Source organism: Equus caballus, chromosome 4 (assembly GCF_041296265.1).
Source record: "Equus caballus isolate H_3958 breed thoroughbred chromosome 4, TB-T2T, whole genome shotgun sequence".
NCBI classification, from domain to species: Eukaryota; Metazoa; Chordata; class Mammalia; order Perissodactyla; family Equidae; genus Equus; species Equus caballus.
The window spans coordinates 23,448,157-23,736,514 of NC_091687.1; positions in this window are offsets into that span (position 1 = coordinate 23,448,157).

Consider the following 288,358-nt stretch of genomic DNA (forward strand, 5'->3'; position numbering starts at 1 on the left):
TATAAATTTCAGTAAATCTTAAACATAAAAATGGAAGCTCATTTATCTCTATGTGCATATCTAAATGAGGGACACCAAGATTTACTTTAAATTATGTTTGTATGCCTCTGAGTGATTATGACTTGCTGCTTAAGTGCGTCAGAGTTCAGCATCATTTCTCTAGATATAGGCACTGTATCTATGTTCACACAAATTAATAGATGAGAAGGCGAGGAATTTTGTCATTCAATATTTTGAATTTCTTCTGAGTCAAATGCCAAAAATGACACAGTGGTTTAACAGTTATTGCTTCTAGTGATCAAATAGCTGAGGGCTTGATTAGTTCCTTCTTCAAATTATTGAAAGCAAAAAAATGAAACTAATGATTTGAAAAAGTATTTTTGTTCTACATGGTCATTTGTAATTCTTTTGTAAAATAGGAAGAAGTTGATTGACAAAGGAACACCTTGACCCAGAAAGATTACTTTTAGGAAAGACACGTAATGACATTGAGGATCTGGAAACATTTCTTCTATAATATCTATGAACAACAATTTGAAGTCTGTTGCTACAGGGCATCTAAAATCACAAAAGTAGGCTACAAGTCTCAACATGGATAAATCTCAAAAAAGCATTTCTTTTTTTTTGATCAAATTACAAGATATAAATCCAGTGTACTGTGTCATACAATTTACATAAATTTTCAAAACACACAATACTGTTGTACACAGAAGCACAGACATGCATAAACACACAGACATATATGTATATATATTCACACACATGTGATATAAAATTTTATCACATATGAGGTAATATTATAAAGGTGTGGAAAAGAAGGATACCTACAAGTTTCAGGATTTTGATTACCTATGATGGTGGTTCAGGTGATTGCTACTCTTTCTTTGAATTTATATCTCATCTAAAAGGAAATAAAGTCTGAAGCATGAAGAAAGTACAGAATGAAGGAAGGAAGGAAAGACTAAGTCATAGACGAGGGGTTGATTTTAAAATATGCTCAACAGATAAATTAAAGAATTGCATATGACCTCCAGGAAAAAAATAGAAGACAGATTACACATAAGGTATATTAGATATATGCAAAAAGATAGAAGTCAAATAAAGTCTAAATGGGGTACTGGTCATGAAGATTAAGGCTAGTATTGAGATGGATAACACTACGTGTTCATAAAAATGTAGAAATTTCAAAGATACTCAGAATGGAAAAGGATATGTTTTGTTTGTTTATTTGCTAAAGCTACAAATTCACAGATGACCGAAGAACAAAGAACTTTTCCATATGAACAAGAATTTAGAATTATCCTTCAAAGTAATTACATTGTCATGTACAATCTCATTACTTTTTACTACTTCTACATGTAAGTGTTATAACAGTACTTATATCTATTTTTCAAAGCATTATAATGAACAGTATATGTACAAAACATTTAATCATTTGTACTATGGTCAGAACTACATAAGAATTGAACAAAAATATTTTCAGAAGAAAACTATGACTGAAGAGCTAGCACATATAAAACTTTGACCTTTGGAATATCCAGAGAGATAATTGAAAACTCATTCCCTTAAGAGCCTCTGAGAAGATGGGTTTACCAGACTAATTCTTGTCCCCTGCTGTGTCTGTGTACTATTTACTATTTTTCCCAGAATAAAAACAATCACCAAGGTTATTGGTTATGCTAGACTGGAGAAAATAAGGCCATTAAGGATAACCAACTGTTTCTCTATATTTCTGTGAGTAGGAGGGGGTGGACATCCAGCTTCAGCTTATGGGTATATTAAATGCTGTAAGCCTCATTTCATAAATAGGGCAGATTAATCATTCTCATAAAGGCTGAAATAAAGCTTATAAACATAAATGAACAGTTGGTTTACAAATTTTCACAGTCTGATCACTCTCCAATTTTACTAAACAAAGGAGGAACTGTAGGCTCAGACTTTGTACTAACTGTAGACAATTGAATCTTGTTCAGGTGGCCATCGGATGGTTTACATGATCAGAAAATAGAGGCACACATGCTCTCTGGAACTGGATGCTGTGTATATTATTGTGGAAGTCTTTTATACTCTTCCACACTCAACTAGTTCTTCATATCACAAAACAGACAAGAGAAAGCATCTGGAAACTTGGTTTGGGTAACAGTTGAGTCTACCTTAGAGAATAGAAAACAACTCTGATGTTAAAAAACTTTTCAGCTGCTTTCAGTGTTCAGAAGGGACTCTTTCTATTCCTGAAATTTTGACTTGTACAGTGAGCTCCAAAGAATGTGCAATAGCACCTCCTACTACAACAGAGTTTCAAGTCCACCTGAGGTTGAGGTAGATTCACAGAACTACAAAATAATTTCAAATGCAGCATTCCTGGACAACTTTACTGTGCAAATTTTCAGGAGTAATAGCTCTGCTAAATTCCTTGGATTATGATGGGGCCAATATTCTATATCTATAATAAAAATAGAGGGCAATCATGATTCTTGTTACAGCACTGTAACTATGGATTGCTTTATATACATTCTACCTCTAGTAAATTGTATATCATGGGAAATGCCTGAAATTAATTTCTCTATCATTTAACATCATGTATGGGAACGTGAGTAATAATTAGAAAATAAATGGACAATAGTGCATTTTATGTTATTTTATTTGGGATTATTTCTTTATCCACTAATCATGCCTGTTTGCTAGACGAGTGAGTATGGGAAGGTCTGCACAGTTGAAATGGTTGCTGCAAAGTGTAAGGCAGTTTCTAGGGCATAGGAAAGGTTAGATGGTGGGATGAAAGAAGCATCGTTACTCCTATTTATACTTCATAAAGTTCTGAGTAGTTATTTCATTTGAGAATCTGGCTTGGAAATTATAGAGAACATATTGTTCAGTTAGGTATCTAGGTTCAGGAACAAATAATAGGTCAATTAATAAACCATCTCATAGAAATGTGACATGTGGATCTATGAAGTCTGGAACTGCCTACGGGACTTCACAGTCTATAGAGATGGTGCTTAAGCAAGGGTAGCATAAAAGAATACAGAACAGACTGCTTGAAAATTGAACTTGGATTTGTAAATTTTGACATAAGGTTCTACTGTTGGTGATTGCAGTAGAGGTTGTGTTGAATTAGCCCTCTCTCTAATAGACAACAATTGTATATTCTTGAAAAGTAACTGCATGAAAGTGGTGGAAAGCTATCAATACACGTGGAAACCAAAGGAGAAGAACTGAATAGCAGAGGAATGGCATTGAGAAAGAATTGTGTTTTATGGTTTTCCCAGTTGAATTAGCAGGAAATTATATGAAGACCTCTCAGTCTTACTGGTTTAAGAAGCCAGAGAACAAGGATTGAGGTTGCTGGGATGGCAGGAAAATGGTAGCAGAAATTCCAAAAATGATGGTGTCACAAGAGGAAGCCCCAAGTCTGCATATAAACCCCACCCAAATATTTGTCTGACTGCTAAACAGTACATATATGGGAATGAATGACAAGTAGAAAAATGAAAAACTGAAGTGATTTGGCTTCTACCCATCACAGAAGAGGCAGAGTTCGGCTTTACAGTTGAACCAAATTAATTCCCTGCCAGAACAAAAACCAACACTCTTCAACAGAAAATAGTGGAACCCAAAATCTCTACAGCATATACTGCAAAAAGTTCTGTACATTATACAAATCAATAAACAAGTGAAGAATCTAGAAAATGTGACCATTTGTCAAAAAAAAGACAATATAAATCAAACTTTAGATGACCCAGATGTTGAAATAAGCATAAAAGAATGCTTAAAAAGCTGTCAAGAGTATGTTTAATATATGGGGCTGGCCCCATGGCCGAGTGGTTAAGTTCACGCGCTCCGCTGCAGGCAGCCCAGTGTTTCGTTGGTTCGAATCCTCCGCGCGGACATGTCGCTGCTCATCAAACCACGGTGAGGCAGTGTAGCACATGCCACAACTAGAAGGACCCACAACGAAGAATATGTAACTATGTACTTGGGGGCTTTGGGAAGAAAAAAAAAAGGAAAAAAAGAAAATCTTTAAAAAAACAAAAGTATGTTTAAGATAAAAAAAAAAGTATGGACATGAAAAATGAGCACAGAGGGAAATCACCACAGAGATATAAACTCTGAAAAACAACAAATTGAAATTTTAGAATTTAAAAGTAAAATATCTGAAATGATAACTTCACTAGACAGACAACATCATATTGGAGATGGAAGAAGAAAAGGTTAATGAACTTGAAGAAATGTTCATAGAAATTAATAATGTGAAAAATGGAATGAAAGAAGAATGAAGAGAAAAGAGACAGGGATCTGTACAAGAATAACAAGTAATCAAATGATCTAACCTGAATGTAATTGTAATTGAAGATTCAGTAGGAAAAGAGAGACAAAATCAGTCAGAAAAGTAATTGTAATCATAATGGCAGAAAATTTCCAAAACTTGTTGAAAAATATCAAATTACACATATATAAGCTCAACAAATCTCAAGGATGACAAATAAAAAGAAAACCATATATAAATATAAATTATAGTAAAACTTCTGAAAGCCAAAAATAAAGAGGAATTCTTAAAAGAAACCAGATTTTTAAAAAAGATGTATTACCTACAAAGAATCAATGATAAATGATGGTTGACATCATATCAGAAAAAATGGAGGCCAGAAGAAAATAGAATGGCATGTATAAAGTACTAGAAGAAGCAAACGAACAAAACCTTTTCAAAAAACTCAAAATGTGGGTTGAATAAACAGAGCTCTGCAGTTTCAAGATTCTTGCATCCTAAGTAAAAATGGTGTGATATTAACGCCAAGATGATTGAGATGTTAAGGATGCCTATTGTAATCATTAATTGCTAAAAGATTCCAAGTGATACAGTAAAAGCATGTGTGTGAGTAAATTATCTGAGACCAAGGAAAGAATGACAAGAAACAATTAGTAATAACAGTTCCTGGCACTCTAACAGTGTCAGGAATACTCCTTGGTCCTACCAAGAGACTGAAAAAAATCATAATTCCTAGGGCATAATTAGTAGACTTGCAGAGAGGAAACACTGCCCATGAAAGGTGAATAATCACTCAAAGTTAGCCCAGAACTGGCATTGGTGATAGAATTAGAAAAGAGAACATTAAAAGTACTATAACTGTATTTCTTGTGTTCAAAAAGTTAAATAGAGACATGGGAAATAGGTATATAAAAAAATACCTATCTGAACTTCTACAGAAGAAAATTACAATGTCTGAAATGAAAAATTCACTGGATGGGACTAATGCCAGATTAAACACGCATGAAGAAAAGACTGGTGAACTCAAAAGTATCGAATTAGAAACTATCCAAAATGAAGTGAAAGAAGAAAAAAATTAAATAATGTACATCAGTGAGCTATCAGACAACTTCAAGTGTCTTAATATTAGGTAGTTGGAAATTCCTGAAGAGGGGAGCTAGAAAAAGTATTTGAAGAAATAATGGCCTAAACTTTGCAAACATAATGAAAACTATAAACACGTAGATCCAAGATGTTCAAGGAAGGCCAAGTATAAGAAACATGAAGAAATATACACTGAGAATATCATAATCAAATTGCTTAAAAATAGTGATAAAGAGAAAATCTTAAAAGCATCTGGTAAAAATGACGTGATACATAAAGAAAAAAATAAGGATGACATCAAATTTTTCATTATAAACAATGCAAATGAGAAGACAGTGGAACAACATCTTTAAAATATTGAAAGGAAAAAAGCTATCAATCTGAAATTCCTCATCTGATGAAATATTTCTAAAAATGAAGGTGAAGTAAAGACAATTTCAGACATTAAACATGTCTGGAAGAATTCATCAGCAGCAGACCTGCAATATAAGAAATATATAACATATTCTTCAGGAGGAGGAAAAATAATACCAGAGGGAAATATGGATCAACAAAAAGGAATAGAGATCACTGGAAATGTTATTATATGGGTAGATGCATAGTTTTTTTTCTTAGTATTTGTATTAGTTTCCTATTACTGCTGCAACAATTTACCATAAACTTGGTAGTTTAAAACTACAAATTTATTATCTTAAATTTCTTGATGTCAGAAGCCTAAAATGGTTCTCCAAGGCTATGTTTCTCCTTGAAGTTCTGTTGGAGAATCTCTTTCCTTGCCTTTTCCAGCTTCTAAAAGCCACATACACGTCTAGCCTTGTGCACCCTCCTCCATGTTCAAAGTCGGCAAAATGGACCTCTATGATCTCTGCTTTAGTCCTTGTATCTCCTACTACTCACTTTGATACCCCTGCCTTTTTCTCATCAGGACCCTAGTGATTGCATTAAGCTAATCTAGACAATTTAGGATAATTCACCATCTTGAAATCTTTAATTGCATCTGCCAATTCTATTTGAACATGTAAGGTAATATATTCACAAGTTTTGGGGATTAGGATGTGGAAATCTTTGGGAAGCTGTTCTTCAGTCAACCACATTTAATTGAATGATCGCTTTAAAAGAAGATTGATTTTTTAAATAAAAAAATAATAATAATGCATTATGAGGTTTACAAAATATAGTAGAGTAAAATGATTAACAATAATAATATAAATCCTGGGAGGAAGCTTAGAAGGTTCACATACTGTATATGAAGTTATATAATATCAATTGATGCTAGATGATAATAAATTTAAGACATTAATCCTAAAATGAACAGTAAAGTAATAAAAAAATGGTAATAAACCAATACAGGAGTGGAAATGGAATATTAAAAAAATATTCAATTAATTTAAAGAAGCAGAAAAAGATGATACTGAGGAAAAAAGAACAAATGAAAAAATACAAAATATATGGTAAGGTGATAGAGTCATATTTAATGACCAAAATCACATGAAATGTAAATGGCCTAAAGACTTCAACTAAAAGGTAGAGGTTGTCAGATTGGATAAAAATGAAAGATCATGTCTAACCTATAAGAAACACTCTTTAAATATGTAAACGTAAATAGGTTAAATGTAAAAGGATAGATAAATCTATACCATTATATCACTAGATGCAGGAAAAGTGGAATGGCTATACTGATACTAGGAAAAGTAGATGTCAGAGCAAATTATATCATTAGGTATAAAGAAATTCATTTTATAATGATAAAAGGATAAATTAATCAAGGGGACACACCAATCTTATGGTACTTATCCACCTAATCAAAGAGCTTCAAAGCACAGGAAGTAAAAACTAATAATACTGCAAGGAGAAATCAACAAATATATAATTATAGCTGAATATTTCAAAAACCTTCTTTCAATAATTAATAGAAGAATAAGGCAGAAAAGTCAGCAAAGGTATGGTAGACTTGAAAATGCTATCAATCAATCTGATTGATAGTTATAGGACAGTCCGCCTAAAAACAATGTACACTCTTCTAAAGGGTGTATGAAACATTTACTAAAATAGATCATATTCTGGCCATAAAGCAAATCTCAATAAATTAAAAATTATTCAAGTCCTACAAGATGTATTATCTGACCACAATCAAATTAAATAAATACTAGAAATATCCTTGGAAAATCTCCAAGTCATGGTAAATAATTAACACTTTTCCAAATAATCTATTGATCAAAAAAGAAATCAAAAGAAATTTAGAAAGAATTTTGAACTGATTTAAAATTTTAAAAAATAGTGAGAAGTTATACAATATAGCTAAAGATATGCTTGGGGAAAATTTATAACAGTAAATATCTCTATTAGGAAAAACAACAACAAAAAGAATGGGACTTTAGACTGCATAGAAAAAGAAGAGAAAACTAAACCCAACACTGGCAGAGGAAAGGAAATATGTGTAAGTTTGGAAATTTAGGTATTTGAGATAGAAGTTGAAATATAAAACAGGAAAACAATAGTAATAAAACCAAAGGTTGGTTCTTTGAAAAACAAATCAACTAAACTTACAAAAATTTTGCTTCACTCATCAAGGAAAAAAGAGAACATACACGAGTTACCAAAATCAGGAATGAAAGAGGGGTATCAATATTGACATTACAGAAATTAAGAGGATTATAAGTGAATACTATGAACAACATTATGTCAACAAAGTAGTTATGTTAGATGAAATGGACAAATTTCTTGACAAACACAGATTATCAAAACTGTCTGAAGAAGAAACAGATATGAATATATTTATAACACTACTAAAGAAATTAAATTAGTACTTAAAAATCTTCCAACAAGGAAAAGCCCAGGCCCAGATGGTTTGAATGGTGAAGTCTATCAACCATTTATAGAAGAAATAATTCCATTCTTCAAAGCTCTTCTAGAAAATAGATAATGAAAGAACACTTCCCAACTCATTCGCTGAAAACAGTATTACCCTTATATCAAAGCCAGACAAATACTTCACACACAAAGAAAACTACAGACCAAAATCTGTCATGAATACAGATACCAGGTACCACAAAAATATTAACAAAGCAGTACAAAAGGATTATGTATACAACATATAGCAACATACAGAAAGGATTATGTACCAAGACATGTTTGGATTTTTCTCAGGAATTCAAGGTTGGTTGAACATCAAAAAATTCATATAATATACCATATAGTGAAAAAAAACAAAACAAAACAAGAAAACACAAGATCACCTCACTAAATGCAGAAAAAAGCACTGGTATAATCCAATATCCCTTCATGACAAACCGCTCCACAACCTTAGAATAGAAGAGAATTTCATTAACTTCATAAAAGCTTTCCTAAAAATTCCTACAGTTTACATCATACTTAATGGGAAGAGATTGAACTCTTTTCCATCTTAACAAAGTTAAAGATATTAATGTTTTTCATCCTATTTAGCTGGAAGTTTTAGCTAGTGCAATCTGGCAAAAAAATTAAAAGAGAAATAAAAGGCATCCAAATTGAAAAAGAAGTTAAACTGTCTTTATTCATAGAATCTTCCATGTAGAAAATACTAAGCAATATATACTCTCACACACACACCTCTTTCTAGAACTAAAAATTGAGTTAAACAAGGTAGCAAAATACAAGGTAAACATAAGAAAAATAAAGCGCGTATCTGTATAATAGCCATTCACAAAAATTAAATTGACAACACAATTCCATTTAAATCTCAGTAGGGCTTTTTGCAGGAAGTGGCAGAATGATCACAAAATCTGTACTGAAATACGAAGGATGCAGAATAGCCAAAACAATCTTGGAACTATTTGTAAAGTTGGAGAACTTAAACCTCCTGATTTCAAAACTTACTACAAGCTACATTTATGAAGGAAGTGTGCTATTGGCATAAGTGTAGACATACAGATCAATGGAACACAATCAAGACCCCAAAAATAAAGCCTCATTATGACCAATGGATTTTTCAACAAAGATATCAAGGTCATTTAATGGGAAAAGGGTAGTCCTTTTCAGCAAATGGTCCTAGAACAATTGGATATCCACATGCAAAAACATATCTTTAGACAATGGGTCAACCTACTCCCACAAAGTACATCCAGCTTGCTGCCTCATTTTGCAAAGAAAATTTTGTTAAAACAGAGCCATGCTCATTTATGTACCTATTGTCTATGACTGCTTCCCTCTACAATAGCAGAGTTAAGTGGTTGAGACAGATAATGTCCACTCAACAAAGCCTAAAAAAATACTATTTGGCCCTTTACTAATAAAGTTTGCCAATCCTTGGGATAGATCCTTACTTCAACCATATACAAAAATGAACAAAATAGGTAAGATAACTAATTGCAACAAATAAAATTATTGAACTCTTCAAGGAAGACGTAGGAGTAAATCTTCGTGGTCTTAGATTTGCTAATTATTTCTAAATAAGTCATGATAAGTATAAAAAATGAAAGGGAAGAAAAGGGTAAAATGAACTTCATCAAAATTAAAATACTTATGCTTTTCCAAACACACCATTAAGAAAATGAAAAGACAGGCCACAGTCAGGGACAGAATATTCACAAATAATATATCTAATAAAAGGATTGCATCCAGGATATATAATGAACACTTTCAACTCAAAAATAAGACAAATAATCCATTTTTTTAAAAAATGGGAAAATATTTGAATAAGCATTTCACCAATAAAGATATAGAAGGAGTCAATAAGGAGATAAAAATATATCACCGTCACTAGTTATGAAGGGAATGCAAATTATAACCACAATACTATTATTACTTTAAACACAGTAGGATGGCTATAATCAAAAAGATAAGAACAAGTGTTAGTGAAGATGTGGATAAACTGGAAACCTCATACATTGCTGGTGGTAATGTAAAATAGTTTAGCCACTATTGAAAACATTTTGTCAATTTTTTATAAATTTAACTATGTGTAGGACCTATCTTACAAGCCAGCAGTCTCATGCCTAGGTAGTTGCAAAAATAAAATGAAAACCTCTGCTCATATAAAACATATTCATTAGTTTTTATAGCAGATTTGTTTATAAACACTAAAAGGTAGCAACAACCTAAATGTTCCTCAGCTGTGGAATTTATCAACTGTTACACATACCTAAAATGAAATACTACATGGCCATAAAAAGTTACAAACTATTGATACCTGCAGCCCCATTTATGCTTAAAAATGCATTATACTTTGTGAAAGAAGCCAATCTCAAATTAATTCATACTTTATCATTCCATTTGTATAACATTCTGGAAAAAGCAATGCTGTACGGATAAAGAACAGATCAGAGGTTAGGATGGATTAAGGATGGGGGTACAGTTGATTGAAAAGAGGTAGCGTAAAGGATTTGGGGGAGAATTATGGCATTGTATTTTGGTTGTGGTGTTTGGTTTGTGACATTATGCATTTCTCAAAACTTCATACAGAAAAAAGAATGGATTTACCTATAAGTAAATAAAATACATTTTAAACAGAAAAAGATCTATAGAAATTTAAATTAAAGTGATAGGAAACTACATGATTAACCCAGAAGAAGGCAGGAAAAGCAGCAATAGAGGAACAAAAAAAGAGATGAGACTTATAGAAACAATTAGCAAAATGATAACCGTAAATCTAAACCTATCAATAAGTTAAATATAGACTACATATTCCAATTACGTTTAGAAATTGTCAGCACCATTTGTTGCAGAGACTACCCTTTCCCCATTGTGTTTTCTTGGCACCCTTTCGAAGATCAGTTGATCATACATACATGGATTTATTTCTTGGCTCTCTTTCATGTTCCATTGGCCAATATGTCTGTCTTTATGCCAGTACCATACTGATTTAATTTTTGTAGCTTTGTAATATATGTTGAAATCTAGAAATGTGATCCCTCTGACTTTGTTTGTCTAATCAAGATTCTTTTGGCTATTCAGAATTTTTTGTGGTCACATATGAATTTTTTTCTATTTCTATAAGAAATGCTATTGGGACTTTGATAGGGATTTCATTGAATCTGTAGATAGCTTCGGATAGTGTGGACATTTTAAGAATATGGAGTCTTCCAATCAATGAACTTGAAATGTCTTTCCATTTGCCTGTGTCTTGTTTAATTTCTTTCATCAATGTTTTCAGTATACAAGTCTTTCACTTACTTAACTAAAAGTTTATTCCTAATGTTTTCTTTTTGATGCTATTGTAAACAAGACTGTTTTCCCAATTTCCTTTCTAGTTAGAAAATCTAGATATTCATAGGCAAAAGAATAAAATCAGACCCTTATTTCACACCATGGGCAAAAGGAAACCCCTAAATGGATTAAATGTAACACATAAAACTGTAAAATTTCTAGAAGAAAACATAGGGTAAAAGCTTCTTGGCACTAGTCTTGGCAAAAATGTCATGAGTATAACATCAAAAGCACAGGAAACAAAAGCAAAGTTAGACAAATGGGACTATATCAAACTTAAAATCTTCTGTATAGCAAAGGATACAATCAACAGAGTGAAAAAGCAACCTACAGAATAGGAAAAAATATTCGCAGACCATTTATCTGGAAGAGGTTAATTTCTATAATATGTAAGGAACTGCTCCAATCCAATAGCAAAAAAGCCTGATAACTCAATTAAGGAAATGGGCTAAAGATTTGACTAGACATTTTTCCAAAGAAGATAGACAGACGGCTGACAGATATATGAAAAGATGCTGAACATCAATAATTGTCAGGGAAATACAAATCAATACCACAATGAGATATCACTTCACACTTGTTAGGAGGACTATTGCCAAAAAACAAAAGATAACAACTTTTGGCAAGGCTGTGGAGAAATTGGAACTCTTATACTCTGTTAGTGGGAATGCAAAATGGTGTAGCCACTATCAAAAACAGTATGCAGTTTCCTCAGAAAATTAAAAATTGAACTACTACATGATCCAACAATCCCGGTACTGAGTATTTATTCAAAATAACTGAAATCAGGATCCTGAAGTGCTGTTACTACTCATATTCATTGCAGTATTTTTCACAATAGCCAAGACACGGCAACAACTTAAATATCCATTGACAGATGAATGGATAAAGAAAATGTGAATTATATATATATATATATAATCAGTGGAATATTATTCAGCCTTGTAACTAAGGAAATGCTTCAATATGCAACAACATGGATGAACCTGGAGGACGTTGTGCTGAGTGACATACGCCAGTCACACAGACAAGGGCAAATTTTGCATGATTCCACTTAGATGAAGTATCTAAAATAGTCTAACTCATAGAAATAAAGCATAGAATAGTGGTTGCCAGGGGTTGGTGTGGGGGGAAGGATGAAGAGTTATTAATCAATATTCATAAATTTGTTATGTAAAATGAATTAGGTCTGGAGATCTGATATGTGACATTATCCTATAGATAACAACACTATATTGAACACTTAAATATCTCATATGAGAGTAGATCTGATGTTGAGTGTACTTACTAAAATAAAATAATTGAATAAAAGAAAAAAGATAGTCAAGCTAGATATATAAGTAAGAGGCAAGATATTCGTTCTTCAAGAGGCATCCTTCAAATATAAAGGTTCAGATTAAAAGTGAAAAAATGGAAAGTGCATTACATGCCAATTGTAAACATAACAGAAACCTAGAGTGGCTCTATTAACATCGTAAAAAATAGACAAAGAACATATGTATGGATAAAAAGGGACATTTCATAATGACAAAGTGACTGATAGATGAGGAAGATAAATTTAGGATAGTAGCCTAAATTTGTATGCCTCTAACAGCAGAGCTTCAAGGTAGATGCAGCAAAACTGACAGAATTAAAGGGAGCAATACAGAAATCCACAGTCTTAGTTGGAGATGTTAATACCCAGTTCTTCAGAGAAATGATTGATCCTGGGCAGGTGGGAGGATTCACTGCAAAATTGCTCCGAAGAACTTCCTGGATGAAGAAAATATTGTATACCTTGAGAGGGTTATGGATCATTTAAGTCTATGAATTTGTCATAACTCATCAAATTGAACCTTTAAGATGTGTGAAAATTTTAAACATATTAGGTGTACATTTGAAAAATAGACGGTTCTGTGGCCTAGTGGTTAAGTTCAGGGCACTCCACTTCAGTGGCAGGGGTTCAGTTCCTGGGCACAGACCTACACCACTCATCGGTGGCCATGCTGTGGCAATGACCCACATACAAAATAGAGGAAGATTGGCAACAGATGTCAGCTCAGGATGAATCTTCCTCATTAAAAAAAAAAATAGAACTATAAATATATTGAATTTTAGACAGTAGTTTTGCTTTTTTTACAGTGGTTTGGATCAGCAATTCTGACCCTGTTTTCTCTTATCTAGCCTTGAGTAAATCCATAAATAGATTGAAAATAAGTAAAGGAAATCAGATTTCTCTCTTTGGAGAACAGAATTACATTAAAAGGGAGGTGAGTTCTGAGGGACCAGTAGGGCGGGACTAGTTTTCTCATGAAGATAAAGGTCATTGTCTGTGAAGGAAGCTGTAGACTTTGAATCTAATCAGAAATTCATTAACTACTTTTCTCTTTGTCATTTTCTACCTGAATTGTCAGTCTCCAGAGACAGTCCCCTATGTACAGAAAAAAATGAGAAATTACTTGTAAAAAGCTGGTTCAACAGGGAAAAAAGGCATTAGGATGTTAATCTCCTGGCTGTAATAATTGTACTAGGGTCAAGTAGTTTGATAACATTGGAAAATGATGGGTGAAGCGTATGTGTGAACTCTGAACTTGTACCTCAACATTTCTTTAATATCTACAATTATTAGAAAATATAAGTTAAAAAAATATCTGATTCCCTAGTGCCAGAGAGGGGTTTTTAAGTCCTGAGTGTCTGACTGTGGGTTATTCTCAAGAAATATCTGAGTACTCTCATGGGTTGTTAAAACCTCCATTATCTCAGCAGTTGTTATCTCTTGGTATGGTTCATTCACTCATTAAAAGTGGAATGAGGGTCTGTCTTCATAAGTTTGTGTCCATAAACTTTGAAATTCCCCTTCAGAAGAAAAAATTGCTTAGTTTGCAAGTTCCATCTGGTAGTTGCTGGTAGGCGTTGCATACATTGCAGACATGTTTGTGGCTTTTATGGTACTGACAATTTGTTCTTACCATGAATATCACATCTAAGTAAATGGAAACAATTGAAACAGAATGTGTACTGAGAGTGTGTGCTTCCAGAGGGTTGGGAGTAAGCCTCGTTCATCTCTTTATACTCCCCTTTCTGGAAGACGATCACATACTTCTTGTATTAAAATCATTGAATTGTACAAATACATTTCAAATAATCTCTACAGTGATTATCCAATCTTATGAGTTCCTTTAATATAAAACTCATCCAATCCCCTAATGCTGCCATCAACTTTTTTTTTTTTTGGTAAATTTGCTTTTGCATCTATTAAATTATCACGTTAGCTATAGAAAATTCAGAAAATCATGATGAAAATAACACTCACTAGTAGCTATCACCTAAAGTTTACCACATTTAACATTTTCTTTGTTTCTTATACTTTTTTTTATCACTTCATATTTTACAAAATGTGGGGAGTTCCTGAGGCTTTACAAGAGGATCAGCAAGCACTACTCATGTATAGTATACTGCTTTACTTGTTAGATAACTATAGTCAAAATATTTTACGTGTGTAACCTCTCCTTTAAAAATACTTCCTGTGCAACAATTCCTTTATTCCTAACCCCTAAACCATCAAGTTCCAGTCCCATCACGAGTTACCCCTCCTACAGGCAAGGAAATTGCAATGCAGAAGGGAGATACTAACTTGTCCGTGCTCTGCAGTCATAGGAAGTCAACTGAGGACACAGTGACGGAAAGGATGTCAGGACACAGCAATCCTGAGCAATGGTTGGAGGGTTATTTGCAGAAAGTGCATTTTTACCTACACCTTTTAATGCTTTCATTTATAATTATGAAGAACTAGTAGATGTTACTATTTTCTCCTACAAGAATAATTTTGTTCAACTGCTGCAAAACCCTGCTGAGACTATATTCCTTCTGTAAGATGTGAGAAATCTATGTGCACATTTTGCTCAAAAGAGCATGAAACACAAAGAAGTATGCTACCTATTTGAACTCTCCATTTGCTAAATCCACTGTAATTGTGGATAATCATTCACCAAAGTAGTAGTAATGCAAAAACAAACCAATTAGTCTAATGGCTAAGTCCACAAGATTACAATACACACTGTTTCAAAAGGATAAATAGGCACATTGTGTTAAATAAATTATGTGTGTGAATAAAAAATGAATTTGAGCAGGGGAGGATATTCAGAAAATTAGAATACTCAGAATTGAAAATTTAGTTATAAAGGAATGCATATATTGCCTTAAATAAAGAGCCCAGTTAAAAAAAATAAGTAGAAGAAGGCATTCACAGCAAAGAAGCATTCACACACACTTCTCTATGAAGTATAATGACACTATAAGAATGGGCATACATTTTCTCTCTCTGGCCTCATTCCTGCCTCTATTTCTACTACTGTTAGGAAAAATAAATGAATAGTGAAATATTCTAACTTCAGGTCTAGACTCAGTGTTGCCTGGAAACCTTACAAAATTTTTCTAGTAAATGTGTTCTCTCAATATCTTCAATGACTATTTTATAATTTAACATAACTGCCTTGCACACCTTTCTTCAGAAGGGAGTCTTGCCTATACTTTGTAGAAAATCAGAAAACATAAGTCAGTTTCTCCCTCATCTTCTGGTGGCTATGTCTGCAAAACTTCTATGGCTATCCTCCCCTCCACATTTAGAGCATTTTGATACCCTGGTAGAGAAGTGTAGCTTTCTGTCAAAGACCATCCTCACCCACCCTCACCCCAATGTGCAGCATCTTTCCATTATACACTTTCTCAAGGCCTTGCTCCAGGGGCGACGTCATCCTCCCTGCCACTTCCAGCGTCTTCCACTCTCCTGGCTCCTTCCCATCCGCATCTGAACACGTTCACTAATTCCCTATCTTTAATCAAAGGAAACATAGAAATAACAAACCAATCTCTTGCTCCAAACCTCCCTTAACCATAAAAACATACTTCTCCACCCAACTAAATCCTCAAATGTTTTCTAATCTGACAGTCTGCACGTTCTTACATTTTTTCTTCATTTTGAATTTTGAAATGTTTCACTCGTAGAAAAGTCCAAATGAGTCAATAACTACCGACTATGTTTCCCTACAGAGATTTCATGATTATTTTGCAAATAGTTGGGTCAGATTTTTATTTTTAAAATGGAATAAAACTGTATCATGTGAAATGCCAGTGCCCCTTTCCTCAATTCACTGATTTTTCTTTCTTCTCCAAAGTTAACTGCTATTTTGAAATTTTGGTCTAGTCCTTTATTGTTATTCTTTTACCACATTTGTTTAAATTCACATACATGCTGAAAACTGTAGTTTTTAAGCTCTTGACATTTATTCACACTGTTCTATGTAGAATTATATCATTTATTTAAGATACTCTGTACTATTCCATTGTATGAAGCTATTATGTTTTGGTTATTTCCTTAGATGAAAAGTCAGCCTGTTTCTATTGTTCCTTATTCCAAATCATACTATAATGAAAATCTGCCTTCCTGTATCTTTAAGTATATGTGTGACCAGTTCCAATAAATACCCAGGACATGAATTGCTTGCTCATTGGATACACTCATTCTCAACATAAGTAGATGTTGTCAAATTGCTCTCTAAATTGTTTTTATCAGTTTATATTACCACCAGCACTGCAAGGATTCGCTTTCCTCTGTCAGACCAACAGCATATGTTCTGATCTGATTTTTGAAATGTTTGCCAGCCCCATGTGTGTAAAATGCATTTGCACTTACCTGGTTATTATGATGATTAGCATCTTTTCATATACTGGAGATTTGGGTTTCTGCTTCTGTGAGTTACTTTATCACCTACTTTTCTACTTGTTAGGCTACATGCCTTTGTCTAAATCTAGGGTTGATTTACATATTCGGAATCTAATTCTCTGATGAGTATGTGACGTAAGATATCTTTTTGCAGTCTGTGTGCTTGTTTTAAAATTAATCCACGTGTCCTTTAAAAAATATAAATGCTTTATACTTTTATATAATCATATTTATTATTTTCTTTGCAATTCTCTAAAAGCATTTTGTATTATTTTTCATATTTAAATAACTAATTTATCTAAAATTATTTTACAGGAGGTAAATTGAGAATAGAAATTGAGTTTGGGGGTCATATTGATACTCAGTTGACAACAATTGTTAAATTTTCCTTAAATTCACAACTGATTTGTGATGCTCTCTTGCTCCTATACCGAGTGGCCTCTAGGTGTGAGATTCTTTCTGGACTCTTTTGTGGGTTCCCTGATTTATTATTCCACCCTCTCCCAATATATACTGTTTTAATTTTTGATACCTGAAAAAGCAGATTCTGCCATTTATTCAGTTTTTATTTATATTAGTTATTCTTGCCCCATTATTATCTTTTGATTATATTTTCAAATTAGTTATTGCTGGTGTATTTTCATAGTCAATTCAGCAAGTTCATATTCAAAAACATTCCAACTCCTCATTTTATACCTACTCTTCCTTTGAACTTTTCTTTACAGTCTGGTGTAAAGAGATACATGTATTTATAATTAGTAAATTAATTTTATCCAAGAAGTTTTGATAAGCGATGCTTTCTTGTGTGGTTATAACTATTTCATAATTTCATCTTTTTATACAATTCGTTATTTAAGGCTGCCTTTTTAGCTGTCAAGCACAGGAGTTTCTAGAGTCAGTTTTATTGTGGTACACAGCACAGCATAAAATTCACCCTTTTTAGGTTATAATTCACTGAGTGTTGCCAAATGTATACAGTCGTGAAACCATCACCACAAAAAAGATATAGAAGAATTTCATCATATAGAATACTCCCTCATATCTCTTTGTAATCAATCAACTACACCCATTCCAATTTTGGGGGTTACCCTTAGTTTTTGTTTTTCTTAACAGTCGCCTTTTGTTGTTTATTTTAATATAATTGAATTTGGATCTCAAAGTCCAGTTCTGTATTTTAAGCGGTTTCTGAAAGTGATGAAAAATTACTTTGTGATCTAATATTAATCACATTGCAGCTTTCTACACTGTGGGCTTCAAGCTCCAGCATCGGATGTTGTTACTGAACCTGAAGTGAGTTCACTCACCCGTTGCGCAGCAAGCCAATCTCTGACACCGGGTGTGGTGGAAGAAAGTAGGAACTTTATTTTTGCACAGTGCTGAGCAAGGAGAGAGGGCAGCTAACGCTGAAGTCCCAAACTCCCCGAAAAGCTAAAAGGAAGGGTTTTTATTTGGGGTTTTAGGTAGGAGAGGGGGAGCATATGGCCTTGCTGATGGTATCTTTCCCACCAGCCTGTCTTTGGCCTTGAGACACTTGCAGAGAGGAGGAAGCCTGTGACCTTGCTGGTCAGCAGCTTTCCCACCAGCCCCTATCTCTTCGCCGGAGGAGTTAGTCCAGGTGCTTGTCCTTGACAGTGTCTGTCTCCATGGAGAAGAGTGGATTCTGGAGCCAGGAAGCCAGAGAGTTAGCAGGGAATGAGTGTTTTGGTTTTAACCCCATATATGCTGGGTTTAATGTGGGGAAACTGATATCAGGGTCGATATCAAAGTGAAGATGACAGCCTTAGACACACTGCTTAACCAGCTCCCACAATTGCACAAGGCCAAAACTTGTAATTGACCTCTTTCTCTGTACATATAAATACGTCAGTAGCAGTAATTCTGCCTCTGTGGTTAAACCCTGAATTATAGAAAATTTGGAATTGTAAAATTGTTTTGGTTAACTAGTCCTCAGTGATCGTTTCATCCTTTTGGTTTTAAATAATATTTTCCATAATTTAATATGGAAACATACGTTTTATTTTAGTTAGTGTATTAGCTAGTCAAGGTTCTCCAGAAAAGCATCGCCAATGGGATGTGTGTGTGTATGTGAATAATATGTATACACACACACACACACAGGGAAAGAGAGAGTTATTTTAAAGAATTGGCTCACGTGATTGTACAGGCTCAAGTCCAAAATCTGATGGGGAAGATAAGCAGGCTAGAGACTCAGGGAAGAGTTCCAGTTCGAGTCCAAAGGCAGTGAACTGCCAGAATTCCTTTTTGCTCAGTGAAGATAAGTCTTTATTCTAATGAAATCTTCAATTGATTGGATGCAACCCACCCACATTATGGAGAGCAATTTGCTTCACTCCAAGTCTACAGATTTAAATGTTAATCTCACCTTCATAGAAACACCTAGAAAAATGTTTGACAAAATATCTGGGCACTGTGGTACAGCTAAATTGACACATGAAATAAACCATCATAGTAGTATTTCTCTGACATATGTTTTTCAATCTTTAATTTATTTTATTTTGTGTGTGTGTGTGTGAGGAAGATTGGCCCTGAGCTAACATCTGTTGCCAATCTTCCTCTTTTTGGTTGATGAAGATTGTCCCTGAGTTAACATCTGTGCCCATCGTCCTCTACTTTGTATGTGGGATGCCACCACAGCATGATTTGATGAGTTGTGTGTAGATCCACACCCAGCATCTGAACTGGTGAACCCTGGGCCTCAGAACACCGGAGCATATGAACTTAATCACTATACCAGCCAGCCGGCCCCACAATCTTTAATTTTTAAATGTTCAGTTTTGTTTATTAGTTGTGTCTCCTGCAAACATTGTTTAGCTACATTTAAAATTTTTATTGCAATTTGGCTTTTTTATTGGTGAGATTTTCATATTTATAGTTACCCATATATTTGTAACTATTTCTTATATAATAGTCTGTATTTCTTATTCACCTTCGTATTTCTTGGCTTCTTTTTTATTTCTCTTGCTTAAGATTGCATTGATCAAGTTTTTATATTTTCTTTTTGTTTTTCTCTACTCGTTCGGAAGGTATAGAGAAAATTTCAATTATTTATCTTTTACCTTTAAAATTTTAACATTCTTAATTAAATTTGCAATGTTTCTAACAAAGTCTAAAATTATTCAACAACTCTTTCCTCTTCCTGAGCAAGGTCGTTAGCAAAATTTAACTTTTTATAGACATCTTCTCTGCAATTATTTTCTGCATTAATGCTGTCTAGAGAGATATCGTTGCCTTTCAAATACAAAACACTAGTCAAGTTTTACAATCAATAGTTAAATTAATTTACCTGCATGTTGCATTTAATACTTGCTTGCACTAGTCTTTACTATTTCAGGCCTTGTCCTTGGGAACCCTTTTTTCTTGCTGAAGTAGAGTCTGCTAGCATTTCTTTTAAGTTCTTCAATAACTGAATTGCCATTTTGTGATGCAAAGTGATTACTTTGGTATCATCTTGCAATTGATTAACGTGCCTATCTGTTTCCACTGCATACATTTTATTGTGACAATTGACTTTTTAAAAAGTTTCAGCCACTATAATTTACAAAGATTAAAAGAAATATCCTAATATGCATCTCTTCTTTTTCTGCCTGTTTCATACTTCATATTACCATTTTTTCCTCTATCTCTTTGAGAATCCTAAACATATTTATTTTAAAGTTGTATTCGTTTTTTTCTATTGTTTTCATTTGACCCAGCGTGAATTGACATTGTTATTATATATACTACTGGCTTCTCTTTTTAGTGTTAATATTTTTTATATGTTTTCAAAATTTTGTTTGAAAATCCAACATAGTAAGCATTATTATTTGCTTTATTTTTGTTGTTTCATTTATTTTTTAAACTCTTTTTCTCCATTCTCCGTTCTACTTTGGTTGCTTTTAGGTGTCTCCACTCAATCCTGGGAATCAAGATTTTTCTACATGTCTTGGAACTCTTGCTCAGTGGTTACACTGTGAATAGGAGAGATCTGGTGTCAACTAGTGATTCATATCCTATTCATTAGAATATCTGTGCTATCAGCCTCCTTAGAGGGCATAAAATCTATAACTTTTTCTTCATCTTGTACAAGCAAGGGAGCCCTATAGCAGCCTCTGGTTTTGAAGAGAGAGTCTGGTTCTTGGTTTCTGCCTCATGACACGAACTTCATTCCTCTTCATGCCAAAGAAGGGAACTCCTATCTCTCTTGTCCTCCTAGGAGTAAGGAGGACACTTATTCTTGACATACTCTTATTTTGGCTTTCTTGATAGCATAGTTTCCTGATTTCCTTCCTACTCTTTGGATGCTAGTTTTAAATTTATCTTATAGGCATTCCTTTTTTAATTGTAGGTCCTCTTTTACTTAAATAACACATACATGCTGACAATTCATCAGTTTATATCCCTAGTCAAGACTTCCTCTCTAATCCCCAGACAGCTAAGTGCAGGTTATTCACCATAACCGTGTTAACTAGCTTGCCCAGATCAAAGGGTCTAGAAAGGATGTTGGGATGTTTGTCTTCACAGACTTTGCCTTTGTCCCAAATGTTAATTCCAATATTTCCATACTAGAGAGACAACTATTGGTGCGTTCTTAATATGGTGTCTTGTACTGTGATGACATGTTTTAATTTTATCACTGCATTCTAAAATGTACCATGTTGACAAGAATAAAGATTGAATCCTAGCTCAGAGGGAGCAAGATGCAATTAAATTCTTAGAAAGATAGAGGTCATGTGATAAACTCAATAAATTATATAGTGTGTCACAGTTTACCAGGTGGCCTACCCTGTATAGTAGGTCCTATACTAAATGAAGTGTCTCATGGATAACATGATCCTGTGGTGTACATTTACTTTCCATCAAATACATCCAAACTTAGCCTAACTGTCCCTCATTCCTTACCACACCTTAGATCCTGGAGCTGATGGAGGAAGACCTAAATAATCAAGCAACAAATCACTTTGTTCCCTGCTTCTAGCAACCTATTTTGTTAAATCATATTAATGATACAAAATACCTCTTTTCTTAGAAGAAACACATTTACTAAGGATAGAGTGATATAAGATAGAATAGCATACTCATTTCCTCCCACCTCAGCCCTTGATCTAAGGGTAGCATGTTTTTCACATCTAAGCATGGTCCTTCTTTTCTTTCATGCTTTTCTCTTTTTTTGTGGTGAGGAAGATTGGCTCTGAGCTAACATCTGCTGCCAATCTTCCTCTTTTCTTTTTTTCTCCCCAAAGTCCCTGTACATAGTTGTGTATTGTAGTTGTGAATGCCTCTGGTTGTGCTATGCGGGATGCCACCTGAGCATGGCCTGACTGAGCAGTGCTAGGTCCATACCCAGGATCTGAACTGGGGCTGCCAAAGTGGAGCACGCTAACTTAACCACTCACCATGGGGCCAGCCAAGAAGCATGGTCTTTCTAAAGATGATGACAGAGGATGGGTATGCTAAAAATGATTCTTAATTGTCCATAACTTAGCCATTTTTCTTGGGAGAAAAGAAAGCAGAGAAAGTTGGGACTTCGGGCATGTGGAAAAGCAGGATTCAAAGATTTAGTTGCTAGATTTCCAACCTGGGCCTAGAATTCAGTCTTTTTTGTCTTTCTTCAGCTATCCTCCTAAAGACAAATGAGAGAACTAGGAACTTAATCATTCCAGGTCCATTCTGCACTGATTAATACATCATAAAATGTGTCCCCCTTGATCAAATAATTTGTAATTGAGGTTACCAGAAGAGAGAAGGACCACTACTCTTATTAGTTTAACTTCATCTTAATGAAAGTTTCCTGTTAAAAATAGGATCTTCACCTTTCATTTAACACAATTTATTTCAATTATAAACATTTTCATTATTTTGCTAGTAGAATAATACATCTGTGCCATTATCAGTACAGAAAATACTGATCTGAGAGTATATGATAGTTTGCTCTCTATTTGCAATCTCTCTCACCTGAAATCCAGAACTTTGAAAATGTGATGACTATCATTTAAATTTTAAATTAGAGTGAGAGTTTTTAGAATCCAGTCAAAACATTTTCGCCTCAAAAAGGGATAAAGATACCCTCTTATCTTTTCAATATAATACATGACATTCCCCAAAAACATTTTTCCCAAAAAGAGTTCATCTACAACCATGTTTCTCTATTATATGCATTAACTAATCTGCAAAATATTAAAGTCATACATTAGATATGTATGGTGCATATATATTCCAGGCATATTATACTTACCAAGAATGTAGGGTTTTTTTGTTTTTTTTAAAGATTGACACCTGACCTAACATCTGTTGCCAATATTCTTTTTTTTTTTTTGCTTTTTTCTCCCCAAATCCCCCCAGCACATAGTTGTGTATTTTTAGTTGTAGGTCCTTCTAGCTGTGGCACATGGAACACTGCCTCAATGTGGCCTGACGAGTGGTGCCGTGTCTGTGCCCAGAATCCGAACCAGCGAAACCCTGGGCCGTGGGAAGCGAAGCGCACGAACTTAACCACTCAGCCACGAGGCTGGCCCCAAGGGTTGTTTTTTTTTTTTAATCATTTTCTTTGCTTCATCTCTGGTCATTTTTTTCTGTATAAAAGTCACACTATAACTAATATAACCGTATATATCTATGTTTTGTCACCATTTCCTCAACTTCCATTGAGTATGAAGCTCTTTACTTTCATCTCCAGCAAGGTGAATGCTACTCTTTGCAAGGACACTAACAATTCCTGTTTCCAGTTTCAATGACCCTTGTCAGTTCTTATCTTATTTGGTATTCTGACACTTTTTGACAGAGTTGATATATCTTAAAATTCTTTTTTTTTGCTTGATTCCCAAGACCCTTCCTTGTTATCCTTTTACTTAACTAACCAATCCTTCTCTGTCTTCATGGCTAAATCCCCCTCCTCCACTTTCTTATTTCTAAATATTGGAGTGCCCTCTGGCTCATTGATTTTTCTCCTTACCAATCATTCCCTAGAAGATCTTGTACCGTCTCCTTCCTTTTAATCCTGTATCTTTGCTAATGATTCTCAAACTTGTACCCACAACATTGATCTTAAGTTGAACTCTAGACTTGAAAATTTAAGTGCTTACTTCTCATCCTATTTCAGTGTTTAATAAGCTGGCCAAATTTAGCATTTCAAAGACAATACTGTTGAGTCTCCTCTCCCTCCAAATAAATAAACAAACACATAACCTGCCTCCTTCCTCCCCGCAGTTTTACAATTCTCAGAATATGGCACTCGGTTTATGCAATTGCTATGGAGAAAATCCTAGAAAACATTCCTTTTTCCTTCTTTTTCTCTCATATCCAATATCCAACTTATCAATAAGTTTTTTTCAGATCTGCTTTTGATCAATGATTTAGGATTTACCATTCTATTGAAAGTCACCATCAAATCTCGCCTTGGCTATCCCTAATGGGTCTCTCTGCTCCCATTCTTGCCCCTCTACACAATATTTTTGCTCAAGAATTAGAGTTATCATTTGAAAATATAAATCAGATCATGAAAATATACTATTTAAAATATTCTGGTGGTTTCCCATCTTACTAAAAAGAAAAATTATGCTTTTCACTGTGATGTGGCAGCCCAAGGTGATGTGCTGATGCTCAGATCACAAAATAATTCAGATCTAGCCACATTGGCCATATCACTCCAACTTTGGGGGCTTTTCACTTTCTGTTCCCTCTGGCTGAAATGCTTTCTCTCCAGATCTTTGCATAGCTTACTCTTTACTTCACCAAACCCTCAATTTAGATGTCACCTCTTCAGAGAAGATGTTCTTGTAAAATACGTTCCTCTTCACTGTCCCCAACAAAGAGTGTCTGGCACTTACTAAGAGATCAATAATTATTTATTAGAAAAATGAATTAGAGTACAAATCACATGTACTATCACATGAATCTAGGGTCAGTATAGTTACTTATCTAGAGTACATGGCTGCCCAAAAGGTTTGCATTTTTGTGTGGATGGGGCCCTTATCTAAATAAACAATTTTTTTTGAATAATAGATTTACAAAATTCATGGGCTCATGAAAAGTACAGCAATTTATTGGTGAAGATTAGAATAATGTATACAGTAAAGGTGCTTTCCTACATATTCGTTTAATGTCCAGTCAGTGCAGATAAATTCTTCATAGTACCCAAGCTGCGTGTCCTCCTTCTAAGATACAGAGACCATCTCTTCATGTTCTGTATTGTCAAATGCATCATTTATTTATAATTTCATGTCTCCTTCCAACACAAAAGGAGGCAGCACTCCTATTACTCATCCCATGGCTTATTTGGCCCTGTTTGTCTTGGAACAGGATAAATCTTCTTGCCTTTCTGGTTTCCTAACATTGTTTGTTTAATGCTAATTACATTATTACTCATGACGCCTTATGTATTGTGTCTATTGTGCAGCAATGACTCTCTCAAAGGTTGTCACTGCTCTTCATCGACAATGATACCAAGTGCAACTCATGCCAAAAATATTCAGAAAAATGTGAATGATAATTTGTTTCCTTGTCATGTTAATTTTTTTTCATTCAGAATTTCATAGTTTAAACATGGGAAAATGTGTGTTCCAACCATGTGTTCTCTTGAACTCTTTAAGCTGCAAAAGGGATCTCTTTCAAAGTAGAGGACACAGGACTTCCACATACCCCCAGAGTGGGGAAGATGGGCAGAACCATGGACAGAGTGAGCAGAACCAAGTCCTTCCTCCATCAGTCAGGTGTGGCTGAAGACCACCCTTGGAGGACCCCATGTCTCCAATCACTGTGTATCTGAAGGGCTTGTTGGCGTTGCTGAGCAAGGGACCCAGGCTGGCCTGCCTGACTGTGAGCCAAGCCTGAGGAGGGAGTAGCTCGTCTCAGGCTCTGCGACAACAGAAAGCAAAGACAGAAGATGGGCAAGAACCTACAGGCCTGGCTGCACACATGGCTTCAGCTCACCACCCTGACATGACTCTGACTCCGAAATAACCAAATGTCACCCCAAGATCCCAGGAGTGTCAGCATCACTCTGGTGGGGTGCCAGACCATGGGTGCCAACCTCCCATTTCCTAAGTATCTGAATGTCCCCAAAAGCAAGGGGAGCATGCAAGGGAGGAGAGTCAGAGAGTGCCCCTCAGGATAGAAACAAGTGCTCCCCTAAAGGAGCACCTAAATGCTCAGAGTGCCTTCTCCAGACTAAAGTGCAAGCTGACTGGCCCTAGGGACCCAAGGGAGACTTCGAAAATTCCATGAAGGGTCTCCAAAACTTGGAGCTCCCTTGAGGCTCTGGGCCCAGGGTTCCCTGCCTGGGTCTAAGGACTCCACTAGAAGACAAAGTAATTTCTATTTAACCACTACAAGAAGAAAGATTAGATTACTTTTAACATAAATCATCATTTAAAATATCCTCAAGTCTGGTAAATAAAAATCTCTAAAATATACATTAGAATTTTATAAAGGGATGGATAGTGGATAAATTTGGATATTGTTCTTGTCCAACAGGAAACGAATTGTGACTTTCAAATGATGGGATGCTTATTTTGTTGTTTAACCTTAAAACTAGCTCTAAAGGCAATTATGTAAAGGCAATGTGGCATTGCTTAGGGCAGTGCAAGTATAAAGACAAGTTTTTCACCTTCTGTAACTATTTCAAAGGATAACATTCAGCTGGTTGTATATGTGCCATTATGATTATTTAAAAATTGAATCTTATTACTGATCAAACAAAGAAAAATAAAGAATTCTCCAATGATATTAGGCAAGCTATATACCTCTTCTGTATTGTGCAGGAAAACGTGAATGCAGGCTAAATTCAATGGTTAATTTCCAAATTTTAAACAGACGAAAAATAAATTGGAGAGAAGTGTAAAACAAGCAATAAAAATAATTGAAAGACTAAGAAATGTGAGTAGGATTTGATTTAGCTGGCTGAAAGAAAAGTGCCCAAGAGATAAAGGGATGTCTCTATTACTCTTCTCAAATAAATGAGAGGAAATGCTCATTATAGAGCATGTGTACACAGAAATGACTTCTTTGGCAAAAGCATTTTTGTACTATGTATACATTTCATTTTCTACATGCACTACAGCCCTATGTTGACCCAGTAGTGTAAATTGGAGAAGGATTACACACAGGCACACACACATAAACACACACATACACACACACACACACACACACACACACACACAAACACACATCATTAACCTCAGGAAACAAAGATTGAGGCATGGCTTAAGACCAAGCTGGTAGAGCACTGAGATGAATTGACTTATGACTGATCCATAATTTTTGAAATCCTTTGCCTAAAAAAATACAGTCTCTATGTGTGATCCTTCAGAAAAGGAATTTGAGAATGGATGGGAGGGCTTAGCTCAGTGACCTCACTTTAGCTTCAATAGTGTTATAGGATTTTGTTCCAAAATAATTTCGTGAGCTGTATTAGTTTCCTGTGGCTGCTGTAACAAATTACCATAAAGTTGGTGGCAGAAAGCAACATAAATGTATTCTTTCATAGTCCTGGAGTCCAGTAGTCCAAAATCTGTGTCACTGGGCTACACTCAAGGTATGCTCAAGACCTCCATCTCTCTGGAGGCCTTGCCACTTACAGCTCCTGATGGTTGCTGCATTCCTTGGCATGTGACTCCATCACTACCACCTTCAAAATCAATAGCTTCAAATTTCTCTCTGTTCCATCTTCATACCACCTTCTCTGTGTATAAAATCTCCCTTTGCTTTCCTCTTAGAAGAACGTGTGTGATTGCATTTCAGACCCACCCAGACAATCTCGGATAATCTCTCCATTCCAAATTCCGTAATTTATTCATATTGGAAAATATCTCTCCCTTTTTTTTCCATAGAAGGTAACACTCACAAATTCCAAGGATTAGGACGTGAGAATCTTTTGGGGGGCTATTTTTCAACCCACCACATGAACCTAGACAGACTACTTGTATCATAAATAAAGTTTAAGGTAAACAACAACTCACCACTCACCATTTATCATGTAGGTCAAGATACATACTAAGAGACTAGAGTACAATAAGTGGCAATGGTCCCTATAATTAAATGATGCAAAGAGACATAATTCAGTCTTCTACAGGCCTCCATAGCTTTTCTTATAGAAGTGAAACTACAGTGATTTGGAGATGAACATAAAACTTTTCCCAGAGGAAACTCGATATTGACAAAATTAGGGTTTTGTTTGTTCATTTTTAAATACAATCATAAGCCACGTAATGATGTTTTAGTCAATTGCAAACTGCACATGCAATGGTGGTCCCATAAGATGAGTACCATATGGCCTAAGTATTTAACAGGCTATGCCATCTAGGTTTGTGTAAGTACACTCTATGACGTTCGAACAATGACGAATAACCTAATGATCCATTTCGCAGAACATTTCCCCATCGTTAAGCAGTACATGATGTAGACTTTATTTTTTAGAGAAGCTTTAGGTTCATGGCAAAAATGAGCAGAAGATATGGAGAGTTCCCATGCCCTGCCTCCACACAGGCACAGCTTCCCCCATTATCAACATCCAACACTACAGTGGTCCATGCTAAAATTGATGAACCTACATTGACAAGCAGTTTCAGCCAAAGTCCATATTTTATATCAGGTTTTGCCTATGTTGTATATTCTACGGGTTTTGACAAATGTATAATGACATATATCCACCATTATGGTAACCTACGGAATAGTTTCACTGCCCTAAAAATCCTCAGTGCTCTGCCTTTTCATCTCCCACCTCTTCGCTAACCCCTAGCAACCACTGATTGTTTTACCACCTTTATAGTTTTGCCTATTCCAGAATATCATGTTAGAATCATATAGTATGTAGTCTTTTCAGTTTGTCTATTTTCACTTAGTAATACACATTTGAGTTTCCTCCACATAATTTCATGGCTTGATAGCTCATTTCTTTTTAGAGTTGAATAATATTCCATTGCCTGGATGGACCACAGTTTATTTATCCATTCACTATTGAATGGCATCTTGATTGCTTCCAAATTTTGGCAATTATGAATAAAGCCTCTATAAACATCTGTGTGCAAGTTTTATAAAATTGAGATTTAATACACATCATTGCCCCATATAGGCAAATGATACTCTTTAATGCTACTGTGAAATATACAATCATTTAGCATCACTGTATCTTTCATATTGTAGGACCCAAGACTGAAGTCATGCACGTTTATGAGAAACGCTTGCTCAGTCCTGCCGCTGGAGTCATGTTAACATTTTATCCAGCTTCCAGGTAACTAAATTTCTGCTTCCTCTTCAGAGATTGACTTAATTATTTATCAGATTATCCCAATAACTAGATTCCAATCTTGTTTCCATCAGACCAAAACTTTAGTAATAATAAATGTTCACTCATTATATATCAGACCCTCTGTAAGTGATTTAGATTGTAGAAGTAAGTCTGATTGTGAGGATTTATTAAATCCATTTTACACATGAGGAAACTGAGTCTTTCTAAACTAAATGTATCCTGTCCAAGATCACAGAGCCAGTAAGAATGGAGGTGGGATTTGAGTCTTTCTGACCAAAATTCCAAGGTATTTAAACCATATCCTTAGTAGTGGGGTTCTCTCTAGTCTCAAGGATCAGAATTGCTGTCCTTGAGTACTTGCAGCCCCTTCATCAAATTGCCATGACTCAATACCTAGAACCCTGATGACTGCCTGCCTTTCTTAGCCCTAGATAGACAGAAATTTGAAGAATGTGAGAATTTAGCTATTGCTGTTGAATCCTGCAGGCTCTTCCTCTCACAGGACTCCATCCCTGGGTTTATCTTACCATTGAGAGCTAAATTTTGACTCCCACCCTATGAGCACACCTTTAGCATAATGAACATTTGTATTTATGCCAAATTCATGCACCACATCTTTATCTTTACAATTCTGGTTTGAATTTCAGTTTGGGTTTTACCATTGTGACCTAATTTGCCACTTTCCTGAGCCTATGTTAGAGTGCTATTAGGCTGCCATTATTCACCCCATGGTTCCACAAATAGCAAGGGGACAACCATTGAAACTATTACATGTAAGAAACTGCCGCAGGGGAGGCCAAAAATGAAGTATCCGTACATGTCTCTTAGGTCATATCTGAGATTTATGTGTCTCAAAGAGATCACATCCTGCTGGGTGATGAGATTTACTCACAGGGAAATATTTACTCCATAATATAAAATAGCATGCAAAGTAATAGAGTCTTTGGTATTGTGTAGAAAAAACTCCACATTATTGTTATAATTTAATTTTTTCTCATGGTAGCTTTTTAAATAGTTCAGTAGTTATGTTTATTTTAACAGCTTTATTGAAGTATAATTCATATACCATAAAATTCATAAGTTTTAATTGTACAATTCAATGGCTATTAGTAAATATACAGTATTGTGCAACCAGTTTTACATTGAGATTTCTGTCGTCTCAGATTTGTCATGCCCATTTGCAGTCATTCTCTGTTCTCACCCTCAGCCCTCAGCAGGCACAAATCTATTTTCTGTGTCTACATTTTTTCCTTTCATGATGTTTTGTATAAGTGAAATATAATCTGTGATCTTTTCCATTCGGTTCCTTTCACTTAGCATAATGTTTTTGAGGTTGTTCACGCTATAGCATGAGTCAATATTTTTTTTAATATTGTTCCATTGTATGGGTGTGTTCCATTGTACGGGTAAACACATTTTGTTTATTCATTAACCAGCTGAGCAAAATTTATATTGTCTCCGCATTTGGGCTATTATACATAGTGCTGCTGTAAACATTTGGAAACAAAGTTTAGCAGGAACATATGTTTCCTTTACTTTTGGACAAATACCTAAGAATGGAATTGCTGTGTCATATGATATATTTAGAAACAAAGTCTGACTAGGCAAAAGTGAGGATTTCTATTAATGTCCCCTAGAGTTTGAATGGAAATTCAAATAATCATACAAAAATTCAAAAAACAACAATAATTCAACTCGTTGCCCATGTCTGGGGAAGTTTTCACTAACTGCCTAAGAGAATTGGAATACATAATGTAGGTTTCATGTACAGGAGACACATGTCTAGAAAAAGAAAAAAAAACTATTGCTTTGAATTAAATGGTTCAATCCCTACTTACTCCCCTGCTATTTTCTCCCTGATTCAAAAATGCAAGACATTTGTAACCCAAGCACCTGACATGTTACCATTGCCTAAAAATGTGCAGCTTTTCAGCTTGTGCACCACTCTCCTCAAGATGCACCCATTCAGAGACTGTAATGTAAAACAGAAAACACCCATGAAAAAAGAGGGTGATGATGCCAGGCCCTGGTGGATTGTGTTCTTGGAGGGAGGACAAAACCATTCAAATAGACCTATGAGAGCAGACTCAGAGACAGGAAGACTCAGATTTAATTTTCTTCTTGCCATGAGTCTTCTGCAGTGACAGAATGTAAATGTGTGGTGGTAATGGAATATTTCATTTCCAGCTTTGAAATGTAACTTAAGCAAAAATCTCCAACATTGTTTTAATTATGAATGGTAATTTGTAGCATGCAACAAACATAACACTGGTGTAGGTCAATCAAAAATATTTATTGTCATTTGCTTATTTATTTGTTTCATTGCATAACTGAAAGACTAACATGGACAGAGAAGGGTTGGTGAAGCACCTTTCTAAAAGGTCTAAATTTCTCTTACCCTGCTTCACTTTTCCTTCTATGATCACAGCATCCTTTCAAGGTGGGGCTCCACCTCCAGCGAAGGATCCCATTTCAGGCAAGAAGAAGAACCAGATGAGGACACAGATATATCATCTATATGGAGAAAGCAAAAAAAAATAGGTTTTTATGGAATTATTGAGAAATTTTATAGGAGTCTAGTTTTTACAAATATCCAGTGTATGCAAATATCCATTTTTGCAAATATACAATGTGAATTTTTAAGAGTTCTCCCCAGAAGATAATGTATGATACGAAATTATCAGTCTTTTTCCATTATTTTTTTATTATTTTATCTCTTACATGTCCATTTTACATGTATGCATTTCTTCTTTTATTTTTCACATTTAAATATAATTAGCTTTCATAACACTTGGCACACAAATATTGTTGTTGGAAAATTATTCATTTATTTCTGTAGTAAATTTATTCCTTTCTTCTTTTTTCTTTGCCCTGACATCTATAATTATTTTACTTAATTTTTCATTTAATCTTTTGTCTGGCTGTTTTTAATTGATCTATCTTTATACTTTTACAATTAATATGTCTATTTTCCATATATGATATTCTTGGAAATAATTTGATCTGAAAGCAAAAATTAACCAGTGTATTTCTCTTTCCTAGGAAAAATGTCCAGGTTTACATTTATTCTCCTAAGTGAAGACACTGGTTTCCCTTCTATCATCTGAATGTTTTCTGTGTTGTATATTTACTTTGTTGTAATATGCTATATAGATCACTTAATTTGTTATTTCCTGAGTCATTTTGTAATTTAAAAATTATACATCTTTTACTATTACTTAACTTAAAAGTTTCAGTGATCTTTACATATACTTGATTCAATCTTACTTTAAGTAACAATGACTGCCAAGAATGAACCACTATGTATTTATCTATAACAGAGTTTGGCAAACTATAGCGCCTTGTTCCAAATTTGCCCCCTACTTGTTTTTGTAAATGAAGTGTTGTTAGAATACAGCTACACTCACTTACGTACATATCAATGACTGTTTTCTCACTCTAATGGCAGAGAAGAATAATTGTGACAAAGATCTTATGGCTGGAAGAGTTGACAATATTTATTATCACATTGCATAAAATATTTGTCAACCACTGATCTTAATGCACACACACACACACACACACATGCACACATGAATACATATACACATTCCTCTTTGACATTTAAAGTAAATTTTAACCAACAAGATAAAGTATTGATGATATACTGTTAAATACTATGGGTCTAGCACCTAAAAGTTATTCTTTAAAAGTGTAAGAATAAATTTAAGTCCATCTGGGAAATCTAGAAATCATGCCATTTTGAAAAAAAAATACTTTCACAGTACAATTTGAGAATAACACACTTAATTACATAGAATTGAATTTCTTACTACAGGAAATATCTGTAATAGAATATACCTGTTTGAGGAATCCAAAAAGGTAACCTTTCCTAAAGGTGTGTTTGCCACCTGACAATTGTCATTTTAGTTCTTTTTTTTAAAAAAATCCAAGTTATAGAAACAATACCCTTAGCAAATATGCAAGAACAACAACATATGCATATTAGAAAACACTTCTGTTTTTTCCTTATGAAGAAGCCCACTTTAATAGTTTTTTATTCCTTATAAAGCAGAACTAACTCTATTTCAATAAATGCACTTCATTTCACATCAGTAAACCCCCAAGGGTGACATAAAATTTGACACTGATTTAAGTCGCAAAGCACCATCTATTTTTTGCATGTCTATTCTAGAGTATTAATCGTGCTGTTGGTATTTAAAGGGTTGCAATGAAAATTCCCATTGGTATTCTATAGCAATTTAATCACAATACTATTCATCATTAAATGTTACCCTGTGGATAGTATCATCCACTGCAAGGCTGATATTATGATACACTGGGGGCACTAGACAGCTTTGTCTTCATTAGCTGACTTATGTGATGACTTGCAAGATTAAATGTCATCAATGACCTCCTAATTGCCAAATCCACTGGCCTCCTTAGAGTTCTTATGCTAATCATCATTTCTGCAGTATTTGACCCTGCTAAACACCACATTCTTTTTGCAATCTTTTCTCGCTGCTTGATACTAAACTCTCCTAGTTCAGTCCTTTTCTAAAAATGTTCATTCTCAGTCTCTTCTGATGACTATATTTCCCCTGCCTTGTTCTTAAATAAGTCATTCCCAAGATTCCTTCAATGAGCAGCATTTTACTTTGTATTCCTCTCTTAGGGGTCATTTCTACTTCCATGAATTTACTATCACTTCTAAGAGCAGACTGTTTGTGGTCTCAAGAGTCATAACTTCAACTACTTGGTGAAGCTAGTTGGGTTCAAATGGAGAGGGCAGGGAGGAAAAAGGAAAGAGTTCAAAAGAGAGGGACCTATTCTTTTAGATAATTAATTCCTACATGTTCCATATTTTAGGCCCAATATAAGACCTGGTTGTGGACATTTCTTACCATATGTATTTCAATAAATTTCATCCGAGCTATCTTTGTACTACCTAAAATTAAATTAAAATGAATTTCTCCATGTTAAGGATTGGTCCTTTGGTAATAAATATTAACTATATATTTGATTAAAATTTAATAAATCACTTTATGATTTATTGACAATATCCTCTATCAAAAATTATAAAGGATCTGAGAATTTTCCCTATTTGCAACCTAATAGTCTAACTTGCCACAGCTTCATGGATGCTGGTAGAAGACACAAGACTTGAGAGCCAGAGACAAAGGACAGTTTAGTACTCAGAGCAATGGCAGTAGCTAGAGTATCAGCATTTGTGCCAGTTCCTCAAGCCCAAAGTCACACAGGCGGACACAAAGAGGGTCAGGCAATGCCCACATCTACAGCAGGTTGTGCTGAAAGAAAAGGACTCTCATATTAGTAAACTAAATCTTTTATAAGGGGCAGTAAGCCTATGTATTAGTCAGAGTTCTCAAGACAAACAGATTCAATACAATCTACATAGATATATAAGAGGATATTTAATATGGGAATTGGTTTACATAATTATGGAAGCTGAGATATGCCACAATATGTTGTCTGCAAGCTGGAGAACCAGGAAAGCCAGTGGTATAATTCAGTCTGAGTCTGAAGGCCTGAGAACCAGGATCTCTGAAGTTTGAGGGCAGAATAAGATGGATGTCCCAGCTCAAGAAGACAGACAGAATTCATCCTTCCTCTATCTTTTGTTTTATTCAGGCTCTCAAAGGACTGGATATTGCCAGCCCACATTGGTGAGGGCATCAAGGGGGAACGTCTTTACTCAGTCTACTGATTCAAGTGGTAATATTTTCAGGAAACACTCTCACAGATACACCCAGAAACAATGTTTTATCAGCCATCTGGTTATCCTTTAGCCCAGTCAAATTGACTTGTAAAATTAAGCATCACAGTCTACCTGAACTTTGCCTTGGGGAAGGCATTATTTTTATGATACTGGACAGTGAGCAAACCCAGCCTTTACTCTAGGGTGTGAGGGCGTGGGATTGTGAGGAAGACACTATCTTCAGGGTCATTCATTACACAACATTCTTGGAGAGAGAGTCTAGAACAAAAATCAATCCCAATCCCAAGATCTGCAGAAATGTGAGAGATCCACAGAAAAGTTTCCCCCAATAATACCTACCCCTTGTTTCTACACTATCCTGGCTTCTGGAAAATTTCCCATGAGTGCACCATTTCTCCAGTCACTCTAATTAATCTGACTGGCATAGGCTGGTAACAAATCCGTTCAATGAATCTCGTACATCATTTAATTAAGTTTATTTTCAATAGGACTCCCTTCTGAAGGATGAGTCCAATTTCAAATATTGACTTCATCTCTGTTCCCAGAGCTCTGGACCCAAAGATTTGACCTCAAGAAACAATCCAGGTAGAGAAGGAGGTACTCTTGATTACTTAGTCTCCACCTTCACCCATCTGGAAGAAGTTTAGAGTAATTCTATCATCTGTAACTACCCTGGCCACGGAATTAAGGCAGACCTGAAAGCCTTCTAGGGCTACTGTGGTATTATTGATCACTTCAGGTAAAGTTAGGCACAAACCTTGTATTATCTTTTCTAATTGGATGATTCCCTTCATAGAGAAAACTGCCAACAGTGTGTGCCTCAATAACGAATTAGTTATCCCTCTGTGCTTAGCTAATCAGTTATCCTCTAGTTATTAGAAGATCCCCTGGATAACCAAGATTATTGTTATTTTGGAGAGATGTCTGCAGTTGTCTGAGGGTTACGTAACCTACTGATGCTGTTTCTCTAACATTTGAAAGTTACTTACCACCAGCCCTAAGGTGCATTTCATCAGTTTTGGTGGGGGGGGGGCGCATAGGCAGAGGCAAAGTAATGCCTGGTTTCAGTAAAAATAGTACAATGGTACACCTGGTGCCCTGGAACACACATGGTACTCTTTACAATTGTTGAGACCCTTTAACTGGGACCTAAATCAGTCAGGGGTTCCAATTAATGATGTCTATGACATGGTCTCCCAGATAGCTGCTAATCCTAAGGGTTCATTCACTTCCCCAGTTCTTCTTCTTCAACAGGCCATATAGTAGAGGATCATTTATTGCTCATTTGATAATACAATTTGATGAACATTTTCATCATTGCTTTCCACAGACTTCTGTCAAATTTCTTTAGTCAGCTCATGAGGTCCCTCATCTTTCCTCTTGTTTTAAGACACATCTCTGTCACCATCCCATTCTCATCACCTAAACAATCAAAAACTGCTTAAACCTTGATATTTTACTTTTATAGCAAGCTAACAAATTAATTTGCCTTCAGTGAGTGAATGCAAGTGGAAGACACAAGCCTCCCTCTGGTGACATAAAGAAGGTCAGGTAAAGTCTGTACCTGCAGTGAGTTACACAGGAAAGGAAACCCAAGCTTGGGAACCTGAATTCCTCATAGTGGAGAGGGATACGTCCTGGCCTTTGTCCTAGAGGGGGACAGTATGTTTATATTTATCATATAGAAGGACCAACAAAAGTGTCCTTTGCTCCCTTCTCTCTTTTCTAAGACTGGTCACTCTGCAAACATCCTTGAAGAGATAAACTAGAACACTGGCAGCCAGTGCCTCTGCTCATAATATATGAAGAAACATGACAGATCCATGGAAGATCATCTCCCTGCATTTTCTAGTTGAAATAATAATTAAGGGAAAGGATCAGTAATAGTATTTATGTAGGCCTTCCAAAAAAGAGATGTGAAACTAGTAAATTGTTCTTTATAAGCCATATCTTTAATGTCAGTCCACTTGAACAAGTAAAGAAATAAATCAAAGTAATCGATTCAAAATTAATTTAAAATTATTTCCTCTCATTGCTAGGATTTACATCTATGGTGAGTGACTTACCTATGCGGTGATTGGCACCTAACTTTCTAGTCAAGGACACTTTACATTTACAAATTCTCTCCTTTTCTGAGGTGGGCTTTCTAAATGTATGTGAACAGCCTACATTCTCTCCTATGCCCATCTGTAGCAGCAATGCTGAGAATTTAAATAAAAGGCTCCTATGGAATGAGACCACTCAAACCCTGTAGGAAATTTTGAGCAATCTGTGACTGTAAATTTCCTCCACTCATGTTAAACACCACAGGTCGTGGATTGTCAGCACTGGTTGCTTTGCTATCCTTGACATATTTCCCCATGTCTAGTAGCCCAAATTCCAGGTATCAGGTAAAACAAAATACTGAATTAAACAATAAAGGAATAAAAGAAAATACAGAAAAAACACAATGAATATAAATAATTATGGCAAATTTTAGAACGTTTAAACTAGTAAGCAGTGGGTTTTCTTTTCTGCTGTATTATTATAATTTTTAATCTTTCCCAAACTAACAGGTAAAACATTCAATGATGCAGACATTTTAATTCTTATATTTGTTTTTTATGTTGCATATTATTTTTTACAGGCTTATTAGCTTGTTATATTTCCTTTTTAATCTGTAGACTCCTTGCTTATATCCTTTGCCCATTATTCCATAAAGTATTTTCCATTGTAAAACATCTTAACTTTAAGGAAATTGATCCAATGTATGTCATGTGTTTAAAATAATTTTCCAACAACTTTTCCTCAACATAATTCATAAAATAATCCATTTGCCTACAACTATTTTTATTCATTTATTTATTTATTTATTCATTTTGAGGAAGACTAGCCCTGCGCTAACATCTGCCACCAATCCTCTTATTTTTCCTGAGGAAGATTGGCCCTGAGCTAACATCCGTGCCCATCTTCCTCTACTTTATATGTGGGATGCCTGCCACAGCATGTCTTGATAAGTGGTGCAGACATCTGTGCCCAGGATCCAAACCAGTGAACCCTGGGCCGCTGAAGTGGAGAGCGTGAACTTAACCACCACGCCACTAGGCCGACCCCTGCCCAGGAATATTTTAAATTTTACTTTATCACATCTTAAATCATTATGCATCCATGAATTTATTTTTGTTTCTTTGATTTCATTTTGTTTCTTTGAAATGGTCATATTTTTTTGATTACCAGTGCTTTAGAGTATATTTTAATAAGTTGTAAGGCTAGTTTCCCTTCATTTAATCTCTTTCTCAGATATATTTTCAAGTTATTCTCATCTGTATATACGTCATTTAAAAAAATTGTTTATTCCACAAAAAAGTGATATTTAATTGGGACTTTATTTTAAGGGAGATTAGAATTTAAAATAATGTCTTCTTAAAAGTGAACACTACAAATCAAAGTATATCCAGTGTAAGGTGTTTGAATTTTCTTTAATTTAAGCGTAACTCTCAGTTGAGTCTAGTAATAACCCAGGATCTTTTTGTCTTTTCCAGTGCTGCAGTGGTGATCATTCTTTATACCCATATACTTCCTCTCATGGTGCACACAATTTAGTTGAGTAACTAACTAAATACTTGCTTCTGGTCTTTAAGCCTACAGAGTAGGATACTAACTAGCTCATCCCCATATTTCTCGGGAGACACTTTTCTTTAAACGAATACCCTAGGCAGATGATTTCTGCCTGGATCCTTAAAAATACTATTTCTCCAGTGATCTCTGTTTTCCTAACAGCTTCTTTCATGGGCCCAAATTCCTGGTCTTTGAGCATTTTACCATGATATTCTAGAACTCTTTCCTTTTGCAGAACAGGCATATTTGATTCCATTAGCACATTTCAAATTACGTGATAAATTCTGAGTAATATATTTCAGTTATTTTTAGCATGGTTTATTGCTCCTATTTGATTTAGGCATGTGAAGGTCAGAGATTTATACCACATTGGCTACCATTTTGTCCTCAGCCAAAGACCTTTAGCAGACCCGAAGAATGATTGCTAAGTGACTAATCTATTAGCAATTTTCTCAAAACTGTAATTGGCCTTTTTTTGAGTCATCATTTTAATGGTCACAGAGGGGTCAGATATGAAATCTTGGAGAGGGCACTAAATATTCAGACTTTGCACCTTCCACCAATTCAGTGCCAGCAAATCTGAAGATGGGATAGGTTTGAAAAGTAATTCATCTACAAAACAGCTCATCTTTCTTTGACTTGACCTTGGCCCAATTACAATACTTTGTAAAGAAGCTTGTACATGTAAAAAGCAAAAATGTTTATTCTCTGTAAATTTAGAAATATCATGGTTTAACCTGTACCTTCAAAATGTCAAGTAAAGGCCACAGTCTTTAACATTTATGTGTAGATGATGAAGATCATAAAACAAGAAATCTCAACCTAACAAGAAAAGATCAATGTCCTCTAAGGAAAAAATGGAAATTGCAGAAGCCACAAGCTGGCTTTCCTGGTAAGGAAAGCTCTCCATTCCTCATACACTCCTCAAGCATATAATTTTCGTGGTTACTGTAGTGAACTGAGAAGATAGAAATGATTTTGGAGTAAGACTAATATTTATTCTGAAACCTGTAGACTTGGAGAGTCAAGTTCATTTTGGAACATGATCATGGAACCTTGGATGTGTTTGCTGGAGATAAGCAACCCAACGTCAAGACAACTCTTAAGTCTCTACAAAGCCAAATAATTCTGTATTAATTTATATCATCCCATTTCACTAATGGCCTTGACTGTTAATAATGTGTTGTAATGTCCTTGATTTTTAGCATTAGGTTTTAATGCCTAGATCATCTATGTTTACAGTGATAATAGGACAATATTAATGTTCTCCTGCTGTAAAATAAAATTAATATGTATTTACTAGGTACTTTGAGCATATATTGGAGACACATGCAATATATACGAAAGCATAAACAGACTCTGTAGTTGGAACATAAAACCTTCAACCAGGCATGACCAATTTCAACTTTTAACACCTCCACTTCATGGCCTAATGTCTCCACTGCTCTGCTCTCAGCTTCTTGTACTTGAACATGTGGGCCTTGCCTTTCTTTCTTGAGCCAATTCATCTCCTGAGTGTCATCTTATGATTGGTATCAGAAACCATTGGAAGTTGGCTGCTGTATTTATGGAATTCTAAAGAAGTAACTTCAAAGTACTTTCTCTTATGTGGCCATGAAAGAAAACAGACTTACTGGTTCTCTTCATTGTGTTGAACCAGGAGCAGCTAAACTGGCTGACCGAAGAATATAACCTGTACCAGTGAAGTGAATTTTTACAGCCTTCGGATGACTGCTTTTTTGACTATATTCTCTCTCTAGGTAAATTCAAATGTATTTGCTAATAGTTCCAAAATTCATACCTCTAACATTTATATCTCTTTTGAGAAACCTTTACTTGTATATGCAATAGAGTTCTTGTTTGCCCTACTTGTGCATAAAGAAATGAATGTTCCCAAAAAGTATCCCTCTTTATATGACATCATTCACTAAATACTTTAGGTCTCAAACCTAGGATTCATCTCTAAAAAATTCAGTCACCAGGCTCAATCCTTAAGTAAGTCTTATTGTTCCTATAGCAAATATTTTCTTCTTCTCCATCTGTCATTGTTCTCACCTTAGACACTACATATTTTAGCCTAGTCTATTTGCTTACTGGTTGCCTACCTACTTTGACACAATAATCTATTATTCTTTTAAAAATACGAAAAAAATAAATTATTTTTCTGCTTACATTCTCCCATTGGCTTTTTAAATTACACTTAGAGTAAAATCTGAATTTTAATATATGGTTCACAAAACCTAAAAATGTGAGGACTCTGCCTACTTCTCTGACCTTAAGTACTACTCTGTTTCAGCACAAGCATGTTCTCACTCCCACTGGCCTTCTTTCTGTTTCCTGGATCCATAAAACTTGAGGATTTGAAGATTTTCTTTCTTCTTTCTGGGATGTTCTTCTCATCAATCTGCATGTAGATGACTCCTCCTCATCAATCAAGTCCCCTTTCTCAAACTTTTCTTGATCACCAGTGATGTCTAAGGTTAACATCATCCCAACACACCTTCTACATAACTCTCCTGCTTTATTGTCCTCATAACATTTGATTTATTTCCATATTTATTTAGTTAGTTAGTCTTTAATTTCCTCTTCCCCTACTAGAGGGCAAACTCCATGAGAAGAGACCTTTGCTATTTCCTCCCTACCCTTTACCTAGTGCTTAGAATAGTATCTGGCACATAGTAGGCTCAATAACTATTTTTTCTATGAATAAATGAATGATTGAGTTAGTATAAGATTTGGACTGGGTGCACACAAGTTCCTTACCATTTCCACTATTCTAAATGGGAGGTTTTGCTTAAGACATCTTATGTCTCATCCACCATTTAATTGAGTATGTTAGGAATAATTGAGTTTTTCTATTGTTTCATAGATTTCAGTTATGTATAAGAAGCCAAATGAGGTTCAAATTGAGAGTAATAGAAAATATGGAGGGATTTTGATCTTAGAATTTAGACTAATGACTGGTTGTGGTTTTGGAGTAGGTGTGTCTTTGATTGTATGTAACAGTTTTGTATTATAATAACAATGAATAAATTTAGATATTATATGAAGAAAGGTATTGATATACCTGTGCATGTGTGTGCACGTACCAGGCAGCAAGGAATTGACTGCGTTTGGTGTTTATTGTTTCTTGTGTCTAGAACAGAACATCCTCTTTTTTTAGAAAATCATTTCACGTTCATTCAAACTATGACAGCACACCCCCTGGTCCCCAGGTGGGAAAATGGTACTGACACAGAGAGAGGTGATCATATTGACAGAGAGCAGTGGTTAATCTAGAGAACGTCACGTGACCTAACTGGATTTTCTCCAATACCCTGCTTCTCCCACATCCCTGTTTTAGTATCTACAGGACTAGAGAGTATGAATCACACATGCTGAGAGAAGTACAGGCAAGAGACAGTCATGAGAAAGGGAGTCCTAGCAATCTAGTTTTATCTCTAACCCACATGTCTGAGTTTTACTTATTTAAACCAATGAATTATTTTTTAGAAGCAAATTCAATATGGATGTAAGCCTCTGGCAACCTAAGAGTAATGAATAGCTTCAAAATTATAATAAAACTCTGGGTGTGCTCTGAAAACCTGGATTAGCCTCTTGTCCAAGTTTTTTTGCATCTCAGGATGTTGTTTCCTCATTTGCTAAATGAGGTTAATAATACCTACATTTCTTTCTTTTTTAAAGATTAAATAATGAGACAAATATGTAGAAAATGCTTTTGAAAGTATTTACCCCCAAAACACTCAGTATATACCCCCACTAGTACCACCACCAGAATCACACTGTATACCTGTGTAGTATTATTAAATAATTTATCCAAGGACACTCCAACTTTCTGGATCTCTCATTATTAACCCTAGATCCTTGTTTGCTATATTCATCAAGCATTAGGTATATAAGGTATTGTAATATTTAATAGATTTGACTTTATTAACAAGATTAAAAACCAAATGTTTATTGTGTTGGAAAAGTAAATGTTTGAGGACAGAATTGTCCATCTCCCAACATGCTATTATTGCTTTATAAATAGAAAGAATTACAATACCACTGTTCAGGTGAAAAATACCATGAATTTGTTCCTAGCAATTGTTCATTTCATGTATAATTATTTTTCACACACTGAAGATATACAAAAATAGCTATGAATTAATGTCAAAGTGTTCCATAAAATTATTTCTCTATAAAAATTCCTGTTAGAAATTCTAGCTAATTTTCAAGTGTATTGGATAATTGGTGAACTGAAACTGCAGATAAATTCAAAGTCTGCCATGTGGAAAAACATAAATAAATGAACTAAAAATGTCTATAAACAGATGAAGTCCATAGTTATTCACTTCTCAAAATACTTATATATTTTTTTCATTCTTATGTACTTACACTTTCTAGAAGATGTAGCAGTAACTTAAAAATAGGAATCAAGAAACTTGAACCTGATTTCCTGCAATAAATTATTTTAAGGAGAAGTTGTCATATCCAGTTTACTGCTGCAGAGTTGAATATTGTGGGTTCTAAATTCATATATTAAGAGTTACTAAATTTACTAAGAGATGCATCACTTTACGTTATTCAGCTAATAATCTGATATGTGACCTTTCTCTTCTACTAAGCTAAGGAAAATATGCCACACTAATTCGCTGCTTATTAAGTTAATATCAAATGCATTTATATGCATTCTACATTTCTCTCTTCAAGGATATGCTTAACAATGTATTATAATGTAACAAAATTTTGAGAGACAAGACAGACAAAATGAGAAAGTCCTTATGAGGTAAAAATTTCAAAATAGATCAATCATAAGTTATGAGAGTAAACAGATATTCACCTAATACTTCTGAAAATATCATTTCTCTTTACTGATTAGAAGGTTCTATGCATGGTAACAACATGCATCGGCACAGTTTTATTTTATTTGGCAATTATCTTAGCAGCAGTAAAATATTTTGCTGAATAGTTCACAATTGATTATAGCTCAATGGGTCCTGCTAAATTTGATAACATCTCTATTAAAAACCAGGATGCACTGCAAACACTAATGTCACTTCTGGACTTGTATTCGAATTTGGTATTTAGGAGTTAAAATGGCGTTCAGTAAACTGACATAAAACTTTGGTTATATCTCGAAATCTCAACAGTAATCTTTAGAAAATTGTGTTTTATTGTTAATGCTTTAATGATATATCAAATCTTTGATCAGCAGTATGATCAATAATAGATATTATTTTAACCCATTTAAACAAAACATAACATGTATATTGAAACTTCCAATATGTCATTGTTTTGTCTAGTAAAACACTCCTCTCAAGCAGATAGTTATGCGTGCATTAATGCAACATGCTTTAAAAGTTTTATAGCAATTGAATAATAAATAATAACTGAGGAAAATAAATCTTCGGGCAGAATTATCATACTTAGTATTTTTTATTCAACAAATATCTTTGAACACCAACTAAGTTCCAGGCATTATTCTAAGTGTCAAAGATACAGCAGCGAAGGGTCAGGGCAGAGGGAATGCAACAACTCTGCCTTGGAGAACTGACATTCATTGCCCCAAAAGATGTCTGACTATTCAGGTTGTACAAGGCATGATACTAGATCCTGAAGGACGTATGAATAAGAAGTAAGTCTATAATAGTATAGATCATTTGAATACTATAATTGTTCCTAAAATAACAAAATTTCAGAAATATAAGTTACAATACTAGCAAATCAGTAAATCAGTTATTATCATGAGAAAAGGTAAAATCTCCACTTTCCCATTTGGTTTTATTAATGTTCGTGCATTGTAATTTAGATTCTATTCACTTTTAAGGTAAAAGTGGCATTAACACATACAAACCTGATTAATTATAAATTAAAGATAAAAACAAGAATAATAGATCACTGATATTAAGTATTTTATAAATGATTAATTTATGCTCACTTTCACCCTTTTTTCGTCTACAATCTGACCAACATAAAGCAGTTATTTTTTTCTTAGGACATACACACCAGATATATTATAAACTCAAAGTCTAAAACCACATCAAAAAAAGTAAAAGTATATGAAATAACAATAATAGTAGAGATTTGGAAATAAAGGTATGTAAATATGTATATTTTTTCCTGACTTTTACCCAATTAACACCTATGATATGACCCATATAAACCAGTTGTTTTTCTTAGGACATCATTTGATAATTGATGAGAAATACAGGCTAATTGTGATAGGCTGAATAGTGACGCCCCGAGATGTCCGTGTTCTAATCCATGGAACCTGTGAATGCATTACCTTGCATGGCAAAAGGGACTTTGCAGATGTGATTATTCTAAGGATTTTGAAATGGGAAGATTTTCCTGGACTTTACGAGTGAGTCCGATGTAATCACAGGGTCCTTATGAGAGTAAGGTGGAAGGTCACGTTTGCAGTAGAAGAGTTGATGGTGGAAGCAGAGGTTGAAGTGATGCAAGGAAGGGACAACATGCCAAGGAATGTGAGCAGGCAGTAGGAGCTAGAAAAGGCAAGAGGCCCCACCTAGTGTCTTCAGATGAACACAGCTCTGCCAACACATTGATTTTCAGACTTATGACTTTCAGAACTGTAAAGTAATAAATTAGTGTTGTGTTCAGCCATTAAATTTGTGGTAATTTGTTACAGCAGAAATAGGAAATATATACTACTTATTAAAATTTATATTCCATTCTGCATATTTATAATCCCTCTGCATTGTAACTGTTATTACCCTAATTTACTATTTATTAAAGCCCTGGTATACAGCTTTCAAATAATTTTAAATTGCCCATATATTCTCCTCTGCCTTTGCTTATGTAAATCATGATGGTTATCATAGGTTTGCTGTGAATGAAACATTCATTCCACTTATTTTTTAACACTGTTTTCTGTGAATAATTTTCATTATCTCAGCATAAAACACAAATGATCTTTGGAGAGAATATTTGAAAGAATGGAAGAAAATATGTAGTTGGAGAAACATCAGGACTTATCAGCTTATACAGCAAAATCAAGATTCCTAAGACTGGGAAGTGACTCTTAGTGTGGAATGACAAAAGGCCCAAGGGGACTTGACAAGAGTAAACAGCACTGAAACGGATCAAAACATTCGCTGTGATCCCTTTGTACTCCAAACTCAGTTTAAACAAATAAGCTCGACCTAATCTTTCCACCAAGTGTGATTGCATTTTTCGATTTTGCTAAAAATACCTTTGAAACCCTAAAATTCACTCTATAAGTGTAGCTATTTCCATTTCAGCTTGCCTACCCTGTAAGGGATCACTTACTATAATATCAGATAGCAATTTTACTTTACTGGAAAAGCTAAAATTGATATTGAATGAAGTATGCGCTACCTGAAGTTTCTTAATAGTCTTCAACTTTCACTTTAATGTCCAGAATCCAAAGAATCTGAGGAGCAATGGTTTATTTCAGCATACATGGTAAATAAAAATCCCTCCTAAATTATTTTAAATTATACAAAGCGTTTAATAATAGCTAAATAAATTCCGATTTCAAGAACGTGTCACATAAGTCCACTGATGGACTGATGGTCCCCTCCGCTGGTTGTCAGAATGCACCTTTGATTCCTGAGGCAGCCTTTTTGATTGGACCACAAAGCTTCCATAGTGGACATAGAACAGACTCAGGAAGAAATCAGAATCTGAAGTCAGGCCTCAAGTTAACTGGCTTAAAATGTCGTGTTAGATAAATATTGTCTCAAGTTCACATTAAACTATATGCGGGACAATAAATATTAAAAACAAAAGTTGGTGTTACCTTTGGAAAAGTAAAGAAATGAAAGAAGTGAATGGGAGAGACTTAAAATGGATCCATGGACACCCCAGTCTTTCAACCAAAACAACAGGGATGATGCAATAAAGATATTGAAACAAACTAACAAAAGGAAGAAAAACCCAACAATTTTAAATAACTTCTGCATTCCTCAAAATTCAGACAATTTCTGCATATTCCCCAAAATTAATCAACTGCATCCCAATTCCGGAGGAAAATTTCTTATAATTTGATCACAGTCACACAGATACTCACTTCAATGTCATCATTGAAAGAAGATATATTTTCAGTTTTTTTATACAACTGATTTGAGTTTTGAATATGTTAATTGTGCAAAAACCCTCATAATTGCTTATGCAACAATTTTTACCTTAGAAGCATGATTTGTAGATGGACAAATTCACCAGTTCTTTCTCATGTGTAAGGAAGAGGCAATTTAAAGAAACATTCCAGGATGATAGAGGCATCTGGAGCGGAGGATATATTGGAGGCATCCATCTTACTGTCAAATGCGGACCAGAGAGTTGAAGAGATCTGGCCTACAGAGTCAGAAAACTAAGAGCTGTAGAAGATTGAATATATGACCAAATATTCAGATCCGTGTTGCATTTAGTGACGCTTTCCCAAGCCCCAGAACTGCCATGAGGTGCTGCCGTGAGTCCTACGGGAGCCATCTAGTCCTGAAATAAGGGTACAGACACTTAGAGGTCATTACAGAAAATTTTGAGAAAATGGTGAAATAGCAAACATTTTCAAATTTTCACAAGCTGAATATTAAAAATACATCAATAATAAAACTATTACACTGAATAAAAAATAAATGTTGACATAGCCAGGATCATAAATTAATTCTTTAGATGACTGCACTTATGAACATAGACATTAAAATTCTTAAAAAATCCTACCAGTAAGTTAAATTGAAAAGATGTTAAAATAATTATCCACCATACCAACTATTTCTTAGTCATAATAATCCAAGTTTGATAATAGGATATTTTAACATAATAGGTATTATATCAGATGATCAACACATAGACTACCATCTAAATAGACGTCTACAATTTGATAAAATTCTTTAAAAATTTATGGTAAAATGACTTCCAAAATCTGAAATAGATATTTCCTTAAAATACATTTGTTTGAAAACCATGTCAACAAGCTATATTTAACCATCCAAACTAAAGTCATTTAACACTTTCTGGTCAAGAAATAAGGAACAGAGGGGCCATCCCGGTGGCGGAGCAGTTTAGTTCTCGCACTCCACTTCTACAGCCAGGGGTGTACTGGTTCGGATCCTGGGTGCAGACCTACACACCACTTATCAAGCCATGCTGTGGCAGGAGTCCCACATATAAAGTAGAAGATAGGCATGGATGTTAGCTCAGGGCTAATCTTCCTCAAAAAACAGAAAAAAAGAAAGAGAACAGAAACATAAATAAAGAACATACACACACAAAAAGATCCATTGAAAGAATTATTGAAGTTTAATAATGTACAAATTATTTGTCAGGTGCAATAATGTTTCTTTATATCAGCAATAATCAACTGAGAGCTGTTGTGGGGAAAGAGTGTCTATGGCGAGTAAAAATATGATTTAAAAATTATGAAAATAAATGGAATAGGTAAGAATAACAAAACTATAAATTAAGCAAATAATCAACATAAAATTAATCTTAAAATAGTAAAAAAATAAATGGATTTAAGAAGAAAAAATACAATTTTATTGAGTGTATGAAATGAGTAAGTAAATGAATGGCAAACCATATTAATGGGTAGAAATATTGAATACTGTAAATATGGCATAATTTCTAAATAATGTATGGATTTGAAATAATTTATATTAATTCTCAGCCATGTTATGTATTATTGATTCAAAATTGTCATCATATTAATACTTTATCATATTTAGTCATTCTCCTGGAATTTAGTTTACTTCAAACTCACCCATTAATATCAACAAGACTTTTTGAATGAATTTTTAGATTAATTTTTCTCCACCTTGTCTGTGAATTAGAATTGCATGAGGGTTTTTGCAAGGTATTGAGGAAGGGACGAACTCAATTCAATCAGAAACTCTGGGTGTGACCCAGGCATCCACAATTTTTAAAGCTTCCCAGGTGATTCCAAAGTGCTTTCATGGTTAACAGCAAATATTGAAAAATGATTTTGGAACAACTACTTTTATCTTACTTGGATAAATTCTTAGGACATATATTGGTTGTGCAAAAGCACATTTACTTTAATGCATTGTTATGCCTTCTGGTTTATATTTTCCACAGGCAGAGGATGAAAGAACCTGCTTTCTTGCATCTGATCATTCTGTTTTATAATTTCCTTTAGTGTAAGTTAAGAGTGGTGACTATATATATAATGCTAATGTATATTGTTTTGATTTGCAATATTTGTATTTCTTTTGTAAATTTCCTGTTCATAATTATGATGGTATCTAGGCTCTTTTATCCTATTTTTCAGGCTTCTTATAACTTTAAATCTTAATCTTTCATTTTCGCTCTCTTTTTCATCTCTTTTAATTTTATTAAGCTATTTTCCTGATACCTGTTTTTTTAATTATCATTTCCTTTAAAGAGACCATAAGTTTATGATTGTCTCTACAACAATTGTATAAATATAGTGCTGTGTTTTATTTTATTTCTATTATATTAACACATATATTTTTATCTTTGTGATTTAATTTTTACAGTTTGCTATTTAGTACACTAGGAATTTGATTCCCTGTATTTCAAATGTGAGCTATGTATCTATAATTTTTTACTCTAAATAGTACATTTTCTTATTTATTTCATAAGTAAATTACTAGATAATCTGTCCTTTTCCACCATTGATTTCAAATATCATTTCCATCATATATCAAATTCTTGTGTGGTCACTTCCATCTATGTGTATGCAAATTTCATTTCATTTCACTGAGTAGCTGATTAATCCTTTAACTGATATTGTATAATAATTTAAATAATTTTAATTTTATTCTACATTTATTTTCTGGTAATAAAATTTTCCCTATTCATAGTTCTTTCCAAAGGAGACCTTGCTAGTTTCACATATCTCTTTTCATGGATGTACTTCAGAATAATTTTGACACCTTGAAAAATTAAATTCTGTTGAAATTTCATTGAAATATATGAAATACATGTACTTCTGTAGAAAAGTAGATTCTTTCAGAAACTTGGTATGTTTCTGCATGTGTTCAAATTCTTCAAAACAAATCAACTCTTTCAATAAAGTGTTTTTTGTTTTCATCATGTAGATTACGATATATATGAATATAAATACATCATATTATTCATGATTAAAACACACACACATGTATTCAATTGTAGTTGCTATATAAACTGGATATCTTTCTCCCTATTGTGGACTAATTAATGATTTCTGATCCTGATTTTGATATTTGTTTTATATAGATGACATGGCTGAGTCCCTGTAATAGCTAATAAGATTTCAATCGTTTTATCTTATTTGTTTTCAGGTAGAATTTTATATATGCAAATTGCATTTCCTAGAGAGGGCTGTAACAATTTCTCCCACCTGCAAGCTTTTAGTACAATATGATCTTAGTATTTCTCCCAACAAGAACCTGGGCAGGCTAGTGACTCTCCGGTAACTGATGTACGTGGCAGAGTGATCCCTGGGGCTAGGGCATAAAGAATGATGCAGCTTTAATTTCGTTCTCCAGGGTCCTGAATCAACCTGTGAGCAATCTAATTGCTCTGAGGCTACATGCTGTAACCACACAGGTAAGATCTGAGGCTATATGAAGAGAGAGAGAGAAAGAGATGCCGGGTTAGTAATAGTTTGCACAGCCGCCTCCAGGCAATTTTTTGGAACAATTTTTATGCAGCAATAGAAAACAAAACACTCTGTCAGAGGAAATAATAACTTGTTTCTTTCCTAAATTCTTACTTATTTTTTATTGTTTTATTTCTTTCTCCTACCTTATTGCTAGACTCTTTGGAATGGTATTAAGTTACAACATTGATAGTGGCCTTCTTTTCTTTGTTTTGACTAAATAGTAATACCAAAAAGTACTACACTGGTAAGCATGTTGTTGACTGTAGGCTAAGAGATTTTAAAAGTTATTAAAACTTCCTGTTACTATTTGAACTATGACCTAGGAAAACCTTGTTCAAGATAAACTAAAGACCCTGTCTCCTCAGGTATGTAGGAGGCCAGTGAGATACTGAGTGGTATTGATGCGAGATGAGTAATGAACTGCTCATGTGTGTTAAGTACTGCACAGGGAGTTATGGATTGCATCTCATATATTACGCATAATAACCAGGCCGCCTGTAAGTGGAAATATAGAGAAGTGCCAATAAATTAAACCAGAGCCCTGGAATCTGAACTCATGTATGTCTAATATCAGAACTCAGTACTAGACTAATGAGAAGTATGTTTAACAGAACCAAAAAATAACCCAAATGTTTTAGTTATATGAATAATTTTGTCACTACACTTTTTAATTTTATTTTTCTAGAAATTCTATTTGCATAGAACATTATAAATGATTTTCACCTGTTCATTTAGAGTACAGAATCATTTCTTAGGTCTTACATTCAAAATGTAGACAATGATAAAAAAATAAAACAACTTCTGGGAAACAAACCTTGAATATCTAAGTCCAAAATGTTAAAGCAAATGCCATTGGGTCATTAAACACAGACAGAGAGAACTAAATTAACCTCTCCTTGATGATAAATTGGACTTGTAATTTCCTCAGAAGAAAAGTTAATTAACATAATCTTATTAGAATATGTTCTGATTTAAATGGATTCAGTGATGTTAATATCTAACCATATCATATTATTCATTTAATTTTATAACTCATCTTGTATCAAAAATAGATTTGTGATTTTTCCAAATATAAGCTGAGGTAAACAAGATATCCCAGAAAAACTGGGATAGAAAAAGGAAAGCTAACATCATAATACCAAACAAAGAATAGTGAATCCAGAGAGTTGTGATAGGAAAATATATAAATTTGGTTCTGTAACTTATAAATGCAATATTTCATTTTGAACAAAGTGTATTAAACACTAATTCTGAATAGCAGCAATATTGAAATTATCACTTTTGCCAAAATACTGATATTACTTTCATCCTGAGATTTGCAGACAGGCCAGAATTTAAAGAGGATTGGACTGAATGATGGTTTATATCGGGGACTTGAGAATCATTGCCTAATGGTCAGAAGACTTGTATTTTTTCTTCAGTCTAATTATGGAGAAATGATGAAGTTAATTCATGTTAATAAGGAACTTTTCAGAAATAAAAAAGACTACACGCATCCAGAAGAAGACATTATCAATTATGTGCTGATCAAGAACAAAATAGTTTAAATTGTGTATTAATTCTGCCAGTTACATGGTCCATCAAGTTACAATTGTCTCTAAACTGAATTGGCAATTTCACTGAAAATTAGATGAAGTAAATCATAGCAAGAAAGTTGAATAATAACTGCAGATCATGTGGCTCATATCCCTGCACTAAAAAGTGCTGTATTAATTTCAACTACATCACTCATACACACATCTTTTTATTTTATTTTGTTTTATTTTATTTTATTTCTTGAGGTATAATTGAAAAATAAAATTGCATATATTTAAAGGATATGGTTTGATGTATATTGTGAAATGATTATCACAATTAATTAACACCTCCATCACTTCATGGAGTTATCTTTTACATTTTTTCTGGTGAGAATGCTTAAGATTCACTCTCTTAGCAAATTTCAAATATACAATACAGTATCATAACTATGGCCAGCCCTGGTGGTCTAGTGGTTAAGATTAAGTGGTTAAGATTCTCACCGCTGTGATGGAGTTTGTTTCCCAGTCAGAGAGCCACACTACCCATCTGTTGATTGTTGTACTGTGGTGGCTGTGTGTGCTGTGATGCTGAAAGCCATAAGTCACAGGTATTTCAAATACCAAAAAGGTCGCCCATGGTGGACAGGTTTCAGCGGAGCTTCCAGACTGACAGACCAGGAAGGAGAAACTGGCCTTCCACTTCTGAAAAAATTGGCCACAAAAACTCTATGAATAGCAGTGGAGCATTGTCTGACCCAGTGCCAGAAGATGAGAGGATGCTGCAAAAAAAAAAAAAAAAAGCAGAACTGGGCAAGGTTCTGCTCTGCTGTACACGGAGTCGCTAGAAGTCAAAAGTCCACTCAACGGCACTAACAATGAATTGTTAACTATAGTCACTAGGCTGTACATTAGATCTTCTGAATTTATTCACCCTATAACTGAAAATTTGTACCCTTTAACCAACATCTCCTTATTTCCCTCACCCTCAAGCCCCTGAAAAGTCTCAGCTTCTGAGTCTTCTTTTTTTATTTTTTGAGGAAGATTAGCCCCGAGCTAAGTACTGCCAGTCCTCCTCTTTTTGCTGAGGAAGCCTGACCCTGAGCTAACATCTGTGCCCATCTTCCTCTATTTTATATGTGGGACGCCTACCACAGCATGGTGTGGCAAGCGGTGCCATGTCCACACCCAGGATCTGACCCGGCGAACCCCGGGCCGCCAAGAAGCAGAAGGTACGAACTTAACCGCTGCACCACCAGGCCGGCCGCTTTGTTCAACTTTTTTCTTCTAGATCCCTCATATAACTGATACCATACATTATTTGTCTTTCTTTGTCTGGCTTACCTCATTTAGCATAATGACCTCGTTTCATTCATGTTGCTGCAAATAGTAAGATCTCCTTCATTTTTAAGGCTGAATAATGGCCGAATATATACAAATGACTAATTCATATACATATGAACAGTATTCATATATATGAACACTATTCTTACATATGTTATTCATATATATATATCACATTTTCTTTACCCATTCCCCTGTTGGCCACATTTAGGTTGTTTCCTTACTTGGGCTATTGTGAATAATACTTCACTGAACATCAAAATGCAGGTACCTCCTAGAGGTAGTGATTTCATTTCCTTTTATTATATACCCAGGAATGGGATTACTAGATCAAATAGTACTTGCATTTTTAATTTCCTAAAGAACCTCCATACTCTTTTCCATAGTGGTTGCACCAATTTACATACCCACCAGGAGTGCACAAGGCTTCCCTTTTCTCCACACCCTTGTCAATACTTGTTACCTCTTGCATTTTTGATGATAGGCATTCTGACAGATGTGAGGTGATATCACATTGTGGTTTTGATCTACATTTCCTTGATGCTTAGCATTGATACTGAGCACTTTTTCGTGTACCTGTTGGCCATTTGTATATCTTCTTTAGAATAATATCTATTCAGCTTCTTTGTCCATTTTTTAATTTGATTATTATTATTTTGCTTATGAGTTTCTTATATATTTTGGATATTAACTCTTTATCATATATATGGTTTCCAAATATTCTCTCCCATTCCATAGGTTTCCTTTTCATTTTTTTGATGATTTCCTTTACTGTGCAGAAATTTGTTTGTTCTTTTTTTGCCTGTGCTTTTGGTGACACAGGCAAAAAATTATTGCCAAGACCAATGTCAAGAGGCTTTTTTCCTATGTTTTCCTCTAGGAGTTCTATGGTTTCAGGCCGTTTAAGTTTCATTCCTTTTTTAGTTAATTTGCTGAGTGGTGTAAGTTAGGGTTCCAGTTTCATTCTTTTGCAAATGGATATCCGGTTTTCCCAAAATCATTTATTGAAAAAACTATTCTTATCCTAGTGTGTTCTTGGCAGTCTTGTCAAAGATTAGCTGATTGTATACGCATGGGTTTATTTCTGGGATCTCCATTCTCCTCCGTTGATCTATTGATCTATGTGTCTGTTTTTATGCCAATGTCATACTGTTTTGATTACTACAGCTTTGTAATATAGTTTGAAATCAGGAAGTGTGATGTCTCCAGCTTTTCTTTTTTCTTGCTCAAGAACCATTACGCTGGTTACTTGAGATCTTTTGTGGTTTCAAATAAATTTTAGGATAATTTTTTTCTGTTTCTATGAAAAATCCCATTAGAATTTTGATAGGATTGCATTGAATCTGTAGATTGCTGTTGATGTGGACATTTTAACAATATTAATTCTTCTGCTCTTTGAAAATGGGATATCTTTCCATTTTATGTGCATTCTCTAATTTCAATCATCAATGTCTTTATAGTTTTCAGTGTACAGGTCATTTTCTTCTTGGTTAAATTTATTGCTAAGTATTTTATTCTTTTGATGCTATTGTAAATCAGATTGTTTTCATAATTTCTTTTTTGGGTAGTTTGTTGTTAGTGTATAGAGACAAAACTAATTTTTGTATGTTGATTTTGTATCCTGTAATTTTACCAAATTCATTAAATAGTTCTAACAGTTTTTTGGTGTAGTCTTTAGGGTTTTTTATATATAGCATCATGTCACCTTCAAAAATAGACGATTTTACTTCCTCCTTTCCTATTTGGATATTTTTTATTTATTATTCCTGCCTAATTTCTCTGGCTAGGACCTCAAGTACTATGTTGAGTATAAGTGGTGAAAGTGGGCATCCTTGTCTTTTACCTGATCTTAGAGAAAAACCTTTTAGCTTTTCACCATTGAGTATTACATTAGCTGTGGATTTGTCATGTACGGCCTTTATTATGTTGAGATACAGTACGTGTATTCTTAGTTTGTTCAGAGTTGCATGTTGAATTCTGTCAAATGTTTTTTCTGCATCTGTTGAGAGATCACATGATTTTTATTCTCATTTTGTTAATGTGGTGTATCCTATTTATTGATTTGCATATACTGTGCCATACTTGTATGCCAGTGATAAATCCCACTTGATCATAGTGCATGATCTTCTTAATGTGCTGTTGAATTTAGTTTGCTAGCATTTTGTTGAGGATTTCTTCATCTGTTCATCAGGAATATCGGCCTTTAATTTTATTTTCCTATGGTATCTTCCATCTTGCTGATGTCATCTCTAGATTTTTCATCCCAACTTTTATGGAGTGTGTGAGTGGAGAGACAGGGGCAGTGACTGAGTCCTCAATTAGAAATGTTCCTTAACTAAATGATACCAAGTAACTTAAAGAGTTAGTTCATTAATTTTATTGGCTATTTCCTTACTTATCAAATACATATATCTCAACCAGTCCTAGATCAACTCCTTAACTTGTTACATTGACATATTAAAAATTACTTCCTATTAATGTTAAATATATCTGATCTTTCTGATTTTTTTATTTTAAACTACTTTGCTTTTTGTTCAATTTCCTAATTTGAGAAATATTGCCACATTTTAAATTACAAAATCTTTCTGACAAAGGTAAGTTTAAATCTCTCCTGAAAATAATTCCAAAGATTTAAAATATTTTGCTACTGTGTATTTTATTGAGAATTAGTGATTATTACCATTATTCAAATAAAAGTTCCTAAATAGTTAGGATATCTTCTGTAACTGCCCTAATACCTTACTAACTGCCTGCTTATTCAGAAACTAGGAATATCATTCAAATTTAGAATTAAATTTATCTCTATATTTTCTCTGAAGGAATTTTACAATCAAATAATTTTTAACTACATTGTTTTATTTACCAAAATGACAAAACATTGGAGGTTGTTGATTAAATAAGTTTTATACCATATAACCCACATTCATATATGTTTTTCTTCTCTCTGTTTCTGTTTGTTCTAATCTGTAAGGAATTGTTAAGATCTGAGAAACAGAGGTGACAGGAGTGGCAGATTGTGAGTACATGGCAGATATTAGCTAATACACCAAATTATGAGGTGTCACTCTGATAGGAATGAGTGGTGTAAGTAAGAGCAGAAAATAGGACCAAGCCTTAGGGAGTGGTTGGTAGAGAAATGGCTGCCGAGTGCCAGCTGACTAGCTTTGGTTGTGCATACATGGCAGGAGGATGGGAAATGCGGGCTATTCCTAAACCTTCCAGAACTAAAGCTCAGGTCCAGTTAAGTCTTCTTGCATTTATAGTTAGTGTTTTCCAGGGTGACTCTCATCTACTTTGTGAAAGAAGCATAGCCCACAAGTCCCAGTGTGTCTAATATTTAAGCATCAGATGGAATTTTACATTATAAGAACTGTATTTCATTTGCCTGATGAGGTTCAAGTAGGCTCCCAAATTAAATATTTCTTGCTTATAGAGTTGATGCTACCATCCCTCCATAGAGTGTGGCCTGGTGTCTACAGCTTTTCTTGCTGTTTGTTTTATGGAGGCTGAGTGGTGTCAGATGAGTTGGAATGAACCTTGCCACTCCCCAGTGCTTCCAAAGCCCTCACTTGTGCTCTTACTGATGTAGTAGAGAGCTTTAAATGAAACTAGTTTGTAATAGTGTAAAACTTTTCTCTACTACTCAGATATGAGTAGTAGATTATTATTTTATAACTGAACAAAACTAGGAGCCTCCATTCTTACTTGGTAACTGAAGATTGAATCTTGAAAATTAAAGAAAACACTGTTCTTTGGGGACTGTGAATTCCCTCAGAGCACAACTTGTCCAAACACTGTGCTAAGACAACTGGCCAGATTTGCCTGGCCTTGTCCCTAAAAGCAGCCCCAGACCCCGTCTTTGCTCAAGACCCTGAATCTTTGCTCAAAAAATGCACTGCTGCCAAACCACGAGACATACGTTGTCCCAACCTACACAGCCAAACCATTTCCAGTAATGTTCCAGTCATCATCTGTAATTTTCCATTTCCCCAGAGTCCCTCTGATCCCTATCCATTCCCACTCTTCACTTCCCCATAGATCTTTTTTCTTCCCTCTCAGTTTTCCCTTTAAAAACCTCAGTCAACTTTGTTAGCTGGAATTGAGATCAGTTAATACTGTAGTCTTTTCCTTACTGCAGTGTCTGAATAAAATCCATCTTGCCACCTTTCACGAGCATCTGGCACTGTTTCTTTTTATACTTTTTCCATTATTTTTTTTTTAAATTACTCGCTAGTCAGTTCAGCATTCTCTTTTCCTCTCTTTTTCTTCTTCTTTTCTCCTGTTTACTTCTTATTTCGAGAGAGGGATGCTTAACAATTGGGATCGAGATTCTTGTCTGAAGAAAAAGAAAAGTTTTTTCTTTCCCCGATTCCTCTGTTTGGTTATGACCAAGGTACTAGTATAAACATCCATGCTGGTTGCTTTAGCCTGGTATCTACGGCCTCACCATTACCTCCATTTGTCAAGGCAACAGGTTCTGGGTCCCTCCTTCCCATCCCACCCATGGAAACCTGCTTAATCCCACTTAGCAGTATCAGGAAACCTAGAAACAATCTACTATGGTGGGAAGACACACCATATTGGGATTTACAGGACCCCATGCAGTGGTCCTCAGAACCACATGCTTCATTACTGCTCAGACACAATGCAAATTCACAGACCTGGATCAATTGTTGTGCAAACTCCAGGAAGTTGGGCATTTTTATCTCTGTCTGAAGTTCCTCCAATGGTAGTATTGGCATCAATTCCCTTCCTAGAAACCTATAAGCGTCTAAATCCTAGTCGCATCATCTTTGATTGCCTTATTTCAACTTTGTCATAAAACTTATTTACATTTGGTTAGCAAATTGATATTATTGCCCCCACTATACTTGATTTCTTCATTATTAAGCTCTTGCTATTTAAAATCAAGCTTTTAGAATTGATACAAAGCAACAAACTTTTTCTCTCATGATCTTTCAATTGAAAGCCATAGCTTTCAAGAGCATTGTCTTCATCAAAGAATAGACAAAACCAACCAAATGCTTTAAAAAAATACTTTTTTTTTATTTTTGTCATTTGTAACCTAAATAAAGAACATTGAAAAATCTCTCTCTGTTAAATGAATGATGAAAGCTAAGAATGAAACAATGGAAAAAAGAGTGCAAGAGTTGTGTGCTAGCAGAGCTAACATATCTATTAGGCAACATAGCCTGAATCTTTGTTTCCTTGTGGTTCTTCCAAGAAGAATTTGGTTAAAGTTTTCTGAAGGCTTGAGTGGCATTCATTTAATTGGTGCCCCTGGGTTACATCTTAAAGCATCTCAAGAGAAGACAAATTTCTCCTTTCTCATCTAGAGCAAGTCTTTATGTGTCTGAAGAAAGCCGTATTTTTTAAAGATTTCCTTGTCATTCAAGATTGTATCTCCATGATCAGAGTTGAATGCTTAACTCTAGATTTCTCTTTCTTCTTCTTCTTCTTCTTCTTTTTTTTTTTTTTTTTTTTGCCAGTGATCTGCCTACATTTTCACATTTAGAAAGACTCCTGGTTCTTGTCCTCATATTCCATAATTCTGTAGTGATCTTGTTGAATAATGTTCTCTTCCTTAGTGAATTTCTTCCAAAGAGTAGAGCACGAAAAGTGAAAAATAGTAACTTTACAGTGTGTGAAGCTGGAAGGCACCACCTTAACCAAATGACCAAGGTTAATATCACCAGTGAAAAGACATGTTGCTATCGTTTATCCCCTGATATGATGCAATGAGAAGAGCATTTAACTTGTGTGATGTTCTTCCTCAAAATCCCCAGCCTCAGTTTAGTGATGGCCAAATGTCAGAAAAGTCAAAATTGAGGGACATTCTACAAAATTTCTGATCACTACTCTTCAAAAGTATTACAGTAATAAAACAAAAGAAAAGACCAGAAACTCTACTAGATCAGGAAAGGCTAAGGAAAAACGACAAGTAAATGCCATGCTTTATCCTGATTGTATCCTGAAACATAAAAGGGACATTATTGGAAAGGGAATTTGTGGAAAAACTGAAATGCTCTAGCATTGCAGTAGTATTGTACTAATGTTAGTTTCTTAGTTTTCATAAATATATCTTGGTTTTGTAAAATGTTAACATTAGGGAAATCTGGGTGAAGTGTTTATAGTTCTTCCATAAACCCCAAATTATTTCAAAATAAAAATTTTTATATGTCTATTTAAAGCTGATACTTCTAGAACTGAATTATCATCTTTTTATTTGCCGTATCCTACTAGATGTCTCACAGTTACCTAAAAGTAAGCATGGCCCTGAGCAAAACTCTTTCCTTTCCTCCAGAATTAGACACTCTGCAGATAAACCAGTTTCTTGAACTCACTCATCTCACAGTTTTGCAAACTGCTTTTTCTTGGTTTTAATTCTACTGTTTTTCTCTCTCCTGTGAAGGGTCCTTTTCCTTGTTTCAATCATTTATATTAATTATCTCCAGGGATCTATCTTAAGCCATCTGTTTCTCTCACTCTATGTACAATTCTTGGATGAACTTCCCCTCACCCAAGAGACGAAGCCTCAATTCACTGTGCTAGATCTCAATTCTCTATACACAACCCAGAATTATCTGTTGAGCACATCTGATTGACTACTGCACATCTACATGAGAACACTTTAGGTGCCTTTAATTTAATACATCCACAAGAACTCAAAATATTCCCCTAGAAGTGCTGCTGAGCCTGTGATTCCAGCAGAAGGTGGTTACCTGGTGCTCCCTCCACTTAATCTCAGGATGACTTACTAAATTTTAATGACTCTATCCCCACCTCTTAAAATTATGTTAATACAATCCTGCCTCTCATTCCCAACATTTCCTCTTTGGTTGTATTTAGCTATTATCTGAATTATGATGATCTTTTCATAGTGGCCTTTCACTACTATTACCAAGCTCATTTCAACAATACTCCCTTCTGATCTCTTTAAAATATAAATTTTCTAAACCATGGGCATAATTCGGATCAACCACTCTGCCACATAGAATGTTTTGATGGTTGTCTACATTTTCCAGCTCAGCACAACAGCCTCTTGTGATCCAGCTCCCACGTTAAAACAGCAGGGTAAGCTATTACTCTTCTGATACAAGATAGGAGGAAAACAATATTGATTGGATTCAGTCATTTTTTAAAGTGATGATTATGAGTGGGTATAGGTTAGTCAATGCAACTGCCACTTTCTAACCAGGTGGTATGTGAAGGGAGAGAGAAAGCAGACTCCTTTCTAAAGTATCTTAGTCAAAATAGCATTTCAGTTAAGGTGATGAGATATATCCAGTGCTTGCTAAAGGGGCGAAGGGTGAGGGAAGTTTGTTTACAGTGGAGTGGCCATTCCAAAGAACATAATGGAAATTAAGAGTTATGTCTATGGGTGGGAAATAAGAATGAGGGTTAGATATTCAGAACAGTATGAGGACAAAATGACTAGTCCCTGGAGAGCATGTAATTCTTAGGAAGTGCCCCAAAATTACAGACATAAGAGGCTTGACCTTAAAAATCCCGCTTGAGGAAGTCTAATACTTTTTCTAGGCTCCATGAATTATCTTTTCTTCTACCTGAATGCTAATCCTTAGGCATCTTTCCAAATGCTTTTCTTGGCCTGTAGCATGGCCTAGACAACATTAGTATTACAGGGGTTCCCAGAGCAAGGTTTCTGTTGCCTAGAGGTGGTGTCAAGGCTACAACTAGGCAGAGTTGAGAGACCAGACAAGAGACACATGTGTGCTGAGATGTAAAGAGTGAAGGGTGTCTCTAAGCCCAGGGAATTATGGGGAAGGGAGCTGCTTCTCTAGCATTATCTCTGTATTGCTCCCGAAATCCTCTCTTCGGCTAAAAGCACTGATTTTTATGCTCTAAGAGAAATGCTTGACTATAGTAGCTGCTAAGCACGATTTTGTTAAAAGTTCACACGCTGATTTCTTCACTCTGCTGCCTCCACATTCTTTCAAAACTTTATTCTTTGATTTGCCCCCAGCCAGCAGCCCCTAAGAGAGCTCACTCCTTCTTCTGTACTGCTCCTATATCTTGTACAGGAATTTTCAGCCTTTACCACACTGCCTAGTGAGTGTTCGCTTATGTGATTCTCTGTAATATAAGCAGGAGGGACAGTGTCACAGAGGGTGTGGAGACTGCTGAGAGAGTGCCCATGTCTAGGAACAAGCACACAAGTGTGAGTAAAATGAGGCATGTATTTTTAATCAGTACTTTTGCCTTTTTTCTTTTTCCAAAGAATTGTAGAGCAATGCACAAAGTTATGACCCATACGTGAAAGAAACATATTCTTGAAACCTATAAGGAGAATTTTATTTTTGTCCTCTTTCTCACATTGTAGATCATTCCTCATTTAATGATAATTGTTCTTCCATTATAACATGAAGCCATCTGTTCAATTTCTATGGAGATCACTAAAAATATCACATTGATAATAAAAGTCAAACAGTTTGGTAATTCAGAGCTGCTGCAAATTTCAATTTATACATGTGTCTGTTTGTGTGTGCATGTCTGCGTGTTGTCATTTTGCAAGGCTATTAAGGGTAAAGAAACTCTCTTCTTTCACTTTGTGACTTCAGCTTCCTTATCAGTGAAGAAAGAACCCATTTATGAAGATAAAACGCCAGAGCAAGCATTTGATCAGTTGCCCAAACATCTAAAACTGTTGCTAACATGGTGTGAATATAAGAATTTGGTGGCAAAAGTCGTTAGAGCCTAGATTGTAAAAAGAATCTTGAAATAGGAGACCAAAGCAGGACAGATACATGAATGGAATATCTCCGTTGAGACTTGCATTTATTTCTGCAAGTGACAAAGCAATCCACCACATTTGTGAACTAGTTTGTAGACTGCTGTACAACAATCATGAATGAGTTCCAGGAAACACAAATCTCATGAATTCTAAATATGCAAGGGAGCTTGGGGCAATGTGATTATAGTAATGATTCTCCTGGTGCAGGGTGGATGCCAAATGTCATTCTTAGTGGGGTCGCTACAAAGAAAGGGATAAATTCTGTATACTCAGGGCTATTGTTGACAGAATCACTTACAAAACCTATTTTTTTCTAATTAATCTGACCCCAAAAAGGCCTTCTAGAGTCTAATTTTAAATAGATGTCACTTGCTTGTAGAGTGAAATTCATTGATAGGAGCAAATAATATACAAGGATTTAAGTCCTGTACATACAGAAATGAAATACATTTTGCTAATTGCTTTTTGTACATAAATAGCTAGCTCCTCCAATTCTGATCCCCAAGAAATAAGTAAAGAAAAGAACCAGAGGAAGCGCAGATTAAGCAGTTATGATTTCATGTTCTAGTGGAGCTGATTGATTATAGATGTCAACCTTATCTAGAAAATATCTTCACAGCAAAACCTAGATTAGTGTTTGATCAAATACTGGGTAAGGTGATCTGACACAAGCAACAGAAAATTAACTGTCACAGAGGGCTTCCTAACATTGCGTCAGGTTTGATAATTTGCTAGGACTCACAGAACTCATGAGCAGTGTTAGATCAGATGTCTTCATTAGGGCTTTGTAACTTAGACTAAATATCCTTTAGGAGATACAGTTTATGAGAGATGTATATTATGAATAAATATTTTGTTGGAAATAATAACACTAATTCTCAAAGTAATTTTGGTTTGAACTTCCAGTTCAATAGAATTATTCCTGTCTCTCCTGGTGAAAGCATTCCTCTCTTTGAAAGTATGATCTCTGTACTAACACCAAATAAGGTCATAGAGACAGGAAGTAAAAAGTTTTGATAGTGGGTCACTATGGAAAATAGTGAGCAGCACCCCTCTTGTTTCCTCCCCTTGATTCCTGGACCCATGAATCCTGGAGATCTAGAGAAAGCACCATCTATCTGACACAGATTCAGAGCATAAAGAGCCTTCGAGAGTGCCTTGACAGCCTTGCAACATATTGCCACCTGGTTGCACTATAACTGAATCTTTACAAGCCATTTCACCATCCTATTAATGCAGCTGTTCCAGGATGATGGGGAACACGCAGCTAGTGAGTTCCATGAGGATGAGCCTTTTGCTGCACTTCGCTTGCTGTGAAGTGAGTTCCTTGATCAGAACCGATGCTGTGTGGAATATCATGACCATAGATAAAGCATTCTGTACGTCCATGGATGGTAGTTTTGGCAGAAGTATCACATGCAGAGGAGGCTAAATTGTATCCATAGAAAGTATCTACTTCGATCAGAACAAAGTGCTGCCCCTTTTGTGATGGAAGCTGTGCACACCCAACTTTATGGCTTAGTGAGTCAGACAGTAATAGCTTATGATGGGCAGCTCAGGTTACATGGTAGATTGGTGGCCCAAGGTTAAGCATTTAGTCTGGATTCAGGTGTAAGAATAAGCTAAGAACTTTTTCTCAAGAGTAAAGTAGTTTTCTGAGAGGAAGACAGGTAATTGCTTCAAAATCCTAAGAGCCTACACTACGATTGACTTAATAGAGGCCTGCCAAAGCCTCCAGCAGAATCTGTCTACCACTGACCGTCAGATAGTCTGGATCACAAGGCCCAATTAGAAGAGAAGGTTGCACAGCAGCCTGGAAGTATTACAGAACCTTCACTTGTTCTGGACACCATTCAAAACTAGCAAGTTTTTAAGTCACTCAGGAAATGGACTGGGGTAGCACACACCATTAGAAATTGTGCCTCTTTATTGGTTGTGGGAGGGGCCAAATGCAACAACTTATCCTTCACCTTCACCTTTCAACATGCCTCACACCATAGGACCCCTAGAAATTTGATTGTGGTGGAAGGCCTCTAAATTTTTGTCAAATTTATTTTCCATCCTCTGATATGTAAATATATTACCAATAAGTCTAGAACAGTTGCTAATTCTTGCTCACAGGGTCTGATCAATATAATGTCATCAGTGTGATGGACCAGGGTGATGTTGTATGGAAGAAAAATGTGATCAAGTCTCTGCAGACTAAATTATGACTTAGGTTTAAGTTCAGAATTTGAAACCCTCATCTCATCCTTTCCTTTCTCCACTTGCTCTAGTGCAGTTAGAAGTAACCAGCCGATTTCATAATACTCATTATTTTGAAAAAAAATATTCTAAGATATGAAATGTGTGTTCACCCAGAAACCATCTTTTAATAAGTACTTGATTAGGACCAACTAATGGTGATATTTTATCTCTATTGCCACATTATGCCATAGCCTTTTAGTGCTTTCTTTAGTACTGGAAATAGGATATAAAGAGATTTATTTTAAAGAATTGGCTCACATAATTATGGAGACTGTCACATCTAACATCTGTAGTGCAGGCTGGCAGGGTAAAAATTAAGGCACGGTTGAATCTGCATTCTGGAGGCAGAATTTCTTCTCCAGGAAACAGTTTTTGCCTTTTAAGGACTTCAACTTATTTATGAGGTCCCCCCATGTGATCCAAGGTAAACTCCTTACTTAAAGTCAATTTATTATGGATGCTAACCACAACTATGAAATACCTCCACACGAAAACTTAACTTAGTGTTTGATTAAATAACTAGATTCTGTAGCCTAGGCATGTTGACACATAAAATTAAAAATTAACCATCGTGAGAGGTTTCCCAAATCCTCTTCAATTTTGATAATTCACTACAAGGACTCAAAGAATACACTGAAAGCTGTGACAGTCATAGTTACAGTTTATTGTGGGGAAAAGATATAGATTAAAGTCAGTCAAGGGAAGAAGCACATGAGATGGAGTCTGGAGAAGTATTGAATGTGGAGCTTCCACTATCTTCACCCCATGAAGTCAGGATGCATTGCTTTCCTGGTATCACTTGGGGCACTGCACATGAAGTGTTGCTCACAGGGAAGCTCACTTGAACCTCAGTATTCAGAGTTTTTGGGGGTTCCTTTATATAGGCGTAAATAATTGATTGCCCACATGGTTGATCTCAACTCCAGATTGTCTGATAGAATGTGACCCAAATTCCCCACCTTAAATCACTCCCCACATTAATCATCTTTTTGATGTGGCTTTCCCTCATCCTATATCACGTGTTACTGTCTGACTAGCCCAAGACCCTGAGGCAACAATGATTGCAGCCCAGGACACTTTTTGTGAAAGGTCAAGATTTGACTGCACATTAGGTATGGTTTTCCAGTGTTATTTTGGTTGCTGCTTTAGAGTTTAGAATATGCATGTTTAACTTACCACAGTCTATATTCAAGTGATAATGGGCCACTTCATATAGAGTACAACATGACAATAATTAAGCCTCTGTGTTATTGTTGTAACACAGTTTACTTGAAAAATTTCGTACATATTTATCAATGTAGTTACCGTTTTTGATGATCTTTTATTCTTTGGATAGATCCAGATTTCCATCTGGTGTGACTTCTGTTCTGCCTAAAAGACTCCCTTTAGTAGTTGTTTGTTTGTTTGTGCTTGTTTTCTTCTAGTGAAGTTCTGCTAGTGATATTTATTTCAGCTTTTGTGTGTCTGAAAAAATCTTTATTTTTATTTTTTAATGAAATATATTTTTACTTACAAAATTCATGACTCAGTAATTTTTTTTCTTTGCCTTTTGTTTTTACTTTCAGTAGGATATCTTCTCATTTGCATTGATTCTGAGGAGAAATATGCTGTCATTTGTACCTTTGCATCTTCATTAATCTCTATGCATTGTGTCTTTGTTTCTCTGGCAGCTTTTAACATCTTCTCCTTATCGTTATCTTTGAGCAATTTTACTGGGATATGCCTTGTTACAGTTTTCTTCATATTTCTTGTCCTTGGGGTTTTTTGAGATTCTTGGATATGTCCATTTACAGTTTTCACCAAATTTGGAAATTTTTCACCCATTATTTTTCTGCCCACCCATCTCCCTCAAGAAGTCTAATTACACTTATATTAGGTTGCCTAAGGTGCCATAGCTCAGTGATGATCCTTTGATTTTTTAAATTGTTTTTGTCTCCCTGTGTTTTATTGTGGATATATTCTATTGCTATAATGGCAAATTCACTAATATTTGCTTTTGTAATGTCAAATCTGTTTTTATCTCATCCAGTGCATTTTTCATTGCAGACATTGTAGTTTCCATCTCTACATGTCCAATTTGGGTCTTTTTAATACCTTTCATATCCTCAAAACACATTTATAAGAAACAGGATACAATTATAAGAACTGCTCTATTGTCCGAATCTGCTAATTCTAATCTCTTTGTCAGGTATTAGACAGTTAGATTGCTTTATTTTTCGCCTTGTTAGGGACTGTATTTCCTTGCTTCTCTTCATGTCTGGTAATCTTTAACCTGACGTCAGATGTGAATTTTAATTTGTTGGGTGCTATATATTTCTTTAGTCCTATACCTATACTTGAGCTTTGTTCTGAGACACAGGTAAGTTAATTGGGGACAGTTGGATCTTCTATATATTTATTTTAATTTCTTTCTTGAGAAAGATTATCCCTGAGCAAACATCTGCCACCTACCCTCCTCTTTTTCCTAAGGAAGACTGGCTCTGAGCTCTGATCTGTGCCCATCTTCCTCTACTTTATATGTGGGATGCCTGCCACAGCATGGCTTGACAAGCTGTGCGTAGGTCCACACCCGGCATCCGAACCAGTGAACCCTGGGCCACCAAAGCAGAACGTGTGAACCTAACCACCACGGCAACAGATCGGCCCCTCTGTATTTTTGCTATTAGTATTTATTAAGTGGGACTAAAGGAGTGTTCTTCCCCACTACTGTGACACGAACTTTCCAGGTACTCTGCCAAATGCACTCTGAATTTTGAGATTTCCCAGATTGACACCATTCCTGGTTCTGTATGATTTCTAAGTATGGTTCCCTCAAAATGTGTAATTATGCAAATTGACCTTGCATAGTTTATTCACATGTATGTGCTGATTGGTATTTTGCTGAATACTTGTGGACAGTCCTCTATAGATCTCTACAGTCTTATCTCTGTGCAGCCCTCTTCTCTCCAGCACTCTACCCTGTGCAGTGTGGATTAAAGGACACCTAGTTGATTTATACAGTCTTTGATCACAGAATGAGGAAAGTCTATAGAACCCAAGATGCACCTGCACTCCCTACCTAATGCAACCACTTCAAATGAAAATCCGTTGTTTTATATCCCATTCTTGTCTGCTGCACCAACTGTTCTAACACTCTTTATCTGACCGTTCTGCAAGGAGAGACTGACTTTACCAGGGGTTGTCTACTACTAAATCATTTACTTTGTTTTACATGCTGTTGCATATTACATGGTTAATGATATGAGGATGAGGACATGAATCATGGGCACTGGAAGTATTTTCTTTATAATTTCATTTTAGAGGGACATTCTACTCCACTTGATTGAATATCACTTGTGTTCTTGGCTATACTCACACTTGCAATTGCAAGAATGTTAATACAACGCAGCATCCCCTTCCTTATCTGGTTTCTTGCAGATAGCAATGTATGTTTGCTGGAACCATTTGACTTACATTTCTACCTACAGAATATACATACTATTCCCAATCTCACATAGATATTTTTTACTTAAGTTTTCCTGATAATTCTATCTTGACTGAAACAAATTTTCCTTCCAATCAATACCTCCATATATGGAAGAACAAATATACATAGTTCCTTGAAGAATATTTGGTCCTTCCATAACACAATTGTTCCATGCCAAAAAGTCCTTGATATTTGGTCCGGACCAAATGTGTGCTAATTAGATAATTTACTTATACTATGCCATTTGTCTGATGTAGGAAAATAAATCGATATTAGCAATAATAACTGAATTATATCCAAAAGTTATTTTGGAATCTTTATACTATTCCATTATTTTAGAACAGAGTAGTAATATGACCAATCAAAAAATAAGAAATATATTTTCATTTCTTCCATATTACTAAAGTGGTGCAATGAGCATGTTTACATACCAGCTTTTGATTGCCTTCTAGATCATTTTATTTAAGGAATAATTACAGAAGCAGGATTAATGGACTAGAGTATATAAACATTTTTAATGATATAGATAAATATTGTCAAATTGTTTTCCTCAAAGTTTATAGCAAGTTAGGCTCCCACAGCCTTATATAGATGGGTCTTTCCAGTTATTTCAGCATTAACAAAAACAGAAAAAAAGAATAAATTAACTAGTTTTATTGATGAAAATACATTTCTATTTTATTATTGCTTAACTTCCATAGAGAAAAATCATGACTTTTATATGTATTTGGATTGTTTTATTTCATAAATTTTTCACTCATGTCATTTATTTCCCTATCAGTGTATCCAAACTCTTTGAATTGCAAAAGCTTATCATTTATTAATAATATTTACATGTTTACATGTTTCTGCCAAACTACCTTTAATAATTTGTTCTACTGCTTATTTTGATGCTTTATATTAAATACATTATTTTGAAATAATTTTAAATCTGCAGAAAATCTGCAGAAGAGTATAGAAACCATTTACTCAGATTCACCAAATTTTAAATTTTGCCAGATTTGCTTTATCTTCTTCTCTAGATAGATTGATGGATGCATATATATTACATATTAAATACTAAAATATACTTATTATGCGTTTTTATTTTTAATGAGTAGGATGCATACATCATGCCCTTAATACATCATGTGTTTTTCCTGATATGTTTTCTTTTATAACCACAGTACAGTTATCAAATTCAGACAACTTTACATTGATATAATACTTTTTCATCTAATCTATTGAATATATTTCAGTTTCCTGAAATTGTCCCAATACTCTCTTTTGTAGTATCTTTTTCTGTAATAGAGGATCCAGTTCAGGATTATGTATTGCTTTTACCTTTTGTGTGCTTCTTCAAGCTCCTTTAACCTGAGACAGTTTTTCAACCTTTCTTTGTCTTTCATAATATTGATGTTTTTAAAGAGCACAGGCTATTTATTTTGTGGAACATCTCCCAATTTAGGTTTGTCTGAGGTTTTTCTCGTGATTAGATTCAGATCATGGGCCTCTATCGATTTACTACAGGAGCGATATTATGTCCTCCCAGTATCCCAAGGCATCTGATGTACTTCTGCTATTTACTGGTGATGTTACATTTGATGCTTTGGTCAAGCTTTTGTGTTGTATTTTTTAACCTTTTTTAAAACTATTTTATCTATTACAAATAGCATGAAATTTGTATTGACACTTTGAGACTATCCAAATATCTCTCTTGTAGTCAAATCACACTCAACCTCCTCGCCACAGATTTAGCATCTTGATGATCCTTGAATGAGCTAATTTTTACTATAATGATTGCAAAATAGTGATTTTCCAACTGTAGCATCTAGTCCCATTTGTCAGTCAGTATTTGAAATTCTATAGTAAGAAAGACCCCTCTCTGCAACATTTATTTATTTGTGTGCTTACTTATTTATTATTTATTTATTTGTGTACTATTTTCCATTAATTATAAATATTGACACATGGATTGCTATTTTAATCAATGACTTATAATCCATTAGTTATCTTGTGGGTAAGCCATGCTTTATCCTTCATGTGTTTCTCTAAAGTAGTAAGCAGATTCGTGTATGTGTTCTTATCCCTTTTTTTCATAGATAATATATAATATGTAGCATTCTGTATGCTCTTTTGCAATTTACAAATTTCTGAAAATCTCCCCATATACATTCTAGATATGTTCCATGTTCTCTTTATTGCAGCACAGTAGTCCATTGCACATGTGTATCACAGCTTATTCAATCAATGTTTTATGTTTGGAGCCTTTAGGTAGCTGTTACTGTTTTGCAATTACATATATTTGTACAAATACCCCTGTGAAATTAACTGAAGCCACTTCCTTGATTATTTTCTTTATTTCTTATGTGAAATGTGCTTTCTTTAGGCTTTCTACCTCTACAGAGATCAATTTTGCTGAGTCATATTAGCATTACTCATATTAGGCATGTTGTCAAATTAATTTGTACAGAGATGTGCAAAACAGTTTCAAAATTTTTAGCTAAATATTTTTGTTGATAGTTATATCTTCTACTTTGTTGCTTGTGTTTTATCTTATCTCTCCTTGATTAAGTTAAATGATTTATTTTGTGATTGTTTTTTAATGTATTTAATTTATTATTTTTATCATTATTCATTATCTTATTTATTATTTTTATTTAATATTTTAATATACTGTTTTTCATTCTTTACCTAATTGGCTTCTGTTTTTCCTCTTATTATTTCCTTTCTTAAGCATTATTTTGATTTACTCTTTTTTGTTCATTTTCTGGCTCTTTATATTAGAAATTTAGTTCATTTATTTTATTATTTTATGTTTATTAACAAAAGTTCTTAAGGCTAAAGTCTTAGTCTTTACCTGTAAATAATTATTTTAAACAAAAATAGATTAAATTCTCCTATCAAAAGAGAGAGTGGCTGAATGGATTAAAGAAAACAGGATTGAACAATGCAATGTTTACAGGAGACTCATCTTAATTTTAAAGACATATATAGACTGAAAGTGAAGGGATAGAAAAAGATATTCCATGCAAATGACAACTAAAAGAAATCAAGGGTATCTATATTTATATCAGACAATATAGACTTTTAGTTAAAATTAGTCACACAAGAAAAAGAAGGACACTATAGAATGATAAAAAGGTCAATTCATCAGAGGATATAACAATACTAAATGTATATGCACCCAACACTGGAGCACCTTTACATATAATGTAAACATTAACAGAACTGAATGGAGAACTAGAGAGCAATACAAAAATAGTAAGTGACTTCAATACCCCACTTTCATCAATGGATAGATCATCCAGAAAGAAAATCAATAAGGAAACAGCAAACTTGATTAATGCTATAAACCAAAAGGACCTAATAAACATATATAGAACATTCCATCCAATAGCAGCAGAAAACACATCTTTTTTATGTGCACAGGGAACATTCTCCAGGATAGATTACATCTCGGGCCACAAAGCAAACCTTAACAAATTTAAGAAGACTGAAATTCTGTCAAGTATGTTTTCTCACAATAGCAATATGAAACTAGAAATGAATAATAGGAGGAAAATTTCAAAATTCAAATATGTGGAAATTAAACATTATGCTCCTAAAAAAACAATAGATCAAAAAAGAAATCAAAAATGAAATAAAAAAATCTTGAGACAAACAAAAATGGAAAAACAACATACCAAAACTTATGATATCTTTCAAAAGCAGTTCTAAGAGGTAACTTTATTGAGAAAATACCTACAATAAGAAAAAAAAGAGGAGGAATTCCAAGATGGCGCCGTGAGTAGTCCTCTTTGTCTCTCGCCCTTCGAGTCTACAATTATTTGGACACTTATCGCTTGACAAAGGATATCCAGACAGCATCTCAGGACGTCTGAGACACCCACGCGACTATACATCGGAAGGCGGACGGACTTTCCTCCGGGAGGATGTGGAAATAGGTGAAAACTCTCCGACCCCGACGGGCAGCCTAGTACCCGCAAGCGGCTTTCTTCCAACGGACGCCCCCAGAGGATCCACACACATCTAGGGCAGGAGCGAGAACACAACAGAGGAGCGACGGTGGAAACAGGTGACCAGAACCCTACTTAAACCCCCCGCAATTACTCCTAAATGCAGAGGGAAACTTTGGAGTTGCACACCTGAGCCCGCGGGGAGAGTCTCTCCCCGCCATTGGCGGGGAGACCCAGCCTGGTGCTCGGGGCGCCCGGAGGGTCCCAGAGAGAGACACGGAGGGCACGGAGGTCTCCCAGCTGCCGTTGCCCGCCCCGTGGGACTAGGCATTGCCGGAGATCTCGGAGAGGACCGGGGCGGGGGAACTTTCAAAGGCCGGTTCGGGCGACCCGGAGGGGAAGCGCTGGAGCTCCGCCCGGCAGCAGACAAAACTCTCTGTCTGCCATTAGCAGAGGGGCCACGCTGAGCACTCACGGCTCCGGGAGAGGCCCGGAAAGAATCCCAGAGGGCGAGGCGACCCCCAGCTGCCGTTGCCCGCCCCGTGGGACCAGGGATTGCCGGAGATCTCGGAGAGGACCAGGGTGGGGGAACTTTCAAAGGCCGGTCCGGCGACCCGGAGGGGAAGTGCCGGAGCTCCGGCCGGGCAGCAGACAAAACTCTCTGTCTGCCGTTAGCAGAGGGGCCACGCTGAGCATTCAGGGCTCCCGGCAGAGGCCCAGACAGAAGCCCAGAGGGCGGGGCGACCCCCAGCTGCTGTTGCCCGCCCCGTGGGACTAGGGATTGCCGGAGATCTCAGAGAGGACCGGGGCGGGGGAACTTTCAAAGGCCGGTCCGGCGACCCGGTGGGGAAGCGCCGGAGCTCCGCCAGGCAGCAGACAAAACTCTCTGTCTGCCGGTAGCAGAGGGGCCACGCTGAGCACTCAGGGCTCCCGGCAGAGGCCCGGAGAGAAGCCCAGAGGGCGGGGCGACCCCCAGCTGCCGTTGCCCGCCCCGTGGGACTAGGGATTGCCGGAGATCTCGGAGAGGCCCGGGGCGGGGGAACTTTCAAAGGCCGTCCGGCGACCCGGAGGGGAAGTGCCGGAGCTCCGCCAGGCAGCAGACAAAACTCTCTGTCTGCCATCAGCATAGGGGCCACGCCCAGCATTCAGGGCTCCCGGCAGAGGCTCGGAGAGAAGCCCAGAGGGCGGGGCGACCCCCAGCTGCCGTTGCCCGCCCCGTGGGACTAGGGATTGCCGGAGACCTCGGAGAGGACCGGGGCAGGGGAACTTTCAAAGGCCGGTTCGGCGACCCGGAGGGGAAGCGCCGGAGCTCCACCAGGCAGCAGACAAAACTCTCTGTCTGCCGGTAGCAGAGGGGCCACGCTGAGCATTCAGAGCTCCCAGCAGAGGCCCGGAGAGAAGCCCAGAGGGCGGGGCGACCCCCAGCTGCCGTTGCCCGCCCGGGGAGGCTAGGGATTGCCGGAGATCTCGGAGAGGACTGGGGCTGGAGAGAGTTCCAGAGACCCAGCTTAGTAGCCTACGGGGAAACCCTACAGGCTCACAGAAGCCTTAGGGAAAGCCTCTGCACAGCACCAGTAGAAGGCACCCAGCCGCCAGCCACAAGGCTGGAAGACCCCAGGGCAAAAGCAGCATAGCTAGGTGTACTAACCACAGACTGTAGAAGATGCCAATAGCTCTCCTGCGACCCATAGAGGACAAGTGAGATTTGGTGGGTGCCGACAGCAACGGAGCGACAAATATAAGTGATCCCACCCCTGGCCGCTGGAAAAGCCCATAACACCATTGCAGACCCCAAGGAGAGAGCGCATCTAGGTGGGCAACAACAGTAGGCACCTGCAGCCTGAAGCCCCCCGTGACGGCCTCCACGGCAGAGGAGGGAATCCAAAGGGCCACTGTGGCTACGAAGAGGGGCCCAGGCCCAGTTAGCAACTATGGACAGGGTTCCTGGTTGGTGAAGTATAAACAGCTGCTCCCCCCACCGCAGCAGCTGAAACAAGTGAAAGGAGCAACTTAACTCTATCTCCATGCGGAGGCACAAATCAACATCATCAAGCAATATGAAAAAATACATTAAATCTCCAGAACAGAAAGAAAGTAACGAATACACAGAAAACAATCCCAAAGAAAATGAGATATATAACCTAAATGATGATGACTTCAAAACAGCCATCATTAAAATACTCACTGAGTTAAGAGAGAATTCTGACCGACAACTCAACGAGTTCAGGAGCTATGTCACAAAAGAGTTTGATACGATAAAGAAGAACCAAACAGAAATATTGGAAATGAAGAACACAATAGAGGAGATTAAGAAAAATCTAGATGCTCTGAACAGTAGGGCCGATAATATGGAGGAAAGAATTAGCAATTTGGAAGATGGCAATATAGAAGTGTTGCAGGCAGAGGAGGAGAGAGAAGCAAGACTTAAAAGAAATGAAGAAACTCTCCGAGAATTATCAGACACAATTAGGAGATGCAACGTAAGGATTATAGGTATACCACAGGGAGAAGAGAAGGAGAAAGGGGCAGAAAACCTATTCAAAGAAATAATGGCTGAGAACTTCCCAAATCTGGTGAGGGAGATGGATCTTCAGGTGACAGAAGCCAATAGATCTCCAAACTTTATCAATGCAAGAAGACCAACTCCACGGCATATAGTAGTGAAGCTAGCAAAAGTCAACGACAAGGAGAAAATATTAAGGACAGCCAGGCAAAAGAAACTAACCTACAAAGGAACCCCCATCAGGCTATCAGCAGATTTCTCAGCAGAAACTTTACAGGCTAGAAGAGAGTGGAATGATATATTCAAAAATCTGAAGGACAAAAACCTACAGCCGAGAATTCTCTACCCAGCGAAAATATCCTTCAAATACGATGGAGAAATAAAAACTTTCCCAGATAAACAAAAGTTAAGGGAGTTCATTGTCACAAAACCTCCTCTTCAGGAAATCCTCAGGAAAACCCTCATTCCTGAAAAATCCAAAAAAGGAAAGGGGCTACAAAACCAAGAGCAGAGGAGATAAGTAGAAGGACAACAACAGAGAGTAGCAGCTCTACATCAGAACAGATTAAACCATGGGCCGAGAAACAAAGGAAACTGAAGAAAACCGGAAAACAAGACACAAAATGGTAGTGGTAGGCCCCCATGTCTCAATAATCACTCTAAATGTAAACGGATTGAACTCCCCAATCAAAAGACACAGAGTGGCAGGATGGATCAAAGAACAAGATCCAACAATATGCTGCCTCCAGGAAACACACCTCAGCCCCAAAGACAAACACAGACTCAGAGTGAAGGGATGGAGAACAATACTCCAAGCTAATAATGAACAAAAGAAAGCAGGTGTCGCTATACTAATATCAGACAAGGTAGATTTCAAAGCAAAACAGATAAAGAAAGACAAAGAGGGACAGTATATAATGATAAAAGGGACTCTCCACCAAGAAGACATAACACTTATAAATATATACGCACCCAACACAGGAGCACCAAAATTTGTAAAGCAACTCTTAATAGAACTAAAAGAAGACATCAACAACAATACAATAATAGTAGGGGACCTCAACACACCATTAACACCAATGGACAGAACATCCAGACAGAAAATCAACAAGGAAATAATAGAATTAAATGAAAAATTAGACCAGATGGACTTAATAGATATATATAGAACACTTCATCCAAAAACAGCAGGTTACACATTCTTCTCAAGTGCACATGGAACATTCTCAAGGATTGACCATATTTTGGGAACCAAAGCAAACATCAATAAATACAAGAGAGTTGAAATAATATCAAGCATCTTTTCTGATCATAACGCTATTAAACTAGAAATCAACTACAAGAAAAAAGCAGAGAAAGGTGCAAAAATGTGGAGACTAAACAACACGCTTCTCAACAAACAATGGATCATTGAAGAAATTAAAGAAGAAATCAAATATTATCTGGAGACAAATGAAAATGAGAACACGACATACCAAATCATTTGGGATGCAGCAAAAGCAGTCCTAAGAGGGAAATTCATCGCAATACAGGCTCACCTCACTAAACAAGAAAAAGCTCACGTAAGCAACCTCAAACGACACCTAACAGAACTAGAAAAAGAAGAACAAACAAGGCCCAGAGTCAGTAGAAGGAGGGAAATAATAAAAATAAGAGCAGAAATAAACGATATTGAAACAAAAAAGACAATAGAAAGGATCAATGAAACAAAGAGTTGGTTCTTCGAAAGAATTAACAAAATTGACAAACCCCTAGCCAGACTCACCAAGAAAAGAAGAGAGAAATCGCAAATTAATAAAATCAGGAATGACAGAGGAGAAATCACAACAGATACCAATGAAATACAAGAGATCATAAGAGAATACTATGAAAAACTATATGCCAACAAATTGAACAACCTGGAAGAAATGGACAAATTCCTAGACTCCTACAATCTCCCCAAACTGAATCAGGAAGAAATGGAGAATCCGAATAGACCAATCACAAGTAAGGAAATAGAAACGGTAATCAAAAACCTCCCCAAAAACAAGAGTCCAGGACCAGACGGCTTCTCTGGAGAATTCTACCAAACATTCAAAGAAGACTTAATACCTATTCTCCTCAAACTGTTCCAGAAAATTGAGAAAGATGGAGAACTCCCTAACACATTCTATGAAGCCAACATCACTCTGATCCCCAAACCTGACAAGGACAACACAAAGAAGGAGAACTACAGGCCGATATCACTGATGAACATAGATGCAAAAATCCTCAACAAAATTTTGGCAAACCGATTACAGCAATACATCAAAAAGATTATACACCATGATCAAGTGGGATTTATACCAGGGACACAGGGATGGTTCAACATCCGCAAGTCAATCAACGTGATACACTACATCAACAAAATGAAAACCAAAAACCACATGATCATCTCAATAGATGCAGAGAAAGCATTCTACAAGATCCAACACCCATTTATGATAAAAACCCTCAGTAAAATGGGTATAGAAGGAAAGTACCTCAACATAATAAAGGCCATATATGATAGACCCACAGCCAACATCATACTCAATGGACAAAAGCTGAAAGCCATCCCTCTGAGGACAGGAACAAGACAAGGGTGCCCACTTTCACCACTCCTATTCAACATAGTTCTGGAGGTGCTGGCCAGAGCAATTCGGCAGGAAAAAGAAATAAAAGGAATCCAAATAGGTAACGAAGAAGTAAAACTCTCGTTGTTTGCAGACGACATGATCTTATACATAGAAAACCCCAAAGAATCCACAGAAAAACTATTAGAAATAATCAACAACTACAGCAAAGTAGCAGGGTATAAAATTAACGTGCATAAATCAGTAGCATTTCTATACACTAACAATAAACTAACAGAAAAAGAACTCAAGAACTCTATCCCATTCACAATCGCAACGAAAAGAATAAAATACCTTGGGATAAACTTAACCAAGGAAGTGAAGGATCTATACAATGAAAACTACAAGACTTTCTTGAAAGAAATAGGCGATGACATAAAGAGATGGAAAAACATTCCTTGCACATGGATTGGAAGAATAAACATAGTTAAAATGTCCATACTACCTAAAGCAATATACAGATTCAATGCTATCCCAATCAGAATCCCAAGAACATTCTTCACAGAAATTGAACAAACAATCCTAAAATTCATATGGGGCAACAAAAGACCGCGAATTGCTAAAGCAATCCTGAGCAAGAAAAACAAAGCCGGCGGAATCACAATCCCCGATTTCAAAACATACTACAAAGCTACAGTGATCAAAACAGCATGGTACTGGTACAAAAACAGGTCCACAGATCAATGGAACAGAATTGAAAGCCCAGAGATAAAACCACACATCTATGGACAGCTAATCTTCGACAAAGGAGCAGAGGGCCTACAATGGAGAAAAGAAAGTCTCTTCAACAAATGGTGCTGGGAAAACTGGACAGCCACATGCAAAAGATTGAAAATTGACCATTCTTTTTCACCACACACCAAAATAAACTCAAAATGGATCAAAGACCTAAAGATTAAGCCTGAGACAATAAGTCTTTTGGAAGAGAATATAGGCAGTACACTCTTTGACATCAGTTTCAAAAGAATCTTTTCGGACACTGCAACTCCTCAGTTGAGGGAAACAATAGAAAGAATAAACAAATGGGACTTCATCAGACTAAAGAGCTTCTTCAAGGCAAGGGAAAACAGGATTGAAACAAAAAAACAGCTCACTAATTGGGAAAAAATATTTACAAGCCACTTATCCGACAAAGGGTTAATCTCCATAATATACAAAGAACTCACACTGCTTAACAACAAAAAAACAAACAACCCGATCAAAAAATGGGCAGAGGACATGAACAGACATTTCTCAAAAGAAGATATGAATATGGCCAATAGACACATGAAAAGATGTTCATCATCGCTAATCATCAGGGAAATGCAAATCAAAACTACACTAAGATATCACCTTACCCCCGTTAGATTGGCAAAAACATCCAAAACCAAGAACGACAAATGTTGGAGAGGTTGTGGAGAAAGAGGAACCCTCATACACTGTTGGTGGGAATGCAAACTGGTACAGCCACTATGGAAAACAGTATGGAGATTTCTCAAAAAGTTAAAAATAGAAATACCCTATGACCCAGCCATCCCATTACTGGGTATCTATCCTAAGAACCTGATATCAGATATCTCAAGAGTCCGTTGCACCCCTATGTTCATCGCAGCATTATTTACAATAGCCAAGACGTGGAACCAGCCTACATGCCCAGAAACTAATGATTGGATAAAGAAGATGTGGTATATATACACAATGGAATACTACTCAGCCATAAAAAAAGACGAAATTGGCCCATTCACAACAATGTGGATGGACCTCGAGGGTATTATGTTAAGCGAAATAAGTCAGTCAGAGAAAGACGAACTCTATATGACTCCACTCATAGGTGGAAATTAGTATATTGAGAAGGAGATCTGATTGGTGGTTACCAGGGAAAAGGGGGGGTGGGGGGAGGGTACGGAGGGGGAAGTGGTGTACCCACAACATGACTAACAAAAATGTACAACTGAAATTTCACAAGGTTGTAATCTATCATAACATTAATAAAAAAAAAATAAAAAAAAAAATTTATTTTTCTTTGTTATGGATATAAGTGGTGTTGTTTTTTTAATTAGAAATTCGGACTAATTGCCAGTATATGGGAAAACAATTGACTTCTGTATACTAACCTTGCATCTCACAACTTTGCTATTATTGCCTATTAGTTCCAAGAGTTTTTTTTCTTGATTCTTTGGTAGTTTCTACATAGACATTCATGTAATCTATGAATGAAGTTTTATTTCTTCTCAATGTATACTTTTTATTTCCTTTTCTTCTCTGTTGCATTATCTAAGACTTCCACAAGGAGCAGTGAGAAAGGACCTTCTTGGTAAGTTCCTGATCTTATGGGGAAAGCATGTAGCTTCTCAGCATTAAGTATGATGTTTAAATGTAGGTTTTCTGTAGGTGTTCATTATCCATCTATTGATATAATCATATGATTTTTCTTTATCAGTCTATTGATATAATGGAGAACATTAATTGATTTTCAAATATTGATCTAGACTTGAATACCTGAAATGAATCCCAGTTGATTATGCTGTGTAGTTATTTTTATATATTGTTGGATTCAACTTGTTAATATTTTGTTGAGGAGTTTTTAATTTATGTTCATAAGAAATATTGGTCTGTAGTTTTATTTTCTTGTAATATCTTTGCATTGTTTTTGTATTAGGCCACTGTTTGCCTTGTAGAATGAGTTAAGAAGTGTTCCCTCCTGGTTCTATTTTCTGGAACAGATTGTAGAGAATTGGTTTTGCTGAGTTCCTCATTTTTTCATTGAGAATATTTATACATAATCAATGCAGTAATTATAAGGATTATCACACATGATGTGTTTAGAATGTTTATTACATTGTTTGCCATTCAGTTAACAGTCAATAAACTACATCCTTTGTAATAAAAACGTTATTATAGCACTGGCTGCTAATATGGCCTACACTTTGGCATAATTTTTTGTTGTCATTTTCTTCAATTTGGCATAGGAATTCAGAGTGTTTATTTTGGAGGCAGATAGACAAATGGCCTCTCAACTTCAACATTTACTAGTTACTAGTTGTATGACCTGATGAATGGATTTAATCTCTCTCTCTAAACTTCAGTTTCTCATCAGAAGTGGAAATGACAATAGTCACAGTTTCTAAGGGTTTCCATGGGGGTTAAAGGGTTACATGAGATAACCCACGTGATAGACTCAGCACACCAGAGCCTCACAGGAAGTACTCATGACACGTAAGCTATAACCATTTTCTGGGCTCTAAGATGAGCAATCCTGGGGAGAACTTTTCCAAAGTTACCTCAGATTTGAGATTTATGTCTTTTCTCCTTTGACTAAGGACATGTCAGAACTCAGGACCTTATATGGTATTTGGGTTTCATTGAGTACAGGGGCGCCCTTGGGGTAGTAGAGGAGGAAGATAGTATGAGGACTTCATTATAGACTATGCAAAGGCCAGGGATAGGACATTGATGGTTTTATTTCTCTTTTATCTAATCCAGGCAAGAAACTCCTAAGGGTATGGGTCATATGCTTTTCACTCTAATTTCCCACTTCTATACAATCATACCTTTTTTAAATAAAGTGCACCCTGTAGACTACACACAAATGCAAAAGGATTATGATGATGATAGTGGTGGTGACTGAGATTATCACACTCTTCTTTCAAGGGTAGAAGAAAATGAGTTTGTGTTTACTAAAACTACAAAGTAGAACTGTTTTCCTTTGAGAAAAATGGTAAAATTACTCCTGTATATTTTCACATTGTTAAAACTAACAGCTGAAATACTGAACTGCCCTAAATGCTAATGTCCCTGTTCTCCTGCCCATCATCCTACGTACATTCTCTTTAATCACTGTCAGATTTAAAAACTTCTTAGGTATATCGATGCATTGTTATATTTTATAGAACATCTTTGCTGTAAACAACACTATATAATATGAATTTGAAAATAAAATAATTTTTGAATTGCATCTAACATGCATAAAATGTGAGGTCTAGCAAATCTAACTTTTCGTAATTTTAGATTTGCCAAAATCGAAACATCTAGACGAATGAAAGCTTCTTTGCTTTTTGGGGTGGTAGGAGAGGGAAATCACAAACATAGCACTGAGGTGATTTTACCCCACAATTCATATTATCATTTTATCATTATTTTATATAGTGTCCCTCCTTTTATTATGTTGTCAGTTGTTCTCCGTTGGTACTCAACACAACTGCATTGCTCTTTTTTCATTGAGATCTATTTTTGTGTATTCAATGTGTATAATTCCAATTCACCTCCACACATTTGTTTTCATATGTGTTTATCTATTTAAAACATCTATCAGTGTTTTATGTTTTAAATTTACATTGATTGTCCTGTATTATGAATGTAACTTTTAAATTTTCACTTAGTATTAGGTTTTTAAGATTATCCGTTTACTTATACATGATCTTGGTTCATTCCACTGAATGGTGTTACAATATATGTATATACCACATTTTACTTGTTCATTCACTTAGCTAAAGCCACCAAGTTTTCTAAAAAGTTTTGCCCCTGCAAATAGCATGGCAAACATCCTTCTATGTGACTCTTTTTGCATCTGTGAACAAAAGTTTATCTAGAGTTTACACCCAGGAGTGTGTGCATGTGTGTGTGGATTTATGTAAAGGCAATAAACATGTGAAATTTTTTTCCATATGGAAGGGTATACTAAATTCAGGATAAATTTTCCTAGAATGAGAGATGGATGCATATTTAAGTGAGAGGATGAACAAAGGAGGTTAAAACTTGTCTAAAAATGTTTTTAGCTTTAATAAAAATAACCGAAACAGAATCACACAGTAGGAACAATAATAAATTCTTATAAATGCATACATAAACTTTTTGTGTATTATTCTAAGCATTTTTATGTGTTTTTAAAGTTGAAAAACTTATTTCTGCTTTTAAGAAAATCACAATCTATTAGGAGACACAGCAAAAAGTTATAGTATCACATAAGATGATATAGTAGGAATACACTCAACTTACATTGTTTATGTGTATGCAAAATACAAGAAAGTGTCCTAAAAACATGGGTGAAAATATACTTCCAAACATATTATACTAATGTGAATTCTGAATGGTTGAACACTAGTGTGCTAAGCAGATAGAAAAAATTCAAGATAAGCGCAAGTTGTGAAAAGTATGGAGTTTTGGAAATATTAGTAAACTGATGGCAAACATTTTGTGTGTTTGGAACAAAGTTTTATGACATGATAAGGTAAGGTGAAATTGAAAGTGCATCATGGAGAAATCCTGCCAGGTTTGTCAGCCAATACAGAAGCTGGAAGACATATTCTTACTCTGTGGACCAATAAAGAGAGTGTGATGTTAAGAGAAGTGAACTTTAGAAAGATAATTCTCTCGCGTCAGGAGACATTTGGAAATTCCTGAGACTCTGATCAAGATACTTAGAAAATAACCTTTTAACAAAGTTTACTTTAACTGAAAAGTATGTACTTGCTCAATTCTCTTTAATGTGGTATAGAATACCCACAAGTGCTGGCCTTTCCAGTCCCCAAAAGAGCAGTAACACATAGGATGGGAAACAAGAATTCTTCTGCTAAGTAAGATATGTTGGTCTCTGCTTTGAGAAATTATGTCTTCTTGATACTTTCATCTGTGAGAATAAAGAAACCTAACAGTGTTTTAAATAAGGAAGAAAATGTTGTAAGTGGTGTTATCTTATTTGTCCACCATGGTTATAAATGAAAAATAACCAGGTCATATGTTTGGAACTGAAACATGAGTAAAGCCCTCTCTTATCTCCCTTCCTAAGAAGAGTCCTCATTCTTGAGAGCTTTGAGTTCAAATAGAAAGAAAGCTCATCCCTCAAAGATGAGAGGACCCTGGGTGTAATGTCTCCCAATTTTTTTTTTATTTTTTAAGATTGGCCCTGAGCTAACATCTATTGCCAATCTTTTTTTTTTCCTTTTTCTCCTCAAAGCTCCCCAGTACATAGTTATATATTCTAGCAATAGGTCCGTCTATTTCTGCTACATGGGGCACCACCTCAGCATGGCTTGATGAGCAGCACTAGGTCCATGTCCAGGATCCAAATCATAGAAACCCTGGCAGCCAAAGAGGAGTGTGCAAACTTAGCCACTGGCTACTGGGCCGGCCCCCTCTCCTGATTGTTTTTATCTTGAGTAAAACATATGGGGCTTTCTTGGAAGAAAGTCAATATGGAGAATGTTTGTCTCAATGCTGACTGTTTGCTTAAAGTCATGTAAATGAAACAATTCATTATGCTAGCACTTGATAAGGAAAAAGGAGTCTCTTCAGTATTTGGCAGAGCATCCCCCAGAATAGCAGTATCTACACAGTAAACTAAAGGATATATTTCTTTTTTCTTCGAAGGCCACAGAGATTTCTTTGGAAAACAAAATATCAGCCATATACAATTAGTGATACTTGTGGAGAATAGTAACACATCAAAACTAAGTGTAACACTAGCAATATTTCACATTCTGATATGATAGACTCTGAAGGCAGGATAATTAAAGAAAGGATCAGCTGAGGTTCTTTAGTAGGAGAATTCAGGACATTCAAAACTTAGGTAATTCTCCCTTTATTCCTGTTTCTGTTATATATGCCTACATAGCAAACTACACCAGAACTTAAATGGCTATTTTATTATATTTTGTGGATTAAGATTCCAAGCAAAGCTTTAGCTGGGCAATCCCACTCCAGATAGTGTCAACAGGAGTCACTTGATATATGTACTTGGGCTTGGTGGTGGATTCAAGACAGCTGGGTCAGCTAGAGGGCTGGGCTTGGCTGGGCTCCTCTCTTTCTCCATATGGCCTCTCTAGCAGAGTATTTGAGCTTCTTCTCTGGCAGCTCAGGAGGCCATGAAACCAAGACAAAAGCATCCAGTCCACTTAAACTTCACATTTAAAATCAATATAGTATCCACTATACACCCCTAGCCCAGGCAATCCAGCTCTGACTCTAGAAGAGAGGAATCAGACACACTTTGCAATGGAAAGAGTATCAAAGAATGAATGGCCATCCTGAATTTTTCCTAGTCCTGTAAGTCAGAAGTAGAGATGAATTTCCCTGAGTCTGGCAGCCAAGTTTGTACTTGAGATGCAGAACATTTGTCAGGTGGCTAACAACACTTAGAAGGGAAAAGGAGTAGATGAGTATAGAAGGTTAACTCTCTATGGACCTGAATAAAACTCACTTATCCCTGGTGCAGCTACTATGGAAACCAGTATGGAGATTTCTCAAAAAATTGAAAATAGAAATACCAGATGATCCAGCTATTCCACTATTGGATATTCATCCAAAGAACATGAAATCAACAATTCAAAGAGATTCATGCACCCTCATGGTCATCACAGCATTATTCACAATAACCGAGACATGGAAGCAACTCAAATGCCCATCAATGGATAAATGGATAAAGATGTGGTGTATACATGTGGTATATATATATATATATATATATATATATATATATACACATACATACAATGGCATACTACTCAGTCATAAAAAAAGACAAAATTGAGCCATTAGTGACAACATGAATGGACCTTGAGGGTATTATGCTAAGTGGAAATCAGTCAGACAGAGAAAGACAAACACTGTATGATTTCACTCATATGTGGAAGATAAACACATAGATAAGGAGAACAAATTGACGATTACTGGAGGGGAAGGGAGTGAGGGAAGGGTGAAAGGTGTAAAGGGGCACATATGTATGGTAACACATAAAAACTAGACTATTGGTGGTGAACATGATGTCTACACAGAAACTGAAATATAATAATGTACATCCAAAATTCACACTATGTTATAAGCCAATATGACCTCAATAAAATAAAATAAAAAGTATGGCTTATCTTATCCGCAACTCACTAAAAAGAGTGGAGAGCAAAGTCCCAGGAGCTGCTTCTACTTTTCCCTTCAAGATAGGAAGGGCTGCAAGGTTAAAGAGAGTAAAGAATTGAAGAATTTGGACTGCAGACGTGCTCACATTTGAGATTATCTACATCATGAAAGATATACAACAATTCAACTAATACAGGGACTTATACTTTATAAACAACTTTAACGTAAAAACTAGAAAAACTTTCAGAAATGTGAATCCACTCCAAGACTCCAAGGGAAGTTATTTCATCCACATATCTCCAATGGGACAGTATGATCAAGAATATGGAGTAGGCAAGAGAAATAAAGATAAAGGTAATACAACAGTAAAATAAAATGTTTATTGAAAAACAGTAAATTTTGTGAATGGGAGATGGGACACAGCTGAACTGCAAATTATTAAGCTCAAAAATGAACCTGAATAATTGCCTCAGAATGCAGAACAAAATTTGAGAGCTGTAAAATATGGAAGAAAGATTCATAAGAGTTGGAAGGGAAGAATAGACGGGATAATGGGGAAATAGAAAGGTAAGAAAGAATGTCCAATAATTTCAAAGAACAATTTGAAAGGGGATTAGCAGTTGCTGTTCAGAATAAATCAGAAGAAGCTCATATGTACACAAATTGTAGATAAACTTCAGAATACCAATTATAAAGAAATATTCTTAAGTTCCAACAGTAATGGAATAAATATGCTAAGGAACAGGAATCACATTGACATGGAGAAGCTGCAGAGCATGTGGTCGAGAGCCTGGGTGCTGAAGGCAGCCCAGGTTACTACCTATGCACCATTGGGCCACTTACTTAACTTTATGGGCTCCTGACTTCCTATCTGTAAAAAGAAGATAATAATTACTTGCCTTATTAAACAGCATAATTAAATTAGGTAATATTTATAAAATTATTAGAACAATGTCTAGTACACAATGCTAGTTTTTTTGTGATTATTTTCTGATATTATTAGTGACACTGCTTGTAATAGGACTATAAATCAATATTTGAGAAATATTTAAGAATATCAATGTTTAACCCGGAACAACCAATCTTTTAAACCTAAAGATGCTATAGAAATCTTTCAGATGTTTAAGGACTCAAGTAGTTTGCAACTTACAGATTCTCTTTGATTGAACTAATAAAGATGTACTTCACCAGAGAAAAATAATAAATCTTCTATGTAGAGTGAGGGAAAGGCACAGGTCAATGATGACCTAAGAAATGAGTAAAACATATTGTTGCCTAAATAAGATAGGGTTTTTAAGATGAATATTTTACAAGAATAAGCTAAAATTCCTTATGTTGTCATTAAGAAAAGTAGGAGGATTATGGGAAGATGGTGGTGTAGCAGGACTCAACTTACTTCCTCCCATAGACATAACAAATCTACAACTACCTGTGGAACAAGTTCCTCTGAAAGACATCTGGGTAAAAAGAACCCCCATAATAAGGGACAACATTGATATGGGTGGAGGAGGCAGAAATACAGTTCTGCTGAGGAAAAAACCATACCCTAGCCATAGTGCTTCACAGCCAGGAGCAATGTCAAAAGTATGAAGCTTTCTCTGGAGGAGTTGGGGATCTGAGTGGGAGATCTATGCCACAATAGGCATCCCAGCCTTTAGATTCAGCACAATTGAGATGAGATCCCATAATACCTGGCTTTGCTGACCTTGAAAACCAATGAGAAATGCCCTTAGAAAAACTATCAAACTTCAGAGAAAGAAAAATCATCTCTTGAAGGGCCCACATACAGATTCGTATATTCCAGAAATCAACACAAAAACACAAGAAGGGAAAGAGTGTAGTCTATTAGTAAAAGAGACTCACTTATTAAGCTTGAAGTGCATCTCAGAGATGCAGGAGGTGGCAAAGCCCAACCACCCAGGGACTGATACACTGGTGGCAGCCAATATTGTGACCTAAAGTCATGCTGACAGAGATGCTGTCAGCCACTATTGGATTATTTCCTCTAACGTGTTAGCACAAGGGTTTTCCCCACCCACTAGAATGCAGCCAGAGCAGCAGCCTACCCCATGAACTGGCCCTGCCCACCAATAAGCCTCTGACTAACTTGTGGGTCAGCATAGCTGGAGTGTGTGGGACCTCTGCAGCAGAGGAGAATGAGTCTGCCTTACCTTGGTGGGGCATGAGTGTGGGCAGGCCTGCACTGGTTGGGCCCAAAGGCAGGGAGGTATGTTGACCACAGTAGACTTATACTAGTGGCTATCAGAAACAGTCACACAGGGGATCTGCCTTGCCTTCCAATGCCTAAAATGATTTTGTGCTGCTGCACTTGGGGACAGCCACACCCATCCTCACTCCTGAGAGAGCCAACAACAACTGTGCACTTCAGAGAGCCACACCAGAGTCCTGCAGCAATTGTGAGCCTCTGAGCCTGGGAACCAGCTACACTGGGGTCCTGGAACACTTAATAACAAAACAGTAGTAGTTGTGTGATATTAGACCTTGCAGCAAGCTGTGCTGAGGCTTGCCCTCCCCAATGGGGTGACCTTAGCAGTCATTCATGGCTGAGCCTTACAACCAGCTGGCCCAGGGGCAAACCTAGACTACTTACACACCTGCATCAAGACCAGCCCCACCACAACAGAAGGGTACACATAGCCCACACAAGGAAAACTCCTGGAACATTTGGCATGGGTGATGAGGGGGGAACACATTGTGGGCTCCATAGGCATCTATTGCATACGGCCACATTTCCAAAACTGGGAGACATAGGTGATCTATCTAATACATTGATATAAGCACAGAGAAATAGGTAAAATAAGGAGACAAAGGACTATGTTCCAAATAAGCGAACAGCATAAATCCTTAGAAAAAGAACTAAACAAAACAGAGATAAACAATCTACCTAATATTAGAGTACAAACTAATAGTCATAAGGATGCTCACTGATCTTAGAAGAAGAATAGGTGAACACAGTGAAAACTTAAACAAAGAACTGGAGAATAGAAAAAAGAACCAATCAGACCTGAAGAATACAATGATGGAAATGAAAAATTCACTAGAGGGGGTCAATAGCAGAGGGGATGACACAAAGGAATGGATCAGCAATCTGTATGAAGGAGTAAAGGAAATCACCAAAGCTGAACAGAAAAAAGAAAAAGGAATTAAAATGAATGAGGATAGTCTATGGGATCTCTGGTGCAGCATCAAGCATAGTACATCCATATTACAGGTATCCCACAAGGAGAAGAGAGAAACAAAAGGGCAGGGAACATATTTGAAGGAATTATAGCTGAAAACTTCCCTAGTGTGAGGAAGGAAACAGGCATCCACATACAGCAAGCACAGAGATAACAAAAAGATGACCCCAACAAAACTCACACCAAGACACGTTATAATTAAAATGTCAAGAATTAAAGGTACAAGAGAGAATCCTAAAATCTGCAAGAGAAAGACAATATGTTGCATACAAAGGAAACCTCATAAGGCTATCAGATGACTTCTCAGCAGAAACCTTACAGGTTAGAAGGAAGTGGCAAGATATATTCAAAGTACTGAAAGGCAAAAAACCTACAGTCAAGAATGTTCTACCTGGTAAAGTTATCACACACAATGGAAAGAGAGATAAAGAGTTTTCGAGACAAGTAAAAACTAAGGATTTCATCATCACTAAACTGGTATTACAGGAAATGTTAAAAGGGCTTTTCTAATTGGAAAATGAAGGCAACAAATAAGACTAAGAATATTATTAAAAAAATCACTGATAAAGGCAAATATAGCATAAAGGTAGTAGATCAACCACCTATAAAGCTAGTATGAATCTCAAAAGACAAAAGTACTAAAAATATCTATTTCCATGATAAAAGGTGAAGGGATAAATACAAAAAAGAGGTAAAATATGATATCAAAGGCACAAAACTTGGGGGTGGATTAAAAGTGTAGGGTTTTTAGTGAGAGGTCAAACTTAAGAGACCATTAACTTAATATAGATTTCTACTTACATATGTTATTATATATGAACCTCCTGATAGTCACAAACCAGAAATCTATCATAAATCCTCAAAAAATAAAGAGAAAGGAGCCCAAATATAATACTAAAGAAAGTCTTTAAATCATAAGGGAAGAGGGCAAGAGAAGAATAAAAGGACAGAGAAGAACTAAAAAAAACACCCAGAAAAAAATGCAAGAAATTGGTAATAAGTGCGTGTTTATTAATAGCTACTTTAAATGTCAACAGACTACTCCAATCAAAATACATAAGATGTATTAATGAGTAAGAAAGCAAGACCCATATATATATGCTGCATACAGGAGATACACTTCACACCTAAAAATACACACAAACTGAATGTGAAGGGATGGAAAAAGATACTCCATGCAAATGGCAAATTAAAGAAAGCTGAGGTAGCAATACTTACATCAGACAAAATAGACTTTAAAACAAAAACTGTAACAAGAGACAAAGAAAGGCAGTACATAGGGATAAAGGGAACAATGCAACAAGAGGATACAACACTTGTAAATATCTATGCATCCAATATAGGAACAAATACATACACAAGGCAATTATTAGCAGATATGAAAGGAGAAGTTGACAGTAACACAATAATAGTAGAGGACATTAACACTCCACATACATCAATGAATAGATCATCGAAACAGAAGATCAACAAGGAAACACTGGCCTTAAATGACACCTTGGACAAGATGGACTTAGTAGCTATATACAGAACATTCCATGCAAAAGCCACAGAATACACATTTTTTCAAATACACATGGAACATTCTCCATGATTGATCACATATTTGGCCACAAAACAAGTCTCAAGAAATTTAAGAAGTTTGAAATAATACCATGCAGCTTTTCTGACCACAGGGTATGAAACTACAAAATCAACTACAGGAAGAAAATCAGAAAAGCCACAAAAATGCGGAAATTAAACAAAATGCTACTGAACAATGATAGAGTCAATGAAGAAATCAAAGGAAAATCAAAGAACACCTGGAGACAAATGGAAATGAAAATATGACATGTCAAAAGCTGTGGGATACAGCAAAAGTGGTTCTAAGAGGGAAGTTTATAGCTATTCTGGTCTATCTCAACAAACAAGAAAAATCCCAAATAAACAATCTAAAAGCACATCTAAACGTACTGGAAAAAGAAGAACAAACAAAGCCCCAAATCAGTAGAAGGAAGGAAATAATAAAAATCAGAGCAGAAATAAATGAAGTCGAGACTGAAAAAACAACAGAGAAAATTAATGAAACCAAGAGCCTGTTCTTTGAAAATAAACAAAATTGACAAACCCTTAGCTAGACTCACCAAGAAAAAGAGAGAGAAGGTTCAAATAAATAAAATCAGAAATGAAAGAGGAGAGATTACAACGGACACCTCAGAAATACAAAAGATAATAAGAGAATACTATGAAAAGCTATACACCAACAAATAGGATAATCTAGAAGAGATGGATAAATTCCTAGAAACATACAACCTTCCAAAAATGGACCAAGAAGAAGTAGAGAATTTGAATAGATCAATCACCAGTAAGGAGATGGAAACAGGAATCAAAAACCTCCCCCCCAAAAAAAGTTCGGGACTAGATGGCTTCCCTGGTGAATTCTACCAAACATTCAGAGAAGACTTGAGATCTATCCTTCTCCAAATCTTCCAACAAATTGGAGAGGAGGGGAGTCTTCCTAAATTATTCTGTGAAGCCACCATTATCCTGATACCAAAACCAGACAAGGACAACACAAAAAAAGAAAATTACAGGCCAATATCACTCATGAACATTGATGCAAAAATCCCCAAGAAAATACTAGCAAATTGAATACAACAATATATTAAAAAGACCATACACCATGATCAAGTGGATTTCATTCCAGGCATGCAGGGATGGTCCAACATCTGCAAATCTATCAACGTGACACACCACATTAACAAAATGAAGAATAAAAATCACATGATAATCTCAACAGATGCAGAGAAAGCATGTGACAAGATACAGCATCCATTTATGATAAAAACTCTACAATGGGTATAAAAGGAAAATACCTCAACATAATAAAAGTTACATATGACAAACACACAGCTAATATCATTCTCAATGGAGAAAAACTAAAAACTATCCCTCTAAAAACAGGAACCCGACAAGGATGCCCAATGTCCCTGCTCTTATTGACTATAGTATTGGAAGTCCTAGCCAGAGGCATAAGGCAAGAAAAAGAAATACCAGGGATTCAAATTGGAAAAGAAGAAGCGAAACTGTCACTCTTTGAAGACATGATTTTATATCTAGAAAACACATAAGAATCCACTAAAAATCTTTTAGAAACAATAAAGGTGTACAGTCAAGTCGCAGGATACATAATCAATGTACGAAAATCACTTGTGTTTCTACACTCCAGCAATGAAGTATCAGAAAGAGAAATTAAGAATACAATTCCATTTACAATTGCAACAAAAAGAATAAAATACCTTGGAGTAAACTTAACCAAAGAGGAGAAAGATGTTTACACTGAAAACTATAAAACATTGTTGAAAGAAATTAAAGACAACACAAAGAAATGGAAAGATATTCTGTACTCTTGGATTGGAAGAATTAACATCATGAAAATGTCCATACTTCCTCAAGAAATCTATAGATTCAATGCAATTCCTATCAAATTTCCAACATTTTTCACAGAAATAGAACAAAGAATCCTAAAATCTATGTAGAAGAACAAAAGACCACGAATAGCCAAAAGATTCCTGAGGAAAAAGAACAAAGCTGGAGGTATCACACTCCCTGATTTCAAAATATACTACATAGCCATAGTAACCAAAACAGCATGGTACTAGCACAAAAACAGACACACAGATCAATGGAACAGAATCAAGATCCCAAAAATAAACCCACATATTTATGGACAGCTAATTTTCGACAAGGGAACCAAGAACATACAATAGAGAAAGGAGAGTCTCTTCAATAAACAGTGTTGGGGAAATTGGATAGCCACATGCAAAAGAATGAAAGTAGACCATTCCCTTACATCATGCACAAAAATGAACTCATGATGGATTAAAGACTTGAATGTAAGACCCGAAAGCATGAAACTTCTAGAAGAAAAGATAAGCAGTACGCTCTTTGACATTGGTCTTAGCAGCATATTTTCAAGTAACATGTCTGAGCGGGCAAGGAAAACAAAAGAAAAAATGAACAAGTGGGACTACATCAAACTAATAAACTTCTGCACAGCAAAGGAAACCGTCAACAAAATGAAAAGACAACTTAACATTTGGGAGAAGATATTTGCAAACCGTATATCTGATAAAGGGTTAATATCCAAAATATACAAAGAACTCATACAGCTCAACAACAAATAAACCAACAACCCAATTAAAAAATGGGCAAAATATCTGGACAGAGATTTCTCCAAAGAAGATATATGGATGGCCAACAGGTGTATGATAAGATGCTCAACATCATTAGCTATCAGGGAAATGCAAATCAAAACTACAATGAGGTATCACCTCACTCCAGTCAGAATGGCTATAATTAACAAGACAGTAAACCACAAATGTTGGAGAGGATGTGGAGAGAAGGGAACCCTTGTATACTGCTGGTGGGAGTGGAAACTGGTGCAGCCACTATGGAAAGCAGTATGAAGTATCCTAAGAAAATTAAGAATAGATCTACCATACAATCCAGCTATCCCACTGCTGGGCATTTATCCAAAGAACTTGAAAACACAAAGGAATAAAGATATATGCACTCCTATGTTCATTGCAGCATTATACACAATAGCCAAGACTTGGAAGCAACTTAGGTGTCCATCAAGGGAAGAATGGACAAAGAAGATATGGTATATATACACAATGGAATACTACTCAGCCATAGGAAATGATGAAATCCGGCCATTTGTGGCAACATGGTTGGTCCTTGAGGGTATAATGCTGAGTGAAATTAGTCAGAGGGATAAAGTCAAATACCGTATGACCTCACTCATAAGTAGAATATAAAAACAACGAGAAACAAACACATAGCAATGGAGACTGGATTAGTGGTTATCATAGGGGAAGGGGGGGAAAGCAAAAGGGGTGATTAGGCTGACATGTTAGGGGATGGTCTATAATTAGTTTTTGAGTAGTGCACGTGATGTAATCTACATAGAATTCAAAATATCTTACGATGTACATCTGAAAGCTATATAATGTTATAATCCAATATTACTGCAATTAAAAAAATTTAAAAAAGAAAGTGAATTTCCTTGAAATCTTAAAAGCATTTATGAGTAATACAGAAAATATGAGTTAATTATGAAATATTATATAATCCCATTATTGTCAGAAAAGAAAAAATCAAGAACCGACATTATTAATGGTGTTGGTGGTCATTGTTAATGTAATTGGTGAAGATAAGGCTAAGACTCAAGGAGATATTACTTGTGCAGCTCCTGGATATAAAAGGCAATTATAATTCCCCTTCTCTTGGAAGTTAAATGTGGCCAGGTTGCTTGCTTGTTGACCACTTAAATGTTAGTAGAAGTGATTTGTCTCATTTCTGTGACTGAAAAAATTAAAAGCCAGTGTGCAATCTGTCATGTTTCCTTATCCTGCCATACCAAATAAGAACTCAAATATTGAGATTACAATAACCCCAGACTTAAAAATCCTGGATTTAACAATCACACATGGAAGACACTTGCCCTGGCTGGTCATCCAGACTCATGCAGAAGTTTCTATTAATGAAAAATAAGCTTTGCTTGTTAACTGCAGAGACCTTGGGGTCATTTTTACTACAGAAAAATCTCATTTAACTTGACTAATGTAAAATGCATGAAAATAGAAAGGAAAGAGCCAAGTTGAACTATTTGGAGGAATTATGATTCTAAGAAAGAAAAAATGAATTTACCTTTCTTGATTTACAAGAGTTTAGCAAGGTGGATAGAGCTATAATCAAAGTTTAACACTCTACAGGCAAAACTCAACGGTCTTCTCTGTAAAAGTAAAAAGCATTCACAGAATTTGTTAAATTAAAATATTTCATTCATACTAAAGAAACAACAAAAATGCTATGATACTCACAGACATAGAGGACAGAAATAAACTTTGCAAAGATTAAGCACACTTTTATGTAGGTAAATATTATGCTTTACTAAAGAACTCAAAAGAAAATCTGACTAAATAAAGAAAATATTCAATATCATGAAGAAGTCAATTTCCTCAAATTAATCTCTAAATTCAGTGCACTTTGAACCAAAATTCCTATAGATTTTTTCAATGAAATCATCATGGAAATGTGTGAAACTCACTATGAATACAGCAAATTTCCCATGAAAACATAAACATGCCAATTCTGCCAAAGAAAATTTGAAAAAATAATTACAAAGAGAGATACATGCCCTAGCATATATTAATATATATTATAAATTGTTTTTATTTAAAAAAATCTTGTCTTGCAAACATTTTCTCAAGTGAGAAATGAAAAACAAATCTTTAAAGAAAAAATAAATTGATATACTTTATTACAACACACTTAGAACCTCTGGAAAACTAAACAGACCATATATGAAGTTAAAAGATAATAGAGTAAGAAAAAATATTTGCAATTTAAAAAGACAAATCTGAAAAAAAATTATTTAACAAGAAAATAACCAAAATATAATAGGAACGGCAATCATCATATCAGAAGAAATATAACTGGAAAATAGACCCATTACATTAGGAAAATATTACAAAGTTCATAATATCACACTACTGAATTTGTGAGAAAATGTGCTCATTTATGTCTAAATAGTGGCAGTATGAATTATCACAACTCTTTCAGAATATGCTTCCATAGCATTATAATATATAATTATTTGCTATTGACACAAAGTTGTATTTTAGAAATTGAAAAATGCAAAATTATATATATGTAATAATAATAATTATATATAGCTCTTATTTATATAAAACCCATAAAATCATTTTTGGGTGTATCATATTTATATAAAACCCATAAAATCTATTTTCTATGAATACACGTGTATAAAGAAATAATTTGTTTTCAGTCTGAAAAAATACATGTCTAACTTATAACCTTTGGATACTGGGAAGGGATTAGCTAGCATTCCTTTACAAATAGGAGGTTTACTCAATAGATAAAGGGGTAATTATTTAACAGGAGTTAGATGGATACTTTATGTGTTCAATTAAAATTTAATTGAACAAAATAAATACAAAAATATTAGCAAAATATATAATATGAAGAAAGATCATCATGGCACCAGTGTACAGATGTTTGATTATCAGAGACACAAATTATTGGGCTAATGCAGAAGTTTAAGACACCATGTGATTTCATAATAGAACCATGACGCTGAGAACAGAGAAAAAGTTCCATGTTAGAGAAAGTTAGAATGGACACTGCAAAGACACTTTTTTAGATATGGGTGGAGGAGAAAGACAATGGCAGGATGCCCTTAGGTTCTATAATAATGTTGAATAGTTGAATGTGCCATTTTCCAGTAATATTTTTAAGAGAAAGATGAGTTTTGTGGAGTAAAACGATGAGATTAGCTTTGAGGTTAATTTGTCTATGGGAAAAAGATATTTTCAAAAATATTTTGTCAGACATATCTGTAACTATGGATCTGTCCCTCAAGAGAGTGATATGAGGATTGCTCTATGTTTGGCAGTCATCAGACCTTAGATGAACTGATTGTTCTTATAATAGATGATCTAAGTATTGATGTGTGTGATGGCTCATTTTGTGTGTCAACTTGACTGGTCACAGGGCACCCAGATTAAACATTGTTTCTCAGTGTGTCGGAAAGGCTGAGGGTGTTTCTAGATGGGATTAGCATTTGAATCAGTGCATTCAATAAGGTAGATCACCCTCCCCAGTGTGGGTGGTCATCATCCCATCTACTGAGAGCCTGAATAGAATAAGGGGTAAAGGAAGGAGAAATTCACCTCTCTTTTTTTTCCTGCCTCACTGCTTGAGCTGGGACATCTCATCTCATCTGAGAATTACCTTATCATCTTCTCTGATTCTCAGGCCTTCAGACTCAAATTGAAATGCACCACTGGCTTTCCTGGGTCCCCAGTTTGCAGATAGAAAATCATGGAACTTCCTAATCTCCATACACACACACACATACATACATATATTGGTTAAACCCTGACCAGTACAATGTGCAAATGAGCAAATGGCCTCATGTACTTAACCTCTCAGTGATTAAGCTTTGTCATGGAAAAAATGAAGATATAGGGTTAAAATACATGAAACTCTTAAAATAATGTCTGACACATATTAAGTACTATACAGGGGTCAAAAATTAGGAGGAGAAAGAGAAAGGGTGTGAAGAATGAGAAGGAGAGAGTGAAAAAAAATTAAAAATGGAGTCCCAAAAGAAAAACACAGGAAGCATCAAGATTTTGATGTAGGAAGATGAAGAGCATGTGGGAAAATAGATTTTGAAGGAATAATTTAGTGTGATAAAAGGAACAAAAGAAAGAAGTCAATCCACATCATATTTCTAAAAATTTAGTGACTTCTACTTTCAGCTCTGACATCTATAGAGATTAGAAGTTGTCACTCAGTTCCTTACAACAAAATAAAAAGTGAACAAACTGAAAATCAATACCTTTTAGATTCATCAGAGGATTGAGATCACAGGGCAAATTGCAACCATGTAGGAAAGGAAAGACATTTCCTCTACCCTCATATGTTCTGTGATTGAGGTTGAGAATTAAACCACAAAAGACAGATTACCAGGAGAAAATCATACAAATTTTATTGGATGTTAATCTTTTTACATGTACAAAGAGGCCTTCATATAAAAGAAATAAAAATTCAAAGAAGTAGATAGGCCTGAGAGCTTATATACTATTCAACAAAGAGTGATAAATCGTGGAGACAACATAATTCCAACAGAAACAGCTTTTGGGCTAGAGGTGGTAAATTGTGGGAAAGTAACAGGAAATAAATGGGGAAAACTAATGGAAGACAAGGGCTATTTTAGCAGGCTGGTTTGTACAGATTCATCTGCTCTTCCTTGCAGAGGGAGAGCACCTTTCTCATGGGAAATTTACATCCTACTTTTACGTAGAAAGGGGAAGTCAGAGAGCCCCTTCTGCATCTGCTGTTTCTCAAGTGGCTTCAGCTCAAAATAATCAATACATCAAAGTTGCATGTTTTGGAGTGGTATGTTCTGATTACTTCAACCTCAAAACTGGGAGAGACAGGTGCATAAATACATTCATACCTAAGATCAGCTTACCTGGAGCAGACGCTACTGGATGGACTCATAAACTGGTAGAAATACTTAAATGGTAATTTTGATGAGTCCCTTAAGGTTGAGTGTAGATTAGCTTGAGAGTCCTAGGAGGGTTCACACATTTTGGGGAACTTTATCTTCAGGAATCCCACTGGGTTCTCAAGGTAAAGATCTGATAGAAATCCCTATGTTTCAGGTATAGGAGGAGAAAGGCATCCACTCTGAAATATGCCCTGAGTGTTCTCCATAAGAACGACCTGCTTTGTGTGGGAAACTACATCACTAGAATTTCACCCTAACCTTGGGGAAGAGCAATTAGCCAATTCACGATCTTTCTAGTCTTCTTGTTTCACCCAAAGGGAGGAAAAAGAAAGCTAAGAAAGACTTTAGAAGGTCACAGCTCATGGACTCAGGCCAACTAAGAGACTGAGATGTGATCATAATATTATAGAATATTCTATTTGTGCCACCTCACCTTCATACTGACAGGGTTTCAGCATGACAATGGAGAGTTACAGCAGAGAAAACTGCAAGACATGGGCTCAATTTAAGAAGGAGTTTTTAGAGAAAATCAAAAACAATAGGAAAGGACAAAAAGGAGGACACTGGAGAAAACTGAATTCTCTGCACCTACAACTCTAGCAAACATTAAACACAGCCTAATTCCTAGTAGGGTCAACATAAACCCTCAAATTCATAGCCTATTTACTTCTGTTCCTATGACTATATGCATCATGTCTAGCTCTCAATAGAGAAACCACAAGTCTTACTAAAGGCAAAAAACAAACAATAAAACACAGTCTGAAGACACAAAGCAAGCATCACAAGCAGACTCAGATATGACAGATGATGGGATTATCACATAGAGAATTTAAAATAACTATAATTAATATATTAAGAGCTCTATTAGAAAAAGTAGACGTCTTGTAAGAATACACAAATAATGCAAGCAAAGAGATGGAAAATCTAAGAAATGAAAGGGAAGAAACAGAGAAAGGATTAAAAGAAATATTTGAAGTAACAATGGTCAAGAATTTTCCGAATTTAATGACAGAGTCCAAACTAGAGATCAACAAAGTTCAGAAAACACAGAGTAGAAGAAATACCAGAAATCTATTCCTAGGCATACATATTCAAACTGAAGAAAACCCATCGAAAAGAGAACATCTTGAAAGAAGCCAGAGAAATAAATGCTTATAGAAGAACAAAGATAAGAAATACATCAGATTTTTCACCATAAGCCATGTGAGCAAGAAGAGTGGAGTGAAGTATTTAAGTTTTGAAAAAAAAAATAGCAACCTAGAATTTTATAGCCATTGAAATTGTCCTTAAAATGTGAAGAAGGAATATTTTTTACATAAATAAAAACTGAGGCATTCATCACCAGTAAAACTGCCTTGCAAGACTTGTTAAAAGAAGTTTTTCAAAAGTAAGAAAATGATACAGATCAGAAACTCAAATATACCTACGAAAAGCAGAGTGTTAAGGAACGAATATATGAAGGTAAAATGATCTTTTAATTTTCTCGGTCTTAATTAATCTAGTACAGAGCTGTTTGTTCAAATCACTAGTAGTAACACTGTATTGGGTGTTTATAGAGTATGGATAAATGAAATGAATGACAGAAATATTCCAAGGGATGAAATTGGGAATGATCTTTTGTAAGGTACCTGCACTACCCATTAAGTAGCTTAATGTTGTTTGAAAGTGGACTTAGATTAGTTGTAAATGTATATGGCAAACTCCAGGGTATCTGTCAAATTTTTAAAAGCATATGTATACAACTCACATATTAAGAGAAGAGAGAACATGAAATCACATAAAATATTCAATTAAAACTTGAGAAGGCAGAAAAATGGGTAGGTTAAAAAAAGACACAAAGAACAAGTGTAAGACAACTGAAAGATCAATGATTTGCAGGAAACCAGGGGGAGGACAGGAGAGATGAATAGGGAATTTTTTAGGGCAGTGAAAATATTCTATATGATATTGTAATGGTGACTATATTAAATATTTTTCAAAATCCATAAAACTTTGAGGGACAAATAGTAATCTTAATTTGCACAAATTGAAAAATAAATCATTCAGGAGATCAAGGGTCCCAGGAAGGAACACAACTGTGACCAGAGAATCCAACTGTAGTACAAACAAACAACCTCACTGAAGGGCTGGAGCAGCAGTGTGCTGACCTAAGACCTGTAAGACTAAAAGTGAAAGGAACTTCACAGAAGTACTGTACTCTGGTGGGTAAAGCTGTTTCCTATAGGTTTATGGGTTAACAATTTTACTGCTGTGCATGTATATCAGCATTCAACTATTTAGTCAGTGATGGCCGAGGATAAGAACCAGGTTTCTCACAGGTAGAGTGGGAATTTACAGGTAAGTAAGGAAAGAGGCTAGAATGATCCATGTAGAAATAAATTAGAGTTGGAGACATCAGTAGGAACACATATTTACCTTAATATAGATACAGATGACTACATGTAGAAATACTGACAGATAAGTGTGCATACATAGGTTAGGATACATACATACATTTCTTTGCTCTGTTAGCTGAGTATGTCTAAAAGAAATGGCACTCTAGTAGAAATGAGCACCACTAGTGTCTAGATTTTGCTTTCTAATACCATTCTCCAACAAAAAGGAATCAAGGCTACCTGGAGAAATGTCTTCATCTAAGACAGGAAATACACAAAATGAGTTTGGAGTATCTTGTAGTGTCAGAATGTAAGGCAATGCTCAAATAATACACACATACATTTTGATGGGAGTGTATCAAAAGAGGTATAGAAGCCAACTAAAAGAACTTCCAATGTACAGATCGGGACAAATTTGAGCAACAAAAATATTGAAGTAGTATTGGATTATAACCGAAAGTATAAAATAAATATTCATGAGTTCATGCTGATAGAAACAAATTGTAGAATAAATTAATAAATAAGGGAGAAAAATCTCCCACGCAAAACAATTCTAGATAAATTATATAGATATTCAACCCTAAAGAAGAGTGAGCATAACTCACCACTCCTCACGTGCAGCCCGCACATAGTTGGCTTCCTTCCACAGAGTACACTATGGAAAGTGGGGAAAGGTAACAACAGTGGAGAAACCAGACAAATACTACCTCTGCCCAGCGATCAAAATCAACACTAGTGTCATAATTCTGGTTAATAGTATGTAAACTCTGTATGATGTAATGAAAATGACAAGTTACCTCTGTGATCTTCCTCTCAGAAACTCATAATTCACTTTAGTCATGAAAAAAATATTAGACAAATTCCAACAGGGAGCATCCTATCAAATACTGACTAGTACTCCTCAAAACTGTCAAAGTCATCCAAAACAAGGAAAGCCTGATGAAATGTCACAGACCAAAGGAGCCTAAGGAGACATGACGACTAAATGTAATGTGGTATCCTGGATGAGGTTCTAGAACAGAAAATGAATATTAGTTAAAACATAAGAATCTGAATAAATTATGAGCTTTAGTTACTATGTCAGTATTGACATTAATTGTGACAAATGTACCATTCTAATATAACAGGTGAAACTGTGTGTGTGCTTATAGAGGGGTATATTAAAACTCTCTCTACTATCTGCTCCTTTTTTCTGTAAATCTAATACTGGTCTATGAAAATTAAGTCTATTAATTGAAAAAAATAAATAATGGTCAAATTGGTGGTCTAGAGTTAAAATCTGGTGTTCTCACCACTGTGGCCAGGGTCCGTTTCCCAGTCAGGGAACCAAACCACCGTCTGTTATTTGTCATACTGTGGCAGCTGCTTGCTACTGTGATGCTGAAAGCTATGCCACCAGTATTTCAAATATCAGCAGGGTCACCCATGGTGGACAGGTTTTAGGAGAGATTCCAGACTTGACAGACTAGGAAGAAGGACCTTGCCACACTCACTTCTGAAAAAATTGGTCATGAAAACCCTATAAATAACAGTGAAGCATTATCTGATATAGTGCTGGAAAGTGAGAGGATGGAGCAAAAAGAGTGAGTAGGGTTCTACTCTGCTGTCCACAGGGTTGACTCTACCACACTAACAACGACATGTAGTCAAATGCCCAATGAGGCTTATAGTGTGAGAATTATAAGTAATTAGAAAGTTTCCTGAATTATGCCATTAGGAGCTCACCAGTAATATTTGCAAGTAGATTTTAGTTGAAATGCTGGTGTGGAAGTCGAAAGAGTAAATGAGCAGTGAGTGGAGGCAGGGTTAGGGGACTGCAGAATTCACTCTCAAGGTTGGCATATACTCTTACTTGCAGTTTCCTGTTTTCAAGTTTATTTACCCAAGTAGACTGTAAACTAGCTGAATGTAAGTGTTAATTGCAATTCTTTGTGGAAGAATGCGGCAGAGTGATTTGCCCATATCAGACATCTAATACATATTTTGAAACATCTAAAAATCATGAAAAAAAAGGGGTTATCATTACTTACCATGGAATTTGAAGGAATAAAGATGGCTGACTGCTTGGGGAGGTGTTTTGAACTTTCCTTAAAGTAATCTAATACATATATCCATTTCATATTTTAGATTTTGGTAAATATGTCAGTGAAATTTTTTCGCTATTGCTAAAACTGTTACTTTACATATTTCTTTTTTAGGTAGAAATTGTTCAGAGAAAATGTGTGGATTAATCTTTCTATCTGGATAAGTTCAATTATATTTTGCTTAAATAATTTGTTTCAGTTTTTTCTTCTAAATAAGATTTAAACTGTAAAAATAAAATGATACAAACAAAAATCTCTTGAAGGAAAGGCCTTTGTGGGGCATGCATTCAGTAAAGGATTGAAATATTTCAGCTCAATGCTTTACTAACATTGTATAAATACATATGTTTATAATATATTATGTAATATATTATGCATACATATGTGTATATATTCCCATGTATATAAAATGTATAATATATAGAGATTGCACAAAATGGTAATCAATATCATCATTACTAGTACTATCAGCAGTAAATAGGCTCATTGAAAGTGGTGATGGGGGCTGGCCCCGTGGCCGAGTGGTTAAGTTCGCACGCTCCGCTGCAGGCGGCCCAGTGTTTCGTTGGTTCAAATCTTGGGCACAGACATGGCATTGCTCATCAAACCACACTGAGGCAGCGTCCCACATGCCACTGCTAGAAGGATCCACAACGAAGAATATACAGCTATGTACTGGGGGGCTTTGGGGAGAAAAAGGAAAGAAAATAAAATCTTTAAAAAAAAAAAAGAAAGTGGTAATGATTAGAGAAATGATAGGAGAGTACACAAAATCAAAGATTCCTGAGTCATATAAAACAATATTTGAGGCATGACAGGACATGGATTTTCTGTGTGAATTCCTGGATAAATTTAATCTACCCAGGATCAACAGCTGTATCTGTTAAGTGGGGAAAATTATTTTACCTATTTATATGCCTGATGTGAGTATTAAGTCGACTGAGTAGGAAGAGCCGAACATATTGCCTTGCATAACAAGATTTCAGTAACACAGATTATTATCATTATTATTATCGTATTCTGATTGTTTTTTTGCTTTCCCAACATACTCAGAATACACTAATAGATTTGATAAGGTAAAATTCCAGAGAGAATAGACTGCAAGACTAAAACACTTAAAAAAAATCAGCATAAAAAGGAACTCCTCAGAGATAATCTGGATTTCATAATATATTTCCTTTTCCCCAAGTATTATGAATAGAAAAAGCAAACCCCAAATACCATGAGGCCGAGGTGTGCAATGTCAGTTCTTGCCAAACTAGCCATGTTAGGGGAGAAACAGCGACAAAGGAGAATCAGAAAAGTCTCTGATAGATTCCAATTCGGGGGAGCATTTATGATCGCTAGGCAATGAGTCTATGATCTTGATAGTTCTTTGTCAAAGAATAATTAAAAGCATTCAAATATGAAAGCATAACTATTTCACAACTTCAGTTATTTGATTTTTTTCTCCTCTCTATGTAGCATTTTCAAACTAGAGTTAATAACGGTGCAAGCCAGCTGACGCTAACTATGCTTTTTAAATCATGAACAGTCTTCTAAATTACTTCAGTGTCAGTCAGGAACCCAGCTTAAGAATTAGTTTATATTACGTATTCATAATGATGGTTGCACCCCCATAAAGAGACATTTTACTTTGGCATGCATATCCATGTCAGATAAGGTTATTACAAGAAAATAGGGCAGATATTTTTAGTAGAATTTTTACACTCCTAAGTAAAATCAGTACAGGATAGTTGTCTGACAAGAACATATTATCCATGGTGATTACCCAGCTTTTCTAGAGCACTTGAATATTCTGGTGAGTTCAATAAATATGAGAAAAGAGATTGACATACCTTATACTGGATTTCAGAATTTATATAAATCTTTCATTTTAAAAATTATTTCTGTATTATAATCAGATTCAAATGAAAATATCCCAATATGTTGTGGACAATAATGAAATCTCTCCAGTCATAACATTTAAAATAATCTGTTTAAAGTTGACAAATTTTAATATTTTGTGTAACAAGTTATCTGATTTTAGAATTGACTAAAAACATTTAGATAAATAATTCCATGCCAGGAGATATATAAATAGAGAGAAGTCGGTAATACATATCAAAAGAAATTTGGATGTTGGAAAACAGATTGACAACGGGTAACTACTTAGTACAAAGGCGATTGAAACCTGACTTTTTTGGGGGAACCAAAAGAAGCATTTCTCAGTACCACAGAAAGGCTGAGAGCTATGAGGTACCATATACTTTGGAGGCAGGGCTGTGGGAATAGATCAAGGGGAAATAGTTTCAAATGATTCCCTGGAAGTATCAAAATTCCACCCCCTCCCCCATTCCCATCTGTCACTCCCTACAGCCAGCGACTACCATTTATTTTCTGGCATAAAACTGGAGGTTTAAATTCTGGAGAGATTTACCCTTTTATTTTTAATTCTTTAAACATTTTGAAGAAAAAATTAACAGCAAGTAAGAGATAATCTAATTTTATTTTTCCTGATTTTCTCAACACTTTTCCTAATATATCTGTCCCCTACTGATTTATAATATCATCTTTAAAGTGTATTTTTTTCCTGTACACCTGGACTTGTCTCTGAGATATCTCTTTTTGTTTTTCTCTGAAATATCTGTTCTGTTCTATATATCTCTTTGTTCCAATAATCATATGGACTTTAGTACTATAGCTTTAAATATATTTTAAATCTGATGTCATCTCTCCTTCTTTTCATTAATCTCTTCCAAGTTGCTTAGCTATTTGTGGACCTACTGTATATATATATATGCTGTAAATACTATACATACACTATACATACAAACACGCATATATGAAGCTTATTGAGATAGTCAAAATAGCCAACCATATATTTAATTGAGGTTCTATTTGTAAATTAATTTTCTGAGAATTTATATTTCAAAATGATTAGTGGAATAGCCCATGTACTCATGTCAACTACCATTTCCATTACTGCAGTTGTAAAGTTTTCTCTGTGATGTTCATGCCTCTTCTTGGTTAATAACTTCCTAGATACTTTGTAATTCTATTGCTTCACTGAATAGTATCTTATGTTTTCTGAATTAAAATTACTAGTATATAGGGGCCAGCCCTGTGATGTAGTGGTTAAGTTTAGAGCACTCCATTTCAGCAGCTCAGGTTCACTGGTTCGGATCCTGGGTGCAGACCTATACCACTCGTCAGCCATACTGTGGTGGTGACCCATATACAAAATAGAGGAAGGCTGGCACAGATGTTAGCTCAGAGTGAGTCTTCCTCTTCGAAAACAAAAAAGGCAAAATTACAAGTATATAAAATTTTGTATATAGTTAAAGCAGTAGAAACATTTCTCACCTTACTAATTAGTTCCAACAGATTGTCTGTTGTTTGGGTTGGTTTTTCCAACTAAGCAATCATACTATCTTGAATTAACAGAGGTCCAATCTCTTCCTCCAGGCTGCACAGCCCTTATTTTTCTTTATAACATTGGCCAGGAATTGCAGTACTCTACCAAATAGTAGAAAAGATAAGAGACATCCTGATAATCTTCCTGATTTTGAAAAGACTGCCTCTAACGGTTCCCTGCTAAGCATCTAATTATGCTTTGTTTTATCTATCATCTATCTATCTAATGTAAAATAAGCTAAGGGAGTTAGTTTTCCATTCCTAGTTTATTGATATAGTTTTTAATAAGGTATTGAACACTATTAGATAATCAGATGGTTATTTTTTCTGCTGAGATGGAAATAATCATTTTTTTAAGTTAACTAATGTAGTGAATTACATTTCTGATGTTAAAACTTCTTGGAATTACTGAGATAAACCTCAGTTGATTATAATGCATTACATTTAATTTGCTGCCATATTCAGTTAGGTAATATGTTATCTATGATTTTTTAAATCTAAATTCATAATTGGAATGATGTTGCATTCTATTATCATTGCCTCTTTTGGGGTTATACTAGATCCAAAAAATTAAATTAGCAGATATAGTTCTTTTCTACTTTATATCTTACATAAGAGAGGAATACTTTTTTAATTTAGTAAGATTTACTTATTAAATCATCAGGGTCTAGGGATTTTAGGGGAGTAGAGAGGTTTTCAATAACATTTCAATTTCTTTAATTGGTATATTCAAGTTCTATAGGTAGTTTTGTGCCAATATTGGCATTCTTACATTTCTAAAACCTACTCATTTTATCTAGGTTTTAAAATTTATTAACATTTAACTGTTGATAATATTGTCTTGTTGTTGATGCTCTTCTCTGTCTGTGGTTATTTCCTCTTTTTTCATTTAGCAGTTCGTTTGTGTGCGTCTCCTTTCTCCCTTCCCTCCCTTGCCTCCTTCCTTCCTTTTCCTTTCTTTATTTTTTCTTTCCATGATCAATCTTGCTATTATCAAAAATAATGTCCTAATACAAGCAACAGCATGGATGTATCTCAAAATCTATATTGAGTAATAGAATCCAGACACAAAAATGTGTTTTTTTAATGATCTCATTTAAATAGAATTTTAGAAAACGCCAACAAATGTATACTGACAAAAAGCAGATGAGTGGATGTCTGGGGCCAGTTCAGTGGGAGTGATGGGCAGCAAAGGGGTAAGAAATATCTTTTGAGGTGTTGGAAATATTCTGTATCTTCCTAGGTTAATGAGTGTATACACTTGTTAAAACTCGTTAAGTGGTATGCTCTAAATGGATGTGGTTTGAAGTATGTAAATCATAACCTATTAAAACTGATTTCAAGAATAACTTATCTTCTAATCTCTATGCTGTATTGAGAAGACCAATATTATAATCACCTTGGCTTTGTTGATTATCCATTCTTTCTCTACAATGATTCTATATTTTTCTTTTTTTTGGTAATTGTTATATTTTTATCATACAGTATCTAGTTTGGGGTTCTTTTCTTCTCTCTCACATTTTAGCACTCCATCCAGCTTTTCAATTTGAGCGTTTTAATTTTTCTTTAATTCAGAAAAGTTTAACTTCATAATTTATCCAAATATTTTCTATTCTTATATTTTCTCTTCTTTTATTATGGGTGTCTTATTATCTGGAGTTTGGCAACACTACTTCTATCATTTATATTTTCTATTTCTTTATCCCTTTCTGCTGCCATTTAGGAAAATTCTGCAAAGTGATTCTCCAACACTAATCCATTTTTTGATTGCATTCATTCTGCTGGTTTTCAAATCCCTATGTTATTTCCCCACTTAATATATTTTATTCTATTTGAGACATATATATATATATTATTTTCTTAATACCTTAAATATGTTCAATATTGTTTTAGACAAGTCAGTATCCGTTTTAATAACCTTGTCTCACTGGTTTGCTGTATTTCTTTCAAGGCAGTTTTATTGTTCAGATACCTAATAATTTTGGCCTGTGAATGCATGTTTCCCTGTGGGCATTGAGTACAGGCCCTGGAACAGGCCTTTCCACATTCTGGGCATGGTTAGGGGGAAGGAAGAGGCTGACCTCAGGGGAAGAGTTCCAGGCAGCACAATCACCTTGGATCACTATCATTTGCTGCCAGTTCCATGCTGAATATTCTGTTTAGTTTCTTACTTTTAATTTCCCACGGAAAAAAATATTTGTTGAGTAAATGCTCTCCCTAGTTTTTATTTCACCTTCTGGGGTTTTGGAAGAGGTTGGGTAGAGTTATAAACGATGAGGTTGCTTACCCTCCTGGATGAGTTGATCTTCCTCCTCCTCTAGGTGAAATTCTGTGCCCTCTTCCACAGCAGCCCAAGGGGCAGGTGATGTTGTCTAAGTGTACAGATTCTAGTGAAGAATTTAGAAGACTTCCTGCAGACTATCAATCATTACTGCTAGTAGTCAGTAATTATTTAATTTATTTATTGTGTGCTTTATGGATGAATGTTTGCCATGTGGGTAAAGATGTGTTTAATGTACTCAGCATAGAAACTCCAACCCTGACACTAGTAGGCATTAAATCATAAGGTGTTCAATGAATTATCAAAAAATATAAACCTGCTCTTTTCTTTACACTTTTGTGTAGCTTGCTTACTCTGAGACTACTATAGCCCTAGGAATAAGACACAATGATATATCACTTATTCTCACAAAAATTTGCCTACTTTTCTCTGAGGTTTTGGTGAAATAAAGGCATGAGGTAGCATGGAACTGTGACATAGCACAATTAAAAAATGATATAATCTAAATTAAAATTATCAGAAAACATTGAACCTGGAGGAAAATTACTCACCACTCACATAGTCTGTTGCTGTATGACATTCTAGTCATTTTTCTCTGCACACAAAGCAGGAATAAAAATATTGCATTCTATTATAGTCTCAAATGTACTGAAATATTCCACATAATTGTGGTAGATATCTGTTAATAACATGGTTAGATCAACTCATTGATGAATTTCATGGATAATCAAGGTTATATATTAGGTTTAGTCTTGTTACAGGTTAATGACCAGATTTATGTACATTTTACAGGTTATAGAGATTTGGAGTTTTGACCCCTCAGCCTAAGAGTAATTACCTGTATTGGGAAGAGACAACCCCACATAGGACCTAAATATGGCAAATGGTAAGTTTCCTGTTATGGTATATACTAAGGAAATTTGAGATGCCTAATATACAAATAGAGAATATTCCTCATTTTACTTATCCTATAATCCAGTTCTCTTATGCCCAAACAATCAGAACAAGTCAGTTCATATGGGAGCCCTGTTAGAAACACCTTTATGAATGAAAGAGAGAAGAACTGATCTGCACGTAGACCATGTGACACTGGGACATCCAGCATCACTGGGAGTCACTCCAGGAACCAGAGACATAGGATGGAGGTGGCGCCTCCATCTGAAATGATTCAGAAATATCAGCGAGGAGACTGTCTTTCTAAAGTATATGGATTTAAGATTAAGTAATTGCGAAAGTTATTAAAATGGGTAAAAATGAAAGGCCAGAAAAAATTGTTGAAATATTTATTATCTATGCAATATTTTAACATTAAAAAATTAACAATAGCTCAGGAACATACACAAACATATATATAAATATGTTTATATAACGTGATTTTATCTTTTTTAAAATGCACTTTGATAAATTTTCATAATCATTTAAATAACCTGTCACTTTTTCTGTAAGAAACAAACTGTATTGCTTTTCCTTGACTATATGTCCTTCATTTTAAAATAAATTCCTGTAAGTAGAATTATGGAGTAAGTCATTTAAAAATATTTAAGGCTCACTGCACCTTTCCAAATGTCTCTTTAGATTGTGTATGTCAGTTTATATTTCCCAATGTCATGTATCATATACAGCAGCCTCGTTAGTATAGTGTGACTGGAAAGTTCTGATAAAAATACTTAGCACTGCCAGGTTAATTTCAAACAGATATAACTCTTTAGAATTCAACTTCCCTTTTAACTTTTTATGCTTTAATGCAGTATCCATTTTGGAAATTATTATTTGTCAATCGTTAAAAAAAGCAAAGTGTATCTATTGATTTAAGATGTCTATAAAGGTGCATATGTCTAACTCATTGTATTACCAAGAAGTCTATATTTTTGTTTTCCTTGTCAGGCTGCCAATTATTCCATTACATTTTTTAAGTTGTTTTTGTTTGTGTTCCTGCCTTTAGCATCATGCTGCTTTTAGAAGAGTGGCAGGAGGAGTAACCATCTCAGGCCTGGAGCTTTAAGCTGGAAGTCCAGGACTTCAGGGCGTGGCCCCACCGAACCTCCTAATGCCCTCCTAGATGTCCTCCTGGGATCCAGGACTCAGAACTCCCTTCAAATTAGTCCTATCCCTCATCAGGTCCCAGTGTGGCCCTGAACCCCTGAAGGCAGATTTCAGGGCTATTGAGCTCACCCTGGGCCTGAGGGTTGGCTAATACATGGACAAAGGCAGCAAAGGGGGCATTCTCACATCTGTGCTGGGCTGCCCCCGGTTGTGGAAGGAGCCAGAGTAACAAGAGCACAGGGCTGTGCTGAGCGCCTAGTTGGCAAAACGGAAAGCCCTTCATCCTAGAAACTTATTGAACTTATTCTACATAAACAAACATCTGAAAGTCAAAAATAAGTAATACTGTCACTTCTTTTCAGAATTTATACCATTTTCCCCACAGCTTAGAAGTTTACGTATAAAAATTTAAGGTTCCATATCCAATACTAAGAATATGAGATTTTCTTTTCCTTCTTTTTAAAAATTAGACTTAGAAATGCACATAGTATGATATAAAAATTGCTCTTTAAGAAAGTGAGATGGACCAAAATTTGCTTGGAACTGAGAAGAGGAATAAAGCACAGGTGTCAATATTAATATCTGACAGAGAAAGATTCAAGGCAAAGGAAAAGCAAAGTAGATGACAAGGTTATTTTATATTGATAAGTTAGAGTCCACAGTGAAAATTTGACTATATTCAAGGAGAATATCAAAACTTATAGTACAACATCTCTTTCTATTGCATGGAAATATTGACTCAAATGCCAATAATAATATCAGTTAACATTCTTATATGTCACCAATGGCTCATAAAAACAAACACCAGCTAATTAATTCTATTGGTTTACTAGCTATTTATAAAAAATATATACTCTAAATTGAGTTATTAAGTTTTATTTGAATGCTTGGAGATTACAAAAGCAATCATTTCCCAAGCATAACAATAAATTTAGAACATTCCAAACACAGAAATTATGCAGTTCAATATATCTAACCACAATAAATAAAAGTGGATGTTATTACTCTAAAGATAAGAAAATTCATCTGAAAATTGAAAAAATAAGAATACGGTGAAAAGATATACTCTCCTAAGTAGACTTTAGGTTACTTTTGAGAGGGAATAGTTGGAATTAGTGTGAAAACTATTAAGCATAGGAGGATGAGATTACTAATATGTACGTAAGTGGACTTGCTCAAATAAATTAAATTTGAGCAAGTATTTTATTAATTCAAACTTTTCTTCACCTTGTGTTTTTAGGGGTTGATAAACATCCCTACGTGTGATTCATAATCTTGGAATCTGGGTCTTATATTAAGAGCTGCTCGAGGCTTCTCTGAATACCCAGATTTTTATGCTCCTCAGGCTGATACTAATGACACTATGGTGGAGTCTGTCTTTCTCAGGCCATGGCTCTACAACTCTGCTTTCATGTAATTAAGGTCAAGTAGAACCATTTGGTTATACTAAAATGTTGTGATGTTAATCATTTTTATGGAACCCAAAGATTTGGACTGGCACATATCAATCACACTAGACAAGAGAGCAAAATCGGATAGAGATGGTCCCATTCCTTCATACCCTTCACCTTCCTGCTTTCCTACAATCTTCCCTCCTCTACTTTTCTTCCTTCCTTCCTTCATTTCTTTGTTTCTTCCTGATAAAATTCAATGTCTTTTCTCCAGACACTTGACATCTGATTTCATTTGCATGCTTGTGTCTAACGGGAATAACTTGCAGTCCCATGAATTTCATAAATTCGTCTTATTCCAACCCACAGTACCAACAGAGTAGAACTCTCTATCTGTTAGTTATCAAACCTTAAATGAAAAGAAAAATAAAAGTTTTATCTCAAGTTCAACTTTGTGACTTTCTAAAGTAAGTCTTCTGTTCTCTAATTGTTGTTCCTCATTTTAAATTCTGTCACTTAGTAATGTACCTGTTTAATAAAATTTTCTCAAAAATATTTATAATAACGTACAAAAAGAGTTTAAAAAATTCATATTGAAATGTTCTTAGATATGAATTAAACACAAGCTAAATAAATGACCTATCCTTTATGATCTCCAGTAAACTCTAGTCTTTAACATCACAGTCTCTTCTTTCTTCCTTTAGAATTCCAAATTAAAAAAAAGAACAATCACCTCCTAATTTAAGATATCTTGTGCTCTGTAAATATTGCCTTTGGAAGGAAATCATGTTAATAATAAATGATAATATAAATATTGGATATTTGTATATACTATAAAACACAATAAATAAAATATCATCTATATTTTGAGATATACATGCATATTTATGCACAGAAATGACTAAGCATTTGCAAACCAATTTGATAATCAAGATAAGGGGTTGGCTTCATGGGTTATTTTCTTCTTTATGTTTTCTGCCTTTGTATCCCAAAGTGGTCTTTCCTGATAATGCATTGCTATACAATAAGTGCTATTTTAAAATATAAACTTGATGATCCACTCAGCATTTTGATTTCCAAAGGAAATCAATATGGTAAATAAAGCTGTTTCTGATATTTAAAATTTGTGCACATTTTGAACCCAAATAACCAAATTAGTTTTTGTTCAAAGTTAGCATTCAGATAGACACATTGTAGATATAGGAATAGGCATTTTCTCTTTGTGCCTTAGCCATTGTCAGGAAAGGAGCCAATGTGGAAAGTGTGGGCAGGAGGAGAGTCTATTTAGGTGCACAGGTGCTTGAGCACATTGGCACTGAAGACAGTACTCTTGGACTATATTCTGTGGTATAGCAGGCATGTGATTAAATACATGTGGCTAAAAATAATCAGAATCAATAACATAAAAAGTATAGCAGAATAAAAGATTCACTCAGTTACACATTTATAATATAAACATATTAAAAGATAAAACTCTAGTTTTATCTAGAGTATATTGTTATTAATTTTATGGATATAGGGCTGTATTATTAATGTTTCAGAAATACTTACCTAAATCCCAAAGCCTTTGGAAATATTTTCAATGTAGCCATAAAAATCTGAATTAGAAAATAAAAACACAAATTGATAGCCAGCCAATATTTGAAATAAGATTGTTTTGATAAACGGGAAAATTACATAAAATTTATGGAAACGCTTGCTGGGGTATAGTAGGACCATTCTTTTCAGAATGAAAAACCTCTTAGCTGGTACATTTGAAGAAGAATTTATAGAAACTGTGAAAAGAAACAGAATAGCAAAAGGATCACTGAAGGAAAGCTGAAAACTGGCAAATGGTCTAATGCTCCCAAGAGACTGCATAATAAAATTAACGTGGAATCTCACTGGGTCCTCATCCTTTCCCCACATTAGAGTCCCACCTGAGTATTAGACACCCTCAAACTGTAGGAATGATCCACAAACAAAGTCTGCCCCAGCAGTATGGGCTTTGTTCTCAATTTATCTCAATGAATGTCCCTTTTGAACTTCTGCAACAATTCCTGACTTATTTGGAAACATAATCCATAGATTTAATCCATTTCTGGACATTGGTCCTCTTTTTTATTCTCTAAGCCTGAGTTGTCGTCTCAAGTTCTTGCCACACACTGCATTCCTCATCTCCTGCTGTTGGCAGAACATTATTTCTACACTTCTGTCTAGCACGTGAGGTCCAGTCGAAGGGGCAGTGCCATTCCTCATAGCCACTGCCTGCCCCTCTGGTTAGATTTTTTTAATGCTACTGGTTCTTGGAGTTAGAACCACAAATATTGGAATCCTATTTCCACTCTAAGTCTCTGAGGACAAGCACTCGCCTAACCTTCACATGTGTTTTTTTAAGGTGGCATTTTGAACTGAAAGTGGTGTTCGGGGACTCTGCTCCTCTGTGTTTAACTATATTTTTGTAGCCGCCCCTGACGCAGGAAGGGTTAATAATCACTGGAAAAAGCTTGCCAACAAACTGTGACCCAGAGGTGAGAAGGCCGGTTAGCCAATGACGGGTGAGACCTCCAGGGGGAGGCAACTTAAGACAGGCATCGATTGCCCGGGGGCACAGATGGAGACACGATATCGGGAGCAGGAGGGGCCGTTGCCTAGGGGGCCTTGCATGCTCCGAGATAAAATATACGAGCACAGCAATAACATGATAATATCAAAACAGAGGCCAAGGGAGGGCTCCTTGAGAAATCACTAAGAATTCTTGGCATTCGCTAATTACTTTATCCAGAACACCTGTGTATGTTTAACAGCTGTAAGCTATGCATATATTGAAACGCTGGTTATAATAAACTCAGAGTAGCCATCAGCCCTCTCCGCATCTATCCTTATGTGTACATTGGATTGTGACACCAACAATCCGATTACAGAGCTACTTCAAAGAAACAGACCCTCCCACCTGCTCTGGTGCTTGACTCTTCATGGATTATTATCAGCCCTTTCCCATTTCATGACATACATCACAGTAAGTGACACATCCAAAAGAAGCACTGAAAAAAAAAAATGTGACTTACCTTGTATTTGGCTAATACACCTGTTAGATAATGGTGTATGACATAATTAAATGGCAAGGAAAAACACAACACAAATGAAGTTCAAGAAGGAAGAATAATCTAAAAGGTATTACTACTAAAGGTACAACTTATTGGTTATAAAGAGAAGTAATTCATTGCTTTTTATATTCTCTTGAGTCTTTTTCTACACTTTCTTTTTATCAGGTATGAACCAGCAACTTAACCTTTATTTTTAGCTTTGGCATTCATTATGTGAATTAATATATACAGAATTAAATTGTATTTTAAATAATTAGTTTAATTTATTATAAATATATTATAAAATTTTAAAGTACTACTATGCTGAACAAAACCCAGATATATACAAAGCTACAGAAAGAAGAGATGAGATTGAATCCAGACAGCATGAAGAGTAATAAATTCTTCCTAAATAATGAAGCATAACACAACGATATCCTGTGTGAGTCAGTAATTTAGCAATGGTAAACAAAGCATAAATAAATAGCAGAACTCTCAGATTGAAAAGGGTGAAGCTTAGTTATGCACATCACATAGCTCTGGATGATATTTCTTTGGTTTAGTTATCAGAAAAGAACTCAATTTTCAAACTGACATTAAAATTTGTTTAAAACATATGGTTCCACTTTGTAACTTCTGAAAGTATTTAAAAAAAAGTCCTTTTTATTCTTAAGTACATAGAAGTTGTCAAGTTTTTAGGGGCAAGTATAAAATATAAAACATTTCATTCTCTGGCTACATTTTCAAATAACCAGCTCTCAATGGTTTAATTTAGGAAATTTGATGACAACTATACAAATCAGCTGGTTGGGTGAAGGTAACTAAATAGTCAATCAACATAATTGGTCTAGTACTTTCACATTTATTACTGTTTTTATTAATATTAAATCCACCCAAATAAACACTCGTAATCAATAATAACCCAATTAATCCTGGGCAAACAAGTGAGTGCAGGGATTCACAGTGATAAATTTCAGGCAGGGTATAATGATGATGATGATGGTGGTGACAGTGGTGATGGGGTAATCCAACATTTTTGAATGCCTATTAAGAACAAGGCATTGTTCTATGCAGGGACTAAATAATTTAAATCTGACAATAACCTTATGAGATAGGAATTATTTTTCTCACTTTTCAGAGGCAAAATGGAAGTTGTTACATGGTGGTTGGATAACTTGCCCAAGATTAAACTGCTGGATGGCACACCCAACTGGATTTCAGAAATGAAGGATCTAAAGAGGTGTACGATTTCAGGAGCCGGATGAGTATACAGTTTCACAAGGTCAAAGCAGAGAATGTGGGAGAAATAAAGGTGTGAAATTACACTGTAGTCCACATGAAGGCAAAGGGAAATAGACTGGATCCTGTTCTTAGGAAAAGGGGCTTACGGGAGGTGAATAATGGGTAAGAGACAGGGCTTCAGAGGGCTAGCAAGGGCCCCCACAAACATACTTCTGTGGGAATTAGAAAAGATGAACTTAGCTCACTGCAGACATAGACCCCATAGCAGGCACACAGAGAGTGGGGATGGAGCTCTTGCTGGATATCAGCCTCTATACCCCACCTCCTCTCCTGAAACTGGGTGCCTAGCCAGGGGCCCGGCCCTGAGTAGAATGACTTAAATCAGACCTTGGGCACCAGAAGAGGAGGCAGAGAAGCATCAGGGAGATGGTCCTTACTCCAGGGAGGCAGTGCTGCCACCTTGGGGGTTGGTGCAGAACACAGATAACCTCAGCTTTGAAGCAGACACAGCTATTTCTAGGACCTGATTTGACTGAGCTGTGATATCATTCACTGAGGGAGGATAGAGAAGGGCAGCTGGAAAGGCTTAGAATAGGAAAACAGGAGAGCATTATGATCAGAAGGTGTACCCTCAACAGTGGCTCTTGTTATTTTTCCATATTTCTATCTCCTCTCCTAGCCAGTGCTGGTGGTCTAGTGGTTAACATTCAGTTCTTTCACAGCCATGGCTTGGGTTTGTTTCCTGGTCAGGGAACCACATCACCCATCTGTTGGCGGCTACATGTTGTGGTGATGCTGAAAGCTCTGACACTGGCATTTCAAATATGAACAGTTTTGGAAACAGTCGTGTGTGCTCGAAAGCTGAAGGTAACTATGTTCAGCACCGCCCCCACAGGAGCATCACCACCTCTCTGGAGTAAGGACCATCTCCCTTATGCTTCTCTGCCTCCTCTTCCAGTGACCAAGGTATGATTCAAGTGACTTTACTTAGGGCCCTCCCCCTGGCTGGGGACCCAGTTGGGGCAGGGAGGTGGACAGGTTTCAGTAGAGCTTCCAGACTAAGACAGACTAGGAAGAAGAACCTGGCCTCTCACTTCTGAAAAAATTGGCTATGAAAACCTTGAATATCACCAGAGCACTGTCTGATAGATGCCTGAAGATGAGAGGATGGAGCAAAAAGACTGGGAAGTGTTCTGCTCTGCTGTACACAGGGTCACTAGGAGTCGGAATCCACTCAATGGCACTAACAACAAATGTCTCCCACCTAAATGTCAGTCTCCTTACTAGCGTGTTTCCAGCTATTGTTAACGTCTCTTCAGTTCTTTCCAACTGTATCCTAAAAATTTATCTAAGGTGAATTATTATTATGACTTTTTTGGGCATCCAAATTCAGAAAACTGACTATCCCTCAAATATGTAAATTAAAATACATATTTAAACAACATTTGCCATTATTGAAAGTAAAAATCCTATTTTGAATGACTTTAGAAGACATGTAAGGAAATTCTGATTTCCTCTGATGCTAAGATTAGTCTGAATACTATTCATGAAATATTTAATGTGTCCTTGATGTCACTTGAAAGAGTTAGCATTTTATTTCTAATTATAACATTAAAGAATTCGTAGAACAATACAATTATAAAAACTTTTACAAATTCCTTTAAAATATGTATAATGCAAAAACCTAATAAATTAATAAAATACTTATTAAATGAATAAGCCAAATACAATATTTCATAATGTCTTGATTTTTAGATTTGAAAAACAAACCAGTTGTGTGCAGTTTTGTTCTGAGGTAGGGAAAGCTGTAATAAAATAACTAAATTACTGCTGGAATGAGCTCAATTCAATATCTTGTTGATCTCAAAGAATAATCTGTTGCTTTAATTAAATTCATGAATTATAAATTAAAAGTTATACAAACACCATCAAAGGAGTTGACAATGCAAAAGAGAGTAGAGAAATTAGAAATATGAAGAAAGACAGAGCTTGTCAAGATGGTGGCATAGGTAGACTCTGAACTCCCCTCCTCCCACAAACACAACCAGGTTACAACTATTTTTGGAAGAACTACCCTAGAGAGATAACTGAAAACTGGATAAAGAGAACCCAACAACAAGGGACAGTCCTAACTGAGGTGGAAGAGGCAGAAATATCTTCCGGAGAGAAAAAGCTACCTTTGTGAGCCACAGACCTTTAAAGCTGGCCAGGTGGGAGCCATCCTAAGGTATGCAGCCCTCCCTAGAAAAGTAGGGACCTTAGTGAGGCCTGTTACTGCTATAAGCACCCTTCAGCCTTGGCACAACTGAGACAAGTGTCCTATTATTTGGATTCACTGGCTATTAACTGCAAAGTAGGATACCCCCATAAAAGCCATTAGATGAAAGCTGATAAGACCCGGGTCTTAAAGGGGCCATGCATAAATTCACCCATCTCAAAGAGCAACCTGGAATCTTCAAAAAGAGAGCTGCACAGTCCTGTGGTGAAAAGATACTCACCTGGTAGGCTCTGGGTGCATTTTGGTGAGAGTTGAAACCTCTCCAGAGACTGAGACATTGGTGGTAGACATTGTTGTGACCTATTACTGGCTCATAAAACAGACTCTGGCAGACTCCACTAAAGTTCTTCCCTTGGCCTGATAGCTGAGGAGTCTGCCACACCCACTAGAGAGCAGATTTAATCCAGTTCAGCTAGGGCAGGAAGCTTGCCCTAAGGACTGGTCCCACCCAACAGCAAGCCTTCAGGCTACTTGTCAGCCTGCCAAGACTAGGTGCCTTGATCCTCTACAGGCAGGTGAATGTGTTGGCCTCTGTGGGGCAGGGCTTACGTGAGGATCAGATGAACTGTGGAGGGCCTTGGTGGAGAGGGGGGGGCGCCTCTGCAGTGGGGTGACTGAGTACAATCCTGGGGGTCAGAAAGTGTACACAGACCAGGGCTGTGTTGACAGTGTGTGTGGGCATGTGAGGGTGGGGCTTATCAGTGGCAGAAGACCAGTGCTTCACACAAAGCCACAAAGAGGATTGGCCCCAGCAGCCAAAGCCTGAAACAACTGAGTGCTCCTGTGCCTAGAGCCAGCCCCACTCAGCTGAAATCCTAAGAGAGGTGACCACAGCTTTGCTAGCCTGAGGACTACAGCGACTGTAAGCACCTGAGCCTAGTAACAAGATACACTTGGTACCTACACAATTATCAGGAAAACCGCAACAGTAGTGTGCTATTAGAACTTGTGGCCAATGGCACTGGGGCTCCCCTAACCCAATTTACAAACAGCCTGCCAATGAGGGAAAGACTAGACTCCCTGAGTACCTGCAGAAGAGCAACCCTGTCTCAGCAGAAGGACACAAATCATCCACACAGGAGTCACTTTTGGATTATTTGGACTTGTGACGAGAGGGAAGCACACTGCTGGGCCTCATAAGGCATCTCTTACCTAAGGCCCCTTCTCCAAGATCAGGAGACATAGCTGACTCGTCTAATACATAGATATAAGCACAGAGAAAGAGGAATAATGAGGAGCCAAAATAATACATTCCAAGCAAGGGAATAGGACAAAACCTCAGAAAAAGAACTAAATGAAACAGACATAAGCAATCTACCTAACAAAGAGTTCAAACAAAACTCATAAGGATGCTCACTGATATTGGGAGAAGACTGAATGCACACAGTGAGAACATCAACAAATAATTTGAAAACGTAAAAAAGAACCAATCAGAAATGATGAATACAAAACTGGAAATGAAAAATTCACTAGAAGGACACAATAGCAGAGTAGATGATATAGAAGAATGGATCAGCGAGCTGGAAGAAATACTAGAGAAAGTCACCCAAGCTTAACAGATAAAAGGAAAAAGAATTAGACAGTATGAGAACAGTCTAAGGGAACTCTGGGACAACATCAAGCACACTAGCATTCGTATTATAGGTGTCCCAGAAGGAGCAGAGAGAGACACAGGGGCAGAGGCTGTGTTTGAAGAAATAATAGCTGAAAACTTTCTTAACCTAAGGAAGGAAATAGACATCCAAGTACAGGAGTCACAGGGAGCACCAAACAAGATGAACACCAAGAGGCCCACACCAAGATACATTATAATTAAAATGTCTAATATTAAAAATAAGAGAGAATCCTAAAAGCAGCAAGAGAAAGGCAACAAGGGACATACAAAGGAAAGCACATAAGGCTATCAGCAGACTTCTAAACTGAGACCATACAGGCTAGAAGAGAGTGGGATGACTGACTTAAAGTGCTGAAAGGAAAAAACCTACAGACAAGAATACTCTATCCAGAAAGGCTATCATTCAAAATGAAAGGAGAGATAAAGATCTTGCTAAACAAGCAAACATTAAAGGAATTTATCACCAAGAAACCAGTTCTACAAGAAATGATGAAGGGACATATTTAAATCCCTATCACAAATAGGGACAAGAAAATTATCAAAAAAACAGGCAATAAAATCACTGGTAAAGGCAAAAATACAGTAAATGTAGCAGCTTAACCACTTATGAAGATAATATATAGGTTAAAAAACAAAAGTACTAAAATTACCTATTTCCATGATATGAGGGTAATGGATAGACACACACAAAACAAGAGATTAGATATGATGTCAAAAACATAAATTGTGGGAGCAGGGGAGTAAAAGAGTAGAGCTTTTAGAAAGAAGTCAAGCTAAAGAGAGAATCAATTCAATATAGATTGCAATAGATGTAGAATATTATATAGGAACCTCATGGTAATCACAAATCAGAAACCTATAGTAAGTAAACAAATAAGAAAGAGGAAATAAATCAAACATATTACTAAGAAAGCTATCCAGCTGCAAGGGAAGAAAGCAAGAGAAGAAGAAATTACAGAGAAGAACTACTAACACACCCAGAAAAAAAATAACAAAATGACAATAAATGCATTTTTATCACTAGATACTTTAAATGTCAATGGACTAAATGCTCCAATCAAGAGATATAAGGTGGCAATGGTGTTTTAAAAAAAAGACCCATTTATATGCTGCATACAAGAAACACACTTCAAACCTAAAGAGACCCACAAACTGAAACTGATAGGATGGTACAAGATACTCCATGCAAATGGCAAAGAAAAGAAAGTGGGGGTAGCAATACTTTGACAAATTAGACTTTAAAACAAAAACTCTAAAAAGAGACAAAGAAGGGGTCTAAATAATGATAAAAAGAGTAATCCAACAAGAGGATATGACACTTGTATATATCTATGAACTCATCATAGGAGCACCAATATATAAAGCAATTATTAACAGACATAAAAAGGAGAAATAGACAGTAACACAATATTAGTAGGGGACTTTTACACTCTGTTTATACCAATGGATAAATCATCCAAATAGAAGATCAATAAGGAAAGATTGGCATTAAAAGTCACATAAGATCAGATGAGCTTAGTAGATATACACAGAACATTCCATACAAAAACCACAGAATACACATTCTTTTCAAATGCACATGGAGCATTCTCCAAGATTCATCACATATTAGGCCGCAAAACAAGTCTCAAGAAATTTAAGATCGAAATAATACTGAACATCTTTTCTGATCACAAAGGTATGAAACCAGAAATCACCTACAGGAAGAAAATCAGAAAAACCACAAAAACGTGGAGATCAAACAAAATGCTACTGAACAATGATTGGGTCAATGAAGAAATCAAGGAGAAATCAAAAGACACCTGGAGACAAATGAAAATGAAAATACAACATGCCAAAATCTATGGGATACAGCAAAAGTGGTTCTAAGAGGGAATTTTATAGCTATCCAGGCATATTTCAACAACCAATAAAAATCCCAAATAAACAGTCTAACAGTGCATCTAAAGGAAATGGAAAAAGAAGAACAAGCAAAGCCCAAAAGCAAGACAAGGAAGGAGATAATAAAAATCACAGCAGAAATAAACGGAAGAGAGATTAAACAAAATAGAAAAAAGTAATGAAACCAAGAGCTGGTTCTTTGAAAAGATAAACAAAATTGCCAAACCTTTAGCTAGAATCACCAAGAAAAAGAGAGAAGGCTCAAATAAATAAAATCAGAAATGAAAGAGGAGAAATTACTACAGACATATCAGAAATACAAAAGATAATAAGAGAATACTATGAAAAGCTATAGTCCAACAAATTTGAAAATGGAAAAAATCTTAGAATCATACAACCTTCAAAAACTGGACAAAGAAGAAATAGAGAATTTGAATAGAGCAATCACCAGCAAGGAGATCAAAGCAGTTATCAAATACCACTCAAAAAATAAAACTCCAGGACCAGATGGCTTCCCTGGTGAATTCTACCAAACATTCAAAGAAGAGTTAATACCTATCCTTCTCAAACTCGCCCAAAAAATTGAAGTGGAGAGGAGGCTTCCTAACTCGTTCTATAAAGCCAACATTATCCTGATACCAAACCTAGACAAGGACAACACAAAAAAATAAAGTTACAGGCCAATATCACTGATAAACATCAACGCAGAAAGACGAAACAAAATACTCGAAAATAGAACACAACAATGCATTAAAAAGATCATACATCATGATCAAGTGGGTTTTATTCCAGGGATACAGGGATGGTTCATTATCAACAAATCAATCAACTTGATATACCACATTAACAAAATGAAGCATAAAAATCACTTGATCATCTCATTAGATGCAGGGAAAGCATTTGACAAGATACAGCATTGATTTCTGATTAAAAATATAAGTAAAATGAGTAAAGAAGGAAAATACTTCAACATAACAAAGGCCATATATGGCAAACACACAGCTAATATCATTCTCACGGAGAAAAACTGAAAGCTATCCCTCCAAGAACAGGAACTAGTGAAGGATGCTCACTTTCACCACTCTTATTTAACATAGCATTGGAAGTCCTAACCAGAGCAATCAGGCAAGAAAAATAAATAAAAGGGATCCACATTGGAAAAGAAGAAGTGAAACTGTCACTCTTTGCAGATGACATGATTTTATATATAGAAAACCCTAAAAAACTTTTAGAAATGATAAGTGCATATAGTCAAGTCGCAGGATACAAAATCAACATGCAAAAATTGGTTGCATTTCTATACATTAACAATAAAGTAGAACAAAGAGAAATTAAGAATACAATGCAATTTACAATTGCAACAAAGAGAATAAAATACCTAGGTGTAAACTTAACTGAAGAGGTGAATGATATGTACACCGAAAACTTTAAAACATAGTTTCAAGAAAGTGAAGAAGATGCAAAGAAATGAAAAGATATCCCATGCTCTTGGATTGGAAGAATTAACGTCGTTAAAATGTCCATCCTTCCTAAAGTGATCTATAGATTCAATGCAATCTTGATCAAAGTTCCAAAAACATTTTTCACAGAAATAGAACAAAGAATCCTAAAATTTATATGGAACAACAAAAGACCCCAAATAGCCAGGGGAATCCTGAGAAAAAAAGAACAAACCCGGAGGTATCACAATCCCTGACTTCAAAATATAGACCAAAGCTATAGTAACCAAACAGCATGGTACTGGCACAAAAACAGACACACAGATCAATGGAACAAAATTTAGAGCCCAGAAAGAAACCCACACATTTATGGACAGCTAATTTTCAACAAGGGAGGCAAGAGCATACAGTGGAGAAAGGAGAGCCTCTTCAATAAATGGTGTTGGGAGAACTGAACAGCCACATGTAAAAGAATGAAAGTAAACCATTCACTTACACCATGCACAAAAATCAACTCAAAATGGATTAAAGACTTGAATTCAAGACCTGAAACCAAGATACTTGTAGAAGAAAACAGGCAGTATGCTCTTTGACATAGGTCTTAGCAGCATATTTTTGAGTACCATGTCAGATTGGGCAAGGGAAATAAAAGAAAAAGTAAACAAATGGGACTACATCAAACTAAAAATCTTCTGCACAGCAAAGGAAATCATCAACAAAACGAAGAGACAATCTAATAATTGGTAGAAGATATTTGTAAACTACGTATCAGATAAGTGGTTAATATTCAAAATATACAAAGAACTCATATGTCTCAACAACAAAAAAACCAACAACTCAATTGAAAAATGGGCAAAAGATATGAATAGAGATTTCTCCAAAGAAGATATACAGATGGCCAACAGTACATGAAAACATGTTCAACATCATTAACTATCAGGGAAATGGAAATAGGAACTACAATGAGATACCATCTCACTCCAGTCAGAATTGCCTATAATTAACAAGACAGAAAACAACAAGTGTTGGAGAGGATGTAGAGAGAAGTGAACACTTTTACACTGCTGATGGGAGTGTAAACTGGTGCAGCCACTATGGAAAACAGTACAGAGTTTTCTCAGAAGATTAAGAATAGATCTACCATATGATCCAGCTATTCCTCTGCTGGGTATTTATCCAAAGAACTTGAAAACACTAATGCATAAAGATACATGCACCCCTATGTTCATCACAGCCAAGACTTGGAAGCAACCTATGTGCCCATCAAGGGACAAATGGATAAAGAAGATGTGGGATATATACACAATGGAATACTACTCAGCCATAAGAAATGCTGAAATCTGACCATTTGTTACAACATGGATGGACCTTGAGGGTATTATGCTAAGTTAAATAAGTCAGAGGGAAAAAGTCAAATATCATATGATCTCACTCATAAGTAGAAGATTAAAACTACAACAAACAAACATATAAAGACAGAGATTGGATTGGTGGTTACCAGAGGGGAAGGGGGGAGTGTGGAGGGTGAAAGGGATGATTAGGCACATGTGTGTGGTGATGGCTTGTAATTATGCTTTGGGTGGTGAACAGGATGTAATCTACACAGAATTCGAAATATATTACAATGTACATCTGAAAGTTATATAATGATATAATCCAATTTTACTTCAATAAAAAAATGAAAAAAAGAAATACGAGGAAAATTATGAATCTTGCTACAGAAAATAGAATGACAATGAGGAAGGTGATAGCTTTGTAATTTATTACCACAGATGTTAATTTAGTTCAAGGAAGGAAAATATCGAAGAATTGGATATATAGACACAAATATTCAGGTGACTTGAAGTGTTTGAGAAATTATCTTTATTATTAAAACAACAAACTGTAAATTACATAAAGAGTATTTAAAGAAAGTTATCCTGGTGCAGCTAAAACTGATTTCTGTGGTAAAGAATATTTTGAAAAAATAACTAAAACCTTTGAAAACCAGTGCACTTGTCCTCTTTGAAAAGGATCTTTGCCCATGAATGCTCAGCAAAAGCAAATAAAACAATTGCACAAATTTTTCTCTCAATAAAATACTAGGACTTAGATCATAGTTTTCCAACCTTCAGATTTACTTAAAATAAGATGAGAAATTTTCCAAAGAAAGTTCTAGGAAACCATGTTGAGCAGCTGCAACAGAGTGAATGTTTGTGTCTCCCCAGCAAAATTCATGTTAAGTCTTAACCTCTAATATGATGGTATTTAGAGGTGGGGGCTTCAGGAAGTGATTGGATCATGAGGGAGTCACTAATCCCCTTGTGGATGGGATTAATGTGTATAAAGGAGATCCCACAAAGCTCTCTTAGCCCCTTCGGTCATGTGTGGACACAGTGAGAAGACAGACATCCATGAACAAGGAAGTTGGCTCTCATCAGGAACCAAAGCTGCCAAAGCTTTAATCTTGGACTTCCCAGCCTTCAGAACTGTGAAAAATAAGTTTCTGTTGTTTAAAGTACCCAATCTATGTTATTTCGTTTTGAAAGTCTGAATGGACTAAGGCAGTAGCCATATAAGTCAGCATTAGATGCTCCTGGTGTGACCAAAAAGCAAAACAACTGTGAAAGCTAATTTTCCTCGCACGTACAATTTGAGGAGGCAATTGAGGGCTAGCGCTGGGTGATTTTGCTCCATGAAATACTCAGTGAGGCAGGATCCTGAATGTTTTCCTGCTTGTTTCTCCACCCTACCTTGAGTTTTGGCCACATTTTACCAGTTCCTTGTGGAGCTTCAGCCTTCATATCCACATTCCAAGCAGCATCAAGAACACTTCCTGGAAACTGCACATGGAACTTCTTCCATTTGCCATAACTTAGTTATGGGCCCACACCTAGACATAGAAAAAGAATAGAAAATTTTAGCATTTGCTGTGGTGGCCATCTGCCCTCTTAACTTTTGTTTCAATATGCAATGAGAAGCACCCAGGGAAATAAGAGGTCAATGAAAAAATTTTTGGCTATTTTAATCTGTCCCTCTTCTTTCCTGTAGATAAGAATATTCAGCTTGAAGAGTAAGCTCTTAGTTTTAAAAGTCAAAAGAGAAAGTCTCCAAAATCCTCATTTAACTGGTAATTCTATTATACAGCATTTACAAATAAAAATGCTTCTTTTTAGATTCTGTTTCTCTATAAATCTATTTCTCTTACCCTAGGGATGAATATATTATGAATAAATAAAATTTGCTTCATAATACTATTTTTGAAATGAAATTACAACTTTCCAATTTTTATGGAAATGAATAAAGGGAAATAGTATTAGAATTTAATTGATAAAATTGGACTAAATTATGGCTATCTATGCCAAATTATGTGTAATAATTTGGCAATTGAAAAGTTATCCATGAGAAAGAGAAAGTAAGCTAGGGTTACTTTTCCCAGAAATCCCTTCCTTCCGTGGTTTGAGTTCTGGTTTGACCAGTGGGGAAATTTTCAAAGACCCAGGAGACAGGAGCAGCAATGAGTATGTTCTGAAGGTTGTAATTGGGGAGGCCTTAAGGACAGATGTGGAGGGGCTGGTGGGTCCCAGTTTGTCCTCATTTCTCTAGCACTCCCTCCCATTCTTCTTGACTTTGATCTTGACCCTAACAAGTCCAGACCAACACCAGATTCTTTGAACTCAGGGAGGGAAGAGTCACACCAGCCACTGGACCATGCCACTCCCACAGCAGGGAGTACCTACTTTCCAGCAAGTTCCAACTAATTCTTCCTCATCAGAGTTGGTGCTGTCTTATCTCTGATCTTTTGTAGGTTTTTTATTTCCTCAAATTCCTCCACAGCTATATAAATCTAATTCCTATAATAAGTTTTTATTCCATAATATTCCATCATATTCTCAACTTTCTTCTACTAATGTTTTATATCTTAACTATGTTCATGTAAAACATATTTTACAAATATTCGCTTTATGCAGTATAGAGATTTACACATCATAAAGGTGAAAGTAGACTTTTAAGTGAATTAATTTTACAACCAGTGATTCTTATTACTTTAATTTGCATGTTAAAATTCAGTGGATATCTATTTTTTATAATAGGCAGCATACCATAATCTTGAGAATATTGTTTCTACCTGCCATAAGTCAGCAAATAGGTTCTTTTACTTTATTTTTTCTTTACTTTTCAAACTAGATAAATATCCAGCTGCCTTATTTGCTTACAGTAATGCACTTTATAGCACAGCCTCTGAGTATACACATATTACAGGGCTAGATGATCTGCTGCACAGTTTCTGTTCAATTGAAACTAACCGGCCTCTTAACAGAAGACTCTCCTTTCTCCGAGGCTGTAACGGTCAAGATAGCCAATGCTATACGGTGGTAACAAACAATCAAAAATCTGTGTGGCTTTCAACAAAACATGTTTCTTACTCACACTAGGTATCTATAATAGATCGGCTGCAGCTCTGTTCCACATCCTTTTTACATCTGCCCTGGTTGATGAAGTAGCCTCAGACTATAGCAGAGGGAAAATAGTACTTATCAAGTTTCTCCTGGGAAGAAAACATGTTACTTTCACTTCTTTTCATTGGCCTGACAAATCAGAAGGCTAGAATTGATGTCAGTGAGATGAGGAAGTATATTTCTTCCTTACTAAGGGGTAAGGAGTTTTTTTGATGTCATAGTACACCAGATTCTATCGTTCTAGACATTAATTTTGCTTTCCTCCTCTCCCTACAGGGCATACACACTGCCTCATCAAGGACATAAAGCCAAAATCCTAATAGCGTTTTTCATCACATGCTAGTTTCCACATTTGGCCTGGAGCTGTGTCTTCTTGATAAGGAGACTTGTGAACTAAAACCAAGGTAAATGCCTCCCTTACTCTCTATTTTCAGTGGAGCAACAGAAACAATACAAGCGTAATAAATGTTCTCATTTGGAAAAGGGAACAATCAGGACAGCCAGCCATTACTGGCCTGTAGTGATCCCCCAAATCTCTGGGCAGATATTTTGAGAACTTCCTACTTTTAGGGTGGGGGATGCTGTTTGAACCCTGACTGAATACCTTGAGAACAGACGCTCACTCTCCCAGTCTGTCTTGCTTCCTGCATGGCGCTTGGCTCCATTTTTGGAGATGGACTTTCTTTTCACCATCTTACATTGTCCGGTCTGAGAATATGCCCTCCCTGGGGACAAGATAGATTTCTCAGTCATAGACTTTTCAGTCTGTTTCTCGTCCTTTGAAGTTTGGAGAACCAATGCTTGTTTTGCTTTCTGAGTAGTCAAACTCTTTTGTGACTTCTACTGATGACTACTGGAAATAAAACTCTCTCAAAAACGTGCTTTTCTTCCCAATCTTTCCTGGAAGAGGAAGCAAATATTTTTGAATAATAATATAGTCTATAAGCTCCAGAGATGGAGCTTATATACATTTTTTTTGTATAAAATCTTTGGTGAACTCAACTTAATAGCTGTTTCTATCCGTCTTTTATATTTCATGTTTATATGTGACTTGGATTTGCTGCTAGAAATAATATTTGAAAAACACTTAGAAATTACATCTAATGGCTGATAATCTCTGTAGACATCATTCCTGACCAATGGTCATTTGGCATAGATATGAACATGCACAACGTAAGGAGTCTCACAGCCTACTGGATCTGCCCACAAGTTTTTGTACTTATCAGCTTCTAGAATATAAATCTGTATTCTAATACTCTCCAGGTAACATTCTTCATTCTGTCTACACATCAACACACAATAAGTATAAGCCATCTTTCATCACCAACCAGTCAACATACCTCCTCACTGAAAGCTAATAATATTGTCTGAAAAATATCTTTACGTTACTAAAACTATGTTTTCATATACCATATTTTCCCTCTTTTCTCTCTTTTCAATGTGTTCTATCTAATTTGTTGTTTTCTTTTGAAGTGTCCATCACAAACTAAATGCAGGTTTCTAGGTACCCTTGTCTCAGTATAGAATTGAACAGGGCTAATATTCCCATCATTTTAAAGAACTATTCTTTCATATTTTGAAGACTATGTTGTCACTTTTTTTTCCAAATGCAATCCTGAATTTATTTTTTAAAGGAATAACTAAATCTCCTATTATTTAGTCATTTAACATAATTACTATGTATCCTTGCTACTGGTCGTGCCTTTTATATTTTTATCCAAGTGATTGGTAAATTTTTGAAAAGGACATGGCCAAGGATAAAGCCAGCAGCACCCTATTAGAAACTGCCTTTATACATTGACATGTATCCATTAATCAACTCTCTGGGTTGAGTTTTCAATCAGCTACTAATCCATCATCTTGATCTTGCACTTTTCTAAATCTTGTCCACAAATGCCTAGTCTGACATGATTTGTTCTTTGTGGGTCTATATTCACCTCCTTCTCTAAGGAACCATCTTTCAACTTTAATGATCTGTTCCTTAGAAAGGAAGGCAATATTATGCTACACAGCAGTGGTAAGTAGAATCTTTGTCCAACTTTTCAAAGTGTAATAATTATTTGTCAAACTTCAAACTTGTAGTATTTTTAAGTTTCACCAAGTTTTGCCAAATCTTTTCAAGAATATGTCCATGGACTTATTTGCAAGCTATCTGAGTAACTTGGATGTTTACCCACCTGCTTTAGTAGACATTCAAAATAGCTATGTTTGTTACTAGAATTCTCTTCACCTATCTCAGGTCTTAAAGCCTTTTTCACTAGTGCTCATGCTATTTGCTGCTTAAGAATAATTAATTTTAGACTGTATCCTCATTTTCTCACTGTCAGTCATCAGTGTAACAAATCCCAAGCCACGTGTTTTCCAGTCATTGTTGAGATTATATGTAAAGCAGCCATTATTTCACCTTGTCATTCTTACTAGTCAATTTATTTGCTGAATTTAGGTTAAACTGGGAAAGCAGGCTTTAAGGTTTAGATGTTACAATGTTCCATTAGATTTAAGATGGGAAAACAGGTCTTGTTATGGAAAGAATACTGAATGTGGGTTCAGATATGTAAGGGCATAAGGACTAAACTCAAACTTTCTCGTTCTGTATTTGGTAGGTCATAAGATTCTTTGACCCATACTTTGTTCTGTAAAGTTAGGAATCTTTTTCTCATATAGAATCCTGTACCAATGATAACACTATGTACACTACCTTATAGTACTGTGTAAGTGGAGAATAATAAAGCAGCTCATTTATTATGTGATAATATAAAGTTGATATTGGAATCAAGAATACAAAAAGGAAAAAGCAAGTAGCATATTGAGAATTGAGAGAAGAAATAGGCTATATAAACTGAGACCATGTGCCATTGATTTAGCCCAGATCTGTACTTAACAGCTGGGGAATAGTCTACCAATCCTTCTTGAGTAATTAACATATGTCAGTGATAAAAAAGCCAAGAATCAACAGTGGCATAAATTGAGTATGAAAGTTAGAACTCTTGTAGTGTTAATATTGGCATTTTGAGAAAATTTCAGTAGGGTTTTTCTTAGCTTCATAGGCCACATTTTAAATATTTTTGTAGTTTTTCCAAATGTAAAAAGTTTAATTTGATTCCACATTAAAATATTTGCGACTTCAAACTGAGAATATGCTTCATTTAATCATTGGTTTTTGAATAATTGACATTGAATTGACTTCACATTGAAAATTATGAATTATTGAACTGGTTGAAGGCACATTTTTATTAATTTCTTTATATTGATACTTAATTACAGGTATGACTATTTGCTATTTATAATTTAAAATCTTAAAGTGTGAAGTCACAGAAATTTTATCCATGAAGTGGTTTATTAAGACATTAATTGGGGGCCCAAAATATATGAATTTATTTTCTAGAGAGAGGTTCACCTATGAAATCTTTTTCTTACCTATTTACATATTTTTATAGTCCTTTTGTAGTTTATATGCTTTAAAGAATGTGGGAAAGCATTGTTAACAGTATTTCAATGCATTTGAGACATAAGATATAATAATAACAATGTAGTATCTTTAACATATTGTTCATTTTAAATTAATGGCTATGTTATAATTAATAATATTTAAAGTGAAAAATGTATTTTAATTTCAAAGGTGTTTAAATTATTTAAAAAGAAGAGATTTTTCATTGTGTATTCATTAAAGTTAATCACTTTCTAAAATATTGCAGCATATTTGAGTTTTAATTCTGAAGGCTTTATACTTCCATTTAAATCAGCATTATTGTACTGTGCTACAATGGTACTTAGTCACCTCACCATGATTATTTGTTAGCCAAATTAAAGTCTGTGTCATGGGTTTAAGGTAGTAATATGTATTAAAGCATTACTGTGTAGTCAGCACAACTCTTCACTTGGTATTAGCTACTCGTGTCAGTTTCAAACATTTCCCCAAGAACAGCCACTCAAAGGGATAGGCAATAGTGAATGCCCAACATTTTTCTGTGTGAGTACAGAAAGAACGAAAGACATGGTGACAGTCGTGTGTGTGTGTGTGTGTGTGTGTTTGCATCCATGCCTGTGTGTCCCTTAGCTTAGGTCTACTTTCATATAAATGTGCTTACAGCCAGATGCCACATAACATTTCGATCAACATATGCCACAGAGGTACCATAAGATTAGTACCACATAGCCTAGGTATGTAGTAGGCTATATCACCTAGGTTTGTGTAAGTATACTCTGTGATGTTCACACAACGATGAAATCACCTACTGATCCATTTCTCAGAACTTATCTGTGTCCTTAGGTGACGCATGGCTGTATTTCCCTCTGTTCCGCATACAATGGCGCAACCTACCAAACCCCTTCACCTTTCCTCCCTCCTCAGAAGATAAAGGTACAGAGACATTATTTTGGGTTTTCTTTGTTCCCTCTCTCACTTCTCCCCAAAGATGGACCAGGGTTGGTGGGAAAAGGATTGGTGGAGATGGAGGAGGGTCATCTGAGAGCTCTTTTTTTCAGAGCAGTTGACATCCTTTACCATGTAAATGACTTTCCCATTCAGTTGTCACTTGTCCTAGACAGTAAAATGAAGGGCACTTGACCACAGAACTAAGCCCCACTCTCCAATTAGCTATAATTTTAATTAAGCCAATATTTTGTTTCTATTTTTATGATTTCTGTACTTTACTTGTCAATTGATTCCAAGCTATTAGTAGAGAGAGGAATGTAATTAATTGGTACTTCTAAATCTCACCAGTTGACAAAGATATGTTTTCTTGCTTGTTAGTATCCTCCTTTTAGAAATTTCTGATTGAGAAGTGGGTATGTAACCATATAGAACCCTATTAGGAACCTATTTACCAGAACATTTGGGTGGACAACAGTCTTTCCACTATTTTGTCCTGCTAGAAAATCTGGAGTTGTGATCAGTGGAGCAGAGCTTACCTGAGAGAAAGTGAAAGAAGCAGAAACCAAATTAACACAAGTCGAAGCCACATATATCTCTGTGGTTGTTTCGACTTACATAAGCAGAAAAATTTCCACATTTCTTTAGACTAGCTTGAATTGAATTTCTACTTTTTGCAGCAAGAAAGTCTGTCTAATGGAGGCAACTGTGAGTTAAGAATGTAAACACCAGAACATTAAATCGGCTGTGTTGAAGAGAATCCCTAACAACGAGGATGTTTATATTTCCAGCTAAAAAATTGCAAATTCATGTTATGCAGTGGTAAAACAACTACATAAATTGTTACCTACTTTGTTCAGTACTGTGCAACTATTGAGTAGAGTGCCAGTGTGAAATATCCTCTTTAACAGCTCTATTTAGTAATAATTCATGTAACATAAAATTCATCCATTTAAAGTATACAATTTACTGTTTAACAAGTATATTTCAATATATTTACAGTTGTGAAACCATAACAATAATCAAATTCTAGAAATTTTCCATCATTCTCACAAAAATCTTCATACTTATTAGCAGTAAAGTCCCTTTTTTCCCCAATGCATCCCACAGAGTAGACCTAGGCAGCCACTAATTTACTTTCCATCCCTAAAGACTTGCTTGTTCTGGTCATTTCATATAAATGGAATCATATTTCAAGTCATCTGTAATGCCTTGGGTATCAGTGCTTTATTTCTTTTTGTTGCCTAATCGTATCCTATTATATGAATATACTACATTTTATGGTCCATTCATCAATTTATGGACATTTGGGTTGTTTCACTATTTGCTTGTTACAAATAATGTTGCTTTGAACATTCAGGTACTAGTCTTTGTGTGGACATTTTTTTTCATTAGCCTTTCGATATATAACTAGGAGTAGAATTGCTATGTCACGTTGTAATCTATGTTAGCATTTTGAAGAACTGCCAAACTGTTTTTCAAAGAAGCTGCAACATTTTACATCCTCACCAGCAACATTTTGTTCCAATTTCTTCACATGTTCTCCAACATTTGTTGTTATCTGTCTTTTTTGTTACAGCCGTTCTAGTATGTGTGAAGTGGTATCTCATGGTTTTGCCTTTCATTTCGCAACAGCTAGTGATGTTGAGGATCTTTTCATGAGCTTATTGGCTATTTCTATTTTTCTATATCTTTAAATTGCTAAATTATGAGAGAATATATGTATATTCAGAATGCAAGACCCTTTTCAGACATATGATTTGCGAAATGAAGGTAAGTTTAAGAGAAATTTTTAATTTTTTCATCATTTTAAAGGATAATTGACTATCTAAAAAAACTGTAACATATGTAGAAATAAAATAGAACAAGGATGGAAATAGATTAAATAAAAATATAATGCTGTTTGTTTTTCACACTATAGGTGAAGTGGTATGTTTTTTGAAGGCATACTGTCATAAGTTAAGATGTATAATGTAAATCTTGGAAAATCTTCGTAAAACCTTTGAAATTAGTAACATAATAGTGGACAAAATGGAGTTATAAAAACCATCAATTTAATCCAAAAAAAAAGGCAAGAAGAGAGAAAAAAATTGGTGAAAGCATAGATGGAACAAATAGAAAACAATTAGCAAAATGATACATGCAAATCCAACACAGTCATATTCCATTTATTGTAAGTGATATAAACATTTTATTTCATATATTTTTTATAGAGAGATTGTTAGATTAGATTTTTAAAAAAACTAAGATATGCATTTTCAGTATATACTTGAGAAGGTTCGCATTTTTCTTTTGGCTTTTGAAATGCATACTGATGTGTGTGGAGATGAAATGATGTGATGTCTCTAATTGCTTTAATATGCTTCAGCCAAGAAGGAAAAAAGAAGAAAAGAGAGAAAAGGAAATGAAAAAGGAGGGAAGATGAGACAAGCATGGTCGTATATTGAGTTCCGGAGTCTGGCTGATAATTATATGGGTGAGGAGTTTAAGGCTCTCTCTATTTTGGCGCATGTTCAAGTTTTTTTTTGTAATCAAACACAATATATAATTATATGGTTTGCTTTTGTTTTTGTCCTTTGCAGTGTCACAAATTACAAAATATTTCTCAAAAGCTAAAGTAAATGCCAGCAAAGGTGGGGGAGATCATAAAGCCAGGCTGGGATTCAAGTGGGATTTTGGTGGAACCGTCCCTCATTGACAATAATAAGAATCACCTCCAACTTAGAGCAGAGTTCACTGAGATACAGGCGGAGCAGGGGACACAGGCCATTTTCCATGAACACGGAAGAAAAAGAAAGCCTGTTACTCTGGCCCTGTGGTCTTAGAATGAATGTCTCCTCAGATTAGGAAGGGGCAGACTGAGCATAAAGCTTGCTCTCAGGAAGGCTGAACTGAGCTAGTGATGAAATAATTCCTGTCAACATCTCATATTTGTATTTCTCTAATAATTCAGCATAAAGAAAAAAAGTATATTTTCACTAGTCTGAGTAAAATTGTTTTCTATAAACAAAATCATCCAGATGATAAATTTCCAGGGATCAGTTCTAGAGGAAGCCAGGTTGGTCGACCAAGGCAGCCCTTGCAATCTTTGTTATGTAAATTCTGGGTGTTTGTGGAAGTATGAATGCTGCGTGTTGATTCCTCTTTCTGCAATTTACAAATATCAGTTTTTTGTTTTATTATTTTGATTTGCTTTTAGTTGCAGCTCTCCTGTTTTCTTTTTATGCTGCATGTTGGATGTGTTTGAGGCAGTAGTTAAATTTATTGTTAGCTCTAATTGCTGGACTGCAATGAATGACATGCAAAACTAAATGATGCCTAGAACCCGGAAGGAAAATACACACACACGTGCACGTGTGCACAATAAAAGTTTCTTCTTATGAGCAGGATATATGTTTGAAATGTAATGTATGGGAAAAGGAATGTGAATTATACAGGCATTTTCTGGAAAGATTTGAGAAAGAGACTCTGGAATAAGGCACATCAGGCATACCTGAGTGTAGAAGGGAGTCTTTTTTTTTTTGGTAACATTTGTCTATAACATTGCATAAACTTCAGGTGTACATCATTATATTTTGATTCCAGTGTAGAATACATCATGTTCACCACTCAAGGAATAATTATTATCCATCACCAAACACATGTGCCTAATCACCCCTTTTGCCCTCCTCCCTCCCTACTTCCCCTCTGGTAATCACCAATCCAATCTCTGTCCCTATGTGACTGTTTGTCGTTGTTTTTATCTTCTACTAATGAGTGAGGTCATAGGTATTTGACTTTCTCCCTCTGGTTTATTTTGCTTAGCATAATACCCTCAAGGTCCATCCATGTTGTCACAAATGGCCAGGTTTCATCGTTTCTTTTGCCTGTGTAGTATGCCATTATGTATATATACCACATCTTCTTTATCCGTCCTTCTTTTGTTGGGTACTTAGGTTACTTCCAAGTCTTGGCTATTGTGAATAATGTTGCAATGAACGTAAGGGTGCATATATCTTTACGCATTTGTGTTTTCATTTCTTTTGATAAATACCCAGCAGTGGAACAGCTGGATTGTATGGTATTTGTATTCTTAATTTTTTGAAGAGTCTTCATAATGTTTTCCATAGTGGCTGCACCAGTTTGCACCCCACCAGCAGTGTATGAGAGTTCCCTTTTCTCCACATAATATCCAACACTTGTTGTTTCCTGTCTTGTGAATTATAGCTATTCTGATGGGAGTGAGGTGATATCTCATTGTAGTTGATTTGCATTTCCCTGATAGTGATGTTGAGCTTCCTTTCAAGTGCCTGTTGGCCAATTGACTATTCAGGGTCTTTCATTGTTTCATGTGAATTTTAGGATTTTTTGTTCTATTTCTGTGAAAAATGTTGCTGGAACATTGATGGGGATTGCATTGAATCTATAGATTGCTTTAGGAAGTACAGATATTTTAACTATGTTAGTTCTCCCAATCCAGGGGCACAGAACATCTTTCCATTTTTGTGTCTTCTTCAATTTCTTTCAACAAGTTTTTCTCATTTTTAGCGTACAGATCTTTCACCTCTTTGGTTAAGTTTTTTCCTAGGTATTTTATTCTTTTTGTTGCAATTGTAAATGGGATTGTATTCTTAGTTTCCCTTTCTGCTATTTCATTGTGAGCATATAGAAACGCAACTGAATTTTGCAAGTTGATTTTGTATCCTGCAACTTGACTATAGTCATTTATGATTTCTAAAAGTTCTTTGGTGGATTTTTCAGGGTTTTTGATATATAAAATCATGTCATCTGCAAATAGTGCCAGTTTCACATTTTCCTTTCCAATTTGGATCCCTTTTATTTCTTTTTCTTGTCTGATTGCTAACTTGTAATACTATGTTAAACAAGAGTGGTGAAAGTGGGCATCCTTCTCTGGCTCCTGCTTTTAGAGAGATAACTTGCAGTTTTTCTCCATTGAGAATGATATTAGCTGTGAGTTTGTCATATATAGCCTTCATTATCTTGACGTATTTTCCTTCTATGCACATTTTATTCAGATTTTTTATCATAAATGGATGCTTTATCTTTTCAAATGCTTTCTCTGCATCTATTGAGATGATCATGTAATTCTTACTCTTCATTTTGTTAATGAGGTGTATCAAGTTGATTGATTTGTGGATTTTGAACAACCCCTGCATCCCTGGAACAAATCCTGCTTGATCATGGTGTAAGATCTTTTTAATGTACTGTTGCATTTGATTTGCTAGTATTTTGTTCAGTATTTTTGCATAGATATTCATCAGTGATATTGATCTGTAATTTTCTTTTTGGGGGTTGTCCTTGTCTGGTTGGGTATCAGGGTAATGTTGGCTTCATAGAATGAGTTAGGAAGCTTCTTGTCATCTTCAATTTTTGGAAGAGTTTGAGAAGGATAGGTATTAAGTCTAGAAGTGAGACTGTAATGCTGGAATGTCCAGAGGCTGAAAGTGGAAAATCTTCCTTTTTTGTTTCCCTTTCAGTTTCCAGAATGCCAACAGCTAGCATTATGATCCCAGGTGGAAAACTAGGGAGTTCTTTTCTGAGGACACTGGCTAGGTAAAAATAAATAGCCATTGATACTCACATGTAGGGTTCCCATAACGACTAGATCTATTCCATCTTACAATTCTGTCAACCCTATGGAAACAGAGCTTCAAATCAGCTTTAAAAATACCTCACGCTTTAACTACTTATGAAAAATAAAGATCCACAGATATTTAAAGCAACATGTTAATGTCAAAGACAGATACAGTCCTTTAAAAGAAAGAGAAAAAATGAGAGACAAAGAGAGAAATAGAACTCAGAAGAAATAGAAAGAATTCAAGAAGAAACTTTCAAAACTACTCTTTTAAAAATAAACAGTAGGATTAAGGATTAGCAGACATTATCCAAAATGTCCACGAGTATGTTTGGTCCATGCCAAATGGTTTTGGACAGGACCAAATATCAAGGACCTTTGGCATGGACCAAATATCTTATGGAATAAATGTCTTATGGACATTTTGGACAAGACCTAATGTACTGCAAGCGGTTTGAGATATACTAACAAAAGTTTTTTGCAAGAAGTACAACTGAAAAGTAAAGAGGTGAACAATACATGAAAAAGATCACAGTGTTAGAAGGAAAATTTTGAAGTTCAAGCCCTTGATGCAAAATAAAAATGAAAAATGCAGTAACAGGAAAATTTCCCAACTCTGAAGGAAATGAGTTATCAGATAAGAAGAAGACATAATGAATGCAAGTGATTCACACCAAAGGCTCATACATATCAGGAATTTTCAGAGAAAATTCTATCAACTCTACAGAGATAAAATATATCACTAGAATGAACTAGGGATTGGATTGATACCAAGTGGTGTGACAGAAGCACTGGAACCTGAAAAACAATCAATCTTTTAAAATTTGAATGAAAAATTATTTCCAAATTATCAATCAGGAGTAAGGTTAGAATTTTCAGACATGTTAGGGCTTGTAAATTTACATCCTACAGATCCTTCCTCCCTAAGCTTTTGGAATATTTGAGTAGACTAACATGATGATGGGCCTGGACCTGGGAGACAAATATCCAAAAAAGGTAATCCAACACAGGAAGTAATCACGAAGAGAAGTCCCTGGAAACCATGCATCAGACCAGGCAAAAACAGGAACTTCTAAAGCAGTAGAAGAGGGATCTAGAAGAAATATTCCCAAGAAAGTAAAAATAGAATACAGACATGTGCACAACCATTTTATGAGGAGGTTTTGGCACTTACTGTATTTGGAAGTGAATGAGTTATAGCTATGGGGACTACAAGGCAAATTTTAAAACATAAGACTATTATATCCATGAGAAATCAATGTACAAAAAAGTAAATATAATAATATCACTGAAAATAATAAAGCAACCATTGAAAAGCTAAAATTGTGACAACAGGAGAGAAGAATAATGTATATAGTATGGGATATGATAGAATCACCTAATTTTCCATAGAAAAATATTAGTTAATAGTATTTACAATCTTTTACTTTAGTAATAGCAGTAGATGAATTTTTTTTATAGATAAAGTCAGATTATTTAAGAAAAGTTGAAACTAGTTGCCACTTCCATTTCCAGTCATAACAGAGTATCTGGAATCAGACTTTTCCTCCTGCCATAGTTAACTATAGAAACTGTACAAATATATAAAACAATTACTTTAGTCATTAAATAGTAACAAGCACAAAGCCATGATGACTTGAGTGAGACGCTAGCTCTCTGACTTCCTCTTCAAAGGCAAGAACATAGAGCCAAAGCAGGGAGGAGAGGACACAGGAATTCAAGTTCAGGGGTGTGCAGGCAGCTGGAATTTGAGGGGAGGATCCTAAAGAGGACCTGCCATGAAGAAGGGGTCCTGCATATGAATAAGAGTTTTCCACATGTCCTTGGCGGACTCCTGAGCTGGGCTAAGGGAGATCTACGAGCGGACAGCTGCTGGGGATCTGGGAGCCTGGGTTGTAGCACAGGGGTGAGACTGCCAGGGAAACCACAGACATTCAGAGAACCTCCAAGGAGGGTGAGAAGGTGGGCCATTGACTCCATTAGGATGATGAGGGAAAATGTGGCAGTGAATGTTACTAAGCTTCCAGTGTGAGCAACTGGAATTTGGCAGAATAATTAACGAAGACAGGAAATCAAGGAGAAGAAGCTAAGAAGGAGTTAATTTAGGAAACATTTAAAATATTTTTGAAAGATGGTGGAATTCTGAAGTTAATGAGTAGAGAGATGGAAAATTTCTGTCAGTAGATCAAGGAGACAACTTGCCCCAGTGACATGAAGGTGAAAGTCATTGGTCACTAGCTTATAACTGAAATGAGTGAATGAATATCACTGAATGAATGAAATCTTCAGAGAGAATCTATAGACAAAAGAAAGAGGTGAAAGAAGTATCTAAAATAACACCAACATTTTATGGGTGGGCACAGGAAGAAGAGGGAGACAGGAATCTGAGAAAGAGTGATCACAATAAAGAAAAATAAGAGGATAGTGTCACAGAAGTTAAGAGGAACAAAAATGACAATTTTCATCTCTCTTTTCTGGAAAGGCAACAGGCACCTGTTGGGTGCCAAGTAAATATTTGTGGAAGGAATGGATTAATGAATGTTTAATGAAGTCAATAGTAGCAGATGACACAGAAAGGCTGTGTCGGACAATTATGAAATCATTTGATAGTCATGGTATCAGTGCAGTGTTGTATGCATAAGACGAACTGCAGAGAAGACAGAAGCTAAGAATGTAAAGAGGAGTGGATTCTCATGAAAAGGGGCCTGATTAGCCAAATTCAACAAAACTAAACAAAGATACAAGGAAAATAGGAGAGAGGCGTTCAGTTCTCACTCCACGGAAAATATCTTAGTTAAATCTGGTTATCACCTTATAAATTACGAGAAGCTCACACACTTAAAGTATATTTTAAAATTCTGTTTCAAAAAATCAGTAAAGCTTATATATTTTCTAACAAAAAGGGAAAATGTAACCATGTAAATAGGACAGTTTCCTGTATGGTGTTACTGGGATGGACAAGTATCTAACTTCTGGCTTTTCCTTTTGCAGGAGGCAGGAAGCTTTGAGGAGGAATCAAAACTAGAGACAACTTGGTCGTAGAGTGTACCAAAGAAGTGCGTGCAAAATAACTCAGAAAATCAGTGCACAATCTGTAGGGACCTCAGAAAGTCTGGCTTAATTATATCCATTAACTGGCACTTGAATTGCTTAAAAATTGATAGAAATTAATATGATGAATGAATCAAGCAGAACTCTAAACCTCGTTGTTATATATTTGATGTGCTAATTATATAATTTAAAATGTTTTGGCAGGTATTCAAAATATAACCATATAGTATAAGCATATTTTTCAAGACACAAAATTTATTATTCGCAAGCCAACTCAAAATACCACAATTGATGACTTTTGAAGTTCATGGATCAAGAACGTAATAGGCCCCTTTAGCATGAAGATTCTGGTTCATCCCCAGCACCCAAGTTCAATTGTGAAAACTGAACTAGTTGTCAAGTTCTCTGTTCTCTCTGACAACAAAAGGACATGATTCTCCTCAATGAAATCAATCATTCAGAGGAAAGACCAGTATAACAAAGTGATGAAATGAACAAATCAGTGAAATTTTTAAAGAGGAAAAACACTTTGAACAAGATTTTAACCCTATTCTGCTAGGAAAGATGTAGCTAAATGAACATAATCCCCACAGCTGTAGAATAGGAATAATACTTACATAAATATTATGACAAGAGGAGCTATTGCTGTGAGATTTGGTTTAATAATCACCTATGAACTGCAAGGGATGTTACTGTGAAGTTTAATTTTATATTTAATTAAGTTATCTAAGAGTATTCCTTTGGGATATATCAAGTCCCTCTTCTAATAGCATCCTTCAATTCCTTCATACCATTTATTACAAACTGAAATTGTGTATTTGTATATTTATTTGATAAAGGCCTGGCGTTGGGATATAATTTCCCATGGGTCTTCACATTTCTGTACAACATTTTTTTTTTAAAGATTGCCACCTGAGGTCACATCTGTTACCAATCTTCTTTCCTTTTTTTCTTCTCCCCAAAGCCCCCCAGTACATAGTTGTATATTCTAGTTGTGAGTGCCTCTGGTTGTGCTGTGTGGGATGCCACCTCAGCATGGCCTGCTGAGCGGTGCCATGTCAGCACCCAGGATCTGAACCAGCGAAATCCAGGTGGCAAAGCTGAGCACGAGAACTTAACCACCTGGCTGTGGGGCCAGCCCCTCTGCACAATTTTTGAGCAGAGGCATTTACTTTCTTTGCTCCTGCCTATCTTCACAGGACATGTGTAGAGAATGAACAGCCTTGGAAGACAGAGATAGTGCCCTCCCACAAGGGCAGAAGTCAGACAGGCCAAGAGTTACCAGTTTCACTAAATAAAAATACAGGTTCCCAGTTAAATTTGAATTTCAGATAAAAATATATTTTTTGGAATAAGTATGTCCTAGGCAGTATTGGCAACATATTTATACTAAAAAGTTATCCATTATTTATCAATAATTCAAATTTAACCGGGCACCTTGTATTTTATCTGACAATCTTACTGGATGCCCGTTATAAATGATTTGTTCTCACTAAGTTTGGGTTCCTACCCCGCAATACAAGCCTCTGTTTTGCAGGCATAATCTGGCCCTCTTATTCTTTCCTTGTGGCAACTGGGCCTCAGGAAAGCAGGGCAAATGCTGCTACTGCTACGAGAAATAGTCTTTCATCTCTCCTACAAGGCTCAAGTCTTCTGCCAGCATCCATGGAACTGCGGAAGGTTGTTTTAGCTTACAGAGTAAAATCTGAGACACATCATGGTTCTTGACATTCATCTTCCTCACTGAAATATAAGAGCTTTTGACAGCAGAAACCGGTTTTGTTTTGTTTAACATGGTATGTCTGGCATAATGCCCAGTACTTCTCACTGGATAAATAATGTGGAAAAGGTGAGTACAAGAATAACTTAATGAGCTGTCAATTGAGTTTCAGCTGCTAAACTCTGGGAAGCTTTATAATGTAAATTAGACTGTATTCCTTTGTCCCTTTCTCTATCACCATCTTTCCTCAGTCTTTCTCCCCATGTTTATTTCCATCATCACATCTTTCTTAAGCCTCAGCTCCAAAGCTCCCTGTGGCCCAAGCTCTAGTTCTATCCTGTAGCCATTCTTGCTTCTAAAAGCTAGCAGTGCATAAATGGGCCCACGGGAATAACAGCATTGGTGGGAACTGCTAAGAAACCTCAGTCCACAGCATGTCCTCAAGTTGTGCTTCAATTCCACCGTCTCTATCTGAACTATCGTGTATGATGCTTCATTATGGTATTTTAGGAACATCTGTAACTAATAATTGATAACTATTAATTGACAGATTAATATGACAATGACTGATTAATTGTGTAATCCCTCAATCCAGAATTGAGAGATACATTTCCTTTGTAATAATCTGGTCTTAATCCCTCACTGTACAAAAGAAGAAATGAGCCTCAGAATTTGGGATGTACCTATGTTTACAAATCTAAAGGTCAATAACCCTAACTTAAGGCTAAGTTAATTCTCTAAGAGTTTTTGAGATATACTCAGATGTGGTATTAAAAAAACACAGTATAAACATGGCTTATCTACTTGATTATTTAAGAATCTATCTCTATCTACATTTCTATATCCCTTTATCTCTAGGTCTATTATCTATCCATCTCTCTATTATTAGGGTAACTAAAATGCATGATTATTTTTCAGATGAACATGAAACCCAAAGAAATTGTTGGCTAGTTGTATTCCACTTCAGGCTAAACTCCTTGACCCTCAGGAGGTCTCCATCTCTCTCTTTTATCTTGAAGTCTACTCCAGGAACAACAACAACAAAAAGGAAGCTTGGTAACGAGTGACGTATTCTTGTGATTTCTCATTTTTCCTATCTTTTTCTCCCCTCACACTGAATCTGCCTCCCACATGGGAATGTGAGCTCTGGGGACAGGGTGTCCAATGTATTTCCACCGCAAACCAAGGTCTAGTGGTCAGACGTTTAGGTTTAGGATAAGCAACGCTTGAATCTTTGCTATGCCACCCATTAGTTTGTCATCTCAGGCTGCTAGCTACTTAGGCCCTCAAGCCTGAGTATTCTTGACTTTAAGTAAGAGTAATAACATAACGATAACAATTATGAAGATTTAACAAGATAGTACATATAAACAGTTTTCCAGCAAGTGGCACAAAAGAGAAGTTAAATAAATAAGAGAACATATTGCTATGGAAGTTCAGACCAAATTGGCGTGTGTTACAGCAAGGGGACTAGGTATCACCTTGAGCTTCCATGGACCTGGCAATTTATTTCCTGAGAGTTTTCACTTTGAAAGGAGACACACAGATTTCACAGAAGAAGGGACCCCAAATCAACACTAGAAGGGTGATATCAGGGATCAGATGGCTGGGATAAATACAAACCCAGAGACAAGAGACAAGATGAGGGGCCAAGAATTAGCATGATGTGGGAGTGTCACCAAACAAGGTTCAGTGTGAGATGGTTCTTAAAGCCAAAAGCTGTGAACAAGACATGGATGCTGAGGGCTGGCTTTTCCAGGATGTTGCCTGGGCATCCTGTTTGGTGATGAGTAAACACGTGTAAGACCAAGCTAGCTAGAGATATAACACCATTGACTCTTCTGTACTGCAGGAAACAAATGGTAAGAAAATATTCTTAACAGACTGGCAGCAAAGCCCAACAGCACTGAGGTATTTTAACCTTTAAAATCCAAGGCAATTTTCAATGTAGTTTGTTGTTTTTCAAACTGCGTTCTTTAGCAGCTCAGGATTCAATAGAGACACATAAGGACAAATGTGAGAGCAAGACATGACCTTTACATATTTAGATTAGCACAGACATGGGACATCTGGATAAGCACATGCAAACATAAAGCAACGTCTTCTCATGTTGGCTTTTGAAGGCATCAATCTTCCTAACTAAGGGTTATCTAAGTTATCACATTTCTCATTGGTTTATTTATGTAAAAGAAAATGGTATAGTGACTCTACCAACAAATTTGGTGGCCTTAGGACAGGCATTCTACAACTCCTTTCCTCCAGATTCCTGAGGACTGAATCATGCTTATGTCATAGCTCAACATCTATTGTGAGTACATTTTTGTAATATAAACTTTGAAAATAAAAATATATGACGATTTTTTAAAAATCACTAGTCCAAAATGAGCCGTTAAATTTGAAATATCATGCTACGTTCTGTTTTGGAATTTTTTTCTAAGCTTATTCTAAAATTTCCAATATTTCTTTTAAAAAGATATCTAATTGGGTATTTTGACTTTGATGATAATAGTTTTTTGTTGAGATTGTTATTTGGCAAAAATTGTGACATGTTTCTTTAATCCTTTCCTTTATCACTCTGATTTTAATATTTGTTTAATGTACTTAACATACTTAAAACTGTTAATTGAAAAATAATAATTATTCAGAAAACAATATTAATAAAATTAAAGCATTTACTAGAATTACCTTAGAATCATCATGAAATAATGTTTTCAAAAGACTTACAATTTAGGGAGAATTGCATTCTTTTTCAAATCTCAAAAATGGTAGAGAAGAGGAAAAGAAAACCTATTACTAAAATGTGTGAGTTCCAAATTAAAACACATTTTCAGTAAAAACATGTAGAAAGAATGACAACAGGTCTCCCTCCAAATGTACTTTCCCATCTTTGGCAATTTTACTAGAAACCCAAGTGCATTTTTGAATAATTAAATATATATATTTATATAAAAATATATTTTAAATATATATATTTCATTCTTTGGAATAACTGAAAAAATATTTTAAAGATAAAAGTAGCAAAAACAATACCACCCTCTAGGTTCATCTACATATAGCCTTTCACACTATGTTATTTTAAATTTCCTCCTTAAATGAATTTTCTTCTTTCCCAGCAGAATCTGAAAGGTTTATTTATCAACAAAATTAATGTCCAAAGTCTGTCACCTCTCAGCATTTCCACTAATCTAACTTACAAATACCAGGCAAGCATAGAACATTAAAAGTCAGAGCATGTCCTTGGGGACAGAAAGCAATGGTCACACTGTACCATTTATACAATATTTTCCCCCTAGGGATTTTGTGGTTGGTTTATCACGAGCACTTAAAAAAGTGTTTGAATCTTTATTTGTTATATAATAGCTGTGACATGGAGCCACGTTAAATACTTTTCTTGACTGATCTTGAATGACTCTGTCTTGGAATTTTAAATTTTAAACAGGACACTGGTCTCAGATGGGATTTGGGTTTCAGCTGATCATGAGCAATGTTATTTGAATTTCAGGACTTTGAATAGATAGTAAAACACATTTTGCCTCCTATAATTATTTTTTAATTTATGCTTTAAAAATAATGTTGGTAATTATATTAATTCTAAAATGATATTTTCTCAAAAGAAATACGAGCATTCTTATCATTTTAATTTTAATTCTTGATATATATTTTGGACTAATCATTTTGAGTAGTGAAAAATTTATTATGTAATATTTAGTAAAACTAATTTTTGAGAATAAAAATAAAAATAAATCATACCGAAATAGTTTATAAGAAATGACAGCCATCAAGCATGATCTCTGCAAGATTTATAATTATGTTTTTATTGCTGAATTATTTTTTATAAAAGTAAAGCTTGTTTTCAAAATGGTCCATTTATCTTATCCATTTCTGATTTTGTTTGAACATAAATGATCCAATCAGGATTTGTGAAAGAGAATCTGATTTTTTACAAGGAAGGAAGTAATATTAGAAGACATTGGTTCGCTAAATTATCTGGCCCTTTGTTACCTCTTATAATACAGCAGAGGCCCATTCAGGAGAAAAAAGGTAAGTGGCAATACACTTTTTTCATAACAAAGTGGATAGAGCTGGCTACGTGATTACCCACAGAGGAGATTTTAGGTTCCTCCACACTCAGAGATTCCCACTTGTCAAAACTTCCGTGGAGCATGATTCCTGGTGAACTGGACAATTGTTTCAGATTAGAGACCACTCTTAGACATCACAACGTTAGACTTCATGATTCTAAGATTTTTAAGTTTGGCTTTCATCTAACTTTGTGGTATCTCTCACTTTAAAGAAGTATGAAACATTTGTTTTCCACATTTTTATGACTTAATTTCAATACCCATGTTACATGACCTACTAACGTTGTTGTATTGTTTATTCTAGTTCACAAGTTGTAACAGTTTATTCTGAAAAGTTTAGGAGGGGTTCTTTTTATGTATGATATTTGGCTATCTCATATTATTATTCTGTTGTCAGATTTGGTAATAACCACATTCTAACAGAAAAAAAAAGATGCAAATCAAAGTATAAAGCATAGTTGGCTCATCTTAGTCTTAAATAAGGAGGAAAGACTATTTACTCTGTTAAAAGTAGGTGTTAAATCATTGAGGCACTACAGATCTTAGTAATTATTACCAAGAATATCAAGAATTTCATAGGTTTTTGAGGTTTCCTGGGAACCTGGAGTAGAAAAGACTCACAAGGAAGTAAAATATGTGTGTTCATTCTAACTTCACTGCCAAGTGAAGTGCAGCCTAATCCTGCTTTGTACTTGCCCCACTGCTCTGCATCAAAGAGAATGAGCAAAGTTGCTGCATGGACATATTGGTTCCACTCATTGAAATTAATAGCTGTAAGATACATGAAAACATATTTTCATTATAATCATATTTTCAAATTACTTAGCACACCAATAAAGGCAGCTTTGATTATTTACTGTTTATTAATACTTCCTCCTAGAAAACTGAATTTCTTCATCTAACAAAGTTAGATGAAAGCCAAACTTAAAAATCTTAGAACCATGAAGTCTAATGTTGTGATGTCCAAGAGTGATATCTAATCTGAGACAACTGTCCATTTCACCAGGAATGATGTTCCACATGAAGTTCTGACAAATGGAAGTCTCTAAGTGCTGAGGAACCTAAAGTCTCATATGTGGGTAATCATATAGCCCTCAAATTAGGATTGCTAGATAAAATGCAGGATGCCCTGTATCAACCTACAAAAGCAGAAACCAGTTTAAGAATCAAGGTGTTTATCTGGGATCAAAGAATTGCAATTCAGGGAGCATAGATTCAGGCTGAAGCCCAAATAGTGTCTCAATTACAGGGTAAAAGATGGGGGTTTTATGAGTAAAGGAAAGAGGTAATTACATGAAAAGAAGAGGAAAAGAAAACAACTCTATTGGTGTTAATAAACTAAGTTGTCCCTGGATGTACGTAACTGGTTATTGATTCTGTCATCAAATAGAAAGTCCACAATCTGTAGTCTTATGATCAGTATGTCCATTTCTCTGTTAACTTCTCAGACAATTAGTTGTAAAATAACAGTAGTTTTAGACCATTCCAAAGGTTTGGCCCAGTATAAGGTTCAAGATAGCAAAGCAGTTTCCCTGGAAAGGCAGCTTTCACTCCATTTAAAAATGGACCCACCAAAGTAAATTTTGACATTTCCTCTTCTGATCAAGATTTTTTTTAAAGCATTGCTGATCAACCATTAGAAACCATCGCTTGCCCATTTAAAGCATTACTGATCTCTCATTGCCAGGAAGGCTCATTCCTGGTATGTCATGTCCCACATAGGAGAGAAAGTGATTTTCTTAGGAGCCTTAAGCCCTATTTGAACAACAAGAGTGCCAGAGCAGACAAAAGCCTTACTGTGATGTTCCTTTTAGGGCAAACATTGCCTATAGTTCCTTGAAGTTTCTCAGGTAAAGGCTCATAAGCCTTAGTAATCATTTCAAAATCCTGAGTGACCATCATTGGAGTGGTATTTTATAACATTCAGCTATGCAGAAGAGACAAAATTTTACAACAGTTAGAATTCCTATAATAAATGCAAAATACTAAGTTAAAATTAGAGAATATACCTGAACCAGGAGGCAATTCTTGATAGTAGCCAGATAAAAAATTTAAAAACATGAGATGTCAGTAGACACAGTGTTTAGCCATTTGGCCTGTGCTTGGATTTTGTCTAGTTCAGTTTTTACTTCATCAGAGGAGTTTACTCAAGTACAACAAAAGGTGTTTATCACAGAACAAACCCCATCTTGCTCAGCTTGGAGGTAATCAAGAGTAAACCTGTTATCTAATAGAACTTGTGTGAAGGAATACAGAGAGTTTTCTTGAGTGGCTATTGCTTTAGCCACAGATTTAGCAGTATTCCCCAGGGTTTTATATAAATTCCTGATCATATATTCATTCAGGGCAGTTCTTACCCACGGAAAAAGTATTATGTCAAATCTGGCAGCTTTACTGGGCTTGACATTGTCAGGCATTGAACATCTTGAGCATGGATGCAGCCAGTTTCACATTTTAGACTGTGAAGTAGATTCAAGATAATGCCTACAATAAAAATAAAATAAAATAATAAAATAAATGAAAGTTAATGCCCGACACTGAGTTTCTGATTGATCATATAATGAAATAGGTGTAACCAATAATCCAACTGCACAATGACCTCTAGTTTGATAGGGACTTAGTGTATTTCCCATAGGTCTTTCCATCAAGTACAAGTGAAAATATACCCTAAGGGAGCACAAATCATGGAGTCACTATAATGAAATTAACTAAACCAAGAATTTGAAGAGTGGGAAAATTAATAAGTTTATCTGCAGTTAGAGTATGATTAAATTGGCAAAAATCAGGTAATCTTGATTTTTCATTTTTACAAATATGTCTTTTAAAGTCTTTGGAGATTTGATTGGTTAGGCAAGTAGTTCTAGGAGGAGTCCAAGTAAGCTTCATCTGACATGAAGATTCAACAGTAGAATTAATACAAGAAGTTAGTGGGGAATCACAAAAATCTTGGTAATTAAATGCACTAAAGGATCTTCAGATCATGTAGAGAGCGAGGCCTCTGATGACAAATACAACAGTTTGTCAAATTCCCTCCATATTCGAGGGATTGCGATATGCGAACAATGGAATTTTCCTTCCAACCAGAAAATAAGAAGAAAAAGGAAACAATAATCATTATCACCAATGTTTTGTCCTTAATATTATTCATGAGGTAGGAAGGGACTGGTAGAAATATGTAAGAAGAAAGAAAATAAGTCCAGTAACTAACACTGCACTTACAATGTATGTCACAAATGGAGTTAATATTGTATCAAATATAAAGTTTACAATGATAAAATTAAAAGATGAAATAAAGGTATAGGCCATATAGACCTGTTCCAGAATGTTGGGTTAGCTGTCCACATCAGATGTCATCTGCTTTACTTCCTAGTAATTTTTAATTCTAAATTTCCTGCTGATTTGACAGTCTAGTCGAGTGTAGGATCTTTCCTTACACGAGAAACATGAATCCAATTAAGTTTGGCAACAAAGGAGTTGGCTAAGAGTACCTGAAATGGTCCTTTCCACCTTGGTTGTGAAGAGTCCTTTTGGAGATATCATTTCCAAGAAACATAATCACCAAGCTGTAGTTTTTGGTGTTTAATTTCTTCATCTTCCAGGAACACTCTATGAAAAGGTTGTTCTACCAGGCTGTGATTCTTGTCAACAGCTTTAATTATTCTTTTGCAATAGGAAAGCATATCTCTTTTAGTTAGTTTGCTATCAAAGCTAAATGTATATGTCAACAAGTAATTATCTCAAAGGGTGAAAGCTTATGTTTGCCAAAGGGAGAAAATATTAAATTTAGGAGGACCAGAGGAAATGCTTTCAGCCAGGTCAACATCAAGTTTTCCATAAATTTTTCTGATTGTTTTTTAATTATGGCCTTTTTTCTTTCCACCAATGTGGAGGATTGGGGATAATAAGCATGCTGAAAGTACTACAATATGGGCCATACTTCACATACTTGCTTCATAGTGTGGCTAGTGAAATGCATTCCTCAGTCACCGTGTAATTCAGAAAGGAAGCCTCAAGTAGGTATTATTTTTCAAACAGTTTCTTTGCCACTCTGTGGGCATAAGTTTTGCTGCAGGAGAAGGCTTCAAACCATCCAGAAAACATCCATACAATAACAAGAACATATTGATAATCTGCACTAAGTAGCAATTGAATGAAGTTCACCAGCATGTGCTCAAAGGATCCAGAGGGAGCAGATCTGAGGCCTCTCGGGACAAAAATAGTTTTTCTTGTGGGTGGTAAAGAAATGCAAAAACCAAAAAATTGGGTTTTCCAGGCATTTGGGAAGATACAAATAGGGGCCTTGGTTTCCCACAGCGCCGTTTAATTTACAATCATTGTTTACTCATCTTAATTTTTCTGATTCAGAAGCAGACTGTTGCCATGTTACAAGGATATCAGGGCAGGAAAAGCCTGGTAATGGGTGTCATTTTTTGCAAAGCAGAATAGATTTCTGTTGTTGCTGCCTTTGAATGAAGATCAGCTAGGGTATTTCCGTGATTCTCAGGATTAGTCCTTTTATTATTTATTTATTTATTTATTTAAGATTTTATTTCTTTCCTTTTTCTCGCCAAAGCCCCCCAGTACATAGTAGTATATTCTTCGTTGTGGGTCCTTCTAGTTGTGGCATGCGGGATGCTGCCTCAGCGTGGTTTGATGAACAGTGCCATGTCCGCGCCCAGGATTCGAACCAACGAAACACTGGGCCGCCTGCAGCGGAGCACGCGAACTTAATCACTCGGCCCCGGGGCCAGCCCCTAGTCCTTTTATTGTGAGCCTCAATCTTGATGAGAGACATACAACATTTTATATCAGGATGTATCAGACTTCCAAGAATTTCACATAATTTCTGGACCCACTTACAACACATAAGAATAATACAAATAGAATCTATAAATTTAACATTGCTTCTCAATTGACAGTGTTTCCTATGTCATTTAACATACCCAATAAGCCTAATTAGTATAACATCTCTCTTTAAAATGATTATTTAGAATTTGATTTTGGAAAGTGTGTCAAAAATATTAAAAATGTTTTAAAACACTTGGTCAAGAAGGTCTTAGGTCACTGTAAATAATCTTCAGTTATCCATTTAACCATTGTGACAGACTTTCAGGCAAATACAGAAAGTTAAACAATTGCAGGAAAATCCTTAGCTCTTGTAATTAAAGATCTGATAAAAACAGCACAAGAAATTATTTTGATAAAACATAAAATCCCTGCCTTTTAGACAGAATATTCAAAAGTAAAGAAGAACCTTTCATAATCTCTTTATCAAGATCAGACTGAAAGCTCAAGAAAACCTTGTCCTTTTAACGCAGAGAAAACCAAGTTCTAATTTTGCACAAGCTTACTTTTGATATTAAAACTCATCTCCTTAATTAAATTCATTCTAATATTAGCTTGACTTATGCATAAAACTGTTTTATCAGGGTTCCTTTTTGATAAACTTTTTATGACTTTCATTTTTTTTTACATTCAAAATTTGTCCTTTCCTTTTTCCCATAACCATTTTTACTTTAGGACAAATTTGCTTTCTTAACATAAATGTCTCCATTCCCTATATGTTATTTTACTGGAAACATTTTCTCATAGCAATAATTTTTTCCATGTTGCACAAGAAATGTTTCTTAATAGACTCAAACATCTTTAGTTTTTCTGTAATAAAAACCCAAAAGTAGATAACCCCATGTTTAGTAAGTAATGTCAAATATTTTATCTGAATTGGAAATGATCTAGATACTCAATAAAATTATTAACTCAACTTATCAAAATTCTAAGGTTTAAAGTTACCAAAAGTTTTTGAAGTTATTTTTAAGTACATATAGCATAACACACCATTATTGTTAAAACCTTTTATCTTACTTACATCTATTCAGTTTATTCATTCCTAATAATTATGTTTACATTACCTGTGGAAACTTCATGAGACATTAGACAAAATCAGCAATCATTCTAAGTTATTTTTTTGTGAACACATTTTACAACAGAGATAACATGAATTTGACTAGCAAACCCAGGTAAAATAAAAGTTGTTTATTCTCATGATACTGACTGTTGATAACTTTAAAGATATGTATATTTTAATTAAATCAATGAACTTAAACTAGTTTGTATTTACTAAGCATTAATCCTAGATCATGTGAACTTGAAAAACACTTGGGTTAGTTTTTATATTTCTGAGAATTTAGAATACGCAATCCTTACAAGCACTTGACCTTTAAATCAACTAAATAGAACTCATTTACAAATCAATTATAGTAATACCATCTATAGGTAGAAAAAATGCCACACATCAACAACACGTGTATAGAGAGACACAAACATAGAGACCCCTCGGCTATTATTTTACAATTATTGCCGTGAATCATGTACAGTAATGAAAAAACTCACTAGTTATGAAAGAATAGTTGGATCCAAATTTAATTTTGGTGGTTGGAATAGATTAAGTTTATCTGCTCAGGTGGGCTAAAGGTTTTTACTACTATTTGTGGAGAAGATTTTTAAGATTTGTATTTGTCCTTGATGAACAATTTTATGGAGACTGTGGCAAGGGAGCCTTTATAGCAGTTTGTATTTTAAACAGCTTTCTTTTCCCTTTTTCTTTCCTTCAGTCTTAGGAATCAAGGATATTCTAGATAAGAGTTCCTGGGAAGAGACCTGGTAAAACTTTTACATCTCAAAGTCACAGAGAAAGAACGCAAACTCTTCCAAGAAGGACTGGTTTCTTAAGTCCAGAATACTTATAAGCCTTTTGAGACAAGTTGGAGAGGCTTTGGAATTGATGAAGAGGAATGAGTGGACTTTGGAATACCTCTAGAGCTGCGTTTCCAGGTTGCAAAGTTTTCTAAGATGTAACTTAAATGACATCATAGGTTGATCCACTCAATCAACTACATTATCATCAATGTGCTTCTTTTCCGCTGGTTACATAGTTTTATTTTAACTTAGGGGAGAAGGTCTAAAAAAAAAAAAAAACATCTATCAGTCTCTGAATATCAGCTTCCAATTTGGCCAAATTTCTGATAATAAAGTTATTAAATTCCTTCAAATATCTTGTCAGGTTTCAGCCAGATGAACAATAAATATTTCTGGCAGTATTAAACAACTCTATAGATTTTTAGTCTTAAGTTCACCTTGGCTGTTTAAGGGAATAACATAGCAGTTTAGCAGGAAAATCCTCAGAGTCTTGTGAACTTTGGTGGGGGGGGTGGGGGTGGCATATGGGGGCCCTGCTTTGAGAGTAGACATAGAGTGTCTGTAAGGCCATTAACTTGGCAAGCTTTTGTTTATGATCATGTACTCTTTTCTTTTAGGTACCTCTTATATCTTTAATTTTTCATCAGCTTTTTGCAACAAAACTTTCAATGAAGCTATTTTGAAATTTTGAAGCCTTTGCTTTTAAGTACATTTTTAAAAATGATCTTATTTAATTAAATGTTCCTCATAATGATCATTATAATTCTAGGTTTTAATTCCCCTGATGGCTGGAAGCCATTTGGTAGGACCCTGCCACAAATGAAGTTCAATCCTCAATTCTACTCAGGCGTATCTGGCTGCAAATAAAGTGCAACCAACATTTCTGTCCAGTCATATTTTTGGGTCCTTCACCAGATGATTATCAAGCCAAGTTCTCAGAACATCAAAGAAGGTTAGTAAGATTTTGCTGTTTTTGTAAATATTTACAGCTTCTGGGATCATGGTTCTTAAGCAGATGTGCCAGAAGCTGGCATGTTAACCCTTTAGAAATTAAAAATCTCACTTAATTTGTCCAATCTTAAATCCATGGTTCCCAAATTTAGTGTGCAAAAAGACAAGTTTTGGAAGATTAAAAGAGCGCTAAAGTGGACACTGTAATTTTAAATCATCTTTAGTCCATTGATACAAATATTTCTAGGAAGAAGGACCTTAGTAAACTCAGTTGGAGCTCAATAAGGGAGGAACTTTTCAGAAATTTTTAAGAAATTGTGAATCTCATGTTAAAGAAAAGTGCACAACAGGGCTAACAATAGAGGAACCCCTACCAAGTGGAGCCCATTAACTTAGTTGGAATCCTTACCAAATTGGATAATCCTCCCAAACAGCAACAGGCACGAACTGCTGTGAGCTGGCAGAAATAGCGAAACCCTTCCAAATGGGAACAGCCATGAGCCAGTTTTGAGACAATTGTCCCTGCTGAGCAATTGCCCCCAAATCCTAAAGAAAGGCAATGACCTCAATCAAAAAGAAGGAGATCAGAGCCCGAGAGGACTCATGGTCAGAGGAGATGGAGGTGTGTGGAAACGGTACACACAAGGGGCTCATATAGGTGCTGTACCTGGTTCCAGGGGATGCCAGACTGTGAAAGTGAGATCACTTCAACTTGCACTTTATGACACCATATGTCAAACTACAAAAACAGAAACAAGTTTAAGAGACAGAGTGTAAATTTGGGATCAAAATAAGTATCTGGGGAGCACGGATTCAGGCTGAAGCCCAAATAACATCCCAGTTACAGGGTGAAAGAAGGGCCGTTTTATGAGGAAAGGAAAGAGGTAATTATGAGAAAGGAACCAGCCTAACAAGACAAAGCCATCTGCAAGACCCCTGGCCTAACAAGATAAGGCCCTTAACCAGTCAGCAAGCTAGGAGAATCAGATAGAGGCCACCAAGATCCATATTCTGAAGCCTCTGGACTTTCCTGGGTTTATGCATGTGCTTTAGCACCTAGGAGTCCACTGAACATGACCCTAGCCCCTCTACCATACTAAAATCACACAAAGGGGTGGAGAGCTAGCATGCTAATGTTACACATGTCTCATGTAGTAACATGCTGTTACTGAACCCGAAGTGAGTTCGCTCACTCGTTGCACAGCAAGCCAATCTCTGACACTGGGTGTGGTGGAAGAAAGTAGGAATTTTATTTTTGGACAGTGCTGAGGAAGGAGAGAGGGCAGCTAACGCTGAAATCCCAAACTCCCTGAAAAGCTAAAAGTAAGGGTTTTTATTTGGGGTTTTAGGTAGGGGAGGGGAGCATATGGCCTTGCTGGTCGGAGCTTTCCCACCAGCCTGTCTTTGGCCTTGAGACACTTGCAGAGAGGAGGAAGCCTATGACCTTGCTGGTCAGCAGCTTTCCCACCAGCCAGTATCTCTTTGTGGGGAGGAGATAATCCAGGTGCTTGTCCTTGACAGTGTCTGTCTCCATGGAGGATAGTGGATTCTGGAGCCAGGAAGCCAAAGAGTAAGCAGGAAATGAGTGTTTGGCCATATATGCTGGGTTTAAAGTGGGGAAACTGATATCAGGGTCGATATCAACGCTAGGTGAGTGTGCAGGCACAAGCACAACCCACCTCCACATGCCATGACAAGATACTCTTCCTCAACCTTTGCCCAATAAAAGCCCCACAATTCTGTTCCCTTATGAGCCAATCACTTGCCCCTTTCCTTTTTGCATCAGCTCCCTGTGCCTCTTCTGTTCACAAGCTAGTAAACTTTTACTTTTCTGCCTGGGTTGGTTGTCCCTCTTGATTTCCATCCTGGGGGACAAGAACCCAATGTGCTGGTAATAATTATATAAAAAGAAGAGGAAAAGAAAAAAATTCTATGAGTGTTAATAAGCTAAGTTGTCCCTGGATATACATAATTGGTTACTGATTCTATCTTCAAATAGAAAGTCCATAATCTTCAGTCTTGTGATCAGGATGTCCATTTCTCTTTTAACTTCTCGAACAATTAGTTGTAAAACAATGATGGTTCTAGTTCATTTCAAAGGTTTGGCCCAGTCCAACTTTCAAGACAGCAAACAGTTTCTGTAGAAAGGCAGCTCCAGCTCCATTTAAAAATGGCTCTACTAGGGGGCAGCCATGGTGGTGTAGTGGTTAAGTTCTCACACTCTCCTTTGGCGGCCTGGGGTTTGCAGGTTTAGATCCTGGGAATGGATCTACACACTGCTCATCAAGCCATGCTGTGACAGTGTTCTACATACAAAATAGAGGAAGATTGGCACAGATCTTAGCTCAGTGGCAATCTTCCTCAAGCAAAAAGGGGAAGATTGACAACAGATTAGATCAGGGCCAATCTTCCTCACCAAAAAAAAAAAAAGTCCTACTGAAGTCAATTTTTATATCAGTTAAATTTGAATCTCATGTAAATAAAGAAGCTTTTTTTGTATAAATATGTTTAAAATATTGTATGGGTCATACTTATCCTCAAAAAAAATTGTTTATCTGCCCATATTTTTTTGCTAAGTCTGGAAACCTTACCTTAAGTACATATGTTGGGAGGAAAATCTTTCCCTCTACAAATTTAGGTCTGAGTGGTCTGAAAATAGACAGATTAACACAAAACAGAGAATTATGCATGCAGGTGCATTCAGATGGAAAGTCTCTCCGAATAGCCAGGATAAGGGTTTATATATCAATTAATAGAGTAAGAGAGGTGGAGTAGGACTTCTATGGGATACAAATATGTTTTTAGGGGAGACAAATGAGCTTTTAGGGTAACAAATCGAAGTCAGAATGGTTGTTGAAAATGTTTGTTCATGTAATTTCTCATCCCTGTCCTAATAGTCATTCTCTTTCCTGGTGGGAATCTCCTCCAGAGGGGATTTGTGGCAGCTTCACTCTTAGAAGCCTCTGCTTTTAGTCAGAAAAGAGAATCCCCAGAAAGGTTTCTTTCTGCAACTGCTGGATCTCAAATGTCTGCAGTTTAAATATCCTTTATACTGCTGTGAATTCCTTCCCATACATACATTGTGGCTAGTGCATGTTAGTACAATATTGGTGGAAGGTAATTTGGCATTATCTAGATCGTTATCTATTGGCTAAAGAATTAAGCTTCATGATATTCATTCTACAATGTACAGACAGGCTTTTACAAAGGTACATTTTGTTCTGGAATGCATATAACATTGAATTTTGTTTTAGAGTAGTGAATAAAAAAGCAAACAAATAACATCTTAATTGTTCATCAAAAGAGGACTGGTGATATAAATTTGATGAATGTATATAATGAAATACTAAATAGCCCTTACAAAGGGTAAGCTAGATTTATTTACACTAATGTAAAAACTAAGCAATATTATGATATAAATTCTTCCTGCATTCCGTTGTTCCTAATAACCATATACAATAGTAATTTTAAGTGAATCTTATGTGAGGCTACAAATACTAAATTCTTACTATGTGCCAAGCCCTGTTGTTAGAGCTTTATGTATATTAATGACCTTACTCCTCACAATGGATTTATAAATTGTGTATAATTCTTAATTATTTTTTATGAAATAGAAGCACAGAGAGGAGAAGTCACTTGTTTGAGGTCACATAGCTAGGAACCAGAACTTAAAGATTTGGAATTTTGGAAGTTAAAGATTTTACCTGTCCCTATTCAGACGCCCAAACGGAATCAAAGTCAGTATAAGCTGAAGGGATCAGAGACAGAATATGATGAAGGAAGGCTCTCAGACTTCTTAGATCCCACAGGACCTGACCATAGAGCTATCTGCCAGCAAATCTGTGCTATTCTTCAAGACAAACAAAGAATGAGCCCAAAGTTGATTTAGAAATCATCAAGGATGCCTCCTCAATTTCAAATAGGGGTGACTGTGTCAGTTTTTGAACTCCAGATAACAGCTACCCGGAGCCTTGGGTGTGCAATCCTCATCTTGCAGAGCCTTAGTAGTGTGACCCATCCCTGAAGAAGGTAGAGCTATTGCTCTAAGGGTTCCCTAAGATAGGAACATCACTCAAGAAGGCTGAACCATGAAACCAAAGGGGATTATTCCCATGACTTAAGATCTAATGCTATTTGCCTTGCTAGGTTTTGGACTTGCTTGAGACTCATCATCCCTTTATTCTTTCTGATTTCTCCCTTTTAAAGTGGGAACATCTATCCTATGCCTATCTCATTGTGTTTTGGAAGCACATAACTTATCTGGTTTCACAAGGTCATGGTTGGAGGGGAATTTTGCCTCAGTATAAGTCATACACCAAGTCTCACCCATTTCTGATATAGATAATAATTAGATGAGACTTTGGACTCTAGACTGTTGAGTTGATACTCAAAAAGGTTAATATTTGGGGGACTGTTGGGATGGACTGAATATATTTTGCACATGAGGAGAACGTGACTTTTGGAGGACCAACTGTGGAAAGTTATAGACTGAAAATTTGTCCTCCCCAAATTCATATGTTGAAGTCTTAACCTTCAATGTTATGGTATTTAGAGGTGGGGCCTATGGGAGATAATTGCTTTTACATGAAGTCATGGGAGTGGGGCCCCCATAATGAGATTACTGTCCTTAAAAGAAGAGAAAGAGAGATCAGAATTCTCTCTCTCCTCTGTGTAAGGATACAGTGAGAAGAAGGCAAGCTAGGAAGAGGGCTTTTATCAGGGTCCAAATCTGTCAGTGCATTGGTCTTATACTTCCCAGCCTCCAGAATTGTGAAAAATAAATGTGTGTTGTTTACGCCATTCAATTTATGATATTTTGTTATAGAAGCCCGAGCTGACTAAGACACTATGCTTTAGTATTTGGGCAGTATTTGAGATATCTTTGTCTGGGACAAGGCAGAAGGAAAGGATTCTGGAAAGAGATGACGTGTTCACTACATGACTTTTGAGAGGACAAAAAGCACTGGACACCGGGAAGCTTCTAGCCACGCTAAGGAAGAAGAGAGAAGACAAATTACTAATATCAGAAATCAAAGAGGGGCCATCGCTATAGATTCTATGGACATTAAAAGAAAAATAAAGAAATACTATGAACAACTCTATGCCTACCAATTTGATAACTTAAATAAAATGGGCCAATTCCTTGTAGATGCAAGCTGCCAAAACTCACACAAGAAATAGACAATCTAAATATGTCTATGTCCATATGGAAAATGAATCAATAATTAATAACTTCAGAAAGCACCAGGTCCAGATGGGTTCACTGGTGAATTCTACCAAATGCTTGAGGAAGAATTTACACCAATTTTCTACAATCTTTTCCAGAGGATAGAAGCAGAGGGAATACTTCCTAACTGATTCTATGAAATTGTCATTACCCAGATACCAAAACCAAACAAGGGCACGACAAGAAAATAAAACTACAGACCAGTATCTCTCATTAACATAGATGCAAAAGTACTTATATTAGCAAATCAAATCCAACACCGTGTCAAAAAATATATGCACCACGATGAAGTGGGATTTATTCTAACTATGCAAGACTGGTTCAGCAGTTGAAGATCAATTAACACAATCCATCACATCAACAGGCCAAAAAGGAAAGAATGCATGATCATATCAATAAATGAAGAAAAAATATTTGACAAAATACAACATCTATTCATCATAAAAACAGTATACTAGGAGTTGTCATTTGTTTCTGTTTATTTAATTTTTGAAGAAATGTAATAAAATAGTTCAAAATTTTTAAAATATTTCTTATGGTCCTCTCAGAGGTGGCTCCTACTCACCACTACAGCCTCATGTCTTGCTTCTCTTCCTTCAAACACAGTATCATTCTATGATAAACTATTCACAATTCTGCTAAATCAAAGCTCTCTCTCTTCTACATATATTTTGTTCCTGTCACTTTAAACATTCTTTCTCCACTTTTTCCATTATGTTTCAGCTTAGCTATCACCTAATCAAGAAGAATATTTCTGAATTCCTCAGACTCTATTAGTCTCCCCTCCTGTGTACATCAAGGCTATCAAATTCTTACCCTTTACTTACAATTCTCTCACTAGATAATCTTTTGTCCTTCTGTATGTATACCCTTTCACTTTCCATTAGATTGTGCATATCTTGGAGGCATTTACTGTATTGTTTGTTCACCATGAGATGCAATCAGATCTGTGCTCAAAAAGCATTAACTTGGTAGTGTCAGCTGATTCCAATTCACATGGTCTCATGGCATGAGGAGGGGATGGTCTTGAAAGGTATATTTAAAATTTTTAGGAATTTGAAAAGATTTAAAACATATGTAGTGAAGGTCATAATAGAGCCCAGGTTCTCAATTTTGGCTCTATGTTGGAATCATCTGGCAGTTTTAAAAAATACTTGGGCTCAATGATTTCTTTCCATAAATATTTAGATGTAATTGGTGTGGGTACAGTATGAGCACTGGAATATTTACACTTTCCTAGTTGATTGTAGTTGCAGAAAATTTTTAGAACCATTGCAATAGGTCATGAGCAGAATGGTGAGTGAACCCAGGATTGCAGATTTACAGACACGACACAATTTATAAGCAATTAGTGAAATGTTTTACCCATACAGCTCTAATTCAATGAGTTCAATGTTTATAGTAAGTCAATGTATCTTTCAAGTCAAAGACATTTCAACAACAACAAAAATGAGGAGCGATCACTATTTCTTGGCCAATACCTAACGTGTTAAATGTACAGATTCATCAAATGCTGGGACTTTTAAACTAATTAGAACATTTGAAAAATTTTCTCCTAATTCAAACAGTTTCAAGTCACCGGACACTAGTTTGAAGTTTTTCTTTAGTTTATTTTTCTTGAGTTTAAACAACTCAAACTTGATAAATAGGCCTCTTCCAACTTAAGGGTTATAAATGTGTTATTCCCATGGATTTATACACAATGGAAACAGATTAATACTCACCTCATTTATTAAATTTTACTTATAGAAGCCACACTCCCAAGAGTGAAAGAATAGATACAAGCAATAAAATAAATTTCCTATATAATGTTAATTAACTATAATAATTCACTTGTTTATTTAGTAAATATAAAATTTGTCATGTTTTATTATAACTGTACCATAACTCTATTCTAGATGCCAGGAATACAATTAAATAAAATTTGGTACCTGCCTGATGTAGGAAAAAAGGAATAATTCATGAATTAGAACCTGATGCAAAAGAGGATAATGAAAGATTGTACATGGTGTTCAGCATAGTGAGAACTTGGTACTTAGTCACAAATGAATTATTAACAGCAGCAATGAAGAAAGTAACACTGGGAATAAAGCTAGTGGACAGTAAGGAAGAAGACAATTGGGTGAAAAGTGGGAGAAAGGAATACGGATTTGTCCTGTGTACATAATTTGGGTAACAGGATAGAAGTTGGTATTCTTCATATAGATAACATGGGGTCATTGCTTTGGAGTGAAAAGTAAATTTAGTTTAGGCTTTGTGGAGTTGAGTTTGATTTATCAACCAGGCAGCTATTGATAAAAAGTCAAAAACTCGACACAGATACTTGAGTCGGACATGTAGGTTTGACCATCATAAACTTGGCTGAAACCACAGCTTTGTAGGTGGTTACCCATTAAAGTGCATAGAGTCATAAGAGCAGAGAGACAAGGATCTATCTGAGAGTAAAACGCATTTCAGGTGTTAACCATGATGATTAACCTACAGCAGAAACTCATACAGAAGAAGAGAATGTAAAGAGGAAACCTCATATATCTGGAGTGCGTTGTGTCTGACTATATAGTCTTCTTAGCATAGGCAAGTGGTTCCTTGCCTTCTAGTCTACAGTTTGTTTGAAGTTTGAAGTGAATTAACAGTCTCCTTTGAAAAAAAAGCTCATTTGGCCTGTAATGGTCATAACTTTTTTTTACATTAGCCATATCTCTGTGCTAGGAATAGCATTTGTGGGCAAATAAAATTTTGAGCAAGAATTATGTATCTGATATTATTCTGGCTACTTTATGGATGTTATTCATTGTAATAAAATTAAAGGTCTTTTTTTTTTCTTCCACATACTCTGTGTGTGGAACTATGTGAGATCTTTAGTGGTGCATACATGAATGACAACCAATTCTTAGTTTCAAGTAGGGACGTATTTTGTTCTCAAGTTGCTAAATGGAGACATATTTGAGGTACTAAATTAGAGATAACTCAATAAGAAAACGATTAGTACAAATTTACAAATGAGGAAAACACTGAGATAGGATTTGAAGAATAATTTTTAGCTAATAAAAGAAAAAAGATACACTTCAGATAAAAGCACACAAGTATGTAGAAACACGCTGAGAACTAAAGGTATTTGGGTTTGGGGTGGTGGTAAACAGTATGAGGAGAATTTCTGATTCATAAAAGCAATACATGTGGTTGGATTGATGGTGCTAACATTAAATTATAACATAGATTTTAAGAAAGATATTTGGGGAGTAGAAATAGATTGAAATTGAACTAAAGCATTATACTGTATTAAGTCACTTGAGGTAGTGTCACATTATTTCCCCAATTGGCATGGCTTAGGATTCATTATGTCTCAACAAATTAGACCTTGAACAATGCAGAAAGTGAAGGGGTTGAAGCTCATGCACTATTCAGCCTTAATGTGCACATGGAAAATTCTGAGTGATGACTGTGAGTTTTAGGAGTAGTTTTTGAGTGAATCTTCTTAGTATTAATGGCAAACAGTGAAGAAAAGACCTGGAAAGCAAGTTAGGTTGAACCAGGACTAAATCATAAAATCAACAAAGGCAAGTATTAAAACAGAATGGGAAAATTGTTAATAATTAGATTATAACAAATGAGGTTAAATGGGTTGTCTGGCAATGGGAACAGTAAGTCATCTTTGATCACCAGAAGAGAAAAAAAATGAAACAAAACAATAACAGGTTGCTGTGCACATGAGTGGAAAGGAGAAGATATGAAAAAGATGAGTTAGCGGCACCAAAATATATGTTATTTCCCAAAGTAAACCTTGAATATGATTGATAGTGTATTTTGTACAAAAATAAACACTTCAGAATACTATATGGTATATGTGGAGATAATATGCAAACTGATATATTACTAAATGGCAATAATTCAAACCACATGGTTCTAGTCAAGGAATGGACAGAAAGATCAGAGGAACAGTTTGCATAGTGCAACAACAGGCTCTAGTTTGCATAATTATAGTACTTAGATTGAATTGACAACCTCAGATGTCAAAAGGTTATTGCCTCCTGATCCCTGGATCTCAGCTATGATAATGTTTTCTTGAACTCAATCAATCAATCCTGAGTAGTTTCATCATTCTTCACTTTCATGTTCTTAGAAGAGACGGTAGTATTCCTGGTGGACTAGTTAGGGATCTCATTATAACTCATTTTTGAAGTCCCAGTCTAAGGCCTTCTCTTCGGAGGATTTTTAAAGCCTCTGTTTCCCTGTATTAAATTCCTCTCTGCTTATGTTTAGAGTAAGGAAGAAAGAAAAGGAGAAGGGAAAAGAAAAGGAGTAATACGAGAAGAAATGTGAGTTATGGCTCTAAGCTTGTAGAAAGGGGAGAACCAGCATGATATATTAAAATGAAGCTGATAGATCATAAAGTATGATATTTTCAGAAAATAAGAACATATCAGGATATCTGATTACATGAAAATGTAAATTTCTATGTAAAATAACAAAGGTGTTATTCAATGTACTTGGAAATACATTGAATTTGCAGAAATACATTCTGCAAATGTAAAAAACAAAAAAACAGAAAATAGCCAGAAACATGGTAAGGAAAAAATAACCTTCTAAGTCAGTCTTTGGTAAAAGGGAAAATCAAAACTATATACAGTTTTGTAAAAATTATAATGAGATAACATATGAACAATCTATAAACTCTGTAGAGGAAGATTTCAAATCCAGGCAATCATAAAATAATGAAAACAAATGAACTTCACATTCAAAGATAAGACATGAATAACCAAAACAAAATAAAAAAATTAGTAGGTTTAAATGACTAGTGATGAACAGGGTAAATAATATGTTACATAAAACTAAAATTAATGTAATTAAAACCTCAATGTTATAATTTATATTATATGTATGACAGGTAGGAAGAAAAATATTTATAAGTGAAGAGCCATTACAAATCAAAAGCAAAAAACTTAAAACCTAGAAGACAATTGGGCAGGTTATATGATAAAAATTTCTTTCAAGTGGAAAATGGGTAGTGAACAAGGAAAATTAGCATGCAATTATTAAAATAAATTATACAACCTATTATTTCCTGACACAAAAATATTTTCAAAATCTGTTGGTTTTTTTTTTAAATCCTGCTTAAAATGCCACAATGTAACTATAGTTTTCATTTTCTATGGTTCAAAGCTTGTGTGTGTGTGTGTGTTTCTGTGTGTCTATGTAAGAGTACACTTATCTGAGGAATACATTGGAAGCATTGACAGCAAGCTTTTTATCAGTAGCTGTCTCTAGTTTTCAGATTTCGAGGTGATATATTTTTCCATCAATACTTTACATATTTCTAATTGTTTTACATTTTTTAATTTTTTATAATTTTTAAATAAAATTTCATATCTCTGAAAAATTATAATCAATATTGAAAAATTGAAAATTAAGCTTAGAAAAATACCAATAATATTATAAAAGAATATTTTGCAGTATATCAATGATTCATAAAAACAAATAAAATGATTTTTAAAAAATTGTGCCAAATATATAAGCATATAATTTCTAGAATAGATACGTCTAGTGGCTAAAATTTAAAGTCTGGCTTTATTGGCAGCTAAATAAATGTTAATCCTAGTAACCATGTAGGGTATTTTATTTTTGCCCATCAAAATAACATGACCTAAAAATTCTCGGTGCCAAGAATACACAATGGGGATAGGATAGTCACTTCAACAAATGGTGTTGGGAAAACAGAATATCCACATGTAAAAGAATGAACCCTTATTTTACACCAAACACAAAAATCAACTCAAACTGAATCAAAGACTTAAACAAAAGATCCAAAACTGTAAAACTAGTAGGAGAAAGCATAGGAGAAAATCTTCATGACGTGTTTTGACAATGATTTCATGGTGATAACACCAAAAACATAGGCAACAAGAACAAAACCAAATAAATAGGACTACATTAAACTGAAAAGTTTCTGCACAGCAAAGGAAACAATCAACAGAATGAAAAGGCAATCTGTGGAACGGGAGAAAATATTCACAAACCATATATTTTGCAAAGAATTTGTTATGGATGGACTGTTTGTGCCCTATCAAAATTCATATGTTGAAATGCTAACCTCCGATAAGATGGTATTAGGAAGTGAGGCTTTTGGAGGTTATTTAGGTCATGAGAGTGGAGGCCTCATGAATGAGATTAGGCCCTTCTAAGAAGAAAGGTTTTTCCTCTCTCTGTTCTCCTCCACGTGAGGATACAATGAGAAGACAACCAAGTCAGTACGTGGGCTGTCACCAAACACTGGATATGCCAGCAACTCTAACTTGGACTTTTCAGTCTCCAAAACTGTCAAAAATAAATGTTTGCTTTTTAAACCACCAAGTTTATGATAATTTTTGTTATAGTAGCCTGAACTAAGACAGAAAATTGAAAGTGAAAAATGGAAGTGCAGCTGTAACAAATACCTGAAGATGTACAAGTGGCTTTGGAACTGGGTAATGGGTAGAGAACAAAAGAGTTCTGAAGTGCTTGCTGAAGGCAAGGCACTACAGAATGGGTCATGAGAGAAGTAGTTATAAATATCAGCCATGACCATGTGACCAGTTATGAATACAATGTGCATATGTGTGTATGTATGCATGTATATCTTTTTTCTTTGTTCTCCCTTCGTCCCTTACTGTGTAACATAAGATATTTAAGTTATTGGATATCAAGGAGAAGAATAGCAATACTCACAGACTATACCTCCTTTTCTCTGGAAGGGGTTAGCGTGCGTTTGGTTGTAAATACATGTTAGGCAGAATTATGACCCTGTTATTGTCTATATTTAGAGATTCAATATGACTAAGGAGATGCATATGAGTGCCAAGTTGACAACAGGTGGAATTGTAATGGTTAATTTTGTGTCAACTTGACTGGGCCAACGAGTGCCCAAATTAAATGTTATTTCTGGCTGTGTCTGTGAGGGTGTTTCTGGATGAGATTAACATTTGAATCATTGGACTCAGTAAAGTAGATTGTCCTCCATAATATGAGAAATTATCCAATCCATTGAAAGCCTGAATAGAACCAAAAAGTGCAGGAAGGGGGAATTCACAATTTTGCTTCCTGCCTGCCTGTTGAGCTGGGACATTGATCTTGTCCTTGGACTGGGATTCACACCATTGGCTTCCCTGGCGCTCAGACCTTCAGACTTGGACCAGAATTAACACCCTTGGCTTTCCTGAATCTCCAAATTGCAGAGGCAGGTCATGGGACTTCTCAATCAATTCCTCATAATAAACATTTTTCTATACAAATATTTCCTTGGCTCTGTTTTTCTGGAGAACCCTGATTAATGTGGAGTTAATCTCCAAAATATATTAGTAGCATCTACAAGTCAATACTGAAAAGAAAAACTAATACTTTGGTTAAAAAATGGACTGAGAACTTGAATAGAAATTTCTCCAAAGAAGACTTACAAATGTTTAACAAGCACGTGAAAAAATGCTCCCTATCACTAATCAAATGTAGAATGTTATATCCACTATGGGAAACAATATGGAGATTCCTCAAAAAATTAAAAATAGAACTACTATATTATCCAAGAATTCAACTTATAAGTATTTAGCCAAAAGAATTGAACTCAGGATCTCAAAGAGATATTAGCACTCCTATGTTCATTGCTGCACTATTTACAATAGCCAAGATGTGGAAACAACTTAAATATCCATGGCAGATGAATAAAGAAAAAATGATATATGTGTACAATGGGATTCTGCAATATGCAACATGGATGAACCTTTAGGATGTTATGCTAAATGAAACAAACCAGTTACAGAGACAAACATTGTATGATTCCATTTACATGAAGTATCTAAATAGTCAAATTTATAGACAATAGCAGAATGCTGGTTAGCAGCATCTGAGGTGGGGGAAATGGGAGTTACTAATCAATGGGCATAAAGTTTCAGACAAGCAAGATGCATAAGCTCTAGTGATGTGCTGTACAACATTGTACCTATTGTCAACAATAATGTATTATACAAGAAAAATTTTTTGAGAGGGTAGATCTTGTGTTACATGCTCTTACCACAATAAAAATAAAAAAAAATCTTTGCATCTACTTTTGTATGGAGTTCATTTATATTTAGTAAACAACAATAAGTAATAAATTAATCATACATTGTGAATCCATGCTTACAAGCTTAAACATATTTTTAAAAGTAATTCTAACTCTTTTATTACAGGTAAATTTAAGGTATGGAAAAACCATCATTTCACCATTATTTATAATGTAGATGCTTCTATCAATCATGATATCCATCAAAGAGGAATTTACATAGCCTGAAACATGTGATCAACATATCCCAAAGGCTGAGGAACTTTCTTTCCTCTTCTACTCTGAATGCACACGAGTTGTAAATAAAATCGAAAAAAAAATGGGAAACCAAAAATATATAGGTGGGCTCCGTAACAGGATTAATATTTTTATGAGCTATGAACTAGGCTCAGAAGAGAAGTGCAAAAGTTAACAAGGTCTACTAGATTTCAGTCTAAAAACAGGTAGCGGCCTCCTGGAGGTATATCCCTGGGAAGTAAAGCATAAGCACAGTAAAAAATAAACGTCCTATCACTCCAGGCATGGGGGTTGGGGGGACATGGAAAGAGAGAGAAAGATGCTCACCAGAGCATGAGGCTTTTAATTTTTAGTTGGTGTCAAATGCTTATTGTCCCAATACCAACTCAAAAAGTTATAGGAGTTGGAGAACTGACCTACCTGATTTCAAGACTTGATATAGAGCTTCAATAATGAAGACGCTGTGATTCTGGTGAACAAATAGATATATAGCTCAAGGGAACAGGACAGAGAGTCCAAAATAGACCCACACAAAAGTGGTTAATTGATTTGTAAGAAAGAAACAAAGATGATTCAATGGAGAAAGGTAGTCTTTGCAACAAATGGTTCTGAAGCAATAGACATCCATGCTCAGGAAAATGAACTTCAACCTATATCTTACACCCTATATAAAATTAACTCAAAAGGGATCATTGACCTAAATATAACATGTAAACTATAAAACTGTTATTAGAAAACAGGAGAAAAACCTCTGTGTCCCTAGGTTCAGCTACAGTTGTAAGCTGCTACACCAGAGTATGATTTATGAAGGAAAAAAAGGTAAATTAGACGTCAACAAAAATTTTTTAAGAAGTTTGCTCTGTAAAAGACATTCTTAAGAGAATGAAATAAAAAGTCACAGACTGAAAGAAAAAATGGGAAAATCACATTGGATAAAGGGCTTATAACCAAAACATGTAAAGAACTTCTAAAATTTAACAACAAGGAGATAAACAACTTTAAAAAAATGGGAAATAGATTTGAATAGACATTTCACCAAAGAAGATATACAGTTGGCAAATAAGTACATGCAATGATGCTTGACATCATTGGTCATTATAAAACTGCAAATTATACCCACAATGAGATACCTCTAAATACTTTTAGGATTACTAAAATTTAAAAAATATATGATATTGACAATACCAAGTGCAAACAAAGAGGCTGAGACATAGAAATCTCATTCATTGATGGTTAAAATGAAAAATGCCACAGACACTTTGGAAAACATTTCATTAATTTTTTTTATAAAGTTAAAACATAAATTTGCCATATGACCCAGGAGTCCCACGTATTTCCCCAAGAGAAATGAAAACTTATATTCACACAAAACCTTGTATTGGACATTCGTAATCTTTTTACCCATAATTGCCAAAAACAACATAAATGTTCTTCAATGGGTAAATGGATAAACAAAGTATGTTACATTCAACCCATGGAATACTATTCAGCAATAACAAGAAAAAAACTATTGATGCATATAACAAATGGTTTAATCTCAAATGCACTATACTAAATGAAAGAATCCTAGAGTCAAAATGCCAAATACTGTGTGATTCCACTGAATGACATTCCAAAAAAAGGCAAAAGTATAGGGACAGAAGTTGGCAGGGGTTGAGGGGGTGGGTATTATTTAAAAGGATTAGCATGAGTGAGTTTTTTGGAGAATGATGGAAGTATTATGTCTTGACATGGTAGGGATTCCATGACTGTATTTTTGAGGACCCAAAGAAGTTAATTTTGCTCTATGTTCATTAAAATAAAATAATAATTTAATAAATGGTTATACGAAAGTTAAAGTTTATATTATTTAAAAACTCCTGCCAGTTTCAAGACCATGAAAAGAAGTGGGGGCTTTATGAGGAAACATAAGCCACCAAACTGTACACATATGACCAGCACTGCAAGTTTTTCAAATGTTCTCAGATTTTCTTCCCCTTGCTGTCAAGATTGAGTTCTCCCCAATACTCAGGATAAATGATCAGATATCCTCAAATAATTTAAACCTTTCACTTCATAAAAAGGAGACTAAAGACAAGCCTTTTAAAAATGAAAGAAGGGAGAAAAGGTCTTCTAATGGTGAGTCCTTTTCTAAAATTAGGTAGTGAAGGAGAACAAAGGATACAACTCTTTGTAATGATATTTTTCACTACCATTTGCTTATTCCAAATTTTCTGTAATGTGCATCAGTTGCTGGTAAAAACTGAAACAAATGCACCTTTATTTTCATAAAATAACTGTATAAAATATGGCAGTCACTGTTTTTTTTCAAGCTTTATTATTAATTAGGCACATGAAAATGAACTTTCTGATTCCTTAGGCACACCTCCCCCTAAAGCTTGACTCTGAATCCCACATATATTTATACTATAAAGTGTTTTGTCTTAAAATCTGTTATATCAACCCCAAAATTCAACAAATTATTTTCCCTTAGAAAAATATATAATGATATATCTCTCAGAGTATAGCTTTTACTCTTCTACTATGTAGAAATACTCACTTGCTTTTGAGCTTTAAAAAGTTTTAGCGTTCCTATCTATAGCTGCATGGTAAAAATTCCTCAATATTAAAATTTATAAAGCACTATATATTTAATAAGAATGAATAATAAGTTGAAAACTTGATTTCAATGGGAAAAGTAAAATGTGAATTTTTGCTGTAAGATATAACAGTGTCGAACTAATATTGAAAAAGACATCTGTTCTGTTCTCTCTTCATGGACCAAGCACTGTGCTATGCTGTCCTCAGAGCACAGTGGATATTCTCTTTTTAAAAATTTAGTATGATCCATAACTTCTCTCTTTTTTTACCTCATTGCTATCCAGAAATTTTAGAAAATATAAATTAAATAATAATTCATGATCTTCAAAAGTAGAAATAAGTATTTTCCACTAATTAATGTGTAAAATTGAGTTTCACAAGTCATATGGGTTTTTATGATAAACCACACTACATTACAGGGAATTACCATTTATTTAATAAGAAATAAAATATTTTAGTGCATTAAGCATTCTGGTTAACATTGAGTTACTCTATATAAAATAATTGCTGATTTTTCAGTCATGTATAGTCAACATAATTTAACCATTTTGCTGATAAAAAAGGCACCTGAGGGGCTGGCCCCGTTGCCGAGTGGTTAAGTTCACGCACTCCGCTGCAGGCGGCCCAGTGTTTCGTTAGTTCGAATCCTGGGCGCGGACATGGCACTGCTCATCAGACCACGCTGAGGCAGCGTCCCACATGCCACAACTAGAAGAACCCACAAGGAAGAATACACAACTATGTACCGGGGGGCTTTGGGGAGAAAAAGGAAAAAATAACAAAAATCTTTAAAAAAAAAAAAAAGAAGGCACCTGAAACTATCAATGATGAAAAGAGTAGAGCCACCTTCTCCTATTTTAGCATCCTCTTCCCAGTCAAGAGGTTATTGTTCTTGCAGGAGATCATGTTCTTTTAAAGAGTGGAACTATTTGTGGCTTGAAAGCCAAGTTAAAATAATCTAAGGGATCACAAATGCATGTATTCAAAAACTCTGGTCCATATAAATTTTCAAAAATCTTAATATTACCATTGAAGTGTTATAAGCAATTTTTGGAGAATAATATAGAATGGGAAAGGGAGCTGGAAGACGAAAAACTGAGAACAATGTTTTAATTATCAGACACGAAAAGATTATTGTAAAAATAAAGCTTGACATTGAGACTGGAAAAATAGTCTAATATGCTGTTAAAGAAGTGTTATGTCTATCCTAAAATGGGTTCTGGTTCACTAAGAATAAATTATGTCACACTAATTTTGCTTTCTGGCAATCTGTTTTCCTGCTAAACAACAGAAATGTATATTCGTATGTTGGGTATACAGAATGAAATTAAATTATATTTTTGTGGATATGATGAAAAATTATGGACTTGCTGCTGGTTCACTTAGGAGAGTTGGTAACCATTTAAAATGCTTACATTAAATCTACTCATCAATTTTGTCATAGGAGAGAACTTTGTCTTCAACCTTGCCTTCTTAAGCATTTTTTTTTCAATGAACTAGATGCTTAAAAAATATTTTTATTATTTGAAGGTATCTAGAAGAGTCTAAGTTTGGGGTGACCGAATGAGAAATTCATAAAAATCTCAGGAAGCTACATCAGAAAAAATATAACAAAATATGTAAATGATATTGCAGATGAACATCAAACTAAGGGTACAAGAACAGGATGGGGAGGTCACATAGTTTAACAATAGAACTTATAGAAAGAAATTGTGAAAGAGGTAATTGACAGTAAGGAAAATATGAATCAACAGCATAGGCTGCTAAAGATAACTACAGCCACTGGCAAGAGTGTAAAACAATTCAAATTTAGTATTATGTAGGTAATTGCGATTTGCTATGCTTGGAGTTTGGTTTTCTGTTTTCAATATTATTCTTTAAAGAGAAAATTAATCCTGTAATATGTTTAGAGACACACAGCCAGGATAATAAAGGATCTGTGTTTATTTAGTTTGGAAAAAGAGAAGAATGTAACCAGAAAATTAGAAAAGTAGGTTACTAAAAGGGCCATCAGGTGGAAAAGGCTGTTTGGCCCCAAGGGGAAGCACCAGATCAATGAGCAGCCTCTACACAAAAGAGGACTCAAGAATTAATCAAGCCAGATCTAATCCAATATTGAAGGGACTCCAGAAACAATGATTTGCTTGTAATTGGAATTGTACAAATGTAATCAGAAGAGTTCAGGAGTAGAGAGGGAAGGGACTTAGAAATGATTGTTGTAAAAGCAGATTGCAAATATCTCCCATCACCTTTAAGGTCTTTACAACCCTGATATAATTAAACAATATGTGTGTATGTGCATTTGTATGGGTTGGATTTTGGATTCATAGGAATTCCTCATCTCCCCCCAAATAGGATTTTTTCTGATACATCTACATGAGATACAAATGCATTTTACTCAGAGTGAAAGTCTTCTGGAAAGTTGCCTATGCCTCTGGCCATGGCTCTTATAATCAAGTAATAAGGTTCTATAATATCTCCTTAAATTTTAATACTTTTGATTCTAGTATTTATTGTGAAATATAAGTTATATTATGAATTTGAGGGACATCTATATAGATATGCAAATAGTATATTTATATTTGACAGAAAAATCATTAAAATATCCAAGAATGATGTATAGTGGTTATTTCTTTTTGTTTCCCTATTTTCTACCTTTTGAAAAGTTTTTACTGTTGAAGATTTGACATGATAAGATGTGGTAGAAGGAGAAAAGTTGGTTTACACTTTCCAAGCACAATCTTTTTTCTTTTCTTTTCACCAAACTTGTATGGTTGATAATCTCGTACCCAAATTTTGTGCAATTTTGTCTGAACTAAATACAATTTTATAGTGAAACAGTGTTTGTTTTGTTTCAAAATGAGAAAAACAACATTGATTATTGTTTCACCATGCATACTCTTTTTCTCTACCTCCCTCTGTAACTCTACTACAGCATATAACGTATGCAAGACTTTGTGCAGACATATTTTTTTTTAATGTAATGTTTTCTTTATTCTTAGCAATCATAATGGGTTGAATGGTGGCTCCCAAAAGATATGTCAATCCAGAATCTGTGAATGTGAGCTTATTTGGAAAAAAGGTCTTTGTAGAAATAATCAATTTAAGAATATCAAGATGAGATCATCCTAGATTACTAGGACCAGCCATAAATCCAGTGATATGTGTACTTATAGTAAAAGCAGAAGATGTGGACACAGAGAAGGAGGCCATGTGAAGATGGAGGCAGAGATTAGAGTTAGGCTGCTACAAGTCTTCGAAGATCTGGAGCCACCACAAGCTGGAAGAGGTAAGAAAAGCTTCTTTCATAGAGATCTCAGAAGGGAGTATGGCCTGCAGACCTCTTGTTTTTGAATTTCTGGGCCACAGAACTGTAAGAAAATAAATTTCTGTTGTTTTAAACTGTCAAGTATGTGGTAATTTATTACAGTAGTTCTAGAAAACAAATACAGCTATCATTTGCATTTGACAAGAATTGTACTTTTTTCTTTTTTTTGGTGAGGAAGATTCTCCCTGAGCTAACATCTGTGCCAGTCTTCCTCTATTTTGCATGTGGGATGCCTCCACAGCATGGCTAGTGAGTGAAGTAGGTCTGAGCTAGGATCTGAACCTGCGAACCAGACCTGCTGAAGCAGAGCATGCAGAAATTTAACCACTTGGCCATGGCGGCAGCCCCAGAATCATACTTTTAAAATATGAAGATTTCACATGCATGGCTGAAAGAGAAATAAATATAATAGAAAAATCAGCCAAAAACCTAGGTTGCCTGACATAGTAACTAATGTACTAGAAAGTTAGGAAAGCAGCAATTAGTGAGAAATTATGGAAAAGCTCTGGTCTCTTTGCAGAGATTGGGAGCTATCTGGTAGTCTTTGTAAATTTTTGACCTGGTGAGATTTTTTTATGATGGATGATTTTAACTTCTTGCTTCTAAGTCAAATGATGGACCATATGATCAAATTATACAAAAGAAATTAAAAAGTAAGCTCAATTTCCTGGAAGAGCAAACAAGCAGTCTTGACTGGTAGTTTACTTAGTGTGCAAGCTATGTGTCAACTATTTTAAATCCAATTTTTAAGTAAAGCAAGTGAAATTCAGAGTGGTTAGAAGAAGCCACTGTAAGTATGTTGTCACTAAAAAAAATATACACCAGGCAGGCCTAAGTGTTCCCATCCCATGGCCAGTAATCTACCACACAGCTGCCCCATCTTTTTAAATATTAAAATGATGAAATATGGAGTAGACGTACTGTAGAAATAAAATTGGCAATAATGATGGGAAAGGAATGGGAATTGGTCTTGTGACATCTATAGATTTTGCCATGCATGCTGACTGCTCAAATGAAATTGAAGGCCATTAATTTATGAGAACATCCAGCTACAACGTGGGTAGTGTAGATTGATCCTAGCTTGGAATTTGAAAAAATATATATAGTAAATTTGAAGTTAAACTATTACTAATACACATATGGACCCTTAAGAATAACAACATGGAAATTTTATATTCGAGACTTATAACTAGATCAAAACTGCTACCTCAAAGATTTAAATGCTTAAATAATTTCTTACTAAAAAGAAAAAAATAAATCATAAGTTCTTAGACAATAATTTAGATAAAATATAATATAGTGTAAAATATATATATTATCTAAAAACATGATTTAGGTGAAAATATAACATAGGGTACAGATATTCTTATGCATTTTTTTACAAATAAACTTTAGAATGAGTTTCTCAAGTTTCATCAAAAATAAGACAGATTTTTGATTGACACGGCATTGCATTTATAGATTAATACTTCTTCACTTCTTAAGAATATTTGCTTAAAATCATAAGCAGATATTGAATTTTATTAAGCATCTTTTTTACAACCATCAATATGTTCATTTTAACCTTTTCTCCATTAGTCTAATGGCTTGATAAAATGATGGAGAACATCTGCCTTGCTGATATATTGTTGGAATTGGACAGTTAATGTAAAAGAAAAAGCTGCACACATGGCCACATGTGAAATGCATCTTTGCTTTTGTTTGTTCTACATTGTTTTAATTTAATATCAGAACTTTTCTGGATTTATAGAATGACATTTTCTATATTCAACAACCTTTACTGTTTCTTAGAAACTTAGTTGTACATATGCTAGAAAGAAATTATAAGTAACATCATTTAAGACTAGAGCTTCTAGGAAGGCAACTTGGAGCAATTGCAATTTCTTTCAGTGTCATATTGGTCAATTTGGCTTTTAAAAATTATTTTCAGGCAATTTTGATCATTTAAAAAATTTTAGGACAATTCACTTTCATTGATAGTTTCAAAATGATTAATATGTATACCTATTATCATATCCCATGCTCATTAAAAAAGTAAAAGGAAACAATTCCATCCTGTGCAGCAACATCTCTTTTTCTAAAATAGGTTTTGTTTTACGTCTTATTTTAATGAGATATTTTTCTAGAAAGTTGTCTATATTTTAAACAAAGGTGTCCTAAATACTGTTTTCCTCATATCTTCATTTTGGTTCTTTTACTAAAATTTAACATTATTCATTTATTTCTAATTTTTCCTTTTCTTTTTGAAATAAAGAAATTATTTAGCTCAGGTATCTTTTGCATGTGATTACACCCTTGCTCATGTTTCATAAATACTAATCAGTAATATTCTTGTTGTTATATTTTAAATATTCTGTAGCTGAAATTTAAAGCTTTTCAAACAAATTTATTTAGAGGTTCACTTGTTAATTTCCAATTTGTTGAAATAATTTTGTTCAAACTTTTTAAATGCATTATTATTCCAGTGACAAATATGGACTTTGAATGACTGACCTCCATTTAGGTTCTGATGGCTGGTTAATGAACTCTGTCCACATTTCTTGTTTTACACAATGTTGACACTTATTTAGGGCTCAATAAATGGTGGTGCCATTAACAGTTCTTATCTATATTATTATTGTCTTATTCCCAAAGAATATGATCTGCATTTTATGAGCTCTCAAACTTATTGATATTTGATTTGAGGCCCATGATATAAATATATCATAAATATTCCAGGGCCACTTGTGGAAAAGTATATCATATTATTACCCTACAGATTGATTTCTTTCTTTCTTTCTTTCTTTTTTTTTGGTGAGGAAGATTGGCTCTGAGCTAACATCTGTGGCTAATCTTCCTTTTTCCTTGAGGGAGATTGTTGCTGAGCTAACATCTGTGACAATCTTTCTCTATTTTTTGTATGTGGGATGCTGTCACAGCATGACTTGATGAGCTGTGTGGAAGTCCGCACCCAGGATCTGAACCCACAGACCTCGGGCCACCAAAGCAGGGCATGCTAACTTAGCTACTATGCCACTGGGCTGGCCTCTCCTACAGATTGATTTTAAAAATAGTCATACTAACCCTATTCCTATAACTAGTCTTTACTTTCCCTTTTCAAAAGAATCTCGTTGTGAAAGCCCAAGAGATTTAAGAGATTCTCCCACCATAATTATTTTTAAGTTGTCCAGTTATATGATCTTCACGTGAATTAATCATTTTCTAATCATTTTTCCACCCTTATTTATTTCATTTTCTATTGCATGGCTCAAAACTTCCATAATAATATTATATAATATGAAAAAGATACCTAATATTTAGTATGAAATGTGTTGTTACAGAATAACTTGTACCTTGCTTCATGTCATTTTCTCCTACCACGAACATATTTACAACTGATGTGAAGTGTTGTTCTAACAAATTTAACAACCTTTTAAAAGAAGAAATGTTTTAGTTAAGTGAGGAAGTTTTAAAAAACTATTTTAAAACCACTTGCCTTAAAGAAAGATGATTGACTGGAGAAAGTCAAATACTGTATGATCTCACTCATAAGTAGAAGATAAAAATAACCATGACAACAACAAACAATCACATAGAGACAGAGATTAGATTGGTGGTTACCAGAAGGGAAAGGGAAACGGAGGAGAACGAAAGGTGTGTCAAGGCACATGTGTGTGGTGATGGATGGTGATTAGTTTTTGGGTGGTGAACATGATGCAGTCTATACATTCATCGAAATATAATGATGTACACCTGAAATTTATATAATGTCATAAATCAGCGTTACCTCAATAAAAAAAAGAAATGTCTTTAAAAATAAAAGAAACATGGTTGACATATTTGTTTCATTACTGATGCTATATGAATAAGGTAAAGTAGCATCCAATTTCAGTATGAAATATATATTATGAAACAGGAAACTCATTTTAATTGAATTAATTGAAAACATCGCTTGGAATAAATATGCACTAATATAATGCTAACGCTTGTAGTGCTAAATGTTTCAAATAATATTTCCTCAATTAGACATCTGGTTTTTCTTAAATGTACTGAAAGCGTCTTCTTCAAATAATAGAAAGACCCAAATTTCCTATTAAACTCTTATAGAAAGTACATCCTATTTGACAGATTCTATTGTGTGATTGAATAACATTTCTGTCTAATGAACCTTACTGATTTGAAGAAAGTCTTCATATTATGTATTTTCATTAACATGAGAGGATGATATAAACAGAACACTATCAAAGATTGTTTATCACTTGAAAAGAAGATTCAATATTTGTTTCATTACAAAGTGGTTTAATCTGACTGAAGGAAAGATGAAATAAGCTTCCTTGGTCTTAGTGTAGGAGCAGTGTAGGCGATGGCCTTTAGAATTACATGATAACAGATGATCGGTGTACAAATTGCACAATGACTTTCTTTAAGTATCCTTTGAAAATTATTTCTAATTACTTGCTGAGACAAATGTGGAAATGAACTGCACAATAACATTGTTATTATAGCTAGATGAGTTGGAATACATATTGCTGATAATTTGCAAATTGATACTTATATATGAAGAGTGTAGCAAAGTGGCCTGTACTGGATGGGCTCCATTCAGGGATCACAGATTATAATAACTTCTAATATTTAGTCTTACTTTTAAGCTTAAATATCCAAATTGTTTGAATTATCAACGGGCAAAATCTGAGCCTTTTGCCATCCAAGGCAGTTAACTGTGCACTAGTTGAGCTTCCTTTCGTCATGTGACATAAGTTTATATATTCTCAACTATGTGCTTTTGTATTTTATTTATGAAATTCCTGAGGAAGAAAAATTATCTCTAAGTATTGAGGGACCTGGGAAAGGTAGACTCAGTTGAGATTCCCTGCCAATATTTGAGTGTGCAGACTTGACATAGCAGACAATCAAAACTCCTTCCAGAAAACTGCCTGTTTGGGGACACAGTGTCAGGGGGTCTTCGAACAGTATCAGGGTGCCCTTGGGACTGTGATTTGCTTGATTGCAAAACGAACCAACATAGAACAAAACTTCTCTCAAGTTGTGAATCTCTTACCCCTTCCACTGATTTAGCACACTCAATAAATGCCCTCCAAGTCTGTAGAGAAAAAGTAAGAGCAAAAACGCCAAGTGTGTGCCTAATAGGGCTGAGCATTCTCTTCCCAGGGCCCTCCAAGGACTCTACAACCTTGGAGCTGCCTGGAGGCAGTCACATCAGGAAATAGGTAGAAAGGGAAGATTATTGTCACATTCTACCCAGCGCACCCACCTCTTAGAGAGCTGGTAAGACTGCTGTATTAAAACAAGCTGAAAGAGCTCAGCCGCAGAGTCTTGGAATCTCATCCTCTATTGTGCTTGATTCTGGACTCCATAGACATAATAAAAGATTACTTAAAGTGTATAACGACTGAGTGAGATAGAAATATTCCCCTAAAACAGTTAAAATACTTCCATAAACATTTGCAGAAAACAAGAAACAGTTAAGTTTGTACAGATTGGCTTAGTTATCTTGAGAGATAATACCAGACATGCGTTTTGATTTTATCAAATATATATTGTGCACCATTTGGAGGAGTGAGGTGAAAATAATTTATTAAATTCATTTATTTTGAGCTATGCACATTGCTATATAGTGCAGAAAAAGTTTGCAATAACAAGGGCACTTTTTATAATTAGAATGATGTTTTGTAATCATGAAAGTGTTGTGGAAAGCACTTTGTTTTAAAGAAAAAATATTCTTGAGAGGGATAACGCATCATTGAAACTGCAGTGCCTTGAGGTCAATTGGTTGTTTCACTTGGATAGTCATTCAATCAATCAGAGAACATGCTGATGATCTTAATGATGTGGTATAAGGGTTTAAACCATGGGTGCATTTCTCTTGTGGGGCTGCTTTCCATTCCCTAGGAAACAATCAGTAACTATCTATCATCTGAGATTGAAATGCAGCAATAAAGAAAGACACGCCTCCGAGGAAAGCATATGCAGTGCTAAACTGAAGGAACCCATGGGAGTAAAGTTTAAGTCTAAAAGGCAAGGTAAGTGTAATTTCAGAAATATTCAGTGCTAAATCCAAAAAAAAAAAAAAAAATGCATTGACTAGTACTGTCGGTTTTAAGTTTATGGCTTGTCCTTCACTTTTATTGAGGTGATAAGAAAGGAAAATGATTTAGTCTTAAAAGTCCAGCGCCTAGATTGCATATGAATTTCTGCACTTTGATATGGCACACTTACCAGGCACACAAAAATCACATCAGCATTTCTGTTGCTTTGTTGCTGGTTTGATTTATTTGTTTTCAGGCCAATTGAATTCAAAGCAATAGCATCAAATAGAACACAGGACTGTTTCTATTGTAAAACACAGCCCATTGCGGGGTTATATTTTGGAAAGTACAACAAAATATTTGAAATAAAATATTCATGGATTTGACATTTGCTTTGATAAGGCCATAAAAGCCATGGAGTCCTTCCTGGCAAATGTATAGAAACATTTACAGTTCACATAAACACATACAAATACGATGCTTCACATAATTTTTAGGAGAATGTACACAATAAATAGTTATAAAGGAAACAAGGAAAATCTTTTTGAAAAAACTAACAAAGAATATATGGAAAGTACATGATAAAAAATAGTAAATGTTAAAACAAGAAAGATTGTTTAAAAGAAACTATAATTTGCATCTGTTTCTGTCTTTGCCTGAATATTATAACAGTAAAAAATTTTACAAACTAATTTATCACAAGAAAAATTTTAGGAAAATATATTCAAATTTTATAAGAAAAAGAAGATAAGACTGTTAACCAGAAGAAGAAATGTGGAAAATACTGAAATCCAATTTAGAAAGAAAAATAAATTGATGAGATTAAAATACACTAGAATAAGAAAATTAACTTGTACCTGCTTTTGAAACTGTATTATGTGCCAGGATCTACTTAAGTACTCAACACATATTAAAGCATTTATTCTTCACAAAAACTTTGAAGCAGATAAAGAAGTTGAGGTATGGAGAAGTCTCACACTAGAAATAGACTTATCTGTGATATAAACACAGATAACTTGCACCAGAAGCCAATTTATTATTCAGTATATTATATTCTCTTTCTGTATATAACTATAGTAATAAAAGTGGAAACTGCACAACTAATAGCAGGTTGATGGGTAGAAAAAGTATTCCTGAAACAGAACCACTTATGTAAAATCCTACTTTCTATATGAAAAGGAATTCTCACAAATAAACCAGTTATTTGAGCACCATAAAGAGAAAATGATCAATCAGAGTAATCCTGTTAAATAGAAGTCAGATGCTATTACTCCTTTGCTCAAATCTTCTAATGGTTTCTGATCTCACTCACTGTTTAAGAGAAAATTTTTACAAGGACCCACAAAGATCTAAATTAGCTGGCTCTCTGTCAGACTCCATTAGTTTTCTGCTCAGGATCCACTTTCCTTTGCTTCCTTTCAGCAATGGAACCCCTGAGGGCTTTGCTGAGCACATGGCATCCCCTCTGGGATTATACTGCCCACCCTCCCATGCAACTAGGGATCAATTGCTATGTGGTTAAGTTTTAGCTGTGCTGTACAGAGGAATATAATGTGTGAAATATCAGCTTCTGGATTTTGTAAAGGAAATTCCTTGTCCTTCACTTCTTCTCCTTCTCACTCTGTAGACTGCAGACCGAAACCTTGGAATATGCATTTGGTGCTAGTGACTCTGTTTTGATCAAGCAATGAGAGCAAGACTTTAAAAAGTAATGAAGCAACAAGATAGTAGGAACCTGAATCCTGGATGAACCTGTGATTAAATGCTGCTTGCTCACCTGAAACACCTGCTTGTATTTGGACTGTTACGTGCAAGAAAAATAAACTGCTATTTGTGGGCCACTTTGTTTTTTGTTCTCTTTGTTACAACATATCTTAATTTATAGTTTATTTGCTACCTCTGCATTCTTGTCTCTTCACACTTCCCTCTTCATCCGTTCCAATGGCTGTAATAGCCTCTCTGCTGTCTCTCAAAATAGAACACTCCCACTTCAAGAACTTTGGACATTCCCTGCCTATGCCTGGGAGGCTGTCCTCACAAATATCCCCATGGCTTTCTCTCACACTTCTTCAAGCCTCTGCTTAAATATTAAGCAAACAGAGGGGCTGGCCCCGTGGCCGAGTGGTTAAGTTCGCGCACTCTGCTGCAGGCGGCCCAGTGTTTCGTTGGTTCGAATCCTGGGCGCGGACATGGCACTGCTCATCAAACCACGGTGAGGCGGCGTCCCACATGCCACAACTAGAAGGACCCACAACGAAGAATATACAACTATGTACTGGGGGGCTTTGGGGAGAAAAAGGAAAAAAATAAAATCTTTAAAAAAAAAATATTAAGCAAACAGAGAGATTTCCTGACTAGCTTATATGTACCACTCCCATCTCCCTAACCTCTCCTCAACTTTCTATGGATTCTCTTCGCCTATTGTCTATGTTATCCTAATAAAAATAAGTTCCATGAGTAAATGAACTGAATTTATTTAGTTTTCTTTTGTATCCTAGAGTATAAAATGGAGATTGGCAGGAAGTTGAGGCCCAATAAATATTTTAGAATAGATTAATGGTATAAAAAATAGTTTTTAAGGTGAAACTGTCACAAAATCAATCATATGTTAGATTACTAAGAAACATCAATGTTACACCAAATAAAATATTATAATCAATATTCTCTGATTAAAACTTAATGAAATGAGGAATTGAAAAAGTTCTTCCACTTGGAAGCAAACAAAAAAAACCTGTTACCACACAACTCTGGGATGAAAGTAGACACAAATGGAAAGAAGAAATTTCTGAAATATAGCAATATTAAAAATGCTGTATATCAGGTTAGGACATTGCTTTATATTTTAATTTTTTCCAGCTTTATTGAGGTATGGTGGACAAATAAAAATTGCATGTGTTTAGGTTGTATAGTGTGAGTTTTAAGGTGTACAACATGATTTGGTAAACATATACATTGTGAAATGATTACTATGATCAAGTTAATTAACAATTCCATCACCTCACATCCTTACACTTAGCAAATTACAAGTACATTATTTTTTTTTTTTAAAAGATTTTATTTTTTCATTTTTCTCCCCAAACCCCCCCGGTACATAGTTGTGTATTCTTCTTTGTGGGTCCTTCTAGTTGTGGCATGTGGGATGCTGCCTCAGCGTGGTCTGATGAGCAGTGCCATGTCCGCGCCCAGGATTCGAACTAACGAAACACTGGGCCGCCTGCAGCGGAGCGCGCGAACTTAACCACTCAGCCACGGGGCCAGTCCAACAAGTACATTATTTTAATACAATATTTTTAACAATAATCACCATGTTATTAGAGCCTATGCTGTGTTAGATCCCAGAACTTCTTCATCGTATAACTGAAAGTCTGTACTCTGATCAACATGTCTTCATTTTCCCTACCCTCAAGCTCCTGACAAACACCATTCTGCTTTCTGGTTCTGGGAGTTCAACATTTTTAGATTCACATATAAGTGAGTGCATACAGTATTTGTCTCTCTGTGTCTGGCTACTTCACTTAGCATAATGTTCTCCAGCTTTATCCCGTCACTGCAAATGGCAGAATTTTTTTCTTTTAATGGCTGAATAATATTCCATTGTATATATGTACCACATTTTCCTCATTCATTGATGGACATTTAGGTCGTTTATATATCTTGGTTATTGTGAATAATGCTGCAAGAACATACAAGCATGGACATCTCTTCAGACACTATTTCATTTCTTTGGATATATACCTAGAAATGGTTCTGCTGGATCATGTGGTAGCTGAATTTTTCATTTTTTGGGAAAACTGCATACTCTTTTCCATAATGAGTATACAATTTACATTCCCACCAGCAATGCACAAGAGTTCCCTTTTCTCCACATCTTCACTAGCATTTATCTTGTATTTTTGATAATAACCATTTTGCAGGTGTGAGGTGATATTACATGGTGGTTTTGATTTGCATTTCCCTGGTGATTAGTGATGTCGAGCACCTTTTCATGTACCTCTTGGCCATTTGTATTTCTTCTTTAGAAAAATGTCTATTTAATCAGGTTATTTGGGTGTTTTGCTATTTTATTGTGTGAGTTCTTTACATATTTTGGTTATTAACCCTTATCAGATATAATTTGCAAGTAATTTCTCCCATTCCATAGGGTGTCTTTTCATTTTGTTCATAGTTTCCTTCTCTGTGCAGAGGCTTTTTAGTTTGAGGCACTTTTGCTTGTTTGTTTGTTTCCCTGTGCCTGTGTCATATCCAAAAATTATTGCAAGACCAACATCAAGGAGCTTTTACTTTGTTTTATTCTAGGAGTTTTACAGTTTCAGGTCTCACAGTTAAGTCTTCAATCCATTCTGAGTTACATTTGTGAGTGGTATAAGATAGTGGTCTAGCATTCTAGTTTCATTCTTTTGCCTGTGGATATCCAGCTTTCCCAACACCATTTACTGAAGAGACTATCCCTCCCCATCGTTTGTTCTTGGCACCTTTATCAAAGATTACTTGACTCTATGTGTGGGTGTATTTCAGGGCTCTTTAGTCTGTTCCACTGATTTATTTATCTGTTTTTATGCCAATATCATTCTGTTTTAATTGCTATAGCTTTGTAATATAGTTTGAAATCAGAAACTATGATACTTGCAGCTTTGTTCTTCTTTCTCAATGTTACTTTTGCTATTTGGAATCTTTTATGATTCCAAATGAATTTTAGGGTTTTTTTTTTATGTCTGTGAAAAATACCTCTGGAATTTTGATAAAGATTGCATTGAATCTGCAGATAGTTTTGAGTAATATGGACATTTTAACAATATTAATTCTTCCAATCCATAAACATGAGATATTTTTCCACTTACTGATGTTTTCTTCAATTTCTTTCATCAATGTCTTATAGTTTTCACGGTGCATGTCATTCATCTCATTGGTTAAATTTATTCCAATATTTTTATTCTTTTTGATGCTATTGTAAATGGGATTGTTTTCTTAATTTCTGCTTCAAGTAGTTTGTCGTAAGACACAACTGATTTTTGCATGCTAATTTTGTTTCCTGTAATTTTACTGAATTCATTTATTAGTACTAGCAGTTATTGGTGGAGTTTTTAGAATTTTCTATATATAAGATCATGTCATCTTCAAACAGAAATTTTAATTTTTTCTTTTCTGATTTAGATGCTTTTTATTTCTTTTTCCTTCCCAATTGCTCTGGTTAGGAATTCCAGTTCTACATTGAATAGAATTGATGAAATTGGGTATCCTTGTCTTGTTCTCTGTCATAGAGGGAAAACTTTTAGTTTTTCAACATTAGTATGGTATTAGCTGTGAGTTTTCATAGATGACCTTTGTTATGTTGAGGTACACTCTTTCTATTCCTGATTTGTTGAAAGTTTTTATTTTGAAAGGATGTTGAATTTTCTCAGGCTTTTTCTGCATCTATTAAGATGATCATATGACTTTCATCCTGCATTCTATCAATGTGATGCATTCTGCTTATTGATATACATATGTTAAATCATTCTTGCATTCAAGGATAAATCCCACTTGATCATGCTGGATGATCCTTTTTATGTATTGTTAAGTTCAGTTTGCTAGTATTTGCTTGAGGAGTTTTGCTTCTCTTTTAGTTAGGGATATTGGCCTATAATTTTATTTTCTTGTAGTGTCCTTGTCTGCCTTTAGTATGAGGACAATGCTGGCCTCATAAAGTAATTTTGGAAGTGTTTCTTCCTCTTCAACTTTTTGGAAGAGTTTGAGAAGGATTTGTGTTAATTCTTTTTTAAAAGTTTTGTAGAATTCACCTGTGAATTCATCTGGTACTAAGCTTTCATGGTTGGGAGGGTTTTGATTGCTGCATTAATCTCCTTACTTGTTATTGATCTATTCATATTTTCTTGATCATCTCCTTAATGAGTCCATCTTCGTATTGTATGTTTCTGGACATATGTACAGTTTGTTGGTGTTTCATTCTTAATAGTAGTCTCATATGATTCTTTGTATTTATGTGATATCAGTTGCAAAGTCTCTTCTTTCATTTACAATTTTACTTATTTGAGTTCTGGTTTTTCTTCTTTGTTAGTCTAGCTAAGGATTTGTCAGTTTTGTTTATCTTTTCTAAAAATCAGCTCTTAGTTTTGTTGATTGCTTTTGTTGTCTTTCTAGCTTCTATTTCATTTATTTCTACTCTAATCTTTATTATTTCCTTTCTTATGCTAATTTTGGGCTTAGTTTTTTTGGTTTCATAGTTCCTTGAGATGTAAATTTAGGTTGTTTATGTGAGATCTCTTTTTTTTCTTTTTTCTTTTTTTTTTTTTTATTAATGTTATGATAGATTACAACCTTGTGAGATTTCAGTTGTACATTTTTGTTAGTCATGTTGTGGGTACACCACTTCCGCCTCCGTACCCTCCCCCCACCCCCCCTTTTCCCTGGTAACCACCGATCAGATCTCCTTCTCAATATACTAATTTCCACCTATGAGTGGAGTCATATAGAGTTCGTCTTTCTCTGACTGACTTATTTCGCTTAACATAATGCCCTCGAGGTCCATCCACATTGTTGTGAATGGGCCAATTTCGTCTTTTTTTATGGCTGAGTAGTATTCCATTGTGTATATATACCACATCTTCTTTATCCAATCATCAGTTTCTGGGCATTTAGGCTGGTTCCACGTCTTGGCTATTGTAAATAATGCTGCGATGAACATAGGGGTGCAACGGACTCTTGAGATATCTGATTTCAGGTTCTTAGGATAGATACCCAGTAATGGGATGGCTGGGTCATAGGGTATTTCTATTTTTAACTTTTTGAGAAATCTCCATACTGTTTTCCATAGTGGCTGTACCAGTTTGCATTCCCACCAACAGTGTATGAGGGTTCCTCTTTCTCCACAACCTCTCCAACATTTGTCGTTCTTAGTTTTGGATGCTTTTGCCAATCTAACGGGGGTAAGGTGATAACTTAGTGTAGTTTTGATTTGCATTTCCCTGATGATTAGCGATGATGAACATCTTTTCATGTGTCTATTGGCCATATTCATATCTTCTTTTGAGAAATGTCTGTTCATGTAGTCTGCCCATTTTTTGATCGGGTTGTTTGTTTTTTTGTTGTTAAGCAGTGTGAGTTCTTTGTATATTATGGAGATTAACCCTTTGTCGGATAAGTGGCTTGTAAATATTTTTTCCCAATTAGTGAGCTGTTTTTTTGTTTCAATCCTGTTTTCCCTTGCCTTGAAGAAGCTCTTTAGTCTGATGAAGTCCCATTTGTTTATTCTTTCTATTGTTTCCCTCAACTGAGGAGTTGCAGTGTCCGAAAAGATTCTTTTGAAACTGATGTCAAAGAGTGTACTGCCTATATTCTCTTCCAAAAGACTTATTGTCTCAGGCTTAATCTTTAGGTCTTTGATCCATTTTGAGTTTATTTTGGTGTGTGGTGAAAAAGAATGGTCAATTTTCAATCTTTTGCATGTGGCTGTCCAGTTTTCCCAGCACCATTTGTTGAAGAGACTTTCTTTTCTCCATTGTAGGCCCTCTGCTCCTTTGTCGAAGATTAGCTGTCCATAGATGTGTGGTTTTATCTCTGGGCTTTCAATTCTGTTCCATTGATCTGTGGACCTGTTTTTGTACCAGTACCATGCTGTTTTGATCACTGTAGCTTTGTAGTATGTTTTGAAATCGGGGATTGTGATTCCGCCGGCTTTGTTTTTCTTGCTCAGGATTGCTTTAGCAATTCGCGGTCTTTTGTTGCCCCATATGAATTTTAGGATTGTTTGTTCAATTTCTGTGAAGAATGTTCTTGGGATTCTGATTGGGATAGCATTGAATCTGTATATTGCTTTAGGTAGTATGGACATTTTAACTATGTTTATTCTTCCAATCCATGTGCAAGGAATGTTTTTCCATCTCTTTATGTCATCGCCTATTTCTTTCAAGAAAGTCTTGTAGTTTTCATTGTATAGATCCTTCACTTCCTTGGTTAAGTTTATCCCAAGGTATTTTATTCTTTTCGTTGCGATTGTGAATGGGATAGAGTTCTTGAGTTCTTTTTCTGTTAGTTTATTGTTAGTGTATAGAAATGCTACTGATTTATGCACGTTAATTTTATACCCTGCTACTTTGCTGTAGTTGTTGATTATTTCTAATAGTTTTTCTGTGGATTCTTTGGGGTTTTCTATGTATAAGATCATGTCGTCTGCAAACAACGAGAGTTTTACTTCTTCATTACCTATTTGGATTCCTTTTATTTCTTTTTCCTGCCGAATTGCTCTGGCCAGCACCTCCAGAACTATGTTGAATAGGAGTGGTGAAAGTGGGCACCCTTGTCTTGTTCCTGTCCTCAGAGGGATGGCTTTCAGCTTTTGTCCATTGAGTATGATGTTGGCTGTGGGTCTATCATATATGGCCTTTATTATGTTGAGGTACTTTCCTTCTATACCCATTTTACTGAGGGTTTTTATCATAAATGGGTGTTGGATCTTGTAGAATGCTTTCTCTGCATCTATTGAGATGATCATGTGGTTTTTGGTTTTCATTTTGTTGATGTAGTGTATCACGTTGATTGACTTGCGGATGTTGAACCATCCCTGTGTCCCTGGTATAAATCCCACTTGATCATGGTGTATAATCTTTTTGATGTATTGCTGTAATCGGTTTGCCAAAATTTTGTTGAGGATTTTTGCATCTATGTTCATCAGTGATATCGGCCTGTAGTTCTCCTTCTTTGTGTTGTCCTTGTCAGGTTTGGGGATCAGAGTGATGTTGGCTTCATAGAATGTGTTAGGGAGTTCTCCATCTTTCTCAATTTTCTGGAACAGTTTGAGGAGAATAGGTATTAAGTCTTCTTTGAATGTTTGGTAGAATTCTCCAGAGAAGCCGTCTGGTCCTGGACTCTTGTTTTTGGGGAGGTTTTTGATTACCGTTTCTATTTCCTTACTTGTGATTGGTCTATTCGGATTCTCCATTTCTTCCTGATTCAGTTTGGGGAGATTGTAGGAGTCTAGGAATTTGTCCATTTCTTCCAGGTTGTTCAATTTGTTGGCATATAGTTTTTCATAGTATTCTCTTATGATCTCTTGTATTTCATTGGTATCTGTTGTGATTTCTCCTCTGTCATTCCTGATTTTATTAATTTGCGATTTCTCTCTTCTTTTCTTGGTGAGTCTGGCTAGGGGTTTGTCAATTTTGTTAATTCTTTCGAAGAACCAACTCTTTGTTTCATTGATCCTTTCTATTGTCTTTTTTGTTTCAATATCGTTTATTTCTGCTCTTATTTTTATTATTTCCCTCCTTCTACTGACTCTGGGCCTTGTTTGTTCTTCTTTTTCTAGTTCTGTTAGGTGTCGTTTGAGGTTGCTTACGTGAGCTTTTTCTTGTTTAGTGAGGTGAGCCTGTATTGCGATGAATTTCCCTCTTAGGACTGCTTTTGCTGCATCCCAAATGATTTGGTATGTCGTGTTCTCATTTTCATTTGTCTCCAGATAATATTTGATTTCTTCTTTAATTTCTTCAATGATCCATTGTTTGTTGAGAAGCGTGTTGTTTAGTCTCCACATTTTTGCACCTTTCTCTGCTTTTTTCTTGTAGTTGATTTCTAGTTTAATAGCGTTATGATCAGAAAAGATGCTTGATATTATTTCAACTCTCTTGTATTTATTGATGTTTGCTTTGGTTCCCAAAATATGGTCAATCCTTGAGAATGTTCCATGTGCACTTGAGAAGAATGTGTAACCTGCTGTTTTTGGATGAAGTGTTCTATATATATCTATTAAGTCCATCTGGTCTAATTTTTCATTTAATTCTATTATTTCCTTGTTGATTTTCTGTCTGGATGTTCTGTCCATTGGTGTTAATGGTGTGTTGAGGTCCCCTACTATTATTGTATTGTTGTTGATGTCTTCTTTTAGTTCTATTAAGAGTTGCTTTACAAATTTTGGTGCTCCTGTGTTGGGTGCGTATATATTTATAAGTGTTATGTCTTCTTGGTGGAGAGTCCCTTTTATCATTATATACTGTCCCTCTTTGTCTTTCTTTATCTGTTTTGCTTTGAAATCTACCTTGTCTGATATTAGTATAGCGACACCTGCTTTCTTTTGTTCATTATTAGCTTGGAGTATTGTTCTCCATCCCTTCACTCTGAGTCTGTGTTTGTCTTTGGGGCTGAGGTGTGTTTCCTGGAGGCAGCATATTGTTGGATCTTGTTCTTTGATCCATCCTGCCACTCTGTGTCTTTTGATTGGGGAGTTCAATCCGTTTACATTTAGAGTGATTATTGAGACATGGGGGCCTACCACTACCATTTTGTGTCTTGTTTTCCGGTTTTCTTCAGTTTCCTTTGTTTCTCGTCCCATGGTTTAATCTGTTCTGATGTAGAGCTGCTACTCTCTGTTGTTGTCCTTCTACTTATCTCCTCTGCTCTTGGTTTTGTAGCCCCTTTCCTTTTTTGGATTTTTCAGGAATGAGGGTTTTCCTGAGGATTTCCTGAAGAGGAGGTTTTGTGACAATGAACTCCCTTAACTTTTGTTTATCTGGGAAAGTTTTTATTTCTCCATCGTATTTGAAGGATATTTTCGCTGGGTAGAGAATTCTCGGCTGTAGGTTTTTGTCCTTCAGATTTTTGAATATATCATTCCACTCTCTTCTAGCCTGTAAAGTTTCTGCTGAGAAATCTGCTGATAGCCTGATGGGGGTTCCTTTGTAGGTTAGTTTCTTTTGCCTGGCTGTCCTTAATATTTTCTCCTTGTCGTTGACTTTTGCTAGCTTCACTACTATATGCCGTGGAGTTGGTCTTCTTGCATTGATAAAGTTTGGAGATCTATTGGCTTCTGTCACCTGAAGATCCATCTCCCTCACCAGATTTGGGAAGTTCTCAGCCATTATTTCTTTGAATAGGTTTTCTGCCCCTTTCTCCTTCTCTTCTCCCTGTGGTATACCTATAATCCTTACGTTGCATCTCCTAATTGTGTCTGATAATTCTCGGAGAGTTTCTTCATTTCTTTTAAGTCTTGCTTCTCTCTCCTCCTCTGCCTGCAACACTTCTATATTGCCATCTTCCAAATTGCTAATTCTTTCCTCCATATTATCGGCCCTACTGTTCAGAGCATCTAGATTTTTCTTAATCTCCTCTATTGTGTTCTTCATTTCCAATATTTCTGTTTGGTTCTTCTTTATCGTATCAAACTCTTTTGTGACATAGCTCCTGAACTCGTTGAGTTGTCGGTCAGAATTCTCTCTTAACTCAGTGAGTATTTTAATGATGGCTGTTTTGAAGTCATCATCATTTAGGTTATATATCTCATTTTCTTTGGGATTGTTTTCTGTGTATTCGTTACTTTCTTTCTGTTCTGGAGATTTAATGTATTTTTTCATATTGCTTGATGATGTTGATTTGTGCCTCCGCATGGAGATAGAGTTAAGTTGCTCCTTTCACTTGTTTCAGCTGCTGCGGTGGGGGGAGCAGCTGTTTATACTTCACCAACCAGGAACCCTGTCCATAGTTGCTAACTGGGCCTGGGCCCCTCTTCGTAGCCACAGTGGCCCTTTGGATTCCCTCCTCTGCCGTGGAGGCCGTCACGGGGGGCTTCAGGCTGCAGGTGCCTACTGTTGTTGCCCACCTAGATGCGCTCTCTCCTTGGGGTCTGCAATGGTGTTATGGGCTTTTCCAGCGGCCAGGGGTGGGATCACTTATATTTGTCGCTCCGTTGCTGTCGGCACCCACCAAATCTCACTTGTCCTCTATGGGTCGCAGGAGAGCTATTGGCATCTTCTACAGTCTGTGGTTAGTACACCTAGCTATGCTGCTTTTGCCCTGGGGTCTTCCAGCCTTGTGGCTGGCGGCTGGGTGCCTTCTACTGGTGCTGTGCAGAGGCTTTCCCTAAGGCTTCTGTGAGCCTGTAGGGTTTCCCCGTAGGCTACTAAGCTGGGTCTCTGGAACTCTCTCCAGCCCCAGTCCTCTCCGAGATCTCCGGCAATCCCTAGCCTCCCCGGGCGGGCAACGGCAGCTGGGGGTCGCCCCGCCCTCTGGGCTTCTCTCCGGGCCTCTGCTGGGAGCTCTGAATGCTCAGCGTGGCCCCTCTGCTACCGGCAGACAGAGAGTTTTGTCTGCTGCCTGGTGGAGCTCCGGCGCTTCCCCTCCGGGTCGCCGAACCGGCCTTTGAAAGTTCCCCTGCCCCGGTCCTCTCCGAGGTCTCCGGCAATCCCTAGTCCCACGGGGCGGGCAACGGCAGCTGGGGGTCGCCCCGCCCTCTGGGCTTCTCTCCGAGCCTCTGCCGGGAGCCCTGAATGCTGGGCGTGGCCCCTATGCTGATGGCAGACAGAGAGTTTTGTCTGCTGCCTGGCGGAGCTCCGGCACTTCCCCTCCGGGTCGCCGGACGGCCTTTGAAAGTTCCCCCGCCCCGGGCCTCTCCGAGATCTCCGGCAATCCCTAGTCCCACGGGGCGGGCAACGGCAGCTGGGGGTCGCCCCGCCCTCTGGGCTTCTCTCCGGGCCTCTGCCGGGAGCCCTGAGTGCTCAGCGTGGCCCCTCTGCTACCGGCAGACAGAGAGTTTTGTCTGCTGCCTGGCGGAGCTCCGGCGCTTCCCCACCGGGTCGCCGGACCGGCCTTTGAAAGTTCCCCCGCCCCGGTCCTCTCTGAGATCTCCGGCAATCCCTAGTCCCACGGGGCGGGCAACGGCAGCTGGGGGTCGCCCCGCCCTCTGGGCTTCTGTCTGGGCCTCTGCCGGGAGCCCTGAATGCTCAGCGTGGCCCCTCTGCTAACGGCAGACAGAGAGTTTTGTCTGCTGCCCGGCCGGAGCTCCGGCACTTCCCCTCCGGGTCGCCGGACCGGCCTTTGAAAGTTCCCCCACCCTGGTCCTCTCCGAGATCTCCGGCAATCCCTGGTCCCACGGGGCGGGCAACGGCAGCTGGGGGTCGCCTCGCCCTCTGGGATTCTTTCCGGGCCTCTCCCGGAGCCGTGAGTGCTCAGCGTGGCCCCTCTGCTAATGGCAGACAGAGAGTTTTGTCTGCTGCCGGGCGGAGCTCCAGCGCTTCCCCTCCGGGTCGCCCGAACCGGCCTTTGAAAGTTCCCCCGCCCCGGTCCTCTCCGAGATCTCCGGCAATGCCTAGTCCCACGGGGCGGGCAACGGCAGCTGGGAGACCTCCGTGCCCTCCGTGTCTCTCTCTGGGACCCTCCGGGCGCCCCGAGCACCAGGCTGGGTCTCCCCGCCTATGGCGGGGAGAGACTCTCCCCGCGGGCTCAGGTGTGCAACTCCAAAGTTTCCCTCTGCATTTAGGAGTAATTGCGGGGGGTTTAAGTAGGGTTCTGGTCACCTGTTTCCACCGTCGCTCCTCTGTTGTGTTCTCGCTCCTGCCCTAGATGTGTGTGGATCCTCTGGGGGCGTCCGTTGGAAGAAAGCCGCTTGCGGGTACTAGGCTGCCCGTCGGGGTCGGAGAGTTTTCACCTATTTCCACATCCTCCCGGAGGAAAGTCCGTCCGCCTTCCGATGTATAGTCGCGTGGGTGTCTCAGACGTCCTGAGATGCTGTCTGGATATCCTTTGTCAAGCGATAAGTGTCCAAATAATTGTAGACTCGAAGGGCGAGAGACAAAGAGGACTACTCACGGCGCCATCTTCCCAATCTCTCTTCAAGAAAAATAAATTTTTAAGTACAAATATAAGAAAATATGTATGAGTTTATATGATGAAAATTTCAAAACTCTGATGAAAGAAATCAAAGTAAACCTAAATAAACGGAAAGATATTCCACATCCATGGAAGGGAGACAATAATGTTAAGATGTGACTTCTCATCACTTTGATCTATAATTTAATGCAATCTAAATCAAAATTCCAGCAAGTTATTTTGTGGTTGACAAACTGATCGTATAGTTCACACGGAAAAGTGAAGGATAGAGAATAGGGAAAAAAATATTGATGATGAATGAAGTTGGAAGATGGAAAACACCCAACTTCAAAACTTACTCTGAAGCAACAGCATACATACAACACAAACAGTGTGTTATTGGTGAAAGAATAGACAAATACATATTAAGGAACCTAAAATAGACCCATATAAATGTAGCCAATTGATCTTTAACAAAGGAGTGAGGGCAATTGAATGGAGAAAGGAGAGTTTTTCAACAAACGTTGATGGAAAAATTGAATATCCATATGCAAAAAAAAAAAAGTCTAGACACTAACCTTACACCTTTCACAAAAATTAACTGCAAATGAATCATAGACCCAAATGTAAAATACAAAACTACAATACTTCTAGAAGATAAGGTAGAAGAAAATCTAGGTGAGCTTAGGTTTGATGATGAGTTTTTAATACAACACCAAAAGCATGATCTGTAAAAAAGAAACAGAAAAATTGATACAGTGGACTTCACTATTATTAAAAATTTCTGCTTTATGAAAGAAACTGTCAAGAGAATTAAAAGACAAGCCACAGCATGGGAGAAAATATTTGCAAAACACACATCTAAAGGATTTGTATCCAAAATAATCAAAGGATAATTAAAACTCAACAATAGGAAAACAAATAAACCTATGAAAAAGTGGGCCAAGGATTGTAACTTACTCCTCACCAAAGAAGATATATTGATGGAAAATAAACATATGAAAATGTGCTCAAAGTCATATGTCATCAGGAAATTACAAACTAAAATAACAATGAGACATCACTACATGCTTATTAGAATGGCTAGAAGCCAAAATACCGACACCACCAAGTTCTGGACATGATGTAGTGCAACAGGAACTGTGATTCATCACTGGGGTGAATAGAAAGTGGTTCAGCCATTTTGGAAATCAGTTTGGCAATTTCTTGAGTATCTAAACTTGGTCTTACCATATAACTCACAAAGTCATTCCTAGGTATCTACTCAAATGGTTTAAAAATGTATCTCACCACAAAAACATGCGTATGAATAGTTATAGTTGCTTTATTCACCATTCTCAACAACTAGAAGCAGCCAGGATGCCCTTCAATAGGTAAGTGGATAAACAAACTGCAGTACCTTCATCCAATGGAATACTATTCAGTTATAAAAAGAAATAAATGAGCTACCATGCCATGAAAAGACATGGAGGAACCTTAATTGCATATTACTAAGTAAAAAAAGCTAGTCTGAAATGGTTGCATATTGTTTGACTCTAACTATATGACATTCTGGAAAAGGCAAAACAATGAAGACAGTGAAAAGATCAGTGATTGTTAGGGATTCAGGGATGATTAGATGAAGTAGGGGCAATTTTCAGGACAGGAAATGGTATGATATTGTAATGATGGATATATGATATTATGCATTTGTCAAAACCCATAGAGGGGCCAGCCCAGGGCACAGTGGTTAAGTTCACACGTTCCACTTCTTGGCGGCCCAGGGTTTGCACGTTCGGATCCCGGGTGCGGACGTGGCACCGCTGGCAAAAACCATGCTGTGGTAGGTAGGTAGCCACGTATAAAATAGAGGAAGATGGGTATGGATGTTAGCTCAGTGCCAGTCTTGCTCAGCAAAAAGAAGAGGATTGGCAGTAGTTAGCTCAGGGCTAATCTTCCTCACACATACACACACACAAACCATAGAGTGTACACCACAAGACTGGAACCTAATTTAAACTATGGACTTTAGTAAAAAAATAATGTATAAATAAATATCAGTTCATCAATTGTAACAAATATGCTACATTAATGTAAAGCAAAAATAGGGGAAACTTTGTGGGAAAAAGAAGGGGTATATGAAAACTCTCCACTCAATTTTTCTGTAAAACTAAAACTGCTCTTAAAAAAGTCTATTACATTTTTTAAAAATTAAAAATGAAGAACTCAAGCCATAACATGATTAGTTAACTTTCTGAAGGCCCTGTAGCAAGTCGAGGGAAGGCCACCATGCTGTGTTCCTACCTGCTCCACTGACTAATGGCTAAAAGCTAAGTGGCCAGGACTAATTTTGTTTTACTCGGCTTAAAGGGCTTTACATTCCCCCATCTTGCTGCTTATCATCATATATTCTCAGCTTCCATTGCTTTATTTCTAGGGTAAAGAATCACATCGCATATTAATGATCCATGCTCAATTTCTGAAGAAATGTTACCAAGCTTAACATGTCAATTCTTTCAACTTCACAGTCCTCCATTGTCTTCACCAATTTTCCTGGTGCACTGGAATCACTTCCCAAGGAATGTACATTTGTTAGAGGGCTCACTCACTTGACGGCATAAGCTATTTACCTGTTACAATTTCCATGTATAGCAGGATCTAATACATTTGTTTCTATGCTTGACACAGTTGTCTGGATTTCCAAATTTTCCTGAAAATGTATAACTGTATAAATTTTTAAGATCCATTCAATTCAATTAATATCTGAAAAGCAAAAAAAAAAAAAAAAATCCCCCCTCTCCACACACACACACAAACAGAAGGATAGATAAGTGGATAGATGAGAGATTGATAAAAACACATTATGGCTATGTTGCTACTATTGCTTATGATTTTCTTTTTTTCTTTTTGCTGAGGAAGACTGGCCCTGAACTAACATCTGTTGCCAGTCTTCCTCCTTTTGCTTGGGGAATGGTGTCGCTGAGCTAACACCTGTGCCAATCTTCCTCTATTTTGTATGTGGGACATCACCTCAGCATGGTTTGGTGAGCAGTGTGTAAGTCTGTGCCCAGGATCTGAACCTGTGAACCCGGACTCATGAAGCAGAGCACCTGAACCTAACCACTACACCACAGGGCTTGCCCATGATTTTCCTATTTTTAATTGCTTTGCGTATTGTGATTGCCAGGAAGTCCCAGGTGGTAGAAAAAAATAATTTAGGATGCAAACAATAGAACAGTAGAGCATCCCATCCACTCCCAGGACCAGCGGCAATGTAGGGGTGGTGCAGCATGGATACCCACAGGGAAAGCTAAAATGACACGGAAGTGTATATGTTGAACCAGAGTACGCAAAAGACTTATACGACATGCAGTGAGGTAAGGGAAGATGTGGGGGCATTCAAGGCCTGTGACACCATGTCAGAAACACTTAAAATAAAGATCAGAGAAGCCTCTGGATTGTTTACCCAGAGTGAACACGGTCCTTTTGAAAGGCAAGATTGCATTGAAGAAAGAGAACTTTGAATGATCCCTAGAGTAATAAATTAAAGAAATAGGTTTTAACAATGTCAGACCAGCAAGATATAAAAACTTTGATATAAATCCAATAAGCAACTGAAGTTTTAATTTGGAAAGACAGTTGTTTATAAAAAGTAAAGCTTCAGAAGATTTGCACTATGATAATTGAATATTGCCAACTATCCTTTCTGTCAAGTCCATGAATTAAGAGGACACTGGAAAGTGTTCAGACAGAATTTGTTATGGAAAACAGTGTTTGAATTTAAGGATGAGGGAATCATAAGATGGTCAGGAGTTGGACTTTGCCTCCTGTTTTTATATGTGTTCACATTTAACCTTTACCAAAATTTCCAGCAAGTAAAATTATTTGTGAATGTTGAAATTCAAATGTGAGACCATAAGGCAAAAATCTTTATAGGAAGACATTCAAAATTATTTGATTCATTACTACTTTTTATTACTTATCTTGTAGAAATTATGAGCTACAAAAAAATTATCTGACAATTGAATAAATGAATAAAATCTATTCGTGCTATAAGCATGTGAAAACTCAACTAGGACGTACTAATATATGATGAACAGACTGAGTGTTGTAAAGTATTAGCTCCTGCAGTTATATTAATGAATGCAGACTGAAGAGATGAGGCTCTGCTTTCTGACTCCAGTTTGCATGAGTTCATGTTCCTTCTTATCTGAGGTTTCACGTTCTGCGGTCTCAGTCACCCATGCCAGAAACCACAGTCTGAAGATATTAAATGGAAAATTTCAAAAGTAAACAATTCATGAGTTTTAAACTGCTTGCCATTCTGAGTAGCATGATAAAATCTCACACCATCTTGCTCCCTCCCACTCCCTCGTGAATCATCCCTTTGTCCATCAGATTCACGCTCTACACACTACCCACCTGTTAGTCACTTAGTAGCTATCTTGTTTATCAGATCAACTGTCACAGCATTGCAGTGCTTGTGTTCAAGTCACCCTCATTGTGCTTAATAATGGCCCCAAAGCGCGAGAATAGTGATGCTGGCAATTCACATATGCCAAACAGAAGCCATAAAGTGCTTCCTTTATATGAAAAGGTGAAAGTACTCTCCTTAATAAGGTAAGAAAAAATCGTATACTGAGGTTGATAAAATCTATGGTAAGAATACATTTTCTATCCCTGAAATTGTGGAGAAGGAAAAAGAAATTCATGCTAGTGTTGCTATTGCAACTCAAACTGCAAAAGTTATGACCACAGTGTGTGATAAGTACTCAGCACAGGGAAAAAAAATAGTATATATAGGGTCTGCTGCTATCCATGGTTTCAGGCATCCACTAGGAGTCTTGGAACATAACCCCCATGGATAAGGGGGCACTACTGTACATAATCCTCAACAATTTGGAAATAAGAAAACTAAGATTTCCTTCTGATAATTGAACAAAAGAACATGCAAGTAATTAGAGCCTAAATATTTACACTTAGCTTATGAAGACAGAATAATTTAGAAAACAGAGCAAAACTAGCACATAATCTAACTGACAAATGTAGAAAAATAATATGCCAGTTAGAAATAAGGATATTCTCAGCTTGGAAAATACAAAACAGTTGTCATCGAGGCAACCCCAGAAACCACCTTCTTCAGAAGATGTTGCTCTTGAAAATCAGACACCAATGTTCCCTCTGCTTCAATATCCGTATTGAGGATATAGTTACATCAGATTTTCATAACATGTTATAAATCTTTAAATCATTTAAAGATAACTTTTTTATTTAGACTTCATACTCACCAAGCTGATGACTGATTGTCTGTCTGTGTATTATATCTACAAAGAGAGTATGTTAGCCGGGTCAGTATAAAGATGGCTACCTGTTAATCTTTTAAATTTTTGATTAAAAAACTAATAAATTGCCAAAGAAGTTTATATCATTTTATTTAATGGAATTTCAACATTATAAATCATGAATTCACTGGAAGGCAGTGAATTCACTTATAATACTTTAAGAGACCAAAGACATGTAGCCAGGTGGTATTACTCCAGGTAACCCACCTAAATCACTGTCTATAAATTTCGACAGTTGCTATTAGGTGTCTCTATATCTGATGTTGGGATTAGCAGGCCATTGTAAACAGTGGAATAGAGAATTGTTTCAAAGAAATTGAACCCAAATGTAACTTCATGAGTAAAATGCATTAATCAATTGAATCAACTATGGAATATATTTCATCAGGTTCTAATAAAATCACTACAATATCAGATGCAACATGAAAAGAAATAACCTGCTATCTATTCAAGTTCACTAATACAAAATCCCACCTGGAGATATGGATATGATCAACAATGCCGGCAAAGACTGAGATGGGGACTATTAAATCTAATGTTATTCTCTAGATTCTGACACACTTGGGAAATGTATTTTATTTAATATTAATAATTCCTTCAAATATTTGCTCTTTCAAGAACTTATATTACTTTTTCGGGTTTTATCAGACTACTCAGGGAGAAAAATATATTAAGATTAAAGATATGCTAGAAGTAATAACATTTTCATAAATCTGATTTATAAATCTCCTAAAAACCTGGAAATAGACCCTTAGTTTTTGCTATATCATTTGTAAATAGTATGTGCTTTTGAATGAAAGTTGCACAGTCTCATTTATCCCTAATGTTTATTTTTTTTAATCAACAGTTCTGAGTAGTAAAACTTCATTTTTATATGTGGCTTCCTTATTAATTAGTGCACCTCTGAAAATCCATGTCAAATATTAAGATTTGGCATTTTCTGGAATTTGCTTATGCCTTTTATACATTGAAATGTAAAACTACAATTGTGTCTGTAGGACAGCATTAAATACTAGAGGAAAAAAAATAGTGAATAGTAGAGTTGATGATTTTGCTGTTGTTCCTCACAAATCATGGTGTCAACTTGATTTTTTTCATTCGTCAGGACCCGGCTTGCTATTTGAGACATCCTACATATGTATTCCAAAACTGAACTATTGTCTTACGTAGATCAATGTGTGCTCAATTCACTCAATTTGAGCTATTAATCCATATCCACAAGTGTGCGCTTTAAGTCACACTGGGCAATGATCTCATGTGGGACTTTGCCTGGCTTTTCATAAACTAACAATTATTAAGAATGGTATTCTTTGTCACTTATTGTTAGAGTGGCTGAGGATACAAAAGTGACTGACAGAGACACATCCCCTTCCCTCAGAGAGGTGGCAGTATGCCAGCATCGATTGTCACGTCTTAGAAAAACAGGAGCAAAACCAGAGCTTGTCAAGGATAAAGGCAAACATGTCAAGAATAAAATCAGGGCAAAATTCTGTATTCTGCATAGAAATAAACAAGCAAAAGAATAAACTAAAAAACCAAAAGGCCCCTGTGAATTCAAAAACAAGGAATATTCTGAGACTAAAGTACCCTTCATGGGATCAAAAATATCATGTGCAACTAATTTAAAATGTAGAATAAGGCAAAGAAAAGCAGATAAACTTCTGTAAGAACCAAATTAGTGAAATAAAAGGTATTAAATCTGTAATAATAAAATGAAAACCATGACAAAAATATGACTCTTGTAAGATAAATAGCGAAGCTCTTCCTCATGTACAATGAGAATTATCTGAGTAAAGAACAGATAATTAGAAAGAGTAGAACGGGCAACATAAATACGGAAACATACATATCCGTCTCTGAGGGCTCGATGCTCTAGATTTGAAAATTAGCTCACCTAATAACCCCATAATTAGTAAATAAAACCCAAGCCTATTGAATTTCAACGTTACTGAAAAAAGAAGTAAATACTCAGGCATAAACCATCAAATATATTTTTAAATCAGAAGAGTTTCAGATTTTTATTTTAAAGCACTAAATGATGAAATATAACGAAATATATACAGAGCTCTGTGTAAAGTAGTTTGTTACCAAATATTTCTATATCAAGCCAAATTGTTAACTATGAGAAAGAAAAATAAGAAAGAGAAACTACATATCTATGCTTTTAGAAAAGATTCTTCTCACATGCTCACATATTTACATACCTGAACTTGTACCCTAGCTGACTGATAGATGAGTCAGATGGGAACTCACAAATGGGGAAGATGTGATCAGTCTTGAAATATATCAGATAACAGAAGGTGATTAAATCTAAGCAAATATTTAATTTTCTTTCATAACAATATAAAAGTCAAAAATAACCTAATATTAATAAAATAATATTTTAATAGCAGCATTGAAATATAAATTTAAAAACTAGATTATATTTTTAAATGAATTTTGTGTAAGGAAGGAAGGACAAAGTAAATTAAAATTAAAATTTTATTTTACACATGTGAATTTAATAGACTCTGTTGTCTTCTACACACTAATAATTAGGGAGAAATAGTTGGACGTATGACTATTTAAAGAACTAGTAGAATAAAGCCACAATGTAATAGATTCAAATCATTGGAGAAGAAAAAGAAAGACAGGTGAATGGTTCATTGTGGTCGGAGTTCTTGTCTAGAAGATGTGTGACAAGCCTATGGTTTAAATGCAGAAGAATTCAAATAAAGAGGATGCCTGGACCATGTTTTCCTCAGGTGTCATCTAGGGAGTTACACAAGTTTATAAGCATGTGTTTGTATGTGTGTCTATGATGTGTGTAGATTAGCCTGCTATTTTTAAGCTTGGACCATGAAGGACATGCCACAAATTAACAATAATAGATAAAGATCTTAGACCTGCAATATTTGCATTCAGGATGACATACATAAGATGACCAAGAAAGTCAGAGGAAGGTTGCTTAGCTGCGATGTGCACCTCTGGAAGTTAATGCTAGTTCTGAAACTTCCCCACCTATTCCCTTGCTGCCTTCTGAATAAATACCTCTGTGCTGTGATCTCCCTAACCCTAACATCAACAAATGGTTCTTTGTTCACTCACAAGACATACATGTGAGTCTGACCACCGGGGTATAATCAATTAAGGCATATTCTGCATCTGACTATCAAAAAGAGATACAAGAAAAAAGGTGAAATGCAGGAAAATTATAACATGATATATTGGCATCAAAATATATAACTTTGCTAATATCAGAAAACAGAACCTCTCCTACTAAAAGACGTAGTCTCAATTTTTGTCCACAAGTAATGTTTGAGCATATAAATGTGTCTAATTCAAAATTAAGGAAAAAACATTCATACATACTTGCGTGAAAAAATAATACTATAAAACATATACATTCTGGTCTCAGGATTATAAAAAAATTAAACATATTTTCCAATGTAGAAGATATATACAGACATATACACAATTATATGTATAAATATATGAGAGGAGCAGAAGCTATATGTATGATCTATAGATATAATTACATATTTTATATACTATTATATTAATATAATTATATATGTAAATTTTAATACTACATAGCCAAATTAACTTGATGTTTATTTTCTTTCTTTTTATTTGTATTTCTCACTACAAGCATTCCACTATTTGGTTAAATAAAAAAGTACACTTGTTAAAATGGTGGGATTTAATATAGCAACAATTCCCAGTGAGAGTCACTGACTTATTCAGACTAATATCTCCTTATGACTTTTGCTACTGAGTTTAAGTCCTGTTCAGGCTTAGTATGCTCAATTGCCCAGATGTCCAGTCAATCCCGTTTCCACTCCTTGGGCCCTCATGTGGCTTTCATAAATTAAAGTCAATCACTGTACACATATGGATCTCCAGGTATCAATCTTAAGAAGGAATATTCTTTTATTAGATGTGACACAAAAAGTATTTACAATATGGCACTTTTTTTTACTCCTACTTCAAGCAATCCATCAGTTAGAAGCAACCCTAGAAAATCCATCAGTGAGAGTAGAGCAGTGCCAAAGGCTTAACTCCTTAAGATATGGGCTCTTTTCACTGAGACTTCATGCAACCTTCTCATGTCTCAAGTGAAGCACTACAGCCCAGCTGAAACGTATGTTTTTCTCATTGCTTTGGCTTTCTAAAGCATCTGTAGCTGGAGTCTGCTTCTCACATTAGCCAGCTCCCAGCTGGATGCTGAAAGATTGAGGACAGAGAAGTGTGCTCAGATAGCACAAAAAAACATCTAAAGATGTCAGGGCATTGATTTCACAGTTATCTCCACTAACACCCCTCCATGTTGGCTTTAGTTAGGAGGAATTGTCAAAGCTCAATTAAGATTTTCCTAGATACTTACCTGGTGCAGGCTGCTGAGTTTTTGTATGGTAGTAGTCTCAGGATAAGCTGCATTGAATTTTCCATGGCTCTTGATTTATATCTCGTTATATAATATTTCCTGACTGTTTCCCCTCACTAGAAGACACAAACACACCTTTTCTTTGCAGTGACCAGCAGCGACATAAAAAGATTTAAGGGAAGGCTTCATGTACAACAGAAAGTAGTAAGGGTGAGTTTCGATCAGATCTAGGTCTAAAGGCTTAGCTTCTTATTAGCCCAGTGATTTCAGACAAGTTTCTTAAACATTTTGGACTCAGTTTTCCCATCAATGAAATGTAAGTACAGTCATGCATTTCTTAATGATGCAGATGTTCTGAGATATGTGTCATTAGGCCATTTGGTCATCATATGACCATTATAGAGTGTACGTACACAAACCTAGATGGTATATTCTACCACACAACTAGACTTATATGGTACTAATCTTATGGGACCACCATTGATTTTGCAATCCATCATTGACCAAAATGTCCTTATGCTCCACATGAATGTAATGCTTATAGTAAACTCTGTCAATATTCTATCCATTTTCTCTTGGATGGCCCCAGGAGTCATCTAAGACAGTTTACTTATCCATCTCTGGCTTCCTGTGCTTCTTGGTCAAAGGATGTTCCCTGGCTGCAGAGCTGCTCATCCTTTGGGCAGGGCAGACTAAAAGTGCCCAAGAGTTAATGTGCCAGAAGCAAATCTCAAAAATCAGCGATGGTTACTGGCGGGTGAATACCTCAGCTTACTCGCTGGTGACATCTCTGAGGCATGCTCCATGTGATCTGTCATTGGGCCTTCAATGGGATTCAGCCCCTTGTGTCTAGGAAGGTAACATCCTCCATGCTGGTATGATTGACAGCTTTCCAACCTTCCTTGTCTTTGTCCCCTATTCCCTCAGAGTGCTTCCTGGGATCCCCTCCCAAATCATCTACTACAGTTAAATCCTTTCTCAAGACCTGCACTGGGAAGAGGAAGAATTGTCACTGATGTATGCCCTAAGTAGATGGAAGGAACTTTCAAAAATGCTTATCACTTCCTCAAGGTTGTTTCTCAGAACTATTTTAGAAAGAGATACCATTGTCAACTGACCTGGACCAGACCAAGCCCCATCACAAAAGCAGTGCCTGTGCAGATAGGTCAGAAGATTACCTGAAGTTGCCTTTTGCTTCATTTTAATACCAAAATCTCCACCTCAGGAGGAGCCCAAGCCTTATTAGTATAGCATGCGATGTAGGTGAGAACATATTTTCAAACTGCAGTTGCACAAGCTTACACCCACCTCTTCATGCAGTGATGAAGCATCCCTTTTGAATATTTATACCTCACCTGAAATAAAAGACACCCACTTCCCCTTGCTCAGGGAACCATGACTTTGGAAACGATTCCATGTGGTCTCCTTATTTGTGGCAAATAAATTTTACTTCTGGTGAAGGCTCTGATTTCAACTCACCAAGAAGCTTTGATGTGGTAACAGAATAAAAACTAATATAGCACCAGAAAGTAAATGTATTGATCATGAGAACCAAATAAACAGAACAGATATAAAATGAGCAGCACAGAGCTTGATACAGAATAAGATTTCAATAAATACTACTTCCCTTCATCCTTACCCACATCTCTATGCATGCTATGTGTTGGACATGCTTGTTTTCCTTCCAGAGTTAAAAACCAAATGAAAAAGATAAATGAATCAAGAAAATAAAAATTGAAAAGTGAGCCCTGTTACTGTTAGAGGTACTGTAATCATGGTTTAGGTCTGTAGCCACAATGGTTTTCAAAACAGAAACTAGAAGTAGGCCCACTTACCCACCTTATTATAGACAGCATTGAAAAATGGAGGGCTTCAACTCAGGAGCCCAAGTTTAGTTAATCCAAGTACAGACTAATGCAGAAGAAAGAGAGGGAGAAAGGTATGTGTGCCCAGTTCTTCTTCTTCCTCAATAAAAACTTCATGCCTCTTGAGGGGAAGAAAAAGGATGAAAGAACAAGGAGGATATGTTAGTCAGGGTTGTCAAGAGAAACAGAAATTGTAGAATATATGTATATTCTACTATATGCATAGAGAGAGAATATATAGAATACATATAGAATATATATATATATGAAATGAGATTTATTATGAGGAATTGGCTCACATGATTATGTAGGCTGAGGAGTCCCACAATCTGACTTCTGGAAGCTGGAGACCCAGGAAATCCAGTGGTATAATTTATCCCGAATCCGAAGGCCTTAGAACAAGAGGAGCTAATTGTGTAAATGCCAGTCTGCGGGCCAGAAAAAAAATGAGATGAGATGTCCCAACTCAAAAAGTAAAGGAGGGAATGAAAGGGCAAATTCTACCTTCTTCTGCCTTTTGTTCTATTCAAGTCCCTCAAGGGATTGGATGAGCCCACCCACAGTGGGGAAGACCATCTACTTTACTGATCCACCAGTTCAAATGCTAGTCTCATTCAGAAACACCCTCACAGAAACATCCAGAAATAATATTTAATCTGGGCACTTCATACCCAGTCAACTCAACACACAAAGTTAACCATCACAAGAGAGAAAAGCGAGTGAAAAATGTAACTTTAATTGATGTTATACCATCTCAAAACATGAAATTCAAATATTGTTTTGTCAGGGATCATTTTGTAATGCTCATGAGCAGTGTAGTGTCTAAATTAAGCTTGAAGCCACTTTGTATCGAAGCCTGCATATTCACTGCTTTCTATACCCCATCCCAAATTAAGTGCAGCCATATTGCCTGACATCATCAATTCAGTAATGCAATATATGATCTTATAAAGGTAGCCCAACAAGAATGCTAACAACATGAGGGTAGCCCATATTTAAATACAACCTCTTTTTCTTATTTTTTTAAGGAAAACAAAAGGTTGAAAATTTTATGTCCTTTAAGTTAGGTTGAAATCCAAAGACGTAAAATTACAAGAGAAATAAATTCAGCACCAAATGATTTGTCTGCGTGAGTTCTAAGTCCAAAGATAGTAAGTGTTAATTTCTTAGTCTTCTCATTGTCAGCCAAACAAGTCCTTGATGCTTGGGTAGAGGAAGGGTTCTTTCCACAGCTGTGCCCTGGGCTGTTTCTCACAAGGCTGTGTGTATACTTTCTCCAAAATACATTAGTTAGGGATTTTTAGGTTGAGGGAGCTTCTCCACATGGTGCTGAGTTGATCCATACAAGATTCTATGAATTTATCAAAACCCATAGAACTATACACCACAAAGAAAGAACTTTACTGTAGGCAAATTTAAAACATTGACCATAAGTTTGGGGAATTCCAGAAAGGATTGCAGACTGTGACCAATGAACCTAACAGTATTACAAATGTACAGTGTAACTTCACTGAAAGTAATGAGGAAAAAAGGAGCTGACCTAAGTAATGTCGGAGAATAGTGCTTTGGCTGAATACTTGAAGGCTAAAGATGAAAAGAATTGTGCATTAACATGTTACTCTAATTGGTAAATTTTTTTCTCTCGCAGGTACTTGCTAGCAATTCTGAAACTACTTTGCATGTAAACTAGGATTGATTATAATAAGTAAATAAATTGTAGATAATGGGATCCAGGTTTCTCACTGTCAGAGAAAGAGGTTGTAAGCAAGCAAGAGGGAAAATTAGTATAAATGCTGTGTTCATGAATTAGAGGTAGTATAAGCTCATGTTTGTTTTAGTAGGGAGATGGAGAGATGACACATAGCTAACTAGATGATAGGAAAGTAGATAGGTAGACGGATAGATAGACAGATAGATAAGATAATTAGAGTCATATGTGTATACATGGTTTAGTAGATACGAGTATTGCTGGCTCTGTCCACTGGAGAAGGTCTAGGAACAGTGACACTCCAATAGCAGCAAGCACAACCAATGCCCACATTTATTTTCAAAATACCATTATCCAACAAAGAAATCATAGTTCCCTTCATAAATGATTGATTCTGGAGCACCAAATGATTTTCTGCCAGGGCAGGAAAAACATAAGATAAGGTAGATTATCATGTAGTGCCAGTAGATAATGAAGTGCTTAAAAATAACTAACTAGAAGATGGGGGCTTGTGGAAAGGACACAGGAGTGCATCTGAAAGTGCTCGCAATCACCAAAGCTGGAACAATTTGAGTAACAAATGATATAATGATAATATTGTATTCTATTCCAAAGAATAAAATAAGTATCCTTGAGTCCATATTAACATAAGTAAGTGATTAAATAAATGAATAAATGGAGGATCAGGGAAAAATATTCTTACAAAAAGTTCCAAGTAATGTAGAATAATAAGGGAAATAGAAAAATTGCCATTATAATACCATTGCAATAATTGCTGCAGGCCAGGTCTATGGAAGAATGCCAAAATTAGTGGGCAAAATTTTAAAGAGAAACATAATATTTGCATAGTCTATAAGTATCTCCCTAAAAACACTAATTACTAGGGTGACTTTACTATATTGCCAAAAATTCCTCGAGGGGCATTCTACAAAACGCCTGGGCCAACCTCTTCAAATGTGTCAGAATCACGGACAACAAAGGAAAACCTGGAGACTGCCACAGATTGGCAGAGACTAAGAAGGCATTGTCATTAAATGTACTGTGGCATCCTGGATGAATGCCTAAAACAGAAAAAAATAACAGTGGAAAATCTGGTGAAATGCAAATAAAGTCTACAGTTTAGTTAAACTCAATATAAGAACATTTTTCAGAAAAGGGAAACTCTTTAACATTGTTGCTTTCAAAACTGTTTGTGGAACTAGTTTGCACTGTATTCCTTATGTTAGCAAACCTGAAGTTCCAATTTGGAAACAAAAATAAACCCTACTAAAAAAGGAAAAGTTACTTTAAAAAATATATTTTTTCAACACCACATCTCTTAATGAGATTTGCATCTTAGATCCTAGAGTTAAAAATTATTACAACAGGAGCTGGCCAGTGACGTAGTGGTTAAGTTTGCATGCTCTGCGTGGGCAGCCAAGGGTTCGCAGGTTCACATGCCAGGTGCAGACCTACATATCACTCATCAAGCCATGCTGTGGTGGCTTCCTGCATACAAAATAGAGGGAAATTGACACAGATGTTATCTCAGCAACAATCTTCCTCAAGCAAAATGAGGAATATTGGCAACAGATGTTGGCCCAGGGCCAATCTTCCTCCTCCCTCAAAAGAAAAAAAATTATCCCAACATTGGCCCCACACCAACGACATTGAGAAAATAAGTCAATGAGCATTTCCTAAAGTGGGAATCCCGGGACAGCTTATTTTCCCTGAACACTATCCTTAGTGTGGCCACAGACCATCATCATATCTAAATGGCATCTAAAGAAATCCAGGGTGAGCCTTCTTCATTTCTTCCTGACTCTGACTGCAGCCAGTGTGGTGATACTTACCTGGGTTTGGCTATGATAATTAAAGGTACAGCATAAACGTGATCCAGAATGAATGTAATGCCAAGTGGCATTGTATCTTTAAAGGCATGTAGTGTTTTTTTCCAGGCCGTGTCTAAAAAATTCTAATCCTGCCTCAATCTTGCCTGTAATATGAAGCCAGCCTGCACCAATGTGGTTGAAGGTTCAACTATGCAGTCTGTACTGTAGGGTCACTGTCATTTGGCTGAGGGACCCTGAGTCCCACACCTTTGCCTATACAGAAATCGGCACTCACATTTGGACAAAGCTGCCATAAACTGCAGTGACTGCCAAGACCACAATCACATGTCCTAAAGTTTCAAAGTCCTGCTGAGATGTGGTGGTTAAAATCTGATAATGAAACAGTAAAAATGTTTTACTAAACATTTACTAAACATGTACTAAAAATGTACATAAGCCACTGTACTCCACCAAGATCAAAAGTCTTCGTGGCCTTGCCTGGCCAAAAGCCTGGATCAGTTATTTTCTTTGACCATAATTCTACTCAGAGTTGTTGTATCAGTCTTGGTCCAATGAGGAGACAGACAACAAACAGTGGGTAGAACACAAGGTTAATATAAAGAATTATTAAGTGCCAATAATAAAGAAGTGATTATAGGATATTAAGGAAACTCTATGGTGTCCTTGGGCAGAGGGAGAATGCACAAGGTTGGCCAAACTGAAAGAGTGGCCACTCCCCAAGGCTTATTGGGGAAGGTTGTTCAGCACACTGGACAGTGGGGAAGTTCACCAGTTTGCCCAGGCTGGAGCTCGTCTGAAAGTAACTGCAATGAAGAAGCATCCCTCCAGATTGCAGGTTTCTTGCACTCATGATGTGGGCATGGGATGGTGTGGCGCTGCAAAGGAGCCTGCTGCTTAGTATGAATGGGATGCAGTCATGCAGCAGGAGGCCTTCAGGGCTCTGGTTTTCATGTAGAGGGCTGCAGGAAAGTTTTCACCAGGCTAAGCCCAGGCTGTGAGGTTGTCAAGGAATAACATATTCTCGGCATATGCTTGGGGCAGAGTTCTACCAGGTGTCCTCACCCCCACCCCTCTGACTTTAAGTAACAGGGAAGCCTTTTTCTCCTACAATGTCTTTTCAGCACCTTCCACTGAGAAAGCTTAATATCATGCTCACCATAAAGACGAGATGCTTAAGGGGTCATCCCAGTGGCATAGTGGTTAACTTCACACACTGCATTTTGGTGCCCACGGTTCACAGGTTTGGATCCCGGGCATGGACCTACACATTGCTCATCAAGCCATGCTGTGGTGGCATCCCATATACAAAATAAAGGAAGATTGGCACAGATGTTAGGTGAGGGCCAATCTTCCTCATCAAAAAACAATTAGAAAGTAAAAAATAAATGAGAGATGCCTAAAAGAATTATGTCCATTACCGCAGGACATGGTATAGATTGAAAGGTAAATTTTGCACTGTGAGGAAATAAATTGATAACCAGCAGATTCTTCTTTTTTAAAAGTTCCCATTCCAGTGTCCCCAACCTTAACATTACCCCGGACTGACTAAAAAAACAAGTGAAATTGATGACCTTTAAAAACAAAACTGCATTTCTTCCTCCAAAAGCAGAAGAGACTGTGAGGAAGAACCAAATTCATCCTCCCAGAATGAATTTGGAGGTAGAAAAAACAAAGGGCTTTCACTCTAATGAATATCCCTCCACAGAGACACATAGAACCAGATAGATGCCCCATCCCCAAAACGGTGGGAAGGGAGGTTGAAAGGCACTGAAGTCTTTCCTTTAGTAGAAGGATTCACAGCAGTTCTCTTACAGATATGGGTTCCTAAGAGCTTACTGGAATCCAAGTGCTAAATGCTACAAAGTGCTTCAAAAGGGACATGGAAGTGTTAGTATTTCCTTTGTCCCTCTCTCAAAACAATTAACAGTCCATCTCATCTTGTAAAATATCCCCTCTTTCAGAGCTAACCCTTCCACCTTAGCACCTAACTCCATCCCTTTTTCATTCTTTGAGATTTGTTCTATCCATAGTTTCTATATATTTATGTCCTGTGATGACATCTTCAGGTTTCAAAGCATTACTTTTAAACAAACTCAGATTATCACAGATGATTAGGATTTATTAGGAGTGAAAGCATTATGACTTGCTTCATGAATTTGGTGCACAAATTTGATTTGGTTTCTTTTATTTTTTTCACTTAATTGTTTTAGCCTTAGTATGTGATGCACTAATAGGAAGCCCAAGACATTAGTCTTGAATTATGTGGTATGAATTACTCAAAGATCCCAAGAACTGAGTCACTCTCAAGGGACATGATGGTCAGCAAAGCCCCAGAGGTGGAACTGTGTTTTGATAATTTCAAAACTATTGCTGCTTGTAGATGCTTTTTAAAGATTGATCCTCTGCGATTCAATTGTGAAAGTGTATTTACCACTGGGATACTCTTTCTGGTGGTGGTTCCCGCCCAAGCAACACTGGTGCCCAATATTGTATCCTACACCCTCCACCATTGCCCCATCTCTCCACATGGACATTCTTTTTGATTGACAGTCCTGTGTTCATAACTCTTCCCCAAATAAAACCATCTTGACTTCACTGGTGTGCCTGCAATTGCTTCAGGATCAGTTACATCCTGTACAATTCTGGACCACCCATATGTTAAATGCAAGTCTCTTACTCATGCTATTCTTGACCTCTTGGTGAAAACTCATTTAAAGTTCTAAATTCATAAGTCTCTGGACTCTTAATGCTCAGCTCTCCAAACTGCTATCCAAAGGAAGAAACATCTTTGCTACTCTTAGTACCTAAAATAGTCTTATCACACTTTAAACTGGGATAATGGAAATATCTTTGCTTTAATTTTTTGCTGAAGAATGGGCAGCTCTTAAAGCAATTCCTTTATGGAAAGAATTATCTTTTCTATATTGCCCCTCTGCCTGAATTTGAAAATATTGTTTTGAAAATAATAGACAAACAAATACAACACAAGACAATAAATTAAGAATGATGACACAGCAAGAGACTATCCACTGAGAAAGACCTAGGACACTGCTCAAAATACAATATCCATGCAGGTGAAATGCATCTTGCTTTTGTTGTTGATTTCTTTCTTCTGTACAGTCTGCATTATCTTCATGACTCTGCTCTCTTTACTCTTAATGATTTTCTCTTTCTAATGTTACTACTTCTCTGACTCCCTACCATCCTTACTGAAAACTGGTTTTATTTTTGTTCTTGGTATATTCATCGTTATATCCACCTCATATATTTTTTAGTGATGTGTGTTGGTCTCTAAACTGTGTCGTCGCTTATCTGAATCTCTACAAGTCTCGTATTCAAAATCAATTTAAACTTTTTTGATCCAGAGGATGAATACTCCACCTGACCAGAATTCTCATGTCAGTCTCCTGTCTCATTTCACATGGCACTGGCCAGTCTGCATATACTTCTGTTAGCTCAAGCATTATTCCACAACCATACAATTCTGGCCACAGCTATAGGGTTGCACAGCAAGCTCTTTATTCAGAAGCAGTCAAGAGCATATGGATATTGATATCCAGAATATCCTACCTATCCTAGTTCATTCTCTACTTTAATACTTCTTCCTTAATTTATAATGTTACTTGTGATGTGGGTTTACTATGTTGTTTAAGAATATTTGCTTCAGCTATGAACAAGTAAATCAAGTGGAATAGATAAAACCCATTAGATATGTGACCTGTTCAGAGTGAGCAACTAGCTTATGAGAATGATAGACAAAGATAAATTAAGGAGTGCATATGTGTACTAAAAACAGATAGGAAGGTAGATGAAGGGACGAATTTAAGTAACAAATATTCCCAAGGCATCAACAATTCCTGATAATCATTGCATCCATAAATTGACAACCCATTGGTGATCGTCCCCAGTGTTCTCTACCCAAGACCTGCATATAAAAGTGATAGCTGTTCTGCAAGTTTTTGGCCAGTTACAGCTACGGCCAGATGTTCTTGCTCCTGTATCTCTTCAATAGAGCAAGGATGTACTGGATCCATGAGCTATTTCTTGGGCCACCACAACTGTCCATGGAGAGGGTGGATGCAGCCGAGAGAAAAGTAGGATATATGCCATCAGTTATTATGCACACACACCAAAAAATCTTTATCAGTTTACATGAGGAGTCTTCAAAAATTGTAATTACTTACTTTTATAAACAATTTAGTAATAATTTAACCAGGATTTAACCAGTTCAGCTTTCCCCCAGAGGGACATCAGAGTCGTGTAGTTTTGCCCTTCTACCCTGGTGGCCTCCATCCTAATCCGTAATCTTCATCTTCTCTGTCCCTCTGCCCCTTGATTTGTGTTTTATTCTGAATCAGTAAAACTTTGTTTAGAGTCTTTAACCTTGTCCCTGAACCTTTCTGCTGCATGTTGCCTCAGATTTGCCTGGTCGTCTGCTTGGAGACCATCACAGCACCTGTCCACTTCCCATTTGAGCGTGTCCAGATCACTCAGAAATTGTCCTCTTCACTCTGTCTCCCATATTAACTAAGATCTGTTTTCCTCCTTTCACACTAAAACCCATGTATTTTCCTAAATGATAGCCCTTCCCTCTTCTACTTGTGATATTTAGTAATGCTCTTCAGAGCCTACAGATCTTATGTAATAGTTGCAACGGTTCATTATGTAAACTGTACAGCAGTCATTTTACACACACACACACGGCACACACCCCAGTTTAACATTATATCAGTATAAGTCAGGGATCAGTATGAGTCAGGAATCTTTAAGCAACTGAAACATAATTTGAACCAGGGCTCACTCACATTTTAGTTTTCCTTAGTGGTAAATGAGATTTTAGTAATTTAAACTTATTCAAGGGTAGATACTTTAAAATGACTGCAATGATGACCTTCCTGCAAACATAAACGCTGTAAAATTAGCCTTAGTGCTTTAGTAATTACAAATTCTGCATTCTGATATCTTCCTTCTTTTGTTCAGTCATCACTATGAGATTGCAAACTTCCCAGGGGTATATCTATGAGACGTAAGTGCTCCTATCTTTCAGTTTCCAATGTTTATCTAATACAAATAGACAATTTAAGGAGAACTACATTGAGCCATGGAGATTCTAGATGAACAATTACAAGGACTAATCTGCAAATCAGTAGCAGGCCAATAACTTTAAATTGCCATAAGCCATAAATTCCTAATGTTCACATCACTATATCCTTATCAGGTAAACTTTATAAGGCATATTCATAAAAATAAGAAATGTGTTTTAGTTACTCTATCAGAGGCATAGAAAAAATAATATCGTATACATACACAAAAAGAACAACAGTGAATCAAAGTATTACAAAGAGAAATATTAAATCAAGAGATGAACTGTGCTTATATTATGGTCTTATAATTTTAATTTTTATCACAAGAGATGCTGTAATTATAGATATTGACAAGATATAGATATAGATAGACAATGAAGCTGCTATAGTTTATGGTATATTTGCTAATGGAGCATGAGTAGAAAATTCTTGATCCTCTGGCTGAAATATTATATTTGAGGATATACAGAGAAGACATAATATGTCATATTCATTCATTCCAGTTGCACATCTGACAGACACTATTCCTAAGAGAGTCAGAAATAGTTCTCATGTTCATGGAGCCTGCAGTCTGGCAGCCAAGTCATACAGAAACAAATCTTTGTCGTATTTTTATTTTTCTAACAGTAAGTATAAGTGTACCTTCACTGTAAAAACAGTCAAAATGTGTACTACTGGGTGGAGGAAAAAAGTAAGAATCTCCACCAACTGATCCATCAAGGAAAAAACACTTTTACACCAACAGTAAACTTATTGTCAGATAAAGACAACTCTTATTCATCAACCAAAGGCCCCTACTATGCAGTGTCAGATCCTAGGGGATGATGATAAAATGATGGACAATAACAGATATGAGATTTTCATGTCAGGATGTTTATACTCCAATGGAGCTGACAGATGCGTATGAAATAATTGTACACTATATAAAATGACAATTGTGAAAAATGGCGAAATCAGTGATCCAAGAAAGTGTGTGATGTGGGAATTAGACGTCATCTGAGGAGTAAGGCATTTATTTATTTACTTACTTCTTAAGATGGAAACATGACTGAGATCCGAAGGGTGAATTCTAGACCAAGTGTTGTGATAGTTGTGGGCTGGTGGGGATGAAGGATATGGGAAGAATAGGCTAGTTGTTGGAGTGCAGATGGAAAAAGGGGTTATATTTGAGATGAGTCTGAAGGGCTGGAGAGGAGCCAGATCACACAGGGAAGTGTAGATTCTGATAAGTATTGTCTTCATTATCTGAAAGAGGAGAAGTCATTGGAGCATTGTCCGTAGGTGGGTGACAAGATCAGATATTTTTACACTTTGAGCATCTACTGGTAAAAGCACGGATGAAACGCATGGTGACAAGTTTCATGATTATATATAATTTATTTGAAAATCAGTATCATGGCGAAATATTGTGGACTGGAAATTGCTTTTGTTCTTAATTAAATATTGTAGATACCTTCCCTTATCAGAGCATGTTGTTCTAGACTCTTTATAGTACCACAATATTCATTGTCACATATCAATGTCACATGCTTTCAACAAATCCATATTTTTACTTCTTTTTCAAAATTTCAAATAACGTTACTAGTAATATCCTTTGAGCTATATCTTTCAAATGTGTTAAAATGTTTACTTCTAAGAAGTGAATGTACAGAAACGTTGGATTAAGGCTAGGCCATTTTAGAAAGTCACAGATAATGTCTAACTATCTATTAAAACATCGTGACAATTTGCTCTCATTCCCAGAAAAGTGAAAACGTCCTGAATTCTCATCACTTTAACCCATGATGTGTGTTATTTAATTAGATCAGCTCAGCTTCAATCCCTTCAATACCACTGCATTTCATACACTCATTCCCATCACTATGCTCCTACACCTTGTTGTCACTGGGACTATCTCTTTGCTGAAATTTTAAATGCCCTGACTCCAACCACTGTGTTTAATACATGTATTAGGCATTTAGTTTTATTGCTATGATGATGCTGATTTCACAGATAATAAAAATGATTTACAAAGCAATTAAGAAACTTGCCCAAAGTTTTGCAACTAGTACATATGCAGAAGGTTTTAACTATTATGCTTTATTACTTTAGAAAAGCTATTTGATAAAATTTAAAATCAATTCATGATTTTAAAAACCTCTTCATACCCTAAAAGTAAACAATAGCTCACTAGTTTCATACGTATTGTATAACTCCTAACAATAATTGAAATCATATTTTATTGAAGGATTCCACAATTGTTCCATTAAAATGAAGGACTTGAAAAGTTTTCCTTTTTTTTTCTTTTTAAAGATTGGCACCTGAGCTAACATTTGCTGACAATCTCATTTTTTTTTCTTCTCCTTCCCAATTCTTCCAGTACATACTTGTATATTCTTGTTGTAGGTCCTTCTGGTTGTGCTATGTGGGACGCTGCCTCAAGGTGGCCTGACGAGTGGTGCCATGTCTGTGTCCAGGCTCCAAACCAAGGAAACATTGGGCTGCCTAAGTGGAGCGTGTGAACTTAACCACTCACCCACAGGGCCGGGCCCAAAGACTTGAAAAGTTTTGATGAAACTATAGCTACTTTATGATATTCTTAATGCATTCTTTAGCCAAAGAAATAAGAAAGTTAAAAAATGGGAAATAAAGTAGTCATTTGTCAATTTAATTAACAATACTTAAGCCACTAGTAAATGTCAGTCCGTGCCGCAAGGCAGCGGAGATTTAGTGATAAGAAACAGATATGTGATTTGTCCCCTCCTTGCTCTTGGAATCTCTTGGTAAAGATCAATAGTTAAACAGGACTAACATTAAAGTTTGCTTTGTGCTATATAAGGGAAAGTTCAAGGTTCATTCTAAGAATTAATACATAGGCAGAACCTATTCCTAGAGAGCTAGGAAAGACCCTGCCCAGTGACGGAGGTTAGGTGGAAAGATCATTAGCCATAAGCCAGACAAAGACATGGAGATGAGTCTTCCCAGGAGAAGCAATGGCAGCGGTGAGCTTACAGGACTGAGAACATTTCAGGTTAGGGTAGAGTATCAGGTGGGGATAGCACAATCTGAGGTTGTAGTAAATGAGTAGAGGACTCCTCAGTTAAAAACTTGCAAATCAATACCATGAGTATGACTTTCTTTTTTTAACCTGAAGATAAGTGGAAAGGAGCTGAAAGGTTTTAGGAAAGGAGTTGCAATGTTAAAACGTGCATTTTAGAAGAATCGCTTTGACTACATTATAGATTATCAGTGGGAAGGAGAAAGACCAGAGGAAAACTCTGATGATGAACATTTTGCAATAAATAAGAGGGAGATTATGGTGGGCCAGACTTGAGTTGTACAGACAGATATAAAAAAGAAGAAAAGCAAGTTTGATAAATACTGAATTGGTATAATGGCAGAACTTGGTGATTGTTAAACTATGGAAGAGGAGAGAGAGAGAGGCAAATGATGGACCTTCCATTGTGATGGGAAACACTGAGCAAGAAGTGAATCTAGAGGTGAGGCGGGATGATGAGTCTAATCTCAGACTTGTGAAATTTGAGGCATGAATTAGGAATCCCAATAGAGATGTTCAGGATGCAATTGGACTATGGGTCTAAACTCAGGAAATTGTATCTTGGATATGGATTTATCGTTCATCAGTATATACATGAACACAGAATGCACGGGGATGAATGAGATTGGCAATGGGTTTTTACAAATTGAGAACAGGTTGTAGGAGAGAGCACTGAGAAACATTTATCTCTAAGTAGGATGAAGAGGAACCCGAAATTGAAGCTGAAAAAAAAAAAAGAATCCCGAGCAAGAGGGATATCTAGGAGAGTGCAGAGTCACAAAAAACAAAGAATGGGTACTTATCAAGAAGGAGGGTACAGTCAGGAGTTTCACCTGGTGATAAGACATCCGTTAACAAGGGCTGAAAAATTATCCTCTGAATTAAATATCAGCAGGTTATTGTTGACTCTGGAAAGAACTATCTTGGTAGTCCTTGAAGTTTTAGTAGTTTAGAGGAAATAAGAAACAGTCTTAAGTTTGATTAATCATGAAAGTAAGTGAGGAACAGGAAACTTTGATTGTAGCGAATAATTACCACAACTCAAATTGGCAAGGGGTAGACAGATGTGGAAAAGTTGGAAAAAGATTTAGAGCAAATTTTATTTAGATTGGGAAAAAACTGAGAATATTTTATTTATAATGTTAAGAAGCCAATAAGGATAGACTATTGAAAATGCAAAAGAGAGCAGTGCTCATAGAAAAAGATGAACAGGGCAAGATGGCTCCAGCAAAGGAAATTATTGCATTCACCCAGATATCTTGGATAGGCAACTGGATAGAGTTATTTACCAAAATAGAAAAAATATAGTGTGAGGATGCTAATTGTGACTTTTATTTTGGAAATACTGCATTTTAGGTGCTGGTGAGACTTCTAGATGAAGACATTTGGGAACATTTAAAGTCCAGAGTTCAAAATAGAAAAGCACATCAGTGAATTTTCAGAATGTTTAGAGTAATTACACCGTATGATTGGACAAAGTTGCCTAGTGTTAAAGATACACACAACCACAAATTGTTTCAGAGCTGTCCAAAGCACTTTTATTATCTCAGTCTTGCTAAAAATGTCCTAGAACACAGAGACAGTGAGTTTAACAGCTATGTCAATTACTAGATGCTCCCCTGAGTCCTAACAGTGAGTGGCAGACAGGGCTGAGTCAAGGTGGGGAGTTTACATAAAAGTCACCACTCATTGAGGTCTCCTCCATATCAGGATCACCTTCTTCTCTTGATTTACATCTTTAGCTCACTCCATCCTCACAGCAACTTAACAAGATAAATGCAATTCTTATTATGATTTTACATATTAGGAAATTGGGTCACAGAAAATTACTCAAAGCCATATACCTAAGTACATGGTAAAGCCAGTATTCAAACCCAGATAGTCTGACAGGGGGGTCTAAAATCCTAACACTATGCAATAAGGGAAAGGAGAAAGGAAATAATAGTGAGTTCACTGGGAGTTCACGTTAGAACAAAGTGATGCCAACGTACAATTTATGAATGATCACTATATCCACGCTAGCCATGTTTTAAGACTCATTATGATTATCTAAAACATATTTTATAATTCTGACATTGTTACAAAGAAATCTGAGTTTCATTGTATACAAGAGAGACAGGTACTGAGCCCCACAGTTTGACAAGCCAAGGCTCATTATCTCTTTGTACACTATATTGAGGGACACCACAGACAAAACTGTCACTGATGACAAAGAACAGAGCCTAGTCATATTTAATTTTATTCTCTCTTTTCCTGTTCAGTCAGTAAACGGTTTCATGACTTAGCTTCTTGGTTTGAAAACAGTCTGTTTCTATACACTTTCTCATTTACACAGAATATGGTTTATAACCCAGTATTACGTAACGTTTGAAAACTGTGCTGATTCTATACTATGTGAACTGAACTAGGCTGGGGCTACATTTCCCAGAACTCCTTTCCTTGTGGTTCTAGGTCAGCGCTGGCCATGATAGAACTGTGGAGGAGATCCGGAGGGCAGAAGAAAAGGGACAGACATTTCTGTTATGCTTTGAAAATCAGCGTAGTAGGCCAGATACTCCTGCAGCTCAGGCACGTTTCTGCAGATCTGCTAGTTCTCCTTGCAGGCCCTGCACTTGGCCCATGTCTCCTGCTTAAGCTTTTCTACAACCCTGAACAGCTAATCCTGCAGGCCATGCATATGACTGAGATTAGAAGTCATAGAGGCAGGTACTAGTCAGCTTTCTCCTCACCAGTTCCATGTTGTGCTCACTCTCTCGTCCCCATACTTACCTTTTTCATGACTGCTGGCCCTAGAGTCCTACTGTGACTTCAGGCCTATCACCACATGCAGAGGCAGCAGCTTCCCACATACTTCTCTACCTGCTCCCTCATTGCATATGGGTAAATCCTATGATAAACTTCTTGTTCCCTGTCACTCATCGTGGTCAGCTTCCCTGAGTGTACCCTAACTGCTACAAGGGCCAACTGATTCTGTTCATGGTCTTCCTTTAATTAAAGACTATTAACTTTTTAAAAAGAAAAACATATATTTATTTAAAGTTTCCCCTTCTAAAACCAAAGGGTATGAGATATTGTTTCTTCTGTAGGGAGAAAGTGTAGTGAGGGAAGTGCTGATTACACAGGCAACCAGCATTTAAAGATAATATAAAGGAGGAAACACAAGGAAAGTCAAGAATGGAGACCTGGTTTGGAGGGAAAATTAGGATACAGGGTGTCAAAAAGACAAAGTAAAAGCATTTTAAATCAGAAAAACATATGAATGCATCTCTTCAAATATAGTGTAAATACTGTTTTTCGTTCTGATTTTATAATTAAAGCTATGGTATAACAATTCTCCAAAACCGTAAAATATTTTCCTTAAACATAATTTTAAATTGGATAATTAGGGTTGTATCAGACCTTCTGTAAAAAATTGCCCATTCTTTGCTTACAGATTATTTCTGATACCTTTAATTAAGCAAACTTCAATAAATATATTTAAATTTACATTTTTACATACTAATGCAATATTTTTGTTAAAACAGTTTTAGAAGTGAAATTTTTTGGTAAAAATTTGGATTTTGATATATATTGTCAAGTTTATCTCATAAAAATATATAGACCCTTTCAAGGTCACTAGCAATAGTACTAGAAGAGACTTCTGGGACCATTAGCTCCATGCACCATCCCCAGGCCCCTTTGTCTAAATCAGGTGACCAAAAAACCAGGCTTCAGGAGCCCTGGCAAAGGGTAAATGGTTCTGTAGATGTCTCTGCAGATGCAATTGTGAGGATCTCCTTCCCTATGGGCTCCTAGGTCACTTGCAGAATATGACAAGAGCACAGGGTAAGGGCCTGACTCTGCTCACAGGGGAGTTTGTCAATCACCATGATCTGAGAACCTGAGCCCAGGTCAAGGTTGATCTTGTTTGAGTTGGCCCATTCTCCCCTCAGGAAGTGAACTTGTAGGCTGAGTTTCTTTATCCTTTATTCTGGGGTAGGACAAGTCTATGAGGCATAGACTTCTGATTTTTATCTTTCACTGTCTGGGATTCACACCGTTAGGGAAATTCCAGCTACTCAGTTGTGAGCTCAGGGAAATCAAATAATGATAATAATTATAATAACAAAAATGATAATTGATAATCTGAGGCTCTTCAGAAGCCAGATGAAGAGAATTTGTTTCAACAATCAGAACACAAACTAGTTTGTCTCCTGCTAGAGGAGACATATGGACACCTGAGGTAATGACCACACAGCAGGTACAAATGCAACAAGCAAAAGAAGACTTTCAGAAGCTTAATTAAGCTTTTCAAACTAAAAACAAAAAGCAAGCAAATAAATAAAAAAGAAAAAAAGAACTTTGTAGATAAATTAAAGGAGAGGACAATGATTTCAGCATCGAGCCCTTTTCCTCTTGGAAGCTCAGTAATTCAACTGCATTGCCTAGCCTTCTTTACAGGGAGTTCACAGATACAACCTATGTTACACCAATCTGTTACCCCCAGGCACAATTTTATTTGAACATGAACAACATGAAGAAAAGGGCTCTGTGTGGAACCAGCTTTTGGGGGTGCCAACCGGTACTCTGGGTTTTCCCTCGTTCTGAGGTTGGGCTCCTAATGGAGAATTAGTAGAATATGTGGAATGAGAACAATTTTCTGGCATTTTATTTCCAGCCACAGCAGATGGTGGCATCTTCAACATATTGTATATGAATTGGGTTAGGGCATTTTGTCTGAAAGCTTAAAATAAAGCCTTTTAGTTTACTTTCTCTATAATTGTATAATCCACCTCATATCCATTATTAAACCGCTTGTCTGTTTAAACTGACCTAAATCTATCCTATTATCAGTGACCAAGAACATTCTAAATTGGAATAGATTTATACTTTGTACTCTGTTACAAAATACCTTTTGAGATGACATAAAGCTATAAATGTTAAAGACTTTCGAGTATAGTAAGGTCATGTGAAAGTCACCAGTATATATCAACGATACATACATTTATATAAAATATTTATTTCAAAAAACACAACATAGTCAAAAATGAGACAAGTGCATTTGTAAACCTAATATGCAACAGAGCAACATACAGTTAAAGTTTGAAGTCATGGTGCTCAAAATCACAGTGCCTGAAAACCACAGTTTCAATACTTTATTGTATCTCAATGAGCTAATGCTTATGATTATGTCTTCTTCACATAATCATCTGCAAACCCTGGCTCCTTCTACCTAGTAACTCAATCAAACGCTTGGTCTTAAATTACCCTGCTCTTCTGAATTCAGGTGGCCACTGAGAAATGAGAAATTACGTACAGGATCTTGCAAGAGAATTTAGAGACCAGGCCTGCAGATGGTAACTATTACCTCTTCCCCTACTCCACTGGCTTGAACCAAGTCTTATGGCTTCATCTAACTGTTCCACTTTTCTATTTCTTAATTATGCAAATATTGTTCTTTTTAATTTTTACATTGATTATTCTTTTTTTTTCCCCCTGGGAAAGATTCACCCTGAACTAACATCTGTTGCCACTCTTCCTCTTTGTCTTTCCCCTCCTCAAAGCCTGAGTATATAGTTGCATAGTATAGTTCTAAGTCCTTCTAGTTCTATGTGAGCCGTCACCACAGAATGGCTACTGACAGATGAGTGGTGTGGTTCCATGACTGGGAACTTTACCTAGGTCGCCAAAGTGGAGAGTGCCAAACTTTAACCACTAGACCATCAAGGCTGGCTCTACCTTGGTTATTTTTGGTTTTTGCCTTTCCACATAATTTTAATATGAACTTGTTGATTTCCACAAAATAATCTGCTTAGAATGTTATTAAACTATAAATCAGTTTGGGGAAAGTCACCTTCATGTTATTGAGTTTTTATAAAGCAAAAGCCAATAGAACCTGTAAAGAATTTAATTCCTTTCTCTCTAGAGTTTGCATCCGCCTAAATCTGGACAATAAGGATTTAAGATTTTCATTTGTAGGGGATTTGCCCTCAGCAGTAAAGATATTTTTTATTTTGACAGTGGATTCCACATTGTAAGAGATAGCATCTCTACCTACTATTAATGAAACACTTCAACTCTTTTAGTCCCACCTTCAATCTTGGATTTAGCTTGGGGCTTACGGGGCATCTTGAATCCAAAATCTAGGCTGTTGTTTCTTCACATATCCTGTCTCTCCTCTCTTTTTGAAACTACAATTCCACTTACGAGAGAATTTTTTAGTGTGTTTCATTTGTCTCCTGCAATCTTTTTCTTCTATCATTTTTCTTCTTTGTGCTTCAGTTTGGATTTTTTTTTCCAGCTTTTTTGAGGAATAGTTGACAGTTTAAAATTGTACATATTCAATGTGTACAACTTGATGATTTGAAATATTTATGCATTGTTAAATATTCACTACAACCAAGCTATTTAACTTGTCCATTACCTCACATAGTTACCTTTCTTTCCATCTTTCTTCTTTTCTTTTTCATTCTTTCTTTTTGTCTTTCCTTCCTTTCTTTCTCTCCTTCCTTTCTTCCTTCCTTTCTTTTTCTTTCTTTCTTTCTTTTTCTCTTTCTTTCTTTCTTCCTTTTTCTCTTTCTCTTTCTTTTTTCTTTTTCCTTCTCTTTCCTTCCTTCCTTCCTTCTTTCTCTTTCTTTCTTTCCTTCCTTCCTTCTTTCCTTCTTCTTTTCTTCCTCCCTTCCGTCCTCCCTTCCTTTCTTCTTTCCTGCCTTCCTTCCATCCTCCCTTCCTTTCTTCTTTCCTTCCTTCCTTCCTTCCTTCTTTCTTTCTTTTTCTTTCTTTCTTTCCTTCCTTCTTTCCTTCATTCTTTCCTCCCTTCTTCCTTTCTCCCTCTTTCCCTTTCCTCCCTCTTTCCTTTCTCTTCCTTCCTTCCATTCTTTCTTTCTTTCTTTCTTTCCTTCCTTCCTACTGACTTTCCTTCCTTCCTTCCTTCCCGCCCTCCTTCCTTCCTTCTTTCTTTCTGTGGTAAGACACTTCAGATCTACCCTCTTAGCAAATTTCAAGTTTATAAAAAATTATTAACTATAATAACGTTGTTGTACATTATACCTCCAGAACTTATACATCTTACATAACTGAACGTTTGTACAACTTGACCAACATCTCCCAATTTCCTCTATACCCCACACTCTGGATACCACTGTTCTGCTCTCTGCTTCGATGAGTTCTAATTTTTTAAGATTCTACATATCAGTGAGATCACACAGTATTTGTCTTTCTGCATCTGGCTTATTTCACTTCCCATGATGTCTTCTAGGTTCCAACATGTTGCAAATGGCAGACTCTCCTTCTTTTTAAAGCCTGCATAATATTCAATTACATATATAAAATAATATTGCATTTTATATAGATATATAATGTATTGCTGCATGTATACACATAGTTTGCTTCAAAAGTAAGCTTGAGATACATATATATCTCATTTTTCTTTATATAGTCATTCATCAGTGGATATTTAGGTTGTTGGCTATTATGAATAGCTGAAATGAACATGGAGTGCAGCTATCTCTGCTATCCTGATTTCATTTCCTTTAGATGTATACCCAGAAGTGAGATTGCTGAAATCTTAGGTAGTTCTATATTTAATTTTTTGAGGAACCTCCTTACTGCTTTCCATAATGGCTGTACCAGTTTACATTCCCACCAATAATGTACAATGGTCCTTTTCTCCACACCCTCATTAACACTTATCTTTTGTGTTTTTGATAATAACAATACTAACAGGTGTGAAGTAGTTCATTATGGTTTTCATTTTCATTTCCCTTATGATTTGTGAAGTTAAATACCTTTTCATATATCTGTTGGCCATTTGCATGTCTTATTGAACTGTCTTCTGGTTTAGTAACTCCATTATTTGGTGTGTATAATCCACTTTTAGAGAACCTAGAGTTATTTTCTTTTAAACGTGTCTCTAAAAGTTCACAAATTTGATGTTGAGTGTGATCCACTGCTTTCTGGAACATAATTTGGGAACTTTTAGATTCCTATTCCTAATAGAATAGATTGCTTCTAGGCTGTAAACATTGATATCATCCTGCACTTTATTTCTATTTTCCTCCTAGAGCGATTTCATTGTTCCTTAAATTCCAAGTTTACTTTTTTGTAGATTTACTTCTTCTTTTGCTGGAATAGATTCCATGTATTTTCAGAAAAAAATATACAAATTACAGTTTCTATCTTTGTATGTTTGAAAATGTATCGGTTTCTTCACTTGATTTAAAATTTGATTAGATAAAATCATCTAGGTTGGGAATCATTTTTCTCAAAATGCATAATATATTACTCCAGTATTTCATTACTGTAGGGTTGATAATGATTACTCTGATAGGAATTTTCCTTGCAATTACTTGATGTTGTTACATCCTATTCCCTGCAAGATTTTCAGATTTCTATTTTATTCTTGATTTTGTGAGATTTTGCCAGGTTATCTTTAAATATGCATGTTTGTGTGTTGTATATCTTCATGTAAACCATCTGGTAATGTGTGGGTTGTTCTATTTCAAAAACACATTCTTCTACTACAAGATCACCCTCTATTTCTCTGTTCCTTGTTTCTAGAATTACTAAAGGTTTCATTTTCCCAAATTTTTAAATTATACTTTTGTCTTTGTGTTCTATCTTTCCAAAAAAGAGTTTAAACTTTCTTTTTTCAACTTGATGTGGCTTTTTGCGGTAATCATATTTTTAATTTTTAGTTTATGTTCTGTTTGTTTCGTCTTCATATCAAGCTATTACCATGTTTTACAGGCAATATCATCGTGATCTGCCTTGAGGACACAAAAGAATTTTTAATGTTCTCTTCTCTAACATACATATATTTCCTGGGTCATTTTTCCTTTATTTTCATTTTAGTTTTCCTTAAATATTTGTTAATTTTTGATTGTCCATTCTTATTGAAAAACAAAAACTATTTTGATTAAGAGTGAGTGGCATCGATTTCCTCTGGATATGGGTATGTCTTTTCTCATGAGACCAAACTCTGCATTGTAAAGATGCCTGTAGATACTTTCCTCACAGCCATCTATCTTCCTTTTAAGGAAGATAAGCAGTGAGGAGATAAATAGGTTTCCCCACTCCCCAAACAAAGACAAAATGGTGCATTCTTTAGTCTTCTTAGGAATGATCTGTGTCTGAGCCTGTATTTTTTTCTTTTCTTTTATTACTTTTTAAATGTTCTTTTACTTAATTTGGGAATGTTTGGTGATTTCTCAATAGATATAATAAGTACAATCGCTCTGCTTCTCTCTCAGTTACCAACATCCAAACTAAAACTAAGAGTATCAGCCCTTCTTTCAGTGTTGTGTTTATTGTTCTTTCTTCTTTTTCTTTCTTTCTTTCTTTCTTTACTGAGAGAAAGAGATAAGAAATTCTGCTGAAAGGGCAGAAAGGGTGAAGTGGAAGAGCCAAATAGACTAGTCATTAAACAGGTTTCTGTCAATCAACTACATAATTATCATTAGCCCATTTGTGTTTCCATATCTGAAAATTGGAAACCTAGAGATGAGCTAGGCCCCCAAAATGAATAAAGAAAAATCCTCCTACCACGTCCTATCTTCCAGAAATTAAGTGGCAGGCTGCAAATTTCTCTGTTCTTTGTTATGTATAAGTACAATCTGTGGAACAAATGACGACCGCTCAATTAAGAGCAAACAGAGGCTATTTAGAGATTTTTATTGCAAGGGAGTCAGCCACCATCTCATTCGGCAGAAACTTAAAGGCAGATGGAGAGTGGGAAAGATTTATAGTTAAAAAAAGTGGAGTGAGAGAAGCCTTAAGATAAGCTCTTTATGCTCTTATCAGAAGTTGTTGTATCTCAAAAAAACTAAAAAATAAGGAAAAGAAAATGACTGCATATAAGAAATGATTTATGAGAAAATTTGCATAAAATTTGATAACTAATTCAGAAAACCTGGAGGGAATGGGTTATTTTTTAGGAAAATTTAAATCTACAAAGTTAACTCAAGAAATAGAAAACCAGAATATAAAAATTATCATAGAAAAAACTTAAAAGCAATAAAATATCTATATCTGAAAAAAAGTCAGGAACAAACACTTTCTATAGACGTTTTACCATACTTTTGAAGACCAAGCAATCCCCATGTTGTATAAACTCTTCCACACAGAAATATGGAAAGACTCCCCATTTATTTTATAGGACTGACATAACCTTAAAACAAAATCAAAAAAGGATAGCCCCCAAAAGAAAACCAGCTGCAGGACAATCACAACCATGAACAAAATGTTTAGACTACTAAATATAATATCAGCAACTAAATCTCATTGACCAAATGAAATATTTATTCCAAGAATGCCAGTATCTCCAACATGAGGAAATCTGTTTTTGTATAACTCATTAAAGGAGGAAAATCATATGATTATCTCATTTGAGGCTTAGAAAAACAACCTTTGATAGAATTCAACACCTGATTAAAAATATACTGTGCAAACAGTGGAAATATATTCTTTAACAGGAAAAAACAAACCTACATCTATGAACACAAAATAAAAATCTGTTACTAAAAATACTATGAATAAAGTTTAAAAAATGATGTAGAAAACAATAAATTTGCAAGAAGAAAAAAATAGAAAAAGAGCACCTTTACATAAATAAGAAATGAAAAGATATGTAATAGATAGGTGGGGAAAACTGTAAAAAAAGCAGTAAATCAAAACTTGCTAATAAGACTATGGAAAAATACTTATCTTCACCAAGAGACAAGGGATGTCAGGCTTAAACAAGACACCATTTTCACTCATCAGATTGATAAAAATTTAAACAATTGATAATATTCAGTTTTGAAAGAGTGCTGGGGAAAAGTATTCTCATTCATCGTTAGGATAATTTCAATTTTAGAGTAGAATCTGGATCTGGGCAAAATTTTTTTTTTTAATTAAATTTTGATGACCTTTGGGAAAAAAAGTTGTTGTCATGAAGAAGCTGAAGGTAAGCTAACAAGAAATGAGTCAACTTTTGTGATTAGTTTGAGAATATATTTGGCTTTATCTGGATGACCATGAAAAGGAAGCAGGGAGAAAATATAAGGAAGCTGTCAGCCGTTGACCAAGTCCTGACCAGTTCCGGGTCAATTGCTACAGAGATTGTGGTTTGACTTTCAAGCTGGTTACTGTAGTGTTGGTCAAAGTTGTGTGTCATGGTCTAGATATTCCATAACCAGTCTCTCAAATTCCATCAGCTTTTCATTTCTGTGAAATCTTCGAAGTCTCTGATTTAAGTACGCCACCTTCTCTTTCTTTCAGTGATGGTTTGGATTTATTACTATTTATCAATTTTTGTCATAACTTCAATGGCATTTTAGAATTCTAATAGGAAAATATATTAGCTTACTTTGCATTTTTAATTAAAGGCTGAATAAGAATATGTCCTTGATATAATGTGATCTAATTAGGAATATATGAAAATGTAATTGTTTATATAATCTCTATATAAATTCATATATGCAATTCATGTATAAATAATTTTAAATTAAAACATCTTATTTTGCATCATCATTTTCTCTATCAGTTCTAACTTTAAAATTTTTTTCAAAGTTTGATTAATATTCAGTTATTTTCCCTTCTGATATTTAAAAGTTCAATATTTGTATAAATGATTCTGTAGTTTATACAGAATTTACTTCATTTTCTTTTATTGTTTATTTGTTTGCTTTTTGTTGTGTAGTTAGGATCATTATTTAATATCTTGTGTGAAAGTGCTATATCATTTTACAATGGGGAGTTTTCACATTCTTATTGATTTGTAGTACCCACTCTTCCATCCATAATTTTAAAATTCTAACATTTGATAGTGTAAAAGGAAGTACCTTTCACTTCTTCACCTCTTTCTAAATTTTTACAAACAATTTAAATAATAAACTTTTAAATATTTATATTTTAATTTGGTATAACTAATTTCCTTATTTACTTTCAATGTTTGCTTTTATATTCTTTTGTTTTTCCAGATGCATTTCTGAAAGCCATTTTATTAAGAATGAATTAATGTCCTGTTGAAATGTAGGGGACTTTCTATCGTCCTCTATGATGATTAGGAAATGTTTGGAATGTTTACAGTATTCAAATCTTCTTCACCAGGAGAAGTGTTGCCTTTATATTTTTTCAGTCATATGTATTTCTATCCATATTGACTTTAATATTTTATAATATACTTAGAAGAACTACGTTAAGTTTTTATTTGTCCTTTCTTTGATGAGGAAAGAAATCCTCATCAAATGAGGAAGATTTGCCCTGAGCTAACATCTGTTGCCAGTCTTCCTCTTTTTTTCTTGTTTTGCTTCAGGAAGATTAGCCCTGAGCTGACATTTGTGCCAGTCTTTCCTCTATTTTATGGCTGATGAGTGGTGTAGGTCCATGCCCAGGATCCAAACACACGAACCCAGATCACTGAAGCAGAGCACACCAAACTTAACCACTACACCTCAGGGCCACCCTTGTTAAGTTTTCAGTTGTGTCTTGGTTGACACAAAACCACACACACAAGAAGAAAAGCTTCAGGAGTCAAAAGGCTAAGACCAAAATTTTTCAGTATGTAATACGTTGTCAATTGGCAAAATTCAACATGTACACAGTGAAAATCTTCCTTCCAAATCTATTGTTCTAGCCACTGACTTCCTTCTTCAGAGGCAACCAATGTTCTTGGTTCCTTGTGGATCCTTCCAGATATATTCTAGGAAGACATTTTAAAAGGCATACAGATATAAACATACACTCAAGTTTTCTTTTCAATGATTTAAAGAAATAAATACAAATAAACAATACAAATAATACAATGATACAAACAATATAACTCCCCTTGTTAATCATTCAAACTCAGTCCATGAACTGTTTTTTCTTTCCTTTTCACAGCTGTGTTGCGTGTCAATGTATGAGTATATCATCACTTACTTAATCACTTCCCTCTTGATAACCACTTAGGAAAGTCATCCAGGGAGAAGCAGGCACTACTGCAGGCCCCCCAAGGAGCAGATAGAACTTCAAGGGAAAATGCTTCCCTGTGCTCCCAAAGAGGCTCGCTTGTGAGGGAAATTCTCTCAAACTCATCAAAGACACTTGTGCCTGATTTTGGCTCAGAATTAGCTAAGCTTCTCATTTTCCAGTAAATTCTGTGTATCACAGGGTTGAGCTCCTCCCACTACCTTGCCAAGTGTCCATCAGAGACAGGTGTAATTTGATTTAGAAAAATAAAAGAATTTGACATTTCTTAAACCCAGAGGTGTAAAGTAATATTCACCTATTTAGATATGTGAATGATATTACTTTTCATGTTTTTTAAACAAAGTGCATGTTTTTCATTAAATTGTAAGTATTTTAAAACAAGGCACAGTGATTCTTTCATTTTTCTACTCTCGTTGCCGGAGACATAAATGTGAAATATAAATGCTTGCTTCCAATTCTAGAAGTGGGATTGCTAGATCATATGGTAGTTCTGTTTTTAATTTTATGAGGAGCCTCCATACTGACTTCCATAGCAGCTGCACCACTTATTAGCACTCCCTTGTGAACCACTATTCACAACAGCCAAAATCTGGAAACAACCTAAACATCCATTAGTAGAAGAATGGATAAAGAAAATGTTGTATATACCTACAATGGAATGCTATTGAGCTTTAGAATGTAGCCAGCCCTGATGGTCTAGTGGTTGAAGTTTGGTTCACTCTGCTTCAGCGGCCTGAGTTCAGTTCCTAGGCACAGAACCACTCCACTCATCTGTCAGTAGCCATGCTGTGGCAGCAGCTCACATAGAAGAACAAGAAGAACTTACAAGTATACACAACTATGTATTGGGGCTTTGGAGGAGGGGAAGCAAAGGGAAGATGATTGGTAATAGATGTTAGCTTAGGACGAATCTTCCCCTGCAAAAAAAAATAGAAGGCAGTTCTACAATATGCAACAATATGGATACATTTTGAGGACATTATGCAAAGTGAAATAAGTCAGTTGCAGAATGACAAATACTTCATGGTTCCACTTATGTGGGTTATCTAAAAGAGTCAAATTCATAGAGTGGAAAGGTGGTTGCCAAGGGCTGGGTGGAGGGGGAATGGGGAGTTACTAGTTAATGGGCATAGAGTTTCAGTCAAGCAAAGTGAGTACACTCTAGAGATCTGCTCTACAACATTGGGCCTCTAATCAACAATAATGTATTGTATACTTAAAAATTAGTTAAATTAATAGATTTCATGTTGTGTTATTACTATAATAAAATAAAATTATTAAAAAACAATACAAGCTTAGGAGAATGAAAAAATGTAGTGAAAAATAAAAGCTTGAATATGTTAAAAAAGAAAAAAAGATGAATACTTGTTAGCAAATAAAAGAATCAGAAACTCGTCAGACTAAGATTATCTATTTTAAACAAAGACCAGGTCCTTTGTTGGTCCTCACATTGGCCATAGCAGATTTTCGGTTTTATATTTCCTATTTGTCAAATGTTGGTACTTCTGCCAAATGTAAGGTTGTAGGCAACATAGTTACTAAGGAATAAAACCATTTCACCGGTGGATATCTTTTCAACCAGTTTGGCTACCTCCATCCAAGAGAACAACCCAATGGGATAGGTACGAGCTATGAGTTCCTTCGACTGACCCACAGCATTCACACATGCTCAAAGAACAAGGTCTACTGAGCAGGAAAGGAGCAGAAGTTAGCCCCAAAGAAGCAAGCTTGCTCTGTATAATAACAGTTACAGTATTCTTAAAATTTTTCTACAATATTCAAAACAACCAGCTCTAATTTGATCACAATCAAATATGTCAGTTAAAGAACAGTATTGTTATCACAGATTGCTTGAAGTTTCCCTTGGTTTAACTAGTCCTGCTTGAAATCTTCTTTGGTATATGAAATTCTAATGACCTTGTTTAACTGAAAATGGATGCAACAGAACCCCTGTTGTCAGGACAACATCTAAAAGTAAAAGTCTATGTCAGTAGTCAGGGCCTTCATTCTAATTACAGTGTTAATTAGCTTATTTGTTTCTCTCATTTTACAGTTTTAACTGGCCAGTCATTTTTATGTGAAAGAGACCATTTGCCTTGGCAAGAACTACATAGTGAAAACAATGATGAATAGAAAACATGGCTCAAATGAGAAATACAGACAATACCAATATTGGTGAGGATGAGAAGAAATTGGCATCCTCAAACACTGCTGATTGGAATATAGAATGTAATATACAGAGTGCAAATTTGTTTGGTAGTATCTACTAACACTGAATATATGTACACTGTATGACTCAATGGAAAGGCATACATGTGTTTTAAAATAAAAACAGCTATACAAATAACCATAACATCACATTTATAATAGTTCTAAATGTGAAACTATGCAACATATGTCAATATTAAAATGAACAAATAAATTATGATAGATTTAACAATGCAGTGCTATGTTTATACAGCAATGAAGGAAAAAAGTAACAATATTTTCTGTGCTCAACAACATATTAAAATTCACAAACATAAACTTGGAAAAGAGAAACCAGATGTAAAAAACAGTACATACTGTATTATTCCATGTCCACTCTCTTCTATATTCAATAAAACTAGGCTTAAATGTCAAAATAAGCCATAGCTTCATGGTTTCTAAATAAGATTGATTCAGCAATCAACTTAGAAGATAGAAGTAAAGTATTTGTCTTGGAGCTGTAATTTTAAAGCAATTTACATAAACTTGAAAAATACTCAATTTTCAGTTCTAAAGAGAGTGTTGGTGGTAAAGACTGTGGAGGGGATCTAAAGAAATCTACCACAAGCTACAAGTTGTCCCCACAGCCATTGGCTTCACTAACTGTGCATGATGTTAGCAAGTCCAGACAGACCTGCGACTGTGATTGCATGTCAGGCAGGACAGGATAAAGAGGGAGAAAACTGTAAATCTTTGCTCTTTTTCTTCTATCAAAAACTGTATCCTTGTGATTTTCTGTACTATATCCAAGTCTGATGACTTTTTAATTAAAAAATGTATACATGCTTTAGCATCGAAGCAGGATTTTTGACCAATCTGAAACTTTAATCTGCCCTACCCAAAATTTCACCATTCATAAAGAGGTGTTAAATCGCTGATTTGATATAATTGTGATAAATCAAATAGCAAATGGGAAGTGTCAAGTACCTGGCATTCAACAGAGGATAAATAAATGTTCCCTTCTCAAATCCATCACTGCATGGAACATCACGGGTTCCTTCTTTGAAACAGGGAACATGGCAGCCTGCAATAAAGACTACATTTTCTGTATGTTCTACTTCCCTGGCAGCTCAGTGTGTCTATATGCTAAGTTGTAGGCAGTGAGAAGTAGATGAGTTGGTGGCAGCTTCCTCAAAACCGCCTTCCAAGACAGCTGGCACCCTGTGTCCCTTTTCTTCTGATTTCTTCCTTTACCTGTTACCAGCTATGTGGGAGGTGGGGCGTGGCTCCAACTCTACTGCCTGAGACTTACAAGCGGAACAAGGGAGAGATCTTTGGGATTGCAGAGTGGAAAGATTGAAGGAGCCTAGGTGCCTGACAACCTTGAGGAACCCTACCTTAGTGTGACTTCACATCTTCAGACTTGGAGTACTTTCTTATGTTGGTTCTCTCAACCTTCATTTCACCCTTTCTTTTCCTTTAGAGAGTTTGAAAAATTAAATACTATATTTTGCAGAATCCCTTATACACAGAGTGTGGGCATGAATTCAGTTCTGACAATTAAGGGGATTCATAAGCTATTTGGAAGTGAGGCACAGGTTTTCCTTCAGTGGCTCCTGCCTGCCACAACTGACTAGCAGGATCCTGTCTTTCTGCAGTAGGTTCCAGCGTTCATTCTCCAGTTTCTGAGGATCAAGAAGCAATTGCAGGCATGGCCGTTTTCTTGCTCCGACACTACAACCCCTGGATCATAGCTCTGAGTTGCCAGTCTCCAGCTCCTTTGTGTCCTGAGGCTGCTGTGGGTCAATGCAGCTCTGTGGTGGCATGAGAGGCAGGAGCTCTTCTGATGGGCCACCTCTGTGTTGCTCCCAGCCTCTTAACAGTGACTTCAGTCCTTCTAATGATACAGTAAGAACCAAAACCCATGAATAAACCCTTTCTCGCTTTAGAATGGTTGTCCTTTCCTACTCTGAACTCTGACTGAGAGAAAATTTGTGTTATGTACATGATAAATAAATATCCTGTGTATATGAATCTGCTATCTAATCTTAATATTAGTTTCAAGACTAAGGGATGAAGGGAAGGATGCTTTTATTTTTATTCAAATTTATTTCAATATTCTGTAATTTAGAACTGGTTTGGTCATGAGCAAACTCCAGATGAGTAAATAATGAAATAACATTAAACCTGTGGATATTTGTCATTTACTCATTAAAGTTAAAATTCACAGAGGGAAAAATTGTCTGCCAGTTGGGGAATAGTTCAGTAAAAAGAAATAATTAAGTAAAATTTGACAATAACTTTGCATATATAATTCTGTGGTAGAATTTTTAACTTGTAAATCAGACTACATATTAGTTTCTTCAAGGGAGAATAAGTTTAAACAATACTTCATACAAAATAAAAAAAAATCATTAACTATTTGTTCAACTGAATTTCTCTATGCTACAAATTAGGGAAAGTCAGTTGATAAATAAATGGTTTTTTTTAATCAATATTTAAATGGAGAATAAGACCCTAGGTTTTCTTCTCTTATCTCAGGTTCCACCCTAAGTCGATATAAGAATGAGAAAAAAACATACACTCCCAGTTTTGCTGTTCTGGATATTTCCCTTATTATTTGGGGCTCTGGGACTTGTTAAAATCCTCACCTAATAGTTCAGTTCTACAAACAGGTTTTTGAGTACCTGGTTGAATGTATTCAACCATGTGGAATACACTAATTTTCATGGTAACCTATTCTTCTATTTGTTATACTATTTCCTAGAAGTTAGTTGTCTTTTGCATTTTATAATTTCCTCAAACTTTTCAGATGATAAAAGTAATGTAAAAAATGCAATGTGAAATTATAGTAAAGTGATTTGCTATTATTAGATAACACTATTACAATGATAGCTATAATTGTAGCTATTGTGTTAAAGGAAACACTAGGGGCCACTGGCTAATAAGCATTTTATCATTTATCCACAGTTACCGACTAATAAGTATCAGGAATGGAATATGAGCCCAATTTTAACCGGCACCTGTATTTATGTTTTTATCACTTTGGAATTGTGGTTTCTTCTAGCCAAGAATTTCCCACATCAATAAATGTTGATATATTAATATATCTAAAATATATTATATAATTATATCAATAGATGAATAAAATATGTTGCTAAAAACATCAAACATAAAGCAACAAAATGAAAGTAAATGTCATGGAATATTATTATTTTAATATGCTGCTTCATTTTATTCACTAATATTTTATTTAGGATTTCTACATAAATATTTATAAAGAAGATTATTTGGTAGTTTTTGTGGTTTTGTTCTTATAATATCTTTGATCTTGATATCAACTTTATAGTAGCACAGAAACATTTTGGAGATCTCATCAAGATGGTGATATTAGGTGGGCTCTGAACTCCCCTAGGCCCATGAACAACCAGGTTACAACTATTCTTGGAAAAATTAACCTGGAGAGACAACTGAAAACTGAATAAAAAGAACCCCCACAAGGAACAGTCCTGACAGAGGTAGAAAAGGCAGAAATTCCTTCTGAAGACAAAAGAAGCCATCTTCATGAGCCACAGAGCTTCACAGCTGACCAGGCAGGAGCCATTGTGAGGTACACAGCCTTCCCTGGAGGAGCGGGGGTATAAGCAGGGGCCATTACTGCTAAAAGCATCCTCCAGACTCAGCACATCTGAGATGAATGTCATACTATCTGGCTTTACTGGCTATTAACTACAATGAGGAATACTCCCAGAAAAGCTATCAGAAGTAAGCCCACAAAAAGCTGTCTCTTAAAGGACCCCTGTAAAAATTCATCGGTCTCAGGAAGCAGCCTAAAATCACCAGAAAGGAGGGTGCACAGACTTTTAGTGAAAAGAGACTCATCTGGTAGACCCTGGGTGCATCTTGGTGAGAGGTGACATATCTCTGGAGACTGAGACATTGGCAGGAGCCATTGTTGTGACCTAGTACAGGCATGCTGAGACAGATGCTGACAGACACCATTGGAGTTCTTCCCCTAGTCTGTTAGCCCAGGGATCTGCCACATACACTAGAGCACAGATTTAATCCAGCTTAGCCAGGACAGGCAACCTGCCCTAGGGACTGGTCCCACCCAACAATGAGCCCTCAGGCTACTTATTGCCCTGCATAGACTGGGTGCCAAAATCCTCTACTGGTAGGTGAATGTGTCTGCCTCTGTAAGGAATGGTCTTCATGAAGAGCAAGTGAACTGTGGGGATCATTGGTGAAGAGTCTGGGGGACTCTGCAGTGGGGTGACTGGGTCCACATCAGGGGCTTGGAGCTGTGTATGGGCCAGGATTGTGTTGTCAGCGTTGATGGACCTGTGGGGATTAGGCTTATCAGTGGCAGAAGACCTGTGCTTCACAAACAGCCACAAAGGGGATCAGCTCTTCCTTCCAAATCCTGAAACACTGGGTCCTCCTGTTCCTGGGGCAAGCCCCACTCAGCTGCAATCTTAAGAGAGATGACAATAGCCTTGCCAGTTTGCTGAAGTTTACAGCAATTCTATGGCACTGAGCAGAGCAACCAACCGTACTGGGTGCCTAGTCACTTAACAGAAAAACTGCAACAGGAGTGTGCTAGGAGACTTTGCAGCCAATTGTGCTGGGGCTCCCCAAACCCAATTTACAAACAGCCAGTTAGAGAAGGAAAGCCTAGATTCCATGGAAACCTGCAGTAAGAGCAACACTACTGCAGCAGAAGGACACAAGTAGCCCACACAGGCATCACTCTTGGAACATTTGGACTTGTGATGAGAGGGAAGCAAACTGCCGGGTCTCAAAAAGAATCTCTTACATAAGGCCACTTCTCCAAGGTCAGGAGACATAGCTGACTCACCTAATATGTACATATAAGCACAGAGGAAGAAGAACAATGAAGAAGCACAATGAATATGTTTCAAGCAAGGGAACAGGACAAACCCCCCAAAACAGAGCTAAATGAAACAGAAATAAGCAATCTACCTGACAAAGAGTTCAAACAAAAATTCAGAAGGATGCTCAATGATCTTGGGAGAAGACTGGATGAACATAGCGAGAATATCAAAAAAGAACTCGAAAACATAGAAAAGAACCAGCCAGAAATGAAGAATACAATGCTGGAAATTAAAAATTCACTGGAGGGACACAATAGCAGGGTAGATAATATAGAAGAAGAGAGCAGTAAGCTGAATGAAAGACTAGAGGAAATCAACCAAGCTTAACAGATAAAAGGAAAAAGAATTAAAAAGAATGATAAGAGTCTAAGGGAACTCTGGGACAATATCAAGTGCATTAACATCCATATTATATGTGTCCTAGAAGGAGAAGAGAGAGAGAGAGAAAGGGGCAGAGAATCTATTTGAAACAATAATAGCTGAAAACTTTCCTAACCTAAGGAAGGAAACAGACATCCAAGTACAGGAAGTACAGAGAGCACCAAACAAGAGGAACCCAAAGAGGCCCACACCAAGACAGGTTACAATTAAAATGTCCAAAATTAAAGATAAAGACAGAATTCTAAAAGCTGCAAGAGAAAGGAGAACAAGTAACATACTAAGGAATCCCCTTAAGGCTATCAGAGGACTTCTTACCCAAAACCCTACAGGCTATAAGAGAGTGGCATGACATATTAAAAATGCTGAAATGAAAACACCTACAGCCACAAATACTCTATGCAGCAAGGTTATCATCCACAATGGAAGGAGAGATAAAGATTTTGCTAGACACAAAAAATTAAAGGAGTTTATCACCAAGAAACCAGTTCTACAAGAAATGTTGAAGGGATTTATTTAAGTAGGAAAGAGACGATCACAAATAGGAATAAAAATATTATTAAAAAAAAAACCCATAGGCAATAAAATCACTGGTAAAGGCAAAAATGCAGTAAAGGTAGCAGATCAACTAACAATGAAGATAATATGAAAGTTAAAAGACAAAAGTACTAAAATTGCATTTGAATGATAAAAAATGGATAGACACAAAATAAGAGATTAGATATGATTTCAAAAACATAAAATGTGAGAGGAGGGGAGTAAAAGAATAGAGCTTTTAGAAAGAGATCAAACTAAAGAGACTAGCAGCTCAATATAGATTGCTATATACATAGAATATTATATAGGAACGTCATGGTAATCCTAAACCAGAAACCTATAATAAGCAAGCAAATAAGCAAGAGGAAGGAAATGAAACATATTACTAAAGAAAACCATCAAACCACAAAGGAAGAGATGAAGAGAAGAAGAAAGGAACAGTGAAGAACTACTAAAATACCCAGAAAAAAGTAACAAAATGGCAATAAATGCATATTTATAAATAGCTACTTTAAATATCAGTGGGCTAAGTGCTCCAATCAAAAGGCATAGGGTGGCCTATTGGATAAAAAAAAATAAGATCCATATATATGCTGCATACAAGAGACACACATCAGACCTAAAGACACTCACAAACTGAAAATGAAAGTTTGGAAATAGATGCTCCATGCAAATGACAAAGAAAAGAAGGCAGGGGTAGCAATCCTTACATCAGAAAAAATAGACTTTAAAACAAAAACTGTAACAAGAGACAAAGAAGGGCACTACATAATGATAAAGGGAAAAACCCAACAAGAAAATATAACATTTGTAAATATCTATGCACCCAATATAGGAGCACCTAAATATATAAAGCAATTAATCATAGACATAAAAGGAGAAATAGTAACACAATAATATAGGGAACTTTAACACTCCACTTACACCAATGGATAGGTTATCCAAACAGAAGATCAATAAGTAAACATTGGCATTAAACGACACACTAGACCAAATGGACTTAGTAGATATATATAGAATATTCCATCCAAAAAGGGCAGAATACAAATTCTTTTCAAATGCCATTGTGGGACACCACCTCAGCATGGCCTGATGAGCAGTGCCATGTCCACACCCAGGATCTGAACCAGGGAAAACCTGGGCCACTGAAGCAGAGCACACGAATTTAACCACTCAGCCACAGTCCAGCCCCTAGTAAACACATTCTGGGATATATTGTTTGTAAACACTGCTGTTTTCATTTTCCTCCTTTGCAGGAAAAGGGTATCATGCCCGGATGGAATTACCTTTGAAAGTACATTGTTTTTTATGGAAATAATGGAAAGGAATGTTCCTCCCAAGTAAAAGAGAGTGAGGGAAAAGAAGTAGAGTAGGAAAAGGCAAAGATCAGTAGAGGGTAGAGAGGGTGAGTAGGGGAGGAGGAAACAGGACACATCAGGGGATGGACACGAGAGGTGAGGGAAACGGGGCTGGTGAGGGCGTGTGTTTTGTGTGCACTCAAATATATATTGATGTGATGTTCAAAGTTTATTAAATTTATCAACAAAGTTCTTTTTAATTAGCACAAAATAAGATCAACAACAAAAAAAGTACAGAAACCTACAAACTCCTGGAGAAGATGTTAGCCATGAAGCTTTCCGACAAGACAATTCCTAGTTGATTTCATTTGACAGATAATATATGTTGGGAGAAAGTTAAAGAAATGTTGAAATGAAAAGTCATGTGAGTTAGCCACTTTGACAACCTCTAATCTGATCTCATAAAATGCTTAAAAAAGGAAGAGATTGGGGGCCAGCCTGGTGGCACAGCAGTTAAATTTGCATGTTCTGCTTTGGTGACTCAGGGTTCACTGGTTTGGATCCCAGCTGCAGACCTACACATTGCTAGTCAAGCCATGCTGTGGCAGGCATCCCTCATATAAACTAGAGGATGATGGGTACATCATGCTTTTATTTGCAAAAGTAAAATATGTTTTGATCAGCAGAGTGGTAACCAGGTTAGAAAGTTAATAAAAATGGTCCAATATAATGCATGGAGGATTTCAATTTACCACCATTTTTAACTCTATTAACCTTACAGAGAATAAAAATATTATACAGTGTTATTAGAAATATGTAAATATGAAATATTACACTTATATTCAATGAACAGTGAAGTTGCCCTTACTTACGTTGAAACACCCAATGTGACTCTTTAGATTCACTTGGTGCCTCCATCTCTCAAAATCCAGGTGCTTGCTCCCTCTCTGTCACTGCCCCAGCCCACCAGCTCTGCTTGGATCACAAGGTTGGGACCAGTCTTTTGCCCGAGAAAGTCCTCCCCTGGGCTGCCACTGTGCAGACTTGCCTAGATGGGTGGACCAGCTTCACACGGTCAGAGTCTGACTTTTCACATCCCTTCAAGATTTAGGTGGGAAGTCAAGGAGGCAGATCTGGCTTGAAAAACTGTTGAGCAGGTCAAATGTTACAAAAGCATTTGTAAAGGCAAAAAATATGTATCCAATGGAACAAATATTAACCAGTGAAAAACCAAATATGGCAGGGAGAGTATCAGGCAGATCAATCTCCTCTACTTCCTCCCCACACAGGGCTTTGGTGAGACCTCCACAGTCCATTTAGAGATGTCCTTCTTGGGTTGACGGAATGCAACACTGGGCAGTGGACTCTGTGTCTCATTGCAAAGAAATGGCCAGCTTATTAATATATCTCTTTGCATTTTTCTTTCCATTCTTCTCTTTTTTATTTTCTTTCTCCCTCATGTTTATGCCCTGGGATTGTACCTTCCAGCTAAAGCAATATCTTTTAATCCTTAACTTGGTCTCTGTTTTCTATGGGACCTAGATTAAGACAACTATTAATTGAGTAGGACATCATAATTTAAGGATTGGTAATTTACATCCCATTACTCTGATTTCCATGCACAGAGAGAAATGCAGAGGAATGTAAACTGGACTTACAACAAAGAAAATTCTTGTGTGTCTTTGATTAATATATATATATAATATTATATATCACACTGTGTGTGATTAGGTTAGAATGACTTATAGGTAGGGCTTGGGAGTATATATAAAAATAATAGGAGAAGGACTGTATTTTAAAGGAGCAAACAAAAATTACCTCAAATTTGACATTTAAAAATTAAAACCAAGGTCCAAATAATGTTTTCCACAATGGCCAGCTTAAAATATTAGATGCCCGGAAAACCAATCAATGTAATATATAATATATTTTATTCCCTTAAATCATACTATATTTTTTAAAATAATTTAAAATTTGGATCTTTATTCTCAGAGTTAGGGCTAGAGGCTGGAACAGTTCCCAGTTCCTCTTCTAAATTTAGCACTCTAATTTTACCTTGTGTTCAAAGATAGTTTCTACTAGAATGTAAACAGTATTTTGAGTTTGAATCTACTATACATAATCCATAGAATGCGGGTGATAGAATAGTAAAAGGATAAATTTGGATTACTTTAGTTAATTCTTCTGCAGTGATTGCTTATTTCAATGAATTCAGTGTTCTTTATATTAGGCGTTTAAAAAAAACCCTAAAAACAAAAATACTACCCCCAAAAAAGTCAATGAATGCTGTGAGCAAGAAAGGACATATCACCATAAAGCCTACTTTTTGTTCACTGAACCCTGGGTCCTGTGAAAGACAGTACCAGGATCCGGGACACCTCTCAGGGAAGAAAGTGGCTCATGGCTAACGAGCATAAACATCTAATTCTGGACAAAGGCTCTGTCTGTGATTATTTACCTTTCTTCCTTTGTCCTGCGATGGCCTGAGGAGTAGGACTGAGGTTCAGAGTGTGGATTGAACACTGAAATTATGTGATAAAATATATTTATAGACATAAAAAATTTTCACAATTCAATGCTAATGAAAACACCTTTTTAAAATCTGATTTTTACAAAATGTGCATGCATATCCTTTGTAAAAATATAAAAAATTTTGGGGCCAGCCCTGTGGTGTAGCAGTTATGTTCATGCACTTCATTTCAGCAGCCTGGGGTTAACAGGTTCAGTGCTGGGCACAGACCTACACATGGCTCATCAAGCCATTCTGTGATGGCATCCCACACACAAAATAGAGGAAGACTGGCACAGCTGTTAGCTCAGGGCCAGTCCTCCTCACCAAAAGAAATATACGTATAGAAAAAAAAATTATACCAAACAATTTTTCAGGAGTGGCATAAATATATATTATCTTTATTTTGTCCTTTCTTCATATCTGTAGTTTCTAAATTGTATGTGGCAAATCTATTCTCCTCAAGTTACAAAGTATCCCATGCAGCCCTCCCTTCACTCACCACTGATTGTGGCACTGAGGTCCCCAATATTACTCAGATCTGCAATGGAGGATGCAGAAGATACTTTAAAAGATAACAGAAATGAAGCAATGCATTCAAATACTCCCACAAAACTTGGCGAGGGAATATAAGTGTAGAGGAAAATCATACGTGACTTGCCAAGGAACTAGTGTAAAAATTTGCTGAAAAAGAAAGTTCTGTATGAGCCGTACAGTTCTATAACGTACATTTCCCTTATTCCCTCCAAAGTGTTTTTCTTCCTTCTGATAGCCAGGGAGAGAAAAGGCCTAGAAGTATGAATATGGAGAAAGAAATATAATATCACGACTATGAGAGGAGATAAATATTCTAAATTCCATGTATCATAAACCTTAACAACCTCAAAGGACTCTAGAAAATCAATACAATAGTGTTATTATGGCTAGGGCTCCATCAAGCTATGTCCCCGAATATGGCTTTTAATAATTTTAGAATGAATTACAGAAAGTCTAGTATGTCAAAATAATTAAAAATAATTTCAAATAATTCATTGTCCTTAATGAGGGACTTTTCACTCAAGAGAGCTACTTTATCCTATGAAGCTGCATATTTCATATATGGTCACCATGTTGCTCAGAATCAAAGTAGCAACTATTGATTAGTAGCACATCTGGTGGTTGATATGACAACTGATATGAAAATTCAACTTAGCCTATGTCGGAGTGGGACTTTTGCAAAGCTAGGCTAAAGGATACACAAAGATTATCATTGGAGAGAAACAATGGTCCACTGTCTACTGGGACCATTGATGGAATCCATTAATATTGGGTTTGGAAAAGGGGGAAAGGGAAAACAGAAGACAGAACTGTTGAGAATAATCTCTCAATTTGGAAAAAGTTAGGAAAATTAGCTTCTAGTCCCTGAATCGGAGTGTGGGTGCAAGAGATAGAATTTAGCTGACTCTTGTAAAAAAAAAAAAAAAAAGATAATAATTCTTTACCAAAAAAATATGTAGTGTACAACAAAATATTTGAGAGGATAAGCTGAGAAAAGGTAGGACACGTAAAAAATGCCTAGTCCCTAAAGATTAATAAATGATCCTTTAAGGAGTATGATGCCCCTAGGAGGATGTGTTGTTCTTTGTGAGGGGTCAGGAAAAAGATTTTGAGCAATTATTTAAAATTTTAAAGTATAATTTTATCAAAGTCTGAAATAAATTACAAAAAGCACACCAATGAGAATTGTTTTGCTCTATGAAATTTCACAAGGTGAACACACACATGTAACCAGATAAAGGAATAGAAATTAACAGCATCCCAGAAAGTCTCCTGCACCCGCTTCTACTCACTGTCTTCCCTTTCCCAAGGTAACCACTGTCCTGACTTGTTTTCATGAGTCACGTTTCCTATTTTTAAACTTTATACAAATGGAAGAACACAGTGTCGAAACTCTAGTTGTGTGACTGAAGTCTTTTGCTTATCATGACTTTTGTGAGATTTATTCATGTTCTCTCATCAGCAGTAGATTAGATATTCTTGTTGATACAGAATATTCTATTGTGTGCATATTCCACAGTTTATCCATTCTACTGTGGTTGCACAGTTGAATGTTCTTCCAGTTTTCAGCCAATATGAATAAAGCAGCTACAAACACTTTTGTACATATACAGGAAGTTCTTTTTGTGCATACACTAAAAGTTTTGTTAGGTATGTACCTAGGATACATATGTTCAGCTTTAGTAGAAACTGTCAAGTATTTTTCCAAAGTGTTTGTGTCAATTTACGCTCTGCTAGCAAGAGATAAGAGTTCCAGCTGCTTCACTAGCCAATTCATAGTATGGCCAGTGTTTCTCATGTAGCCATTCGAATTGGTGTGGAGAATATCTCCTTGTGATTTTCATTAACGTTCCCCTGATGACTGGTGAGCTTAGAACACCTTTCAAATGTTTTGGTCATTTGTTTACCTTCTTTTTCAAGGGAGTGCTCAAATTGTTTGGCCCTTTTGTTTATTGGATTGTCTGTCATTCTCTGATTTGTAGAAGTTTTCATATGAACTTGAACAGTCCTTCCTTTGAATATGTACTTCAGTATTTTCAACTTTGTCAATGACAGTGAACAGGAGGCCTTAATTTATGGAGTTGGATTTGTGTATTTTTCCACTTAGGTTTGGTATTTTTGGAATCTTTTTAAAAGAAATTGTTCCACACCTCAACGTCAGGAAAACTGCCTCCTATTTTTTTTTATTAATTCGTTTCTGTTTTACTTTCACATTTAGATCTATATCCATGGAATTAATATTTTTGTATTGTATTAGGTAAGAAATATTCATTTTCTCCCATGTGGATATCCAGTTGATCCAGGATTATCTAATGAAAGACCGTGCCTTCCTCACGGAACTGCGGTGTCAGCTGATCATAAACTAGGTGACCCTACATGTGTGGGTCTGTTTCTATTTGCTTATCCCTGCATCAACATAATGCCCTCCTAATTAATGTGCTTTTGTAATTTGATATCATTTTATGATTTAGTAGTAAAATATATTAATAATAATTAAACCAATCAAGAGTCACCTATGGATGCAAAAATCGGTGAGTGAAAGTTTGAAGAGTGAGAGAGTATTTATCACTTCAAAGTATTTTCCCCAAAAGACTTTAAGAATAACAAAGGGAAAAACAATACTACCTTTACAATAGAGATATTGGGAAAACACCATGTTAACCATGTGATCAAATTTAATATTACCAGTAATTGGACAAATCAACATTATGTGACTCCTGATATAATACATAGAGAAAAATAATTTCTGCCAAAAAGGCATAACCTGGGTTTTTCAGGGTGACATCATGAGGAAATATCAGACAAATTCAAATAGAGAGAGAGTCTACAAATAACTAACCTATACTCTTCAGAAATGCCCATGTCACCAAAAACAAACAGGACTGAGGAACTGTTCTGAATTAAAGGACATATGATAACTGAAAGCAATACAAAATCCAGGAATTTCTTTTGCTATAAAGAACACAATAAGAAATTGGTAAAATATGATTAAGGCCTCCAGATTAGAAAATAACATTGAATATATATTAATTTCTTGATTTTGATAATCTAATTGTGGGTACTTATTAGAACATTGTTTTTAGGAAATGCACACTTAAATATTTTGCTATAAGAGGCACCATGTCTACAAGTTCCTCTCAAATGATTAAAACCCAAAATATCAGGATATAATATGGAAAAAGGGATCAGGTAAATGAGGTTTTGACTTTTGGGGAATTTGAGTGAAGGGTATTTGGAAATTCTTTGTACTATTCCTGCAAATGTTCAGTAAGGCTGAATTCATATCAAAATAAAAAACAAAAGTAAAAGTTTCCTTTTCATTATCTTTTTCGTGATTGAGGTGCCCAATGTTCCGATGATCACCAATGAGTCAGTCAAAACACGATCAATGTAATCCACCTAATTAGTTTTTGAATCTGCACAATGTTACATTTTCATGAAAGAAACATTTAATTCATTCAACATGAAGTAGATACTGTGGTGGTTTTGAGAGGTTTGTATTTTTATTGCTGCCTCAAAGAGACTGTAGGCAAGATTTGAGATCAGAAAACAGATCCAGTAACAAAGTCAACAGAGTACTCTCTGTAACTCTGATCAAAGAATGCCTGCAACCAGCAAGAGGATGGGGAGATCAGCTGAGGCTCAGACACCAGCAAATACTTAATAAGCAATTTCTGAGCAAATAACTTTTACAAATTTTGGTCTGGGTCGCCCTGTTTATAACAAGGGTATTAGACTCATCAATACCTTCACTTTTTCTAGAACTGTTTCTTAGATGATGATGAGAACACATGAGGCAAAAATAACACTGAGTCTTTGAGCTCTTTCTCAAATAAGAATGTTAATAAATAGAAAGGTTTTGGAAAGCAAAACCTTAGATGAGAAGAGTTCAATGTAAAAAATATATATATATTCAACATCCAGTTAAAGATGAAATACATAAAAGTACAGGGTAAAATACAGGTAAAAATACATAAAAATAAAGGGTCTGAGAGAAAGACCTGGGAATCTTTCTTAGATAAAATCCTAATAATAACTAATGTTCTGAGATTGCTGGGAAGATGGCAGCATAGGAGGACTCTGAACTCACCTCTCATGGACACAAAAACGTTACAACTACTCTCGGGAAAATTACCCCTGAGAGACAACAGGAAACTAGATAAAAAGCACCCCCACAACAAAGGACAGTGCTGACTGAGATGGAAGAGGCAGAAATACATTTCTGGAGAGGAAAAAGCTACATTTTAGCTGCAGCTATTCATGGCCAAGAGCTATCATAAGCCAAAAGGGGATCTGCTCCACCTTCCAACCTGAAACAACTGTGTGCTGCTATGCCTGGGGCAAGCCTCACACACCCACCCTCCTGGAAGAGCTGACAATTGCCTCATAGGGCAGAGGCATACAGTAATTGTGATCCCCTGAGCCTAGAAACCAGCCACACTGGAGGCCTACTCACTAAACAGCAAAACAGCATCAGGAAAGAGCTATTAGGCTTTGAATCTAACTTTGCTGGGTCTCCCTCCACCCAATAAAGTAACTAAAGGGACCATAGCAGCTGCACACAGCTGGGCCTTGCATCAAGCTGACCAGGAGTATAGCATAGACTTCCTTTGCACCTGTAAAAAGAGCAGGCCCATGACAACAGAAGGACACACAGAGCACACTCAGAGAACATTCCTAGAACACTTGGAACTGATGATGAGAAAGAAGTACATTGACAGGCCTCATAAGGCATCTCTTACATAAAGCCACTTCTCCAAGATTCAGAGACATAGCTGATCTACCAAATACAGAGATAAAAAAATATGTTCCAAATAAAGTAACAGGACAAATCCTCAGAAGAAGAACTAAATGAAACAGATAAACAATCTACCTGATGAAGAGTACAAACTAATTGTCTTAAGCATGCTCACTGATCTTGGGAGAAGAGTGGATGAATACAGTGAGAATTTCAACAAAGAATTGGAAAATATAAAAAGAATCAATCAGAGCTGAAGAATACAATAATGGAAATGAAAAATTTGTTAGAGGGAATCAATAGCAGAGTAGATGATTCAGAAGAACGAATCAGCAAGCTGGACAAAAGACTAGAGGAATTCACCCAAGCTGAACAGAAAAAAGAGAAAAGAAGCAAAAAGAATGAGGACAATCAAAGGGATCTCTGGGGCAACATCAAGCATACTAACATCCATATTATAGATGTCACAGGAGGAGAAAAGAGAGACAAAGGGACAGAGAATCTATTTGAAGAAATAATAGCTAAAAACTTTCCTAACCTAAGGAAGGAAACAGACAGACAGGCACAGGAAGCACAGAGAACACCAAACAAAATGAACCCAAAGAGGCCCACACAAAGATACATTATAATTAAAGTGTCAAGAATTAGAGATAAAGAGAGAATTCTAAAAGTCACAAGAGAAAGGCAACAAGTTATATACAAAGGAAACCCCATAAGTTTGTCAGCTGACTTCTCAACAGAAACCCTATAGGCTAGAGGGAGTGGCACAATATATTTAAAGAGTTGAAGGGAAAAAACTTACAGTCAAGAATACTCTACCTGGGAAGGTTATCATTCTCAATGACAGGAGGGATGAAGAGTTTTCCAGACAAGCAAAACTAAAGGAGTTTATCATCAATAAACAAGCCTTAGAGGAAATGTTAATGGGAATTATGTAAGTGGAAAAGAAAAGACCACAAATAGGAGTAAGAAAATTACTAAAAAATAAATAAAATCACTGGTAAAAGCAAATATACAGTAAAGGTAGCAGATCAAAAACCTGCGAAGCTAAAACGAAGGTCAAAACACAAAAGTACTAAAATTATCTATTTCCATCATTAAAAGTTAATAGATACACACACAAAAAAGAGATTAATATGATATAAAAAACATAAAATGTGGGGGGGGGTAAAAGTGTAGAGCTTTTAGCAAGAGATCAAACTCAAGAGACCATCAGCTTAATATAGATTGCAATTTACATAGGTTATTATATATGAATCTCATGGTAATTGCAAACCAGAAACTTGAAATAAATATACAAAAAATTAAGAGAGGGGAACCCAAACATAATACTAAAGATGGCCGCGAAACCACAAGGGAAGAGAGCAAGAGAAGAAGAAAAAACCAGAGACCTACTAAAACATCCAGAAAAAAAGCAACAAAATGGCAGTAAGTACATGCTTATCACTAGCTACTTCAAATGTCAATGGACTAAATGCTCCAATCAAAAGCCATAGAGTGACTGATTGGATGAAGAAACAAGACCCAAATATATGTTGCATATGAGAGACACGCTTCAGACCTAAAGACACTGATATACTGAAAGGGAAGTGATGGAAAAAGATACTCCATGCAAATGGCAAAGAAAAGAAAGCTGGTGCAGCAATACCTATATCAGACAAAATGCACTTTAAAACAAAAACTGTAACAAGAGCAAAGAAACACACTACACAGTGATAAAGGGACAAAGCAACAAGAAGATACAACACTTGTAAAAATCTATGCACCCAACAAAGGAGCACCTAAATATACAAAGCAATTATTAGCAGACATAAAAGGAGAAATAGGCAGTAACACAATAATAGCAGGGGACTTTAACACTCCACTTACATCAATGGATAGATCATACAAACAGAAGATAAATAAGGAAATATTGGCCTTAAAAGACACATTAGACTAGATGTACTTAGTAAACATATACAGAATATCCCATCCAAAATCAAGCAGATGGACTGGCATAGTGGCACAGTGATTAAGTTCGCACATTCCACTTCGGCGGCCCAGGGTTCGCCAGTTTGGATCCCAGGTGTGGACATGGCACCACTTGGCAAGCCATGTTGTGGTAGGCATCCCACATATAAAAAGTAGAGTAAGATAGGCACGGATATTAGCTCAGGTCCAGTCTTCCTCAGCAAAAAAAAATAAGAGGAGAATTGGAGGCAGATGTTAGCTCAGGGCTAATCCTCCTAAAGAAAAAAAACGGCAAGCAGAATACTCATTCTTTTCAAATGCACATGGAACATTCTCCAAGATAGATCCCATATTAGGCCACAAAACAAGTCTCAATAAATTTAAGAAGACTGATATAACACCAACCATCTTTTCTGACCACAATGGCATGAAACTAGAAATCAACTATAAGAGGAAAACTGGAAAACCCACAAACATGGGGAGATTAAACAAAATTCAACTGAACAACTATTAGGTCAGTGAAGAAATCAAAGGAGAAATAAAATACCTGGAGACAAATGAAAATGAAAATATAACATGCCAAAATTTGGGGGATACAGCAAAAATGATACGAAGAGGGAAGTTTATAGCAATACAAACTTCAGCAAACAAGAAAAATCTAAAATAAGCAATCTAACAGTGCACCTAAAGGAATTAGAAAAAGAAGGACAAAGAACAAAATCAGCAGAAGGAAGGAAATAACAAATCAGAGTGGAAATAAGTGAAATAGAGACTGAAAAACAAAGGAAAGATCAATGAAATGAAAGGCTGGTTGTTTGAAAGATGAACAAGACTGACAAATATTTAGCTAGACTCACCACGAAAAAAAGAGAAAGCTCAAATAAATAAAATCAGAAGTGAAAGAGGAGAAATTACAACAGACACCTCAGAAAGACAAAAGATTATGGGATAATACTGCAAAAATATATACCCCAACAAATTGGATAATCTAGAAGAAATGGATAAATTCTTAGAATCGTATAGCCTTCCAGAACTGAATCAAGAGGAAACAGAGAATTTAAATAGACCAATAGACCACAAGGAGACTGAAACAGTAATCAACAACATGCCAAAAAATAAAAGTCCAGGACCCGATGGGTTCCCTGGTGAATTCTACCCAACATAAAGAAGATTTAATGCCTACCCTTCTATACAAATTCTTCCACAACACTGAAGAGGAGGGCAAGCTTCCTAACCCATATTACAAGTCCAACATTATCCTGACATCAAAACAGAGAAGGACAACATAGAAAAACAAAATTACAGGTCAATATCGCTGGCGAACATAGATGCAAAAGTCCTCAACAAAATACTAGCAAATCAAATACAACAATATGTTATAAAGATCATACACTATAGGGGCTGGCCCCGTGGCTGAGTGGTTAAGTTTGCACACTCCGCTGCAGGTGGCCCAGTGTTTCATTGGTTCAAATCCTGGGCGCGGACATGGCACTGCTCATCAAACCACGCTGAGGCGGTGTCCCATATGCCACAACTAAAAGGACCCACAACGGAGAACATTACAACTATGAACTGGGGGGCTTTGGGGAGAAAAAGGAAAAGAATAAAATCTTTAAAAAAAAAAGCTCATACACTATGGTAAAGTGGAATTTGTTCCAGAGATGCAGGGATGGTTCAACATCTACAAATCAATTGACATGATACAGCACATTAACAAAATGAAGAATAAAAATCACATGATCGTCTCAATAGATGCAGAGAAAACCTTTGACGAGATATAGCATCAATTTATGATAAAAACTCTAAATAAAATGGGTATAGAAGGAAAATACCTCAACATAACAAAGTTTATATATGATAACCCACAGCTAATATCATTCTCAATGGAGAAAAATTGAAAGCTAGCCCTCTAAGAACAGAAATCAGACAAAGATATCCACTGTCCTCAGTCTTATTTAACATATTATTGGAAGTCCTAGCCAGGGAAATCAAGCAAGAAAAAAAATTAAAGTGATCCAAGTTGGAAAGGAAGAAGTAAAACTGTCACTATTTGCTGATGAAATTATTTTATATAGGGAAAGCCCTAAAGAACCTACTAAAAAACTTTTAGAAATAATAAATGCATACAGTCAAGTTACAGGATAAAAATCAACACACAAAAATCAGATGTGTTTCTATACACTAAAAACGAAATAGCAGAAGGAGAAATTAAGAACACAATCCTATTTACAGTTTCAACAAAAGGAATAAAATACCTAGGAATAAATTTAACCAAAGAGGTGAAAGACCTGTACACTAAAACTATAAAACATTGTTGAAAGAAATTAAAGACGACACAAAGAAATGGAAAGATAGTCTGTACTCTTGGATTGGAAGAATTAACGTAGTTAAAATGTCCATACTTCCTAAAGCAATCTGAAGATTCAGTTCAATCCCCATCAAAGATTCAATGAAATTTTTCACAAAAATAGCATAAAGAATCCTACAATTTATAGGGAACAACAAAAAACCCTGAACAGCCAAAGAAATCCTGAGAAAAAGGAACAAAGCTGGAGGCATCACACCCCCTGATTTCAAAATATTCTACAAAGCTTAGTAACCAAAACAGCACGGTACTGTAGAAACATAGATCATTGGAAGAGGATTTAGAGCCCAGAAATAAACCCACACATACAAGGACAGCTAATTTTCAACAAAGGAGCCAAGAGCACACAATGGAGAAAGGAAAGTGTCTTCAATAAACGGTTTTGGGAAAACTGGACAGCCACATGCAAAAGAATGAAAGTAGACCATTATCTTACACCAGGCACATAAATTAACTCAAAATGGATTAAAGACTTGAATTAACACCTGAAACCATAAAACTCGTAGAAGAATACATAGACAGTATGCTCTTCAACATCAGTCTGACCAGCATATTTTCAAATATCATGTCTGACTATGCAAGGGAAACAAAAGAAAAAATAAATGAGACCACATCAAACTGAAAAGCTTCTGCGCAGCAAAGGAAACCATCAACAAAATGAAAAGGCAACCTAACAATTGGGAGAAGATATTTGCAAACCAGGTACTTGATAATGGGTTAATATCCAGAATATATAAAGAACTCATACATCTCAACAAAAGAAAGAATCAGCCCAATGAAAAAATGGGCAAAAGATCTGAACAGAGATTTCTCCAAAGAAGATATACAGATGGCCAACAAACACATCAAAAGATGTTCAAAATCACTAACTATCAGGAAAATGCCAGTTAAAACTGGAAAGAGATTTCACCTCATTTGTGTTAGGATGGCTATAATCAACAAGACAAGAAATAAAAAGTGTTGGAGAGGATGACATGAAAACATGTATGTGTAAAGATATACGCACCCCTACGTTCATGGAAGTTATTATTCACAATAGCCAAGACTTGGAAGCAACTTAACTGCCCATCAAGAGATGAATGGATAAAGAAAATGTGGTACATTTACACAACGGAATACTACTCAGCTATAAAAAAAATGAAATCTTACCATTTGCAACAACATGGATGTATCGTGAGGGTATTATGCTAAGTGAAATAAGTCAGAGAGAGAAAGTCAAGTAACTTATGCTCTCATTCTTAAATAGAAGATAAAAACAACCACCACCACAACAAACACATTGATGCAGAGATTAGACTGGTGGTTACCAGATGAGAAGTGGGGAGGAAGAAGGGTGAAAGGGGTGACAGGACACATGTGTGTGGTGATGGATTGTAATTAGTCTTTGGGTGGTGAATATGATGTAATCTACACAGAAATAGAAATACAATGATGTACACCTGAACTTTATATAATGTTATAAACCAATGTTACCTCAATAAAAAAAATAATAAAATAACTAATGTTCTGATTTTCTTGCTGTCATTAATTTACTCTATGAAACTCTCTGGACTTACCTATCCATTGCAGTTTTATTTTGTCAATATATTGGAAATCTCTAAAATGCTAAGCTATGATGACTCTGGTTTGTTACAAGAGTGTGAAGGTATCATTGGGCATTTCAAGTAATGATGGTGAAAAGCAGGCAATTATTTCAAAGAACATACTGTTCAAAATTGTCTATTTAAATTCTGTATTGAATAGCTTTTCTACCTGTATCTAAGCTAATATTGCAAAGATGCATTATCCTAACACATCTTCCATGTTTTGTTTCCCTTGTGGTTTTCCATCATTTCAAACAAAATTGTCTTTTGGTTTCACAGGATGAAAACATTCTGTGTATGATGAAATTTCAGTATTGCTGTGAAAATGGTTTAAAATGAGAACATTAGGTTTTTATGAAGTTACTCAAATTGAAATATTTCTAATCTAGTAATGTCTTTTTTGCTTTATGGAGGAGGTATATATTTTCTTCTTTTTAAACTAAATCTCAGCCAGTGATCATTGAAATTCAATGGAGAATCAGGATTACATAAATGATCTAATGCAGAAAGACAATCCCATAGGGTGTCTCCCAAGGAGTAGGTATTTGTATTCAGAACAATGTGCCAGTTTTCAGAAGACTTTGCTAAGATTGGTATCTTGTAAAGGAGATATCTGTGTGTGGATTGCTGCATAGATTTCTGTAAAGTAATCTGTTTTAATGTCTAAAAATGAAATGTGTCAGGAACTATAAGGAATCCAAGATTTTACTCAATTTGCAAGATAAAATGGTAGCCTGGCTCAGTTTCAGGGATTCTGGCAGAAGATACTGAAGACCCCTCAGTTTTAGACAAAGGATTTTATTACTCATGACAATAACTAGAGACAGATTATCAACATTTGCAATGCCAGTAATGTGATCTCCAATTCCCACAGAGTGACATGAAAGGGACCAGGTGACAACTGTACATGAAGTTCGTTGCACAAGATGAAAGGAATCCTGAGCTTAGGAAAATCAAATCTTTTATAAGCGTCTCTGAACTTTGCTCTAGAGAAGATACTATCTCTATCAGCTGCGCAAACATCCTTAAAAGAGAGTCCAAAATAATGACAGTGTGTGACACTATAATGTAAGAGAGTCATGGAGAATTGCCCCCCAACACAGTCATGTTGGTATGACACAGAATGAAAACACCACATTATTGGTTGGTCACCATTTTCTTCGGAATTTCTCTGTTGAGAAAAATTCCTTTTACACACTATATTTTTTGTCTGATTTCTGAATCCATGTATCTCATTGCCCTATTATGAAATTGGACTCAGAAAGGCTAAAGTAACATGAAGAAGAAGCTGAGATGGAATATAATTGAGTTCTGTCTTAGTACATTCTCTCAACCTCTAGCTACATGCTCCAACATGAGTTCACTGCAGCTAAAACCTAATTTTGATCATTGATTCTTTCTCAGCAAATGGTCGCATCATCCATTTGGTGACCAAGCCCCAAACTTCGGTGACATCCTAGATACATGTTTTCTTTTCCTCATATTCTATAGGATAAAATGTCTGCCAGTTTCATAAAGTTCTTTTCCACGCCAATACCACCACCTTGGTTCAGGCCTCTCTTATATCTGAAACGGACATTTGTAAATAAATCCTATTTGGGATGCTATCTTGCTTTAAGCCATCTTCAATGCTCTTTTCAGAATCAAATTTCTAAGAGAGAAACAAACCAGGCTATGTCCCTAAAGAAATTGTTCCATGTTGCCATTTACCTTAGGATAACCCCAGTTTGTTTATGGCATTAAGGCGTTCTATGAGTCACACTTAACCTAATTCCTCATCCTTGTGTCTCCCTATTTTCCTGCACCCACATTTTGTACTATCCATTCTTGCTTTCTTGCAGTTACCCTAAGATGCCATGCTGATTTACACCTACACCACTGGGAACACGCTGCTCTCTTTGTCTGCAATTATCTTCTATTGTCTCTCAAGTGAAATCTTAGTCCTCTTTCCATGCTTAGCTATGTGACTGCCTCCACTGAAAAGTCTCATTGATGCCATAACTGCATCTTCTACATAAATCTAACACAGAAGTTATTATACCATTGTAAAGGCATAGACGCCTCTATCTAATCAAAATTATAGAGATGCCTAAATCCACCTAAACACTTACATACAAAAGTTTGTATAGTAATTAAGGGCTTGAAACTCAGGGTCCCCAGATTAAGAATACCTAACATCCAATGGATCTCATATTCTTTTGTGCAATAGAGGATTTGCATGTTAATCTTTCAAGTTGCTTGAGAGCTCCTTAAAGGCAAGAGATGTATTGTAGATATTTTAATCTTTGTAACCTGGCAGAATATCTAGCACACAGAATGTGCTCAATAGATGTATATTAAATCAATGATGAAATAGATAGCAGAAAGAATCACCCTGTCCAAAAGAGCTGGCTTTCCTTCATACAATAAACGACATCATCACAGATTCTTAGAAATAATATTGCTCAAACATCTTTAATGATATCAGAAGTTTTAGTAATTACACAAAGACTTGAATTCTCAAACTTGACCTGTTCCTTAGGCTACATTCAAAGTTGTCTTGTTGGTGAACATTTTTAGAAGCTAACATTTATCAAATTTTATTACAGGCCAATCACTCTGATAAGATCTTTACATATACGCATGTATTCAATCATTAAGAAAATGATATTAAGTAGCTATTGCTATTAACTTTAATTTTAAAAAAGGAAACATAGTTAATAAATGGCAGAGTTAGGGTTGGAAATTAGGAAGTGTGATAGGGAACCCTACCCTTGAATATGTTGTATTTATCCCATCCAATTTTATTATTTATGAAAACGTGAAATTTTTTCTTTAAAAATAATAATAATGAAAAGTTAAACTACTTAATTGAAACAAAGCCAATCCTTAAAATCCAAGATGAACTATTTCTAAGATTATGTATATACTGAGGTACAAAATGATCTGAGAAGAGAAGCATTCTATGTTGAAAGATGTTTTTCTAGAAGGTACTTTGTTTTCAAATTTAAAAATAGTACTTCAATGAGTCCCTGTTTATTCAATAATATATTAACAGATTGATAATTAAAAATTTTATGGTGTGACTGGAGTTAGAGTCACATAATAATTCTGACAATGTTTGCACTCAACCATCTGCTGTTGGGAAAAAAATTGTTGCAAGTATAATTTATATAGTTTCTAGAAAGCATACTTCTATAATACATAATATTTAAATAGTTACATGCATTCAGATGTCAAAAATCAAAAGATGTAGTGTTTGTTTATTTGTTGTTGTTGAGATTTATTTGTTGTGGTAGCTGAAGCTGAAGCTATTCAGCAGTAGCATCTGATCCCTGGAGTACTTACTCTACCAAGAGTTATTAGCTGAGGAAGCCCTTCTTTAGGCAGTTTACGCTAAAATAATATCTTAGTGTGTACTGTTCCTCACATGAATTGCAGGTGAGTTGTTTAAGTAAGTCGAGATACTATTAATTTTACTTTTGCTGATTGATTAGCTTAAAATCTTATTGTTTTGGTGAGTTTAGAATTTCTTAATAACATTAGATATTTTTCATAGGATGGGTAACTTCTTTGGTGAATTTGCAGTTGAATCAGTTGACTATTTTTATGACAGTTTTCAGCTTTTCTTCATTGACCTGTAATGCATCTAGATGTAATATATATGGTAATCAACTCTGTCGTATATGTGTGATTAGTTTTCCATCTATTCTGCCCCAGTTTTACATATGTGTATACTTAAAAAACAAAAGTTCAGAGAATCATTTTGTCCTTAAGTCAGTCTCAGTAACTTTGCTTTGAGGAAAAGTTGTACCTTAAAGAGATTTATAGTTTTAACTTTATTCTCTCCTTCTCTAACATTTGTGTAGGAAAAGGTATCAGATTTACATATCAGAGCCTGAGGGGTTTTTTTTAAACCATTGGCACCTGAGCTATCATTTGTTGCCAATCTCTTTTTTTTTCTTCTCCTCACCAACGGCCCTCAGCACATAGTTGTATATTCTAGTTGTGGGTCCTTCTGATTGTGCTATGTGGGACACCACCTTAGCATGGCCTGATGAGCGGTGCCATGTCTGCACCCAGGATACAAACCAGCAAAATCCTGCGCCGCCGAAGCGAAGCGCACGAACTTAACCACTCAGACACGGGGTCGGTCCCTGAGATGCTTTTTGAAAGCATTGCTATAAGGACACTTGTTTTTGTTAGTACCATAGAATGAATTCAGCTTCGAGTCACCCCATGTACAGCAGAGTTGAACCCTGCCCCATCTTTTTGCACCATGCTCTCACCCTCCAGCACTATACCAGACATGCTCCGCTGCTATTCATAGGATTTTTGCGGTCAATTTCTTCAGAAGTGTGTGGCCAAGTCCTTCTTCCCAGTCTGTCTTAGTCTGGAAGTTCCACTGAAACCTCTCCACCATGGGTGACCCTGGTGGGATTTGAAATACCGCTGGCCCAGCTTTCAGCTTCACAGCAACATGCAGCTGCCACAGTGTGACAATCGACAGGTGGGTGGTGTGATTCCCTGACCAGCATACAAACCCAGTCATGGCAGTGAAAACACCAAATCTTAACCATTAGACCACCAGGGCTGGCTGTACAGACATTACCAGGTGTTTTTAGCATGTTCATAGTCCATTTATTTGTTAGCCTTTTATTTGCAGGCCACCACTACCACTGAAATGTTTGTTTCTTCCATGTTCTGAATAGAAAAATATGTAAGTTTCACTGAAAATACACAGTTCCTTAGATTTCTTACAACTGTAAAGATGCACCTGTAATGCAGCCCCTAAATCACATCATAGCACTTGGCCCAACATCACGGGGACCTGAATATGTTTGTTACAAACCAACAAGAACTATGACTGTCAAGAAAGTACTTTCCTTTGAATTTCACAACACTCTGCCTTTTATTTTATAGGCCTCTTCCAGTCTTAGAGGCAATAAGAATCCAGGTGCTCTCAGCTGGGTCTGCAGATGTTAAGAATTAGGACAGGCACACAGCAGGACACTGGCTTTTTCTTCTTTCTCCTAGCATCTGTGATGCAGAAACAGCTGTTCTCAAGAGAGATGCCAAGGGGTCATCTGGATCTACACAGAAGTGAATTTAAACCCACTGATGCCCAAATTCCACCAATAAAATGCTATATTAGAAAGATTTGCTGAAGTTTTAGTGTTGGAGTCATTCTTCTTAATGGAGCTGACTCACACTGATAAAAATGTTCTTGGATGCACCAGGCACTGAATAGAATAACACACTGACTCAACTTCCTCTGTGTGTCCTTATGTGGCTTCTGCTTCCTTTTGTCCTGTAAACTATGTTTCTTTCTTTCTTACATTTTAATTTAATAAAAATATTCTTAAATGTACTTAACATTAGCTATTTCTTTTAAAGATGTAGGAATTTTAATGATGTTGAAGTTTAGGGATTAATCACATTTTAAAATAAATTATTTATACAATTTATCCATGGAAATTATTCAGTAGCTTCTTAATGTAGAATGTATCATATTTTCATATCATTCTCTAATTTGTTAGATTGATTTTCATAATGTCTAAATTAAGATGTTATTTTTTCCCCAAAATATCACCAATTAAAGCATAAAGTCTTAAAGGCTAAGAGGCAAGTATGAGCAGAGTCTTCCAGGCCCAGGTTGTAGAGAGATCCCAGGTTAGCAAAGCAGGGTCCAGCTGGGGGTCCCAGTCCTGCCCCCTAATGTCATATAATCTGAGCCCTGAATCTTAGGCTTCCAGGAAGTAAAACAGTAGGAATGACCTGAATGTTCTTTAACATCTCTAAAATGGAGATGACAGTTTTAGGAAAAGGGGTGCTATTGCCAAATAATGCAGAGAATTACATGGCAGCAGTAGGTTATTTTATTTTATTTACTTCTTTCTAATGCAGCTAACAAAGGTAATACAGAAATGATTACTTTCATGACTCTATCAGCGTTTTCTGTAAGAAAAAATGCTGAAATAGGTAAAGTTTGATCTCGTGACTCCACTATTTTTTTCTGTTATCATTTTCCTCAAATGTATACAATTCTCTAAATCTGGACAACCTCCCACTGGGAAAACACACCTGGACATACCCAGCTGTAGTCTTGACCTGAGGTTTTCATGATCTGCTTCTTTTGATCAAATTTTGCCTCTTTTGTCCAAATTTTGCCTGTTTTGTCATTTTTCCGCCAGCACTGGTGGTCTAGTGGTTAGGATTCAGCACTCCCATCACCACGGCCTGGGTTCGTTTCTGGTCAGGGAGCCATACCACATGCCTGTCGGTTGTCATACTGTGATGGCTGCGTGTTGCTGTGATGCTGAAATCTGTGTTACAAGTATTTCAAATACCAGCAGGGTCACCCATAGTGGACAGGTTTCAGTGGAGCTTCCAGACTAGACAGCTAGGAAGAAGGCCCTAGCCACCCACTTCTGAAAAAATTGGCCATGAAAACTCCATGAATAGTAGTGGAGCATCCTCTGATATAGTGCCAGAATGTGAGAGGAATGGTGCAAAAAGACTCAGTAGGGTTCAGCTATGCTATACACAGGGTTGCTAGGAGACAGAATCAACTCCACAGCACCAACAATGATAAAGCTCATTTTAAACTTTCTTTTCATTTTTATAAAAATGTTTGATAAGTGAGTCAACTTTTTACCTACTAGCAATAACTGTGTGAAAGATTTTAACCAGTTTTCAAATAAAGGGTTGATAAAAGAAGCTCTCTGTGCTAGGAGGGTGAGTATATTTGGAAACAACATGCCGTTTCCAATCGTCGTTACTCCAATCTGGCAACTACACATCGAGGAGGACATAATCTTGGTTTATCCCAGGAAGTAGATAGGGGCAAGACTTAAAGGACAATACCAATTTAACTAAATCTACACTAAATCTCTGCTTCCAACCTTCCTGAAGCCATTTTTAAAAGGAAGCAGATGTTTTAACAATGATGTATTATATTATCTCTATACTGCACTGCTGGAAGTTATATATGAAATGTGCCCTCTCCTTACTCTGAAACAGACATATCACATTCCCATCAGAACTGTTGGCATCCAGGGGGAATGTAGGCATCTTCCTTCACCCTCCTATTTTATGGGGCTGTTTTCCAGTGTGTACTTGGGTGTTCCGTGGGCCTCTTGCAAATGTGACTCGGAGCCACAACTATTCTTCTCTCTTTCTGAAGTCTGTGGGAAGCACTCGGACCCATTTCACACCAGAACTGGGTGACAAATTCTGGGGATTGCCATGGTGGTGTGTTGGAACATTTGGGTGGTAAACCACGAAATACAGTTTGATTGTTGAGGAAAGAGTCAAAGGAGATATTTGTCTAGCTTCCTCTGCAAAACCAATATCACTTCAAAAAATGAGTCTCCATGTGGTGAACCTAGTTTACTATGGGTCTGCCCCAGAGTTTGAAAACAAAACCCAAGTTAATTATAGGGTTTAGTCATATATATATGACTATTGTTACATATATATTTATAGCTCTCTCCATATATATTTATATAGCTAAATCTATCCTGTAGGTATTCTTAGGTCTCCAGACAATATTGTTCTTTCTCCCATCAACCTCATTTCATCAACCACAGGAAGAATAAAATTCCAATGACTATAACTTTTTTTAAGTCTTTGGCTATAGTTTAGTGTTTTTAAAGCATATTTGGAAATAATCTCAAGACACATTTAAAAAGATAATGCTAATCATCATCATTCAGACTACCCCCACTCAAATCTCTTGATTTGATTATCAATATTTGAAAAGAAAGAATCATAGAAATAGGCACTCATGCACAGATATCCTAGGTAAATGTCCAGAAATTAGTAAGTTGAAAACTGAGGTCACTTTATATTTAAAAATTTTATGAGAAAACTAACTTGAAGTACTTCATTTACTGAAGACCACAAGGAAGAGGACAAGGATCCGACAAGCTTGGAGCTGGGATGGACTTGTTCATCCCTTGGGGCTGACATGGGGTGGCGGGGGTGTCTTTAAAAGTCAATCGCAGCAGTCATTGTGAAGTTATGTGGCCACTCTTAGCTCATCCCTATTTTTAAGCTTAAATCGTGCCATTAACTTAAGTAATTTTGCCACCTGATTCCTACAAGTAGGGGGCAAACACAGTGACCTAATGTTTCTTTGAAAAATAATAAGAAGTATTCCAAGAAAATTCCAAAGATGAGATATCCAGCATAAAGCTCAAAGCTGTTAAATTGTGTGTTACTTAGTGTCACTTCACTAATTACCTTTTAGGGCAAGAAGACTCTATTCACCTATTTTTCAGTTTTGATTTTGCCTTCCGACCTTGATGAGACCTAAAATTGAAGTCAAAAGGAAGGGATGTTGAGAAATTCCTCTCTTAGGATAAGCAGCAGCTTCTAGTTCTTACCAGGGAGATCAGAATAGATAGAAATAAACCAAAAACAGGTAAGATCAGAGTACATCTCTTGCCACATTTTTGACTGGTTTATCCACTCACATTCTGTCTCTAGAGGGTAGGCCTATAAAATACTTAATTTGTGCATGGGGAATGGGGATGGGTCTTTCCTAGCACCACCCAAGAGGAGAGATGGGAATCTGCATTACACATAAGCAGGAGTGGGCTAACAATAAACAGAGAGAGAGATGAAGAAACTAGTATGGGCACCTGGAATTCACTGAAGAGAAAGTTCAAGAAAAGCATAGGAGACTTTAGAAATATTTCAAAACTTGTAATTATTTATTTGCATAATCATTTCATGTGCAATGAATAAAATATTCTCCTGACTTATTTTATCAGTAAGGCACTTCCTCTGTGTGTGCATCCCATCTGCTGAAATGGTCTTAGGGAAAAGGGAAGGAGAAGTGGTAGTCCTGGACAGCACCCAGGAGACTATGACAGAGACAGGAAGAGAAACAGTGAGGTGAATGGAGGATGAGTAAGCAAGCAAGGCGATGTCAAAGACAAGCTCCCTCTCAGGGTTGTCTTGAAGAGAAATACAAAATCAGAGAGGCATTTAGATGGCAGCCCATTTGAGGCTCTAGGGAAAGAGATATTGGCACTTTGTCACATGTCCCTGCAATAATTTGGAGGAGCAATGTAGGCAGAGATTCTGAGCAGCAATCATAAGCTACTCTTGTATTTGGTGTGGGATGGAAAAGAAATAAAAGTTATTATTTATTGCACTAAAGGAGGCTGAGACTTGCCTTAGGGGATGGCGAGGCGGGCATTAGTGGTAGGCAAAAAGTGACCTCCACAACAAGACATCAGGCTTAGCCATTAAAGCCAAACCTAGAGAAAAGTCATCACCAGAATTCAGGCAGTTGTCAGCCCCAAGAAGGCAACCATGGAGCAAGGGTGGCAAAGTGTAGCAGCACTTTCCCTCTCTGGAACCGAATCCACTACGCACCCTCAGAGAACTTTACATGGCAATAGTACTGACCTCATGGTAAAATACTGAAAAAATTCAAAACAGCCAACAAAAAGTGTTTGTTTAACCAAAGTGTTACACCTATGTGATGGGATGCTAGACAGATAATAATATCATGTTAACAAATAAAAAGACAGTTATTGGATTTAATTCATAGATATGAGTATGCAAATGAAGATAAGCAAAGAAATACACCAAAATATTTATGAAGCTTACTGTTGGGAGATGGGATTAGAGATTTTCCCTTGGGGGCGTTTGTCTTTTTTTCATGTTTTCTGCATGAAGCGTGAACATTAGCCAGGCTAAGTTATGTTGTGGCGAGAAACAGGCATGAATCTTAATGTCTGAACACAAAGACACTTTATCCTCTCTCATGTTCCCTTGCATGAGGGTCCACAGCACGCCTTCCCCTCGCAGACACTTGTTTCCATGATTTCTCAAGCAGGAAATCTGGGATGTGGTTGCAGACTCTGTCTCTTTCAGGTTCCATCTCCCAACTCATTAGCCAGGGCCAGTCACATAAGCCTAACATCAACGGTTCCACTGGGAGTGAAGCGAGACTAGCACAAATCACCACCTCAGCATCTATCTCTTGTTAAATAAAAAAAAGAAATTTTATAAAATTTTTAAAATTTAGGTTTGTAGGAAGAACTTTTCCAGTTGAGTTTTCTCTAATGCCATACAAATTTGAAAATACAATAAAATTTAAATAAAACGTTAAAACACTTTTAAAAATGCTATAAGTAAAAATAGAAAATTAAAATATAATTTGGATTGTTTTAGAGCATAACTCATGTTTTTTTCCCTCCTATTCTATAGGTTATATTCAATTTCATTCTTCTTTAATTGTTTTCATTGCAATTATTGAGATTTTATCTCCATAAACTAATTTTTTAATTTAAATGTCTGTTCTCTGGCCTCAGTGTCTGTATGTCGTCTTTTCTCTCACCATTTTAAATTGTTTTAATTTTCCTCTGCTTTCTTAGAGAAATTTTCAACTTTTTAACCTATTCCAGTGTTATCATTTTTTGAATCAATTCTCTCTATATGCCACGTCCATCGAGGATTTTTATCTTGTTCTTTGATGTTTCTGCTTCTGAGTAGCCATTCTTTTCTCACCTGTTCCCCATTAACATGAGCTTTCAGTCTTTGCCTCTCATATGATTTTCATTCATTGCACTATACTCTCTTTTCTTCTTAAGTTATTCTCTCCTTACAGTTTTTTGGTCTTATTCCAAGGGGTTATGCCTTCTTCTATTCTATTAAGGAAGTCAAATAGCTTGCTGAAATTATTTTATGATGCCTAGGATGAAATTATTTTCACAGATGTATTTTTCAATAATGAGAGAATTCTTCCTTTGCCTATTCTGCAGTAAATTTGGTTTCATACATCTCAAGGTCATTTTTCTCTCATTATATTTACATGGAATAGATATCCAGCCAGACATTGGATTTCCCCAGACCTGTGGATTTCTCACAGCTCTGTTCATTTCCTTAGGTGAAGAGCTAGTTTGTACACACGATTTCATCCACTGAGGGGTCTGGCAGACATCGCTGCAGAGTAGTTGGATCCCACAAACAGAACTGGCCCTTACCTACGCTGACGCTGAACCATAACAACATACAATACGGAGTCAGCATGGAATTAGCGACCTGTTCTTTCCTCTCACCAACTACTAGTGCAAGATTTTCTTGCTGACAAACACCCCTCCCTGCATCTCTCTCTTCACGTATTATGCAGTGATGTCCCTCTCCCTAACTGTGCTCTCTGTTTCCTACAATGGCTGTGAGAAAAGTGCTCAGGGGTTAGGCGACCTCTAAAACACTCAAAAACATAGCGCCTGTGTCACAGGGAGGTTTGCGGGTTAACTCAAATAAGGTAATAACATGTAGGAAGGATATAGTGTAGTCTTACTTTCTGTCTTTAGCAGGAGTTTCTCTGATAACTTTTTTAAAGACTATTTGCTATTTTTGCAAATGTAAATTAATTTGAATAGCTAGGCTTTGTCTCAGTCTTGTGTAAAAGAATTTGATTTCATCAGGTCAACCTTAATTTTAATCTAAGATTCGTGCAATGTCTTTTTTTTATAATAAGTTGAATCGTTTTTTAACTGCAATATCTTTGCTGTTATAAAAATGTGTAAGATAGGGGCTGGCCCCGTGGCCGAGTGGTTAAGTTAGCGCGCTCTGCTGCAGGCGGCCCAGTGTTTCGTTGGTTCGGATCCTGGGCACGGACATGGCACTGCTCATCAAACCACGCTGGGGCGGCATCCCACGTGCCACGGCTGGAAGGACCCACAACGAAGAATATACAACTATGTACTGGGGAGCTTTGGGGAGAAAAAGGAAAAATAAATAAATAAATAAATAAATAAAAATGTGTAAGATAAATGCCTATTTTTAAATAGGCTCAAAGGTTGACATTCTGTTTTGCTGGTGGTGAATTAGGAGATGGGACATTTTAGTAGATTATATATATATAATCTGCCATGCTATTCATCTTCATTTCATTCTATTACTTTGTTTATCAGGGACAAAATATAGCCATCTTGAGATATATTTGGCACAAAATGTTCTATTTGTTAAATGATAATTATATTAATTATATTATTTCCAAGGTGTTGCAGTGCTTCAGGAGTTCTTTCTGACTCATGCTGAAAGCAACCAAACACTGAAAGATGAGTAAAATGCTGACAAAAAGTGGAGAGAAAAAATGTAGTTATTATTAAAAAAAGAGTATGTAGGTATAAATGAAATCTAAGTGATTAGGAGTCTGTAGAGCATGATTCTCCTCCATCCTTGCCATAAATGTACTAGCTCAGAAACATCTTTTTCATTATTGGTTCCGTGTGCAATTGCTTTCAACATTTTATAATTCTACCAACTATTGTAAAAATTCACCATGAGAACCAGGTTGCAGGCTACTTAACCAGAATTAGTGCCCCAAGTTAGGTCACCAAATGACCCATGGAGAGCACCACTGCCATAGCCAATAAGGACAAGACACCACACCAAGGGTGCTCTTTCCCTAGTTCAGCTGCCACTGATGTCCCAGGAGGCTCATTCTCCCTGAAAGCCCCCACCAACCACCATAAGGGAGACAGTTCTGGCCTCTTCCTGTCCAGGTGTCACTAGCTCCAATGCAAAGTCCTGACAAATGGTTCTGAGGGCTGAGTAACCAGCGGCAGGGGAGGCTGGGAGAGTGAAAACTTATTTGCCTCCAAGATTCATGAGGAGAAACATGGCAGGCATGAGAGAAAAGGAAGCAGTCAGAATTCTGTCTTGAGTCCATCAATGACTGGCTCTGGTTTGTTTGTCTGACAGCTAGAAATGAGATCACCTTCACCCCACTGGGAGGGAGTCTGCTTGAAAGGAGCCTCTTGTAGACTTCCTCCCCACAGCCCAAGGGGTTGCGGCTTCCCCATGGGCCCTAGGGATTTTACATGTTGGGCTGCTGGCTTTACCAGCAATTGATGTACATGGTTCAGATTGGCCCTCACAAAGCATTCTGCTTGTGCAAGGTGACTATGACATCCACACCATCAAAAAGAAAAATAACAGAATGTCAGTGCCCTCTATTAGAGCAAAAAGCATCCAGCTTCATCCTGGCCCAAACAGGCCTCTCGGTGAGATGCTAGAGATTGGATATTCAAGCCCTCACTGCCCTTCTGCCTGGAGGTTCCTGCTTGAGCAGTATGTTGCCACTGCCTTCTTGGTACACTGTAGCATGATAGCTTGACATCCAGACGTGTACATATGCACCTTTATTCACAGACTAATACCTTAACACAGACTTTCTTCTTTATGCCATGTGCACCATGAGTCTTTTCAAAAGATTTTACAGTTTAATGAAATTATTAAACATTGATATGAAGAGGGGTCAGCCCAATGGCATAGCGGTTAAGTTCATACACTCTGCTTCTTGGTCCAGGGTTTGCTGGTTCGGATCTTAGGTAGGAGACAATCTGCAAAAACATGCATAACATAAGTGGAGAGATGGAACATAAGAAAAGAATCAACAACATCGAGATGCTTTTGATAGACCTATCAGTAGAATGGAAATGGCTGAAGAAAAGAAAATCATTGAACTTGATATGTTAATAGAAACTTCCCAAACTGAAATGCAAAGTAATGAAAGAATGAAAACAAAAACCACAGAACATTCAATAACCTTTGGATAATTTCAAATGGTCTATCATACATGCAACTGAAATATCAGAAGTGGCAAGAACAGAACAGAAGAAATATTTGAAAGTAATAATGTCCAAGAACTTTCCAGAATTAGTGCAGACACCAAATCACAGATCCAGGAAGCCCAGAGAACACCAAGCAGAATAAATTCCAAGAAACCAACACATACGCACATACCTAGACATATCATATTTAAATTGCAGGAAAATAAAGACAGAGAAAAATCTTAAAAAGAAACCGGAGTCAAAAAAAGACATCTTATCTATAGAGGAAAAAGATGAAAATTATAGTGGACTTCTCATCAGAAACTAAAAAAGCGAGAAGAAAGTGAAATATTTAGTGTTGAAAGAAGAGAAAAAATACACATAAACATCTAATTCTATATACACTTCAACTTTTAAATAACTAGGGGCCATCCCAGTGGTGCAGCAGTTAAATTCTCATGTTCTGCTTCGGTGGCCCGGGATTTGCCAGTTCAGATCCTGGGTGTCAACCTATGCACTGCTTATCAAACCATGCTGTGGCAGGCATCCCACATATAAAGTGGAGGAAAATGGGCACAGATGTTAACTCAGGGCCAGCCTTCCTCAGCAAAAATAAACAAAAAAATGAGGAGGATTGGTGGCAGATGTTAGCTCAGGACTAGTCTTCCTCAAAACAAAGTTCAAAATAACTAGAATGAACAGGTTAAGGGTCTCCATCTTCCTAATTCTCAACCATTACCTACTCCAGAGTATTACAGTGGAACAAAAACTCAGGGGTTGGGAGACCGAAGGATGTATAACACTTATTTGGACTAAACTGAAAGGATTCCATTACTACTATCAGGTCTTCATGGAGAATCATGGTATAAAGAAAGATTCTGACCTGGCAAATGAGGATGCATGCTCTAGTGCAACTCTGTAATTCTCCTGACCACTAATGCAGCTTTTTTTTTCTTTTTGTTATAACTAATACAACTTTCATTTGGGCATTCCATCTTTTTGTAACTTAATCAGTGTTCTCCTGATTTGGTTCTCTAAACTCTAGGATGTTATTAATATAGTTCAAGACAATATAAAAATTCCCAAATAGGTTAATAGGAATGGTTATTAAAATAGCATATCTATAGGACGTCACCAAGATGGTGGAGTGAGTAGTCTTCTTAGTCTCTCCCCCTTCGAATCTACAACTAATTGGACATTCATAGCTTAACAAAGGATATCCATATAGCATCTCAGGATGCCTGAGAGACCAGTGCTGCTATACATAGGAAGGTGGACGGACTTACCCCCAGGAGGAGGTGGAGAAAGATGAAAACTCTCTGACCCCTGACCCCCAGACAGCCTAGTACCTGTAAGTGGCTTTCTTCCAGTGGACTCCCCCATATCATCACCACACACCAAGGGTGGGAGTGTGTGAGCACTGGCAGAGTGATGATAGAAACAGGTGACTACAGCCCTACCTAAGCCCCCCGCAATTACACCTAAGCCCAGGGGGGAACTCCAGGGTCCTGCACCAGTGGCAGGGAAAACCTCTACTCACCATTAGCAGAGAGGCCCTTCCCAGCATTCAGAAAGCCAGGAGGCTCCTGAAGAGGAGGATCCTGGGGAGGGCAGCAGCCCACCAGCCGCCGCTGGACTCACAGACTCCAGCTGTGAGCCAGAGGGGCCAAGAGGCACGCAGAGATCCCATGGGCGTGGTTGGGGGCTGGGTGGAGCTCCAGCGGCCTGGCTCCATGGCCCAGGGGGAAACTTCAGTGTCCCACACTGGTGGCAGGGAAAGCCTCTACTCACTGTTAGCGGAGAGGCCCCACCCAGCATTCAGAACGCCGGGAAGCTCCCAAAGAGGAGGATCCTGGGCAGGGCAGCAGCCCACCAGCCACCGCTGGACTCACAGACTCTGGCTGTGCCCCAGAGGGGGAAAGAGGCACCCAGAGATACTGTGGGTGTGTTCCAGGGCTGGGTGGAGCACCAGCAGCCCGGATCCGCGGACCAGGGGGAAACTCTACAGTCTCACAGCAGCCTCAGTGAAAGCCTCTGCACAGTACTAGTGGAGAGGCCCCGATTGGCAATCACAAGGCTGGAAGAACCTGGGGCAAAAGTAGCACAGCTAGGTGAGCTAACCACAGACTGCAGAAGATACCCATAGCTCTGCTGGGACCTATAGTGGACAAGTGAGATCTTGTGGGCTGTGACAGTGATTGAGCTACGATTATAGGTGATCCTGCTCCCAGCCACTGGGAAAGCCCGTAACACAGCTGCAGACCCCAAGGAGGGAACGTGTCTAAGTGGTCTGCAACAGTAGGCATCTGCAGCCTGAGGCCCCCTTGCAATTGCCCCCACAGCTGATGAGGGACCCCACAGGACAACTGTGAATATCAGGAGGGGCCCAGGTCCAGTCAGCAATAGCTGACAGAGTTCCTGGTCAGTGCAGTCTAAACAGCTGCTCCTCCCCACACACAAGTTGAAACAAGTGGAAGTAATAACTAAACTCTATCTCTATGCAGAGGCACAAATCCACTCCATCCAGCAGCATGAAAAAACATATTAAATCTCCAGAACAGAAGGAAAATGACATGTACCCAGAAAGCAATCCCAAAGACAATGAAATCTATAACCTAAATGATGATGAATTAGAACAGCCATTATTAAAAAACTCAGCAAATTAAAAGAGAATACAGATAGACAACTCAACGAGTTCAGGAGCTATGTCACAAAAGAGCTTGATACTATAAAGAAGAACCAATCAGAAATACTGGAGATGAAGAACACAATGGAGGAGATTAAGAAAAATCTTGACTCTGTGAACAGTAGGGTCGATAAAATGGAGGAGAGAATTAGCAATTTGGAGGATGGGAATATAGAAATGCTGCAGACAGAGGAGGAGAGAGAACTAAGACTAAAAAGAAATGAAGAAACTCCGAGAATTATCTGACTCAATTAGGAGATGTAACATAAGGATTATAGGTATACCAGAGGGAGAAGAGAAGGAGAAGGGGGCAGAAAGTCTGTTTAAAGAAATAATGGCTGAGAACTTTCCAAACCTGGGGAGAGAGATGGAACTTCATGTGACAGAAGCCAATAGATCTCCAAACTTTATCAATTCAAGAAGACCAACCCCAAGGCATATAGTAGTGAAGCTAGCAAAAGTCAACGACAAAGAGAAAATACTAATAGGAGCCAGGCAGAAGAAAATAACCTACAAAGGAACCCCCATAAGGTGATTAGCAGATTCCTCAGCAGATACCTTACAGGCTAGAAGAGAGTGGAATGATATATTCATAACTCTGAAGGACAAAAACCTGCAGCCAAGATTACTCTACCCAGTGAAAATATCCTTCAAATACGTTGGAGAAATAAAAACTTTCCCAGATAAACAAAAGTTAAGGGAGTTCAATGCCACAAGACCTTCTCTTCAAGAAATGCTCAGGAAGACCATCATACCTGAAAAATCAAAAAAAGGAAAGGGGTTACAAAACCAAGAGCAAAGGTGATAAGTAGAAGGACAAAAACAGAAAGTAGCAGCTCTCCATCAGAACAGGTTAGCAAAAGTTAAAAAAACATTAAAGGTAAAAGGAAGGGAAATACCAAGAATAAATATAATCCTGTCATTTTGACCAGAAACTCACAACACAAGAAGGAAGAGAAAAAAAAAAATCTGAAAATAACAACCTAGAAGGGGAAGAGAAAAGGGATGGAACGTTTTAATTTAAGGAAATAAGAGGCTATCAGAAAATAGACTATCTCATCTATGAGATATTTTATACAAACCACCTGGTAACCACTAAACAAATAACAAAAATAAAGACACAAATTACAAATAAGAAGAAAGCCAATACAGAAATTTACATAACTGAATTATTAATTCAAAAATCATGGGATGAGAAACAAAAGAAATGCAAGAGAACCGGAAAACAAGTGATACAATGGTAGCAGTAGGCCCCCACATTTCAATAATCACTTTAAATGTAAATGGATTGAACTCTCCAATGAAAAGACACAGAGTGGCAGGATGGATAAAAGAACAAGATCCAACAATATGCTGCCTCCAGGAAACACACCTCAGCCCCAAAGACAAACACAGACTCAGAGTGAAGGGATGGAAGACAATACTCTAAGCTAATAATTAACAAAAGAAAGCAGGCGTCACCATACTTATATCAGACAAAGTAGACTTCAAAGCAAAACAGATAAAGAAACACAAAGAGGGGCAGTATATAATGATAAAAGGGACACTCCACCAAGATGACATAACACTTATAAATGTATACACACCCAACACAGGAGCACCAAAATTTCTAAAGCAACTCTTAACAAAACTAAAAGGAGACATCAACAACAGTACAATAATAGTAGGGGACCTCAACACCCCATTAACACCAATGGATAGATCATCCAAGCAGAAAATCATTAAGGAAATTATAGAATTAAATGAAAAATTAGACCAGATGGACTTAATAGATATATACAGAACACTTCATCCAAAAACAGCAGGTTACACATTCTTCTCAAGTGCGCATGGAACATTCTCAAGGCTAGACCATATCTTGGGAAACAAAGCAAGCACCAATAAATTCAAGAGGGTTGAAATAATATTGATCATCTTTTCTGATCATAATGCTATGAAACTAGAAATCAACTACAAGAATGAAGCTGGGAAAGGGGCAAAAATGTGGAGACTAAACAACTTGCTACTGAACAAACAATGGATTATTGAAGAAATTAAAGAAGAAGTCAAATATTATCTGGAGACAAATGAAAATAAAAACACACCATACCAACTCATTTGGGACGCAGCAAAAGCAGTCCTAGGAGGAAAATTCATTGCAATACAGGCTCACCTCAAAAAACAAGAGCAATCTCACATAAGCAACCTCAAACGACACATAACAGAATTAGAAAAAGAAGAACAAACAAAGCCCAAAGTCAGTAGAAGGAGGGAAATAATAAAAATTAGAGCAGAAATAAACAATATTGAAACAAAAAGGACAGTAGAAAGGATAAATGAAACAATGAGTTGGTTCTTCGAAAAAATTAACAAAATCGACAAACCCTTAGCCAGACTCACTAAGAAAAAAAGAGAGAAGTCTCAAATAAATAAAATTAGAAATGAGAGAGGAGAAGTCACAATGGATACCAAAGAAATACAAGGGATCATAAGAGAATACTATGAAAAACTATATGCCAACAAATTGAACAACCTAAAAGAAATGAATAGATTCCTAGACTCTTGCAACCTCCCCAAACTGAATCAGGAAGAAATAGAGAATCTGAATAGACCAATCATAAGTAAAGAAATAGAAACAGTAATCAAAAACCTCCCCAAAAATAAAAGTCCAGGACCAGACGGCTTCTCTCGAGAATTCTAATAAACATTCAAAGAAGATTTAACACCTATCCTTCTCAAACTATTCCAGAAAATTGAGGAAGATGGAATACTCCCTAACACATTCTATGAAGCCAACATCACCCTGATCTCCAAACCTGACACGGACAACACAAAGAAGGAAAACTACAGGCCAATATCACTGATGAACATAGATGCAAAAATCCTCTACAAAATTCTGGCAAACCGAATACAGCAATACATCAAAAAGATTATACACCGTGATCAAGTGGGATTTATACCAGGGACACAGGGATGGTTCAACATGCACAAGTCAATCAACGTGATACCCTACATTAACAAAATGAGAAACAAAAACCACATGATCATCTCAATAGATGCAGGGAAAGCATTTGACAAGATCCAACATCCATTTATGATAAAAACCCTCAATAAAATGGGTATAGAAGGAAAGTACCTCAACATAATAAAGGCCATATATGACAAACCCGCAGGCAACATCATACTCAACAGACACAAACTGAAAGCCATCCCTCTGAGAACAGGAACAAGACAAGGGTGCCCACTTTCACCACTCTTATTCAACATAGTACTGGAGGTGTTGGCCAGAGCAATTCAGCAGGCAAAAGAAATAAAAGGAATGCAAAGAGGCAATGAAGAAGTAAAACTCTCGCTGTTTGCAGACAACATGAACTTATATATAGAAAACCCCAAAGAATCCATAGGAAAACTATTAGAAACAATCAAAAGTTGCAGGATATAAAATCAACATACATAAATCAGTAGCATGTCTATATGCTAAAAATGTACTAACAGAAAAACAACTTAAGAACTCAATCCCATTCACAATCACAACAAAAAGAATAAAATACCTTGGGATAAATTTAACCAAGGAAGTGAAAGATCTTTACAACAAAAACTACAAGACTTTCTTGAAAGAAATTGATGATGACATGAAGAGATGGAAAGACATTCCATGCACGTGGATTGGAAGAATAAAGATAGTTAAAATGTCCATACTACCTAAAGCAATCTACATATTCAACGCTATCCCAATCAGAATTCCAAGGACATTCTTTACAGAGATTGAACAAGGAATCCTAAAATTCATATGGGGCAACAAAAGAGCCCAAATTGCTAAAGCAATCCTGAGAAAGAGGAGCAAAGCCTGAGGCATCACAATCCATGACTTCAAAGCATACTACAAAGCTACAGTTATCAAAACAGCATGGTACTGGTACAAAAACAGGTGCAGAGAACAATGGAACAGAATTGAAAGCCCAGAAATAAAAGCACACATCTATGGACAGCTAATCTTCGACAAAGGAGCTGAGGGCCTACAATGGAGAAAAGAAAATCTCTTCAACAAATGCTGCTGGGAAAACTGGACAGCCACATGTAAAAGAATGGAAATTGACCATTCTTTTTCACCATTCACTAAAATAAACTCAAAATGGATCAAAGACCTAAAGATTAGGACTGAAACAATAAGTCTCCTAGAAGAGAGTATAGGCAGTACACTCTTTGACTTCAGTTTCAAAATAATCTTTTCGGAGACCATAACCCCTCAGATAAGGGAAATAATAGAAAGAATAAACAATGTGACTTCATCAGACTAAAGAGCTTCTTCAAGGCAAGGGAAAACAGAATTGAAACACAAAAAAGCCCACTAATTGGGAAAACATATTTACAAGTTATTTATCTGACAAAGGGTTAATCTCCATAATATATAAAGAACACACATAGCTCAACAACAAAAAATCAAACAACCTGATCAAAAAATGGGCTGGGGACATGAACAGACATTTCTCCAAAGAAGATATAAGGATGGCCAATAGACACATGAAAAGATGCTCATCATCACTAATCATCAGGGAAATGCAAATCAAAACTATACTAAGATATCACCTTACACCTGTTAGAATGGCAAAAATATCCAAAACCAAGAGTGACAAATGTTGGAGAGATTGTGGAGAAAAAGGAACCCTCATACACTGTTGGTGGGAATGCAAACTGGTGCAGCCACTATGGAAAACAGTATGGAGATTTCTCAAAAAGTTAAAAATAGATATACTTTATGACCCAACCATCCCACTACTGGGTATCTATCCTAAGAACCTGAAATAAGTGATTCCAAAAGTCCCATGCACCCCTATGTTCATCGCAGTATTATTTACAATAGCCAAGACGTGGAACCAACCTAAGTGCCCAGCAACTGATAATTGGATAAAGAAGATATTGTATATATATACAATGGAATAGTACTCAGCCATAAAAAAGGACAAAATCGTCCCATTCACAACAACGTAGATGGACCTTGAGGGTATTATGTTAAGTTAAATAAGCCAGAGAGAGAAAGACGAATTCTGTATGACCCCACTCATAGGTGGAAGTTAACATATAGACAAAGAGAACTGATTGGTGGTTACCAGGGGAAAGGGGGGGTGGGGGGAGGGCACAAAGGGTGAAGTGGTGTACCTACAACATGACTAACAATAATGTACAACTGAAATTTCACAAGGTTGTTAACTATCATAATCTTAATAAAAAATATATAAAAAATAATATAAGTAATAACATAAATATCAATATTATTATAGTATAATATACATGATTCTTTACCATTTTTTCTCAATTTAGGAATGTAACATGCATATAAGGGATTATATATAGATTGCATATAAAGTTGAAGAAATGGAGAGTTTGATTTCTACTGTAGTTGTCTTACAGGGAAATGGAGAGAGTTCCCATTCTGACACCTAACCATTGAGGTCCCATGTTGTAAACTCTCTATGCTCTCCACTCCTCCACTCCTCCACTCTCATGTTACCTATCATACCCAAGCTCTAGACTACTAGGGATATGCAAATATTCTCATGGAAAACGCATTTTTTTCTTTGTGCTGGAAATATTTCAACTCTTGTAACATTTGTTGTCTTACAAAAATCAGTTCAAATTCAAAATATCTGAATAAACTATAAATATGAGTATTTTCACTTGCACAGACTTTTTCCAGAAAATATGTTTCAAAACCTTTCAGAAGATGGATTTATGGAAAGAAAATTATGTGAGAATACCTTTGGTTATATAACAGAAGAGAGAATCACAAACAGATTAGAAAATCCATAACAAGGCTTTCATTCCATAATTCTAACCCTATACAGTATATTCTCTTTTAAAAAAGTATATACAAATTGTTTATATTCTGAATATCCTCTGTGCTCTAAGAAGGCATTATTTTCCAGCCAGGTACTATAATGCCTTGCTAACTCAGAGAAAGGTATTCTGCATGACGTATATTATTTTCTCCAGTTAACTAAGAGTGCATGACCCCTGAGAGAAGGGGTTTCCTCAATACCTGCTTGTTTCTGCAACAACAGTTCATTTGCTTTACTAGTTTAAGAATAGGACTCTACTCAGTTTAGCAACTACCCCTTTATGCGAATTTTTTTTTGTTCTCCCTCTGTGGAATAAAGCACCATATAGTCAACACTGAATGAATAAAAAGAGTAAAAATTTCTTAACGGCATAAATTCACAAGTTCAGAATATGGATTCTGAGCCTCACCTTTCTCCCCACCAAAACCTCTGACTTGATTATAACTGCTTAAAAATTCCTTTAACAGAATCAAGCTTCTCATCTCATCCCTAAAATTAGATGGATAAATCCTAGAGCAGTAATGCATTAGCAAATTCATTCATATTAAGGTGCATATGACTGACATAAACTCCTTCTTTTTATGTACAGACTTTGATTCAGTGATAATAGAGTATCACAAGATCACACCATCATGAAACTAGGTGTGAAAAGTATGAAAGTAAAGTATACTGTCAGGGAGAGCTTTTTGATTATTATCAATGCTTATTTCACAATTATCCTTAGTGACCTCTGACTATAAAGGCATTGCCAAATTAAGAAGAGAGTACTTTTCATGTATATAAAAACTACATATATAAAATATTTTTAAAAGATTTTATGATAATTCTCCATAGGGAAAATTCAGTTTTCAATACTGATTATTCAAATTTAAGATCTACAGTTATAAGATATTTAGCAACATTTAATAGCAGTATTTAAATTTATTAAAAATCTACAGATACAAAGAATTATTGGATGCTGAAATTTGAACAGAATTTAAAGGAACTGTGAAAAGCTAAATAGGAGAAGAACCCAAACTAGAAACCAAGGACTCCCTTATTCCAACCCAGGGGCCTTTCTTTGCTACTTGATATTGTTCATTTTCATCAGACACCACAGCCATACTTTTCAACTGAAGTAAATAAATGCATGAACTGACCTATTAATGAAAATTCCCTATGGTTAGAATAGCTTTCATCTAACCATGATACAAGAATATTGTGATCAGAGATACTGACTAAAATAAATATATATCATCCTCTGAACAGGACCTATTTCTTCATCAGTTAAATCTGGTAGAATAAGTCCTTATTTAACCAAACAAATTGATTACTAATTTAGAAATTTTGTGTACTCAAGGGTAAATGTTACTAGAAATGGCAGTTCAGACACTTGTTCAGTAAACACATGAATCGTTTCTTAAATGCAGTACAGCTTATATAACATGTTTAAATGTAAGCATACTAAAAGCTGAATAGATGGGGACACCAAGATAATCTCACCTGTCAATGACTTCAGCTATTATGTCTGACAAATTCACTGTCCAGCACACACTAATCAAGAAGGCAGGTAAGATGGTCAGGAAACGTCACCGTCAGCACCATCTCTAGGAGAATACTCATTTGCTATGGTGGTTAGCTCACAGCATAACATAGAGGATGCCCATTTTTTCAAGAATTTGAAGCATCTCAAGAGCATTCATCATTAGGAAAAAGAAGCAGAGTTGTCTTTCTCACTGCTCTACAAGAAGCAGCTTATTTCTTACTCTGTCACTAGACGATCTGTTCCATCTCAATTTTCCTTGAAGTGCTTGCTTTATAACTTAAAATACAATCATTTACTCATTCTTTAAATTTGTAATTATTTTCGCTTTTACTGTTTGGAGATTGCTCTTTATCCTCTGTCTTTTTTAAAAACTCCAGTTTCTTTACCAACTTTCTGTAACTTTACCTGATAATTTTTAATTTTCTTTCAGATATTAAGTTAATTCTTTCTTTATGCTCTGGCTTCCAGAGAATGAAGACAGATTTTCTAACTATGATATCAAACAATCAAGCATGATAATAAACACACAAGCAAACAAAACCAAGAATCACCAGAGGCTTGGAAAGTAACACTGGGGGATTTGGAGAGCCCTGATGATAGAACTTTGCACAGGGGTCCAATGCATTTGTTTCTACATGGGTAGACTTTATTTTAAATTCAATACTGTCCGTCTTTCTGCAATGCCTCCTCTGATGTGAATGAATACCTATTTATAATATATGTGTCTTTCTGAGCTTTTTACTTGATTCTCATTCATTTAAAGATAGATTCTCATTTTCCTGTCCTGGTTATATTTCTTTATCTTTAGTCATGTAAATTTGAAATTTTGCCAGATATGGACCAATTTTCATTTTTTATGCTCTGCCTGCCATGAACTTTCTCACTGAAAGCTTAGTATGCCTCTTTCTTCAGTGTCATGAGATCATTATTATTATCATTCCATCATTCTTTCTTTTCTTTTTCTTCTTCTGGACAGCTCATGGAAAAATACTCCATTTTCTAGCTTCTATGCCTGATTTATTGCTCAAATTTTTAGCTCTTGATTATTTTGCTCTGTGTTCAATAGCATTGTTTAAATCAGTTATCTTATTTGACCCATTTCATTACTTTAAAAATATATTGGCATCAATACTTTTAATTTACAAGAATTTTTTCATGCTCTCCATTCCAATTTCATCATATCAATATTCTTTTGATAAGGATATATAACACTTTAGAATCTATCTGAGAGCACTGAGTAGAAAATTGTTTTAATTGTTTCTTTGTTTCTTTCCTGAATTATTTGTTTCTTCTGAGGTCAGTTTTTCTGTTCATTCACTTGTATTTTCTGTTTCATGTCCTCAATTTTTTTTTTTTGCTATTTCTTGATCCTATGTTCCAAGCCAGTGATTGAATCAGTCGTGTGGTTAATTTTGCATGTTTCCCTTGGCTGTGCAGGCCTACGGGATAAGTTCTCCCGCTGGGCTAAGGATCTGTTAGCATGATCCCCATATCTGTCAAGGGAACTAATCATGCCCTGCTTCTCAGAACTGAGAACAGGAATACACATAGAATGAACTATGGATTCCTAGAGAGTCTGAGGCTAATCAATGTTCTGTTTACTTCTCTGTGTAATTTAATGCACCTGCCATCATTACAGCTCTTGTCTTCAGCAAGATTTCTGTAATGCACTGGAACAACATGAAATGACCTTCAACACATCAAAAGAGCAGCATACTTACAAAATGGGTCCAGTCTCAGATATATGATGCTGCTCCTGGAAAGGAATAGTGGAATATCCTGAAGGTCAGACATAAACTTCATTCAAAATATCATCTGTAACTGAGCATCCTCTGGTGAGAATTTTGAGGTTGGAAGTTTGTACCACCATCTGACCTGTATATGTTGCCTTTAGCCTCCCTTTATCCTATCTATATTGACTTCCTTTGGTCTCCATTAGATGAGAAAACTCTTGTGTCTGGTATTTTCATTAATCTAACCTTCTATTTATAGTAGTGGGGCAACACCTCATCTCAGTGAGCATCTGGAACTGTGGACTCCGAAGATACCCTGGGAATCTTTACTTACACTTTATTGGAAAGATGCAGAAAGCCTTCACCCATTCATCAGAATTTCTTTTTTCATGGGCAGGAGTTCTGAAAACAGTACTTTGTTTTGTTTTTTTAAGTCTTGTTAATCTTCATTGCAATGTCTGAATTCACCTCAGGCTCGGTTCCTGTCTGAAGTTTCCAAACCCACAATAGAAACTTGCTGCAAATAATTGCTCTAATTTACTTAGTGATCAGTGTACGCATCTCTTTCCTGAGGCCAATACCATAGGCAATAGATTCCCACAAACAAGTGGAGTTGTGGGACATACAGACCCAGATGTTTCAAGGATAATCATTTCATTAATTTCATGATGGTTTTCCAAGGCAAACTGCTGATCCCTGTGGCTGTTGACTGGAAATTTGTAATTTCCCTGAGTCTCATGTAGAAGATCATCATTGTGCAGCAGCCCACTCACATTCAATCTTCAGGTTTGGATTTGCTCTATTCTGTTTTTTCTGTCAATTTGATAACATCTTCCTCTGTGATTAAAATCCCTAAAAATGCTTGGTTTGGTGATTGCATCCGTTCTTATCTTCCAATAGTTTTGTACAATGGTCATGAAAAATATTTTCCCTGTTTTCTAAACTCTGTGTAAAGTAAAAGAGGCTAGCATGTTGGCTCAATCTGCTATCTTGAACAGAAATCATGTCTGGAAAATTTTAATTATTCTTCTATAGAAGTAATTCACTGTTGCTTTATCTACTTGGTAGTAACACAACTATTACTTTGAAGTAATATTTTATTTGTGGGGACTAGATCAAGTTGCATCCTACAAGTAAATCTGTAGGATGAGAAGAGAATTCAAAATAATATGCTATAAAAAAGACTAGAGTAAAATATGGAGTGGAGTTTCTGATAACGGCTAAGACCAAAAGTGGTTACAAAAGGGGAAAGTAACAGGAGAAGAAAGGATCCCCAGAAGTTAAAAAAAAAAAAAAAGGCAGAAAACTATGTTATTTTAAAAATACAGTAGCATCTTCTTACTTAAATATCAAATGATACCCTCACTGTGAATTTTGGTGTTGGTTCAGTTTTATCTCCAGGTCAGCTCCAGAAACCTGTGCCGTGACCTCACTGCGCATAGGCACAATCTAGTCTACACTGGCCTCACATTTCCTTCACCTCCTCCACCCAGTGACATTTGCTTCCAGTTTAATTCAGCATCACACTTAGGGCTCAGCCTCGACATTAGTATAACACACAACTATTCAATCACTAAAGTATTAAATACTGTTCTTTGCACACAATATGTCACAATAAGATGACTTTTCAGCTTGAAGGGACTTCTGAAATCATTATGAAAAATAAATAAAATGACATACTTCCTGTTTCAGGTAAAATGCCTGGTATACCACAGGCTCTCAATGTTAATTCTTTTCTCTTTTTGCCCAAGATAAATGCAATAAGCAATTATTTTTCCCCAATTCAATTTGCACTCAGCCTGGTAATCAAAATTACATGTATGAAGATGACTATAGTACCAATGTATTTATTTTGAAGAGATTTACGCTTCCAAAATTTCATGGATATGAAAAAAATGTAATTGTTTGCAAACATTTAGTGAATATGATACATATAGAAAAGTTTACAACTATGACTGTATAGCTCAGTGATTTTGCCAAAAGAAACTCACCCATGTAAGCAAGACTCAGGTGAAATAATAAAAGATTAACAGCTTCCAGAAACCCCAATACCCCTTCCATTATCACAGCCTTTCTTCCTTCCAAATGCAACCATTATCCTCGATTTTTAAAGTGATAGATTAGTCTTACTGGTTTTTGAAATGTATGTGAATGGTCTCATATAGTAAGCATTCGTTTTTGTCCTGTCCATGACTTTTATGTGACTTAACTCCTCACCGGATAGTGAGGTTGCAAAAGGGCACATTGTAAATAGTGAAGACAGGAGCTGCATATCTATTAAAGGCTCAGCTTTGTCCTCAGATGTATTCTATTGGTGAAAATAAGGTCAGGGTCAATCAGACTTTTCTTTAGCAATGGGAATAGTAGCAAAAAGAATTCCCATCACCTTTATTCCATCACAGAGATCATGTAACTGGGCTCATAATTAGTATGTAGTAAATAAATCTTTTTTTTTTTTTTTGCTCAGGAAGATTTGCCCTTAGCTAACATCTGTGTCAATCTTCCTCTATTTTGTATGTGGGTCACAGCCACAGTGTGGCTGATGAGTGATGTATGTCCACGCCTGGGATCTGAACCAGTAAACCCCAGGCCACCAAAGCAGAGCACACTGAACTTAACCACTACACCACAGGGCCAGCCCTAAATAAATTTTTTTGGAATACATGTATTAATGAAAAAGTAAATACTGATACCTCAGCCTATGTACCGTATTACCTACATTCTGCTAGTATAAAGAGTTCTTATTTTTCAAGGTCTGGTTTACTACCCCATTCTCTGGAAGACATGTTTTTTATTCCTCCATTAGAAATCAAGACTTCCATTTCATATTAACTTCATTATAACATTTTTTATGCCCAGCATCATACTTGAGATTTGCATTCAGTTCTTTTCTTCATGACATGGTGTACAATTTGATAAACGAAGAATATTTTATTCATAATTAGTCCCAAGTGACTATAACTGTATCTATTTTATTAGCTCTTAATAAATAATTGTTGAATAGTTGATGATGTTAAATTACAACATGAATTAAATATAGGATTAAAAATTTAACCAAAGAAGATGTATGATGGGTAGAATTAAGTTTAATATTTATTTTAGCAGCATATATTCTTTTATGTTTCTTATTCACTCATAGAAAATTTGGAAAATACAGAGAAAAAGAAGAAAACATCCATAATTTCATAATTTAGATAATCATAGCTAAATTTTGATAGATTGCTTATATTCTTTATTTTTATCAACACTCCTAATTATTTTTATAAGAACACGATGTTTCTGCACTCCAAACTGTGTTCTCACTTCTCACATTTGAATAACAAATATGACTCCAGTACATTTCCCCAATAACGACTGAGAACACCAAAAGCTAACATAACTAATGTTTTGTGGCCAGAGTGACTTTTTAGTTTCATCTCTAGTACTCATTCTGTTATTAAAAAATGATTAAGTTTTAATATGTCTCTCTCTTTCCGAAAAGCAATTTAGCTTTTTCCCCATGCACTTATGGAGAATGTTTTCATTTACAAACTTTTAAAAATTCATCTTAAATTAAAAGTGTAATTTTCTCAAATTATACAATTAATTAAATGTCCTTATATAACAGCTCCCTTCTTTAAAATTTTTATATTATATAAAAATATTTTACATAATGTTGAAATTAATATTATTTCATTAAATCTCTTCAGCAAAGTTTGCTTTTTGTTTTTTTGATAAATTACGTGAAATGGGATGACTGAGAAAAAGACAAAGCCTATATTAATAGTATGTGAATTAGAAAAAAAGAGGGAGTTCTAATTTGTGTTTATAGGTAGATGATCCTCTATGGGATCATTCCAATAGTCAATTTTCTGTGATATAGCTTCTAATGTTCTTTGCTTTGTGATGCATTTATGTAAATGTGGATATGTCCCTTTTCATAATTGTTTAACGATTTACTTCTAAATTAACAATCAAGATTTACCTTAACTTTCTTACTTCAGACATGAGGAGACATAGCTTAGAAGTCAGGAGCCTGAAAAATTATGAAATATATAAAAAGCCTAAATAATTTTAAATTAACCTCCTAAAAGCCATATAATATGCAAAAACGTTGATGATCTTCCAGTATCTTAGATGAAATAACTCATAATGGATATGACCATGAAAAGTCAAATCATTAAGGGAAAAAGAACAGCTCTAAACCACTTTACCTTATCTATCCAAAAATAATTGATCATAATGCAAAGATTATGTGATTTAAAAAATTTTGGTAATTTTGCATTTTTCTGTTTTTGTTCAGAATTATGTTTTTTGAAATTCATCCATGTTTTGCATTTATCTGTAGTTAATCATTCTCTTTGTGGTGTAGTCTCCCAACTTGTGAATATGCTAAACAATTTTATCTTTTAGGAAATATCATTAGTTCTTTTTTGCCATTTTTCCCATTACTATATGTAATACTGCTATGAATATTCTTGGTGCATATATATACATTTGTGTTGGGTACATAGGAAGAAGTGTAATCTTTAGATCAAAGTATATGTTCATCTTTTTGAGAGAATGGAAAGCAGTTTTCCAAAATGCTTGTAAAATTTATATTCCAACAGTAGTCTATGAGCATTCCATTTGTTTCACATTCTTACCTACACTTTGCAATATTAATGTTTATAATTTTAACCATTTCACAGTGAGCATCTCATTGAGGATTTAATTTTCATTTTTCTGATAAAAAATAATGACCTTTTGTTACTTAATTTGTGGAGTGACTATTCAAGTAATTTCCCATATTTCTTTGGTTGTCTGCTTTTATCTCCTTGATTTGTTATTCTTTATATAATCTGGATATGACCTCTTTGCTAGATATATGTATGAAAAATAATTTATCCCACTTTGGGACTTAATTTTGAATATCTTAATAATGAATTCTTATGCAGAAGTCATCCTTGTTTGAATGTGATCCAGTTTGTCAGGCTTGTCCATTATAGTTGGTACATTTTTTAAGCTTTGAAGAAATCTTTTCCCACCCCACAGTCAATAAGATCAACTGTGTTATCTCCTCTAAGCTTTATTTTGCCTTTCACCTTTCAATCCACAATCAGCTGTGTAGATATTTTTTATGTATGGTGTAAGGTAGATGCATTCATTTATTTCCTTATGGATATTCTCCACTATGGATTCTCCACTATGGATTTCTCCACTGCTCTGATTGCATCTTTGTAAAAGTGAATCAGATTGAACCCCTAGAAGCTAAAAGAATATGTGTTCTTTGGATTTTCACAAGTGCTTCAGATGTGGGGCACAAATTATAGATGCTTCTGATCTTCTTGTAAACTCACTTTGACCATGAACCAAATGAAGTCATTGTCAAAATACTGTCCATCCAACTTTGGGGTTTGTTTCCAGATTGTTGCTTGTTCCATTGGTCTATTTACCTGTTTTGGTGACAATATCACATTGTTTTAGTTACTGTAGCTTTATGGTGAGTGTTGATTTTATGGTAATGAATGTTCTTCCATCTCATTCTCTATCCTGATTATCTTCACTATTTTTGGCCCATTGTATATACTTTTATTTATATAACTTTTAGAAGCAGCTTGTAAATTTCTGCAAAGGAATCTGTTAAGCATTTTCATTGTGACTACACTGATTTTTAGATCAATAAGAGGATAGCTGACATATTTAAAACAGATTTTTACAATTAATGAACATGTTATATTCTTACATGTATTTAGTAATTTAAGCATTAATAATGTTTTATTATTTTCTCTATAAGATCTTGCATAACTTTTGCTGGACTAATTCCTAGGCAGTTGATATTTTGATGTTCAGATATATAATTTTCTATTTGATATCCTACTTCAGATACGACTTAGTTTTGCTAATAGTAGCAGGTACCCTGAGGGTGAATTAACAAGATTCCAGGGAGGGACTGATATGATTCCTCTGTAAGCAGTTCAATTTAGCCATTTGAATACCTTTTGAGTTCCCAAGTAAAATCCTGAGAGTTTTATTGGGCCCTCTCATCCTTGGCTGGTGCTGAACTCTACCCCTATAAACCTACCTACAGTTCTGCCTGCCTCCTCACCTCAAATGCTATACAAACTCGGGTTGCAATCACCTAAAAAGGGAAAAACAGCTCTAATATCAGACTCACCTCTAATACTTCCTCCTCTTACATGTAATCTGATGATTGCTCCACACATTCTTACTGCTTTGCCTACCAGCCAAGTCAACTGTACAGCTAGATTTACATTTCCTCTTCTTTTCACCAGAGCTTTGAAAAAGTTAAATATTTTCAGAAAACTGACATTTCACTTTGCTAATTCTATTACGTTTGCTTTTCATTCTATTAACTTCTTTCGTATCATTATTATTGTCATCCTTCACTCTCTCTCTGATTATATATTTCAAAGAACTTCTTTATGTTTTCATCACTAACATCATAATCATCTTCTGTTATGACATGCATATTGAACGTGTTGGATGTCTTGCTGGAGAGAAAGTCTTTTAATTGTTTTTGAATGTTGAGCATGTGAATGGCATCAGCAACCAGACGAACATCACATTTATGGGATCCAGATTTCCATGGCAGAAATTAACCTTTAGATTCCCAAAGTAAATAAGTGATGTGGGTATGAATCTATTAATATATCTTCTTTGATAACTAAAAGACTCAAATGTTAGAATTTATAAAACCAGATTTAGATAGGCTGATTAAAAGCACTAATAGTCATATCTTAGCTCCAGTGATTCAGATTTGGTAATGTAAACTGGGCTCATATATCGCTCATGTGTATGTACTGCATATTTGCTGTAATTGGGCTCATATAGTGTACGTTTTGCCACTAAAATAGGTGGTTCTGATATTTGCTTTGAGGACTATGATTTTAAAATACTGCTTTAAAGTGAAAATGAATCATGATACTTCTCTGGGTGTTCAAAGAGAAAGTGTACTTTGTCTGTTCAGAAGTGATACAGACGTGTTACAATTTTAACCTTTTTCTTCACTCAACAGAACTCATCACTGTTTTGGAATTCTTTCCACCCAACTATGCTTTCTTAATAGTGATGATGGAGTTATCAAATACACCATTTCAAAAGTGAACAACCAACAGATCTCTCTTTGCATCAACATTCCTTCTAAGTAATAAGAAAAATAGCAGTAGTATTTGCATTTATTAATAATTCACAACATATTGGCACTGGGAATATTTCAAATATTTAAAATACAGAATGTGTAACAGCTCTCCCAACTTAGATTCTTCAATACACTTCATTGTTGTACATTCAAAATATTTCTTCTGGACAAAATTTATTCATCTATTTATATGTATTATGAGATTTTTCCTGCCAGCAATATTTTAATGAATCTCTGATTTTTGCAATATCACCAGTCAATCATTTTAAGATAAAGAGGATTAAGTACTTTGGAGTTATTGTTTTCCCTCATTATAATCTCACTTTTCTCTGACCAAATAAACTCATGCAATATATGTTGTGTCATGGTCTGAGTCAACTATGAATTAATTGAACTAAAATAACATGTGATTATCAACATTTGCCTATTCTATGTCTCTAACTTTAGTGATATTAACTTCAAATTATTTCTAATTTCTTCAACTTTCATAACTACTGCTGCCTTCTATATTACTATGAGGCTTTCATTCTTTGAAAAAAGTGAATCTTATTTGTTAGTTTAGAAACAAATTGACAGATCTCATCAAGATGACGCTGTGAGCAGATGTTGAACTCACCTCCTCCCACAAACACAACCAGGTTACAACAATTTTGAGAAGAATCACCATGGATTGAAAACTGAAAACTGGATAAAAAGAACCCCCAAGACAAGGGACGGTCCTGACAAGAGCAGAAGAGGCAGTAACTCTGGCAGGAGAGGAAAAAAGCCACCTTTGGGAGCAGCAGAGCTTCTCGGCTGGCCAGGCGGGAGCCACCCTAAGGTACAAGGCCTCCCTGGAGGAGTGAGCAGGGGCAATACTGCTATAACCATCCTTCGGACTCAGCCCAGCTGAGAGGGGGCTCTTACTGTCTGGCTTTGCTGGCTATTAACTGCAGTGAGGACACCCCAGAAAAGCTATCGGCCAAAAGCCAAAAAGATCCATGTGTTAAAGGGCCCGCGCAGAAACTCATTCATTGCAGCAACCTAAAATCACCAGAGAGAAGGCTGACTGTCCTTCACTGAAACAAGACTCACCTGGTGGGCTCTGGGGGCATCTTGGTGAGAGGAGGATGCTGTCCAGAGACTGAGACATTGGTGGGGGCTGTTGTTCTGAGCTGGTCCAGGCGTGCTGATACGGACACTGGTGGGGGCCATTGAGGTGCATCCCTTGAGCTGTTAGCCCAGGGGTCTGCCACACCCACTAGAGCACAGATTTAATGCAGTTCAGCCAGGGCAAGCAACCCGCCCTGGGGACTGGCCTCACCTAGCAGCAAGCCCTCGGTCTACTTTTCAGCCTGCATTTACTGAGTGCCTTGATCCTCTACAGGCAGGCAAGGGTGTCTGCCTCTGTGGGGCAGGGCCTGTGTGACGACCAGGTGAACTGTGGTGGGCATTGGGGCAGAGGTGGGGGCCTCTGCAGTGTGGCATTGGGGTACGCTCCAGGGGGTTGAAAAGTGTGCATGGACCAGGACTGCGTTGACAGTGTATGTGGTCCAGTGGGGGGGTGAGGCTTATCAGCGGCAGAAGACTTGTGCTTCACAAATAGCCATAAAAAAGATCAGCCCCACCTTCCAAAGCCTGAAACAACTGAGTGCCTCCATGCCAAGGCCTAGCCCCACTCAGCTGCACTCCTAAGAGAACTGACAACAGCCTTGTTGGCCTCAGGCCTATCACAACTGTATGCCCCTGAGCCTAGCAACCAGCTACACTGGGTACCAACCCAATTAAGAGGATAATTGCAATAAGAGTGTGCTGATAGACTTTGTAGCCAACAGTGCTGAGGGCCCCCCCCCAAACCGGATTTACAAACAGCTGGACAGGGAAGGAAAGATCAGACTCCCTGGGTACCTGCAGTGGGAGCAACCCTGCCACAGCAGAAGAACACAAGTAGCCCACAAAGGGGTCACTCCTGGTTCTTATGGTCTGGTGATGAGAAGGAAGCATACTGCTGGGCCTCATAAGGCATCTCATACATAAGGCCACTTCTCCAAGATCAGGAGACATAACCGACTCACCTAGTACAAAGAAAACAGCACAAAGAGCCATAATGAGGAGGCAAAGGAATACTTTCCAAGCAAGGGAACACTACAAAACACCAGAAAAAGAACTAAGTGAAACAGAAACTAGTGACCTCCTTGACAAAGCATTCAAATAAAATATAATGAGCATGCTCACAGATAATGTGGAGAAGAATGGATGAACACAGTGAGCACATCAGCAAAGAACTGGAAGATATAAAAAAGAACCAAACAGAAATGAAAAATACAATACTCAAAATGAGAAATTCACTAGAGGGACACAATAGCACAGTAGAGGAGACAGAAGAATGGATCAGTGAGCTAGATGAAAGATTAGAGGAAATCACCCAAGCAGATCAGAAAAGAGAAAAAAGAATTAGATAGAATGAGAACAGTGTAAGGGAACTCTGGGACAATATCAAGCACACTGACACTCAGATTATAGGGGTCCCAGAAGGAGAAGAGAGAGACAAAGGGGCAGAAAATTTATTTGTCAAAATAATAGAGGAATATTTTCCTTACCTGAGGAAGGAAACAGACATTCAAGTTCAGGAAGGACAGAGAGCTCCAAACAAGAGAAGCCCAAAGAGGCCCACACGAATACATATTATAATCAAAATGTCTAAAATTAAAGACAAAGAGAGAATCCTAAAAGCAGCAAGAGAATGGCCACAAGTGACATATAAAGGGAAGCCCATCAGGCTGTCAGCAGACTTCTCAGTCAAGACCCTACAGGTGAGAAGAGAATGGCACGACATATTTGAAGTGCTAAAAGGAAAAAACCTACAACCAAGAATACTCTATCCATCAAGGCTGTCATTCAGAAGGGAAGGAGAGATAAAGAGCTTCCCAGACAAGCAAAAATTAAAGGAGTTTACCACCAAGAAACCAGTTCTACAAGAAATGCTGAAGGGACTTATTTAAGTGGGAAAGCAATGACCACAAATAGAGATAAAAGAAAAAAAATTACCAAAATCCCAAAACAACAACAAGAAAAAACAGGCAATAAAATCACTTGTAAGGTAAAAGTATAGTAAAGGCAGCAGATCAACTACCTGTGAAGATAATATGAAGGTTAAAAGACAAATGTACTAAAATTACCTATTTCCTTTCAATGATAAGAGGGTAAATGGATAGACACTAAACAAAAGACTATATATGATGTGAAAAACATATAATGTCGGAGGAGGGGAGTGAAAAAGTAGAGCTTTTAGAAAGAGGTCAAGCTAAAGAGTCTATCTACTCAATATAGACTGTTATATGCATAGTATATTAAATAGGATCCTCATGGTAACCACAAACCAGAAACCTATAACAAGCAGGAAAAAAAGTAAGACAAAAGAAATCAAACATATTACTAAAGATAGTCATCAAACCACAAGTGAAGAGAGCAAGAGAAAAAGAAAGGAACTGAGAAGAACTACTAAAACACTCCCCAAAAAGAAAAAATGACAAAATGGCAATAAATACATATTTATCAATAGCTACTTTAAATGTCAATGGACTAAATGCTCTAATCAAATTCCATAGGGTGGCCAACTGGATAAAATACAAGATCCATGTATATGCTGCATACAAGAGACACACTTCAGACCTAAAGACACTCACAAACTGAAAGTGAAAGGATGGAAAAAGATATTCCATGCAAATGGCAAAGAAAAGAAAAGCAAGGGTAGCAATACTTATATCAAACAAAATAGACTTTAAATCAAAAACTGTAATAAGAGACAAAGATGGGCACTACATAATGATAAAGGGAACAATCCAACAAGAAAATATAACACTTGTAAATATCTATGCACCCAACATAGGAGTACCTAAATATATAAAGCAATTATTAACAGACATAAGAGGAGAAATAGACAGTACCACAATAATAGTAGGGGACTTTAACACTCCACTTACACCAATGGATAGATCATCCAAACAGAAGATCAATAAGGAAACACTCACCTTAAAGGACACATTAGACCAGATGGACTTAGTAGATATATACAGAATATTCCATCCAAAAACCACAGGATACACATTCTTTTCAAATACCCATGGAAGATTCTCCAGGATTGATCACATATTAGGCCACAAAACAAGTCTCAATAAATTTAAGAAGATTGAAATAATATCATGCATCTTTTCTGACCACAAAGGAATGAAACTAGGAATCAACTACAGAAAGAAAACCAGAAAAGCCACAAAAATGTGGAGATTGAACAAAATGCCACTGAACAATGATTGGGTCAATGAAGAAATCAAAGAAGAAATTAAAAAATTCCTGGAGACAAATGAAATTGAAAACACTACATGCCAAAATCTGTGGGATGCAGCAAAAGCAGGTTTATGAGGGAAGTTTATAGCAATTCAGGCCTACCTCAACAAAGAAGAAAAATCCCAAATAGACAATCTAAAGGTGCACCTAAAGGTACTGGAAAAAGAACAACAAACAAAGCCCAAAATCAGCAGAAGGAAGGAAATAATAAAAATCAGAGCAGAAATAAATGAAATAGAGACTAAAAAAACAATAGAAAAAATTAATGAAACCAAGAGCTGGTTCTTCGAAAAGATAAACAAAATTGACAAACCCTTAGCTAGACTCACCAAGAAAAACAGAGAGAAGGCCCAAATAAATAAAATCAGAAATGAATGAGGAGAGATTACAATGGACACCACAGAAATACAAAAGATAATAAGAGAATACTATGAAAAGCTATATGCCAACAAATTGGATAAACTAGAAGAAATGGATAAATTCTAAGAAACATACAACCTTCCAAAACTGGACCAACAAGATATAGAAAATTTGAATAGACTGATCACCAGTAAGGAGAT